This window comes from Ornithorhynchus anatinus, chromosome X5, assembly GCF_004115215.2.
Source record: "Ornithorhynchus anatinus isolate Pmale09 chromosome X5, mOrnAna1.pri.v4, whole genome shotgun sequence".
NCBI classification, from domain to species: Eukaryota; Metazoa; Chordata; class Mammalia; order Monotremata; family Ornithorhynchidae; genus Ornithorhynchus; species Ornithorhynchus anatinus.
The window spans coordinates 60,581,150-60,830,808 of NC_041753.1; the positions used below are offsets into that span (position 1 = coordinate 60,581,150).

General features: G+C 41.8%; 1 protein-coding gene, 2 long non-coding RNA genes and 1 other non-coding gene across 7 annotated transcripts; 2 read left to right on the forward strand and 2 right to left on the reverse strand.

The window, feature by feature from the left end:
• Positions 1-41,949: 41,949 nt before the first annotated feature.
• LOC114808117 lies at positions 41,950-45,528 on the reverse strand. 2 transcript variants are annotated; one of them, XR_005659663.1, is made up of 3 exons: positions 45,170-45,528; positions 44,952-45,034; positions 41,950-42,038 (listed from the first exon to the last, which is right to left on the reverse strand). It is a non-coding gene; the product is annotated as an uncharacterized LOC114808117 (long non-coding RNA). The 2 variants fall into 2 exon arrangements; XR_003756008.1 differs by having other exon boundaries at positions 45,443-45,494.
• RORB (RAR related orphan receptor B) lies at positions 42,001-222,607 on the forward strand. Of its 3 annotated transcripts, none has more exons than XM_007667023.2 (10): positions 42,001-42,068; positions 172,334-172,419; positions 178,328-178,469; positions 188,451-188,852; positions 208,999-209,120; positions 210,236-210,368; positions 212,094-212,201; positions 214,035-214,145; positions 217,619-217,731; positions 219,513-222,607. In XM_007667023.2, exons 1-10 carry the CDS (start codon positions 42,062-42,064, stop codon positions 219,666-219,668), a joined length of 1,380 nt encoding a protein of 459 aa, XP_007665213.1. In that variant the 5' UTR covers positions 42,001-42,061; the 3' UTR covers positions 219,669-222,607. The 3 variants fall into 3 exon arrangements, with proteins under 3 accessions (XP_007665213.1, XP_028911481.1, XP_007665211.1); XM_029055648.2 differs by lacking the exon at positions 42,001-42,068 and adding an exon at positions 71,309-71,376; XM_007667021.3 differs by lacking the exon at positions 42,001-42,068 and adding an exon at positions 161,289-161,396.
• LOC114808529 lies at positions 53,629-53,766 on the forward strand. The gene has a single exon (XR_003756376.1). It is a non-coding gene; the product is annotated as a small nucleolar RNA SNORA7 (small nucleolar RNA).
• On the reverse strand, positions 57,134-71,091 carry LOC114808116. The gene is made up of 4 exons (XR_003756007.2): positions 70,659-71,091; positions 69,102-69,222; positions 64,028-64,112; positions 57,134-57,576 (listed from the first exon to the last, which is right to left on the reverse strand). It is a non-coding gene; the product is annotated as an uncharacterized LOC114808116 (long non-coding RNA).
• Positions 222,608-249,659: the final 27,052 nt, after the last annotated feature.

Here is a 249,659-nt window from a genome sequence, read left to right on the forward strand (position 1 = left end):
AACTTGATTGGATTGTACTCTCCAAGTGCTCAATACAGTGCTCTGCACATGCTCTGCACACAGTAAGCATTCAGTAAATGCAGTTGCCAGATTAACCGATTGATTTTGAACTATAACCCAGCAGCCTTTCATAGGCACTAGAGCTGCTTCAAATTGCCAGGGAGTGGCAGCAGGAACAGGCTCAAAGGGGGACCCTTTACCTATCTGGCATCTGCATCTGGAACTCACAGAGACTCCAGGAAAATCGAGTGGAGTGCTTGCCAAAAAAGTGCTTCGGGAGGTTCACTACCTGGTAGGGTGGCTAAAACGTCAGTTAGTAGAGTTTTATCCAGTTTGAAGATGGTGGTGTCAACAATGAGGCCGCATCCATGAATGAGTGCCTTTGAGAGAGAATCTCTTCCATACTTGTCCACTGTGTCCAATGAAAATAAAGGCATGCATCCTATCTGGCCTTTTACCTTTCAAGCGAGCCTTGCTAAGACACCAGTGGTTGAGAGGGCATGTTCTTCTGCCAGCAGGTCATGTACTTGGAGTTGTTTTTACCTACAGCTATCAGTAACGTACTGATAGCCATGTTTCTTATCCGCTGACTTGAGTGTTTGTTTTTCAATGAATCTGTTTGAAATTTCAAATTTTCAAACCTTTTTGTATCAAAGGAGAACCCTTTGGAGATTTTTCAAATGTCCATGCTACTTTTAAAAACCCAAAGAAATACATGCTGTTGATCTCAAATGAATGACAGCATGAGAAGCGGGTGTGTTACTAACTTCCTTTTAATGAACATTTCTCTCATAGTGAATTGAAAATCAACCCAGCATGATATTAAATCAGTGAGCTGCTGGTTTTAAATAGCAATGTTAAGACTCAGGAGTGATGGGCTATCAACTTGGGATTTTTCATGGTGATTTTCACTCTGATGGTATGGAAGAAGTTCAGTTTGGCCATTTTCTAAACAAAACAAAACTAAACAGTGAGCACATTTTAACAGACCAAATGTGGTGATGGAGCTACATTTATTTTTTTTAGTTGGAAATGTGTGCTTCCCCAGCACATTTATAAAACGTGTTTCACTTGTCAGGGCTGAAATCCACATTTGTTTTAAACCCATTAGAACATTCAAGAGTTTTGCAAACATTTTCATTTCTTACTTTTAATGGGAAACTCCTGACTACTGGAAGCAGTTGCATAAAAGTCCTATAGTTTTAGGATGCTTCCAATATTTTGGGTTTTGGTTTTTTTTGTTGTTGTTTTTTTGAAAAAATGTACCCAAAGTTGAAACCCTTCAGTTTCAAAAGATCGGCATCTCCTTGAAATGCTTTGTTTTCCAGAGCTGGGACAACCAATATCAGTTGCGACAGATGGAAGTCAGGGCAAGATGCTATTCATTTCTAAGTCTAGAAACAGCAGTAGTATAATTGTAACATACTAATCAAGCAAACAATAAAATTAAATCAGTATAAAGTTGAAAAAAATGGGAAAATTAGCCATTTTCTCTCCTTCTGCCTCCATAAATTATAAACCATTGTAATAGGATATCTTGCCATTTCATTTTTGAAGTCATCGCGTGACAAAATTCATTTTCCAGCATGGTATTCATTCAGTTGTATTTATTGAGCGCTTACCATGTGCAGAGCACTGTACTAAGCACTTGGAATGTATGATATGGAACAAGAGGGAAGTAGATGTGCCAGAGGTTGCAGAGGTAGCAACAAAAGGGGTAGCCAAGGAGAATCAGCCCTGAGGAGAGGTCAAGGTGGCCACTTTGGCACTCAAAAACATGAGGCACACTTTACCCCCCTACCCCCCCGCCACCCAATACTGGACAGGAGAAGGATCAGCTGAAAACCACCCTGGGATGATAAAATCAACAATTATGGTATTTGTAATGTGTTTACTATATGCCAAGCACTGTGTGAAGTCCTGAGGTAGAGAGTGCAATCAAGAGAGAGGCAAGAGTGAGAATCCTCGACATGGGGAAGATGGCCAAGTTTCTTCCCAGCTCTTTGCCCACTATTTGTGCAGAAGCAACCAAATGAGTGGTGATGGGTCAAAAACACATCAATCAGTCAATCATATTTATTAAGTACTTTCTTTGTGCAGAGCCCTGTACTAAGCACTTGGGAGAGTACAGTGCAACAGAGTTGGTAGACACATTCTCTGCTGACAATGAGCTTACAGTTAAGACGAGCTTACATGCTGCATTCACAGTAGTATCTGATAACCAAGCAGAATTCTTGCACTGCTAATATAATAGATCATCTGCCATTTACTGGACAAAAAAGAGTTCATGCATTTAAAATGTGGGAAGATATTGGTGCTAATTTTGAAAATTACAGTTAAGGACTTTTAAAATTATCAGGATTGTTCTAAAGGTTGGACCAAAAAAAGATTATTTGATGATGTTAGCAACAAAGAGTCTGGGTTTTCTTCGAGTTTGAACTCAAATTTCTCTCTTTCTCTCTCTCTCTCTCTCTCTCTCTCTCTCTCTCTCTCTCTCACACACACACACACACACACACACACACACACGCAGTGTCCCTTTTCAGCATAGCTCCTAAAAGTAAATGAGCAAAAAGATGTCAATCCACGAGGCACTGTTATGTGAGCAAAACAATTGGAGGGAATGGATCTAAGTAGGGAAAATAGAGCAGTGGGCAGTACTGTTAACTGATAGGGTGAGACTTCCTCAACTATCTGGAAGGACCTGAAGTAAGGCCAAGTGAATTCACATAAGCCCAGCCTGACCTGGCTTCATATTTGTTAAGTGCTTACTATGTGCACTGTTCTAAGCACAGGGGGAAATAACCCACCCCCAACTCTCCAGTGGCTTTGTCCCATATCACCACCTAGTAGCTCTGATTGACCACACCATCCAAAGGCTCCATCACCCAGTGAGAAACTCTGCCCTGGCACCTAGAATCTCAACTTTCCCTATACCCAGTGGCTTTATTTCTCTGCATCTTGCCCATTGTCACCCCACAACACACACACACACACACACACACCCGTGAGCCCATTGTTGGGCGGGGATTATCTCTATCTGTTGCCTATTTGTACAATCCAAGCACTTAGCACAGTGCTCTGCACACAGTAGGCACTCAATAAATACGATTGAATGAATGAATGAACCCCACATATTATATGTGTGCACACCTTTTGTGGACAGACAAAACCCAATCGTCCGTTACAGAGGTGTTAACAAATGATTTGTCCATTTTGCCTTTTTCGTTCTCACTGGAATACCCTGAATTTGCTAAAGGCAAATTAATTGATCAGATCCATCAATTTTGTCCCCATACTCAATGCAATTGTAAGGGAAATCTAAAATGTCTGTACTGCTCTTTTGTCCTCTGGCAGATTCCATCCTGGCTCAAAAGTTTCTGCCTTTCTGATAGCATGTACAAATAATGACAGAGGAGCGGGCTACTTTGTCAAAACCCTGTTCCTCATTTTAGAGACCCAGATTTCCTACCGGGAACCATTATAGACTCTGTAATATTTGAGGTCTTCTATAGCATCTTTTTTTTTCTTGAAAGAACAGGTACAAAGAGGAAAGAGACATTAACCACAGAATAATGTGCTTGGAAGAATACAAATAGTTATTTAACCAGGGGGTGGAAATCTCCAAGGAAGTTCTTTAAAGAAAATGTTTAAATTCATTTTTTCAGAAGGAGTCATTGAACAATGCATTGCAAATACAAAACCAAAACAGTTGATGATCCCAGCTGGAGTGACAGGATAGAACACCAAACAATTTGTTGCCAATTGGTTTAAATAAGCTACAGTTCTAGATCCAGAAGGGGGAAAAAAAACAGCAGCCAAGCAAAGAAACTAAATCTCAGGAAGAAAATACTAGGAGTTTGGCAGAAAGATAAAAAATAGAGAACTACAAGTGGAAATGTCCAGGCTAGGCTGAAGGGTACCCCTATCTTTAATGCTACCCCAACTCCTAATCCTGCTCCCTCCCAGTGTCTGAAGTTGCCGTTCTCCTCTCCCCCAGCTACCCTAAAAGGTGCAGACTCTTTGGTCCCTGAACTCCTACTAGCTCCCTCCTCTTCCTTGCTGCTCACGCTCCTCCTTTCTCCTTCACTTTGCCCCTGCCCTCACCTAACCCAATCGGACCAGCCATTCGCTGCCAGCCACCTCCAAGCTGATCAGAGTGCTTGGTAATGACCCAGATGGAGACTTCTCCTCTAAATCTAGATTGCGCTGCCATCTCTGCTTATTATGGTACCTCCCTGCCAGTCTCACAAAAACAAGTACTGCATAATATCACTATAATATCTTAAGATCTCCCTCCTTGCATATTTACCCAGACTTATCACATTATTACTATCATTCTTTATTTCCTGTAGTTACTAGAAATGTACCTAATGCTAGATAAACTATCAAGAAAAATATGATTCTCACTTTGGGGAGCTAAATGTTCTTCTAAAAGTCCTACACTGGATATTTATACCCTGATTCTTCTTTTTGTGGGCTTCGTGATTTTGGCAAAAATAAAATGGGGTAAAATTAAAATAGAGCTTTCACTATCCTTGCAGTTTTGCTGTGTTAAAGTTTCATTATTGTTCTGTTTGTCCATTTTAAGACTGGTGTCTGCTGTCTTCACTGAGAATCCGTGCAGTCCCTACGTGTTTTATTAAATGGCAAATCACTTGCTATTTATAGAACTGAACTATTTACTAGTGGGTGTCTCTCAGAGTCTCTCCTATGTCGCTTGTGGGGGTTCTCCCAGACTTCCTGCCTCCTTCTGAGACTTCCCCTTGCTTTTAGCTTGAAGGCAGCGCTAGCCTAACAGGGCCCATTGTTTCAACCTTTCAAAAACAAGCTTTTACCTGTGATAACATCCGCCATCTATGAATCATAATCCTGAGCAGCAGCATCAACACTGACCTAAATGAAACCTTAGCATCCTAATGTCCTTTCCTGAAGTACCCTATTGGAGAAACTAAGACAATATTTCCGAGGCAGGACAGTTTCCAAAACACATCATTTATTTATTCAATCTAAGACTACGCCAGGTTCTCTGATAATTTTTTTTTTAAGCATTAGCCGCTGACACCCAGGGACTTCAGCAAAGCATAGATTCTTCTTTATATAATTTTATTCATGGTTAGTAAAGAGGTCAAGGTTAACGCAGGTAAGGGAAACAGGAAATCAGTTATGGATTTGGAAATCCAGAAAAGGCAGCCTAGAAGAAAAATGAGGAAGCTGTGAACTGTATAAGGATAAAAGCAAAGTCAGACGGCATTAGTTCAGGCACACAAATGCATGAAGATGGAAAACCCATCAAACATTCAGCTTGTCTTGAATGACAGTGACTAGTGCCCAGTCTTAAAGGGGCCATCCAAGTCGCTTTTCAGAAAATTAAGGGAAATTGCTTCTTTCCCAGAAATAGATCTGAAAGAAATTTTAAAAGATGCTGCCACTCTCTAAAACACTGAAAGGAATTTCTTCAGGAAAAGCACCAAGCTGTGAAGCTGTGGTGGTAACAAACAAAATGTAATTTTCCACTGTTAACACTTCCTCTTAATGGAGGGCAGCATTAGAAATATCATCCTGGAAACCTTTTCTCTTCCTAAATCAAGAAGACAGAATTGTGATAGTTACTGCAATAATTATTGGAAATAGCCTATCCCCTGATGTACTTCAGCCTTCTCACTTGAAATATCGTGGTTGAGCTTTCTCTGTGTTCGCCCCCTGGGAGTTTCTATAGCTATGGCTCTCCTGCTTACTTGAGTAGAGAGAAGGATGTTAATCTGCTGAGCTGCTGTCCTTCCCTTGAAAAATACCAAGCCACTGACAGCATAGCTTATTGGTTGTTTATAAAATTTAACTCTTCAGAGTTGGACACCAAGAAAGAGGTAAAAAATCTTTCTCTTTGGGGCAAGCTCAGTGCTTTAAGGGTAAACAAACATTTCATTAAATTGGGCCGGTGAAGTACAAGCCGACGGATCTGAAGAGAGCTGTCACCTTATATTAGTCACACCCATAAATCCTGCCCAGTTACAGTGCTCCTTTCCCAGTATTCTCAAGTGTTTGATGGGGTATTAGAAGAGAGCCCTGTGAGAGGGAATTCTTCAGTGTTATTTTCCTTTTTTAAAAAATGTTGAAGCGTTTGGCGGGAAGGAAGGAGAGGAGAGTGTAGGTAGTCGTGTGAGCAGTTTCTCTTCAGATTTCTATACAAGGAAAATTCCTATCATCCCAGAGTTTTCTTTTCCTCTCCCAACATTCCCAGTTCATAATTACATAGTACTTCATATCAATTTGTCCTAGGACTTTTTAAAAATAGACCATTTAAAAAAAGATTCAACATACCTCCCCCAGTTTGGCCAAAAGAGGACAGTTCTGTCTTTCAATAATAGATCTCACACACTAATCACCTAAAGGACTAAGGCATGTAAAGCCTGCCTTTATGCCGTTGTAATTTCACATTAGCATGACTTTTAAAAGCGAGTGTGTCTTTTCATGAGAAACATCCTTCAAGATGTTTCCTCGCATGCTTTGAGCATTATTTGTGTAGACAAGGCTCAGATGGCTAAAATAGTTCTGATATATGGGATATACTTTGTATTCTTCAGCTTCTTTTCCCACTAGCAGAGGAAGTGAATTCAGCTCTCAGATTTACTCTGACAGACTGACGACAACTGATATCACAAGGCCACAGCTAAGAGTGGTTTATTACTTTTAGGAGGATTTATTTAATTCAGTCTCACAGCCTTAGGGTGGGGTAAAGATTTAACTTGAAATTAAATTCCAGCAGGAGACCTTTTAATATAAGAAAAATGAGCAGAAAGATAAATAACATGTTCAATGCAATGGGGAAAAAACTATATTTAACAGCAAAAAAAAAATCCCACAAAATCATTTTGGTTGAGTTTGACAGATATGGACAGAAAAATTACAGATGAAGGAATTCTTACCGGTTACTGGTATAACTCATAAGAGGAAGAAACCAAATGAAAGTTTCTAAGACAGTTTCTTCAAGCCATTCCAAAAAAAGATCCCAGTTTATGAATGTGTTCAATCAATGTCCGCATAAACTGATAAGAAATCATGTGTTATTCTTTTGTTATTTAACTTAAAATGGTGTATGGTGATTTAGGGTGGAAATGGCAAGGTATTCGGAAGAACTGGTGACAGGAAGCACTGGAAACATGGGCTTGGAAGTCAGAGGACCTGGTTTCTAAATAGCGGCTCTGCCACTTGTCTGCTGGGCAACCCTGGGCAAGCCAGTAAACTTCTCTGTGCCTCTGTTATCTCATCTGTAAAATGGGGATTAAGACTGTCAGCCCCATGTGGGGCAGGGGCCGTGTCCAACCTGATATCCTGTATCTACCCCAGCATTTAGTAAGCACTTAATAAATGTCATTTTAAAAAGCATAAAATTTGTAAGCCTGGACACCTGAGATGTCCTTGTGTTAATTCTCCAAGACTATGACTTAAAAGCCTATCTATACATGCAAAGGATTTTTTAAATTAAGCTGAGAAAATTGCAATGACGTTAGTGAAATTTCATAGTGCCTATTTTTGTTTGGTAAACCCCTAGCTTCTTACCCATCCTAGTCCCTTTAATCTGAATCAAACAGTCGATCGACTGTTGTTGTTGAACAACTACTGAGTGAAAAACACTGTACTAGCACTCGGGAAGGCACAACAGAAGAAAAACGTCCCTTCTCTGCACTCAGAGAGCTTCCAATTTAATGGCTAGAGACAGACAAAAAGTGTTTACAAATCATGGGAGCAGGAAGAAGGACTATTCCATATAATAGATCAAGAAAAATGCCTGAATAAATTATTGACTGTACAGCTGAATGCTCATAAGGACAGAAGTGCTGAAAATAGGCTTAAAGTGGGTTAGGGTCAAGGGTGGCTGTTGGGTGGATGCAACTAGGGTACAGTGAATTAATCATGGAAGGCTTCCTGGAGAAGGTGGGGGGGGAGGGCAGCGCTTGGGAAGTGGTCTGGCAGATTGTAGGGGAGGGGACTTCCAAGCCAGAAAAACAACAGGAGCAAGGGGTTAGAGGTGGGAGAATTGATAGTGAGGTTAGAAGATGAGCTCGGTGGTAAAGAGAGCTGATATGTACAGTGGCAGAAGCCTTTTTCTATAGATAATGGATCCCAATTAAGAAGGTACTAGGAGATGGCATATGGTACAGAATCAATGTCACATAATACTATCCGTTAATTTTTTTAGTGATTTGAATTTCCAGGGCAAAAAAGTAATGTAGAGCAAAAAAACCTGTCTGTATTGCTGAGATGAGTCCTCTAAAGAATAAATTTTAGGGGAAACTCGTTTCTGGTCAGAGGGAAGAATGGAGTGAGATTAATGTTCTTGCATTAGCTCTGGGTTCAAGACTCAACAGGTTCCAGAAAACCCCAGGTGGGCCCATCCTCAAGGTCTGGATCACTCTAGATCATCTCTGGCCATGGTAAACCAAGAATGTAGGTTCATTCTTGTCCCCTGCAGTTGATCAGAGATTCTCATTGAGTTTCTTTACTTTGTGAAGACTCCTAATGGGCTGCAACACAACACTGACTTTAGAATCCAGACAGATGCTTTACTTTATGAGAAGTAACTGTACTCTGTGAAATTGACAGTGTAGTTAGACTGAAGGTCTATCTGGCCACTGCTAACAAAACCAGATTTTGGTGCATTTCACTATCAAGTATCCGCATGGTTCATTTTGCAGTACTGACTCTAGTCTCAAAAGGAGTAGCCTTAAGTCCAGGACCAGATCTAATAATGATAATTTTAAAGTGCTCACTATGTGCCAAGCACTGTACTAAACACTGGGGTAGATACACGAACGTCAAGTCGGACACAGTCCCTGCCATACATGGAACTCGCAGTCTAAGGAGAAGCAGCGTGGCTCAATGGAAAGAGCACAGGCCTAGGAGTCAGAGGTCGTGGGTTCTAATCCTGGCTCCTCCACTTATCAGCTGTGTGACTTTGGGCAAGTCACTTCACTTCTCTGTGCCTCAGTTGCCTCATCTGGAAAATGGGGATTAAGACTGTGAGCCCCATGTGGGACAACCTGTTTACCTTGTATCTACCCAGTGCTTAAGACAGTGCTTGGCACATAGTAAGTGCTTAACAAATACCAAATTATTAATTATAATTATTATTAAGGTGGAGAGTGAACAGGTATTGAATCCCCATTTTGCAGATGAGGAAATTGAGGTCCGGAGAAATTAAGGGACTTGCTCTAGGTCACACAGCAGGCAAGAGGCAGAGGTGAAAATAGAACCCAGTCCTCTGACTCCTAAGCCTAGGCCCTTTCCACTAGGCCATCCTGCACTCTGTGCTTATCAGTGCCTTGAAACTGCAGTGCATAAACCTAGGTAATATTGTCCTAATTAAATTGGGATTGAAAAATCCAAAACTTCTTAATCCTGTTTGACTAGGCCTCTATTCCTCCTCCCAGAATAGATCATCAGGTCTAATCATAGGCATTTATTAAGAATCTGTTTGGGTTTAGAGCTGTGCAAGACATAAAGCAAAGTGAATGACATAGACCCAGCCCCTGGATTCTAGTTTCTTATAGTCTAGGACAGACAAACACCGATGCAGGCAGAAATATTACAGGTGAGTGTGTTAATGAACATATACAATAATTAAGTCTTAAGGGAGACATGGGAGTTCCGTATTATGAGTTAACACCATCTATCACCCAATTATTTGGAAAAGGAGGAAAGATTTCAGGAGCTTTTTAAATGACAGAGGGGAGAGTGCTTGGCACACTGAAATGGAGAGGTCATTCAAGGCAAAGATGCACTTTGAGAGAAGGCTCAGCAGTGGGAAAGGGACAATTACATTTTTTATGTTTCTCTAGCTTCTCCATGTCTTTTTAAAACCCCTCTTCCTACAACAAGCCTTCTCTGACTGGATCCCAGGGCTCCAAGTCATTCAGATCCACCAGCAAAATACAGTCCTTATGTTCTTGTTTGTACCCATGGTGAACATTTTTATATCTTTGCTATTCAACTGCACATTAAATTCAGAACGTATGCTGCAGATGGTCAAGTTCTTCCTCTGGACTGGAGCAGGGAATCGTGGGAACCTCGATGTCTCTGGGGAGGGGCCACATCCTTCCCTCACGGCTGGGCCCGGGAATCGGGAGCCGGGAAAACAGTGGGGCAGCTCATGCAGCTGCAGATGGTCAAGTTGTTCCCCAGGGTGGGGCAGGGGACCATGAAACCTCTGAAAGGATTTGGCCTGGAACACCTCCCTACTCATATCAGACAGATAATTGCTCTCCCCCATTTCAAAACCTTATTGAAGGCACGTCTCCTCCAAGAAGCCTTCCCTGACTAAGCCCTCCTCTCCTCTTGTCCCACTCTCATCTGTGCCGCTTTTACTTGCCCTTTCATTCATCCTTCCTCGCATCCCCACAGCACATATGTATATATCTGTATATAGCTGCAGTTTATTTATATTAATGTCCCCATCCCCCTCTAGACTGTGAGCTCATCATGAGCAGAAGGTGTCTGTTGTTATATTGTACTCTCCCAAGCACTTAGTACAGCACTTTGCACATAGTAAGCACTCAATAGATATGATTGATTGAATGAATGGCATCAACAGTAGGCCTAGATTCTGGCAAGTATTGGAAATGTTTGGCCATTTGTTCAAGTTTATCAACATCCTACAATGGCTCCACAATGATATGACTGGCAGGAGCTGAATTGGAGGGGCCTTTTTGGGCCCTTTCCCCATCACTAAGTAAAGCAAGGCTATGTAATAGGATCAGCCCTGTTCAAACTATTCTATGCTGCCTTGCTCAAGGATGCAACAAGCAATCTGAAAGCTGGTGTCAGAATACAATTCCAATCTTCTGGGAAAACTCTTTCAACTCAGACTGAGAGCATCATCAAAAGTCCTTGAATCTCTCATACAGGAGCTTTAATACAGTTACGACTATGCTCTGGAAGCGCGCACACACACAGGAAGGCGTAGAGATAATTATGACCTGCTTCTCAGAATCAGTGAAGTGCTAGGGATTGACAATTAGGCTGAAGAAGACCGAGGTTACACATCAGCCAGCACGTGACAAATTCTACTCACAACTAGAGGCCCTGACAGTAACAGTGCTGTCGCTGAATTCAGTTGCTTGAGCTGGAGTGGATGACAGCCTGTGGGAAATTATTTCCCGATAGATTCGTACTCGGCTTCCAAATTAGATGATTTTGCCCAGTGAATCTTACCCTCCTCCCTTCCTGCCCAGGGCCCCCTTTGCCCCATTCTCTCCAGTTCCCAGTGTGGCATTCCTGTTCACTCCTGCCCACACACTATAGCACACCCTCCTGACTCTCTCTCATTCGCCCGCTACCCCCAACCCCGTTGAAGTGACTCAGCACCCATAACCAGCCTTTTAAAAGATATTTTAACTTTTTAGAAAAATCTTAGCTTCTGTCCTCCCTTTCTTCTTCCCCAGCTTGCAGCCCCTCTCTCTTACCCTAATCAAGAGTGGGGAAAGGGGAGCCAGATTGGGCAGATATCAGAAGCAGTGGTTGTGACAACAGACAACAAGCTAAAAATAAAACCCACGTACCAAAATGAAAAAAAGGGCTGGTTTCAAGTGCTGGCCCCTCTCAGGGCCACACCTGGAGAGTTTTCAGTACTCTACCAGTCTTGGCTACGGGAGGGAGAGTCAAGCCGTGGCATATCCATTCCAGAACAGTGCTCGGCACATAGTAAGTGTTTAACAAATACCATTATTACTATTTCTAGCTTGAGCAGTGGCTAGCGAGTGGAAGGCAATCTGCTATGAGTCAAAACTCACGTGTGCTGGGCAGCAGCAGCACGGGATAGAGTTGAGGGCAGAGACTCAAGTTTACTTCCCGGGAGGAGGCAATGGTAAACCACTTCTGTATTTTTACCAAGAAAACTCTCTGGATCCACTACCAGAATGATTGCAGATGGAGATGGGGTGTTCTGGAAGAGATGTGTCCATGGCGTCACTATGGGTCGGAGGGGACTGGACAGCATAAGACAAGACAAAATGGGTGCTGAGTTGGGCCACAGAGAGAATGGAGTTTAGAGTGTACACTTTTAGAGTGTAAGCTTCCTGTTAGATTGTAAACCCCTTGAGGACAGTGATCATATCTCCTTGCTGTGGTGAACTCTCCCAAGTGTTAGAGAGTAAGCTTCCTGTAAGACTGTAAACCCCTTGAGGACAGTGATCGTGGCTACTTGCTGTGGTTTACTCTCCCAAGTGCTTAGTACAGTGTTTTGCACACAGTAAGAACTCAATAAATACCACTGAGTGACTGATTGACTGCAAAAGTCTGTATTGGAGAATGAATTTAGGTAGCAGATTGTCCAAAATTGTAAGGATAGACAAGAACATAAAACACTACCTTTTCCTAGCTCCTCCCCAAGAACTCAGCCCCACCCTCAGTGGTGAGGAGTCCTTTCCATTATTAAAAATGACATCACCTTCCAGAATGTTTCAATCACTCAATCATACTCATGGGATGCATACTGTGTTCAGATAGGGCACTGTACTAAGCACTTAGGAGAGTACAGTAGAGCAGAGTTGGCAGATATGTTTCCTGTCCCCCAGGAGCTTACAGTCTACAGGGGGAGACAGACCTTAAAATGAATGACAAGTACATAAGTGCTGGGGTGTTTATCAAGTGCTGAAAGGGTACAGATCCAAGTACACAGGCAAAACAGAAGGGTGAGGGACTTGGGGAAGTGAATAAGGGAGACAGACACTTAAAGTACATTTTTAGATAGGACAATCTTTTCATACACACAATATGTAAGCACTTATCCTTCGCACATTGTTCTAATCAGTCATAGCTTTGCCCACATAAAATCTTGCCCTAAATAGTGTCATCTTGGACACGCCCGGACATTTTGGGTACTCTGAATGCAATATACAGAGCACTGTACCGGGTGCTTGGGGTTGATACAAAAAAACTTAAAAGACAAATCTCTGTCTTCAAGGTTCTTACAATCTAAAGGAGGCGATAAAGCAGACAATTCTCTTAATAATAATGTTGATATTTGTTAAGCGCTTACTATGTGCAGAGCACTGTTCTAAGCTCTGAGGGAGATACAGGGTAATCAGGTTGTCCCACGTGAGGCCCACAGTTAATCCCCATTTTCCAGATGAGGTACCTGAGGCACAGAGAAGTTAAGTGACTTGCCCACAGTCACCCAGCTGACAAGTGGCAGAGCCGGGATTCGAACCCTAATAAATGCTAGGAAAAAACAAGAGAGACTATAAACTAAAGTGACTCCAAAGAGAAACTGAAGCAAGGAATATGTACAGGTTCGACCTCAAGTTTCGCCTCAGGACAGTGTGATCCTGGAGGACAACCTCGCACTGTGTCAGGTTGGTCCGAGGACCCCTAGTAGGGAGGTCTTACATCGCGGCTCAGGATTTTTCCATAATGGCCTGGAATTCTGCTCATGACCATCAGACCCATTCCAGATACCACACCAAACCTTCCCTAGAACTGGCCCAAACCCCGAGGTCAGAATCAACTGGGTCCCTGGGATCTACCAGATAGCTTCCTGAAAATGTCGATTAAAACTGGTTTCGAGCAAATTCTTCCTGCACATTAAACTTGATTATCTGATGGCTTAATTTCCTGTTTATTCCTATCTCTGAATTTCAGTCTAGGAGATCTTTTCCAGACATTAAGTTCTAAGAAACACTTGTGCCACTGTTTATCCCAGAGGGTATTTGAATACCTTTTTTGTTGGTTTGTATATGATCAGAGTTCTTTGTTGTATTCTCCTCACCCATGGGCTTATTGTAGTGCTTTGCACACAGTAAAGCACTCAATAAATTCAACTGAATTGAACTTATAGTATTCCTTATGGTGGATAGTGCCTTTAACTGACATATGAACTATCTTCATGTTGGCAGCTTTAACAGGAGGACAAGGGCCAACCTAGAGATTTTCTCTCAAAATGATGCGATTGGAACATAAAGAACTTTCAGTGGCTGCTTGTCCTGTTACCAACCTTGAAGTACTTGCCCCAAGGATAAATAGGGCATTTCAGTGTCTCGTGTCATCGCTAGCACATATTTCATGAATTCTATCAACTTCACTCTCATGAGAGGAAATTAGAGAGGGAGAGTAAGATGGTAGGATAAAGGCCTAGAAAGACTGGTTGTGTTTGATTATATAGAGGTGAATAACTACAATGAGTATCTCTAAGATATGTCACTTAAATGGAAGTTCTTGCTTTGAGGGTTTTTTTTAAAATTATATTTGTTCATCCTTCCAAATCCTAGATGCTTTCTATTGATTTAATGGATCAATAGAATTTGTAGGATTTACCCACCTTGGATTGGAGAAATACATCTGGGTATTCAGGCATAAGGAGGTCAGTAATAGTACTATAGCTTGTGGATAGAGCACAGGCCTGGAAGTCAGGGGACCTGAGTTCTAATCCCAGATCTGCCTCTTGCCTGCCAGGTGACTTCGGACATGTCACTTAAGGACTCTTGGCCTTAGTTTCCTCATCTGTAAAATGGGAATTCAATACCTCATATACCTCCTATTTAGACCGTGAGCCCCAGTGGGACAGGGATCGTGGCCAATCTGATTATCTTGTAAGAACTTAACAAATACCCCATTATTATTAGTAGTAATTAGTAATAATAGTAATGGAATTTACTGAATGCCCACTGGGTGCTAAGAATTAGACTGAGCACTTGAGAAGGCCCAATGGAAGCAAGAGGTACAGTCCCTCTCCCAATGAACTTACACTTTTGTTGGGGAGGGAGACATAAAAATACTTAAGAATGCAGTAATCAGAATGGATTACTGACTACACATAAGACTGTAAGTGCAGAGGAAGGGAAAAAGCAATTACCCCAATCCTAGAGGTGGCCACCCTTGCAAGGATGCCTCATTTGGAGAGTATATAACAGTAGCAGTCCTCTTGGAGCCTAGTGAAAAAATGGGGACTATCCTTTCACTCGACTTTATATTTTTATGATAGCCCTGAAAATTTCAACACTGATGTCTACCCAAAAAAGAAATCAATAGCTATGACAATGTAGTCCCATGACACAGTTTTAATGATACACATCACAAAGCATGATGGAACTTTTTAATACAATGTAAGGGTTGTAAACTTATGAAATTTTTCATAAAAGTCACATCATCTTTATAAAGAGCTATTTTAAGCAAACCCCTTTCAAAGGACCTTACAAAGAGTAATCTTTCTTTATTGCGGTGGTGTTTTTTGTCAAGACAGTTTTCTTTGTATATTGAACTAGCACCACAATAGGGAATACTAACTGCAAAGCAACACAAACATCCTCTTTTTTTAACTTTAAGACAGTTTTGTAAATAACAGCACCTATTTGACAATGTCCAGTTTCTACACTATTCACACGAGTTGGCAGTGGGTCTACTAATTCAAGTAACGCAGGAATGGATTTTGGGGGAGAATTTCCTTTTCCCACCTAAAGGACATATGAAACTGAAAGGAAAACTTTTGAAAAAAAACAAAATTCTGTGCATTTATGTGATACCCCATAGGGTAACAATGTGCCTTTCCAAAAAGATAATGGTAGTCTCTTTCTCTAAACAAATCCTCCCTAGAGAATTTGAAGTGAAACACTGGAGCTGAAATCCATCTCTGGAATAATCAATGTATGGTGAAAACACACTGATATGAGATGAGGGCCTAGGAGATACTTACATTAACCATAACAGTGTACCTTTAAGAATTTTCTATTATAAAACAGGCTATGGTTATTTCAGGGCTTTCATTTCTTTATACATATTTATGCAAATTAGCCTAGAGACGGTTATAAGAGACTTCCTTCAAGAAAAAGCTGAGTTGCTTATTTTCTGCAGATGGATATAAATAATTTGAATCGCATCTAATATAAAAACAGAAAATTAATATATTAGCATTTTAATTTCTATTTTTCTCCTTTCACTTTCCCTTCTTGGACCGTAAAAAAAAAGGCATGAAGATGATGAAGCTCTGTAAATTTCAAATATTAAGAATTAGTTTCTACGCTTAGTTTCAGCAAAAGCTCAATGTTGTCCCTAAAGAATGTGCATTACCATAAAACTCAAAACTTTCATTGTTCCTAGTTCCGAAAGGTACAATAAGGTTTCATCTTTGATCCATCTCATTCATTCATTAAATAGTATTTATTGAGCACTTACTATGTGCAGAGCACTGTACTAAGTGCTTGGAATGTACAATTTGGCAACAGATGGAGACAATCCCTGCCCAATGATGGGCTTGCAGTCTAGACTTTGATGGCAATGAAACAATCTAAATATTCACCCTTTATCCTAAATTTTGTGAAAATTTATTAATTTACTACACAAAATCAATAAAGGTAAATAATTTATAAAACAACGTTCTAGGATTATGTACTATTTATTCAATTTAGTGAGTGTTTTTTTCACCAGGGACTTGTTAGTTTACTTTATAGTAACTATCCAAATATGACTAGTTTATTGATCATACTGTAATCACCACGTATACACCAAAGGTTGGAAAACTAAACTTATCAAATATACTGCTGTACATTTCAAGCACACCTAATCAGAGACATATGTTAACTCTTTCAGCCCTTCAGGATATCATTTAATGTCCTGGAACAGTTAGTGAACAATCAGTATCCTAAGAGACCTGAAAGAATTAAATGCACCTTCAGAAGTACGTAACTCACTGAGTGAGTTATTTATGCACTAGGTAGCCAATTTAATTGTGATATGCATGTGCTAAGCCTGTTGAAATGTCTTAGTTGAGTGAGTGTCATTTTCCTGCAGAAAAGAAAAAACAATCAGCATCCTCATAATGCTATTATTAACTTTAACTAAATGTTATCAAGTGCCACTTTTTATTTAAGCAATAATTTTCAAGAACAACAAAATCAGTCATTATTACCGAGTGATGGTTTTTGATTTAATAGCCTGAGGTGAAGCCAGGGGCAGCTAACAATGTAACAGACTGGTTGTTAACGTTATTAATGACCAATTTCCTGAGGATTATTGCTATTATAAACTAAATTCAGTGGTTTAGAACAGAAATTATACAGTTTTGTTTAAAAAATATTAGCTGTGACATGGCTAGAGGCATTTTGTGAAGCCTCTTTTTTTTTAGGTTCTTCAGCTATTAATGATTACCTTTTCCACCCATCATTAGCCTCCTTGGCTAGGTTAAAAAAAATCATACCGATCTATCCTAATCTGCAGAGTATAATTCAGATAAAAAACTAAGCCCTTCAAACCAATGAAAATGAAGGGGTATAAAGAAAAGACTGCATGCATGTGTAAAGCCTATATTAATTAAATTCATCTCAAACCTATTCCACCGCGTGCTGCTTCTGTTAGGAACTTTACTTTCTATGAATTTCTTTCTCCATAGGTATTGACGGGAATGCAATCAAATGGAAACAAGTGAAAATCCCATGCAAATGATTCTTACTGTACATCCACTGCACAAATTCCAGAGGCTGTATTTTACCTAAATAATGCAGAAGCATGTGATGCCTGCCAAGCACTACACAATGCTGAAAACCTAGTTGAAGCTTTGGCTTTGAAGAAAGAGCTCTGCATTCTTTTGGCAGCTGATGAGTTCAGAGAGAAAACATGCCAGGAGTGTAGACCAATGCATTATCACACACGCACCCCTGCTGCATAACTGTGCCTCATAATATGCCATAACATTGGCAAGCACAGCTCAGAGCTCTTTAAGAACAAGAATAAGCTCATAAATAATGGTTGAAACACGAAAGTGATAATTAAATGAGACAACTGAATGCCAATGGACTCCCCAGTGGAAAATACTCTTCAGTGAAGATCATTTCCACCTTCCTTTTTTTCCTCCCAGTTTTAGTACTGTCTAGTTAGTTGTTCATTACTATAGACACTTTTCAAACCAGGATTTTCAAGAAACAGTCAAACTTTGCAAAACCTTTTAGGACATTTTCACTCTCAATCTTTTTTAAATCTTACTTAAAAGGCTTTGGACTGGAATCAGAGTACAATCCAGGTTGTCACTTGCAGAGGACAGCTAAACAAACAAAGCACTTGTACTTTTTAATAGAGTAATTCCATAGAGTGCACAGCCCCACAGTGTTGTACCCTATAAAGAAACATTCATTCATACTTTCATTTAGAATAAGTACGCACTGACTTTATAGCTGTCTTCTCATTCTTAAGAAAATGAGATTCCCCCATGAATTTCAGTGTTCTTTTCTTTCCCAACCTACTCGGAATTCTTTATCAGTGATTCTTAATGTTTCTAGCTTGACAGCTTTGTGCTCAAGGTTGATGGGATATTTTTAGTATCCCAAGCATTTTGAAAGATCTAAACTTATAGCTATGGCTTGCTTGCTTGCTAAATACACTTAGCAGACTATTACAGTTTATTTAATATATACTCATCGTCCTGTCTGAAAAACGCCTGCAGCTTTTTGGCAAAATGAGGGAAAATGTGTGTTGTTTCCCTTTTGCACAGGAAAAATTCAAAGTGTTTGCATGCCTACATGATCATTAAGAATCATGAGGCATAGCAGGAGAGAAAGAGAGAGAGAGCAGTAGAGAGAGATGGAATATTTTGACGATCCTTTTTCTGACCAATCCAGTACAGACTTGACAGGTGGACTGTGGCCCCAGTCCCAACAAGTGTTTAATTATTAGCCAAGGAAAGTCTTGAACCTCAATAATAGGAAGGAAATAGAATTGTGATTTGACAGGCTAGCCTTTGAAAACTTGAGGCCGAGAGGCCAGATCTATCTTAAATTGCAATCCCGTAGATTGTAAACATCCCATTAGATAGAAAATTCCCCATTAGATTGTAAATTGTTTGATTGATTATGGCATTTATGCAGTACCTACTGTGAGTCAAACAGTGGGTGAAGCACTGGGGAAAATACAAATAAAGCAAGCCAAACCTCTTCTCCACAAGTGACTCACAATCGAAGCACATAAAAAAAGGAAAAGGGAGGATAATGATGCTATTCTAAGCACTGAGCAGCTCCTGAGGGGTCCCGGAGCTCATGACGGAATGGCAACTCTATGCATATCGGACTTGTTTCTGTGGCTGTGTTCTTCTGTAGGTCCCATGCAATGATCATTAAGGAAGGGCAAGCAGAGGGTAGGAGGATGGGGGGGTGCAGCGGAGCCTTGATCTGGCTTTTGAAGCCCATATCATCATCCGCCTCTACCTCCCACTCCAGTTACTAGTCACAGTCATCTACCTCCCCCAAGGCCTCCTACCAGGCAAGTGGTGAAGCCGGGATTAGAACCCAGGTCCTCTGGCTCCCAGGCCCATGCTTCATTCAATTCAATTCACTGGTATTTAATGAGTGCTTATTGTGTGCAGAGCACTTTACTAAGCACTATACCACACTACTTCCTTATATCCCCGCCTCTCCCATATCTTGCCCCTAATGACCTGGACACATACTTTATTGAGGAAATTGAAGCCATCAGGGAAGATCTCCCTAAAACCTCTGCTCCTCTCCAGTTCCTCCCTCCTCCTTCCCATTTGTCAATTCTCCTATATTTCCCAGAGGTATCTCAAGAGGAGATGTATCCCCACCTCTCAAAATCCACCCCTTCCACTTACACCTCTGACCCCATTCCTTCTCACCTTAACAAAATGCCTGCCCCCTCCTTTCTTCCCTCCCTGAGCACTATCTTCAACTGTTCTGTCTCCAGTGGCTTCTTCCTCCCTATTTTCAAATATGCACATATCTCTCCGATCTTAAAAAAACCCTCCCTTGACCCCACTGCTCCCTCCAGTTATCACTCCATGTCCCTCCTACCTTTGCTCTCCAAACTCCTTGAACAAGTTGTTTCCACCTGCTGCCTCCACTACCTCTTCTCCAATTATCTCCTTTACCCCCTCCAATCTGGCTTCTGCTTCTGTCCACTTCATTCCACTGAACCTGCCCTCTCAAAGGTCACCGAAGATCTCCTTCTTGCAAATCCAGTGGCCTCTACTCCATCTTAATCGTCCTTGACCTCTGAAAACATTGTTCAACCTTGGCCTCACTGAAACTGTCCTCTCCTGGTTCTCCTCCTATCTCTTTGTACGTTAATTCTCAGTCTCTTTTGCGGGCTCTTTCTCTGCCTCCCACTCCCTAAATGTGGGAGATCCACAAGACCCTCAAATTATCACACAGTTTGTTAACAGTTCTGTTGTTTTGTTCCTTGCTAATTTGATGAAAGAGGAAGGGTTCTTGTAAACAGGGTGGGTTCAAGTTCAGAACTAAAACTGTCCTGTCCCACTCACTCCACCATATGAGAAGCAGCATGACATGGTGGATAGGGCACAGGCCTGAAAGTCAGAAGGTCATGGGTTCTAATCCTGGCTCCTCCACTTGTCTGCTGTTGGACCTTGGGCAAGTCACTTTACTTCTCTGTACCTCAGTTACCTCATCTGTAAAAAATGGTTATTGAGACCGTGAGCCCCCCGTGTGACATGGACTGTGTCCAAACTGATTTGCTTGTATCTACCCCAGTGCTTAGTACAGTGCCTGGCACATAGTAAGGTCTTAAGTACCATAATTATTATTAATTATGATTGTAATTATTCTCCTTGTTTGCATTTCCAAAAGGTTTTGAAGTCACTGTGACCTTTGATTTCCCCTATGGCACATTTTTTACATCGAAGGTGACAGAGGATTCCAAAGAGCCCACACCCTTAGAATATTTATCCTGTAAATATTATTATGGATAGCTCTCCTAAATCAAGTGTAAGCTTCTTGAGAGCAGGGTCTATTTCATTTTTGTGTTCTATTTTCCGAAGTGCTTAAGACGGTCCACCCAGCAAGTGGGTAATCAATATAACTGATACTATCGCTACAACTACTTTGGAAAGCTATGAACATATCCGCAGGCCTTATATAAGGGCAAACTGTATCTTTCTCCATTGAGTTTAGGGATAAGTTGCTTTCATCAGAAGTCTTTTGCACAAACAGCTCCTCCTCTTCTCTTTAGGTTATGAAATGAGTAGAAACATTTCACAAGACATTAGCCATGATTACAGGAAAGCTCCGAGGAATCAAGAGGACTGTGGATATTAGTCATTTGCAACAATTTGCAAGGTAACCTGGAAGATATTCCACAAGTAGTTTCTTTTTCTCCTTTCTAGTAACCCAGTCAACACTTAGTTGTAAGTTGGAACAAGCACAAAGCATTCCAAAGAGAAGAGATTTCTTTCCTTGCCCAAAATGATGCACTTCATTGAGATGCATATACTGTACATCCCTGATGCTCTCACTTGCATCCTATACATTATCTCCTGTTTCATGAATGCATTTTATAAACTTGTAATTTAGGACATTTTCCACTCTTCAGAGTACAGTAGTTTCAGTTTAAAGTAGCTAGAAATAGCAGTCGCAAAAGACCTCAATGCAGTCAGAGTGCACAGAATTTCTTAGAATGAGCATGTTCCAATGTACAAATAGATTCTCTATTTGTCACAGTAAGAATTAGACCAAAAAAAATTATTCTAGCATAATATGAGTCACAATATTGGCAATATTGAGTTACAAAAGGCCCCAAATTTTTAATTTTTGTGTTCTTCGTATAAGTGATTAATGGTTTTAGCCTTCTGATCATCTCAAAAGGACTCCCAATTAATATGAAAAAGAATAAACTGAAAAGAAAATGCTCCATTTTTCTTGCCTGTAGCTTAGTTTAGAAGGGTTCCTGATAGACTGTTTGTGTAGCACATCCCTGAAAAATGCTATTCACTGTCAGAGTTCTGGATTACTATTCACAACATCTATGATTATGCTTTTGCTAGCACAGACCCGTGTAATCATACTGTGATAGCATTTCTTATCCCCCCAAATCTCTTCATTGTGTGGAGGGGTTATACTAAGGACCCCCCTGTGGAGCTAATAACTTCCCAAGCACTTGAGAATCCCACCACAGCACCAAATTGCTCTTTCATTTTCTTTTAAAGTGAAGGAAAAGAAAGTGTATGCAAGATATATCATATCCTCAAGACACTGGGTGAAACAACTCAATGCTTGAATAATGTATGGTTACTCCTACAACTCTCTGAAAGGAGCCTACCTTCCATGAAGTCATTTCAGTCGTTGCTTCCCCAAACTCTGAGTGGGTCTAGTATAAATTTTTGGCTCTCAAGGCAACTCATCTGGATGCCCACTTAACCATTCTACTTGAAATGAACCCTTGCATGCATTTTCATCATCATCACCATCATCATTTTCATCACCATCATCCTGGTGAACTAAGCTAAATTAAACAACTTAGCCACTGGCCTCTTGGAGCCTGCAATTAAAATATGTCTACAGTGAACCTACTAATGGATCTGAAATGCTTCCTCAAAGTCCAGGTATACCACCAATCAATCAAGCAGTGCAGCCTAGTGAAAAGAGAACAGACCTGGGAGTCAGAGGACCTGGATTCTAATCCCAGCTCCAACACTTGTCTGCGGTGTGACTTCACTTCATTTCTCTGTACCTCAGTCATCTCATCTGTAAAATGGAGATTAAGACTGTGAGTCTTAATCTACTCCAGTGTCAAGTACCATGCCTGGCACATAGTAAGCACTTAATAAATTCTATTTTAAAAAAAAATCCATCAGTAGTATTTATTGAATGCTTACTCTGTGCAGAACACTGTCCTATGCACTTGGGAGGGCAAAATAGAGTTTGTAGACATAATCCTATGTGTCTAGAGCAGGGCTGGGTCTACAGAGTTTTGGGTTTTTTTAGATCTGTGACAAAAAATTTTCACAGATAAGTCATTCCTTTCCACTCTAGAAATAGAAAGATGGACGGCTCCTTTCTTCTCCATCACTAATGTGACTTGTATCATTCCCACTTCTGTTGCTTCCTAGTGCCATTTGCCAAAAGTCTTTATTATCTTAGCTCTCCGCTGACTGTGATCCTACAAGGGTGCAGATTTAAGTAGTAGGCATGATGGCGCTATCTCCCTTCGACCCCCAAAGCATGCACCTGTGGCTAATACCATGGAAACCACACCCTTAGTAAAGGTCTGACCTAACTTTATCAAGGACAACCCCATTCCTCAAGTTTAACCATCTGGTCTTTTTTTTTTTTAACCCCTCTCTCTCTTTGTTGATCGGACAATGGCTTTCTTACTGGCACTCTGTCCCTGTAGCTCTATGTTCATCGAGCGATTTTGTGATTCCTTGTTTTTCTAAATTAATTATGAACCACTTTGTCCCAGTGGTAATTTCCCCAACCCAAAGTATCTGTTCATTTATTATTATTGTAACTGGTTTCTCTTTCTTTCATACGATAGTCACATAATATGGCAAAGGGGGAATCAAAATATGGTTTGCCATCACGTTAGTATTATTATTATATGGTGCGGAGCAAATACATACAGTTCTACCAGAATGTGTGTTTCCATCGCACATTTCATATAGCAGAATTAGGTAATGTTCTTCCAACATCTGTCTGGATTCAGTGAGACACAATGTCAGAAAAAACAGTTATGTACATGCACGTGGTGTGGGACACAAAGTGAATACTACTAGTATAAGGTGAGCTTTCCTTATTGTGGTGTTCCGCAAGAATGCAACTTCCATATTATAGGACAATTGAGTGTATGTAGACTAATTACCAGCCAGCCATTGAACTGATCGAAGTCCATAGGCGATTCAGAAGGGAGAGGGAGCTGATGAAAAGAGGGCTTTACTGTGGAAGGCCTCTTGGAGGAGATGTGACTTTATGAAGGTGGAGAGAATGATGGTCTGGTGTACATGGAAGGGAAGGGAGTTCCAGGCCAGGGGGTGAATGTGGGAAAGGGCTTGCAGTGATGTAGCAAGATCGGGGCCGTGAGCAGGTTAGTGCTAGAGGAGCAGAGTGGGCAGACTGGGCTGCAGTAGGAGATCAGTGAAGTAAGGTGGGGTGGGTGAGGTGATTGATTTTGTTTAGTTCTGTTTTGCTGTGCTGTCTCCCCATTTCGACTGTGAGCCCGTCACTGGGCAGGGATTGTCTCTGTTTGTTGTGAAATGTACATTCCAAGTGCTTAGTACAGTGCTCTGCACATAGTAAGCGCTCAATAAATACTATTGAATGAATGAATGAATGATTGCTTTAAAGCCAATGATAAGGACTTTCTGTTTGATGCCAACCCCTTGTCCACATCCTCCTTCTGGCCTGGAACTCCCTACCCCTTCATATCTGATAGTTCAACACTCTCCCCACCTTCAAAGCCTTATTAAAATAATATAAGGCCTTCCCCAACTAAGCCCTCAATTCCCCTACTCTCTCTCCTTTATGCATCACCTAATCACTTGGATCTGTACCCTTTAAGTCCTTGATATCTACCACACCCCAATCCTCACAGCACTTGCGTCCGTGTCCTGCTTCTCCTCGCCATAATTTATTTTAATGTCTGTCTCCTCATTGTAGATTGCAAGCTCCTTGTGGGCAGGGAGCCCGTCTACCAACTCTATTGTAATTTTCGCTTCCAAGCCCTTAATACAGTAAGTGCTGATTAAATATTGTTGATTGACTATGCTTCTTCCCACTTAGCCTGTGAGCCCCACGTGGGACAGAGGGTGTGGACGACCTGATTGACTTTTATCTATCCCAGCAGTGAGTACTGAGCTTGAAACATAGTAAGCACTTAGCAAATGCCACTATTATCATTATCATTATTATTAGTATTTATTACTCTTACAAGAAAACCACCCACCTCTTCCAGGAGGCATCCATCACCCAACCAATCCCTACTTTCCTGGTCATTTCATCCCATCAACCTCCTTAACACTCATGTGCATATCTATTTATTCCATGGATTTATTCCCATTTTTTCACTTTTTTCTTATGTTTGTTTTTGTCATTTATATTGATTGTATGTTTTCAGTTTGAGTCTGGCTATCACCCCCATTAAATTGCACACTACTCAAGGAAATTACCCATGTCTTGTATTGCAAGCTCCCCAGAGCCTAGTACAGTGCTCTATACAAAATAGGCACTTAATAAATTCTGTGGATGATGATGATGAAGATGAAGTGAAGTCAAAATAAATTTTACCTATGTAGAAACTGAGGGAATGTGCTGAAATTGGGTTTTCATTAAATGGGTCCTACATTATGACCAGCTGCCTTTTCCTCCCCAGCTGTGTCTATGTAGGGAAATAACCTAGAGATTGGAGCTGCTCCTTGGCCTATTTCCCAGAGATCTGATGACACATCTGGATAGTTGAGAGCCTCTTAAGATTCCTATAGAATAACAGCCAAGTTAGCCCAGCTCCCTAAATCTCCAGAATATTGAAACTTAGATGAGAACCCCCTTGGGGGAATTGAGAGAGTCTTTGTAAAAACATTTTGCACAATGCTGCAATGTTTTCCTGCCATTCAAATAGTAATGGAGGGAAATCTATTTCCCTATCTCTCCAGCCAAAGTCACCCTGGGATTCTCTGCCTAGACGTTCTCTTTGAGTAATCCAAACCCAATATGATGGAGCAGTGGCTTCTGAATAATAATAATTGTGCTATTTAAACACTTATGATGTGCCAGGCACTGTTCTAAGCACCGGGGTAGGTAGAAGTACTGTCTCAAGCAAAGAGGCTATGAGGTCAGAGAAGTAAGCCTCTCAGGAACATCTCCAAGTGCTCTGCTTTGATCCTTCAGTACCTCCTGGGAAGAGGCTTAAAATTAGACTGAAGAAACACAGTTTAGAGAGTTAGGTGAGGTGTTACCTTCCCTGAGTCCCCAAACCCCAGAGTGTCTCCATGTCTAAAGATGTCCTCCACTCCATGTCCTCACTCTAGGCTTCAAGGCTCTCCATCACCTTGCCCCTTCCTACCTCTCCTCCCTTCTCTCTTTCTACCACCCACCCCGCACGCTCCGCTCCTCTGCCGCCCACCTCCTCACCGTCCCTCGGTCTCTCCTATCCTGCCGTCGACCCCTGGGTCACGTCCTCCCGCGGTCCTGGAACGCCCTCCCTCCTCACCTCCGCCAAACTGATTCTCTTCCCCTCTTCAAAACCCTACTTAAAACTCACCTCCAAGAGGCCTTCCCAGACTGAGCTCCTCTTCTCCCTCTACTCCCTCTGCCACCCCCCCTTTACCTCTCCGCAGCTAAACCCTCTTTTTCCCCTTTTCCCTCTGCTCCTCCACCTCTCCCTTCCCATCCCCACAGCACTGTACTCGTCCGCTCAACTGTATATATTTTCATTACCCTATTTATTTTGTTAATGAATTGTACATCGCCTTGATTCTATTTAGTTGCCATTGTTTTTGCGAGATGTTCTTCCCCTTGACTCTATTTATTGCCATTGTTCTTGTCTGTCCATCTCCCCCGATTAGACTGTAAGCCCGTCAAACGGCAGGGACTGTCTCTATCTGTTGCCGACTTGTTCATCCCAAGCGCTTAGTACAGTGCTCTGCACATAGTAAGCGCTCAATAAATACTATTGAATGAATTGAATGAAAGATTTCACTTTCACTCTTGGGTCAATGGGTCACTTCTGGGGGAATGGGCTCGTTTTGATCCCATTGATCGTATGGATCCCAGGGGAAGTGGCATGGCGCAGAGGATAGAGCACGGGCCTGGGAGTCAGAAGGTCAGGAGTTCTAATCCTGGCTCTGCTACTTTTCTGCTGTATGACCTTGGGCAAGTCACTTCACTTCTCTGGGCCTCAGTTACCCCATCTGTAAAATGGGGATTAAGATCAAGAGGGAGAGGGACTGTGTCCAACCCAATTGGCTTGTCTCCACCCAGTGCTTAGTACAGTGCTTGGCACATAGTAAGTGCTTAACAAATACCACCATTATTATTACTGTCATTATTATCACCATCTCACCTTCTCCCTAATTGCCAGTAATGATTGAGATCAGTGGAGGGCTGAGCATGCTTATGAACCAGTGTGATTGACACTAGCCCTCCCACCTGCAAGGGAAACCGCCAACCTCCTTGTCGGTGTTCCAGGTATGTCTGCCTGCCACTGTTGTAAGGAATGGCATCTGGCTATCAAATGGCCACTCCATTTAAACTAACCAAATGAAAGCTACCAAGATATGGGATATGAAAAAAAAAATAATACCATATCTGCTCTCCCGTTAGAGGCCCTTAGACGATCACCTGGACATCACAACCTTAGACAGACTCACATATAATAATGTTGGTATTTGTTAAGCGCTTACTATGTGCAGAGCACTGTTCTAAGTGCTGAGGTAGATATAGGGTAATCAGATTGTCCCACGTAGGGCTCACAGTCTTAATCCCCATTTTACAGATGAGGTCACTGAGGCATTGAGAAGTTAAGTGACTTGCCCAAAGTCACACAGCTGATAAGTGGCAGAGCTGGGATTAGAACCCATGACCGCTGACTCCTAAACCTGTGCTCTTTCCACTGAGCCACGCTGCTTCTCTAAAATATACAAATGCTTCATCAAAATCAATCAATTGATCATATTTATTGAGCCCATACTGTCTGCAGAGCACCATACTGAGCAATGTGAAAGATGCACCTAAGTAATGTGGTCCCTCTTTTGATTTTCACCCAGGTATGTTGGAATTTGAGATGGCTCTCGGGTGTCCAGATAGGCCCTTTCCAAGTCCTGAAATGCAGTGGAACTTTGAATGCAAATTATTCCCATAGTCCCAGAAGTGCATGAGTTACAACTTGTCTTTACAAATGGCCTCGGTCCTGGAAGACTGACAGATTGCCACTGTAAAGCCTGTTTACAAGGAATGGGCACAGAAATAACCCTGGGAGTTCTATTCCTGGCAGATTGGTAGATTCTATTAAAAAGTTCAAAATCAGTGAGCAGTTAAGCCCACATCACCTGTTGGGAGAAAAATGTTTTTTGGTAAAGGAAAACTAGACCATGCTAGAGAAACAGAGTTATTTGAAGGAGTAGATGGTAGGGAGAAGTGGAAATATTATCAATAAGTCTTTGATAAAATACCATGCCACTATAAAAAAACAGTAATCAGTGCTCTGGAAAGACTTATCTGCCATAGAGAGCAAATTGGCTAAAATAAATTAATCAACAGTATTTATTGAGTGTTTAACATATGCAGAGCACTCTACTGAACACTTGGAAGAGGACAACAGATTAGGTAGACACAATCCCTACTCACAAGGAATTTACAATATAATGTGGGAGATGGACATTAAAATAAATTTTAGAGGGGGGATGCAATGGATTATAAGTATATTTACATAAGTGCTGTGGGTGGGGATGTGGTGAGTATCAAAGTGTTTAAGGTGTGCAGACTGAAGTATACTGGTGATGCAGAAGGGAGAGAGAATAGGATGGGGAGATATTTGAGATTTGTCAGGGAAGGTTTCCTGGAGGAGATGAGATTTTAATTGGAATTTGAAGATGGGGAGAGTGGTGTAAACTCCTTACAGACAGCAATCCCCATTGTATTGTACTTTTCCAAATGCTTAGTACAGTTCTCTGCATACAGAAGGTGTTCAAGAAATACCATTGACGAATCGGTGTTTTATCAGATATAAATGGGGAGGAAGGACATAAGCTAGACGTCGGCCATGAGGGAGATATCAAGCCACAGTAAGTAGGTTTGTATTAGAGGAGTGAAGTGTGTAGGCTTGGTTGTAGTAGGAGAGGAGGGATGTTAGGTAAGAGGGGGAGAGCGGATTGAATGCCTTAAATTCAATGGTAAGGAGTTTCTGCTTGATGCAGAGATGAATTGGTAACTATTGCAAGTTTTTGATGGGTGGGAAGACGCGGACTGAGTGGTTTCTTAGATAAACTAGACTCTAAGCTCGTTATGGGCAGGGTACATGCCTGCTAATTCTATTGTATTTTACTCTCCCGAGTACTTAGTACAGTGCTCTGCACATAGTAAGCACTCAATAAATACCATCGATTGATTGATTGATAGATTGCAGTGTGTTATGCTTGCAAGCCCCCAGAGCCGTCGTGGCTTGTGGTTCATGGTTCCTCAGAGTGGGGTAGAAGAAGAGAGGGTTGCTGGGACCTCAGAAATACCTGCACTAGGGAGACAGGCCTGACTGGGTGGAAGCCTCACCTTGCCTCTTCTCCCAGCCCTACCACTTCCACCCCTCGAAAAAACAAAAACCTTGTGGAACCCAATCATAAAAAGCTCAGAGAAAGGCCAGTCTGATAAAATAATGCAGCATGTCATCTGATTACCTTGGAGGAGGTCACCAAATAACAGGATGGCTGTCCATAAAGGTGGACTTACATCGTGGAACCTATTAGATGTAGTCCCCAAGGGATCGATGACAGGACTGTTTCTATGTAATAATCATAAAAACAGGTGCCTCTGACAAGACCTGAGGGCTGACTGACTTTCTGGTCCGTTAACTCTTTGAAGTGTATTTTTTTGGTTTTGGGTTTTTTAAATGGTATCTGTTAAGCACTTACTATGAAGCAGGCACTGTACTGAACACAGTCTTGATCCCCATTTTACAGATGAAGTAACTGAGGCACAGAGAAGTGAAGTGACTTGCCCAAGGTCACACAGCAGACAAGTGGCAGAGTCAGGATTAGAACTCAGGTCCTTCTGACTACCCACCCCATGCTCTATCTACTCGGACTTGCTGCTTCCCTTCCAGTTCCCAAACCCCTAAAAGCCCTAACACATTTCCATTCCTGCCTTCAAAATGAAAAGTTGGGATCTATGTTCATCAATTATCAGGACAAAGAAGCAGGCAGTAAAGTCTCCAAATCTGTCGATGACTCTACAGTCTTCCCCTGCTATTGAAGTGTCATGCACATATGATGTTTGTTATGGATTTACTATATGTCAAGCATTTTACTAAGCACTGGGGTAGATACAAGATAATCAGGTTGGACCTGGACCCTGTCCCACCTGGTGCTCACAGTCTAAGGGGGAGAGAGAAGAGGTATTGAATTCCTATTTTATAGATGTGGAAACTGAGGCATAGACAAATTAAGTGACTTGCCCAAGGTCACCTGGCAGGCAAACTGCCGAGCCAAGATTAAAACTCAAGCCTTCTAACTCTCAGACCCGTGATCTTTCCACTAGGCCAAACTCTCTGGGAAGATAAACTGCTGAAAGAACACGTGAAGATTAAATTGTAAATCTTTGAGAATTGTGATCATGCGGATCATGTTTCTTGTTTCTTTTGCACTCTCCCAAACATTTAGTACACTGCCTCACTCTCAGTAGGCACTCAATAAGTACCATTGAGGAATATGAGTGAAAGGATAAAAATGGTGACAGGTTCTGATGCAAGAATAGACAAGGTCTAAGAAAAAATAATCCAAATACATCACTGATGATGGACTCTGAGCTAGCAGTCAAAATTCAGGAAATAAAATGTAAGAATAATAATAATAATAACTGTGGCATTTAAGCACTTACTATGTGCCAGGCATTGTACTAAGCGCTGAGATTGATACAAGCAAGTTGGGTTGGACACAGTACCTGTCCCACGTGGGGTTCACAGTCTCAATACCCATTTTACAAACGAGGTAACTGAGGCACAGGGAAGTGAAGTGACTTGCCCAAGGTCATAAAGCAGATGATTGGTGGAGCCGGGATTAGTGCCCAAAACCTTCTGACTCTCAGGCCCATGTTCTATCCACTGTGTTGACAACCGTTCCTTCAAATCTTTGGCTCAGTATACAACAGCAGCAGCCAGTTTGCTGGGCATCAGGAAGGGTGTAGGAAACAAAACAAAAAAACAGATTTTTGCCTGATATCATGGAGCATCCACACCTGGAATATTGCAAGCGAATCCTGTCACCACATCTCTTAGAAAGAATGAAAGAAGAGAGAAGAGCAAGAAAATAATCAGGGACATGGAGCAGCATCTGGGTAAGGATGGCTTAAGGCTCCAGCCTGGAACGATGAAGGTTAAGAGGGGACAAGACTAAAGTTTATAAAAATAATAAAGGGGGTGGACAAGGCCAAGTCCAAATTGTTATTCACCAAGTCCTGTACACCAGGTCAAGCTTAAAGGTGATAGGGTCAAAACAAGCAAAAGGAAACACTTTTTCACACAGTGGGTGGTAAGCATATGGAATTTGTTACCACAGAAGATAGTATACGCAGGCCAAAAATATCAATAGGTTTGAAAAGATATGGCTTCATTCGTGGATGAGTGGTTACTAGAGGGGAAAGTTGAGGGATGCAGAGAAGAAACAAGGTAAAGCTGTGACATGGTCCCTCCCTAAACAATAGAGCGGATGTCAAGGCAGGCAAACATCCTCAAGCATGCTGTAGCCATCCTATAGTCACAGTCACAGACAAGGAGGATGTCTAAGGGTGATGGAAAAGTCAGGAGGACAGGGTTTGGGTAGGAAGATGAGGAGTTCTATTTTGGACATGTTAAATTTGAGGTGTCAGTGGGCCATCCAAGAAGAGATGTCCTGAAGGAAGGAGGAAATATGAGATCGCATGGAAGGAGAAAGGTCAAGTCTAGAGATGTAGATTGGGGAATCATCCACCCAGAGATAGTAGTTGAAGCCATGGGAGCGAATGAGTTCTCCAAGGGAGTGGGTGTAGATGGAGAATAGAAAGGGACCCAGAACTGAATCTTGAGGGACCCCCTACAGTTAGGGGGTGGGAGGCAGAGGAGGAGCCCCCCAAAGAGACTGAGAATGAGCAACCAGAGAGATAGGAGGAGAACCAGGAGAGGACATTGTCAGTGAAGCCAAGATTGGATAGTTCCAGGAGAAGGGGGTGATACCCAGCATTGAAGGCAGTTGAGTAGTCGATGAGGATCAGGATGGAGTAGAGGTCACTGGACTTGACAATAAGGAGATCTCTGGTGACATCTAAGAGGGCAGTTCCTGTGGAGTGAAGAGGGTAGAAGCCAGATTGGAGAGGATCAAGAAGGGGGTTGGAGGAGAGAAAGTGGAGGCAGCAGGTATAGCCAATTCACTCGACAGACATAGGTGGTCAGGAAAATGTTTTGAACAAAACATTAAAAAGAAGAATTAATCTGAGAAGCAATGTGGCCTAGTGGAAAGAGCACAGGCTGGGGCGTCAGAGGATCTGGGTTCTAATCCCAGCTTCGCCACTTGCATGCCGTGTGACCTTGGACAAGTCAATTAACTTCTCTGTGTCCTAGTTTCTTCATACATAAAATGGAGGTTAAATACCTGTTCTCCTTTCTATTTAGACTAGGAGTCCCAGCTATGACAGAGACTGTGTCTGACCTGATTAACCCTAACTACCCCAACACATAGAACAGTGCTTGACCCAGAGTAAGAGCTGAACAAATATTATTATTATTATTCCAGGTTCTACTCCCAGCTCTGCAAACTGCTTGCTGGGTGACCTTGGATAAGTCACATAACTTCTCTGTGCCTCAGTTTCCTCTTCTTTATAACAGGATTTCAGTACCTTTCCTCTTTCCCACTTAGACTGTGAGCCCCATGTGGAATATGAACTGCGTCCAACCCGATTACCCTGTATCCATCCCAGTGTTTAGCACAGTGCTGGAAACATAGTAAGCACTTAACAAATACCATAATTATGATTATTTTAGAAAATTTTTCTTTAGATGACCACTTTGCTCAGCCATATTGTTAGCTCAGTAAACAAATAAACTTATGTTGGCATCATCATCTCTCAAGATTCGACCCTTCTATCTGGAAAGGGCTTTTTCAGGGATGGTTCTATGGTTCCTGGGAATCTGAACCCACTTCTGAGAGGTCTCACATCTTCACCACCTTCTTGCATGTTTCCTGGCTTGAAAGCAACAAGTAGCTGGGCCGTGATAACCAAACTTACAGTGGTAAGGCCTGGGGTTTAGCTTTCGCAGCCCTGGGTGGCCAGCCCAAATCATTCTGGGATGTGTATTCTTAGCAGTTTTTTCTGTTTACCAGATGACCTCACTCCAACTACTTGTCCCAGAAATGCTTGTGGCAAAGAGGCTCTCTCTTTCCACTCTCTTGTAAATTCAATCGTATTTACTGAGGGCTTACTGTGTGCAAGGCACTGAACTAAGCACTTGGGAGAGTACAGTATAACAATAAACAGACACATTTGCTGCCCACAATGAGCCTACAGTCTGGAGACTGTAAGCTCCACATTCTTGACTCCTACTTAAGCAGCATCCACTGGGAAGCAGCGTGGCCCAGTGGATAGAGCCCGGGCCTGGGAGTCAGAAGGACCTGGATTCTAATCCCTGCTCCACCACTTGTCTGCTGTGTGACCTTGGGCCAGGTCACTTCACTTCTCTGTGCTCCAGTTACCTCATCTATAAAATGGGGATTAAGACTGTGAGCCCAATGTGGGACAGGGACTATGTCCAATCCAATTACCTTTTATCTACCCCAGCATTTGGTACAGTGCCTGGTGCACAGTAAGTACTGAAAAATATACCACAGTTATTATTACTATTATTATTAGCAACATAACCTAGTGGAAAGAGTATGGGCTTGGTTGTCAAAAGCCCCAAATCCTAAATCTGCCTCTGCCACTTGTCTGCTGTGTGACTTTGGCCAGATTACTTAACTTCCCTGTGCCTCAGTTTCCTCTTTTGAAAAAAGGGTATTCCATACCTGTTCTCCCTCTTATTCACACTGTGAGCCCCATGTGGGACAGGGACTGTGTCCCACCTCATGAACTTGTATCTACCCCAGTGCTGAGTACAGTGCTTGGCACATAGTAAGCGCTTGACAAATATAGCCCCTGAGACTGTCTCAATTCTTTGATCAAGAGAATCTTACTTTATTTGCCTTAATATCACTTAGTTCTACTACTTCTGAAATTCAGACCCTACTAATCCCAATTCTTATCAGTGGCCCATTGGTAAACAGGTCCATTCGATTGTAAACCTTTTGAGGGCAGGAGCCATGTCGTCTAGTTCTACTGTACTATTCCAAGTGCCCTTTCTAGGGCTCTGCATGCAGTAGGCATTCAGTAAGAGCTGTTGATGACAATGAAGTCAGTGTAAAATGAACAAGATGTGCAGGGGAGAGAGCAGAAGGTAAAGGAGAGAGAAAGAAGGGGAAGATGTTGAAAGAGTTGGATTTGTTTTTTAACAATAATTGGTTTCACAATTTCCCATTCTTGGAATGCCCCTGTCTGCCCCAGCCCTCTCTCAAACTCCACCACTGCCATCCTCATGTGGCTGTATGGTATGTCAGGGCCCAAGCTTCCTGGTGACAGTTTTGCAGTCAGCAAGATCCAGAAAGTCCTCTCTAAATTATGTGCTTTTGCACTCGCACACAAAGCAAATTGACCCCACAGGTATAATTTACTCCTCCAGACTGACTAACTTTGCAATTTCCTTCCTTTTGTCCATCTCTTCAAGGTAGATGATAGCTCATTGTCCTTGCTCATATGTAGTTTACGAAAAAGGGAATGATGCTGAGTTCCCATATGTTACTCTATCATGAAAGGCAAGTGCTATTTTTCACTTAAAAATGCATTTTTCTCCCACTTTTAAAAAATGACTAGAACTGCCTGCTAGCTTTTAAATGGAGCAGGACATGTTTTCTCCAATATTATGGCTCTAGTGCAAGTCCGGAATAGGTGGATCCCATCTGACCAAGGCCCAACCTGTGAAGATTCAGGCACAATTTTTACAAGACTGTAACCCTTGCCAGGTGCAGCCTGTACCTCAGAAGGCAGAAGCTCCATGAATACTGATGTCAAGAAGTCATTGTACTTGGTAATGGTGTTTTCCAAAGGTGGGAAGGAACCCCACCAGAAAGAAGACAAAACAAAGCAGGAGAGAAAGGGAATGTTGACTTGCGCCATGCAGCCATTTCACTTGTTTCCAATCAATCGATCGTATTTATTGAGCACTTACTGTATGCAGAGCACTGTACTAAGTGCTTGGAAGAGCACAATACAATAGAGTTGGTAGACGTGTTTCCTGCCCATGAGGAGCTTACAGTGTAGAGGGGGAGACAAACATTAGAATAATCATTTATATTATATAAAGATATGTACATAAGTGTTGAGGAGTTGAGGGTGGGGGGACTATCAAATGCCCAAAGATCATAAATCCAAGTGCATAGATGACGCAGAAGAGAGAGGGATCTGGGGAAAAGTGGGTTTAATAGGTGAGGGCCTCTATTCACTTTTGAATCGACATAATTTATTGACGGTTCTCTCTTTGGGATTTTAGGGGCTTATACTCTTGATTTACACAGCCCCTAGAAAGGATGGGAGGGGTAACTGGAAGCAACCTGGAGGTTCAACATGGCATTCAGAAATAGGGAAGGAGGTGGAGAGGTATGCAACCATGGGGTCTCGACTGGTCTGAATGGGACAACCTCTTGGTGAGTGAAAAGAATGTGGAATCTTTCCAAGCCTTCAAGAACGCTAACATCATCAGCATTGATTGAGCATCTTCTGGGTGCAGAACCTCTATTAGGACTACAAGAATATACAAGGATTGTAAAACCCACAGTCCCTACTGTCAAACACTCTCATGGCAGAGGCAAGTGGACACAAACTGCCAAATATACAATAAGTAAAAGAATAAGAGCATAGGGGTTGCCTAGTGGATAGAGCCTGGGCCTGGAATTCAGAAGGCCCTGGGTTCTAATCCTAACTCCACCACTTGTCTGCTGTGTGACCTTACACAAGTCACTTCACTTCTCTGTGACTCGATTACCTCATCTATAAAGTGGAGATTAAGACTGTGAGCCCCATTTGGGGCACGAACTGTGTCCAACCTGATAAGCCTGTATCTACCCCAGCGCAGTCCTCTAATAGTAATAATAATAATAAGCTCATTATGGGCAGGCATTGTGCCTGTTTATTGTTGTATTGTATTCTCCCAAGCTCTTAATACAGTGCTGTGCATGCAGTAAGAGCTCAATAAATATGACTGACTGACTGTTGAGCATTTACTGTATGCAGAGCAGTAAGCACTTAGGTTTCTATGGTGTTTCCAGTGACAATGGATGGATCCAAACTCTAGACAGTGAAAAAACAGGATAGAAAGGACATCGATTCTTTTGAAATGTGGTGTTGGAGAAGACTTTTGCGAATACCGTGGGTTGGCCAAAAGACCAGCAAAGGGATTTTGGAGCAAATTAAACCAAAGTGGTGTTTGGAAGGCCAAATAACTCCACTTAGATGACCATATTTTGGACACATAATCAGGAGGACTAATTCTCTGGAGAAGACACTAATGCTAGGAAAAGTCCAGGGAAAACACGGAAGAGGCAGACCGGCAGCTAGATGGATAGAGACCATAACAACGATAACGGAAGAACCATTAGAAAGGTTGCGGATTATGGCAGAGGACAGGACGTTCCGGAGGACATTCTGGAGAAAGTATATCCATGGAGTCGTTATGGATCGGAAATGACTCGTCGGCACTCTTTTTTTTTAAGTACTTGGGAGAGTATTCATTCAATAATATTTATTGAGCACTTACTATGTGCAGAGCACTGTACTAAGCGCTTGGAATGTACAATTCGGCAACAGATAGAGACAATCCCTGCCCAATGACGGGCTTACACAATAGAGTTGGTAGACATGGTCCCTTGCCCACAAGGAGTTTAGAGTCTATAAATAAACAGTTGTGCACACATGAGTCGTCAGCTGGCTGTTGGGGTGGTATGATCAGAAAGATGTGGGGGTTTGTGGACTCATGAGTCATGTGTTAGTCTTGCTGGAATGGGATTTTTAGGAAGGCTTTGAAGGTGGAAAGGATGTGACTTGACGGGGTAGGGAGTTCTATGCGAGGGGAAGGACATAGCAGTGAGTTGGAGAGGGATAGTTTATGAGTGAGGTACAGTTAAGGTAAGTTTAGGAGATTTAATTTGGGAGGAGCAAAGAGTGTAAGTGGGATCAATCAGCCAATTAATGGTATTTATTGAGAGTTTACCATGGGTAGAAGACCATCCTACGCAAATATAACAGTACAGTAAAAGAGAGTTGGTAGGCACAGTCTCTGCCCGCAAGGAGATTAGAGTCTAGAGGGAATGACATGAGAGAAGAGAGCAGATAAGAGAGGGTACGAGGTAGACACCTGGTGGGGAACATATTTGGTATTGCATCTGGACCAAGTAATGCTAGGGGAATATATTTCCTGCCTTCTTCAGTCCGGGACTAAAATCTGATGTACCATACTTTCTCAAATGCTTAAGACAGTGCTGTGCACACAGTAAGTGCTCAATAAATAGCACTGATTGATTGATGACTGAGGGGAAGAAAATGTTGAAATGCTGGTTCTGGGGTAGGCTTGGAGGCGGATCTGGTAATATGTGCAAGGCCCAATTTCTACTAATTTTCACTGCACGGCTATTTTAGCCTTATCTTATTTACATTGAGCCCTACGTGGAACAGGGACTGTGTCCACTGTGATTATCCTGTATCCACCCCTATCGCTTAAACATGAAAAGTGTTTAATAGATATTATTACAATTATTATCATTGGATCCCAAACAAGAATTTCTACAAAAAAAAAAGAGTTTCAAATATATGCTTGTCTCTAAACAGCCAACACTTACTTAGTGACTTTCCTAGGCCCCATTACTGAACTTCAGGAAGAGATTTTGCCTAAATCTTCATTCAGCTAGTGTAGGAATAAATACACTCTATAAATGTTGCATAGCAATGGCTATAACAATGACAGGTATGCATGGCTTGCTCATATGGAGCAAAGCTTCAGTGGCAGGTAAATTTCATTTTGTTTGTCACTTCCTAATACAGAAACATATGAATAGATTCTTCGTTATCGAAGAAGCTGAAACAGAGTGTTTCATCTGTGACAAAATGAAAAGGTTGAATCTGGAGCAAAAATGGCAATAGAGGTGAGTGGGATTTATTGAGTGCTTACCCCTCTGGAAAAGTGGTCATACATAAACTTATTATTTTACTCAGTGAAATCACCTTAACACCTTTAAAGTCTAGCTTCATTTGGAAATGTACACTTCCCAAATAATCAATTTATCAATCAGTGGTATTTATTTATTTATAAATGGCATTTATTAAGGCTCACTATGTGCCAGGCACTGTATTAAGCGCTGGGGTAGATACACGATGATCAGGTTGGACGCCGTCCCTGTCCCACATGGGGTTCACAGTCTTAATCCCCATTTTACAGATAAGGTAACTGAGGCACAGAATAGTTAAGTGACTTCCCCAAGGTCACATGGCAGACAAGTGGTGGATCTGGGGTTAGAATCCAGGCCCTCTCACTCCACGGTCTGTGCTCTTTCCACTAGGCCGTGCTGCTTCTCAGCTTTGCAGCTTCACACTTTTTCACTTACTGTGAACGTACTGTATGCAGAACACTGTACTAAGCATTTAGTAAGGCAGAATATGATAGAATTGGTAGACACAGTCCATGCCCATAAGGTTTTTCAATGTGAAAGTAAATTACAGATCGGGAAATGGCAGAGTGAAAGGGTATGTACATAAGAGCTGTGAGGCTAAGGGTGGGGTGAATATCAAGTGCTGCTTAGTCATGGAAGGCCTCTTGGAGGAGATGTAATTTGGGGAGTGTTTAGAATGTGGGGTGAGTGCTGGTCGGTCAGATATGAAGGGGGAGAGAGTTCCAGGCCAGAGGAAAGACATGGGCAAGGGTCAGAGGTTAAAGAGATGAGATTGAGGTACAGCGAGTAGGTTGGTGTTGAGGAGCAAAGCGTGCAGGATACGTTGTAGTGTAGGAAATCAGTGAGGCAAAATAGGAGGAGGAGAAACTACTGAGTACTTTAAAGCTGATGGTAGGGAGTTTCTGTTTGATGCAGGGGCGGTTGGGCAACAGTCTTCAATACCCATACTTTCTTATACTTCCTTTCCCAAATGTGTGTGTGTGTGTGTGTGTGTGTGTGTGTGTTGGGGACGGGAAAGAGGAGAGGAGTTTTCAGTGTATATACACACGTGCAGGAAGAAGCATGGTAGTCAGGAAGGTAATTAAGGTAGAATATATCTTCTCAACAACTTTGAACATTCATTCTTGCCAGTGCTAGAAAGATCTGGATCCAAAGAAAAATGAATTCTGAAACCATTTCCCAGTTGATTTGTGTTTGTCTTTATTTTATTCTCAGTTTAAAAACCTGCTAGAACTCTCGGCTTTACTTCTGGTCTATTGGAACTTGCCTCAGAATTTACTTCCTACAGCCATGCAAATTAGCATAAGGCCAGGACCTGAAAGAAATTAGATTAAGCCTAAAAGAAATCAGGCTGAGGGCACGTAAGAATTTTAATGAAAATTGTAAGCATGATGCTGTATTTCTCCAGGCTATTGAAAATTGCTATCGCATTCATCATCACAGTGACATTGGTTAAGTAGGGGAAGAGTTAGGGAAAATTGTTTCATTTTTAGAAAAAATATTCAAAATTGTTCAAGAACCTTAGGAGAGGTATTGAACAACTAGCCAAAGAAGCAGTTTACAAAATTCTCTCAACTACTCAGAAAACAAAGACACTATGACTGGTGATCAATTTTCATTTTACCCAGAAAAACAAAAGAAATAATCAGTTTTTGAAGTCTGTCGTCTTCAAGAAGATATTACATTCTTAGTTTCCAAAAATAAGATAATGTAATTAAAGGTTTTCAATTACAGAAAATTGTTTCTAATTGATTAACCATTTTTAAAGCCTTGTTTTTCAAAATGCTCAGAAGAGATTTTTAAAATGTGACAAGTAGTTCCTGAATACAATAATAAACTGTGGAAACAGTCAAACACAAAATAAATGACACCCTAGATATGTAGGAGTACAAAAAGTAATGTATTCCCTGTTCATACTCTGCCTATCATTTTTTAGGATTACAGACAATGCAGGAGTGAGGAAATAAATGTATAAATCAGAAAATGAATCAGAGCTGCAGAATTTCTGCAAACAGTTCAGATTTTTGTGTCTCTCAACAATTACCGTTTAACCAGAGACAAAAACAGTAACAACAACAATAATAGAATGTCTCTATTATTTCCAAAGGCATTGAAAGATGTGACATACCAACTGCATATGCTTGAGGCATGGGGAGATTCAAAAACGATAAAGCCACAATTTGTTTCTGGGCTATTTTATATTCAGTAATTTTTAATGAAGCAACTAAATTAGGCATAACTTGGTGCGGCTTTAATGTAGTTATGATGAATATATTTAACTTGATTAAAAATGATAAAACTGTGCAGCCTTAAATATTGTCTTCAAAGATTAACTACTGTCAATTGAAGATCTAGGAAAAGAGGTTTTTGTTCTTTTTTAAGTTGAGTAGATTCTTCGGAAAGATCATTTTCCTTAATTCAGTCCACTTCATAAATATACTAATCAGGTCTCACTCAAGCCTGCAAGGGTTTTTAAGTGAACTATAGCCCTGTAATATACAACACGTTGGTGTGTGCAAATGTTCTGCCGATGTAAGTCCATCTGTGGTCTAGCTACAGGCTTTGGCTTTCATCCGTGAGGCCAGTGGAGTGAGTCATGTTTCTTTTTGTTCCCACCCCTTCGATTCTGAACGAGCTTTGGAATCACTTCTTAGCTCTCCACAGCTATCCGTTTCTATCACCCAAATTTCATTCACTGAGAAATGTTATCCACCAACCTTTATTTGAAATAAAATTGCCCTAATTATGGACTACTCAAGGGGTGACTTTCATTTGAGGATTACAAGGCTCTTTAAGAAACATCAACCATCTCCTTTAAATGAAAAAAAAAAAAAGCAATGTTTTCAGGCACTACCAGGTTTGTACCCGATTACCTGCCTATCCCTCTCCCGAGCCCAGGCGTCCACACACCCCAGACCCTCTAACTTTGGATCAGCCAATTTCCAATATCTTTCATTTTCTCATGTCCACATCCTAAGTTTCCACTTTGACAGGGAGGCACACCAAAGAGCCCAGGACATCCAACCAGAGGAAACCTGGGGTCTGAACGTTTTCAGAGAAAACAGATATTTTCCAATACGACAGTCCGCTACTTTGCTCGGTCTGCATTTGAGTCGTTCCGGCAGTGGCCTTTTCATGATAAGAGAACTAATAATAGGAATAATGAATAATCGTACCAAACTGAATCCCCGCTCAGGGATGCAGGTGAAAGAGAACCGATTGAAAAGGGACCAGAAGAAGGGGTGCTGAAGAGCAAAAGCCAGAGCCAAGCACGCCTGATATCGGAGGGCTCGAACTGTACGAGGTAGAAAGACTGGAGCCAGGGCGTACCTACTTTAGCTACAGAGGGGTCAGGAGCTGGGGTCCCCTCCCTTTTCTCCCCTCCCTGTTCCCTGAGGTGGACTCACTAGTGAATTAGTCCATTTCAAGTGCACGGTTGCCTTGAACCCACTAGTGAATTAGTCCATTTCAAGTGCACGGTTGCCTTGGACCCAACTCTTTCTCGCCTCTCCCCTTCTCCCCCATTCTCTCTCCTTTCCTCCTTTCCACTCGCGGCCCTTCCCCTTCTGTCCCCCGCCCCCCTTCCTGTCCCCCCCTCCCCCCACCCTTCCCGGCTCCGCTTCTCTGGGTGTCCCCCGAGCGGTCCCGGCCGGCCCAAGAGCAGGAGGCTGATGATTGGCGGTCACGTTGACAGGGGGAGGAGCGGCAGGCTCCCTCCGCTATAAGCCTCTTTGCAGCTTTCCCTCTCCATCTATCTCCCTCTCTCTCCCTCTCTTCCCCTCTCTCTCCCCCCCCCCCTCCCCCGTCTCTCTTTCTCCCTTCTTGAGCGCCCTGTAACGGAACAGTGAAAATTTCCCATCGTGGATCCGCTAACAGGCACAGATGTCATGTGAAAACCCACATGCTCTGCCATCCACACAGCCCTCCTGCCTTTTCTTTCTGATTTTTTTGTTTTTGCTCTTTTCCCCTCCGCTTTGTAACTAACCAAACCACCACCAACTCTTCAATCCAAGTGATCACAAAAGACATTTTTTTGAGCCGGTGGTGGCATTTTTAAAGCAAGTACATTGGAGAGGAAAAAAAACCCACAATCAATCCAGGCACCAATCAGACAACACATTTTCACCCTCCTGCAGAACCAAAACAAAAACAAACAACCATCACCACCATCCTAATAAAAACAGTTTAGAAGGCGGCGGCGGCGGCAACGGCAACCACGACAGCCTCGAAGGGATGATTTTCTCAGCAGATCCGATCTTCGGCTGCAGTCTTCACTCTTGCTGAGCGAGGATTTTTGTGTTCCGACGTCCGGGCTGGTAGCTTCATGACTGCGCTGAGCGAGAGACCGCCACCACCATGCGAGGTAAGAAAGGGGAGTCGTGGGGAGGAAAGGCTCGAGTGTAATGGGTTCGGACCCTTCACCTCCGGGAGATGGGCTTTGAAGGGTCGGGGTGGGGCGGTGAGGGGCTCCACGGAGGGGAAGAAAGTAAAGGAAGAAGGAAGAGGACGCAATTCACCGAGACCGCGTTGTAGAGAAGGCCGGGGATGCCGGGGCGGGGGGGAAATGGCAACCGTACAAAGTTGCGAAATGTTCTGGGTGCTGCTCGGGGGGAGGCGGGATGAGAGTTCTTTCGAGAGTTGTTTGTTTTATCTACGTAGAGTTGCGGTGCACCTTTTTTTTAAATTCTTTTTCTCTCGGACAAGGGTGAGTCTCTCAGTGTTTGTGCGTGTGTATGTGTGGGTTTGTGTGGGTTTTATTTCGGCAGTGCCTGTCGATAAAATAAAGCCACGCGCGCGCGCGCGCACTCACATCCCTGTCGCCGCTCTTGGAATAGGCAGGAACCACACACACACACACACACACACATGCACCCGCACATACACACATATGTACACGCGCGCACACACGTACACGCGCGCACACACGCGCCCACACATACAGATACACGCATATGCCAAGGCAAAGCGGGAGCGTTGTATCGGGGCATGTGTGTGTGTGTGTGTGTGTGTGTGTGTGTGTGTGTGTGTCCGCAAAGATGCCAGAGGGTACGTGGGGAGGAATGGACTCGGGACGGACTTCTCTTCCTTCCTTCTTTCCCACGCCCCCCAGTTCGCCGCCGCTCCTGCCGAGGTTCTGCTTGGGGAAGCTGGGGGAGGGGAGCCGGCCCCCGAAAAAGTTGACGGGGAAGTTACTCGTTTTATCAGCTGGCGTGCGCCATGCGCCGAAGCCATCCCCTGGCCTCCTTTTGCCTCTCCGAAATACAGAAGAGGGGCTGGGAAGGGAAGGGCAAGACTAGAGGTTCTGTGGAGGGGAGCGGGCGCAGTTAGGTCAGGCTGAGGTTATAGAGGAGAAGGGAAAGGTGGCAGCGACGACGGGGGGACGGGACACCTGCTCCACCAGGAGGCCTGGGCCGCGAGGTTTACATGTCTCCCTCCACTCCGATTCTGCCTTTCCACGGCACTCAAGTTTTCCGCTCCATAAGAAGGACCCGTTCCCTCCTCTCTTCCCATTCTTCTTTCCCCCGAACTTTAAGATGACTCATTCTTTCTTCGCGAAATAGGAAAGCCCCTTGCATTTCAATGTGGACCCTGGCTAGTCTGAAAGCCAAAGATCCCTCTCCTTCTTTCTTCCCTTCCCTGCTGACCCCTCCCCTCCCTTACCCTCTGTCTTTATCTTCTTTATATTCCCTCCCTTCCCTCTCGGTCCCTGACCTATCCCCAGTGCCCGCTGCCTCTCTTCCTCTCTCTCCCCCGCCCTCCACCTCCCGCCGTTCCTAACTTTGTGCCTAGGGCAGCACGTAGTGCTCTGCACACGGTAAGCGCTCAATAAATACGAATGAATGAATGAATGAATGAATGAATGAATGAATGAATGAATGACGCCTCCTCCCCACCCCGACACACACACGCACACCTTCAGCAGCCCGGACTCCGCGAGTTAGTGACTTTAAAGGAAACCGGCATGGGGGGTGGGGGGCCAGTAGGGGAGCCGCAAGATCCCCTTGCCTCTTTCACCTCCTCGCCTCCCCGCTCTTATCATATTCTCCACCCGCTCCTCGACCCTGGAGAGTAGCCTTCCCGAGGCCTTGGCAGCCTATAAAGCGGGTGGCTCTCCGGCCGCTCTTAAGCCTCTCGCCGTCCACCACCACGAGAGGCGGTCAAGGAGGCGCAGCAGGTGAGGGTGTACACACGGTGGCCCACCGCGTATACACCATCCCAGTCCTCCGGAGCCTCGACCCCGTGACCGCCGCTCCGGCCCCGACGGGGAAGGGGCAGACAGGTTGAGCTCTGCTCAGGTGTGTGTGGAGTGAGGGAAGGAGGATGGCGTGGAAAACAGGAGCAGGTGAGATCGGGGACTTGGCGTGTGAGCAGGGGCGCCTGTGGCCGGCGGGGATTGGGTAGGTGAGAAAGGAGACTTTTAAGCAGTGTGAGACTTAGAAACAGCGTGGCTCAGTGGAAAGAGCCCGGGTTTGGGAGCCAGAGGTCATGGGTTCGAATCCTGTCTCTGTCAGCTGTGCGACTGTGGGCAAGTCACAATTTATCTGGGCCTCAGTGACCTCATCTGGAAAATGGGGATGAAGACTGTGAGCCTCACGTGGGACAACCCGATTACTCTGTATCTTAGAACAGTGCTCGGCACATAGTAAGCGCTTAACAAATTCCAACATTATTATTATTAATGGGTTTATGCGTTGTTTTCTTCTGTGTCTTCCTGTCTCGAGGCTGGTCAGGTGCTCCACTGACCCACTTCTCCCGGGACGCCGAGCAGGGGTACCGGCGCGGGCCCCTTCCAGTCCCCGGCGGGCACGGAGCGATTACTCAGCGAAAGCAGTCCCGTCCCCACTTCATTTCTCTTTCGGATACATTCTTTTCTCTTCCTTCCTCCTCTTCTCCTCGCTCCTCCGGTGGCGGGAGGGGAAAGGAGGAGGAGGGGAGAGGGTCAGGGGGAGACAGAATAAGCAGCGGGGACAGTGGCATTAGTGGACTTTGAGTCAAGTGGTCAGGAAGCACATGCCAACCCAACTCTGATCCCGGCCCCAGCACGGGGCGGTTGGGGGGTGGGGGAGGCGGGGCGCGGAGGTTTTAAAGACACACCAACACGCACACCTATATGCAGGGCCGCACACAAGCGCGCACGGACACATCCACACGCGCGTACACGACACATCCACACGCGCGATCACAGACATACACCCAAGCGCGCAGCGGCGGAAAGACAAATGCCCGCCCGGACACACGCCCTTACCCCTCTTCGGCTGCGAAAGAAGAATCTGAAAAGTCCCAAACAGAGTTTCGATGTCACTGGCCAGTCCCCCCATGGGGTGCCCCCTGAAAGAGAGAAGCGTACCAAGAGCAAAAGCAAGTTAGTTTTGTTTCTCTCCTCTCGTTCCTTTCCATTTCTCTCCTCTCTCTCCGCTTTTGGATTTAAGCACTAAGTCCCCGGCACTGCTCGGGACGACATACGGATGGTTTTTGAGAGGCCGGATCCCCTCCGCAGGCGATCCCGCTTCCCCCGCTCGGCACCGGGAGGGGGTTGGTGGGGGAGGGGGGACGGATCGACGACTCTCGCCAAGTCCGGATCCTGCTCGATTTGCCCCCGGGAGGGGAGAGCGAGTGGGAAAAGGGCGACTTGGGGCTGAAACACGACCCTCTCTGGGCTCGTCGGGCTGGCTGGGCGATACTTGGGTTTGAGTTTGCGAGTGAACTGGGGGACGTGGAAGAGGCGAGAACCAACACCTCAGCTTTGGAAGCGAGTAGCCCCCCCCCCCCCGGGGGGGGGGGCGCGGGGAGGTTTAGCTGGGCAACTCTTTGCAGAGGAGGACCTCGGAGGCTTGGGGAGCGGGAGAGGCAGGCGGAGGAGAAGGGAGAGCCCGGCCGGAGCGCGGCTCCGCCCCCGGCCCCGTTGGGCTCCGCCCCCGTGACCTGGGCCGGGACCACGCGGCTGCAGCCAAATTCGTCCGAACCTCAGCCCGGCCCGGGCCCCGAGAAGGATGAACGGACGGACGGACACGCGGAGAAAGGAGCCAGGGAGGTGGAAGGGGGAGGAAGACAGACGGGGCGGTGCTGGGGAACTTGGAAAGCCATCGGCAACGACTGGCGGGGGGGGCGGGGGAGAGGATGTAGTGGAGGAGGAGGAGGAGGAGGCTGTAGCTGATGATGGGCTTTCTCTGTCCCAGTTCATCCCTTGTGTCATCAAGGGTTCACGAAGCCCCCCACTCCATCTCGTCCTAGGCGTTGTGCAGCCTTTTCCAGGCTGCCTTCCGAGCGCGACAGTCACCGGCTCTGCCCCGAGGTGAAGGAGCCCGCTCGAGCCTGGATTGATTGATTGATTGACAGTGTCCCTCCGGCCTAGCTAGACGGGGGAGTTGTTCATTATATATGGAGGCGGGATCCATTCGCGTCGACTGCTCAAACCCTGCCACCGAAGACTTTTCCCCAAAGCCCAGAGACACGAGGCACGGTAACCAAGAGGAGATTTAAAGTGTCGTCTAACAGTGTCAGGCTCTTCCCCCTCCCACCTCCACCTGACAGGGGAAGGTCCAATACTTATCCATTATTCCAGAGTGTTCGTTTTTATTAACTACTATCTTTAGGGGAGGGACTGCTGTCCTTCAGAGAAGTCCCAGACCCAATTCCTGCATGTCTTCCACAGACCCGACAGCATTCCGCTTAAGGCCCGTTGAGCGGAAGGTCCGTTCGTGGACCTTAATGGCCTCCCTAGAATTGAATTAGCTATTTCCGATCAAGACACTCTCCAGAATCGTCATAACAGCACCGATTTGGAACACTATCTACTGAGGGGGGCTGGCGGTATTCTTTGTTAAATTCCAATCTGGGAGGCTGTCCAGAGTCCGGAAATCTCACTTAACTCTGTAAACAATTTTAAGCGTGCTTAAAGTGGTCCCTTATGAAAAATCTCCCGTCCTTAGACTTTTACTTTTAACTCTCGTCAGAGCACAACGATCTCGTGACACCATGGAGTAAGTTGACGGTTGAGGCCCCAGAGATGGCGGTTATCCTCACCAGTCTATGTTTTCATTTCTCGTGATCGCCAATCCAAAGTAGAATCTCTCAAGCTGAAAAAGATCAGAATCATCACGGTGGTATTGCTTCTACCAACTTAAATGGTGTGTGACTTAAGTTCCATGGTGTATTTATTTAAAGCCGGGAAGTTTGGAGCTTTCCATCAACAGAAACAGAACATTCTCTTTAACTGATTTTCCTTCATCAAAGATTATTTTGGGCAGTATTCTCAGAGAAGAGGAAAGGAATACTTTGCTTAGCTGTAAATAACTCACATGTTTTCTTTCTGAGATCCGTTTAGTTGGATTTGTAATGTGATTAAGCAAAAGACAAATGTTAACGTTTACTTTTCTGTGTCATGGTATATTGAACTCTGATACTTTTAATTACTTTAAAAAATACAGATGCACTGATGGTGTATTTCGGTATCCGGATTTCTTGTTAATCACTAGATTGGAGTCTTTAAATATTAGCAAATGAAATTATATTTTACTGGGAGACAGGCTCTTGCATCCTTTAGACATACCACATGGAAGAAATTCCAAATAACATTATCACCTTTTGTGAAAATGCCCTTAAAATAGTGTCCTAAAAGCGGTCAGACTCAGGATTTTTCTAAAATTGAATGTTCTGGAGTTACGGCCGTTTTATAGGGCACAGTATTTTGACGGCTCGACGGCAAAAGACAAGACTTTTTTCAGCTTTAGAAGTGACCCTAGCAGCAAAGTATCACGGAGATACGATATTTTCATAATTTTTCCTGAATACTCATTAGAAAAGCAAGAACGGGAAAAAGTACAATTAGATGGCCTATGAATTAATTTACTAATTAAAACATGATTTTCTTTAAAGCTACTAGATGTAAAGTATGCAGCTAATTTTGTCATCTTTCTAATCAGCTGAACTATTAAAAAAACTGCACAGGTAATATTTCTGAGATAACATATTTCAAATTAATTTTAAATAAACATTACTGAAATTAAAAACTGTTCAAATCTGAGTAGCTGCAACATACTGTTGAAAAATAAGCAATTCTGTGAGTTCAATAAAATCATAAAAGAATGTGGGAAATTGAAGCGAAAATGCCTAACTGACAAAGTTCTGAACTTTTTCTTCATACATTTAGGACATTATTATATTTCTTAGGATTTAATAGAATTTTAAGTATTGAGGGTGTTAATATTTAATGGTATCATTTTACAGTCCATTAAAATGAGAATAATTTTTCATGACAAGCATTAAAATGTTTATTCTTTGAAGATCAAAAAATCGTGAGAATTATTTGGATTATATCCTCACGTGCTACTTCAATTGAATTGTATGTTGTCGATAAGACGTTAATTGTGAATTCATGCTATGAATTCAGTATTGCACACTGCACATGAGCTGTATTTGCCCTGGTTAATGTAGAAAGGATCGGTTTGACAACTGATTGTGAAGCAATTTTTCTCCTGTCCCGCTTTATGTCCTAATTTTCGTATCAACATCTTGTAGTTCTGCTAGTTGATCATTATTATGCAAAGTATTGGAATAAGAAAGTCAATGAATGACTATTTTTGACATTTATTGGTGAGATTGAGTGCAGAATACAAACCATAATGAGTTGTGATCTTCAAATTATTACTGAATTGGATATATAAATCTGGTCAATGAAATTTCTATCTAAATATATGTATACATTTGTATTTGCATATATATTTGCATTTTTCACATAGGAGTGGGTATTTGGGGGAAACAAAGGTTTATATACATATATATATATATATATATATATATATTCTTTAGTTTTGCCCCTCAGAATCCCCAGTTTTCTGTGTAAAATATAATTTGTGTCATCTGAGACAAACATCTTTTCCTGACACACAGACTAACACATGCCACTTTTTATTATTATACCTTATAATAAGGTATAATAATGAAGTCTGTTAAAACATATCTTCGATAACCTACCAGAAAATACGGTGTACTATTATGTGAGCAATAGTTACCCGATGATAGGGGGGAAGAAGTATTTGAATTGCCAAATAAATCAATTTTTTTCCCTCTCAAAGTAAGCACTAATCATAAATTCATAGAAGACAAGCCTTGTGCTATGAATTTGAAGGATGTCTGCTTTGTAGCTGAAGACAAAGGAAGCACACAGGAATAAATATTGATTGAACTAATCATCTGATGAATAGAAATGAGCTCTACCAGTGCACCAATACAATAGGTTATGTTAACTAGCCCTTTCGTAGCCCATATGCTGCCCTTTCAACCCATGACCCTAGCCATTCAATTCTTAATGAGGGAAACCACAGGTGTTATAACGGCATTTATGGTAAATCAAGCTAAATATAATAGCTGTGTAAATAGCCAACAGTAGTGTAGTAGTTGGGTGGAATTTTAATGAAAGGAAAGACTGTATAGAGCAACAGGGAGCACTATGGTCCCATATTATTATCAATATTATTTTTTGCTTACTCTCTCTTTTCCCTTTAAATGTAATACTCCGTGTATTGAATTTAAGAATTTAATCTATTAAGACTATTTGTGATTATTTCACAATCGAAATCGAAAGCGCCAAAATTTTTGGTAAAAATTTTTTCCACTACCTTCTGTTTTCATTGATGGTAGACAAGCACGTCGTGATATCGGATTTGAGGGAATCTCACCGTAGTATCTAACATTTTACTCTGGTATTGCTATGAAATTCCCTTTGATGTTAATGAGCATCATACTGCTAAATAGAGTTTATAATATGATCTTTAAACAGATTGCATAGTGTAAGTTATTTTTTGTAGTCTAATGTATTTTTTCTTTTGAGTTAAATGTACATGGATTAGTGTGACAAAATATAGGGCATAAAATGGATCGAAAGTCTGTGTAAATATGATGATTGTTTCTGCGCCACCAATAAAATAGCTTAAAGCCATTCAATTTGATCTAACATATTTACCCCAGAATTTTTTTTTCCAAAGTAGCAGTACATATTGATGGGAAACTTATTTAAAAAGAGCACTGACAAATTTCATTGACTGTATTTTTTTTAAAAAGTTACAAATCGTGATCCAGTACCAGGTAACCCTCATTTAATTCAAGATTTGACAAAAAACACCCATTAAATGCCAGATAATTGAATTTGCATGTTAGTGAAAAGGGAATTAGACTTTCATAAAAACATATGTAACTATTATCTATCTCTATCTTAATATTTGATCATTGTAGAAGATACGAAAGTATTTGAAGCTTAGAGAAAAATCAAATTTGTGGATCGAGCAAGTTCCACTGCAACCTTTTTTATGGGTTCCTTCAATCCCAAAATGCTACGTTCAAAAACATCGACGTACAATTATCAGTTTTTCAGCAAAGTAAAGCTCTAGTAACCGGATGAGCTATATCAGCACTAGGTAGCTTTAAACCTAATGGCAGTCAGCCCCGATAGCAGCTATTCTGATTATTCTGCTGGCTTCTCTGAACAGGTTTCCCTACTAAAGTTGAGTCAGACTTTATCGGAACCAATAGTGTCTTATATATACTTGTCCTTCGTACGGCTGAAGAAGATGTCACTGATGGCGAATAACACGGTATCTAGGAAAATTGTATTTTAGGGTGTAAAGTGAAGTTAGTTCCAGAAGGGGGAAAAAAAATCTGATCACTCTGTGTTTTAGGGTGATATAATGTGAAATAAATTATTTTAACATTAGCTATAAATTCCTTTGATATTTTTTAGTACTGGATTGGAGGAGTTGGAGGGAGAGCAGTGTGGTCTAGTGGAGAGTCTGAAGGACCTGGGTTCTAATCCCTGCTCTGGCACTTGTCTGCTGTGTGACCTTGGGCAAGTCACGATTAGATTGTAAGCCCGTCAAAGGGCAGGGACTGTCTCTATCTGTTACCGATTTGTACATTCCAAGCGCTTAGTACAGTGCTCTGCACCTAGTAAGCACTCAATAAATACTATTGAATGAATGAATTTCACTTCTCTGTGCCTCAGTTCCCTCATCTGTAAAATGGGGATTAAGACTGTGAGCCCTATGTGGGACAGGGACTGTGTCCCACCCGATTTTCTTGTATCTACCTCACTGCTTAGAACGGTGCCTGGCACATAGTAAGCACTTAATAAATACTACTATTATTATTAAAATAATTATTCTTATAATGATAGCAAGAAGAAGAATTATGGCAGAAAAATACATTTTCGGGGTTTGTGATTTGATCAACCAGTCCAGGAGACAGGGTCCTTGTTGACAGCAGTTGTCTACAACATCACTTCTTAGGAGTCAAAATGCAGACACTTACTCTAGACTATAATCTCTAGTTAATGACCACATGTATTCTAGAATTTCAGTATTGCCGTGCCAGCAATCCAAATCACAAGATTGCGACTCTTGCAACAGCCGTGTACGTGTTTTTACAAAGCTGCTTAGGAATCACAAATCTTATCATATATTTTGTCAGTGTACATGTGGTTTAAGTCAAGAGTTTTCCTTTATTCCTTTTTTGCGTCTTCTTTGGAGGGTGCAAGTGTCCTTCATTTCTTTAGAGCTGCAGCTCTAAAGATGGAAGAACATAAACAATTGTTATGTACATATTTTGGGCCCTGTCCAGATAATGAGCTATCCAGAGGGGCGAAAACTTTATGAAACAAATTCAATCTTCCTTGCAAGTGAAACTAACTTTTCTAGTAAAATGAAACTTTAATGATGAAATGAAAACACACGGTTGTCTGACAGTGCCTAATTCTTAAACATCTAAAATATCTGAAATTGAATATTTAAGATCATGTATTCTATAATGAATAAAGAAAGGCTAAAATAATTTTGCAAACATCATTTCAATTATTTAGTTTGGAAAATTAAACATCCACAAATAATGAATCTCTGCCACACACTGGCTGTATCTACATGAGGAAACTATTTGTCAAATAATATTGTACATTTTGGCTCCAAATGTTTGGGAAGTCTTTTTACTCCCCATAACGTTTGTCGACAAGCTGTACAGCGACATGGGTTGAGCAAACAAACAAATGATTTGCTGAGGTGAACTTGACCACATCACCAAACTAGTTCATTGACTCATGCCTTCCAGGTATTACCCCTATTTTCTCTTCAACCTCCACCCATAGAACGGTCTCCTTTGAAAACCCTCATCAAACCAGGAGGCCCTCTAAACCTGAAAACTTACCCCTCACATCCCCCATCCTCCTAGCCCATTCCTTAAAAGCTTTCTCACCCTCATGGAGGGGAGGAATTTGAAAGGTTGATTTGCAGGGAGGACAAAGGATTTTTCAGATGGTATTTTGAGTAAATGACACAACTATGTAGGCTATTGGTAGTTGGCAACTAATTCACTCTAGCTGCTCATCAACCCCAACTCTCACATGGAAGCTGTCTTCAGTAGACACTAATAAAGAATTGATTTGGATAAAAACTCCCTTTGAGATGACCGAGTATATAATAATAACAATACTACTAACTATGTGCCCAGCACCATTCTAAGCTCTGGAGAAGATACAAAATAATCAAGTCAGACACATTTCCCGTCCCATACGGGGCTTACAGTCTAAGTCGGAGTAAGATCGGGAATTGGGTCTCCATTTTGCAGCTACTTCATCTGCGGCACGAAGAAGTTAAGTGACTTGCCCAAGGTCACACAGCAGGTATGTGGAGGATCCAGGATTAGAACTCAGGCCTTCTGACCTTCAGGCCCATGGCTATTTCCACTAGGCCACACTGCTCCTCAGTTTCCAGAAAATGGTTTGGAATATATTTTGTTAGCTAAATCTGTATTTTCATTAGGACACCCCTCTTCATACCAGTATACACTTGTTCATTCCTCACTGGGGGCTTTGAGAAAAAGGGTTGCAATCATATGTCATGGAATTTGCTTCTTCCCAGGGTCAGAGTTACTCTCTGGTTCTCTCGTAGGTACTTAGGGAGGTTGTGTTAACTCTCCTAGGCCCCTGGGGTAGCATTAAGAGCACTATCTGAGTACCCTGCAGCTGAATTGTACTAAATGTTCCCATAGTGGCCAGGAGGATTTAATACACTTTCCAACGTATTTAACCTCCCCCCAGGGAGTAACTTAGGTGCTGGGTAGAATGGCGTTCACTGTAGGTTAGCAATGCAAACAAATTCCATATTGTTTTTTAAGGGGTAATAAGATTTCAATTGGGAAATTGCATGTCATTAAATCTTAGTCTTCAAGTGGATGGAAACACCCCTGGTTTTATAGGGAAGATAAACCATTGTCTGGGTATTTTATGCCGAGACAAGAGGCTGCCAAAGAGCAACCACTATTTAGAAAACTATTCAGAAAACTATGTAGCTGTGCTAGCATTCATTTCTTTGATCAACTTGGAGAAATGGGAAACAGAAGTGCTGTTCGCATTACCGCAAGATGGTTGGGAATTGTGGGCAAACGTTACAAATCAAACCATAGTCACGTGGCAGAGAGTTGAAAGGATGTTTGGTGTGGAATCCTTTCATTTCACCTGTCTGAAAGAAAAACAAAACAGCAGTCTTTGGCTTCTAGTTGTTAGGACTGATCAAAGTTTAAAGAAAGATACAGTTCATAATGTATTTAGCTTCTAATGAAGATGTGAAGTTGTGATCATATTTTCAGCCCAGCCCAGAAGTCTTTATATGTGAAGATTTCTTATGGACTTTGATGGGAGTTTTGCCTGGCACTTAGTAGGGGAATTAAACACACATTTTCAAACCACATTCCCAGCCTCTGTGCAATTGTGAAGATGAGCAAATGCCACTCAGTCTGGTGGTAAAGAATATTTGCTTTGGAAAAACACATCAAATCAGCAGGGTGCAGGACTCTGTGGGAATTTTTAACAAAGTATCTTCACTGATTCTATTTATGTTTCAGAATGTATAGCACCATATAAAATTTACTGGCAATATTCTTTGCCCTTCTCAGGGCCACACCTGGAGAGTTTCCAGTATTCTACCAGTCTCGACTACAGGAGGGAGGGTCAAGCAGAGGCATATCCATTCCATTCCTAGCTTGGCCACTGGCCAGCGAGTGGAAGGCAATCTGCTACAAGTCCAAACTCATCTGTGCTGGGCAGCAGCGGCATGGGAGAGGGTAGAGGGTGGAGACTCAAGTTTACTATACAGAAGGAGGCAATGGTAAACCACTTCCATATTTTTCCCAAGAAAACTCAGTGGATGCGACTGTAGATGGAGGCGGAGCATTCAGGGAGAGATAATTATAATAATAATAATGATGGTATTTGTTAAGCATTTCCTGTGTGCCAAGCAATGTTCTAAGCACTGAGGTAGATACAAGGCAATCAGGTTGTCCCACGTGGGGCTCACGGTCTGAATCCTCATTTTATAGATGAGGTAACTGAGGCATAGAGAAGTTAAGTGACTTGCCCTAAGTCACACAGCTGACAAGTGGTGGAGCGGGGATTAGACCCCACAACCTCTGACTCCCAAGCCCGTGCTCTTTCCACTGAGTCACGCTGTGTCCATGGTGTCGCTATGGGTCGGAGATGATTCGGCAGCATATGACCGGGCAATAATGGCTTACTTTTCCTTGGAGATATAACATTAAAGGTTAGCATTTAAGCTCTTCTATACTCTATATGATCATTCTAACAAAACCATTGAGATACTAGAGAAATTATGGCTTTGGGAAAAAGCCCTTTGGAGAATCAAAGATTATTGTATACACATTATCTTGGTAGTAGAAATTGATAAGGAATCTCTTGACCAGTGGCTGGAAGCTGTGGGCCTTGAGGCTCTGGGACTTCACCATAGCAATAATAATAATAATTATGGTATTTGTTAAGTGCTTACTATGTGCCAGGCACTGTACTAAGCCCTGGGATGGATACAAGCAAACCGAGTTGGACACAAGTGGCAGAGCTGGGATTAGAACCCATGACCTTCTGATTCCCAGGCCCATGCCCTGTCCACTACACCATGCTGCTTCTGTGTCCTCCCCCGTCGCACCCTCTGCTCACCACATCCCTGGCCTCACCTGCTCTAACTCTGACCTAGCTGACACTCAGCAACACAACTTGAACTCACCCCTTCCTCTGCATACAGACTATCGCCATGGGGTCCAGACACTTGTCCTATCCCCTATTGACTATTGTGTCATCCTCCTCAGTGACCTCCCTGTCTCCAGTCTCTCCTCTCTCCAGTCCATACTTCATTCTGTTGCCCCAGTTATTTTCCTAAAACCTTGTGCTCTGCACGTCTCCCCACTCCTCAGAAACCTCTAATGGTTGCCCATTTCTATACACATAAATCATCTCCCTCCTATTTATCCACTGTCTTCCCCCACTACACCCCAGCTTGCACATTCCATTCCTCTCAAACTCGTCTACTCGGTGTTGCCTCATTCTCATCTCTCTGGCTGCCGACTTCTTCTTCACACCTTCCTTCCTGCCTAGAACTCCCCCCCCCCCACCTTCACATCTGGCAGAGCACTGCTCCCCCCATTGGGTACACATACCCTCCTTCCCAGACTTTGCTTCCCAAAGTCCTTATGTACAGATCTTTATACTCTATTTCTCCTACCTCTAATTTAGTATAGTAACTTTCTCCCCTGCTAGATTATAAACTCCTTGAGGGCAGAGTCATGTATTCTGATTCTACTGTGCTCTCACTAGGGTTTAGCATAGTGCTCTGCACGGGGTAGGTACTCAGTAAATACCATCGATTAATTATTTAAAATTGAAAATATCACTGGGCTGGAAATTTAGAGTGCACCTGAACTCAAGTCATTCCATCAGCAAAACTAATTGTGCCTCGGTATTTAATCAGTTTTACAATTGAACCCACTGGTATTTTGGGGCCAAGATAAGACTTAAAAGGAGGGAAAATATAAAGATGCAGGTAGTCTCTTCACAGAATCGAGTATTGTGTTTTTGGGTTTTCATTCCAAGAGTACAAAACTCCTTAACTCCATTTTTCTGTGCAAATAATTTATTTTTGCATACTTTGAACTGTAAAATAAGGATAATTATATTTATCTGCTTTAAAGGATGATTGTGAGAATGAATGTTGATAAAGCATTTTGAGATCTATCATTAAATGTATTAAGTGCTAATAATTATTGCCAAATTACAAGTTCACAAAATACACATTCAAATAAAATGTGCTAAATATTTCTAGTCATTTTGTAAAAAAAAATTGAGGCCTGTGGGTTACTGCAAGTTTTATTTCACACTCATTAATTAGCAGGTTTCTATTGAAAAGTCTTTTTTAACCTTGGGAATCTAATTTTTTGCATGAAGTTCTTGCCAACTTGTTCTTTTCTTAAGAATCTGAAGAAGAAACTGATTTTACTAGCCTTTCACAGACAAGGTATCCAGGAAATCAGCAGGTCCTGAAATTGAAACTTCATCAGCATTCAACATGGCTTATGCTCCTTTTTTTAATCACTGAGGATCCATTATTAATATATGGTGGGATTCCATGGAAGCAGAAATGTAGACTGTTTCTCAAGGAGATGTCGTCACCTTAAAAGGTGTTTTGGTGAATCATGGCCATCAGTGTTAAGGATTGACATTGGAAAGGTAGAGAAAGTTCTGGTCCTGCCTCTGCCATAGGGCTGCTCTGTGACCTTGGGCAAGTCACTTAACCTCACCGTCCCTCAGTTTCAAGTAAAATGAGGATAATGTACTTCCCCTGCCTCTTAGATTATGAGCCCCGTGTGGGTCAGCAATTGTTTCCTGTCAGATTTTCTTGCATCTGTCCCAGCACTTGGTTCATGGCACATGCTTAATAAATGCTATTATTAGTACTAGTGACCAATTCATTGTTATTTGCTTGCTCAAGAAAGGCCTAATATAATTTAGTGTGCTGAACCTATACAGTTTATCTCACATCAAACTATCTGGTTATGCATCTTTTCCTCGGATTTTCTTTGCATTTTAAAATTGATTTGGCCCAAATATTTGTGGGTGATGCTCTGTCTTTACAATGTGGTTGACTTGTGTTTCTGCAGTTTTCTCTTTGCCTTTTCATGCAGACACCGAGTCACTGCCCTCTCTTTAGATGTTTGTTTCTAGGTCTTTTAATTGATCTTATTATAGGGTGAAACTCTAATATCAGAATATTTTTAAATGTGACTATTTACTCTGTGGGAGAAGTGATATGCTGGATGATCAGCATGGTAACACTGATTTGCATTTATTTCAGATTATTCCCTTCAGTTTGCTAGATATAAAGTACATTTTCCACTCATTTATTTTTATATTTCCTTTCATTTTCACTACCATTGACGATCTGTGCAGCTAGTGTTTCCTATTTATTTTGGAGAATAATTTTTAACAGGGCTATATAAACTCAAGTGGGGCATTCAGATTCAATCTCATTTCTTTGCAAAAGAGGTATTAGATAGCCATAATAATAATATTTGAGCAAGAAATGGAGGAGAATGTGGTTTGGTAAGTCAAGCAAAAAGTAGTCTTAGATCTCATCTTAAAAATTCCTCCTAATTACCTTACTCTTTTCAGCAGTCCCAAGTGAAATGATGAAATTTCTTAGCATTTAAAATATTAAACATTTCAAATTAATATTATATTAAACATAAGGATCAAAGATTGTCTCCAATCTCAGATTCAAAAATCAGAGAGCACTTGTTTTACAAAAAGTCTGAATATGTAAGTACATAATGTTTTGTGCTGTTAAATGACAGATACAAATAACCAATGTGCCTGTTGACAGGAATTGTAGAATGTGATATTGCATATTTCATTCTTGTACTTTGCTCTGGTGCTCTGGTAGAGTTGTCCTTGGGTTTGAAGAAGACGTGGCTGACGGTGAGACTGCATCCACGAGTGTGAGTGTCTTTGAGAAATAATCTTTCGCATGCTCTATCCTGTAAATACAGTACTGCATTTGGCAAAAACCAAAGAAAAGACAAAAAAAGAAAAAGCAAACAGTCACCATAGGCAAATCAGTTTATCTCTTTGTGAATCTGCTACTGTGTTTGCAAGACACAGTAATATAATAATATATAATAATTATTATTATTATCGTACTTGTTAAGCACTGACTATGTGCCAAGCACCATTCTAAGGGCTGGGGTAGATACAAATTGATCAGGTTGGACACAATCCCGGTCCCACGCGAGGCTTACACTTTTAATTCCCATTTTACAGATGAAGTAACTAAGGCACAGAGAAGCTCAGTAACTTACCCAAGGTCACATAGCAGACACGTGGCAAAGCCGGGATTAGGACCCAGGTCCTTCTGACTCCCAGACCCATGCTCTATCCACTAGGTCATGCTGCTTCTCTACAACTTATGTTTTTACAATTTTAAGTGCTAGTTTATGTGCTTACTATTGAATGCTTTCTATGTGCCAAGCACTGTTCTAAGCTCTGGGGTAGATGCAAGCTAATAGGTTGGACCCGGTTTATGCCCCATGCGGGACTCACAGTCTTAATCCCCATTTTACAGATGAAGTAACTGAAGCATAGACAAGTTGAGTGACTTGCCCAAGGTCACACAGCGGACATGGGGCAGAACCAGGATTAGAACCCAGGTCCTTCTGACTCCCAGGGCTGGGCTGTATTCTTTAAGCCATGCTGCTTCTCATTTATGATGTGAGTCATTAACACTAAGATTGTATATATGGGAAGCAGTTCCTTCTCGAGGCGGGAGTATGGGCCTGGGAATCAACGTTCTCGCTTCAAAACTGATTACCCTGGAGCCTCAGTTTTATCATCAGTGAAATGGGCATAATTCTGCTTGTTTCCTCACTTACCTTTGAAGGGGTATAATGATGATAAATAAAATGATGAGCCTCATTGCCCCTTATACTCTCATTGTATTGGGAAGGGAATAGATCACTCTATCTTGAAGTGAGCCTAACTCTTCTCTCTTTAACAGCTTCAGCAGCCAGGTGAAAGAATTGACAAAAAATATGGGGCTGGCAGTTCCACCCTAGGCTGCTTACACCACAGCCTGGGTCATGTGCCTTTTCATTAGGCTGGGAGGCACAGACCACCACTGTTCCTGGTGTAGGTAGAGGGGCGATTCTCTTCCTCCATCTCCACTCTCGCTAAGATGCCTAAAAGGATACCCGTGGTCCTTTTAGGCAGGACTCTTCCTCCTATGCTTGGGGAAGAATCGGGCTGATGACATGGAAAGTCCTTCAGGTTCTCCGTTAGAAAGATATTATGCAAAAACAAGGCACCACATTATAATTAAATTTACTATTGTAGATAAAACACTGTAAGGTGTTACGAAACAGAAGCAAAATGCTGTTTTCTTCGTACTTTTCTTTTGTTAGCTCACAGCAGAGAGCATTTTATTCATTCTTCCCTATTTTAATGTATTCCTTTCAGATATCAGTTCATTGGCCCAGGGAACATTTCACTTGATTAACCTTTGAATATTTAATTTTTCCTAAGTGTCTAGGATCGGGTCTTTCTCACAGTGGGCCTTCGATATGTAATGGGGAATGATACTAGCGTACGAAAAGCTAGATTTGTTGCTGCAAGTGGTTGAATTGTAGTTGACCTGTTTATTTAGCGTGAACCCTGTGTCAAAAGGATGTGGGAATTACAGAACTGCTGCCTAAATTGAAGAAATTTTCTGACAACTTCTTGCATTTTCAAAGATTATTCACTAACCAAGGTGTTGCCAGTTTAAGGTGATGGGCAGACCTGGTGACAGTGGAAGCAGGGAGCCCCTAACTCCAGGGCACTGTTTACTCCTGCCCCAAATCATATGGGCAGGCTTAGAAGTAAGAAAATAGAACTCATTACCCCCAGAAGGCTGTGCAGACAGGAAGTAAAGGGAGGTTCCAGGAGGGTTTGTATAAATTCATGGACAAAAAGTCCAAAATGATTACTAGGAGGGAAGGTTTTGGAAGAAAAGGGAAAAGCTTGAGATGCTAGATGACACATCCCTATCAAAGAGGATGGATGTCCAAAGGGGCAAGGATCACATTATTCCCCCTAACATCTAATTGGCATGTTTGGAGATTGAATACTGGGTTTGATGGGCTGTTGGTCTGGCCCAGTAATGAACTTGTTTATGTTCTTAAATTCTTATTGTGAAGAGAGAATAGGTCACATGGAGAGTCTGGAAAGGGCCTGAACCCAGTGGACCATGGGTGGGGGCGGGGGTACTGCTATCACTGACATACTCAAGCTGGGTGATTGCTTTCGTACAGTAGTGGTGAAGTGGAAAAACTGTCCTTGTGAGTTTTTTACACATACAGAAAAACTGTGGAGTATTTCCCAATATTTTTTTTTACCAGAACATCACTGCTCCCTTCTTCACTCACCTTGCTTGTTTCAATCAGGCAGCTAAAGTGAGATACTAAGTACAAAATCAGTCAATAATAACTACTGAGCACATACCATGTAGAGAGTACGGTACTAAGCACTGGGAGAAGGTGACAGAGGTGGAAGACACCAGCCCTGCCCTGCTGTTAGAATATAAGATCACTGTGGACAGGGAATGTGTCTTTTGCTTCTGTTGTTCTGTCCCAAGCACTTAGTACAGTACATTGTATTCGGTGGGTGCTCAATAAGTATCATTACTACTATTCCACTACTTTCTCATTACTATTCATTCATTCAATCGTATTTATTGATCACTTACTGTGTCCAGAGCACAGTACTAAGCGCTTGGACAGTACAATTCGGCAACAGATAGAGATGATCCCTACCCAACATAGGGCTCACGGGCTAGAAGGGGGAGACAGATAACGAAACAAAACAAGTAGACAGGCATCACTATCATCAAAATAGATATATAGAACCATAGGTAATTACTAGTACTAATGGGAGAAGAAACAGGACCAAAAAAGGGCTTTAAATAATAGATTGAATCAGTTGATATGTTCAAAAGAGCACTCACTCCCTTTGGGAGCTCATCTGCTCCCATGGCTTCAGTTTTGTTTTTTTGGTATTCGTTAAGTGCTTACTATGTGCCAGGCACTATATTAAATGCTGGGGTAGATACAAGGTAATCAGGTTGGCCACAACCCATGCCCCACATTGGCCTCACAGTCTTAATCCCCATTTTACAGATGAGGGAACTGAGGAACAGAGAAGTTAAGTGACTTGCCCAAGATCGTCCTGCAGACATGTGGTGGAGCCAGGATTAGAGCCCAGATCCTTCTGACTCTCAGGCCCGTGCTCTATCCACGAGGCCACACTGCTGCTCTAACCAAGTTATCTGTAGCTATCCTTAGTCAAGCTGCTACCTGAAACATGTACAGATCTGCTGTTGAGAAACAAAGATGTTAGAAGTTTGGACTTGGTTTTCGTTTTCTCTCCTAATTCTTCAGACCAGGAGGAGTTCAAAAAAACTATATTTAATGGCTCTTTTGCCCTTATATACTGTCCAAAATTTGGTTAAATATGATCACTTACATTGCTGGAAAGGAGATCTCCTAAACCAGAATGGTCATTTCCTTTGCTTACATTCATTTCTCCATAGTTAAGCAAAGGTTCATCAATCAATCAACGGTATGTGTTGAGTACTTCCTGTATGTAGAGCACTGTACTAACCACTTGGAAGAGTACAACACAACAGAGTTGGTAGAAATGAAATTGTACCCTCAAAGAGCTTACCAAATTGGAAAATTTAAACACTGATTTGAAAGCTTATTCTTTCCTGTTTGACACTCTAAAATTGCCCTATCTGCTCTTCTTTTTTCTTGTTTTAGGGTTTTCAAAGTTTTCCCCATGGATTTGGTAATATTTATCTGATTGTTTTGAAAGGCATTTTATGAAAGGGTTCATAACATAACACGGCCTCAGCCTTCTTTTGCTCCTGCTTTCATAATTTACGTAGCTGATTTGACTCAACTGAGAATTTTTCTCAACCTACTTCAGATACTGTTCTATGATACCCAGTTAATTTCTCCTAAAACCCTTGAAAGCCTATTTCTCAGATGAAGATTTACAAAATATTGACTAGAAATGATTCAGAACAAATTTGGTTTCTAAAGTGACTCATGGCCGCAGGAAGAGTTTGAGGCACCTTTGCAAAACAAATGCTTGTTGCCATTTATGTTGCCATTCAAACAGGGTTTACATAGTCCTATTGTTGGTCTGGTGGGAAAGAGCAGGACCCTGGGCATCAGCATGGATTCTAATCCCGGCTCCTCTGCTTGCCTGCTGTGCAACGTGCCTCTCTGTGCCTCAGTTACCTCATCTGTAAAATGGGGATTGAGACTGTGAGCCCAGCATGGGTGTCCACCCCTATTTGCTTGGGTCCACCCCTAAGAATAGTGCCTGGAACATAGTAAGCACTTAACAAATACCTTTATTATTATTATTATTATTATCCCAGTGGTTAGTGCAGGGCTTAGTGCAAAATAAGTGCTTAACAAAATATTATTATTATTATCTGACTCTGAAAGTAGGGGAATGCCTGCTGGGGGTATGCCATCAGTGGCTAAGGTTTCTGACCAAAGAACCACTAAGGGATGCCACGAGGTGGACAAAGCCAGCAGGAATCCTGAAAAATAGCTGGCTAACATGGGAAAAAAAGAGCACATTGGCTATCTGGGCAACCTACTACTGGGTTGTGGCACTACAGCTCAGCATCAGCACTATAATGTGATCAATTTGGCTCTCAATGGGTCCTTCATGGAAAAAATCTTTGTATGTACTCATCAGTCAATCAATAGTATTTATTGAGTGCTTCAATTTTGCATCCCTCGAGGGCAGAGTTCCTGTCTACTGTGCTCTCCCAAGGGCCTAGTGCAGTGCTCTGCACAGAGTAAGTGCCCAGTAAATATGCTTTGATTGATTGGTTGGGAGAGTACACTAGAGTAAGAATACATCATCGCTCACTCTAGGAACTAAGTCTAGCAGTATTTCTTAGAGTATGTTCAGAGTTATTCATTAGTTAAAACACTCTATAAATGGTGTTTTAATGGTTGCTATAAATGGTTAGTTGTTTTTATTCATTTAAGGACATAGCTTTCCTACTAAGGCTCTAAAGAGAAATTTCCACCAGTAGTCCCTGACTGGATCCTATCTTCTGACAGTGAGAGGTGTGGCATGTGAAATAAAATAATTTGCAGTAATCTCTAGGTACAGAGAACAAGAATGAGCATAACAATGTAAAATAGGTACTGTACTTAAAGAGATATCCTTTGGCTTTCCAGGAAATTTCAGACCCAAACTTGCAATTATCATAGCATATAATTTATGGAATAAACCCAGGTAAATGTATGCTATAGTAGTTAACTTGCTGTTTCTGAAAAAAAATCATCCAAGTCTATAACCAACCTCTGTAGGAGATTAGTATTCCCCATGGGTAGTCCAAGTAAACGACTAGGATGATAGACAGAGAAAAGTAATTTTTCTGTCAGTCAGAGATGGAATTTGCTTTCTATCGCTTAGATTTTTAAAATGTGTTTGCCTTGTTTTGATTACCTGAAAATGACCTTAAAAATATGTACCTTTTTCCACTAAACGGCAGTGATGAACTACAGTAATTGGCATAATAAAAATGTACTGATTATCCTGCCAGTAAATTTAGTGCCTGATGTTAACAGAGTTAAAGTTGGGGAAACTTTCAACTTTAGAACTTCATTATTGCCTGCAGTAGACTGGAAGCCTCGGGGACAGCTAAATTGACTTATTATTGAGTTACAGGCTGCTGGCTATGCTTTTGTTACATCCTGTTAACATATCTGGCCTGCACTAAAGAGAAGGTTTCTTAGTATGCCAACTGTACAGAATGGAAATATCGTACAAGAGACTTTAGAAAGAATCACGTGCTCTGAATGTTGGAGTTACTCACAAATGTGTACTGTGAGGATTCTTTTTTTTTTTTGATTCCTGTTCACTAAACTGAAGTGGCTGTATATGTATTTGTGTGTAGAGGTTTAGGGGATAGAAGATAGGAAAGACTTACTGAAGATCAGGGAATTCAGGGAAAGGAGATACTTTAGCCTTTCCTTCAAGTACATCTGCCTCCTGAGTACATTTACTTCCATCACAATGGACTAGAAGAGAGCCTTGTTTAGTGATGCGGTGCCCAAGAGACTTAATTTAGCTTTTATAGGAAATTCAAAGAGAGAGAGAGAAATAGAGAGTGAGAAAGAATAAAGAACAAAGATATGAGTTTGCACAGGGAATATTGATACTTACAGAATGAAAGATATGAGTTTACTCAGGGAATATTGATACTTAATGACTGCTTCTATAATTCTTTGAAAAGTAATTTTCTAAGTAAATGCTGACATGGACTTTCTGCTAGAGGAGGACCCGACTTTCTCCTGCCAAACATGTTTCAATTTCTCCTGCCCCCATTCTTTTACAATTACCTACAGCTTGTCATTCTGGCTACCCAAACTCACCGGCTGTAATGCCTTGAAGATCAGAGCCATTCTTGAACATATATATTTCTTCTTAATTCCTGACATGCATCATCAAAAGCCCATCCTGAAGAAAAAAAAATTAAAAATATTTCTAACAAAGCACTAGTAACAGTGATCATTTTTTGTTCACATTAGACATTATCACCTTCCACGTACACCAGAGTGAATTACAAAGCCTGAATTGATTGGGGTGCAATGAACATCCATTTGTTTTTTTGCTAAAGCTTGTTTTGCTAGCTACTGTACATAGCGTTCAGATAGATGCTGTCCCTACCTTTGAAGATTTTATAAATAAGAAATAGAAATGTTCCTTTCTATTGCTTTACAGAAAAACTAGTCACATCAACAAAATCACAGAGCAGAGTAATAGGCGATCAGGATAAAATGCTAGGGCCTTTACTCCTCATTACCTGTTTCAACCATAGTTCCTAGAGCTGCACTACCACAAAGTTGTGGAGCCATGATTAATGAAAATAGTCCAAATAATATCCATAGATGTAGTGCCAGGGCTATAATGATGGCAAGAGTTTTACAATATTCACTGATGAAAATTCTTGTCATATTTAATAATTATAATAATAATAATCATAGTATCTGTTAAGCACTTACTATGTGCCAAGCACTGTTCTAAGCGCTGGGGTAGATACAAGGTAATCAGGTTGTCTCACATGGGGCTCACAGTCTTAATCCCCAATTTACAGATGAGGTAACTGAGGCACAGAGAGGTTAAGTGACTTGCCCAAGGTCACCCAGCAGACAAGTGGCTGAGCCAGGGTTAGAACCCACGACCTCTGAGTCCCAAGCCCGTGCTCTTGCCACTAGACCATCTGCTTCTCTTATTTGACATATTAGTTATACTTCAAGGACAGGGATTCTTTTCTGCTCCCATTGAACCACTAAATACAATTCTAGTTATTTTACATCCTGCAAGATTATCACGAGCAATACACTTTGGTCCTATTCCTTTCCCTTTTGCTGCCTTATCTACGAGGAACTGACATTGTACAATGCTGTTCTGCTATTACACCTACACTAGCTTGCTGCCTTTTACACAACTGCACTACTATTTCAATTTGGTGGTTAACTGCTGCTGACTGGCCTATTTTCCCTCCCACCAAAGAACCTAATTAGCAACCCCCAAGAAAAAAATTTCGGGACCCACCATTAATTTAGACCTGACTATCATAGATGCTATCATTAGAGAACTTTGTATCGTTCAGCTGAAAGTGCTGATGATATTTCTAAGCAGAGTTTCACACACTTGGATGGTAATATATGGAATATAATTTATATTGAACTCAATATATTCCTCAATACATTGAACTCAATATATCCATATCTATATATGGATATATTGAGTTCAATCAAGGGTCCAGTCATATAACCAAGATACATCATATGGTGAATTCCAGCAGTAACAACATGTAGTTAGTTATGGTATTCATTAAGGGCTTACTATTTGCCTAGCACTGTGCTGAGCACTGGGGTAGAAATGACATAATCAGATCAGACTCAGTCTCTGTCCCAAATGGGGCTCAGAATCTAAGAGGCAGAGAGAGCACGTAAATGAGATAAATTATCCCTTTTGTAAGTTTTTATAGCCGATATAGGATTGATTAACCACAAATATTTTTCTGATTCATTGAAGTAGAATTGAAGTTTCAGTAGCCACCTTCATCTTTACCAGCAAATTTGAGTCAGGCATATTGATTTTTTTCCCCTTTGGTAAATCACTTTTTATCCCCAAATCAAAAGTCAAAGGCTAGTTTGAATGGACTTTGAAGAATTAGTTCATGTCGAATAAGAATGACTTTGAGATCTCGTTCCCGAGCCCACAGATCTGTGTGCCCCCCTCCCCCCAATCCCACCAGTGAATTGAAGGTGGGGTGGGTGAGGGGTAGGGAAGAGAATTGAAGAATTATGCTCTTCTCTCATTTTCAATTATTTAGGAATTACTTAATAAGAAGCCACCCTCTTTCTGATTATATCTTTAGTATCTCTCCTGCCTCGAACTTCTGAGGAAGCAAAAATTCACCCTTGGCAGTGAGGGAGAGGAAAGTTACTTCCTTTTGTTCCCTCCCTCATTCTCTGAAGAAGCCTGCTTCAGGCAGAGAATAACTCTTTGCTTGTGCTACTGCCTACTCCATAATTCTCCAACAAAGCACTTTGAGGTGTGTTAAAGGGATGAATAGAGCAAGAGTGGTTGCAATGTTAGCAGAATTGCTAGAAGCCCACCCACAGCCTCATCCCCAGAGTGTTGCCCAAAGACACAGTGAAATATCCTTATGCTACGTAGACACACTCTCCTCTCTCCCCATCTTAAGAGCTCTTAGATATTCCTACACAGAGATACTTTGAAATTAATTTGCACTATCTCATTCTACCAATAATTGGTGTGACATTCTGCACAGCATCATTTTTGATATTTCCCAGGACTCTTCAAAGTTCAGCTCCACCTCTGCTGTGTCTCATCATGAATGCTGGATCAAATTATAGGAGAATGTGCTCAAGAGGCAGGCAGGAAGGAGATTTGTGATCTATTTCCAGCTGATTCTGTCTTGTGAAGCAAGCTTTTGATAGAAATGATAGTTTAATTTGCCTCAATTTCCCCATCTGTGAAATAGAAGAGAAAACTTAACCCCTTAGCACCACATAAGGACAGAATACCATTAAAATGTTCCAAACTTCTCAAAAGCAGGTGTTTTTAAAGCCATCCAGTAATCCAGGAACATGGTACCCTGCAAGACCCTTGCCCTCTTCTTGTATCGTTAGGATATCCCATGCATGAGTAATTCTGGTTTTGATTAATGTAAACAGTATATATGAAAAGCTCATTAATAGTTTCTCCTTGGAACCCTGTTCTAGCTCTTGAGCTAAAAAGGGCTATTTTATTTATACCTCCCCTTTTTCAGTTCTCCACACATTAATTAATCAATCAACGGGATTTATGGAGGGCTTACTCTGTGCAGAACATCAGTCATTTACAGATTAGCTAATTGTGTTGCGTTTCTGGATTTCCTTTGGAAGTACGGAAGGCACCTTCAACAGGAACAGTTGCCAACGATCAGGCCCATCATATTTGTAGCTATAAAGCATTAAACAGCAAATTCCCTCAGATATGAGAAAATGGAGGTTACTCAAAAATAAAATCATTAGTTGTATTTTGTTGTGTGATTTGAACAAAATACTTTGTCATCCGTATGTTGGCTGAATTAAATCGTCAAATTAAGCTCACTCTAGCACCTTTCCTAAATGAGCAAAGCAGCAGAAGATGCCAGTCTCCATGGGATGGTGACTAACTATATCTACCGAGAGCGATCATTTAAAATGCAGCCCACTGTCTGGGGCATGCTTCCCTTGAGGATTGCAATGCTACCTGCTTCTAAAAATAGTTGCCAAAAAGAGAAGAAGCATAAATCAGAATCTGTGCAGGTGATTCTTAACATGAAACAACCCATAAACTAGAGCCGTTGCTCAATTATCCACAGAACATGGAGAATAAATTCAAGAATAGAATAATGCGCGTTGATGAATAGGTTACTCGCAGTAAATCACTATTACTCTATTAAAAGTGAACACTATATAAAACACATATGAAGAATTCTCTTCTAACGTTTCAAGTCCTTCTAAATCTCATTAACACAGAGATTTGCACTGATTTATTGGGTCAGAAGACTCCAGTTTTAGTTCAAAAGAATAGCAAGAAGTAAACATTAAGTAGATTTGCTGAGATTGTTTGGCCTCAAATTAATAGCTATTGATAAGCCCAGTTTCTCTTTCATTTTCAATTTGTTTGATTTTTATTCTTTTATTATATTATCTTAGTTCTCCTGTTCATCTTTTATACATTTTCCTTGAGCTCATCTTTCTCCTTAGTTTTGATTCCTTTTCTCTTAATTTACCAATTATATTCCCTGATACCAATTTCTTTCCCTCCTTTCCTCTCCTCATGCCTTTTCACACTTATTTTGGATTTCTTTCCCTTCCTTTTCATCATCCCAGCCCAGTGCTCTCCCCTTGCTTGTTTTCTTCAGTCACATGCTCCCTCTCTTTAATTCTTCCAATTTGCTTATTTTCTTCCATTTTTTCCCCTTACCAATTTAATGGGAACAAGTTACTCCCACAAAATGCATTGAATGTATCAAAAGACCACCTGCTCCTATGGTCTTTCAAAGGGGTGATTTTTCTCTCCGGTCTGCCCCCTTCCATTGAATACGTAAAAGACGCTCCACATTCTGGATGAAATGAGTAAAACAGTGAAAAGAGATATGTTCCAAAACTACACACAAATTTTTATTTTGATATTGCCAACTGGCCCTGGGGGAAAACAAGGTGATTCCCAATTTTAAAAACAGAATTTTTAATTTTCTCCCTCACTTGCAAACCCGAGCACCTAACAGATACAGACCTGAAGCCACCAGTAGCTAAAGCAAATGTTTCTTCTAAGTACTATTTCTCATGTACTCACAAGTTTAAATTTATTCTACTGCCTCGCCTTATCAAACTGTCCTTCAAACTTTTAGCAGATGGCATAACGACAGTTAAAAAGACTAACAAAATGCCGGACAAGACCAGGAAGGATACTGAAAACTAAGCTTTAGATTAGCCATAGACTGTAAGCTCCTAGCAAGATGGATAGCATCTACTGACTCTTTTAGATTGTATGTTCCCAAATGCTTAGTACAGAGCTCTGCACACAAGTGCAGGGAGGAGCAGGGTGAACTAGTGGAAAGAGCATGACCTTAGGAGTTAAAAGACCTGGGTTCTATTCCTGGCTGTACCACTTGCCTACTGTGTGAGTTGGGCAAGTCACTTAACTTTTCTGTGCCCAGTTTCCTCCTCTGTAAAATGGAGGTTAAAGAGCTTTTCTTCCTCCTACTTAGACTATGAGCCGCTGTGGGACAGAGGCTGTGTCTGCCCTGATTAACTTGTATCTATCCTAGCGCTTAAAACAGTGCTTGATACAAAGTAAGTGCGTAACAAATAATAACAACAATGATGATAATAATAAGTGTTCAATAAATATTGATTGATAAGATGACTATACATCTACCCCGGAAATACTGTATGCATTTCTGGTCGCCACATCCCATTATGGTGCTGAAGAAGGTTGGGTCAGAAGGGTGGAGCAGCTTTCTTTGGTGGATAAATTGGAAAGTTTCGGTGTCTCTGATCTGAAGAGATGAAGCAAAAGAGAGGGCATGATTGAAGCGTGTCATCAGGGCAAACAAGTGTGGTCTAATGGATAGAGCAAGGGCCTGGGAATCGGAAGGAGCCGGGTTCTAATCCCTGCTCCGCCACATGTCTGCAGTGTGATCTTGGGCAAGTCACTTATCTTCTCTGTGCCTCAGTTACCTCATCTGTAAATTGGGGATAAACATGTTAGCCCCATGTGGGACAGGGACTGTATCCAACCTGATTACTTTATATCTACCCCAGCGCTTAGAACAGTGCTTAGCACCTAGTAAGCACTTAACAAGCACCATGATTGTTATTATTTTTGTTAATGAAATTCCTGAACAACAGGACTAGGGAACACACATTGAAGCCTGATGGTGGTGGGTTCAAAACACGAAAGGAAGCACATCACGCAGTAGGTGATAAATATATAGAATTGTTACCCCAGGAAGTCATGCGAGGAGGAAATATCAATAGGTTCAAGAAGAATTGGGATAATTAATGGTTGAGAAATCCATAATTGGTTATTAAAGGGAGGAGTTATGGATTTTAGGAAGAACCACCTGACCCATCTGGTTAGATGTCATGGAGGGCAACCAGCACACTCTTCATCAAAACCTCATTGGTTGCCTCTGCTGGAAGTAGAATACCCGGCTAGATGGCAATGCTTATGTTCTTTGGGCAAATCTGCTCTCCCTGTCAATATGAATGAGTCAATTCTAAATGAGCATTAGATATAGACTGATCATTTTGATAGACTAGTTTCAGAATAAGGGCTGCTGTGGATCCATGCTGAATTTCAAGCTCACAGGATCTGGAGATTCTCTGGGAAGCTGGAATAGAGTCTGAGGACAAGAAAAACCAACACCCAGCAATTCCCGTAATAATCCTAATGTCTTTCCATTTCTCTTCTTGCTCTTCCCTAAGGAATAACAAACCTGTTTTGAAAAGTGCAGGCCCAAGACATAACTCTAAGGTTTGACACGGATTAATAAAATTGAGAGAGAAAATAGATTCTGGATATTAAATTATACAGCCATTTCACCCACTTATCTATGAATGTGTTAGAAAGTTTTTCGAGGACACTTTGCTGTAATATTTTTGGGTCCTGTTTCTGTCTCAATGTTAGAGCTGTTGTTTCTTGTTGATTAAGATGTGAATTGTCTCTTATGAAGCATTTGATGCCTCCCATAATTCCCTCTATCCTCCTTACATTGTCCTCTCTCTTCCCTTCTTCTCTACTCCACTTGCCTTACCTAAATACTCCTGGGAGATCTTTCAGAAAACTCAACTATCTGCCTTGATTTTTGGTCCATAACTAATTCAATCAATGGTAGGTATTAGGGGCCTACTGAGTGCAGAGCAATATACTAAGTGCTCGGGAAAATACACCAGAAACAAAATGCATGTTCCGAGCCCTCAAGGAGCTTACCGTCTTAATGGATTTCCTGATTTTGCTGACTTCTTGGTTTCTTGCATGAGAACCTGGAACCGTTGACGTAAGTGGATGAGACTACTGATTTTTTCTCCCTTTTGGAAACACTGTCTGAATATTTTATGTGTTGTTTAACTAACCCATCAATGTTGCTTAGAAACCATTGTAATGGAAATGCTTCTAGGCAACAATCTAGTGACACTATCTTTTGCTTTTGATTGGCTACAGCCAACTTCCCTGACCATCCATCGTCTCAAGAAACTGATATAAAATTTGAAATATTGTTTTATGTCTATTTTGCAAGGGAAATGACCATTTCACCACTGTTTAATATGTTCTAAATTTGTGTCAGATTTATTCAATGTAAACGACTCTGTTTCTACACTCAAACAACCTTCTGTCCCTAACCTGCATTTTGTTTTCATCATGGACCCTATGGCTGTTCTGCCGGGTTAAATGGCAGTCGCCTAGTGGAATCGTTGTGATGCCCTGAGATTGTGTCCCAAATTATTCTAGAACTTCGTATTGTTTGGAGGTGGTGGGAGAGGGTTTGGTTTAATTTTGGAATCTTGTTGTCTGGTGACAGTGAGTTTCAATGACTTAATAACTGATCACTTCTGAAGTGCTTTTGGGTTCCATGAGAGCCAGGTGCCTTCGCTAGCTGCCACTGGCAAGCGCAACGTAAATCTCCCTGTTGCTGCCACCAGTCAAACAGGTAAGCCATTCATTTTTCCTTTCTCTGCCTCATGTTTTCCCACCTCTCTCATTGGCTTCCCCAATGTCCCTGCCCTCCATTAAACTTCACCACAAGTCTCCTTCCCTTGAGCATCAGGCACTCTAAACCAGGAAGGTCCCTCTCCTTTCTCCCCCACTCCCCACTCCTGGGAGAGCCAGCCCAATGTGCTGAAACCCTGAACCCATCCCAGGCACTTTGATTTTAAACTTGTCCTGACCTCCCAGCTCCCTTCCTTCCCAAGATCCACACCACCCAGGACCCTGAAGCCTGGGATGGGGTGGTAGATCTGGGGTCCTGAGCAGAATACGACTGGAAGGGAATCACTCAAAAGGAAAGGCTAAGAGACAAGGGCAGTGGGACTAATTAAAATAAGTGGTGTATGGGTGGTCAAGGTTTCAGGATGAGGGGCTGGCCCGGTGGAAGGTGGGTGTCGGGGGTGGGGGTGAGTTCAGGGCCTGAGACTCAGAAGAATCTGGGTTCTAATCCTGGCCCTGTGCTTGTCTGCTGTGTGACTTTGGGTAAGTCACTTGTCTTCTCTGTGCCTCAATAACCTCATTTGTAAAATGGGGATTAAGACTGGGAGCCCCTTGAGGGATATGAACTGTGTACAACCTGATCAGCTTGTATCTACGCCAGCGCTTAGTACAATTTCTGGCACATAGTAAGCACTTATAAAGTACCATTAAAGGCTTGGTGGAACCAGTGTGGTGGGGAGAGAGAGGGACCTGTGGAGGCAGTAAGTTTCAAAGAGAGTGGGTTAGGGGTTAATACAATTCATTAATTCAATCATATTTATTGAGCGCTTACTGTGTGCAGAGCACTGTACTAAGCACTTGGGTTACTCCTGAAATGAAGGATGTACCTCAAAGTAGTTCTGGAACACAAAAATGAAATGTTTAGGGTTCGGGTTAGGACTCAGAGGGGGCGATCAGTGGAGGGCAGAGGGAAGGTGGGCTGAATTACTCTGGTGCTGAAGCTGCTTTTTCTCACAGGAGAGTAGGTCAACAAACCTATATTAAAGCCACATGCATTGTAAATTGGTACATTTTCTTCCAGACATCTATTTACCTCCATAATTATTCATGGCTTTCATGCAGGTGGTCTCAATATTTTTTTTTTGTTGCTCTGAGTTATTTAGGGATTTAAAGTCTTATAAATGGACTAGATTTTGAGATCAAAAATGTAAAGAAAGTAACCCCCCCCCCCAGGCCCTCTTCAGTGAATCTTCACTTTAAATCTGATTGGGCTTGGACACAGTTGGATTTTGCTAAATGGGGATCTGGTTGCTAGAAACTGAAATTGTGATGATGACTTTTTTGAAGTTTTATTATTAATAATAATAATGATAATAATAATGGTAGATAATAAACATGTACTATGTGTCAAGCACAGTTCAAAGGGCTGGGGTAGATTCAAGTTAATCAGGTCTCACACAGGGCTCACAGTCTAAGTGGAATGGAGAATGGGTATCAAATCCCTATTTTACAGATGAGGAAACTGATGCCCAGAGCAGTTAAATGACTTGCCCAAGGTCACACAACAGGCAAGTGGTGAAGCTGGGATTAGGACCTAGGTCTTCTGTCTCCCAGGTCTGTGCTCTTTCCACTAAGCTATGGTGCTCCTCACGTGAGCAGACTTTGTCCCTAGGAACTGGACTAAGATAGAACATTTTCAACTGTGATAGGGATTCATGATAATGTATTTGAAATGAAATCTCAACTGGGAAAAATCAACTAATACTTACATAAAACCAATTTTGGGCATCATTGCCACCTTTTCATTACAAATTTTGACTTGAACACTTAAGAACTATGCCACTGAAGACAGGAAATAAAGTAAAGGAATAAGGATGTAGAAAATTCTGTGTTTCGAGTTTGATGTATCCAACTGTTAGAAACAGATAATACATCCTGTTGACTGAAAAAAGGAGAATACAATAATGAAATGTGGTTTGTGTTCCGTATTTCCCACTGTGCCTTATTAAAATCCACTGAAAAGTAAAATGTAGAAGTTATATGGAGTTAGAGGCTATATTGATTTTTTATTATTAGCTAAAGGTTTGCACGCAGTGTAAAACCAATTCTAATATCATAGCAACCAGAAGTTATGTTTCCAAAAATTATTTTGTAAAAAAACATCGAGACATCAAATGGTTATTTTTGTTTAGTTGTAGTTGTAAGAGTGTTTGGATTTCTTTATTTCTGATGTCTCCAAGAACACTACACATTTTCAGTTATTGGACATAGCCAAATTCTGCAATTCTGCAATTCTGTACTTTGCTGTACACATTTTATAAAAATGACCAGTGTTTTTCTGCATGAGTTGCCTGTTAAAGGAAATAGAATCAAGCCACATTAATCTTCCTAGCTTTTGCTATAGCAACACACCGAGGCCAGGTCTATTGGATGTTGGAAAATTGCTCCTCAAAGCTTAGCTGCTCCTGTAGGAAGAAGAATGATTCAAAGAGCTTCTTTTCTTTATTTTCAGAATGAATCCGAAGCTTTTATATTTACTATACCTCAAAGAGCACCTTTGTTAAACTGCCCACGTACTTTCCTGGTTTCTAAACGAGGCAGAAGCAGATATTCTTCCACTGATGACTAAATTGTCTAAATGCTACCCATTGACTATCGATTGAATACAATTTTGTCATGAATTTGGATATGTTTCCAACTCATGATGCAGATGAAGTGAAATGTTTTCCATGAAGCCTTTAGGAAAATAGAATAATGGGTTAGAGCAATACAGTTAAACATCAGTTCTTACCCAATCATGTTTATTGAGCATCTACTACGTGCCTGTGAGAGTACAGTAAAAATAAAGAGCAAGGACCCAGCCCTGGAGAGTAAGCATTTACAATCTAATGGGGCACAGGCAATCGATAATGATAATAATCTTTTCTTCTCTACCACCTTTTCCAAAAAGAGTGAAGTATTTCAGGAGCCTTCTCTAGTTAATGTGCATAGTATCCAATGAGTTATTGAAGGCATTGTCCTCATTGTTCCGACAGGAAATCCAAGAGAGATGGAGAGAGCTTAAAGGGCTCAAGAGCTGGGTTCTAATCCTGATTCTGCCTCTTGTCTGCTGTATGACCTTGGACAAGTCACTTCATTTCTCTGCCTCAGTTACTTCATCTATAAAATGTGAATTAATATGGTAAGCCCCATGTGGGGCATGGACTGTGTCCTACCTGATTATCTTGTATCTATCCCAGTGCTTAGTACAGTGCTTGGCACAGAGTTAGCACTTAACAAATACCATTAAAAAAAAGAGGCCGGTGAGTTTGTGGGACTATCTCTTGCCATATCCACCAAAGTAGAATGCTTCCCTTACTACTGCATTTCACACAGTGCCCATTGTGAAGTCAAACACAGCTACATCTGGAAAGGACATCCTCTTTAATAATAATGATGGCATTTGTTAAGCGCTTACTATGAGCCAAGCACTGTTCTAAGCACTGAAAACATGGTTTTAAGATTTTGCCTTCAGTTATGCAAGCGGCTATTTTTCCTTGTGCGAATGGTCAGAGGTGACCTTGTCAACTGTTATAAACTGAAGTTTGTGCCCTGTGTTTCTAAGTCATTTACCCCAGCTTTGTATTAATACTTCAGATTTGATTGATGACCTCGACGTCATAATTAGTTGACCATTTTTTAATATAGCAGCCTTTTGAGTGGGTACCTGCAATGATCAACTGGGAATTAAGGAAACACGGTGACACAAGCAAAATGACTTTTGGGATCTGACAGTGTACACAAGGGTTTACTTTTATTTTTCAAGTGAAACTACCCTTAGAAGTATGCATCACTGTTGCTTGGATTTGAAGATATTGTCACTGACCATGGCTTCACGTGTAAGGCTGTTGCAGAAGAGATCTTTGTGCTATTAGTGGGTCATCATAGTAATTGACCTATAATGGAATTGAATAATGAGCGAAGATCTACAAAGAGCACTGGTTGCAACATGAATCAGAGAAAATGACGGGAGAGTTATAAATGTCAGCGGTCCTGCCTTTAGAAATGGCCTATACATTTTAAAAAACCCCTGGAAGAAAATAATACTAATGATAATGATTGTGGTATTTGTTAAGCGGGCACTGTACTGAGCGCTGGGGTTGATTTAACCAGGCACTGTCTTGAGCGCTGGGGTTGATTCAAGCAAATTGGGTTGGACACAGTCCCCGTTCCATGTGGGGAATCACAGTTTCATTCCCCACTTTGCAGGTGAGGTAACTGAGACACAGAGAAGGGATGTCATTTGCCCAAGGTCACACAGCAGACAAGTGGTGGAGCCGGGATTAGAACCCATGACCTTCTGACCCCCGGGCCCATACTAAAATAGATGATTCTTCATGTTTTCAGAAGAAGACCTGGCCATTAACAAATTCTTATCATATAACTAATTCCGTAGAGTATATTCTAGTTGAGACCACACATGTTATAAAAAGACCCTATAGCTTTTGGACCCCAGCCATACAAAAACTTGAATCCAGCTTCAGGGCCAGTAGTAACTAAAGAAATAAGCAGTGTGGCTCAGTAGAAAGAGCACGAGCTTGGGAGTCTCATGTCATGGGGTCTAATCCCAGCTCTGCCACTTGTCAACTGTGTGACTATGGGCAAGTCACTTAACTTCTCTGTGCCTCAGTTACCTCATCTATAAAATGGGGATTAGGGCTGTGAGCCCCACATGGGACAACCTGATCACCTTGTATCCCCCCCAGCGCTTAGAACAGTGCTTTGAACCTAGTAAGCACTTAACAAATACCATCATTATTAAATAAGGAGGTAAGCCTTAGTTTTGAACAAAAATGGATTTACGCTTCCTGTTTACCTAGTCCCAGTGAGCCAAAACTCCTCACTCTGAAAAGGGAGAAGAAAACTGTGATCCACAGAGGGAAAGCAATGAGTCCTTCTGTAAGCTTAGTTGGGGACAAAATAATGTGTACTTCTTCCCTCTCTTTCTTCCCCAGAAGCAGAGATATCAACACTCATATTCCTCTTCTCCTCCTCTTCCTCCTCCTCCTCCTCCTCCTCTCCCCTTCGTTCCCCTACCCCCTTCACTGAGCATAGCACAGCGCACTGCACGGTGTCCCTAGGCTGTCAGAGAAACAACAGTGTAACAAAGGTATGGAGCCATTCTCTCCTAACATGTCTCTCATATGCCTAAAAAGTGCGGGTGAGCAGCAGATTGTGAGAGCAGCTGAACCTGCGATAATCAACCAATAAATCAGTGGTATTTATTGAGTGTTTTCTGTGTGCTGACCACTGTACCAAGAGCTCAGGAAAATACAGCGAAGTAAGTAGGCACATCCTTACCCTCAGTAAGAATCCAGAGAGTTATTTTCTGCTCCAACAGAATAGAATCCTGATTCCTGAAGAACATACCAGAGGAGAGAGGAGGAGAAATTACCCTAAAGCATTCCTGGCCTATTTAGTATTCTACAGATACTTATCTTCTTTTATGGTACTTGTTAATCGCTTATGATATGCCAGGAACTGTTCTAAGCGCCAAGATGGGTAATCAGGTTGGACATAGTCCATTTCCCACATGGGGCTCACAGTCTTAATCCTCATTTTACAGATAAGGTAAACTGAGGCACAGAGAAGTGAAGTGACTTGCCCAAGGTCACACAGCAGATAAGTGGGGGAGCTGGGAATAGAACTCAGGTCCTTCTAACGCCCAGGCCCTTACTCTATCCACTAGGCCACGCTCCTTCTCGGTGCTGATCTAATTACTATGAATGTCCCTGCTTTGTATGAACTCAGCACTAACGGTAACTTCATTGGCTTGCAAAAGAAGTAAGAAAGAGCCCCAAGGATTATTAATTTGTATTTCATCATTCTGGGAAAGCAGAGATGGAATTTGGGCTGCAGAGCGTCACTTGTGCTTCTCACCTTGAAACACAATGTCCATAAACACAATTTGGGCAGCTTTAACTCAATCTATTCTCTTTGTCTGCCATCATTTATAGGGACTAGTAGTTCTGAAGATCAGTTGAAGCCCACAAGTCTTAGGGAAAGCTGGATGGCATCAGAGTGCTCTCGAAAAAATATGAAATATAAAGGCATTAAAAAAATAAAAGGCCCAGTCCCTGCAGCATGTTATCCTTTGAACACTGAAGGAAGGGATAAGATGCCTATCAGTTTTGAATTCTAATTTTTTTCATGTAAATTTATGAGCAAGAACATTTTTATACTATAGCATAAAAATCGTAGCTTGAAGAATAACAGCAATTGGGCAATTTCAAACAAAAAGTTACTCAATACAGAATATTGCTAATAATGGTCATTAAGGAAAAGCCGGTCTTCTAATCATCTAAACATGTGGATATTTAAACATAGATCCGAAATTTAATACACATCATCTCAAGTCCTCATCACCTGCTCATTCAATTCCAGACATTCAGAAAGATGCTTTTTTTTTCTTATTGAAAATAGGGATAAAGCCAAGTCATCAGATTGATTTCAGTGCATTTTATATGATAGAGAACTTTGAGCTCCCTGAAGTGTATGAATAGATCACTGACTAGGATTTCAAAATGGAGTCACAGAGCAGATACTGAAATTTCTGTGGACTGTCGGGCAGAGGACTATACTAAATTAATGTCACTAAATATTGCTTGACATATTTCAATTTTTTTCGATAGCATTAGTTAGAAACACCTCCAAATTAGTTAACGAATCAGTGGTAGGCATTGAGTGCTTATTGTGTGCAGAGCACTGTAGTAAGCACTTGGAAGAGTTCAATCATATTTATTGAGCACCTAATGTATGCAGAGCACTGAACTAAGCACAGGACAACGAAGTTGGCAGACACCTTCACAGCCCACCAGGAACTTACAATAAACTGCACACCACTGGCCCTAAAACAGAGGAGCTGATCTTTGACATTGGTCTAAAAAAGGAAAGAGGAAAGGAGCACTTTAAGGAAAAAAGGTAGATGGGGAAATTTTGCTCAACTCTCTGAGTGTGAATGGGGTAGGAGTAGTTGAAATGCTGAAGCATTTTTTAAGAGTGATTATGATTAGAAAAGTGACGCGATCGAAATGTCACTTTCTTTTTCCATGCATCTGTTCTGTGTCATCATATTTGCTGGATTTACTGACAAAAACAAATGTTTACTATTGTTAGTGCTGCAAAACCAATGCAGCAGCAAAAGAATAAACTGAATTCTATGCTGCCTCAGGCACCAACTAAACTGCCACCTAAGCTATCACTGTGGAAGTTCTTTTTCTGGAGGAGAGGAAGGAAAGCCTCATTTTCAGTTTCTGAGTTGAGAATGCAGTTGCAGCAGTCACCCTTTAACTCATAAACCACCAACATCTGACCTGATCATCCCTGAAAAGTATATATGGAACTCTCTGAGGTCATTTTGGCAATCTCCTTTTGGCAGGTCATAGGCACAGCTTTTGAGAATGATAACGCTGAAATACAATTTTTGCCTATTTTTAGTCATTTACTCTTGCCCCTGTTCTTGACAATCCTGCATCTCTACATTCTATTTATCTGGCAATCTTTAAAAACAGGTTAGATTCCTAGCCCTCTGTGATAGCTGAGGTGTTGGGGGGAGATCGCTTCCAGCCCTAGCATTCTGTGATTGGCAATTTCAGGAAGTTGCAGTGCTTTGCTTTGTGATGTTGTCTGAAGGGAAACGGCGTGTCAGAGGATTATATGGCCTTACTAGAATGAATGCTGTAGTGTAAAACATCTTATGGATGAGAGGGTGGAGTTGACTGGTTTGAGAAAGAGCGAAAGCATTGGTAAATAAATCCGGTGCTGTCAAGGGTTTGGCAAGTATAGCATCTGCTGCACTCGCCTGTCACACCTTTGTGGATATAGCGAAGAGAAGCAGTATGGCTGAGTGGAAAGGCTAACGGGCCAGGGAGTCATAGGACCAAGGTTCTAATCTTGGCTCTGCCACTGATCTGCTGTATCACCATGGACAAGTCACTCGACTTCTCTGTGCCTCAGTTTCCTCATCTGTAAAATGGGAATGAAATGCTACTTCCTCAGACTGTGAGCCCCATGTGATAAGGAAAGTGTTCACTGAGCTGGGGAAAGGAGAAAATGAAACCTGATTGATAAGGAAAAGCATTTTATATAGAAAATGTCAAATTTTCCCAACCTGGAGGGAAAGAGAAATCAAAAATATGGCCTAGAAAGATGAAACTGTTGGACAAATCTAACCGGAAAACCCAAGTGTGCTATTTCGGATGATCATCCAAAATTTGGATGTCCAGGTAGACAAGGTCTTGAAGGCATTTTTGAATTGCTTTTATCCCAAATAGAAAATCCAGCCCCAGGTGCTTCAAAGATATGGTTTTGCTAGACATCTTGATAAATCTGAGTCCATTTCCCAAATTGTAGGGAATACTGTCAAACCCTTATGTTTGTTCTTGTAAGTGCAAGGCACTGTGCCAAGATCAAACAGCAACACCTATGGCTGGGTTTGGAATCCTGAATTTTCTTGTAGATCATTTCTCCCTGAGCATATCAATAAGTTGCATCACATTTATCCTTCTAGGATGCTTTGCTCTCAGTCAGATTAGCTCAGTTGTAGGGCAAGTGCTCTTTTTCCCAAAAGATATTTTAATAAATTATTTTTTTTTTAGTGCCCCATGCCATAGTAACAAAAGCCAATATTCCCTAAATCCATCCTTCTCCCATCTACCATCATTAATTCATAAGCCTTAATGATCATTTGTTTCCTCTCAAAATCTCAGAATTTGGAATTGTTTGCTCAGCATTTCTTCCAAAACATGTGAAAATTGTTCCCAAGATGAGACAGTTCTCTCAGGAGGCAGTCCCAATGGTACATATTAATGCAGAGCTGAGGTGGCATTTCACTGGAAGAGAGCAATACTGTCTATCTGCATGCGTTCACACCTTTCTACAGATGGTAACTGGCATTCAAAACACTGGAATATCACTGATTATTTTACCGAGGTAACGGGAACTAATCAAGGCTTGGTGTTGGTGCCGGGATGTTTGTCTGCAAAGTTGCTACCACAGCTCTAGGATTGTCCCAGTTTTGCCAGTATTAATCTTCAGCCTTTCCTGTTCAGCCCAGTGCTATTAATATAACAGGTAAAGAGCATTGCTCGGGAATTGTACTCTCCCAAGTGCTTAGTACAGTGCTTTGCACACAGTAAGTCCTCAATAAATACAATTATTAATAATAATAATAAATTAGGAAAACATAGGTTCCAGTCCCAGTTCTGCCTCCAACTGGCTCAGGTGTGCGCATAGACCACTCATGTACTTGCTATGTGCTGCTCTGACCCAAACAGACATAAAAATCAATCAATCAGTCAATCAATCACTCCTATCTATTGATCACTTACTGTGTGCAGAGCCCTGTACTCAGTGCTTGGGAGAGTACAGCACAACAATATAACAGGCCCGTTCCCTGCCCACAGCAAGCTTACAGTTTACAGGGGGAAAGAGACATAATATAAATAAATAAATCACTGATATTTGCATAAGTGCTGTGGGCTTGGGGGATGTGAGTGATGAGTAAAGTGAGCAAGTCAGGGCAACACAGAAGAGAGTGGGAAAAGAGGAAATGAGGGCTTAGTTAGGGAAGGCGTCTGGAAGGAGATGTCCTTTCATTAAGGCTTTGAAGGTGGGGAGAGTAATTGTCTGTCTGGCCCAGTGGAAAGAGCTTGGGTCCACATGCCAGGGGACCTGAGTTCTAATCTCAGCTCTGACAATTGTTTATGAAAAGGGAGGGCATTCCAGGCCAGAGGCGGGATGGGGTTGAGAGGTCGGCAGTGAGATAAAACAACTAGGATGGATAAGCCCTGCTGCAGACTCTTGTTTTTCAGGAAAGACAAATAGGTAATGTCTCAGCTCTCTCTACTCCCTGAGTCCATCGTGGGAATATAGCCAACCCACAGGAAAGAACAGAGCTCCCAAGGGCGACCTTTGACCATTTGACCTACATATGGCCCTATGGAGTGCATGGTCGCATCAGAGAGAGACTATGTCTCCCAATTCATTCAATAGTATTTATTGAGCGCTTACTATGTGCAGAGCACTGTACTAAGCGCTTGGGATGAACAAGTCGGCAACAGATAGAGACAGTCCCTGCCGTTTGACGGGCTTACAGTCTAATCGGGGGAGACGGACAGACAAGAACAATGGCACTAAACAGCGTCAAGGGGAAGAACATCTCGTAAAAACAATGGCAACTAAATAGAATCAAGGCGATGTACAATTCATTAACAAGATAAATAGGGTAACGAAAATATATACAGTTGAGCGGACGGGTACAGTGCTGTGGGGATGGGAAGGGAGAGGTGGAGGAGCAGAGGGAAAAGGGGAAAATGAGGCTTTAGCTGAGGAGAGGTAAAGGGGGGATGGCAGAGGGAGTAGAGGGAGAAGAGGAGCTCAGTCTGGGAACGCCTCTTGGAGGAGGTGAGTTTTAAGTAAGGTTTTGAAGAGGGAAAGAGAATCAGTTTGGCGGAGGTGAGGAGGGAGGGCGTTCCAGGACCGCGGGAGGACGTGACCCAGGGGTCGACGGCGGGATAGGCGAGACCGAGGGACGGCGAGGAGGTGGGCGGCAGAGGAGCGGAGCGTGCGGGGTGGGCGGTAGAAAGAGAGAAGGGAGGAGAGGTAGGAAGGGGCAAGGTGATGGAGAGCCTTGAAGCCTAGAGTGAGGAGTTTTTGTTTGGAGCGGAGGTCGATAGGCAACCACTGGAGTTGTTTAAGAAGGGGAGTGACATGCCCAGATCGTTTCTGCAGGAAGATGAGCCGGGCAGCGGAGTGAAGAATAGACCGGAGCGGGGCGAGAGAGGAGGAAGGGAGGTCAGAGAGAAGGCTGACACAGTAGTCTAGCCGGGATATAACGAGAGCCCGTAATAGTAAGGTAGCCGTTTGGGTGGAGAGGAAAGGGCGGATCTTGGCGATATTGTAGAGGTGAAACCGGCAGGTCTTGGTAACGGATAGGATGTGTGGGGTGAACGAGAGGGACGAGTCAAGGATGACACCGAGATTGCGGGCCTGCGGGACAGGAAGGATGGTCGTGCCATCCACGGTGATGGAGAAGTCTGGGAGCGGACCGGGCTTGGGAGGGAAGATGAGGAGCTCAGTCTTGCTCATGTTGAGTTTTAGGTGGCGGGCCGACATCCAGGTGGAGACGTCCAGGAGGCAGGAGGAGATGCGAGCCCGAAGGGAGGGGGAGAGGACAGGGGCGGAGATGTAGATCTGCGTGTCATCTGCGTAGAGATGGTAGTCAAAGCCGTGAGAGCGGATGAGTTCACCGAGGGAGTGAGTGTAAATGGAGAACAGAAGAGGGCCAAGAACTGACCCTTGAGGAACTCCAACAGTTAAAGGATGGGAGGGGGAGGAGGCTCCAGCGTAGGAGACCGAGAATGATCGGCCAGAGAGGTAAGAGGAGAACCAGGAGAGGACAGAGTCCGTGAAGCCAAGGTGAGATAAGGTATGGAGGAGGAGGGGATGGTCGACAGTGTCAAAGGCAGCAGAGAGGTCAAGGAGGATCAGAATGGAGTAGGAGCCATTGGATTTGGCAAGAAGGAGGTCATGGGTGACCTTAGAGAGAGCAGTCTCGCTAGAGTGGAGGGGACGGAAGCCAGATTGGAGGGGGTCTAGGAGAGAATGGGAGTTAAGGAATTCAATGAGAAGAGGCACCATTAACGGAATGAGCTCATGCCAAAGGATCCCCAGCAGCCCCACCTACCGCTCAATATCTATTGGGACCATGGAAACTTCCAGAGACGAATAGCTGTGGTAGATACAGGGGCAGAGATTACTGTCCTAACCGGGGAGCCTAGTAAATTTAAGGGGCTACCTGGACCAGCAAATGGGTTTCATTAATTATTTAATTCATTCATTAATTCATTCGTATTTATTGAGCACTTACTGTGTGCAGAGCACTATACTAAGTGCTTGGAAAGTACAATTCAGCAATAAAGAGAGAAAATCCCTGCCCATAATGGTCTAGAAGAGGGGAGACAGACATTAAAACAAGGAAACAGGCATCAATAGCGTCAATAAAAAGAAATAGAATTAGAGATATATAAACATCAAAACAAGTCAACAGGCATTCAGGGGTGGAGACTAGCAAACCAAACAGATAAAGATATCATTCGGGAGGATACCCCACCATTCCAGACTGAGGTTTTGGTGTCCTCAATCCCTGAATATATTTTAGGGATTAATACATTATGGGGACAAGAGTCACAGCTCCCCGTGGGATGATTTTGTTTGGGATATGGGCTGTCAGCGCAAACCTGCCCACCCACTCACTTGTAGCACCCTGAGCCCCAGGGGGAACATGAGTGGCAAGGAAAAGAGGGCACACCGGTGCTGCATACACCTCGATCATTAAAAGTGATTCCTAGGCATGCGTTCTTGGGCCTGAATTCTCAGTCCAAACCTCATACGCTGTTCCCGGTGAGCAACTCCATCCATTCATTCATTCAATCATATTTATTCAGCGCTTCCTGTATGCAGAGCACTCTACTAAGCGCTAACACTTGATGGGCTGCAAGTTGAAAAAGAATAACAGCTTTGAAGTTGCTCATCCTTTTTAAAGAATCGCATTTCCATTGCTGAAAATGTTTGACCAATTTCGTGCTATAGAGTGTTTTCCCAAACTGAAGGGCAGGGAATTGTGTCTACCAACTCTGTTGCACTCTCCCAAACACTTAATACACTGCCCAGCACACAGTAATCTCTCAAAAAACACCACTGATTGATCGATTGATTAAAGCGTAGGATCACCTACCCTACTTAAAAATCACCTCCTCCAAGAGGCGTTCCCAGACTGAGCTCCTCTTCCCCCTCTACTCCCTCTGCCATCCCCCCTTTACCTCTCCGCAGCTAAAGCCTCATTTTCCCCTTTTCCCTCTGCTCCTCCACCTCTCCCTTCCCATCCCCACAGCACTGTACTCGTCCGCTCAACTGTATATATTTTCGTTACCCTATTTATTTTGTTAATGAATTGTACATCGCCTCGATTCTATTTAGTTGCCATTGTTTTTACGAGATGTTCTTCCCCTTGACGCTGTTTATTGCCATTGTTCTTGTCTGTCCGTCTCCCCCGATTAGACTGTAAGCCCGTCAAACGGCAGGGACTGTCTCTATCTGTTGCCGACTTGTTCATCCCAAGCGCTTAGTACAGTGCTCTGCACATAGTAAGCGCTCAATAAATACTATTGAATGAATGAATGAATGAATGAATGAGTAAGTATCAGATCAGAATCTGAATCTGTTTCCAAGCAGCTTGGCCTAGTGGAAAGAGCGTTGGCCCGGCAGTCAGAGGACCTGGGTTCTAATCTCAGCTCTGGCAATTGTCTGCTGCGTGACCTTGGAAAGCTCACTTAACTTCTCTTTGCCTCAGTTTCCTCATTTGTAAAATGGAGATTCAGTGCCTAGCCTCCCTCCTACTTAGACTTTGAGCCCCAGGTGGGTCGGGAACTGTATCCAGTGTGATTAATTGTATCTCCCCCAGTACTAAGAACAGTGCTTGGCACATAGTAGGTGCTTAACAAGTACCATCATTAAAAGAACCAAATCCCTTAGGGTCACATCTGCGTGTCAGGATTGTACAGTCCAAAAATTATTAAATAGAATGAGGTTTTTTCATTGCTTTGTCATTCCTGCTTTAAAATAGCCAATTATGACTTTCCAACTTCCAAAACAGTGAAAGAGAAGGAACCAACAATGAACATTTTCCAGTTAACGTTGAAGTATTTCTTTCGACTAAGCAGTGAGAAGTGGGCAGTAGAGATGTTGACTCTTTTGAGGCTCTGAGTGAGTGGAGGGGGATTATCAGGTGTTTCTCGGGGCGGTCGGAGTATCAGAACTGTTCAGTTGCATGGGTTGAGAGACTTAGGGCAGTGTAAATGCTATGGGATACTTGCAGCCTATGTCCATGTTCCTTTTTATCAGTCAAGAGGAAAAGAAAAATATACAGCACATTGGAATCCTGTTTCCAAGCTGATCTTTCTGTCATGCTTACCCATTCCTTAACAAATTTTCAAGACCCCGGCAATTCAGTCTTTTTAAAGCAGTGTTGCGTTTACTCTTGCAGAAGCCATTTTAGACATAAGGGAAATTCTCGAGTAAACTGTAATGATCAAACAATCGATTAGTGGTATTTATTGAGCACTTACTGTGTGCCGAACACTGCATGAAGCAATTGGGAACAATTGATTGATTGATAGTAACACAGTTGGTAGACACAATCCCCCAAGGAACTTACAGTCTACAGGGGGAGACAACATTAAAATAGATTAAGGATAGGGGAAATAGTAGAGTGTAAGAATATTTACTGAAGTACCTTGTGGCTGGGATGACTATCAAAGTGCTTAAGGAATGCAGAGCTACATTCATAGTTGATGCAGAGGGGAGGGTAGATAGGGGAAATAAAGGGCTTAGTCTGGGAAGGTCTCTTGGAGGAGATGTGATTTTAGGAGGGTTTTGAAGGTGGGGAAGAGTAATGGGTTGTCAGATAAGAAAGGGAAGGGAGTTCCAGGACTGAAAGAGGACGTGGGTAAGGGATCAGTGCAGAGATAGATGAGATTGAGGAAGAGAGAGTAGGTTGGCATTAAAGGAGAGGAATGTGCAGGTTGAGTCGTGTTCAGTGAGGTTAAGGTAGGAGGGAGAGAGCTGATTCAGTGCCTTAAAGAGGTTTGATGGAAAGGTGGATGGGCAAACTTGGAGGTTTTTGAGGAGTCGGGGCATGTGGGCTGAATGCTTTTTTCAGAAAAATGAGCCAGGCAGTAGAGTGAAGTATGGACTGGAGAGGGTTGAGATAAGGATGCAGGGAATAATCATGTACTACCAACAACTTTATCTAGCAACAAGTACTGTATCTGAAAAGAAAACAGAATTCCATAGCAGAAACTCAAAGAGTATTTTAAAGGAATTCTCTGGCTTCCTTCAATTTTTCTCAGTGATTTTGTTCTGGAATTAATGTCCAGCCCCAAAATACCCTCTTCTAAACTCATTTGTAGCTGGTCACTCTCTCTCTCTCTCATTCTTCACTTGAACCATCAATTGATAATGTGGTCTGAAGAGTCAGCGAGAAAGTGAATTTCCTTTTTCTTAATTATAAAGAATAAATACAATGTATTTTGTTTTGGGAAATGAAGAACAGTTGCGTATATAGCTATATATGTATTCATATGTATATATATGAATAGTGACTTTCTTCACCTTCCCCAGAAGTAAGACAATAATAGAACGTGCTCTTAAACAAGCTCGACTCACTATTCATATCTTTCTTAGCATTTTTTATTCCTTCCCTGAAAGAAAAACTGTGAAAAAGGCATTTATTTTCAAAAATGTACTTGTTTAGCTGCTTCTGCTCTAACTACAGAAGTAATGGGGAAATGGGCTGAATTTCCCTAAACTTTTGTCATTTCAGGAAGAAAAATTGATAAGAGCAATGATGGTAATATCACTGACTCAAATACAGTAATTGTGATAAGGCACAGACACCTTGGCATCTGAATTTTCATTATGGGGTTGGGGGGGGGTGGTCTTTCAAGGGTTAGAAACTGCAAGGCTGGAGAGATTTTGCCTTTAATGATTTCCTGACTTTATCTACAGTGGTGTTTAACACACACACACACACACAAACACACACACACACACATCCCAGCAACCCCCCTAAAGAGTTAAAAAAGAATTGATTTAGACAGTTGGTCAAACCTTTAAATCTACATGGCTTGTCGATTATATTTCAGTTGATTGCAGTGATGAATGTGAGGCAACAGAATTACACCAGGCATCATTATTCCTAGTTTATTTTTATTACTGAAGACATGAGGATGCAGCATTTACAATTCTTCCATTAGGAAGGGGTTAAGAGATATTTGCTTGTTTGCTTCATTTCCAGAAATTTCAAGTCTGTAACTATGCTGACTTCATTTTCAATCCCAAAAAGACAAAGGCAGTGGCTGTTCAGGGACATATTTTACCCCAGACAATAATAGGTTTCGATCTGAGTCATCATGACACTCTCTTCTGACATGCTGCCTGACTCCCTGGGTGCAGATGGACAATGGCCCCGAGTTTGATTGTCTTCCGTGGGGTCAGTTCCATTTTTACAGGCTTAGTATCCCTAGTCTGTATTTCTTCTCTCATCCCCAAGATTAATATGACCAGTTCCATCCGGGATGTATAGTAGATAAAATGGCTTTTAGAGCGTTCCCTTGGAGAACACTAAAAACAAAAGAAGCATCTCTATTATATAGAAACCGGTCATAAAAAAAGAAAAAAAACCCAAGGTGGATTGTCAGGGGAAACCCTACTGGTTAAATAAGATTGATATTGAATTGAATTTTTCTTATCTTATTTCATTGCCGATTCATTTCTTTTCTTTAATCCAAAGGAACACTAATGGGTACGGTTTACTGAACCAACAAAAAAGCACAAAACCATTGTGGATGGTTTACACTCTCAAGTGCAATTAGAGCATGTAATCTCTAGCCCTGTACAATACTGTACAATACTGCAGTTTTTCCATAAGTAACATTTGTGTTTGTCAGCAGTCCATATTTCCTTTCTGGAATAGAGTGATTGTTCTAAACCTGGGGTGTCTGATTATCTCTTCTGGCAAATGTACCAAAAATATGGGGATAAGTAGCTCTCTGTGATCCCTGTGCACAGTATCGAAATAAGCATTGCATCCCAAGGGCAAAAATCCTCTGAGTTGGTTCCCAGATCCTGTGGGTGAGTTAGAAGATGGAGATTGCTCAGAATATTTTGACATAATGAGTATAATAATATTTTCTCTTTGCAGCTACTGTACCTCAAAGTGGGTATGTCAGGGCATCACTACTTCTTTTTCTGTTTTCTCAACCACAAAACTAGGCTCAGAATTGGATTTGGCAGCTGCTGAGCCACCCTAATATAGCAGTAGACGAATCCAGGCAAAGAACAGATCTATCACTATATCTGACTGATCTTTCTACTTATGCACAGTGACAAATTCTCACTTCTCCATATAGATCAGCAGGCTCTGTAACCAGCCAGTCACGCATAAGATGTGACAGCAAATCACAAGATTGGCAATTTGGAACCCTGGAGAACAAGGTGAAACATGCGGTTATTTTACATGGAAACCACCGCCTTCCCGTAGCAATGTTCTTGTGTGTGTGCATGTGCGTGCGTGTGTGTGTGTTGGGTGCATGTGTATGCTTGTATCATTTCACTGAAACAGACTTGATGTTCTCCTCACTTTATTAAAATCCATGGAGAAATCTATAGAGAGAGGACTGAAGAACAAATCTTTGTTAGGCAGGTGAATGATTTACATTGCTGTTTGAAGCCACACCAGATACATTTTTCACCCCCTAAGTCACCTAGAATTGCTTAATGAAGGAATCCTCTGGCTAATAAGAGCATGTATTTAGAATGCCTTTAGAATGCCAGTGAAACAACTTGGATGACAGGATGAAAATAATCGGAGCCTGATTTTCAAGCCCTCTTCTTTCTGCCTCCAGTAAAATATTTACACTTAGGAGGCTTCTGTTTTCCACTGAGGAATCAAAACCACCCACTCTCAGGCCCCAAATCTAAGAAATTTTAAAAAGTCATTTCAATGAGTTTGGAAAAACTTTTCCTCTGCTGGTTCACTGTAACTGTACGGTATTTGCAAAATAATATCAACAGAGACTCCTGAAACAATGGAAAAGTAAAAAGTTAAAAATAGCTTCCTTAAAAAACTGCCATGGTTGCACAGTGAGCAGCACTGGAGATGGTACCATGAAACCACAGAAGCCTATCGGCTGTGGGAGTTGTAGATTAGTGAGCCACTAACCTATCATGTTCCCCTGAAGATTTCTCACCTTCTAGAGCAAAATCTGGATGGACCTAATACTTTGCTATTGAAATGGTAATGTTTTCCATTTTGAGTCAATTGTTGGAGAAATGGTGACCCGGAATCTTTCTCGAGATTTTCCCTGAGAGGTTTAGGGATGTTTCATTGAAACCTAGCAAATTATCCCTATAGACACCCACAGAGGAAAACAAGAGCCAAGTCTCTTTAAGCAGGATGAATTGGTTTGTGAAGCTGCTCCTAACCAAAATGTGTGGTTGGATTAGTGAGCTATAAGCATTCCTCCCTTCAGTATAGTCATGATATGGTCATATCACCTATCTGAGTGATGGCAAAACCCCAAGCGGACTGCTCTGACCATAAATTGCTGGCCACTATTTCCTTGAGAATCCGTTTAACTCTGCTTTGGCAAGCATAGCCAGAATCATTTAAAAAATATTCCCAGGGACTTCACACCATGATGTTTGATGGCTTAATTCCCCTTACTATACAAGCTCAACTGCCCTGCTAAATTAGATAACCCAAAACTCTGACTGCATTCAATTATTGCCTGTCCTGCTGGCTCTTAGACAGAATCCCTTGCCCATTTGAATTCCCTGCATGTTACACACAATAGTTCAGTTTCTGCCAATGGGAAGAGCATTCAGTTTTTCAAGTGGTGTTTATTAAGTGCTTACTATGTGTCAAACACTGCTCTAAGCCCTGGGGTAGATACAAGTTAATCAGTTTGGAGGCAGTCTCTGTCACACATAGTGCTCACAGTCTAAGTATTAAATTCCCATTTTACAGTTGAGGAAACTTAGGCATGGAGAAGATAGGCGACTTGCCTAAGGTCATACAGCAGGTAAGTGGCAGAGGAGGGATTGGAGCCCAGGTCCTCTGACTCCTAGGTCCGTGCTCTTTTGACTCAGCCACGCTGCATCTTCCCTTGTAGCATCTAATACAGTGCTAAGTGCCTGGTAGAATTCAATACACTTTTAGGACATTTAGGTATTGCATTAACTCTGACAGGCCACTAAAAGTACAATTAAGTATAGAGGACAGGTCAATGCTAACAAGATAAACACTTGTGTCATTTCAAGTCACTTGGAAGTGATTTTAGCTTAAGCTCTTATAGCTACTTGGGGCACAAAAGGCCCATTTACTCAAAGAACCTATGAAAATGATTTAGGATTTTAAGTGTTTTACCCTCCCTCTTAGAACTTACACCCATTTGGTGGAACTCGGTTATTGCTAATGAATGTCTACAGTCTAATTGTGTAGTCCGCATGAACTGCTTTGGGTGCAGTAATTTGCACAATGAATGTTACAGACATGAAAATGTTAATGTTCCACCAACCTCCTGATTTTGGAACACAATGAATGTCTCCTGGCTTTACCTAAATTTATGGGTTGTTTTTTTCATAATGGAGGACATTCTTAAATCATCACTAAACTCATGCTCCAAACATCTCTGTGACAGGAGAAAATATGCATCTTTTATCTCAGTTTCTGAAAAATCATAAAACTTTAATTTGGTTACTGAAGATGCCAAGTTACACCCTTGCCTATTTCAGGCCCCTTATGGTAAATTGAAAGAGTCAGTTTCAGTTTGCGACACTAGAATCATAAACCATTAATGTGCCGAGTGATTCTCTCATTTCATTGAAAGACAACCACAAGTATTCCTCTGTATTTTCACTGTACTGTTTGTGATTGTTTCTCACTCATTCTTATTCTCCATATTTATTCCACTAAAAAGCAGGTTTTTCCAACTACTTTTGAATTTCAAAAGGGCTTATTTATTCCCTCCACTTTCTTCCACCGCAGAACCCCAGAGGTAATAGAGGCAGTCTTCAAGCAGGGTCTTTTACTGAAACGAAAATATAAATTTTATCTTAATGCCTCCATTTCAGAGGGAGTACTTTTAGTCGTTATTTTAATATTTTAAAGTGATTTTTTTCACTGACCTTTAGGGGTGGCTAATGTCAAATGAAGCCTGATGCCTTAAATACCTTTTGGTGATTTAGCCAAGCATACCCTCCAGTCCAGTCGAAAGAGTTTCTCACCTGATGGAAAACCCGGTATTATCAGCAGCATGATGTAGAGGATCAAGCACGAGCCTGGGAGTCAGAAGGTCATGGGTTCTAATCCAGACTCTGCCACTCTTCTGCTGTGTGTCCTTGGGAAAATCACTTCACTTCTGTGTGCCTCAATTACTCATCTGTAAAATGGGGATTGAAATAGAGAGTGAGCCGTACGTGGGACAGGGACTATGTCCAACCTGGTTTGTATCCACCCCAGCGCTTAGTCTAGTGCCTAGCACATAGTAAGTGCTTAACAAAACCATTATTATGATGATTATTATTATTAGCATCTTTAATGGAGCACTTGCTTGTAAGAAAAATAGCTGAAAGGAATCCTCTGTTTGTCTTACCACTGTATAAGTATCTGTTTCTAGTTATCCATCCATAAATAGAGACATTTTTACACCCCGTTGCTTCACCGCAACCTGAAATGTATTTTAGTGTCTATCACTCCAGAGGAGTCAATAGACCTGATCCTTACTCTCAAGGAGTTTAACTAGATTTTTCAACTAGTTGAGAGTGAGGAGCAGTTCTACTAACCCTTGTGTTGTCTTCAACATTAGGTCTACTAACTCTGTTGTACTCTCCCAAGTGCTTAATGCAGGGCTCTGCACAGAGCATGCACTCAATGTTATTGATTGACTGATTTTTAAAAAGGGATGATTAGAAAATGGAGGATGAATTTCAATCCTAAAGACATTTGTTAGGCAATATGAAAACACAAGATCATTATGAAAGTGTTTCCTCAATCAGTAATATTGTTACTACGGTATTGTCATCTTGTGTTTAACGTTAGAACATAAATCCATGTTCATTAGACTGAAATGAAGGCTTAAATGCAGCATAGAAGTTCATTTGCAAATGTGTTTCTTAGGGAAAGTACAATTCTTAATTAAAATCACAATAATTCCATATAGCAAGAAGTTCCTAACAACCAGAGGTGAGTGATAGGTATTTAATCCATCAAATTATAGTCATCTAAGAACAATAATACAAATCGCAACTAGACAGTCTGGATAATAGTATGTTAGGACTTTTAAAATATGATTCTTAATAAAAATTATAACAAGTTTCATTTCTTCTATTAATGTGGGTTTTATGTAATATAATGAAATGGACACTGGCCAAACACTTTAAATTATATATAGTTGACTTAAAGAGCTCCTGGAATGTGAACAGGTATCCAGAAGAACAGTCTTCGGAATTGAGATCAGTGTAAAATGAATCCCCAGTTCATTAAGATGTTGAACTATTGTATGTGAAACCACTCTGCTTGCCAAGATGGAAATTGCCTTTACTTTGCAGTGCTTCAATCTCCACATTTGTTTCAACTCCTGAACTTGGCTCACTGATTTATTCATCATTTCTGCCTAATATATATTTTTTTTGTTTTGGGGAACAGCATTATTTAAAAGTTCCATTTCTTTAAAGGATCAAATAGCAAAATGCCTGGACTGATGTCCAGATTTTTTGGTCTATTATGGCCCTATCACAAATCAATTTGAAGCAGATTTTTCTCCATCATTTTCTAAGTTTTAATCTTTTAATATGGCATGCATGATTCCCTAACTTGCAGTCAAGGACTAGCCACCAAAGTATGATTTTAAACAGCATTATCATCCCTTCTGAAATATTCCAAAGTGATGAAGGCAACACATTCAGCAATTACGTGTTCACTTGTTTTGCTAGCAGTCATGACTGACCTGAATATTCGACCTCAAAGTACTTTCAATAATTTTTATTAGGGAAAGTAAAATAATTTTTCGTGTCAGTCACCTATTTGAATTACCACCGCAATCAGTCAATCCATAGTGTTTATGGAGCTCTTACTCTCTCTAGAGCACTGTATGATGCACTTTGTATGATAGACTTGATACAATGTACGATAGAGTTAGTAGACAAGATCCCTCCTTATAAGGAGTTTACGCTCTAGTAGGGGAGATAGGCATTAAAAGTAAATTACAGGTAGGTAGAAAGCAGCAATAGATTGTAAAGATGCGTACATAAGTGCATTGGAGAGGTGTGATTACCAAAGTGCTTTTAAATGTCACAAAAAGGCTGAAGTGGCAGCAGGGCTGGATGTAGGGTGGGGAGATGAGAGATGAGTGGGGAAAGGCTTCTGCAGGAGATGTGATTTCAGGAGGGCTTGGAAGATGGGGAGGGCCATTTTCTGCCAGATGTCAAGGGGGGGAGAGTTCCAAGCAAGAGGGAGACACAGTTCCATCTATGTAATTTGGTAGATGCCATGCAATTCTGTTAAGTTTACTGTTGAATTGATATGGAGATTTTCTGTTAGATCATTGTTCATTTTATTGACTGATATAGGTAATGCATCTGTTTTATTGCATAAATGAGGGTATCCCACTTCCACCTTCTGCATATGGTAGAGTGGTCCTCTCGATTTTAGCTTTCAAATGATTTATCAGTGTCATTAACATTATTGTTATAATTATTTCTAATATGACTAATACCATTTTAGCCCAATTCTGTTAATGCCCTGAAGTTAGATTCTGGCACACAGACACTTCTGGGAGGAGACCTGACTGTATCAGACCATGCGAGTACTGCTTTGGGCATTGTTGACTACATGGTACACACACCGCCTTAAATGGTACCCTAGTGGTCTGAAAGAATCAATGCTCCTCTCAAAATGCCTAACTATTGGGAAGTGACTTTAAGTATGGGGAGGATTGTAGGGGCGGGGTAGATTCTGCAGTACATTTTTTTCATTGAATCATTTGAGGGAATAAATTGATAATTCATAATTTATAATAGAAAACCATTTGCATTAGCTGTGGCTAGGTGTAACACAACTCATTTGAAATTTTAATAGATAAGGTGGATATAGTGAATAGATTTCAGGTAGTGTAGATATTGAGAAGATGGAAGAAAGATAGAGCTCTTGGACAGTTTTGGTTGGTTTTTTTTTTAATACAACAAAAGCCCAGGTCTTTGGGCGTTAAACTGTTATTGATGAGCGGGCTTTTAGAAAATCTTTATTATTCTGAACAATTCCCAAATTGAACCCTGAGTAAAAAAGATCCGGGAGTTTCAATTCAGCTCCATCAAGACGGGGTTTTGCCAACAAAGAAAATTTCAACCTCAACATCTTCTCCAGATAGCAATCATGCTCAGAAATAACCCACCAAAATAAGCACCAAACCCCATAAAAATATGGAAAATAAGTCAGACTTGAGCTTCTTTTGGATCTTTCCTGGTTTAAACACCTCTTCTTTGCACTTTAAGACATTTGGTGATTGGGGATTATGTCATTCCTTTTCATATCATTTTCAAAGCTTGTGGAATGTAATAAAACACCCACTTGCTCCTCTGACCTCACAAAAACACCCATGTTCATTAGTCCCTAGATCTTATCAATCTTCCTTTTTGTAATGATCATTTTAGGAGCCTTTTTGGGAAAATGTAGTTCAGGGAGATAATTATACAAGAGGAAAAGGAGAATCAAGAAACAGAAGAAATGTGAACTATATGTGAAATTCTATTCATGCTTTGTGGCTTGCCACTAATAAAATCGAATAGAGTCAGTAAATAGTATCTCCCTAATCACTTTTATCAAGTGCTAATACAATACAGATATGCTCTTTGGTACTGTATTAGCACTTGATAAAAGTATCACCAAAGAGCATTAAAAGAGGTTGAGAGATGTTTTCCTTTGTAGTAGTGCAAAGGAAATTAATATCACTTCAATGGAGCCACATAGGAAATGACTAGGAAACACAATCTCAGCTTTCTGAATAGTACAGGAAAGCAAGTTTCATCTATATGTATAGACTAAGATGTGATGGGGGCTGGGGTTAAAAAGAAAATCTTGAAACTGGAGGGAACTTTTGTCTGATTTCCTGGAGCTGAGTTGACATTGGAAGGAATCACTCAGGAGGAGATTAGCTTCTTCCTCTTTGGTGGGGAAGGAGATGGTCCCCTCATTTGGCAGAAGAATTTTGCTTGCTTTTTGTTCCTCATCGTCTCCAGACTGTACAGTCTCTGTAGTAGTAGTCAGAGTAATAGTATTTACTAAGCATCTACTGTGTGCAGAGCACGGTGCTCAGCACTGGTAAAGAATACACAGATGGGAATCAGGCATGGTCCCTGCCCCTTGGGGGTCTCACAATCTAAAAATAAAAAGGGGGAGAGGGGACTGGTGACAGATACATAAGAAGAGAGGAAACACAACATTAAGGCAACTTGAGGACAAAAAGATCTGAAGGGCGCTGGGTCAGGAGGAGCAGAATTTCAGGGTCCTCACGGCTTGGAGTCCACAACTGTGATTGCTGTAGCTATCCTGCCACAGCCTTCCTGAGGATTTGTGGAGGAGGTGCCAGGCGACGGGCGATTATCTCCATCCCACCAGGGTAGTGGAAGGCAGGTGAGGATGGGGAAGGTGGGACTGTGGGAAAACTTGGTTTGCACTTATAGACTTTTTTTCCTCTACTTCTTCTAGCATAAACAGGCCACAATGCACAATTTTGCTCTACTCAGCTACATATTGTAAATGACTAAAAGCAAGTAAATCTAAGAAGGCTGCTGATCTGAAAAGTGTATGGCCTTTTCAGATTTGGACCATTGAGTGGGCAAAATCAATTCTGCTACAGGCATAATGACCCAGATTTTCCTCAGAACCAACATCACACCTGATTGTAAGTTAGATTCTTTCAGAGGCACATCTGGGTCTTCGGGACACTAGAGGATCACCACATCTGAGTCCCTCTCAGCCAGTGACAATGTGCATGGAAGATGGTCAGTTATAATCAGTAAGACACTGTAGACAATGTCTGCATTGATCTTCTTGCAATTTCCCCACTATTTCCTCAGTATTTATTTAGCACCTACTCTCAGTCAATCAGTGGTATTTGTTGAGCACCTCCTTCATGCAGAACATTGCACTAAGCACTTGGAAAAGTACACCAGAAGCTTCAGAGACAAAGGAGCTGAGTTTTAATCCCTGCTCGACCACTTGCCTGATGTGTGACCTCGGGCAAATCACCTAACTTCTCTGTGCTTCAGTTTCCTCCTGCAAAATGGGGATTCAATATGTGTTTTCTCTCCTCCTTAGATTTTGAGTCCCATTTGGGACAGGGACAGTGTCCAACCCGATTAATTTCTATCTACCCCGGTGCTTAGAATTAGTGCTTGACACATAATAAGCGCTGAACAAATACCGTTATCATCATCATCATCATCATCATAACATCATATGTTCCTAGTGGAATGAAGAGTATAACCCACAGAGGGGTTCTTTCCACTAGGCCAACTATAGAGCTTACCGGTCCCTTTAAAAAAAAATACCAAAACACTGTTTTGGTGTGTTCCAACAGAAAAAAAAAGACCTGATATTAATTATATTGTTTCTCCCTTCCCTCTCTCTACTGTAGTATCATCAGTCTCCCTGTACTTTTGGAATCTTTCCAGAGGGTCTCTTGAGGCTCCCAAAGTATATGATATAATTCCATTTTCTCTCTCCCTTAAGATTGCCAAGAGCTGGGTTTTTTAGCAAGAGGGAACAGCTTTCTCTCTTTGCACCAGTGATATTCTGATCGGGTGAATTTGCTTCCCAAGACATTAATTTCTAAGAAAACATTGTTTCATTGCAATAAAACACTATGTTTTTCATTGCTTAAGCAAGAAAAGTGGATTCATTTTTTTAACTGTACTGGAAGTGCAGTCTCTGTCAGCTGATAAATACAAGATACCACACCAAGAAAAACAGTGGATAAACCCTAGGCTGGAAGTGAGCTCTTTGGTTTAGAAAAGATTTCTTTTATCCTCTGGAATTCACTGTATCCCTTTTGGTCTAATTCTTTTTAATGTTTCCATTATACAATTTGCTTTTTCTGAGGAAAGGAAACAGCAGATGTAATTTGGGTGGAAGAGAGGAACTTTGGGCCCCTTCCTTTTGACCACATAAATTGGACTAACCAGCAAAAAAAAGCTGAATTGAACAAAATTTCACCAACAATATTTGCTATGTTTCATTTTCTTCATCTTATTATTCTTTCCATAAAGCAAAACCTTTTTAAATCTGGTGGATTTAAAAGCAGTAAGGAGAAGCATGGAAACCTAATTTTTCAATATAAGCAAAAAAAACCACCTTTAGAGCACAGAGAAAATCCAAGAACACTGCTTGAGAAATGCATACTTCTCCTCCCCACCCCCACCCCAAGCCCTTGTCCCTTGTAGCCTTCCAATGGTGGAAGAGAAACTATTTCTCAGTTTCTAGCAAACTGCACATCTGTTCAGTAGAATCCCACCGTTGCTTCCTTTTAATTAGGTAACACCACTCTTCAGTCCTTCCCATCTTCCAGTTGACCAGCTGCAGCCTTGTAAGCCAACTGACAGTATGTGCAGTTATAAACCTAGAGACAGATATCACTTCAAACCATTTTACCTTTTCTTTTTCAGCAGTCAGGTAAATCCTGATGGCAGTAAACAGTAAAATCCAAACTAGTAGTCCAAAGACTGTCCTGGACTGTGAATGTCTCTCATGTAGGTGACAACTGAAGATAAAGTATGCCTGCTGAAGCAAATTAAATTCAGACGTACCCATTCGATCGGAGAGTTAGGGATCTAGAATCATATGTTTTAATTAGAGACTCCAGTTGATGGAATATCGGTTCAGAAGGCGAAAGGTTCAGTTTGGTTGTAGTTCAGAATTTTTTTGAAGAATCCGAGACGGTTACTGTTTTAAATCCATTCCTTTTTTGAAGTTCACCATTCTGTGTGAAATTGTCCAACATTCCAGCTCACTCAGAAGTTAAAACATGAAACTATTTTTAATGGAAATATTTACTGAAGTACTTTCCAAAGAAAGTATGCATAGCTGGTTTGCATGAATATTTTACAATTTAGTGATTCAATAATTACTCATATTTTAATACATTAATGTAGAAATTTCTTTAAATTATGAATAATTCAATTGGGCCACATCAATAACCACCCTTGAAAAAGTTGTAGATTTTATTAAGTTCTCTGGGTTTTCATCTAAACTGAATCAACTTCCCTATTTTGAAATGCAACAGATTTCATTCTCCCAAAGGCTAAGTAAGCTATTTGAGTGATAGCTTGTAAAGTTTGAAAGCTGGGATACCTTTTTCAAGCCATTAGAGTGTCATTTACTGCACTGAAGGAGTACTGCTTCATTGCTTTCTGTTCCCTGTGAGGAATCTGACCAGCAGGGACAAGAGAGTTCAAGTGGTGCTACCCAATAAACTAGCTCAGTATCAATCAATCATTCAATCAATCAATCAATCAATCAATGGTATTTGTTGAGCACTTATTGGGTGCAGAACACTGTACTAAGTTCTTGGAAGAGTACAGTACAACAGAGTCGGTAGACACACTCCCTGACCACAAAGAGCTTACAGTTTACGGGGGAGACAGACATTAAAATAGATTAGGGATAGGGAAAACAGTAGAGTAGAAGAATACTTACATAAGTTTATGGGGCTCGGATGAGTATCAAAGTGTTTAAGGGGTACGTGGCTAAATGCAGAGTCGATGCAGAGGGAATGGTGGAAAGGGGACATAAAGGGTTTGGTCTGAGAAGACCTTTTGTAGGAGATGTGATTTTAGAAGGATTTTGAAGGTAGGAAGAACGGTGGACCGTCAGGACCGTCAGAATGTTTAAACTTCTAACAATAATAATAATAATAATGTTGGCATTTGGTAAGCGCTTACTATGTGCAAAACACTGCTCTAAGCACTGGGGAGGATACAAGATGATCAGGTTGTCCCACGTGGGGCTCACACTCTTAATCCCCATTTTACAGATGGGGTAACTGAGGCACAGAGAAGTTAAGTGACTTGCCCAAAGTCACACAGCTGAAAAGTGGCTGAGCTGGGATTTGAACCCATGACCTCTGACTCCCAAGCCCATGCTCTTTCCACTGAGCCATGCTGCTTCTTCTAGACTGTGAGCCCATTGTTGGGTAGGATTGTCTCTATCTGTTGCCAAATTGTACTTTCCAAGGGCTTAGTACAGTGCTCTGCACACAGTAAGCGCTCAATAAATACGATCGAATGAATGAAAGGTATGAAGGGGGAGGATGTTCCAGGCCCAAGGGAGAACATGGGCTAAGGTCGATGGTGAGATAGATGAGACTGAAGTACAGAGAGTAGGTTGGTGTTAGAGGAGTGAGGTGTGTAGGTTGGGTTGTAGTAGGAAATCAGGGATGATTGAATGTGCTAAAAGCAATCATGAGGGATTTCTGTTTAAAGTGGAGGTGGATGGACAGTCATTGGAGATGTTTTGAGGCGTGGGATGATATGAACTGAACGTTTTTTCAGAAAAATGATTTGGGCAGCAGACTGAAGCATGGACTAGAGGTGGGAGATACAGGATGCAGGGAGGTCATCAAGGAGGCAGATGTAGTAGTCAAGGTAGGAAATGAAGAGTGCTTGGATCGGTGTGATAGCAGTTTGAATGGACAGGAAAGGGTAGATTCTAGAATTGTGGTGAAGTTAGAACCAACAGGATTTCGTGACAGATTGAATATGTGGGTTGAATGAGTGAGCAGAGTTGAAGATGATGACAAGGTTATGGGCTTGTGAGACAGGGAAGATGGCCATACTATCTACAGTGATCAGAAAATCAGGGGGAGGGTAGGATTTGGGTGGGAAGATGAGGAAATCTGTTTTGGATAAGTTAAGTTTGAGGTGGGTGAGAACTTCCCAGGAGGGAGATGAGAACCAAGAGAGGACAGTGCTAATGAAGCCAAGGTAATATAACGTTTCCAGGATACAGGGGTGGCCCACAGTGCCGAAGATAGCAGAAAGATTGAGGAAGATTAGGGTGAACTAGTGGCCATTGGATATGGAGAGATGAAAGTCATTGGTGACTTTAGAGAGGGTTATTTTCAAGGAGTAGAGGGGGAAGAAGCCAAACTGTGTGTGTTGGGGAGGGGGGTGTCAAGGAGAGAGTTGGAGAAGAATTGGACAGATCATTTCCTGTCTGTTGTATTAGTCTTCATATTTCTATAACAATAGAGGAAAACCTAATGAAGCTGTTCCCTCTACAAAGAATATCATGATGTCCCAGGTGCCATTTCCCAAAATATAAACTTCTTTTGTGATTTCAGCTTGTTTGTGGGTACTTGAGAAGGCTGCCTTTGTAAATAATGATTTATACTAACGGAAGGCCAAAGTCTCACCAACTTAGATGCTTGCCTAATGTTGAAATGCAATGTCAGTGGAGCAGAGATGGCTTCCCAGCTTCCAATCTGAGACTTTCCCCAACACTATGAAACAAATCATAGATTTGGGGAGAGGTAGTAGGGAAGGGACTCAGTGATTCTTTAACCTAATCTCTTTTCTGTGAATGTTTAAACTTGCCTTGCACAATCACTAATGACTGATTGATTGGTTGTGTGATTATTAATTGAATAATAGCTCTCCAAGCTTTGGCTTTGAAGTAGCCATCTCCAGTGCATCTACAATCAGCCTCAGCAGTCCTGTAAAGAACAGAAGTTAATGAATGGAGAAGTAATTGAGTGAAGAATTTGAGTCCTGTTATTTCCTAATAGCTAAGACAACTCTGTACCGGCTTCTTGCCCACAAATCACTTCAATTGAACCCTGCCCAGACCAAAAGCAGCCCCCTGCCCAGCCTCACATGAAAAAAACATAATGAGCTGTGTTTCCCTCCTCTAGCCATTGGAAAGGCAATCTGAGAAAGACCATTAGAGACCCATCACCATTTTCTTGCTTAGGAGTGGGGTCTGTTTTCTCCTATCCTCCACCAGGAAAAGGTATTCTTTGCTGGTGTTCTTGGGCCTTTTTTCTCTGTGGAGGGTTGTAGGAATTTGTTGTTTTGGAACTGCATAAGTAATGAGCAGGCACAGGGAACCCTGTTTAGCCCCAGCTGAACCTGAGAAGTGGTACAGCCCTACCTTAGACCCAGCTTCTTCCAATTGCAATTTGAATAACTTTTTAAAAAGAGAATAGAGGTCTGCTATCTCTTTTCACAGGCTCCTATCTGATCGTGGCTCCAATTCAAGCTTTTTTGTTGAAGGAGTTAATACAAAGGTCCCAGAAGAAGTGGTAAGATAGTTGAAATACTAGCCTGAAAATCCAGATGATGGGTGAATATGTAGTAGCACCCAGACCTCGGTTGGTTCCCCCACACTGCTTTCTTTGCTGGGTAGATGGCATTACAAATTCAGTACATGCTAAAAGAAGATCTTGTCATTCTAGAACTGTGCTGGCATCTCCTTTCTGGAGTTGTTAATATATCCAAATACTATACAGTTACTCCGATGGAGGGATGTGTGTATGTGTCTGTGTATTTGTGATTGACTATATATGAGAGAGAGCATTCATTCTTTCAGTCGCATTTATTGAGCACTTACTGTGTGCAGAGCACTGTACTAAATGCAGTCAAAATCAACCTTAGGAATTTGATGCACAGTAAAATCAGTAATTACAGCCAGGCAGCCTACTTCCTCTGTTCCTCGAGATGGCCTCTCTCTACCCATACCCCTCCTTTCCCTTGCCCAAACACCTCCCTCTTCCCTGTCAGGTTTTTGTTTTTTTTCCTAAATACTAAGGATATAGCACGGTCTGCCTCTTATGTAAGGCTGAAATCAGATCTGGCATGTGGTTTGTTTCAGGCTGTCACAGATGCAGTGTACTGTATTCCCCTCGACAAGGCTATTCAGCATAGCATATGACTGTAAATCTTCTTTTTCATGCACTACAGTGGAGACCTTTGTCCTAGCAGTGATTTAGCAGCTTTTATTAGACTCTGAAGGGGCCGGTGATCAGGAGATATTCTACATGGGAGTTTACTTATTTAGGGAGTGGGAGACAAACAGAGACCAAAGACTTTGGATTTGATTGAAGAAAATTAAAATCCACAAACATAGTTTACTGCCTTGGTTCCATTTTCTATTTGCCAAAGAAAATTCCTAAAGCACTTTAGATTTAAAAAAGCACAGAGAAATCTATTTTGAAAATGGCAAACTATATTTGCCATTTGTAATAATAATAATGTTGGTATTTGCTAAGCGCTTACTATGTGCCGAGCACTGTTCTAAGCGCTGGGGTAGACACAGGGGAATCAGCTTGCCCCACGTGGGGCTCACAGTCTTAATCCCCATTTTACAAACGAGGTAACTGAGGCACCGAGAAGTTAAGTGACTTGCCCAAAGTCACACAGCTGACAAGTGGCCGAGCCGGGATTCGAACCCATGACCTCTGACTCCAAAGCCCGTGCTCTTTCCACTGAACCATGCTGCTTCTCTATTTGTGAAAGTGTTACTATTAATTGATGGATTTTCATTACGACTTTGAGATTCAGAATTTGAACATTATTAAAAATCCTCGGTTTGGTGGCAGTTAGGCCATTTGAGAAATCTCTGGGGTCTGACTTTAAAATCCACTGCTAGTCCCTTTAGAGATTGGACTCAAGGCTCAGTAATAGCTGTAAGCAAGGGTTAATAATGCTACAAGAGTAACTACTGCATCCAAATACACACTCAACATGCCAGTTTGTGTATGAAGTCAGCATAGAAGAAAGCATGTATTAGCATCTGTAAAGCCTAGCAGAAGTTTCCCACAGGAGGTAGGTGTCTGGCTTACACTACAGGACACACAATTCAAACAGTGTTCTTTAAATATCCTGAAATCTTAAAATCTTACCAATTATTGTATTTGTATAGCTCAACCCTGCCTAGCTTCCTCCTCCTCAATGAACTTAGTATAATTCTGACAGGTGTATTTTCCATATATGTTTATTTGGGGATGCATAGGTTTTTTGTGGTCAGTAATAGATGGAGAGGCTTCATATGCTCAATGTTTGCCCTTATGTAGGTTATTCCTTGTTGAGCTAATTCACTGGAAAGCTATCCTGAAGGTGTCTAGGGAGAAACAGCATAAGAAGAAACAGCAACCTACATACTGAGTACATAGAAAATATGAAGGCTCCCTCTCTCTCTTTCCCTCTCTTTCTCTCTCAAGGAAAGAAAGAAATAAAAAACAGAGGTAATTTGCAGTGATGTATGATAAACTCATCCAAATGTCTAACTATGGACCATTCTGTCTAAATAATTTGAGTGTCTCAAACACTATGGGGGAAAAAAAACATAAATTCAAGGAATAAATATTAGGAAAAGTGTGGTTTAGATTTACATATGTAGAAATGCAGAGATCATTGGTGGGTTCTGATGGACACGGCAATCATCCTAGGACCCTCAAGGTGAAATATCGTGACCTCTGCAACATTAGTCTCCTGCTTTGACTGTATATACATACACACATTCCTACACATAGGAATGCAGCTTGTTCCTGGTTCTAAAAAAGCCTGATTCCATGGATTATGCTTAACCACACAAACGGGAATAAAGTGCCACACAATTAGCTGAAGAATCTGGGTGCATTCTCACAGCCAAACACAGTAATTCAGGGATAGAGGCCATCTTCCTCTTAATCACCCGTTACTGGGACTGTCTTGAATTTCTCTGATGAATATGCATTCCACTGTTTGGCTAGGCTATGTTAGAGCCACAGGCAAATCTGACATTAGATAAATGACTGGAAGAATGAAAATACTCACAAAGAAAATGGAGATAGTTATACATATCCACAGACTAGGAAGAGACTTCCATATTTTCAGTTTGTGTCACATGGGTTGCTCTTTGTGGAGCTAGTGATGATGATGATGATGATATTTGTTAAGCTCTTACTGTGGGTCAAAGTGCTGAGGTAGATACAAGTTAATCAGGTTGGACACGATCCTTGTCCTACATGGGGCTCACAGTCTAAGTAGGAGGTAGAACAGATATTGATTCTCCATTTTACTGCTGAAGTAACAGAGGCACAGAGAAGTTAAGTGACTTGAAGGTCACACAGCAGGTAAGTGGCAGAGCCAGGATTAGAACCCAGATCTAATTCCATTCCAGGCTAATGTTCTTTCCATTAGACCCATAAGAATGTGGACAATTTGGTATTGTGATTGACATTTCAATCAATCGTATTTATCAATTAGTCATATTTATCAATCAATGGTATTTATTGAGCGCTAACTGTATGCAGAGCACTGTATTTCCCTGGGTATCATCAGGATGACTTTCTGTAGTGTTAAATATGCGTAGTAACACTACATTGAGAGCCATCTTGAGAATATCCAGTGAATCCTAGCAAAATAATGAAATGAACACACACGAACATATTCACACACATACCCTAAATGCTGCTATGAAGGTTTTCACAGCCAGTTTTGAGGTGTGCTCACATTACCAGAACAATGTTCCCTAATTCCCTTACAGCTTTCTAGGGCACATGCACAGTGAAAACATGCACTATGGCAGAACCGAATTATACACCGTGGGCCTGGAGTCTCCTGAGATAGGTAATACGATTCTTATTTTGTTAGCGGTATTTCAAGATGATCATTAAGGGGGCTTTTCCAGAATTTCACTAATGACTATATTCCAAGGAGCATATGCTTTGTTTAGTTGAGAAAAAGTGAAGCCAGGACAAAAGCCAAGTCCTAGTGTACAGAAATGGAAATTCTAGATGAAGCAACAGGGAAGAGAATTCCCTAAGGACTACACTCTAGCTTGAACCTTGGGACTGGCAATTGGCAGGGTCTTTTTGGTTATACTGTGGTTTTAAAGTGTGGAAAATACCATTTTATCATTTTTCCAGTTGCCCATTTCATTTCTATGAGGCCCTTAAAAGGGTAGTGGAGGCACCATTCATTAGCACTGAAGAATGAAAACTAAGGAACTATGCCCTGGCCCATTTTCTGATTCTCATTTCTATGGTTGGGTAAAACTTAAGCGGTTTCCTATGTACTCCTAATTGCAAGTCTCACATACTAAGCATCTTATTTTCAAAGCAGATCATTCACAGGGAGGCCGTGCCCTTTGGGATCCTCTCTTCGAACAAGAGGCCACCAGGGAAGCAGTGAAAACGTATACTCAGTCAGGTGGCATCATCCCCTTCCAGCTGAGCACCAATGAATTGAAAAGCCCATTCAGCAGAGGCCTGATCTGAAGATGGCTCACTAAACAAAGCTAGGGAGGAGGGCAATTTAACAGTTTGGATCTGCGACCAATCAACTTTTATAATACCGCTCTCTTCCTTGTGAGGGACTGCCAGCCTGGCTCTCTTAAGTAGAGGACTCCGTACTTATATTCCCTGCTGTCTGTTAGCAAATTCGGGGGGATTCCTGTCATACGTATCCCATCAGTGAACCCCGAGTTGTAGCCCCTTAGCCAGAATGAGACCCACTGACCCGCTGGAGGTTTTAATATGTGTTTCTATTGCTCTGGGTGTGCCCAGGCAAGGCAACTGAGTGGCAGTGCTTTGTACCAGGGTTTTCTAGATTTTTTTTTTCTCTTTTTAACAAGTGGCTGAGCATTTTCCCACTAAAGTGCAAACCCCATTGGAGAGGAATCATTAAAAACATACATGGATCAGTACCTGTTAGCAAGTACAGTTTAGAAAAAGGAAAGGTTAAGGGAACAGTCTGATGGACCTACTTAATTAAGTCTCCAATCCAGGGGATTATAGGACAATAGTCACCTTGCTCCAAAGAGCTGTACTTGTTATTTCTCATTCACGAACAAACTTTCCTCTATGTCAGAGGGGTTCACATGACAGTTGTTGAGCCACTGATGACTTTCTGGGGGAAGCAGGCATGATGCAACGTGACTCTGAGATACTGCTAAAATTGTGGTAGTAGCTACCGCCAACTTCCCAGTAATTACAACTGTGGTATTGACCCTTACTATGTGCCAAGCACTGTACTAAGCGCTTGTGTGTATAGAAGATCGATAATTTTAGATATGACAAGAGCATAGATTTGGAGAGATAGGAAAAAGGAAAACACATGCAACAGGACACAATACCACACTAAAACCCACAACAGCCAATCAATCAGTGGTATTTACTGAGAGCTTATTGTGTGTAGAGCACTGTACTAAGGTTTTGGGAGAATACAATATAACAGAGTTAGTAGTCACATTTCCTGTCCACAGTGAGGTTAGTCTAGAGGGGGGGACAGATATTAATATAAATAAATTACAGATATGTACATAAGTGCTGAGGAGCTGGATTGAATCAAGGGTGCAAATCCAAGTGCAAGGGTGATGTAGAAAGGAGTGGGAGAAGAGGAAATGAAGGCTAAGTCAGGAAAGGCCTCAAATGGCTAGAAATGTATATTCTGGCATCCAGTGAGGAGAGCAGGCCCTGTGGAAGAAAAACTTCAAAGACTCTGTATTGTGTTTAAAAGGGTGTGTCAGAGACAAGTTGAGGCAGCTGAGTGGCAGAGATTCCCCTGCTAGTCAAGGCCAGCTTAACTTCAAGCAGTACAGAGTTTCTCTATATACCATTGGATTGCCCATCCACATCTGCATCGGCGTGGCTCAGTGGAAAGAGCCTGGGCTTGGAAGTCAGAGGTCATGGGTTCGAGTCCCAGATCTGCCACTTGTCAGCTGTGTGACTGTGGGCAAGTCACTTAACTTCTCTGGGCCTCAGTTACCTCATCTGTAAAATGGGGATCAAGACTGTGAGCCTCATGTGGGACAATCTGATGACCCTATATCTACCCCAGCGCTTAGAACAGTGCTCCCACATAGTAAGTGCTTAACAAATGCCAACATTATTATTATTAAACAAAACCTCCTCACCACTGTCTTTAAAGCACTCCACCACCCTGCCCCCTCCTACCTCACCTCACTTCTCTCCTTCTACAACCCAGCCAGGACACTTCGCTCCTCTAGCTCTAACCTTCTCACTGTGCCTCGATCTTGCCAGTCTCACCACCCACCCCCAGCCCACATCCTGCCCCTGACCTGGCACACCCTCCCTCCTCAAATCTGACAATTACTCTTCCCCTTTCAAAACCTTACTGAGGGCACATCTCAACCAAGAGGGCTTCCCAGACTAAGCCCCACTTTTCTTCATTTCTCACTCTCTTCTGTGTCACCCTGATTTGCTCGCTTTGCTCTTTCCTCCTTCCCAGCCCCACAGTGCTTTTGTACATATCTTTAATTTTATTTATTTGTATTGATGTCTGTCTCCTCCAATCTAGACTATAAGCCCATTTTGGTCAGGGAATGTGACTGTTTATTGCTGTATTGTACTCTTCCAAGCGTTTAATACAGTGCTGTGCACACGTTAAGCACTCAATAAATATGAATGAATGAATGAATGATCAGAAGACTACAATATAAAAGAAATACTTAAGGGTAGAAAGCAGTAAGTCCCTTGGGGGGGTTTTCCGTTCAGCCCCAAACCTGCTCTGTTCTAGGTGATTTGATACTACTGGTAAGCAGGGAGAGGGGATCTTGATTAGTTCAGGGGGGTAGTTTCATCATGTTTAGGCTATGCCGTACTGTGCTTGGCTCAGATCAAGCTTGGTTACTCGATCTGAGTCAATCAAATAACCAAGCTATTTGACTCAGTCAAACAACTAGGCTTGGCTTGAGTAAACCCAAGTCCTCAGGCACACTCAGAATGGTCAAGCAGACCTAGGGCTGAAACAACTCAGAGGGGAAAGGACAGAGAAAAAGTGGGGGACAAATGCAGGGCCTTGATCATTGTGCTTCCACAGCCCCAAATATAGATCTCACTTCTGCCACTTCTTGCAACTTTTCATCCCTGCTTTTTGTTTTTGTTTGGAAGTTAACTACCTTTCTAACCTTTGAGTGTTTGAATAGGAAGATGCATTGTGGCAGACTCTAGGTCTCATAAAGATCTAGTGGGTTTGTAGTTTTGACCAGTGTAGAGGGCTGTCCTTCAGAACTCAAAACACTCCCTCAGGGAATAAATACCGTTTCACCTCACAACACCCCTGGGAGGAATGGAGAGAAAGCATGAGAGACAGAGAGAGAGATCAGCACAGAGAGGCTTAATGATTTGCCCCAAGTCACTCACTCACTGAGTAACAATAGAGCTGTCTAAACCCACACCTTCCCACTCTCAGACCAGGATTATAACGATTTGCCTATAAAAGACATTAAAGGTTCCATGGACAGAACTCACAGGAACATCAGGATGCTCTTACCAAACACCATTTGATGGGGTAATTGTGAAAAAGCCTGAACCATTTGGATTAAATTTTGTCTAAAATCCCCACTAATTTAAAAATTGAAGAAAAAAGTGCTTGAGACAATGTTAGGGATTATAACAATGTTTGCAAAATGCATGGAAAATCGACAGTGGGACGTTTGATGAATCCAAAGGCAGTTGGACCTCCCTGTTTCTGTTTGCTGAGGATCTATGCCCTGGGGAAGCCTCATCATGATCACACATCCTGTTGTGAGTTACTTGCTATTAATTGCTTGGGATTAGAAACTGAGTCTGGGCAACAGTTTAGATAGGTAGACCAGGCTTGGTTCCACTTTCAAATCGGGCTTCAGGTTAAGATGCTTTGAATATCGTCTGAATCTGGGGCAGGCGTAGGATGTGTACAAAAGGGGTCGGAAGGGGAGATTGGGCAAGTGTGACCATTGTTGTGACAGATTCACCTCATGTCTGGTAGTAGTAATAGCAGAAGTAGTAATAGCAATTGAGTACTTACTGTGTGCAGAGCACTGTACTAAGCGCTGGGAGAGACTACACAGGTGGGAATTAGACATGGTCTCTGTCCCATTGGGTTTCTACAGCAAAGGAGCATTGTGCCAATGAAATTATATGAAAAAGCTGTGTAGGCAGGCTCTAATCTTCTAAGTCTCAACTTCTCCCGCTACAAAGCAGTGCTACAAATTCCAGCTATTCAATTTGAGAACCTTAGTTGAATGGTATGGACAAGGGACTTCGAACTGATTTTTTCCAAAGGATCCTATGCTTTTCTTCAGTTCCCCTCACATCTGTGGGATCTTTTTTTAGAGCAACAAAAAGTCACTTCACATGAAATTTCTAGCCAAAATGAAGGTAAATGTTGGGTTCTTTCTGCCCACAGTCCTCAGATATTGAGTCTGAAAATGATTAGTATCCCTTTTTGATGGCAGCATCCTAGGGTAAAAGATTCTCTTGAAAGAAACTTGGAAGCGATCGAAGCAACATATAGCAGGAGTAAAGTAAATGATCTATTTTTCTGTATCTGTGTGGGCTGGGCTCTGTGTCATTCGTGCTGCCTAAATTGGATCCTGTCAGTACCAGTTGAAAAATTGCTCGTGAATGTTGAAATCAGAATTTCGGCTACCTGTGTGAGGCAGTGCCATTTGACAACAAATCATTGCCCACTGTCCCTGAGTGATGGTAAACAGGATGGAGGGGAGGGGGGACCACAACATTTGACAGTTTTACTTTGAAAATTTCCTCCACAGAAAGCCCTCCTTGTTGGCATTCCATCCCCCGCACTCTCCACTCAAGTTTCCAGCCTCTTCCCTGATCCAATCTTCCCATTAAACCATGATGATCTCTTGAATTCACCACCACCCAGCAATAATGGAGAGCCATCACCAATCCCTGAACGAATGATCCTTCATTGCATGCCATTAACGAGGCACCAATGGGCCCATGTTTCTATCCCTGGGAATGATACCAGGCAGTTACTTCTCCCCCATTCTATCACTAAATTGACGGCATTTTCAGAGGTAATAATCTCCCTCCCACCAGTTCCTTCTCCCCACAGAGGATAGACAAGGGACAAATGGGTTTAAATTACATCTGAAATTTCAGTTGGATAATAAGAGCTTCCAAAAAGGTGTGATTAAGAATGGAAATGGCCTATTGAGGGAGGTTGAGGAATGAAAGAGAATGAACTAGCCTGAAGAAGTAAATCCAGTCTTAGATTCCTATCACTCCACCCATCCAATACTGACTGTCCCACCATTCTATCAATCAAAAAGTACAGGCAATTGAGAGGGTTGAGAAAACTTCTGTGTATGCTGTCTTTCATTTCATATAAAAAGGTTACAGAGCATAGACATATGCTTTGGCAAAAGCAACTCATGGGAGAGGCAGCATGGTGTAGTGGAATGGGCAAGGTTCTAGCACCAGCAGGTCTGCCATTGATCTACTGTGTGACCTTGGGTAAATTACTTAACCTCTCTGTGCTTCAGTTTTTCTCATCTCTAAGGTGGGGATACTAATTCCTCCTTCTTCACTACCACTCATGAATGTCGTGGGGACAAAATGAGATGAGTGATGTGGAAAGCACAAATTCAAGGTGCCACTTCTATTACTTGAGATTCACAGCCATGCTCTGCTATCTAAGTATGGACTTGCCAGCTACTGAGTTGGGAAGGCTTTTCTACTCTGACAAAATGATAACTCTTTAAGACCTTCACTGTTATTTCAGGACAGTCCTAAATTTGTCTTTTCATCAATAAGAATAAAAACTCCATGAGCTTTTTTTGGCACAAAGTGGAACAGGTATCTTCACGTAGTCTGAAATCCCGATAGTCACAATTCTTCAACCTTTGAGGCATTAAATACTTTTTTCAAGTCTTTGGAATTTTTTTCCCTCTATACTCCACAGTGCTAATATTGGTATAATTGACTAATGGCGGTGACCCTATAAAAGTAAGGAAAATCAATTATTGTGGCCAGGAGCCAATGCCATTAAGAAAGTCCGTTCAAATGCAAGATTTTATGAGGCTAAGGAGGAAATGCTGCAAGCCCTGTCTGTCTTTCTGTCTGTCTCTCTCTCTCTCTCACACACACACACACATCTGATATGTATTCACACTTGTAACTGAAAAAGCACACTTGGTTTTGCCGCAACACTTTTTCAACAATCGCTCAATCATATTTATTGAGCAGCTACTCTGTGGAAAGTATTGTATTAAGTGCTTATGAGAGTACAATAGAATTAGAATACGTGATCCCTGTCCCCTAGAGGCTTACAGTCTAACAGAAGAGACAAATACTAAAATAATTTACCAACAGGAGGAACAAGGAAAAGCGGATATATATGTGAGTTAGTGGCACATTATTGCTAGAACACTGTTAAAGACTTAGGTGCCACAAACCTGGCAAAACAAACCTCTTTGGATACATTACATCGCTGTGTTGGGAGAAATGATTTATGTGCATGCTCATGGGATTGGATATAGTGATTACTACAGCACAGGTTTTCCTCAACATAGGGTTTGCAAGAATCCAGGCCCCTATGTTAGAGGAGAACTGAGTGTGAACTTCAGTTCTATTCTCATATGTGACTATTGATAGCACTGAGGAAAACAAATGTGAACAGTAAGTTTTTTATGACACTGGTTACCATGAAAAAGAGTTGCCGAAATGTGAAAGTAAATGGAACTTGGTGACTTTCATGTATGCTTTTAAAGGAAAGTAACTGGTGCTTATTCCATTAGAGAGGTTTTAACAGAAAAATCTTAGCCTTGCATAATATTGTGACTTCCACTGCTGGCAAGGTCAGTGTCTGTATGGATTATCCACAACCTAGTGTTCCTATGTGAGCTTTAGAAAATGGGGACAGCTTTAACTTACTATCTTCTTCCATTATTCCTTACTGTTCTTGAATCAACTGTAGAAGTTTAAAATAGTTATTTCTCTGTGTCCCTTGCCTTTCCTTGACCCATTTCAGTAGTTTGTTTTGTTGAGTGGTAAGTGGTGTGTCTTTGCATCACTTTGAATCACTAATAAAAGAGAGTCTTTGTCTAAACAATCTCAAAATTGTCTTCCACAAGAATGCAGGGATCTAAAGAGAAAGGGGTATTTGGTGGTTTGATCACTGAGAGTGGCAGGGCAAGATCTTATAGGATCTCAAGTCAATGTAGCTTTGGGGGGTGGGGGGAGTGGGGAGTCAACCAAGAGAGAGGGATGGCAAGGCTATGTGGAATGGGGACCAGCAAAAAATCTTTACATCTGTTTCTGCCTCCACTGGACAGCCTGTAAGTGAAAGGAGAAAGCCTCGATCAGGGAGACCGGTAATAAGAGCTAATTGAAAGCAAATGAGTTGAAAAATACTTTCATCCATCTCAGCATATAAAGTGAGCAAAACTTCTCAGTTTCCATTGAAGATAATAAGATGAAAAGAGCCCGTACTTACCAGTCTCAAATGAAGGAGAAGAGGTCAGGCATAGTTAAAGAGTGTGGGGAATGTGATGCCTGTAAGATATCCCACTTCAGGCTATTCGGTATTTGGTGGGCCCACCATCTTTATCCTCATTGGTTGTCTATGTGAATTGCGGCAATGTGGGCTATAAGGTGAAAATCGCTGCTTTCCCTTCATACTCTTCAACTGTTAGTGAATCTCTTTTTACTATTTGGAATTTTCTCCCAGTTGCTGATGGTGTAACAGCCTACTCTTTCCATTCCCTCTGCTGGCCCAGGCATCCCACGAAAATGTGCTCTTGGCAGATGAGAATGTAGCGAGAACATATGTGTAGATTGGGGATGTGGAAGCTTCTTTTCATTTTGCTAATATAATTCTAGTCAAAGGTACCAGGAATCTGGTTTTGTTTGAGTCACGTAAGCAAGATCAAATCATCAAGAAAGTATAACTGTGTAAGCAAATGACATTCGTTCCCTATGGTACCCTTTTGAACTCAGAATCGCCCTGTACAAGAGGTATCTGTCCATCTGATCACTTTCTAGAGTGCACATCACTTTATAGAACAATTATATTTTCAGATAGCTGCAACTTCACATGAGACAGGCAAGATGGGGCACTGTTGGATCAGAGAACCTAATATGCTCCATGGGGGCAGGGATTGTGTCTGCCAACTTCGTGGTACTCCCCCAGGCACTTAATAAAGTGCTAGGCCCACAGTACATGTTCAGTAAATACCACTGGTTGATTAATAAGGTATTTATTCTTTGTCAATATATGTAGCTGTCCTTCATTCCTGAAGAAACATGCTCCTTGTGGGCAAGGAACATCTTTACCAACTCTCCTATATTGTACCCTCCCACATGCTTAATATAGTGTTTTGCCACAGAACATCTCTACCAACTTTCCTATATTGTACCCTCCCACGTGCTTAGTATAGTTCTTTGCACACAGTAAGCACTCAATAAATACCATCGATCGATTGATTGATTGCAGAAGTGCCTAGTTAAGTACACTGCACCAGTTGGGCAGTCGATACTAATACCGGTGAGGGGGAGATTGTACTCATGGTAGCTCTAGAGAATGCAGTCATGCACACACCAAAAGCTAAGCATCTTCTGAGCTGATCAACATTGACCCTTCCGTTGATCGTCTTTACCTAACCCAGGACGGGTCTGGGTAACTTTTAGATTTTTAGGGTGTTTTTTTAAGCCCCATGATGGCTAGCAAATACAAAGTAGACAATGAGATGGAATAGAAGTGTAGGAGGAGATTATATGAGAGCATCAAACCCAAGCTTTTGTCCTTATGCTGAGGAAACCTTCAGCTCATTTTTTAGATCATCGTGCTCAGTGTAAAGTCAAAACCGCACTACCCAGAAAAGAGAAGGGTTCAGAAGCCCACCATTATAAAGCCCCCAAACCACCATTTCATTTCCTTGAATTGGGGGACACGTTCACATTAGTGCATCATTTTTCAGGAACTGTGTATCTTCTGTACATTTTGCATTGAAATGATCAATGTTTTCTTGGGAATGAAAGTGTCATGAAAGAAAACAAATTTTGACCAATTACTGAGCAAACCTCAGAAACTGTCAGATCCCTTGTCAGAAAGACCTTCAAGTATTATCATTTTATTTTAGCCAAACAGGATTTTAGTGGGCTGGTTACACATTCATTTGTCACACGTCTCAAATTTAAATTGGTGAATTCTCCTTTATTTAACAATCAAAGCGTAGGAATCTTCAACTGCACATGTAGGTCATTTTCTCCCCCACTCACCCCCTCCTCCAACAACTCAAGAACAAACATCCCTTACCATCTAGCATTGCAAATATTTCAAAATTGCCCTTTTTTGCTTAACAAAACAAAATAAAATTCAGCACTGGACAGCACTTTCCCACAGCTAAGTGATTCAGGTGAAAAATGTTCTATTTCCATGCTGGCCTTTCAGCATGTATTTACATTAATTTTCTGGAAATAGAAGGCAATAAGATTATTATGATTTTTTCTTAGCCATTTCACCTAGTGATACAGGAAAGTGACAGAATAAATAAGGCTATGAATAGAACTATCACTTCTTCCTCAGGAGAATAAACTAGCCCCTAACAGACTTATCTTCCTACTAAATACCCTATAGCTACTCAGACTACATTATTTGTTAAGAAATTTGGGGTGAATGAAATCCGAAAATTTTCTGAAAAACTCTGAACTTTCAAAGTCTAGAATACCCAACTAGGAGGAAGAAATAGATTTAAGAAGTGTTTTCAATTGCGATGAATGTACAGTGCATGATGTGACTCTTCAGCCATGGAATTTCTTCACTCCTCATTGTGCATTTATAACCAGAGAAGTCTGGAACAAAATCATGTTACAGGATTATCTGCTGCTTAAACATGCAAATGATATACCCTACGACGAGGCATTTTAGTGAATGCGTGACTGAATGAATGAGGTATTAAATAGGCATATTGTTCCCAAAATGCAAGAAGTATTTGCTATCAAAATGTCAGTGTATGGATAAAATGCTCATCTATATAATTCTACATTATATAACATTGACAAAACATTCTAAAAAATTATAATGCATCCAGGTCCTCTCAAAATGGCTAATAAACAAAAGGGAATGGAAATCCTGAAATTGTATTTTGATGTCTTTTGGTTTTGGCTTGATATTTTTAATTGGAATTAGTAGATCACAGGTATTTTGGACATTTAAGCCGTGACTACCCCAATCAGATGAAGCACTCTGTTTAGAAATGAGCTGGGGTCAATATTGCCTAGTACACTATTGAATTGAATTTTTTGTGGTCCCCATTTAAAGAAGGTTGCTGCTGCAGCTTCCTTCAAGGGCACTGTGATAGAAACCCTTTGCTAAGCAGTTAAAATACTTTTCATTGTCATTTTCTGAGGGCTGGACATCTTACTAATAAAATGAAAATTTAGAGTTGTAATGGTGAAAACTAACCCTAATACTTGGTACTTCTACTATGTTTATTCTTCATCTCATAGTTCATCCTAATCACTCCTAATTTTAATTTTATTAGTAAACTGCTCAAGCCTCTGCATTTACAGGATGAACCTTGTTCTTTTTAAAAAGCAAATCACAATATACAATAGCAGCCAATTTCAAGGTATTATCATAACATTTATGATGCTCTTTCAGGTAAAAAAAAAAGCAGAAATCTTATTTTTATGATCAATCAAAATTGCACCTAGAACTGAAGACAAAACATTTCCCAAATCTGGTCTTCTGATAATCACAGCAGTTCTCGAAAGGTTCGCTCATGGTCTTGTCCCCTTTTTTAACTATGTAATAAAATAAATAGCAGAATTTGGGGTTTATCTCATGCTGTTTATCTGATAACACACTCTTATTCTTAAAAATAATAGGCAATGATTAAATGTATAAATATAATAGGAAGAGTGACAGTTTAAATTGTTCGGGCTATTGCTAAATAATTTAATCTTCCCTCAACCTCAGTGCTATTCTCATGAAACCCGTTATCATCATTATATGTCGTGATCTGTAATGTGACGGTACATATTGCATTTTCAGACATTTGTGAACATATGAATACATATTTGTTACCTTTATCGTGTTTGAATTTGGCTGGATGCACCCATCAGAAAAAGGCCTCTAGCATCTATGCATAATTAAGGATAATGTGATGATAACCTTCTAGCATCCCTCAAGGAAAAAGATAGGCTTTTCACTTACTGAGTGCTCATCTTTTTCTTTGTATATTGGGCATGTGCACAAAGCAAAAACACAGAGTTAAGTAGGGGAATTGGGAAAGCTGGTCAGATTCCTCATCCAGCCTTCAACTGCTGAGCAGAATATCTACTGCCTTGATATCAAATGTGTCCATGTCTTTCATTCAGTTGTATTTATTGAGCACTTACTGTGTGCAGAGCATTGTTCGAAGTGCTCGGGAGAGTACAATATAAAAATAAACAGACTCATTTCTTGCCCACAGTGCGCTCTAAGTCTCATTGACTTCCTCCTGTATTAGAGTCACATGATGGGTTTTCTAACCGTTCATATCACTAATAGCAGGCAGATGGTGAGCATTATTTAACTCTAGTATTTATGCATGCCTAGGATATTTTTGCAGAGCATGTTACCATTAATATATGTTTTGATCATCAGGAATGGTGTGCTATCATTAATGCGGAGATTTGGAGGAAGCTGTGATACCAAGAGAAACAGTTGAAAACAATACAAGGCACAGCAGCATGGCTTAGTGGAAAGAGCCCAGGGTTGGGAGTCAGAGGTCGTGGGTTCTAATCCCGCCTCCACCACTTGTCTGCTGTGTGACCTTGGGCAAGTCACTTCACTTCTCTGTGCCTCAGTTACCTCATCTGTACAATGGGGATTAAGAGCCCCATGTGGGACAACCTGATGACCTTGTATCTACCCCAGCGCTTAGAACAGTGGTCGGCACGTAGTAAGTGCTTAACAAATACCATAATTATTATTATTAATAGTTCAGCAAAGGGATGTCTTCGTGTCTGCATGATGGGAAAGAATTACCAGTTTTACCGTCATCTTTTCAACCACAATCATGGGTATAGACTATGAGTTTGTTGTGGGCCCCTGTGGCCCTCATGTGTCTCTTACACTGTTGTGTAGTACAGTGCTCTGCACCCAGTAAGTGCTTAATAAATATGATTGATTGATTATAGATAGAATCTCATCACTGGTAGTGTGATTTTAAAAAAAAAATGGTATTTGTTAAGCACTTACTATGTGCCAGGCACTGTTCTAAGCACTGGGGTAGCTACAAGCTGATCAGGTGGGACATGGTTTGCTCTTCAAACTGAACCTCTCCCACTTGTGTCTCTCTTTGCATACATACATGCACACACAAGCACACACACACTCATTTCCACTCTTAAGAATTATATGTTGTGGAAAATTCCAGTGACAAAATGAACTAAGAAAATTCATCTGCCTTCCCAGGAGTCATTCCAGAAGAAGCAACGATCTAAAATAATGTGATAGTTTTATGGAAAGATAGAAATTTTAGTAACAAAAGGCAATATGGTTTATTCTGTAGAGAAATAAGCATGCACATAGTTTCTCCCTAAAACTACCCATTTTATGCAGCTTCTTTCTGGTAGCATTGTACTGTAGTTCTTGGTGACATCATGTGGCTGATCATGGTATCTACAGCTAGTGTAATAACTATGGTTACATTATGCTATAATTGAGAGTTATAAAAGTTGAAAATTTAAATCTATTTCTACCTTAAATTCAAAAAAGGTAATTTCCACTGATACTGTGATCCCAATTTATATATTTCATCTTCCTCCAGTCCACTTCTGGGAACTGACAACAACCAAATAGTTATGCAAACCCATCCTCCTCCCCCTCCCCCCGCTTCCCCCACCCCACCCCACCCCCCCCCCCCGCCCAATTCATTGGGCACTGGAGAAGAACAAAGATCTCTGCCAAAGATCTCTGCTTTCAGGGGACTCTCCACTTAAAGGTGGAGCTAAAAGCAGAGGGATTTCAATTTTTTCAACCATAAAAGCTTTCAACATGACAAAAGTGATGCAAAAAAACAGAGAAGGCCCCTAGGGAACATGGAGAGAAAGCAATGGCCCAGTGGTTAGTTATCAGTGGGCAGATTCTATTGGCAGTGATACATAGACACGCCCAAGTCCCGGTATACTTCCCATGTTCATTATACTGGTGGCTTCTTGGGAGGATTATCTCTTAATGTCTCCTCCTGTATGCATAGGGTGAGAGCACTGAAGGTAGTTGTTTAAAAAGGCATTGACCCCTAGGGAAAGAAAGAAGTTAATTATACAGGCTGAAGATTAGTAGAATCCAGTACATACCCCTTTTAAAAAACTATCCAATTGAGACAACTGCTGTGCCAGAGGGTTAGTTCAGATGAGGCTATTCATCTCATGAGAGGGAGCATTTTATTCAGAAGAGTGTTTCTTCACTCAAGGTCTTGGAAGACAGGGTCTAAGGTGAGAATAGAGTGCTGAGTGAAAAGTCATAATAAATTTACAAGTCAGTTGATGACAAGAATATGGCATGGATGATACCAAAAATTGAAGTTCAATCATCAACAAAATCAGTCCCTGAAAAACCAAACTGCAGATCATATCTGGGCTAACAGGGATTCTTTACATGCCTATGATTTCATTGGATGAGTGGATGCTAATGATAGTCACTTGTTTTTAAAGCCCACTTGTTTTTATCACTCTCTTGCTCCTTGTAGTGTGTTCTTTTTTTTAAAAAATGGTATGTTAAACACTTACTATGTGCCAGGCACTGTTGTAAGTACTGGGGTAGCTACAAGCTGATCAGGTGGGACATGGTCTACTCTTCAAACTGAACCTCTTCCACTTGTGACTCTCTTTGCATACATACATACACACACAAGCACACACACACACACACACACATACCCCTTTAAAAAAACTATCCAATTGAGTCAACTGCTCTGCCAGAGGGTTAGTTCAGATGAGGCTATTCATCTCATGAGAGGGAGCATTCTATTCAGAAGAGTGTTTCTTCACTCAAGGTCTTGTAAGGCAGGGTCTAAGGTGAGAATAGAGTGCTCTCATCAAAGACTTTGGTCGAATATTGACAGTTACCAAAAATAGCCATTGTCACCAGAAAGTTGAAAAAAAAACACCTTACCATAATTATATTTCCTGATTTATTTTTTATAACAATTGGCTATAACTGAATTCATCCTAAGAGAGCACACAAGGACACAGAAGGTTGAATTTTTCCCATTGCATAAAGCTTTAGGAAAAATGCCTAGCGCACCTGAAACCAGAAAGTCTGATTTATGACCCAAAAAAAATACCCACCCTCCAATCACCATCATCTGTAGAGTCTCTTCACTGACTCATCCAAAGATTGGTTCAGAAATAATGGAGATGGAGCACTTGTCATGAGTCGTCACTTGAGTCTTTGAGCTCTCCTGTGTTGCTTATCTTCCTCTTCATGATCCTAGATGTGTTGGTACCAGTCACTACCCCACATAGGGCATACAGTCTAAATAGAAGGGAGGACGGACATTGAATCCCCATTTTACAGATGAGGCAGCTGAGCCACAGACAAGTTAAGTGATTGCCCAAGTTCACAAAACAGGCACCTGGCAGGGTCAAGTTTAGAATCCAGGTCATCTGACTCCTAGGCCCATGCTTTTTCTGCTAGGCCACGTGCTAGTGCCCACAATTCAAGACCTTCTAGGGGTAATTCCTGACCTGACCAATTAGGGGAAGTTATTTAAAATGCTTTTATGTTGCGACTGAGAATATTTTAATGGTACTTGTTAAGTGCTTACTATTACTATGTGCCAGGCACTGTACTAAGCGCTGAGGTAGATACAAAATAATCAGGTGATTATGGGAAATTGTGGAATTGTGCCCGGAATAAGTCTTGGTAGTTAAAGAAGATTTCCTGGAGGGGTTCTTTTAGTGAAATCCAAAACTAAATTTTAAATGGCATTTTTATTCAGGCAGAGGGATTTCATCATAATAGGTAGCATGTTTTATATAGAAGAACAGAATACTTTTCCATAGATTTGAAAAGGAGCAGAAGTATAGGCATTGACAGGGATTTTTAAATTCTCCTCCTTTGCCTACCTCTCCCTCATGGCTAGTTAATGACCATGGGGTTTATTGGAAATATAGCACAGGTACATGAATTACTTTCTTCTAGCCTTAATTCCTAAGGAAATCAGGAATACATCTGGAACTTAGTTGAATCTATTTTGGGAGCCAGTCACTGAGCCAGAGTAACATCAATACAGATGCTCCACAGCGATAGGTGGTTATTGAACTGATGGCCATTGGCAATTGATGAGGTGATGTTATCAGCCTTTAAGGGCAGGTCACAAGAGGAAAAAGAAGGTGATCTTGAGGTTGGCGTGATGTTAGACCGTCTGAATTATATTGCTTCCACCCTTAACTGAGCCGAGGCCAAATGAAAGCCTGTAAGGGCAAATCTTTAGAATATTTTCCTCCAGCACTAGGGGTGAATCTGAATCTTAATTCAGTCCAGTTCATATAACCTCCTCTTTCAGTTGGTCCAGTTTTATTCCTTCTCAGCAATCTAGTGTCAATTCAAATTCAGAATGATCCACTCTCCCTTCCTGTGAATCAGCACGAAACGTCCAGTAAGATTTTCAAAAACTAGACGTTTCTGTCAACCACAAGGAGAGGGCCAGGTTTCAAACCGGGGTGTTCCCACACTGTGGTAGTTCACATAAATATGTGAGAGAATGTGTTGTCATGTCAGTCATTTGCCTAACGGGCGCTTCCTTGCCTCTTGTATGCCTGTGATTTTTGAGAGGATAAAAGAGATCAGATACTAACAAAAAGTCATCCACTGCACTCTTGCATGCTATTTGAGCAAATCCATTTTTCCATTAATCTTTCTGAGATAGATGATAGCTTTGGCACTTGAATTTATTTCATGTAGAGGTAGGGAAGTCCCGAATTCCTAGAATTCGATCCTATGACATTAAACACAAAGGCAGAGCCCCTGGGGTTAGAAAACTGGACTTAATGATCTCAGCCAGTGAAGCTAAAATGTTATTGGTGTATTTCTCTGTGACTGTGACAGTGTTGACATTAAATCAAATTCAATTAGCCAGGGTTTGCTAATGAATCACACTGCCATCCAAACCAGAAGGGAGAAAACACTTGACAATCTCCAAGTCACAGACTAGTTTTGTTTGCTGCTGCTGCTGCAGCTTCTCTTGTTAATACAGTCATAGCTCATAGAAACATTGCCAGATTTTCACCCTAGATTAATGTTAAAGTGTGCTTCTCCAACGAAGCCCTTAATGAATACTATAAATTGGGGAGGGAGGGGAGAGTGTAGAGGGAGGAGAAGGACAGAAGGGGAGTGGTTAGAGGAAGAGGGTGGAGCTGACAGAGCTTTCTGTCCTTAAATGCTCTTGAAACAATTTATAAAGCCACTGTGAAGTACATGGAAAGCAATAGCAGCAGCATCTCTAGAGGATAACTTGGCTGAACAGGATATCAAGGCTGCAAGGGAAAATAAGGTCCGTGGTCCGTCTAGGATTTCAGTAAAGCTAGAGGCAGAGAATTGCACACTCTCAAAATGTGTGGGAGGCAGTCAATTATCTGAGCAGTAGTTAAAGAAACAGAAGAGTCTTTATGATCATTGAGAGAAGAAGATATAAAGTTCTAGATTTCCAGGCTTTGATTCATTTTTTTCTTTCTTCTTTGCTTCAAATTGCATCCTCGTTACCATATTTAAGGAGAAACCTCAAAATAAATACAAGAATAAATTTGGTTTAGATGCTCATCCCTCCCTCATTTTCCCATTTCATTTACTAAATAATAAACCATCTTGGCAGTAACTCAGTTTCAGGAACTTCAAGAAAACTCAATGTTGAATAAAAAATAGGAAGTCATTCAGAAAGTTAATAGTGAAGCTTAGATCAGCACACCAAATGGGACACCTCTGCTCTGCTACATATTGCATATCATTTTTAACATTGCAAATATTCTGCCTTAATGAATGGCATTTCCATTGTCCTCTGATACGTTAAAAATGGGGATGTTTTCTAAATGGGGTTTTCTGCTATCCTAGAAGATGCTTCTCTCATTGCACCTATATATAAAGCATACTATTTGACTGGGCCTTTCTTCTTTATGGATTTTAAAATATTTATAATGGCAACAACATGTGGAAGGATAAATTTAAGAACTTGAAGCATATGGAAAAATTACACAATTATATTATCATCTCCAGTATTTTTTGAAGGCATGGGTCCCTGCCTTCAGGGAGCTGATTGTCAAATGGGGAAGACAAACTGCCAAGACAAAACAATAGTTACAAGAGCACGAGTGTAGATATTAATAGCCCAAGTGTATAAATAAATCCACAATGGATGAATCACTATATAAGAGCTCTGAGTAATGGGTGGCATAACTGAGAAAATGAGGACACCAATTAGAAAAATATTATTTTAATAAATTGGCCTGGTCTTCTTGAAACACAATGGCTTAGTTTGCATAAGGAAGTGACCCACTAAAGTGGGTCAGGAGATGTGGCTCCCAGGGGGCAGCAGGGTCCTGGCAGCAGAGAGAGAAATAAGGAAAGGAGACAGAGACCAAGAAAAGAAACACCAAAGAAGGATGCGTACAAGAAAGAGGCAAAGCTGAATTATATATTTCTTTCCACAGCTTACCCTAGCAGGAGACTGTGGGTGTGGAAGATTAAGGTTATTGCAGTAAATCATTCCATTGAAGGCACCTGAGGATGGTTTGCTATGAAGAAACTCATCTTCCTGATGAACTAGAGAGGAAAGGTTGAAAGAGGCAAGAAAAGTAGCTGGGGATGGGCAAAGCAGTGAGGGAAGCTGAAAATGCCACTGTCCATTTTTTCATTTTTGATAAAAGCATGATACCCCTACGTCTTAAGAGCAGGGTGGCCCTCTTGAGGATAGTATGCCTAGTCCCTTTGGTCATGGAACAAACTTAATGTGAGTGTGGCAAAAAAAAAATCCACATAACCCATTTAAGGCTGTCAACCTACATCTAGGACTCTACTGTGACATTTATTTGGGCTTTATGGTGCAAACCCAGGATATCTTAAAAGAAAAGCTGAAATGGCTCTGTTTTATAGGATATCCAAAATATTTAGCCAAAATCTTTTTTTTTCCCACAGATTACCATTTATGTGTGTTTCAGATAAAATTTTGAGTGAACCTTGTACCTGCCTATGTAGTAGAGGCTTGGGTGGGGCGGTGTTCAAAAGTAAGTCCCATCTACTTTTGCTGTATATCTGAAACAGTTGGCAACAAAAAGAAACATTTTTCACTCTACCATCTGTAAATGTACTGCATCTAGGTGTAGAGGCACAAGTCCCTGACAAAATCTGGCTCAGACAGCTAGAATTAGGCAAATTTGCCACTACTACTTTTTATTACCATTCAGCTTCTACATCTCAAAAAGCATTAAGTCTGTTCGATTGTAAGCACACTGAGGGCAGGGATCGTGTCTACCTACTCCCAAGCACTTTCTACAGGGCTCTGCAAACAGTAAACCCTGAATAAATGCCACTGATTGATCAAGGTTGTGCATACAATGTTCTGTTAGATTATGTCTTCATGAGTTCCTCCTAATTGGACGGAGAATCCACCTGATTGACGGCTGCTGCCCAGAGGCTGCTGACAGTTGTGCACTGTTCCCCTCCCCCTTTTGTATCCCCCAAGGAGGCAGTAAGATTGCGTGTCAGGACAGGGCACTGAAGAAGACCAAAATGCTAACCGTCAGGTGGATCTGCTGAAGTCAAAGGTCTTGAAGCCACCTCTGAGGCAGACCTAGTGGTACAAGGCTCTGAAAACATTGGTCTTCTCTGTGCAGCATGCTCCCAGCTATTGTTAGCTCAGTGCTTAAAATTAGGTTTGTCCTGTGTAGATTTGGGTCAAAAGAGGAATTTTCCACCAGAAATTTGCTTTTAAATTGCTTTCAGAAATTATGTCAGGCCCCAGACAGATTTGGCCATTGTGTGTAGTGATGAGGTGAGCATCTTTTTAAGCTTTAGAAGAATGCTGCCCCACATGGTACATCAAAATGAGGTTCTTTATTATATAACAATAAAGCGGTACAGGCCCCACGGCTGGGTGAAAGTCTTCAGCTTTCCTGAGGAGTGTTTGAGATCTTATAGGTGACCTTGTCATTTGAAACCAAAACCTGAACAAAAAAAGTCCCCAGCTGACAGAACTGTGGAGAATCCAAGGCTATAGGTTGTCCTACTTACCCCTTTAGAAATAGAGGAAAAAGTAAAAGAAATCTTTCAGGCCTAGTGAATTCTGAGAGTCTAATGAAGCCTGAGAATATTCACTTCAGGAGACGGGGCGGGGGGAGTGACTGCTAAACTGAACTAAGTCAGATTACCCATCAGCATAAAGAGAAGGCCCCTCCAATCATCCACTTTATGCTGGCCCAAAGGACGCTACTCCACTGCTAATTGTCAACCGATGCCTGGGGCTGGTTCGATCAATCAATCGATTGATCGACCATAGTACCTGTGGTATTTATTAACGGCTTATCATGTGCCAGTCACTGTACTAAGCACCTGGGTGGATATAAGCAAATTGGGTTGGACGCAGTCCCTGTGCCACATGGGACTTACAGTCTTAATACCCATTTTTACAGATGTTACTGTCCTCATGAGCATGTGTGGCAGAAAAGAATGGCGTGGGTCCAATAGACCATAGTGACATAGTGCACTAGGGAAGAATATCCTTGGATATGGAGCTGTAGCTAGTGGCTCCCAAGCCTTTTGTGGCTCAGGCTTTGGGCTGTGCAGACTGACCAACACTTTGGTTCAACTGAGCCATTTGAATTCTAGTAGTCTCGCACCAAGTTGCTCTGTTGCTACTGCTAGTTCCCTGCCTTCCATGATGGGCACGATGGTGCCTCATCATTTGAAATAATTGTGCTTCAGTACATCCTCATAGCATTATTTCTGCTTCCCTTCCTCTGCCCCCACCCTCCTAGCCATCATCCTAATTCAGTTCACAGCTGCTGCTAAGGTATGCGTAAAAAAGGGAACTAACTCACTGACCTTGGTGGTTTCTGCGAGATGTAGAAGCATATATCTCTGTACTGCAAGGGACTACTCAAAACCACATCTGCAAGCTTTTTTTTTCTTTCCATGCCTCTTTGAGATCTAAACATATCATTAATTCCCTCATTGGGTTTGTCCTTTCCTATTGGGAAATATTGATTATGTTTTTTTGTTTCTCCTAGATAGCAAGCTAGTACAATTTTTCATTTGTTTAGGACTTTCAGCCCAATTAAGCAAACAAGTATATTTCTGCACTATACCTAGGGTCCCTGGATGTGTCACAATATTAGAAAGACATTTCACACCTTATAGATTGTCATTTATTTTCATATTTGGTTGATGACAGGAGTTGGGTGTTTAAAAAAAAAAATCTCCCAAGGGCATTTCCCCCTAAAATTGTACCTAAATGAAACAAAGTGTTGTGGGGAGGAGAGATATGTGTGTGTGTGTGTGTGTGTGTGTGTGTGTTGGGGGGTGGGGAAGGGGTGTCTCTTCACTTCACACCATCGTATGTAAAGATGCTTTGTTGCAAATTGCAAGGGTAGAAATAGAGCATTCTTTAAACATTTATGGTAAACAATCATTTTATATAGAAAGCAACTCTATAAATGTGAATAGCTGCCTGGTTTGGCATAGTCTTGTATTCGAAAAGTATTTTCACTGACTACCTGTCTTATGTTCCGTGCCCCACAATGGCAGAAACTGCCTTAAAAAGGCCCAAGTGAACAAAATGAAAATACTAGAGATTCGGATTTAGATAGGGGCCGATGAGCCTCGGTGCTCCTGCCTCCATGTACAATAAGGATTTCTCAGCTCCTCTGTCACCACCAGTGCACTGTAATAACATTTAACTGTAATCCAAGTAAACAGTAGCCAACTGCTCATGAATGTAAAGTTTAAAAAGTCTCAACTCCTTTACAGGGACTCGAAACTTTGTTTCCCTTTTCACTGCTAGTGACAGAGGCAGGAAATGGTGGTAATAGCAGGAAGGCCATCAAATGGTGTCCAGTGGGTATTCAAAACCAGAGATTATCTGTGGCTGGGGAAGCATTGGTCAAGAAAAGGCATGAAATGAAGTCTGGTGAAAAGAACACTTAGGTGGGATTCTGACGACTTGGGTTGTAAGTTTCTGTTCTTTGCTGAATTATAAGTTTATAGACTAGCCAAATCACTAAATAAATAATGAGAACAATTCTCCCCTTAGAGCTCTTAGAACTCAGCAAGGCTGTTGCTGTGACCTCTCCTGAGTACAGAGGGCAGAAGATCCTCACCTGTATTCCTCTACTTCACCAAAGCTTTCAGTTATCCCATAAAAAGCAGGCAGGGCTTCCTTTCCCAGGTCTGTACCACCAAGATTATGGGAAAGTATGTAAAGGAGCTAACTGAATGATGAACAGCAAAATGAAGGTCCATATCAACCCAGACTACTATTAATGATAGAAGACAAACAATACAAGAGTTCACTTTAGTGGTGAACTATGATACTGGAATCCTGCTTGCACTTAGAGTGTAGACGAGAGTTTGGTGATATTCACCTGCTACATGACTTGGTCTAGGGAACTAAGATTAAATCCAGGAGGAAGATGAGAAGTAAATCATTTGCTACAGAAACAGTTTATTATGTGTTTTTCATCTGTCCTAGCTCCAAGTACTCAAGACAGACAAGCCTTTTCTATTGTCAGGTGGGATTTTGCACAAATGAATTAATTACCGGCACAACTGCACAAAAACAACAAAATATGCTCACATATGCTGAGACAGAAGAGAGGTTTTGTCTTGGGCCAAAATACAAAGGGGCAGGGAGTGAATTATCCATAAGAAGAGGAACCCCATTCTCCTTAAAAATCCTGCTCTCCCGACTGGAGTGGAATAGTCCAGTGGTTGCTTTTGCACCTGGGTTACCAGAAGATCTTCTTTGTGAATCTGATAAAAGGATTTTGCTCTTATAAAGTGATACCACGAAGGGGTAAATTTCATCTGAACTTAGGTGCATAACTCCCTCTGGCATTGGCATTATACTGTGCTTCTGTGGGGTTTTATTTCATTCGTTTGTGTCATGGCTCTGGAAACATAGGGCTTTAGAAATTGAACTAGGCCTATTAATACCCACTGTATTGGAGTGGCATGAAGGTTTGCAAATGTTATGGAGTTTCACTTATATAATACAAATGCCTTTGTCCATGGGTTACAAAGCATGGCTCTGTTTTAATGAAATAGAGTGCAAACATATAGGCTGTGCCTTCCTAGGTGGCACCCTGCCTCCCTTCAGAATGGTAGGGTGAGAGGACTCAACTGGGGAATAGAAAGGGGCTGAAATACTATCTTTCAGTCGGAGGATATACCAAAGTCACAGTTTCCAGAGGGTGGGCTTGGTGGCTGGTTTAGAAGCAAAAGGTCCCCAAAACATTGATCCTCTCAGCATGGTTGGTCTCCATTAGCAGGGGTTGCCACTGGATGACCTGTGCTGATTCAAGGCCAAAATGATATTTTCTAGAGGACAGCAATTCCCCTGGACTGTGATATAATGGCTATCATCTTTGAACTTTAGTGATTCTTACCCCAGTCATGATTTATGGAATGTTTGATATTTCTAAAGTCATAACATCTGGTTTTCCACACCCGTCTTATTCTCCTTGTGGAATATTCATTTTTGCTTGGAAGGACATTTTTTCACTTCGGTTTGAGTCAAGGGTCACACTGAGGGTGGTAGGCAGTTTGTAGGAATGGATGGACAATTCTCAACAAAGAAATACTCAGCTTTTGAATTCTGAATTAGCTTTCGGAATTCAGATTTAATTTCTGTGAACAAAGAACTTAGGGTTATATTTGGAATACAGCATCTGACGTTTATGGACTTTTAAGTCCCTTAAGTGTTGTTCACTTGTTACCGAATGAGTTCTTTGGGTTTTAGAACTCGCTGGCCATCTAAATGTTTCATAGTGAGGATGTCGCCTCACGCTCTAAAGCAGGTTTCAGTCCTTGGTACAGAACAATAGCTCACTAGCTTGAAAATGAGAACAAACTGTCCAAGCAGCAAATTCAGACCTTTTAGGGTCTTAAAATGAGCTCAAGATTATGATTTGCATAGGTTTGCTGGGGAGTACATTATGGTGTTTCCTCAACAGCTCTCAAGGTTTAGTTTGTGATTTCCTTCTGGTGGGCAGTTTTCCCAGACTGTGTACTGCTAACTGGGATTCAGCATCATGCCAGACCAAAATTTATGGTTGGAACTCTAGGCATTCCCACCACCCAGGCAGTGGAATCAGGTGATCACATCGTGTCCCCATTCAGTGCTGGCAATGCCCACAACTCACCTTTCCAACCCTAAACCATGAGACAGAAGGGTATCTAAGGGCAGTTTATTGAACTGGTACAGACAGAGCCACAGTCTTGAAACTCTTTGGCAGTGAACTTTTGACTGCGCTAGCAAGAAATCCAAAAATATTGAGGATATTCAGAGAGGCGATTGCAGAGAGCGTGGTAAAGTGCTGTAAATTGGGAGGCTTTCCTCCTTGTTTATGCACAGTGTTGCTCAACAGCCAAAAAGGACACTGATACTGTCTTCTTCTGGTTCATCTCCTGTCTCTCTGGCCACTTCGTCTCAGTGTCTTTTGCTGGCTCTTCCTCTACCTCCTTCCCCCTTAACCATGGGAGTTCCTCAAGGCTCAGTTCTGGTTCCCCCCTCTATTCTCCATCTACATGCACTCCCTTGTAGAACTTATTCGCTCCCATGGAAGTGATGAACTTTCTACCAGGTAGGAAAATTTTTGGAGTGTGAGCTCTGGGAATAGAATTGTTGAGGGTCAGTTGTATCTATCCCAGCACCTACCACAGTGTTTGGCACATAGTCGGCTCTTAATAAATACCATAGTTACAACTATTACTTCATCAGTTTCCATGGAAACTAAGCCCCCTCCTCCAATTTCACCTACTGCCAAGTTTCCTTCCAGTCCATGGGGACAACACTGATGACAATAGCAATCACTAGAGATATTGAATACACAAACCCCTAGATATCCTACTTATATAACTTGATGGGTGTTGGGATGGGGAGGGGGCGGGGGGAAGAGTTCTAGGTAAGAACCCCACCCTCTAACTTTGAGATCCAAGTTGCCGGGTGGCTCATAAAAACTCCAACACTCAAAAACAACAGTCAATTCAGAAAACCTAGAACGGAATTACCACTTAGCTTTAGAATTGTGAAAATGTAGTTCCTTGTTGGTTTTTGTTCATTTTGTAGCATGAGCCTTATTAGAAAGAGTGTGGAATGGACATTGAAGTTGTATATGAATTTTTTAATGTCGGTACCCCTCTCCCTCTGTTGCGTTGCAATGGAACTAAACTGAGGTGGATGCTGTTATCTTTTTTTGGGAAAATGGTCTTCTTTGGACCCCTGGATCAACAATGGCTAGGTGAGCTGGGGGGATGGCTTTCAAGATAGGATGTGCTGGAACCAATACAAAGAGTTCAAGCATTGTTTCAGGAGATTATTCAGACTGGCTGCCCTTTTCAGAGAAGCTTAACGATAAAATAATAGATACTAGATTCTCTCTCTTGCCCATGCCTGCGAGGATACATTTTCCAGGTCATTGGCCCTATTCTCAACCACAAAAATGGTATCAGATCATAGGTTCTGCAACTTTCCTCCCCATTAAAGTCGTATATTTTAGTTTTCAAAGTGTCTCCGTGGCTCAGTCTCTTCCACTGTCAGAACAAGTTGCTTGAACTTTCCAAGCCTCAATTTTACCATCCCGAAGATGGGGAGAATGATGTTGACTCATAATTAGTGCATAAATGAGGATAATCTCTATTCTGTAAGGAATTTTCTTCACAAGAACAGGGGTATGAGTTGATTGTGCCAGACTTTTTGATATGTTCCAAGAATGAGGGTTGGGAAAAGATGCTCACTGAAGAAGCAGCTGTGTGACCTTGGGCAAATCACTTAATTTCTCTGTGCTTCAGTTTCCTCAATTGTGAAATGGAGATTTCATACCTGTTCTCCCTTCCACTTAGACTATGGGCCCCATGGGGGGCAGGGACTATGATCAACCTGATTATTTTATATCTTCATCAACACTTAGAGCAGTGCTTGACACATAGTGAACGCTTAACAGATACCATCATTTCCTTTCAGCTGGTAGAGAACCTCAAGAAGCATGGGTTTCTCCCTATTACCCTTGCTTCCCCTGCTCCCCATCCTTCCTAAGCTCAAAAGAATGCCTTGGAGCAGGAGAGTGTGTATCAACTACCACTTCTTTTCCCTTTGTGTCTTTTTACTCTTTTCTACCAACCTTATATGCTTTCTATCACTGCTTTCAAAGCCCTAGTCACATTGTCACATTAATTTATTTGAATGGAAAACTACAACTTTTCTGTGGAAATAAGCACATGCCCAGACCCAAAACAGATGGTTCAAGGAAATTTAATTTAATCTGCCTATGTTTTTGTTTGGAGAGATGCAGAGTGCATTTCCTATGGAGAGGTACTTAGGTTACCTTAGCCCAGTGATATGGGGAGCAGGAGGAGGGACTAAAGATCGGAGAGAGAATGGCATTAGGAAATATAACAGGAGCAGATTTTCCATTGGATTGGAGTTGTTTTGAAACCTACTCTTAAGGCTGGTTAATAGCCTTTAGATGAAAGGATTTAGTTTCTTAGCAAGTCCCTTGTAGAAAATTCTCATCTAATGGCGGTGTCCAATCTTCTGGACCAAAAAAAAATAGGGAACTTTAATAACAAAAGAAACCAGTGAGATATACAGATGCCTGTTTTCCTCAGAGTATTAGGAGAATCTTGCTTTGAGTTGTTCTGTACCAATACGACAAGGAACAATCCGTGTACTTCAGCTGACTAAGAAGATGCCACTGATAGCTTAAAAGCTCCAGTCCTTATGTAGTGAATATACTATTTCATGTGCTAATAGTCAGAAACTAAAGAGAAATGCTTTTTATTCTTCCTTGGAATAAAAGTTAAGTAAATCAGTAATAGTCATAATTCTATACAGAGCCAAGGAACAACCAATAATAAAGAATGATGGTCAATAATAATATTATCCTGGATATAATGGAGTTTCCTAGGACAAATAGTGGACAGCCTTCCAACATTAGATTTAAAAGTGTTATTTGTGTGTAGATAATAAGCAGATATTGATTTCTGTTGAGGTGAACATCAGGAGTTATTGACTTGAAGTTGCCATGGTCAATAATTCCCTCAGAGGACAATAAATCTAGATCTCTCTGAAACACAAAGTCAGTTTAGGTACTATAGCCTATATTCTGAATGTCTTCATCAGATATTGTGAAATCTCTCTTCTGCAACCAAGAAATCCTAAAGCGTATTTAAAAAGGGAAAAAAGACTGAAAAAAAAGGATATGTAAAAATCTGTAAAGGAAAAAAAAAACCTCTCTCTTGATGAGCTAATCAGGAAGTGCCAATTGGCACATTCTTTTACCGATAATTAAAACTAGGATGTATCTCCATTGCAAAGCCAGGGTAAAAATACCCTGGCTATTGAACAAAATCCTAAATAAGGAGATAATGTCATTCATCTGGGCAGCTTCCAGGTCAACTATAAGCAGGCGCTGGGTTGAGTAATACAGTGGGTTGTGATTGGGCTCAAAATCTTGCTCTAGATTTCAGAGTAAATCGGAGCATGGGGGAATTGATCTTCCACTATAATTGAGATGGTAACTCCCAGAAGTCCGGAGCAGCAATGGTTTTCTCGTGAATTTGTTCTCTGAAAACTGGCATCCTAAGTGGGACACACAAAATTCACAGGTGAACCCCCACAAGAAACTCCCCTAAAACCTGCAAAGCATACTTTGGGCACTGTTGGCATACTCCACAGTGCTCTGTACACGGTAAGCATTCAGTAAGTATGATTGACTGACTGACTGTTTCTCCTTAGCCTTGTTTCTTTCTTCCTTCTTGCGAGCTGTAAGGCATGAGAGACCCCAGGTAAGAAAGCTTGAGAAGCAGTCTCCTCATACCAAATAAACACAGGCTAGTTGGCATGTATATAATACCGTTGTCGTGGCTAGAGAAGCAGCGTGGCTCAGTGGAAAGAGCCCGGGTTTGGGAGTCAGAGGTCATGGGTTCGTATACCACCTCTGCCACTTGTCAGCTGTCTGACTGTGGGCAAGTCACTTAATTTCTCTGTGCCTCAGTTACCTCATCTGTAAAATGGGGATTAAGACTGTGAGCCTCATGTGGGACAACCTGATTACCCTGTATACCCCAGTGCTTAGAACAGTGCTCTGCACATAGTAAGCGCTTAACAAATACCAACATTATCATTATTATTATTACTATTATTATTTCCTCCGATGTTACATCCAATCACTGTGGGATCATCAATTTCCTTACCACCCCCGCATCGATCGATGTTATTTGTCGAGCACTTGCTGTGTGCGGAGCACTGTACTAAGTGCCCAAGAGTGTACAATATAATAGAGCTGGTATACATAATCCCTGTACTCAAGGAGCTTACTCCCCCTGTCCCACTCTCCTCTATCCTTCCCTGTTCTCAGTCCCTCTCCAGCCACCTCTCCTGAACTATGCCGTGTGGTAGTATTCTGATTCTGGGTCCAACACTACCACCACCATTCCTCCCCGCCCCAGCTGCTTCCCCTTTGCTGTTTTGCAGTCCTGCCTCCTAGCCTGGCCAGGGTTGTGGGAATGGAGACAGGGACAGACTTTGGCTGCATCTGTAATGCCCTTCCTTTACTTGGAAGGCAGATGGTGTTCGGCACATGCACTGAATCATTTGTTATTTAGACCACTGCTATTTAGCTTTCCTATCGCCTTTTCCCCTGTTTTGGCATCCCTGCCCATCATTTGATTGAAATCTTCTATGATTATGAGCATGTCAATTTTTCAATTGCTAGAGAATTTTCTCTCTCTTTAGGAACTGCTATCTGCAGATGACTGTGCTCTATCTAGAGGCCCCAAGAGAAGAAGGGCTGTTATCTGTCATCATCGTGGGCATATCCACTAATGGTGGTAGCAAAGCCTTTTAGCTTTAGAGACAGGCAGAGGAACATCGGTCCGTCCTTTAAGCCTCTGAGCGGATTTGGAAGGCCAGAGACTAAGGACTGTCTTAATGCATATCCGACTCCTGAATTGTGTCATTCAAGAAAGGAGAGGCCCCTTCTGAAGAAGATGTACCCAGCATCTGTTTCTGTCCTTTCTCTGATAATCTGGTCTCGCTCAGAGCTGCAGTTTTGACACCCATATCCAGACAGTTCGCAAGGAACAAATGCTGGGCTTCTTTGGGGATGATTTCTATTGTCATCATTCAGTAGCGACCTGATGTTTCATGGCATGGTAGTTATTTTCTGTCTGTTCACTGGTTTTCTTTTTGTTACTGCACAGAAAGTACGACATTCGCCAGGTGCAATCTCCTGGAGAGCTAGCGTTGAGTCTGATGAGGCAGGTAGTGTTTAGGGCATCTTTTCTAGCTCCTCCTTCAATCAGGATGAGTAGGGCATTTGGAAGATAGGGCTCCTTAGAGAACCCAGAGAGTCCCCAGAAGCCATTGCTCCCTCATCAGGGATCAGATCACCAATATTCTCAGCCACCTACTTGCATAGGACTTTTGTTTCAGAAAAGGACAGAGGTATTTCCCATCATCGCCAGGACATGCTCATGAGTTGTTTTCTAGCAGCGGTGATGGATTGTGCAGTCATTTCCACATTCTCCTTCCAGCCCCCATCCTCCTGTGACCAGCGGTATGCACTGTGAGAGAGCTGATCAAGGTTTAGGGGTTCAATCTGTGGCGGTGGGATAGAATATATCTGTAGCCCTTGCACAAGTAAACCCTGTTGGGCCTTTGGATGTCATCGTTGAGGGTAGCGCTCACAATTGCCAAGCAAATCATAGGTCTCTATTTTAATTATTTTTCTATTATTATATATTTATTAGTCTTTTTGACTTTATTAGTCTTTTTGATGCTTACCAATGGACCTCTGCAATATGGGTTATTATGGAGGCCTTCAAATCCACAAGCAAAATGGAGCCATGCAACTGTTGCAGGGTAAGTGGGATCAGTCAGAGAAAAGAGCAACAAAAGACATATTAAGATCTAGAAATTCAGAGCTTCGAAAAAATACTGATGTGGTCTGGTTTGCCCATGAGATGGCCCTATTTAGGAAGCCAATCAGAATGTAGACATCTACATCTGTGCAGAGGATAGCTATGTGTTTCATGAGACATCAGGAACGTTGCTCTCCGAGTCAGCAAAATATCCAAACCAGGAGACGTGCATTTTTCAGCTAATTGCTGTTCAGGATATTGTGTGAAAAAGAATATCAGCATGATAGTTTTCCTAATTATACCTCGAGCTCAGATTTATTCCTATGCTTTAAAAGTTTCCCAAAAAAGACTCAAACTAATTGATTTCTAGGTTTACAAGGACGAAAAAAACCTTTCCAAGCTAGTGGCTAATAATGTGTTAAATAGAGCAATAAACAGTTCACCCAATTTAACCTAAAACTGAAATACTTTCTCATAGCAGGTCAGATTATTAATTTTAGTATCCAGTGGATAACTGATAGAGTAAAAGAGATGCTATTTCATATAATTTGATATTGTTTCATATTATTCATGTCTTTCCCCAAATTGTTTTGAACTAAAGCTGGTAATAGCTGACACCTAAATTAATTCCCATTGAATTATTTACACTGCAGTGTTTCTAGGTAGATTGAATGCATTTCATTTATTACTATACAAGAAGTCAAGGTCCAGGACTCTCCTACCTTGTTTTATAAGTGCCCACCATTTCTAGGTCCTCGACTGTTATAAAGTGGACATTTGGCCACCCTGAGGTGGGGAAAAACTCACTGCCCCCTCCCATTCTGTATGATGTCATTATGTTACATTGCTTTTAATAATAATATAATAATGTTGGTATTTGTTAAGCACTTACTATGTGTTGAGCACTGTTCTAAGTGCTGGGGTAGACACAGGGGAATCAGGATGTCCCACATGGGGCTCACAGTCTTAATCCCCATTTTACAGATGAGGTAACTGAGGCACAGAGAAGTTAAGTGACTTGCCCACAGTCACACAGCTGACAAGTGGCAGAGCTGGGATTCGAACTCATGGCCTCTGACTCCAAAGCCCATGCTCTTTCCACTGAGCCACGCTGCTTCTCTGTGATGACTCCCAGTTGTTGACCCCCTTGTCCCGAGCCATTGCCTTCTCTTCCCGGACCCTGTTAACACAAGAACCACTTTCAACCACGGAAGAGGGAAGGTGGGCATGTTCCAATCTTCCACTGCCACCACCCTGTGGCCCCTTCCTAGCCAACACCCCCCACTAGCCTGCAGCAACCCTCCTGATGGTGCATCCTGAGGTAGGTACATCACTTGCTTACCATCTTGAAGGCAGCCCTGGAGCCATTTAGGAAGGGGGAATGAGTGAAAAGTCTTTGAATTACTAGGGGACAGAGCCCAAATGTTGTTGATACTGTGATAATAGCTGAAGTAGTGATAAGATGTATTGAGCATCCACTGTGTAGTGCACTGTATTGTATTTAGGAAGTGCAGAATAAAAAGTGACATGTTCCCTTCCCACAAGGAGCTTACACTCTGATGCAGGAGACAAACATAAAAATATTTACAGAAGTAGTCAAAATAATTGAATATACAATTGAATGTATATTATATATATATATATATATATGGCTTAGGGAGCTGGGAAATGGTTTGGGGAAGTCTTGTTGAAGGAGTTGGGATTTTAGGAGGTCTCTGAAGGTGTGGAAGTGTGTCAGATTTGGAAAGGGAGGGAGTTGCAAGCCAGAGGACCTGTGTGAGTGAGGGGATGGAGACGGGAGAGATGATAGAATTCCAGAGATTAACTGTGCAAAACCAATTCAAACATGTCTCTAGAAATCAGGGGGCCAAAAGATAAAGCCGCCAGAAGTGAGAAGCCAGGTCACCTGAGAGGCCACACCTCCCCCATACTTTTCCACCATGATTCCCCAGTTCCTTTCCACTCTTTCTGCCTGGGTGATACTTTCCCTCTGGTTTACATCGGATGATGGATATTGGTGTGGAGGAGGGGATTGGGAGATCAAACATGGTTCTTTTCTCTCCCTGTTGCTTCTGTGCCCTATCCCCCTTCCTTCCAGACTGGCCCTAAGGGCTTTTGCCATACTTCCATCACATCCACCACATTGATAAAGTGCTTTCTTCTTGGTGTTCACTGTTCTTCACCAAATTCCATGAGATAAATCATTACTTGTATCCTCAGTTGGTAAAAGATAAAACCAAGGCACTGAGAAGACATGCAATCAACTTAAGGTCACTCAATCAGTCATTCTGGAAAAAGGAATTAAAACTCAGAGCCTGTGGAGCCAAGCTAAAGGCAGCGTATCCATCTTTGATGGGTCCCAGGTCTGTTCTAAAACAGGTTTGAGGTAGTCTTAATATTTTCCTCTGTCATGAAAATTTTAGTGAAGCAACAAATATTCCTCCCACAGGTACAATACTTTGCTACATTGTTCAGAATGGCTCCGGCCCCATCACTGGCTACTGCAATTCAAAATTGATAGGAGAGAGAGGAGGGGCTCTAAACACAGGAAGGGTAACATCATCATTTGAGAAACCCTTTAGCTAAGTGCTTGTTGTTACTCATAATAAGACCATTGCTTATCAGGTAAAGGAGTGCTTGAGTCACCTGAAGAAGGAGGATTCATTTTTATTCTCTGAGACATGTCCTTTCTTTGCATGCTGTTTAAGACTAAACTGCATAAAACAGGATTGACATTATGTAATTACTTGCCTCTTACACTGTGCTAACTTAATTTGCTTTTCATTCTCAGGTATTTAAGAGACCATTATTTTCCCATCAGACTTTAGTGCCTGCCAATTAAAGCATTAGATTGATGAGGTGGAGAGAGAACTTTGTTAGAAAAGGTTTCAGGTAGACATATTGAAAACAACAGCTTTGCATTGCTTTTATTTCCTTTTAAAACCACTTTTTTTTCAGTTTTATCAGTTTGTATGCTATGTTGTTGTTTTTAAATGGCATATTGTTTTAACAGCTCTGATCTGCAAATCAAAATATTTTAGCATTTCTGTTTCCTTCAACAATTCTTGGAGAAAAGTTAAACCAGGGGATATCCAGTCTAGCTGCTGTGTGATTTTCCCCAGTCCTTTTAGGTACCTACCTAAGTTACACCCATTCATCACATGTAAAATGACTTGCCACTGGGGGATAGCACGGTACTGTTTTCCCAGAGCTCAGCTGGATGATTGTCAATGGAACCAGTCTCTAGATTCACGTGGACCTCTTAAGTCATGTGATCAAAAATGATTCGTGTCCAGGGACTCTCGAGGTGGATCCTAAGTAAGGAATAATGACCTCAAATGAAAATGCAAGTGACTTTTCTTCTTATTCACTGTCATTTTAAGTAATAAGTGCTATGGTGCTAAGGTCTTTCTATCTCGTACTTTGAAACCTAGTCATTTTCTTTCTCTCTGTGTCATTATGGAAAACGGCTGCACTTTGGAGGTACAGAAAATCACAGTAATTGCACGAGAACCGTAGGGGGAAAATGCAGGACAAAGGTACGGACATTTGTCTACTCAAAGGAGCATTTTTTAAAAAGAGAAATAATGAATAAAAAGGTCACTCTAAGCAGATTTGAGTCCTTATACTGTGCCGTTAAAAATATTTTAATAGAACTTTCACTTGGAATAACTCTAGAACAAAAGGAAGAGAACTATTTGCCCAATATTTAAGAATAGTTATAAGAACGACTTCATTAGAAAATGTAATTATTTCATTACTTAATGGCGAGGCTCTGTATCAGATTTCACAGACCTAATGTTGTCTTTTGTTTAAGAAAGGCACATAGGTTGTTTTGATCACGTAGGTCTGCAACCGGCCCCTACCCTTTGTTACACAGACCTTCCTAATTCCCCAGCGGGTACTGTGCAGGATCCCACTTGGACCGCATAGAAAAAATAACCTACAGCCTTTCAAATTACTTTGAATTCTCACCAGCTATTGCTTGGAAAAATCTTCATTATGTAAAATAATGTCCATGTCCCTCTCCGCAGTGGAGAATTCTAGTCGAGACATTTGCTAAGCAATTACAGAACTGTTTTCATCTAAAATCTGATTTTAATCCACTCTGCCCTTCTAGACTCTTTGTGGGCAGGGAACGTGTCTGTTATATTGTTGTCTGTACTCTCCCAGGTGCTTAGTACACTGCACACAGTAAGCGCTCAGTAAATACAATTGACTGATTGATTGATTGAGGAGTGCCAACTCCTACTATGCTGTGCATGTAAGAAAGAGTGGCAGAGAAAGTTCCAAACACCGTCACTGCAGTAACTGAAAACGCTGGACCTTCATTACCAATACAAACCCAGCTGAACCGGTGTCGGCACGTGTCCATGATTCTGTGGGTGTTTATTGCCTGTCATAAAGTAAGTGCTTAACAAATACCATCATTATTATTACTATTATTTAGTTCCTACAGGGGGGCTGCTTCAGCAGCAGAACCTGCCCATGGAAAAGTTCCATTTTGCAAGTATGACCACTCTGGGAATGTTTTGTGCTCTCTAACTGAAGAAAACCTACATTCAATGGACTCAGGGGACCTGGTTTCTAATCCCAGCTCCAGCGCTGGCCTGCCGGGTGGCCTTGGGCAAGTCATTTTAATTTTTGGTGCCTCGGTTTCCTCATTTCTAAAATGGGGATTCTATACCTGTTCTCCCTCCTACTTAGACTGTGAGCCCCATGTGGAACAGGGCCTGTGTCCAACCTGATTATCTTGTATCCCCTCCAGAGCTTAGTACAATGCTTGGTCCATAGTAAGCACTTAACAAATCCCCCCAATATTATTATCATTATATTTGAATATTGGACTGAGTTAGCCATGTATAACTAACTAGCAGTATATCTGCCATTGTTCCTCCTTTCCTTCTTGAGGGCACCTGACTATTGGGCCAATATTACTTTAGTTCCTCAGAAGGTAAATTTCAGGTTTTGATAAGAAATATTTACCTTCCCTGCTAGGCTGCCCAGGACAGATTCTGAAACACTGGATATTTGCCTCTCTTCTGATATTCTAAGTTTTTCCAAATTTATGCAGTCTTGGTTCCAAGCTGAACAAAGAAAAAAAGATTTTAATCATTTCATTTTCTGCTTCCCGCTATTTTTGACCTTCAGAATGGTTGAGAAGCAGTGAGATCCTGAAAAATATTCTCATCTCCAAAAGCAAATCAAATTTGGCCATTCCATTAATTTTTCAATTCTTAGGATTTCTGCAATCGTTGTTCACTTTTTAACCCCTCATAAATCTTACAGGACCACTTTTCAATTTACCCATAATATCTTCAACTTGGCTCAGAAAAAAGATCAGTTCTTTCAGGGACTTTCCTCATTCAGTCAGTAGCTCCAGATCAAGACCACTGTTTCAATTATCTCAACTCTCCCTGCAGTTTGTGCACAGTAGAAAACTTCTTTACTTTCTGTATTAAAATATGGGATCATTACTAGCCCCTGCTCCTGCTTTACATCGTGTAATTTGGGGCCTTGGCAAATCAGAGGAAGAGCAGGAAGGTCAGAAGGCCTTCCCTGAGACATTTTCCATGGTTCTCTGCACCATGATAAATCTGGCACAGAAAATAACACCAACAGTATAACAACTATCCGATTGCTCAAACACCAAGATGCAGGTTTAGATGTCATTTTTAGGGATAGAAGAAGCAATCTTGATTGCATTCAAAATGCAGCTGGAAATATTTGACTTTGTCCCTCTTTCCTCTTCCCTTCTTCCTCCTCCTCACCTCTGAAGAGTTTAAAAGGGAGTATTCAGCCTAGAACACAAATGGAGAAAGAACCAACATGAGGTCTGGAATCCTCTTTTTGTCTTTTTCCTCTCTAAATCTGTCTCTATCCCTCTTGTATTTTCCTGTTTCTTAGCTCTCTCTCTTTTTCATCTTTCCTACCCATCTGTACTGACCATCTTTCTGTCTCCCAACAGCTGTCTCTGTATGTGTATCTGAGCATCATTCTGAGATTGTAGCAACTGTAAACAAATTCAAATCCAACAAAATAGAAAAGTGATGTAGTTCAAGTAATTCTAGTAGTTTTAATACTGAACTTTGCATCTACTCTCCTCCATATCCGTGCCCCTCCCCGCAGTAGAGAATCCTAGGCTAAACATTTGCTATGCAATTAAAATAAAGTTGTAATCTCAAGTCTGATTTCCATTCAGTGAACAGTGCAAACTCCCACACTGCTGTGCACATAAGAAAGAGCGGCAGAGAAAGCATGTTCCAAACACCATCGCTGCGGTAACTCAGATGTTGAATCTTCATATCGAAACAAACCCAGCTGAACCAGTGTCCACACATGCACATGTTTCTGAGGGGGTTTAGTTCCTACACCATGCAGCTTCAGCAGCAGAACCTGCCCTCAGAACAGCTCCTTTTTGCCAGTATGACCACTCTGTCATGCTTTCCATCTCTGTCAATAACACCACCATCCACTCTGTCCCAGAAGCCTACAACCTGGGATAACCTTAATTCATCAGTCTTTCAACTCTCACATTTAGCCACCTGCTAAATCTTGCCAATTCCTCATGCAAAATATTTCCTAAATCAGCCCCTTCTTCCTCTCCCAGAGCCTCCACACTGGCTCGGGCTATTGACATATCATAGCTGGTGTAGTGCATCAGCTACCTCACTGGTCTCCCTGCGCCAGCCTCTCTACCTCACTGGTCTCCCTGCCGCCCACCTCTCTCCCCTTCCATCTGTAGTCTGTGTTCGTGCTCAGACCACCTTCTTGAGACATTTTTCAGCACACATCACACTACTCCTCAGAAAGCATACATGATGCGGGTGCCCATTGGCTACATGATGTTTGATTGGATTATGGGAATCCCTAGGGGCCTCGATCTGATCATCCTCCACCCAGGTGATGGAGTTGATTTGCGGCACACTCATGAGCTGCGCCCACTGAGTGGTTCCTTTAGACAGAATCTGACTGGAAGATCTGCCAGTATTCTGACAGTGAACTCATAGGTGGACATGGAGACCAAGAGAAACAGAGAGAATGTTTCTGAAAAATCAAAATCAGTATCCACTTTCATCTCTTCCCTCTCTGGGTGGGTAGTACCAGTGGAGCTCTGGAGTGGGCTGGATGTGCCTGTTGAGAAACACACACAACCACCACCGTGCTGTCACAGTGAAGAGCCAGAGTGGGGAAGGAGTGTAAGAGGCAGAAGAAGGCAGAAGACCACTCAACACAATCTGAGCCTGTGATGGAGACACTCAGTCACCCCCATCTGTCATTTCCCCAGGGCTATGTCCTGAAGAGGCTGCTGAGTGCATCTGCAGCAGGCTCACAGTCGCTCAAGAGCTGCCACAGGCGAAAAGGGAACTGCTTCCACAGCCTGCTGTAAATTGGTGGCCTCAAAAATAGACCCCGGATGAAAGAAGTGCATCTGCGCTAGCCAAGCTCGGTCTTTGAGGCGCACAATGCAGAAGCGATTGTCAATTGCACGTCAGGATTCTTCTGCTACATTCACTCACTTGGATCTGGCCTCACCGTCAGTAGCGTCATCTTTCAAAAAGAAGGCCAGATCTCTCTATTTGGAGAGAATTTCAGTAGCATCGTCTCTCTGCATTCCCTCCTGCTTCCCAAGGGAGATACATTTTCCCTTTCCCGTTTCAAACTTCACAAGTTGTACAAAGTTTTTCTTTCTGACTGAAACACTTTGGCCACCTTGGCCCAAGTTTAATCAAGATACAGAATCCTGAACAAAGGTTCCTCTGAGGGACCTCAATACCCTGGGGAAACTCTTATGGACTACATCCTCTCATCCCTTGTCACCATTATAGCCCTGTATCTGCGCCACTACCGATCGGAATTCTGACGGCTCTTTTGTCAGACCTGAAATTAGTCCATGGTTCAAGTTAGACTTGACTGAGCCCACTTTGAGCCCATCATCTTTCCAACAGCAGGGTAGCCCTGCATCTAACATCTGGCTTCTGGGCTATTGAATGGTATTGGAGAAAGCCTTCGGGGCTGGTCTTGTCTCATCTTATGCTGTCGAGTTGTTTCTGACCGATAGCAACTCCTTGGACACTTCTCTCCCAGAACACCCCACCCCCATCTGCAATCGTTCTGGTAGTATATCCGTAGAGTTTTCTTGGTAAAAATCCAGAAGTGTTTACCATTGTCTCCTTCCACACAGTAAGCTTGAGTCTCCATCCTCGTCTCTCTCCCATGCCGCTGCCGCCCAGCACAGGCGAGTTTTGACTCATAGCAGATTGCCTTCCATTCATTCATTCATTCAATAGTATTTATTGAATGAATACCACTCGCTAGCCACTGCCCAAGCTAGGAATGGAATGGGTATGCCTCTGCTTGACTCTCCCTCCTGTAGCCGAGACTGGTAGAGTACCGGAAACTCTCCAGGTGCCATCCCGAGAGGGTATCGGGACTGATACTATTAGATAAATGTGAGGGCTCTTTAACTCGCATTTCTATAGCACTCTAACTGCAGAAAGTCTTTCGCTGTCATTTTTGGTTGTCCCTTCTTATCATAACCTACCTACCATAAATGTGGGGGATCTGTTATCTGCCAAGCAAATAATAACAATGAGGTTAAAGCATGGAAGTATTGTACTCTCCCCAGTATTTTGGATTGTGGTCTGCACACAATAAGTGCTCAATGAATTCCACTGATTGATACTGGCATAATGGAGATGAGGATTAACTACATCCATTAGATTGCAAGCTCCTCAAGGGCAGGGACCCGGTTTTTCATTCCTGTTGTATACTCCCCAGCACGTGGTACAGTGCTCTGCACAAAGTAAGTGCTCAATAAATACTGATGATGTTGCTGTTGATTGAAGTCTATGGCTTAGTCCTCCAACCCATAATCATTTGACCTCACTTTTCGCCATTCAGTTGCTGATTTCCATCTTACCAATGTAACGTATTGAATGGTTCTACCAGGTCGAAAACAAACTGAAGTGTACAGCTCTAGTTTCCCCTTTGGGTGCAGGAGGGGGTTCAATAGTATTTCTTTCAATAGTATTTATTGAGTGCTTACTATGTGCAGAGCACTGTACTAAGCGCTTGGAATGTACAAATTGGTAACAGATAGAGACAGTCCCTGCCCTTTGACGGGCTTACAGTCTAATCGGGGGAGACAGACAAGAACAATAGCAATAAATAGAAATATGGCTTTGGTCCCTCTTGAATGCAGAGGGGAGACAGGCTTTCTGATTCCTTTCCTGATATGCTCACCCCCAATCAGGATTAGACCTGGATGGAGAGGAAAAGACAGTCATGGCAGTTTGCCCAATCACAGGCCATAGACTCTGGACTCCTGTTGGGCCACACCTCTTTTCTGAGCTGCTCAGCCATGCTCTGTGTAAGGTGCAATTCATTCAATCGTATTTATTGAGTGCTAACATAACAGGGTGGCCTTGGTCCCTTACAAGACCAAGGGTAGAGAAGGGAGACAGTTAACATTCCCTCCTTGACAAAAGAGCACATACAGAGCAGCAGCATGGCCTCGAGGAAAGATCGCAACTCTGGGTTCGAATTCCAGCTCCATCACTTGCCTGTTGTGTGACCTTAGGCAAGTCACTTAACTTCTCTGTGCCCAAGTTTCCTCATCCGCAAAATGGGGATTCGATACCTGTTCTTCCTCCTTCTTAGACTTGGGGGCCCTTGTGGGGCCTGATTATCTTGCATTTACCTTGCCCAGTGCTTAGTACAGTGCTTGGCTCATAGTAAGAGCTTAACAAATTCCACAGTTATTATATAGACATACCCTATATAGCATGCTGCCTCCTTCTCACTTAGGAAAGCAGCATGGCCTAGTGGAAAGAGCATGGGCCTAGGAGTCAGAGAACCTGGGTTCTAATCCCATCTTTTCCACATGGCTGCTGTGTGACCTTGGGCAAGTCACTTAACTTCTCTGTGGTTCCATTACCCCATCCTTAAAATGGGGATTAAATACGATTCCCTCCTACTTAGGCTGTGAACCCTATGTGGGTCAGGGATTGTGTCCAACCCATTCATTCATTCATTCATTCATTCATTCATTCAATAGTATTTATTGAGTGCTTACTATGTGTAGAGCACTGTACTAAGCACTTGGAATGTACAATTCGGCAACAGATAGAGACAATCCCTGCCCAGTGATGGGCTTATAGTCTAATCGGGGGAGGCAGACAGACAAAAACAATAGCACTAAATAGAATCAAGGGGATGTACATCTCATTAACAAAATAAATAGGGTAATAAAAATATATACAAATGAGCAGACAAGCACAGTGCTGAGGGGAGGGGAAGAGAGAGGGGGAGGAGCAGAGGGAAAGGGGGGGAAAAGAGGGCTTAGCTGAAGGGAGGTGAAGGGGGGGGCGGGCAGAGAGGCAGCAGAGGGAGCAGAGGAAAAAGGGGAAGCTCAGTCTGGGAAGGCCTATGACCTTGTGCCTACCCCTGCATGTGGAACAGTGCTTGGCACATAATAAGTGCTTAACAAGTACCATAATTCTCACAAGGGAGAATAGATCTGCATCAGAGAAGAGTCATTGCTCAAACTGAGACAGTGCTTCTGGGTCTAGGTGCATTTCTCATCTTCCAGGCCCAATTTCATCTCATCGCACTTTCCTCTTTCTGGATTCTGCAGTGGATCCTTGCAGAGATGTTCACATGGGAGATTTTAAAACAGATGGACACCTCATCAAAGTGCACTGCCTTGGGCTTCCAGAGTGCAGATCAGAAATGCTGACATAGTGATTAAAAAAAAAAATTCTGGCTTTGTTTTTTAGTGAGTTTGATGCTGCCTGCTGTATTATTGATTATTATTGATGATTGATGAAATTTGTCACTCGACCGTGATGAATTCTGGACATCCAGAGCCAGTTTAACCCTAGGATAGAAGGGGCAACTGCTCAGGCCCACTGCCCCCAGGAAAGACCTCAACAGCAACTTGGTTAACAACAACTTTCTGCCACCTCCCATCTCATACACACACACACACTTTCACATATGTAGCTGGCACTGAAAGTAGAAAGTAGAGACATTGACCATGTATCCTCAGACAAGGCAGCAAGGAGTGGACTTTTGCCCTGGCTTTGTCAGCCCCAAGCCTACCAGAATGTTAATCTGGCCCTTGTTGTAGCTGACCTTACACCCAAGTTGCTGCTTCTCTCAGGAATATGATCCAATTTGAGGGGTATGTTCAGCAGTACATAATAAAAACAGCACCTTTATTTCTCTAAGGCTTTCTTTTAAAAAGCTCAGTGTGCATTTTCTTGGTCAACCCCAGTCTACTCTCCTAATTACAGTATCTAATTCCCCTCCCTGCGTTTATAGTTTTACTGGAAAAACTTCACTCTGTGTCTGTAGATTACTGCTCGGTCTTGTTAAATTGGGAAAATGATTTTCACCATCTTTTCACTCTCCAAGGTAAATCAAATAATGTTCATAAAGGTTTTAGAAATTACCAGATAAAATCCTTAGCCAGATCACTGAAAAGTATCAATATTTTATTCTGGGGTTTTTCTATATGCAAGTAACAGTTGAGCAGAAAACAGAACTGTAGAATAGATCCAGTTATTTTCTAGCCAGATGGTCAAGAATTTCAATTGAGTGTATGGGGTGTGATGCTAATCATTAGCTTTGTTTTAATTTTCACATGGCTACATTCTGAGCAAACGTGATCTGAAACTTTGCCCATTTTAAGGTGTCATAAATTGTCAATTAATTTCTTACCTTAATCTATGTGCAGCAGCAAGGCTTATCCATTTCCCCTTCTGAAAGTCAGGATCAGCACTTCTCTGAAACATGTAATAAAGTCCTGCACCCCCAGCATATCTGTCAATGGCCTTCAGCAAACTAAGATAATTTTCAGATTACCAGTACGAACTCTTCTTTGGTCTCTTAGTTGTGAGAACAGATTGGTTTGCTTGTTTTCTCTTCATTTTTTTTTCCAGAATTAGAGCCTTTATCTTTCAGAATATTCCTATGGCATTCCAGAACTTTTCATCTGGAACTTACTTTGGCAGAATGGATCCCACTGTTCATCAAGATTTCAAGGATTCCCCCTCCCTTTTATTTCTTTCTAAGCATCATAGTTTGAAATAATTATGTACTTGCAAGATTTCATTTTAGCCTGGAGGAAGGGTAGAACATTGGTCTTTTATGCCTTCATTATGACATTTTTTCATGGACTATTCCCTTAGGTCATCTATTTTGACCTACACAGAGTGTTTCAAGCAGTTGGAACACTCGCTTAATTCATCAGTTTACTGTGCTAGGGTTGCTCCCTCTGCATGAGGGCACGTAAAGCTATCGTTGATTGATACATTACAATAAATCAAATGAAAGTGGAGGGGACCCCATAACATCAGGTGTGTCATTCATTCATTCAGAGGTATTTATTGAGCACTTATTGTGTGCAGAGTACTCTACTAAGCACTTGGAAAGTACAGTTCAGCAATAGAGACAATCCCTGCCCACAGTGTTATTACAGTCTAGAAGGGGGGAGACAGACATCAAAACAAGTAAACAGGCATCAATAGCATCAATATAAATAAATAGAACTGTAGATATGTAAAAATATGCACAAATGCTTTGGGGCAGGGCGGAGGGCTAGAGCAAAGGGAGTGAGTTGGGGAGATGTGGAGGGGAAGGGGAGCTGAGGAAAAGGGGGGCTTAGTCTGTCTTTTCTAAACACTACGTTTGTCCAACTGCATGGCTCTATGGTACCAATAGCTAGGTGTAAAATTGACTCTCATCCCTCCATGAAAGAGCAATGTGTCCTAAGGAAACTTTTCAAGCCAAATCATTCTGGGTGTTTACATTCAAGTTTTATCCCTATACTCCCCAGAAGAAAATTGGCTCTTGGTTTCGTTTGACAGGTGCCCTGTGGAAGTCCCCAGGTGACTCCATTTTGGAATTATCCAGTGGTATTGTTCATATTCTGGGGTGACCCAGAGTACCTCCCGGGGCTGGGATTAACAAACTAATGTCCATCATCATCATCATCATCATCATCATTCCTGCCATCACCATCATCAAAATGGCTTATTGGACACCTGCATTACCCAGAGCTTGGGATTTCCAGGGAAAAAAAAAAATTAGAAATAGTCCCTACCCTCAAGGAGTTCACAGTTTGAAGGGCAAACCAAACATATGATTCCATGTTTTGGCTTTCATTCACCCTACTGCAAAATAGATATTTCAAACCCCAAGAGGCTTTAGGTTTTTTTCCTCAGTTCTAGAAATCCAGAAACAGGTAGCACTCTTGTAAGCCCTTGGTGGGCAGGAATTGTGTCTACCAACTCTGTTTATTGTACTCTCCCAAGTGCTTAGTACAGTGCTTTGCACACTGTAAGCGCTCAACAAATATGATTGAATGAATGAATACACACAGTAAGTGTTCAATAAATACCATTGATTGATTGATTAATAGAAACAGTTATACTCTCCCAAGCACTTAATACAGTGCTTTGCACACTGTAAGTGCTCAATAAATATGATTGAATAAATGAATGAATGTACACAGTAAGTTGTTTTTGTTATGTTCTGTTTTGCTTTGCTCTCTGTCTCCCCCATTTAGACTGTGAGCCCCTCATTGGGCAGGGATTGCCTCTGTCTGTTGCCGAATTGTACATTCCAAGCGCTTAGTACAGTGCTCTGCACATAGTAAGCGCTCAATAAATACTATTGAATGAATGAATGAATGAATGAAGTGCTCAATAAATTCCACTGAGTGATTGATTGGTTAACAGAAACAATTGAGCTTAGAGAACCTATAACCATGTTCAAATGATGACCTAAAACCATATCTGAAAATCAATGCTAGAAAAGAAACATTTGAAGATAGAGTCCACCCTTCCTCCTTGTACATCTAATCCATAATATTCATCATTTCTGATTTTTGTTTTATTAGTTTTTTCTACAGGAAGTTATAATAATAATAATAATGTTGGTATTTGTTAAGCGCTTACTATGTGCCCAGCACTGTTCTAAGCGCTGGGGTAGACACAGGGGAATCAGGATGTCCCACCTGGGGGTCACAGTCTTAATCCCCATTTTACAGATGAGGCAACTGAGGCACAGAGAAGTTAAGTGACTTGCCCACAGTCACACAGCTGACAAGTGGCAAAGCCGGGATTCGAACTCATGACCTCTGACTCCAGAGCCCAGGCTCTTTCCACTGAGCCACGCTACAACAACCACATTATCTCATGTTTCTGGTTATATATTGGAATTATATTTGTATAAAGAACAATATAAGTTAATTCTTTAATAAATTGAATTCATATAGCTTTCTGCACAACAAACGTAGAGCTTAAAGCAACCACTAAAAAAAAATATACAGTATTGCTAATAGTGAAAAAAACTTTGCATTTGAATGTGAATCAATGGTATCTGTATTGAGCACTTACTGTGTGCAGAGCACTGTATTAAATGTGTGCATGAGTACATACAGCAGAGTTGGTAGATGGGTTCCCTGCAGACAAGAATCTTATGGTCTAGAGGGCAAAACAGACATTTAAATAAAGAAAGAAAATTCATATGTACATAGTTGCTGTGGGGCTGAGGATGGGGTGAATATCAAGTGCTTAAAAGGTACAGATCAAAATCCATAGGTGATAGAGAAGGGAGAGGGAATAGGGGAAAATAGGACTTAAATCAGGGAAGACTTCTTGGTGGAGATGTATGTAACTTGTATAAGGCTTTGAAGGTAGAAAGAGTAGTGGTCTGGCATATATGGAGGGAGAGGGAATTCCAGGTCAGAGGAAAGATGTGGAAAAGGGGTTGGCAGCAAAATAGTCGAGATTGAAGCATAATGAGTAAGTTGGCCTTCAAGGAGCAAAGTGTGCAGACTGGGTTGTAGCAGGAAATCAGGGAGGTAAAGTAGGAGGATGGTGAGCGTATTGAATCTTTAAAGCTGATGGTAAGGAGTGTCTGTTTAATGCAGAGGTGAATGAACAAACACTGGAAGTTCTTAAGGAGTGGGGAGACGGAATGAATTTTTTGAAAAAAAAATGATCAAGACAGCAGAGTGTAGTAAGAGCTGGAGTAAGGAGAGACACAGGGCAGGAAAGTCAGCAAGGAGTCCCATACCGTAGTCGAGGTGGGATATGATAAGTGCTTGGATCAGCAGAGTAGCAGTTTGGATGACGAGGAAAAGGTGGACTTTAGCAATGTTGTGAAGGTAAAACTGACAAGATTTGATGACAGATCGAATGGTGTTGTTTACAGTAATAGGAAAGATGGGACGACAGGGTTTGGGTGGAAAGAGGCTTTCCCAGACTAAGTCCCCCTTTTCCTGAGCTCCCCCTCCCCCCCATCACCCAAACTCATCCCCTTTGCTCTACCCCCCCCCCACCCCACAGCACTCGTATATATATGTACATACCTATAATTCTATTTATGTATATTAATGCCTGTTTACTTGTTTTGTTGTGTACATATTGATAATTCTATTTATTTATATTGATGCTATTGATGCCTGTTTACTTGTTTTGATGCCTGTCTCCCCCCTTCTAGACTGTAAGACCATTGTGGGCAGGGATTGTCTCTATTGCTGAATTGTACTTTCCAAGAGCTTAGTACAGTGCTCTGCACACAGTAAGCGCTCAATAAATATGATTGAATGAATGAATGAATGAATGAATGAATGAATGAATGAATATGAGGAGTTCTGTTTTGGACAAGCTTACTTTGAGACATCAGCGGTACAGCCAGGTAAAAATATTCCTTAGGCAGGAGGAAATGTAAATGTAGAGAAGAGAGGTCAGGGCTGGAGAGAGAGATTTGAGAATCATCCATGTAGAGAGCATGGGAGCAAATGAGTTCTCCAAGGGAGTGGGTGTAAGCGGAGACTAGAAAGGGACCCAGAACTGAGCCTTGACGGACAGTTAGAGGGTGAGAGGCAGAGGAGTTTGAGAAAGTGACTGAAAAGAAGCAGCCAGAAAGATAGGAGAAGATCCAGAAGAGGACAGTGTCCGTGAAGCCAAGGTTGGATAATATTTCCAGGAGAAGGGAGTGGTGCAAATGTTGAACTGTGTAATTATTCATTCAGATTTACTATTTGCATGTAATAAATGACTAGAATTTTTAAATGTTTATGAAGTCACTATTTTATGTGATGATCTTCCATGCAGATCTCCAAAATTCTTGTGTAGTTTTAATTTGCCGCAGGCTTTTTAAGTGGGCATTTAAAATCCTCCCATTTAAAGGTTCAGATTGTTTTACATTGTCCGCTATTAACCCGACATCTTGTAACTACTAGTCAGTGTGTTTTACTAAGCATTTGGGAATGTACATCAGAAGCACAAAACGTATCCCCTGCCTACTAGGAGCTTACGCTCTTGGAATGTTAATTTGGCAGGAAAAAGTTTCCAGCAGTTAATTCTGGTGCTCGTAACGCAATCTTCTTTGTGCAGGTCTGCCCGTCGATTTTGTATGTCCCTCTAAGCCCTCTAGGTTGTGGCAATATGACAGAGTGTTCCAGTCAGATTGAGTGAAAACGGATCCTGCTAATAAAAACCTCTGCATGCATTTTGCAATGTGTTGCACCCATGCAGCCTACTGGCTCATTTGCACTCAGTGCACCAACAGAAACCTGACTGGCAGGGACCAGAGAATGTGATGATCCTGAGCAAACCATTAGTATTACTTAAAATTCACCTCCTCCAAGAGGCCTTCCCAGACTGAGCTCCCCTTCTCCCTCTACTCCCTCTACTGCCCCCCCTTCACCTCTCCGCAGTTTAACCCTCTTTTCCCTCCATTTCCCTCTGCTCCTCCCCCTCTCCCTTCCCATCCCCTCAGCACTGTACTCGTCTGCTCAACTGCATATATTTTCATTACCCTATTTATTTTGTTAATGAAATGTACATCGCCTTGATTCTATTTAGTTGCCATTGTTTTTACGAGATGTTCTTCCCCTTGACTCTATTTATTGCCATTGTTCTTGTTTGTCTGTCTCCCCCGATTAGACTGTAAGCCCGTCAAAGGGCAGGGACTGTCTCTATCTGTTGCCGACTTGTTCATTCCAAGCGCTTAGTACAGTGCTCTGCACATAGTAAGCGCTCGATAAATAAATACTATTGAATACTATAATCAATTCCTCCCCACAGGTTCTTGGGTTCAGGACCAAAACTCATGTGTCATCCTCAGTGCTCTGCAAACAGTAAGCACCAATAAATACCACAGATTGATTGATTGGGAGACTCCGTCATCTCTCTTAAGTGCATAACAAATACCACAATTATTATTATTATTGTCATTGTTATTATTGCATTGTCATTATTATCATCTTTCTAGACCAACAGATCTGGCTGCTACTGGTAGTTTTGTGTACACACCTACGCATATTCTTGCAGTGCCTAGGTCACTTAAATAGTCCACTTTCTTAATAAAATAACTTAAAATATTTGCTTAATTCAAAGTTTAAGTGAAAATCAGAAAGAACTGAATGAAAGTATTTGTAAAACCCAGGAATTTTCAATAAACATGAGTTGAAATGAATATGAAGAGCCTCCCCCCACCCCCAATCTATTACAGCAGATCATTTTGTAATTTTCATCTGGAGTCAGGAACTGAAGATTATGCTTTCCACAATGTCTAAGTTTTATTTGTTGGAGCAGGTAAATCAATTCTGAAGTCTTGTGCTCTTCGTGTTTTTTTTTCCACTTTGATCTGGCTGATAATCTGGATACTGATGCTCCTAAAATTGATTGGCTGTCTGGCTGGACTGGAAGAGGTCCCAGGACAGGTGTGTGGAAGTATTTCTCTGCATCTTCATATTAGAAAGTTCTTCAGTGACTCTTCCTGTCCCTCGATGGTACAATCTGGGGATTTCAAGCAACATGTAGAAATGGGTGGGACCGCACTGTGAAGTGAATTAATTGCATCTAGGCTTTAAGGTGTCTTTCGGTGGCAGGATCTTTACAGAAATAAGCGATGAGAAATAAAGGCATTCTTCCCATCTTTGGAACTAGCTCTAATGGCAAGGGCTGAATTAAGTCAGAATGTCTTGTTTTTTACTTTAAGCCAGGATGTGGTGCAATGGCTCTGAGCTTGAAGCCAGCAAACCGAACAGAACTTAATTTGCAGAGCCTTGAAATGGTCGCATCCCTGGATTTATAATAGCAAAGAAACCATTCTTTTTCCTCAATTCAGCAGGGAAGAAGACAGGATCTGAGGGGTCATTTGCCAGATGGATTGGAGCTAGCTTGCTTGAAGGAGCTATAAAATGATGGGTGTGGAGAGGGAGACCAGATATTGCACAAACTTCCTACAGCTGCTTGTGGCCATAACCCACGCACTAAGGCAGCTGAAGATGGATCTTGGGTATTGAATGAAACAACGACTGGTCAAAATGCTACAGTCTCCCAGGCACCATGTCCAAGACCTAGCCTTCATGATGCATAGTCTTAGGAGGGAGAGTATCTGGGCTCAGCATCCCAGGAAAGATTTTTCCTACTATGCTCTCTTCCTGATTATCCTCCATGTTTTCATGAAGAACATAAATGAATTGTGAAAGTCTACTGTTTCTTAAGTTCTGCTCAGAACCTGACCTCAGGTGGCCAACGGGACTTCCAAGGTAGAGATGAACTTCTGGTGTCACTGTGCTGTAATAGAGTCAGTCCCGGCGATTGTGATCTGAAAAGCTATGGTTGCAAAAGGTCATCTCCATTAAATAAATTAGAATGATCAAGCAGCACCCAGATTATTGGTATGATTGCATCAATACATTAAGAGATCAGTGGTTTTGTCATTGTTTCCATTTAAAAATGTATGAATTTTAAAATGTCTTCTGCTTCTCTTTTTATTTTTCTAAAAGCCTGCTGTTGACTTAACTGAGGTCGGGGAGGCACTTTATGTTCTCCTCTGATCTCCATGGGCATCTCTGGGGAAGTCATCAGGCTTATGTATTGGTTATTGAAAAATATTTTAAATGAAATGCCTATTTCATTAAATCCTAAAAGAAAGAAGACCACTTGGGGTCTCCACTATCCATCTATATCCATCGTCCTCATTTACAGACTGGTTCTTATTACCATTTTAGGTTGTTTCAAAAGCCATGATTTCTTAAACTCTGTTCATCACCTTTCTGCCTCTGAGGGTTCACAGCTGGACAATTCTCTTCCATACTATAGTGTTTTCTTACTGTGGTTTGCTCTTAACTTCAACCTGAAACCCAGAAGATGTGTTCTCTAATATTTCCATTTACCAAAAAAAAAAAAAGGGAAGATTACCCTTCTCTATTTTTCATTCATATGCATATACATATACATATGGCTATGAAGCTCTACATAGGCTTGTTGAAACATAAAAACCAGCCTTTTTAAATTTAACTCCATTTCTTTTTTAAAAAAAGATATTGGTGCATTAAAGGATACCCTTTTCTCTTCCCTGGAACACTAATGCTTCATCTGGACTGCCACTTTGGAAATATTGCACATGGGAAAAAATTTGCAAGAACCACCTAATATGTATTTTCCTTGGCTCCCTTGTGTCATAATGGTTAAAAGATGTCAGTCCTGGAAAGCTATGCAATTTGTATTGTGCACTGGATTAATCTCTTAGGCAAGTTCCCCTGGGAAATTTCAGGTCAAAATTCTAGTAGTGATGAGGCTTCAGAGATTTCAGAATTCACCAAACTCTACAATTAAGTGGATAGGAATTCCCTTGTGCTAGTCCACATTAGCTTAGTCTCCAAGAACAGTGCCTTCTGCAGAAATTTTCAGGCAAGTAGAGAAATACTGGTTTCTGAAAAAGTGCAAGTCTGAAGGTTCCGTCTTACTTTTACTCATCAAAGGCATATTTTTTAAATATGTTTTGCAGGAAACAATGGTTTGACGACCATTGAAGACCAGAGAAATACTGGTTTCTGAAAAAGTGCAAGCCTGTAGGTTTCTTCTTACTTTTACTCATCAAAGACTGTAAGCCCGTCAAACGGCAGGGACTGTCTCTATCTGTTGCCGACTTGTTCATTCCAAGAGCTTAGTACAGTGCTCTGCACATAGTAAGCGCTCAATAAATACTATTGAATGAATGAATATTTTTGGAATATATTTTTCGGGAAACAATGGTTTGATGACCATAGACATTTCAGAGAGTAAAACCATATAAACCTGGAAGGAAGGCAAGGAGGACGATCGAGCAGTTGTCCAATGGGAAAGAATTGGGGCAGAACACCTGGGTTTAATTTTCTAGGTCCATTGCTTCCATATTGCACTAAAGGCCCTTGCCTTTTTATTCTTTCAGTTTTACCATCTGGGAAAGCTTCCCACCATATAAACCACTGACTGCTTTTTAGATGAAATGTGAAAGTTTTAAGGATGCTTGCCATGCAAGTCTGTGGTAAAAGTTAGGATGTTTCCAAACTTAGTCCAGACATCATTCAGCCACCAAGTGCTTCATAGTTAGCTATGCTACCCCATACCAAAGTCACATTGGATCACAATGGAATCTTGGTCACAATCTTGGTCACAAACTTCTGGTTCCCTCTAGGTTCAAATGAAATGAATGTTCAGTGTTGTAAATGATCTTTTTACAGTTACATTGAAAACAGGCAATTCTTGCTCCGCTCCTCTACCCCCCACCTCCTCCGTCCCCCGTTCTCACCTATCCCGCCGTCAACCCCTGGCCCACGTCCTCCCGCTGTCCTGAAATGCCCTCCCTCCTCACCTCCGCCAATCTAATTCTCTTCCCCTCTTCAAAGCCCTACTGAGAGCTTGCCTCCTCCAAGAGGCCTTCCCTGACTGAGCTTCCCCTTTACCCTCTGCTCCCTCTGCTGCCTCTCTGCCCCCCCTTACCTCCCCTCAGCTAAGCCCCCTTTTCCCCTCCTTTCCCTCTGCTCCTCCCCCTCTCCCTTCCCCTCCCCTCAGCACTGTGCTCATCCGCTCATTTGTATATATTTTTATTACCCTATTTATTTTGTTAATGAGATGTACATCCCCTTGATTCTATTCATTGCTATTGTTTTTGTCTGTCTGTCTCTCCCGATTAGACTGTAAGCCCGTCAATGGGCAGGGATTGTCTCTGTTGCCAAATTGTACATTCCAAGCACTTAGTACAGTGCTCTGCACATAGTAAGCGCTCAATAAATACTATTGAATGAATGAATGAATGAATGGAGATAAATCAATCGTGTTTATTGAGTGCTTACTTGTTCAGAGCACCATACTAAGCGCATGGGAGAGTACATTATAACAATAAAACAGACACATTCCCTGTCCACAACGAGATTACCATCTAGAAGGGGAGACAGACATTATTATAAATAAATGAATTATGGATATGTATATAAGTGCTGTGGGGTTGGGAGTGGGGAATGAATAAAGAGAGAAAGTCAGGGCAATGCAGAAGGGTGTGGAAGAAAAGGAAAAAAGGACTTAGTCAGGGATGACCTCTTGGAGGAGATATTCCTTCAGTAAAGCTTTGAAGCAGGAGAGGGAGAAGCAGCGTGGTTTAGTGGAAAGAGCACGGGTTTAGGAGTCAGAGGTCGTGGGTTCTAATCCCAGCTACGCCATTTATCAGCTGTGTGACTTTGGGCAAATCACTTAACTTCTCTATATCTCAGTTACCTCATCTGTAAAATGGGGATTAAGACTGTGAGCCCCATATGGGACAACCTGATTACTTTGTATCTACCCCAGCGCTTAGAACAGTGCTTGGCACACAGTAAGCACTTAACAAAAAACATTACTATAATTATTATTGTTATTATTATTTTGTCAGATATGAAGAGGGAGGGCATTCCAGGCCAGAGGCAAGATTTGGGCAAGAGGTCGGCAGCAAGATAGACTAGATTGAGGTACAGTGAGTAGGTTGGCATTAGAGGAGCGAAGTGTGTGGGCTAAGTTGTAGTAGGAGAGTAGCAAGATGAGGTGGGGGTGGTGAGGGCAAGATGATTGACATGCTTGTGTTAGCCTAAGTAATATGGCATGTGTAACACGACAGAGCATATCCTTCTGCCAAACTGTGAGGAACAGAATGAAATGAGACACTGATTCTTGATCAGGATGGATGAAGAGTGACAATAGAGCATTTATGTAAATGAAAAGATAGAGCTCAAGCTTGGGCCACCTTGATTTTCTAGTCAGTGGCTGGCTGGCTGGCTGGTGGACTGGATGGACTGATGGTTGCAGAATGCCTCTGGAGGAATTATTTCATTCATCTGAACTTTTACCCATTTAAAAATAAAAACACAGTTGCTGTAGATATCGGTTTACAAACCAAGGTATGCAGGAACAGCCCAAGTGATTGAATTCAGACAGTCCCGTGGATAATAGCCACGAGAATGTTCAGGTAGCATTAAATTAGGCGTTAGTGATAATTAACTCTCATCTGTGTCTAAGTTCACTCCTGTTTCCCTTTTGAGAGACATTGACAGTCATAGTCAAGAATAAAAGGGCTGACTTTTATTATAGACAGTTTCTATTAGCACTCCGTAAACTGAGAAGACAATTTCCAGAGTCACATCCACATTGTCTTGCTTCTTCAAATGTTCTTTTCCCTACACTTCGTGGGACTTAATCTTGCACTTCTCCAGATCTTTGAGCTTATGCTTCTCCATCCTCTATTATGGCTGATGGGGCAGTTTTCAGCCCAGCGGGTATTCGCCAAAGGTAAAGTTTCAGTCAGTACTCACCAGACTAGATATGTAAGCAGAGTTAAAAGGGAAATTGAAGATCTGTGGCAAAATCAATTCTCTTCCCACTGCAAACAAACATAGCTAAACATCATCAGGCAGGTCAGAGAGAAAAGCAGGACAGAGTGTCTGTGTACAATTTCTTAAAAAGAAGACTCATTCACGGAAGTGGGGAAAGGAGAGGAGAGTCCTAAGAAAAAGGTGGAAACAAATATTTGAGCTTTGCTCCACCTTCTTAAACCCCCACCCCTCAAAAAAACACAGGGAGTCAGGAAAACAGGAAAGGAAATCATCTCTCCTCTTACTCCTTCACTCCCTCTCAAGCAAACAAATGACAAGACAAAAAAACAACGCAGTCCTCCAGGAGAAAGGCCGAGCAAACCTAAAGAGCCAGCACTATCTGTGTTTGTCCAGGTTTATTGTGTAATCTTGGCAGTTCACTCTCTTCCCCCCTCTGCATGCCAGATCCCTTTTCCTGGATGGCTTCCCCTATGTATGCTCCCCCATCGTCCCTCCTGGCTCACTGTTCACTTTGGAAGGGTTCCAGCTGGTGTGAGGTAAACACTCCTCTTGGTAAAATGCAGTTCTGTAACCCATTCTGGCACTCACTCCCTTGGCAGGCAGATTGAGTACTTCTGAGTTGGGGATGGAAGGACGTTTCCGGAGCCAAGAGAAGGCACCTTTTTCCTGAGATACGTTTCATTGTCATATATGGGTCTGGTTTCTCTCTTTAGCCACAGTACAGGCCAGCAGATTGAGGAGGTACATGATTCGGGTGGCTGAAAAGAGAGGCGATTGGATACCCCAGATTAGGTGGTCCAGACCCAGATTTGGGGCTCTATCCTGTCACCCATTTGAGGTTCTTCTGTATATGTTGGTGCCCCCCAAATGCATACAGAAAAAATGGTTGAAATGTTTTGGCATCCCTGCCGATGGAAAAGATCACAAAAAGAAGGAGATGCCTGCCTATATCAGCACACAACTTCCTCCCTATGAGAGGAAGGTGGAGAATGGGGTATGGGGGGAAGCTGGGGAGGGCAGGTCTGGCCACTCTGAAAGCCTGGGTCCCCTGGCAATTCAATTGGGTCTGGACTATGTTGGGTAGCCTTGACAGAACCAGCCCATTGGTCCTGGCAGGGACAATTACCAAGGCAGGTTAGGGGTCACCTGGGGCCAGAGCTGCTGTAGCCACGATCCAGGGAAAAATGCCAGGACAGGCCCCAAGTGGACTAGTGCCGGCTGGATCATGTTTCCTCCAGTGGGACTAATGATGGAAGCATTGGAGAAAGCAGATGAGTGCTACCCTTCGCCTCACAGTCCCTCGCTTAGCTCCCCTTTGCCTCTTTCCTCCTTTCTCCCCTCTTCCCCCTTTTCTTTCCCCTCCATCATTACCTTCTTCCCACTCTCCCCATTATCCCTTCTTCCCCTTTCTTCTTCTGTAGTGACCAGGTATCTTATCATCTTAGTTTAAAATGATTTGGACCAAATTTTTGTCCCTTTTTCCCTGCAAAATCTCCACAGAAGCAGCCTGGCCTAGTGGAAAGAGCACAGATCTAGGAATCAGAGGATCTGGTTTCTAATCCTGCCTCCACCATCTGTCTGCTGTGTGACCTCGGGCAAGTCACTTCACTTTTCTGTGCCTCCCGTTACCTCATCTGTAAAATGGGGATAAAGATTGGAAGAGCTTTGTGGGACAGGGACTTTGTCCAATCTGATTATCTTGTGTCTACCGCAGCACTTACTATAGTGTCTGGAACACAGTAAGCACTTAACAACTGCCATAAAAAGGAACGTGTCAGAGAAAAGGAAGAAGGATGATGACATTTGACAATTCCATCTGCTTCTGTTTACTATTTATATCTTTATTCTCTGTAACTCTTATATATGCCTAATACTGTGTCTGCTTTTCTTCCCCATTAACTTGAAAGATTCTCAAGGGCAGAGGTTAGGAAAGCAGTGGGGCCTAGTGGAAAAAGTATGGGCCTGGGAGTCAAAGGACTCGGGATTTAATCCAGGCCACTTGCTTGCCACGTGACCTTAGACAAGTCACTCAAACTTCTTTGTGTCTCAATTTCCTCATCTGTAAAATGGGGATTAAATAGCTATTCCCCTTCTCCCTTAATCCCTGTCCCACATATAGCTCACAGTCTATGTACAACCTGATTACCTCATACCTACCCCAATGATTAGACAAATGTCAATGTTATTATTATGTCCTCCAATTGCCTAGTAAGTGCTCAGCACACAGTAGGTGCTCAATAGATGCTATTGATAATTATAAGGGAAATAAAGAGGAGAGAGGATGTCTAGACTTCAGTCTCTCAATTTTTGTGATACTGAGCAAAAAACTCAACCTATTAGCTTTTGCCCTCTCATAGTCTTGATGGTCTAAGACGTTCTTGTTGTTCATTTTCAACCTAGGTAGAGACCAGTGATTCCCTTCCCACTCATATCCAACAGTCTGCCAATCTCCCCACCTTCCAAACCTTCCTGAAATCACATCTCCACCGAGAGACCTTCCCAGACTAAGTCCTCGATTTCCCCTCTCCTCCCTCCCTTCTGTGTTGACTATACACTTGGCTGTGCATGCCTTAACCACATCGATATTCACCCCAGCCCCTCAATACTTATGAAATATTCTTATAATGTACTATTTCCCATATCCCTAATCTGTTTTGGTGTTCACCTCCCCCTAGTAGACTGTAAGCTCCTCATGAGCACGTATCACATCAACCAACTCTGTGGTACTGTACTTTCCCAAGCGCTTAGTACAGTTCTCTGCACACAGCAAGCGCTCAATAAACACCAATGATTGATCCATGCTAAAATATCGAAAGAACAATAGAATATCTGAAGTTGGCATATCTAAGGGCCCTATAGTAAGAATTTGGGCTCTTTGTTGTTTTAGTCAGCTAGATCACAGCCAAAGCAATGTGCTGTTTAAAATTCTCCTGACAGGTTTGGTTGAAAGCTGGCAACAGAATTGCAGAGAAGGCAAGGGCAAAGAAAATTAGATAACCCAGAGTTCAAAGGGGATGCTCTGCTTACACCATCCAGAAGCCACTGGGACATTCTGGGAGGGTTTGCCTTTTAGACTGTTTGCCCACGAAGGGGCAGGGATTGGGTCTAATTCCCAACTGTGCATTGTTTCCCGGAGCCTACTGCAGTACAGTGCACAGATGACAGAGGCCGTGTTCTAGGACCCATTTATGACATCAGCTGATGACAAGGGATTTGATACTGTTGGGGTTGAGCTCAGAATTTGCCAAGGAAGAGAAAAGTACAAGGTACAGTTGTTATGGTTTGAAGTTTTAAAAAGCTAATGAGGGGTATAGATAAAGAATAAAAGAAAGCTAAAATCTTCAGCTAAAGAGTGCTTTCTACTTATATAGAATAGTTTCCTCTAAGGACCTCAAGGCAAGTTTAATAATTATGGTATTTGTTAAGTGCTTACTACATGTCCAACACTTTGCTGAGCACCAGGGTCAATACCACATGGGGCTCACAGTCTAAGAGGGAGGGAGGGAGGACAGGTATTTAATCTTCATTTTACAGATGAGGAAACAGAGACATAGAGAAGTCAAGTGACCTGCCCACAGTCACACAGCAGGCAAGTGGCAGAGCTGGGATTAAAACCCAGGTCATCCTACTCCAAGTCTTGTGCCCTTTCCATTAGGCCCTGCTACTTCTAGGCCATGTAGCTTTTGTGGTTATAACAATAATAATGTTGGTATTTGTTAAGCGCTTACTATGTGCCGAGCACTGTTCTAAGCACTGGGGTAGACATAGGGGAATCAGGTTGTCCCACGGGGGGCTCACAGTCTTCATCCCCATTTTACAGATGAGGTAACTGAGGCACAGAGAAGTGAAGTGACTTGCCCAAAGTCACACAGCTGACAAGTGGCAGAGCCGTGGTTCGAACCCAGGACCTCTGACTCCAAAGCCCGTGCTCTTTCCAGTGAGCCACGCTGCTTCTCAGTCTTAGTCTTTGGATCCCTTCCATCAATCAATCAATCAGTGGTATGTATTGAGTGCTGTGTGTGGAGCACTTAGTTAAGTGCTTGGGAGAGTACAATACAGTAGAAATGATCCCAGCTCACAAGGGAGCTTAATAAATACTATTATTACTACTACTACTATGTAGCCAGGATTATTATTGGGATTATCCTGATTTGACACATTGGTAAACTGAGGCCTCAAAAGAGTAAATGAGTTGCCCAAAATCTTACCTTGGGTGATAGAGCAGGTGGTAGAATTGAGTAATATATTGATTCCCAGGCCAGCATTCACTTTTTCCATGACATATGTGTTTTGTTAGTATATAAGAAATGTCATTTTCCCTGGAGGTCAGAATGTCCTATTAATTGTCCAATGATCCCAGAAGTAGCTGACATATCTAACAGCCAGGCAGTCTATCCAAATGGAAGAAGTCAGAAGAGCTGAGAACAAATTATTTTTTAAGAAAATTAGTTCGATTATCACAGTAATCTTCCCTTTCGTAGAATGTCACTTTGCTATCTTCTCTTGTGCTTTGCCAGCTGGAAGGAAAATAACCTAGGTGAAGATATGTCTATATAATGCTAGATGTTAAAAGTTGATGCAGGTGAGGAAGCAGGATTTTGCCTCTGCAGTGGAAAGGAATCAGGGAAGAGTAACCTTTATCATCTCGTCTTTCCTTGAATAGCCTTTCTCTCTTAATGAAATAGAACAGATGATGCCTTTAATACCTCTTTCATTTAATCTCATTAATGCAGTCTGTTACGATTTCAGATATGGAACAACTTAAGTGTTGTGGTCAGCTAGTAGGATAGTGAAGAGAGTAATATTTGCTACATCCAAAATGTGTGAGAATCAGCTCAAAACTAAAACTGATGCAGTTGGTGAGTTCTACTTTTTCTCTTTTGTTCTAGCTGGGCAGCAAATTGTTCTCAGAAAATAAAGGCTTAAAGAATTAAAAGCTATCAGCTCTACTGATAGATGGGCAGATGTTTGGAAAGCGGACTGTTTTCTGACTTGGGATCGATCAAACCTTTCTCACTGGTTTAATGTTCAGTTAGAAAATGCATTTAAATTCAAAAGCCATTTAAATATGCAATGTGTTGTGATGGTGTGAAAACATGACCAGGGGTTGGTAATTCTGAGATCAGAATTAAGTGACCAACATGATTCAACTGTTATTTGATTTTCCCAAGCTGTAAATAGACATTCAAGCTATGACTTCATTTTTGAAATTGTGTAGAGCTCTGACATGTTCCATTTTTTGGAGTCATTCATTATTTATTTTATTATCTGTTTAGAGCCACCTCCAAATCATAACATGGTGTATATATATACAAAGAGTATGGTCTGATTCCTTTAATCATTGTGATTCTTCCCTAATTTGTCTAAGAAATGCATATTCATGGGATCCTTGCCTGGCTCAATGGTGCTCGTTAAATGAAGGAAGTTGAGAACTCTAATTTCAAATTGTTCCTTCTCAGTCCTTTACTAAGTTAATGCCATGTAGACTTTCTAATTATGTATACAATGTACTATCAGGTAAGCTATGCAAGTCCAGAGCATTTTTCAAATAAGAGATTCTTATTACTTTACTTGAATGATATAGTTATGCACAGTGCCCATACCATTTGACTATAAGCCGTGATTTTCTTATATGATTTTGGTGTCTAATTATTGCTACTTAAATGATTAAAGAGAAAAAGCAAAAGCTTCATCTGAAGGAAATTTTCAGCAAGTTAAGTATAGAAGATTCTTCCTTAGGAAATCTGTACTTTCCACCAGCTAAAGTCTCACTGATGCTAAGTCTTTTAGAAGATAGCTATCCTTTAGATGGTAGTCAATCAATCAGTGGTATTTATTAAGCACTTACTGTCTGCAGAACACTATACTAAGCTTTTGGGAGCATACAGTCGCTGCCCAAGAGGAGCTTACAGTCTAGAGGGGGAGACAGACATTAAATTATGGATATGTATATGTGTTTTGGGGCTGAGTGTGGGGTGAATACTAAGTGCTTAAAAGGTACAGAACGAAGTGCATAGGTGACACATAAGAGAGAGGGAGTAGAGGAGATGAGGGCTTACCTGGGGAAGGCCTCTTGTAGATGTGATTTTAGTAAGTCTTTAAAGGTGGGGAGAGTGGGGTTGCTCTAAAACAATTTTAACAATAGATAAAGCCATAAAGGCAGATCACAGTGCTTGACATTAGTAGAATCCTTAAATGAAGTCCTATTGGAAGGATTACCCAGAATGTTTTCGCTGTCGTTGTTCAGAAAATAAACTCTTGCGAAGGAGGTAATAAAAGGGCTTCTAAGCAATAGAGTCACAAAGAGAAAAGATACAGAGCCAGCCATTGGTATTCCCATGCAAATCTAATCTCTTCCCTGCTTTTCTCCAGTGACTTTGTGTAACAGAAATGAGGTTGTCCTCAATTTTAAAATTGGCATTAAGACAATGAGAAAGCTGTTTACTCTAAATATGTGCAAGTACCTTTAAGGGGGAGATATGTGGTAAAAAGCAATTCTCCCAATTAGGCAAATTATGGGAAAAAATCACATTTTTGGCAGTTTGCAGACAAAACAGAGTATTTTTCTCCTTTACCTTGAATTTTTCGTGGGATTGAAATGCAGTTTTCACAAGCATCTAGCTTTGCATGTTGATGCTCAGAAAACAATGGTCACTGCAATTCTGCTTTAGAGATTTACATTGATGTAATTGGCAGGGCCATAAGCTTACCCATATCTCTCTTCTTTAATATAACATTCGCTAAAATCCCTCTGATTCATTAAAGGCCATCATTCGCCCCTTCCTCTCTCCTTCTGGCTCCTTCCCTTCCCCCAAGAAATGATATCTGCTCTTGTTTCCCTACCAACAGTGATCAGTTCAGTGCTCATGAAAACCTAGGGCAGGAAACCAGGGTGCCAGTGACAGCTAACAAATGTGACTGATAAATATAGAATGGCATTTAGCAACTTTTCACGAAGTTCTCAAATCAATCAATCATTTGTATTTATTGAGTGCTCACTTTGTGCAGAGCACTGTACTCAGTGCTTGGGGGAGTACGATACAACAGGAAAAATATGAATCCTATGTGGGCAAGTAAAGTGCTCCCAGGTCTCTCATAATTAAGGCAAGGGTGGCACTCTTGGAAAACCCCTTGTTTTCCAAAAGCAGCGTTACCATACTCACCGTGTCTGAAGCTGTGTTTGTGCATGGTGGAACCGTTTCTTCCACCACTACAGCATGCTGTATCCAGTTAGGTCAGAAGTCCATTCCCTAATTCCTTAACAACGTTCTAGCCAAAACACGAAGTAAAATAGTGCTTTCTGGCAGAACCAAGAGTAGTCTGGAAAGGGGTAATCATGTGCTATTCAAAAATCAGAATTTATACATCAGCTCTCAGGGCTACTGATGACTGTACAGGGTTTGTGCATGCTTTTGTCCCTGTTTCAGAGACCGCATGGTTATTAGGGTTCAACCCCCCCCCCCCCCATCTCCACCAGCTTATGTAAACACTGAATAAAGCTGTTGGGAGATTACGTGCACAATGCTGGATCTGATAAGTTCAAAACTAAGATAGCATGGGTAGAATAATATTTGGGATTAATAGTGGTAATCTCTTTAGGGAAAGTGTGCAGAACAGTTGCCTGAGTCTTTGAGGTGTTAGTGTCTTTGCCGCATTTCAAAACTTAGCTGGTGCCTGACTTCTCTTTCAGAACCCTGGATGGACTCACATGATACTGCTTTCTGACATCTTCAGAAATGATCATTTTGGCCCCCCAAAATAAGTTTTCTGGTTCACAGGTTACTTCCTGTCTCAGAGTAGGTCTGGCCTTGGGATTCACTCCAAATGAGTAAACTTCAGGCCAGAATAAAATGAGAAAATTAGACAGAGGTTAAAATGCACCTTGTTCTGGGGCCTTGACTCATCCCATTGTTTCCTTTTAGTCATCTCTATCATCTCTAGCGATAAAGTCATAATAAAGGGCATACCTTCACTTTTATTTCGATAACAAAATATTCTTCATTATACTGATGAAAAACATTTAATTTCTCATTTTGAAGCCAGTGGGGGTTATTTTGCAACACTGCTACAGGGATCAAGCTCCAGCAGTGTTTTCAACCAGATTCATAGGTTGTGACAGGTGTTTGACCACGGCCTAGGAATATAGGCATTCAGGCCTACCTCCTTCATAGGGGGTAGGTCAATCAGTCAGTGGTATTTACTGAGTGCTTACCATGTGTAGAGAACTGTACTAAGTACTTGGGAGAGTACAATGGAGTTGGTAAATATGATCCCTGCCCTCTGTTTGATCTCTTTATAGGACCACTGGCACCACCATGATTTCAGGATTTCCACCTGCTTTGATTGGTTTGCATCGGTTGGTCTGACAAGATGTCGCCACAAGCAAACCTACTCCCTTAGAGGAACTCTGATTTTCTGAGAAATCTCACACAAATTCTTACCCAATTTGAGCCTCTTGGGACTCCAAATCTAATGCTTGGGGGTAGGGGGGAGGCTCTCTAAATTGTAGTTCACTGCAATTTAGTGTGGTCCTGACTTTCTTTGGTTCAGGCCTCAGTGCCAGCTCGTTGGGGGCAGGGAATATGTCTGCCAACTCTGTTATACTGTGCTCTTCCAAACACTTAGAACAGTGCTCTGCATACAGTAACTAAATAAATATGATTGATTGATCTATTAGAAAATAATTACAACTATGTCATTTATTAATACCGGGCTAGATGTGGGCAGGAAGCCTGTCTACCAACTCTTTTATATCGTGCTCTTCTAAGCACTTAGTACAGTGCTCTGCGCAATGTAAGAGCTCAATAAATATGATTGATTGATTAATACAAGGTTATAAGGTTGAACACGGTCCCTGTCCCACACAGGGCTCGCAATCAATCTTATTCCCATTTTAAAGATGAGGAAACTGAAGCTCAGAGAGGTTAAGTGACTTGCCAAAATAGGCCAGTAGCAGATCTGGGCCTCAAAACCAGGACTCCCGACCCCCAGTCCCATGTTCCTTCTACTAAGCCATGCTGCCTCATCTATCTCCTCACCTCCTGTAGCCTAAATCAAACTGCAAACTTGAGTCCAACTATTATTTGCCAGAAATAGTGTCTAACCCTTGTATCGTGAAGGACCAACTTGACTTTCAGAGTACGATCACCAGTGAATGGGACTTGGATCTTTACTTCCCACAGAGCTGCAGGAAAAGAGATTCATTTATTCTGTTGATAGATCTCTCCAGTAGACTTTTTGTTTGTTGATTTAAGAACTTAAAGTGGATTCTGAAAAGTCTTCTGGTGATGAAAATAGATGACGTTGTCATTGTTGTGTATAAATGTAGCGTCTGAAAGCTCGTCTTTCTTGGGAGTTTTCAGAGGTCTCTGTCTTGTCCCAAATATGCATTTACCCATCTTGTTTTAGAATGTAGGTATGAAATGATGAGCGTGACCATACCCTCTGCAGCATTTTCATCACAAGGAAAGTCTCAGGGTAACAGAGAGATTCTTAGAACATGAAGAGCATCAGAACACCTGGGCAGTGGAAGGGGTATGGCAGCAGATGGACAGGAGGATTATTTTAGTATCCCAAGGGTGGCCTTAACAGTAGAGATCGAGGACCCTATTAACACCAATATTTATTCCCCGTTTGGTCCATGAACTGACAATAACAATTAAAAATCATATCATACCTCCTTCCTATCCCTCTAGTAAACAGTTTTTCCATTTTTACCTTTATCTACTGAACTTTGAGCCTACCAGATACGGTATTAGGCGCTTTTGAGTCCAGCTTAATTGCCTCAGCGTCAGTGAGAATGCTACGGTGTAATCCTCGATTGAGCATCCAGATTAGAAATGTTGTTGTTGAAGATTTTAACTAACAGTGTATTCATCCCAAATATATTCATCATAATGGAATGAAATGACCTGACCCTCACCCCCAAGTGGAAAATTCAAGAAGGATTTATTAAAACTGCAAAAGATGCATTCTTCATCATCCTAACATTTCCAAAATGAGACACTTCTTTGCAGTGAGTATACAGAAAGGGAGGTAGAGCATACAACCTCAAACCTCAGACAGAAGAGAGACAACACACAATACCAAACCGCTGAAGAGCAATATAATGTGAAGAAGATGTAGGAGCAGCTGACAATCATTAAATCTGCAAAGGAAACCCGGTAGGCTGGGTGTTAATTACAGTAATGTAAGATGTTTCTGGGAATACAGTGCCTTCTCTTTCTTCTGGCTTGTACAATTAATGACCAAAGTTTTCTGTTACAAATCCTTCAATTGTCCTGCTGTCTCTTGAACAAAAGAGAAATGCCTAAGAGGCAAGAGCAGAGTCTCCTTTTCCGAACTTCTAGAAAGCTCTTCTCTCAACCCCAGGGAAGTTAGTTACACATTCCAGGAGCTATCATAGGACCTGCAGCAGTGATTAGCTTGATATTGTAGAGAACACTGCTGTTTGACTATGCTCCTGTTTGACTTTCCTCCGCAAAGGAAGAGCTCTTATTGATTGGAAAAAGAGCCACTCTCAATATACACCTGTTATTGCATTTTCATAAAATCCATGATCTTGGCAAGACTAGATCCATTTATGAGTTATGAATTTAAAGGCATTCCATCTTGCGGAAAGAAAACTCGAAATGATTGCTTTTGTTGGTATACTGTTTTTGTGTTTATTATCAGTAATTGCTATTGATTCCCATCCTAATTGCTGTAATTGTTATTTGTTGGTTATGCTTGTAATGGAGATCCAATTCTCCAGTAAAACTAGGTGGATAAACTGCTCTCTGGAGTTAACTGCTCATTTGTGAGGCATGAGTGACCTCTTCAAGTGATGATTGGTTAATTGGCATGATGGAGTCTAGAAGAGTCATTCACCTTTTAAGGGAGAGCGAATTGCTCTAGGAGAGCAGCTTCCTCACCCTAGTTCCCAGAGGGAGCTGGGGAAATGATAATACTGTGAGACTGAATTCCGTCTAATGCATCCCAAGGGGCCCCCAAAGACAGTAATTAACTAAGCCAATTATTTGAAAGCCAACAGGATCACCCTTTCAAGTCATGCTTCCCCTAGGTCTCAAATGGGAGAAGAAGAGTACCATATCCTAAATGTATGGGAGCTGCTTGTGGAATTTCACTGAAGAGAATTTCATCATGTGGAATTTAGGATTTGTCCAAGAGCAGGGATTTGAGAATCACATGCTGCCTGGTAGTGGGGAGATGGGAAGAGAGCAGTTCTTAGTGTTCATTCATTCATTCAATCGCATTTACTGAGTGCTTTCTGTGTGCAGAGCACTGTACTAAGCACTTGGAATGTACAATTTGGCAACAGATAGAGACAATCCCTGCCCAACAACGGGCTATGTTGTGGAGAAGCAGTGTGGTCCTCGTGGAAAGGGCTCAGGCCTGGAAGTCAGAGGACCTGGGTTCTAATCCCAGTTCTGCTGCTCGACTGCTGTGTAACCTTGGACAAGTCACTTCATTTCCCTGTGCCTCAGTTACCTCATCTGTAAAATGAGGATTAAATCCCCCTCCCTCTGACCGGTTAGACTGTGAGCCCATCATTGGGCAGTGATTGTCTCTTTCTGTTGCCAAATTGTACATTCCAAGCACTTAGTACAGTGCTCTGCACATAGTAAGCGCTCAATAAATATTATTGAATGAATGAATGAATGAATGAATGAATGAATGAATGAATGAATAGACTGTGAGCCCCATGTAGGACAGGGATTGGGTCCAACCTGATTATCCTGTATCTACCCCGTTGTTCAGAATGGTGCTTGACACATAACACTTAAACTGCTATTATCATTATTATTACTCTTATTATCATTATTATTACTGAAGGCAGCCTCTCCAGTAGCATATAGTACCAGTCTTTGAGTACATCAATCTGTGCCCATAGTTTAGCAGAGTTTAGGGGTTCCTTGAAGCCTCCCCTCCTGGTGGTTGGAAAGAGGTAACACTTCCCTTTTAAGTGCCTAACTTCCTACCACAGGGGGTTTCAGCCACTGAGAAGAATGTGTTTGCTCAGTTATGTGTTTGCTCAGAGTCATGGAGGCCTCCAAATGCAAGCTCTTAGAAGACAGGCATTGTATCATGTGTACCCCCTGCCCAGCACTTAAATGCTGTGGATGCTCAAAACTTTCTATCACCATTAAAAAATCTACTTTTAGAGGCTTGTTAAATCTAATAACGTACGGAAAGAATCATGCTTACAAATGTGTTATGATGATTTTATGATTAATTTTTCCCTTCTTGGTTTACATTTTCAATTTTCCATTTTCCTTATTTGATGGACTTCTTTCATTCTTTAATATTTATAGGATGCCAACTGTGTGCAAAGCACTGTAGTAGGCACTTGAGAGCATATGATTAAAGTATTAAAAAAAAAAACCACGGTCCCTGACCTTGAGGAGTTTTCAGTCTAAAGGTGAGATGGGAAGACATGCATTTTAAAAGATACAGAGGAAGGAGGAAGAGAACAAATGTAGATATAGCTAATAACAACAAAGGAAGGTAGAAATGACCTGGGAAGGTGGTAGTCAGGGAATTAAACTGGATCTGTTCATTGAGGCAGTGCAATTGCTATAAATTAAAGGGAGGTGAATGAAGGCTCCCTGAAAAAGATAGCATTGGTTGCCAGAAAAGGCAATGACAGAGGTGGATTGAGTGATAAGAAGTGAGAAGCTGTTGAGAGGAAGATAATCCAAGTGATTCAGTTCCATTAAGGACCAGGCCATCAGATTTACAGGTCTGCCACTCCTATTCTCATCATGGGTTTCCCAGCTGCAGAATGGCCATTGTTGTTTTCTAGGAGAAACTCATGGCTGTGACACAAGGCTCCCAATTCACAGCATGTCCCAGCTCAAAAACTGCAATGGTGTCTCCCCAGCAGGGAAAGGCACAGTCATAATGACTTTGATACCATGATTGCCATGGTTACCCAGAGTTACCACCACTACTGTAGGTTCCGTCACCCCAAGGGTTTCTGAGATATGCAGTCCTAGTAATGCAACCTCCTCCTTCCCAGTCAGCGTTATCAGAACTCTACATCCCAGGAACACAAGGGTCGCAAAAGTCTCCCCTTCTTACCTCCAACCTTCTGCTTTACATCCTGCACTGAGTACTGCACCCTCCCAATGACAGCCCTGATTAGGAAAGAGCAAACTTCCCCATGCTGTAAAGAACATGGTTCTAATTAAGGAATAATTAAGTAACAGTGTAAGATCAATTATGCTAGTTAATGGGTGATTTTATTTAAGATCTTTCATGGGGTTCTTTGTCAGTATGAGAATGTTGTCTCAAAACAACCCCTCAGCATTACTTTTAGAACTAATGATCTTAAAGTGTTTTAAATAAAAATCTCACTGCCATTTCTTAAGTGGATTATTAATGGAAAAAATGAAGAGAATGAAGAAAAGAATGAAAACGTGACAAATGTGAAAGCCGCAGGTCCATGTCTTGTCTCGTCCTTAATGCCATAAAGTTGGCTTCAAAGGGAGCTTCATGCTTGGATCAGCTCCATAAGCCAGGGAAAAAGACAAGAAAGGGACCTCACATAATGTGTTGTTAACAATAAGCAGACCGTCACTGTAGCTAGGATTGCAGCTCATGCATTCCAATACCCTCCATCCATTTGGGGGTTTTCATTTTACTACCATGATATATGGTTTCTCAGTAGACTTTGCTGCTCTATAAGTCAGTTCCACTGGAGAGCACAACTAATTTAATTGCAAGTAAGTCACTGAAGTTTAATAGATGCATTGGGGCAACAATTTGTTGGTCCTCCTCCAATCCAGGGTCTGGAAAGGCACTCTGGCTTTACCCTGTTGAGAAAATACGAGCTTTTGTGCCCTCAACCGAACCTCTTCAACATGCAGCTAGGGTGCAGCTGCATCTAACTCTGAAAACAAAGAAGGGGTAGCGACACAAGTGTTGTCTTCCCCTAAAAGAGCTCCTTTATGTTCCAAGATGATCAGGAAAGTGGAGCAGGTTCCTTATGGGGAGAGGCTGAAAAGATTGGAGCTTTTTCAGTCTGGAAAGATGAAGGTTGAGCAGGGACGTGACTGAAGTTCACAAAATCAATCAAGCAATCGTTCTTTCAGTGCTTATGATGTGAGGAGCACTGACTAAGTGCTTGGGAGAGTACACTATAACAGGGTTAGCAGGCACATTCCCTGTCCACAACGAGCTTACAGTCTCGAGAGGGAGACAGACATTAATGTAAATCATTTATAGCATATAATTATGGAAATGCAGATGAGACTCTTTAACCCAGCAGCGTGCCTCAGACCTAACTCCTGATTGGTGGAGCTATATGGCTGATTGAAATATCCCACCTGTCTCTTTTACTCAAACAATCAATCAACGGCATTTAGTGAGCGCTTACTGTGGGCAGAGCACAAACGATTGGGAGCGTACATCACAGTAGAGTAGATAGATATGATCCCTGCTTACAGACTACTTCTCTCTTTAGGAAAGAAAATGGATAGCAAAACTTGAAACATGTTTCTTTAAGCATTTACTGCACCTCGATCTTGTCTATCTCACCGCCGACCTCTCACCCTCGTCCTGCCTCTGGTCTGGAACTCCCCCCCGATCTTCATATCAGACAGACCATCACTTGCCCCACCTTCAAAGCCTTATGAAAATCCCATCTCCTCCTTAGAAACCTTCCCCAACTAAGCCCTCATTTCCTCTGCTCACTCTCCCTTCTGCATTATCCTTACATTTGGATTTGTACCCTTTTATTCACCCCACCCTCAACCCAAAGTGCTTATGGACAGATCTGTAATTTATTTTAATGTCTGTTTCCTATTTTAGAATTCAAATTCCTTGTGGGCAGGAAATGTGTCTACCACCTCTGTTATGTAGTATTCTCCAAAGCGCTTAGTACACTATGTTGCAAACAGTAAGCATTCACTAAGTATGATTGATTGATTCATTCATTCAGCCAATAACTATTTTGTGACACTTTATAGCCCTACAAACAGAATTCCTTAAACTGTGGAAGTCTTGCTGATATAGCGCAGGAACCAAAAAGATAGTATCAGGAAGGCATGAAACTCTTTCCAGTCCTCTAGATTTATTTAACTTTCAGAGCTTTCATGACTTTCATGACCATGGATGTGTCAACACCTCTAACAGTTTCATCCTTGCAGTGGTTGACCAAGTGAGGAATTTCAAACTAGCCCTCCAGTGACAGCTATTCACTTGTCTCCAAACCCTGCTCAGCTAAGCCTTCCCTCATCTGTAAAATGGGGATTAAGACTGTGAGCCCCACGTGGGACAACCTGATTCCCCTGTGTCTACCCCAGCGCTTAGAACAGTGCTCGGCACATAGTAAGCGCTTAATAAATACCAACATTATTATTATTAAGCCAATGCGTTTCAGGAGGAAAATGTCTATTCATTATATCTCTTGTAACTTTGATCCAATCAATAACTCAGACCTTGGCTCATTCTTGATACGATTATCCCTCTCTCCACCCCTTGTCTTGTTGGTTTGAAATGAGACAATTCCCAAGATCTGAAGAGCCCAGACTTCAAGGAGGGGCGGTTGAGGGAGGTCCAAGAGATTATGAAGTATAAATTGAAATTTTCAGGTAAGGGAGAAAGGGATGCAGAAAAAACTCTGTGCCTCTGAGCTGTCTTCATCTGAAAAAGCACCACAAAGAGCTCCTTTCAGAAAAACAGGTGCACACCTGGGGAACCATCCTGCATTTTCAAACTCAATTTCTTGCAGTGCGGGAAAGGAGGAAAGTACGAATCCAATCAACTCAAAATCTCTGTTTTCCCCTTTCAGCACAAATTGAAGTGATACCATGCAAGATTTGTGGCGATAAATCCTCTGGAATCCACTACGGAGTCATCACATGTGAAGGCTGTAAGGTATGAAACTTCAAAATAGCATTGTCAGTGACAGCAGGGTTTGCCTCAGACATCTGTATATGTAACAGAGCATGGTGACATCTTTTAAGAAGGGTTGCTGAAGCCCCTCACTCCTGGTGCTGTCCTCTAGGAATTGTTTGGGTTGGTTATATTTTACTTTGCTCAGCATCTTACTACTGACCGAGTAGTCAACAACTCCTTAGAAACCACTTCTTTTTTAAGGCTTTGAGGTATTCTCCTTTCCAGTAGCACAAATATTGGAGCTGGCTGTGTTAGCATGGCCTGTCTTCCCTAAACTCCAGGGCATTTGTTTGCCTGTGTAAAAGAATAAAGGTTAAAAGTAAGTATTACAAGGTGATGACTGTAAACATCTCCATCCCCTTGAGAGAGAGAGGAATTATTATATTGGAAGTCTACAATGGTTGCCGAGGGAGTTTAGCTGTTCCTCATTCTCAAATTCAAGGAGAAAAACTTTAAGATCAAACCAAAATTAATTTGCATGCTCAATTGCTTTTAAAGTGCGGAAGTGAATGTGAAGCAGTTAACACTTAGCTGACCACAAAGCAGGAGAGATTGAACTGCAGGATGAGTTGCTTGAAGGAAGCAAAAAGAGAGCTTCACACAAAAAGAGAGAATGTTGGGGATGGGGGGGAGGAAAAGCTACAAAGCGACATAATTGCTTCCTAATCACAGAGACTAGACTATATACAGGGCATATAACAGGCAGCACAGCATGGGAGAAAAGTAGTGATATAACAGGTGCAGGTATTGCAAAGACCAATTATTTCTTTGAGCACAGGTGCAAGCAGAGGGAATCATCATTCAATATTGTTGAAACTGAGGGGGAAAGACACAGGAATAGATTCCAAGATCCAGCATCTTTTGCCAAGTCTTTCAAATAGAAATGAAACAAAATCTGCTTTAACTTTAAATCATAGTGATATTGCATGAGAAAACTGACGTTTTTATAATGTTGCACAAAATTGAAATTGGCACTGAAAGTTTTATTGTTAATAATAATTGTGGTATTTGTTGAGTGCTTACTATCTTCCGAATACTGTGCTAACCACTGGGATAGATATGAGATAATCAGTTCGGACATAGTCCCTGACCCACGTAGAGCTCACAGTCTAAGTACCAGGGAGAACAGGCATAGAATCCCAATTTTACAGATAATGGAACTGAGGAATGGACAAGTTAAGTGTCTCGCTCAAGGTCACACAACAGGAAAGTGGCAGAGCCGGGATTAGAACCCAAGCCCTGTGACTCCTAGGCCCCTGATCTTTCCACAAGGCCATACTCCTTCTTGGAAAACAGATAAAACAACTTTGTCAGAGTACTGTTATTTGGGGATCCCTTTTAGCTGCTCCAATCTATTAGGCTGAGTCTATTTTCAGTGATATTAACAGACAAAAGTGTAGTCTTTTAGCTCAGTGTCAAGATGAAGGAGAGGTTCAGGTTTAGTTGTGGAAACCACTTGATGGTAAAATCTGATCTAACAGTGTATTCCAATCCCAATTGTTTGAACTTTTCAATACCCTATTATTGTATTGTTGTACATAATTTACATATAAACATGAGTTTCCCAAGAGCAAGTGACCTGCCAAACATACTAATGCAGGCCAATAGCAAAAGTTGGGAATCAAATGCAGGTATTTTGATTCCAGCTCATATGACCTCCACCTGAAATAGAAACTGATCTTCACAGAGAATGCAGCTATTATAACACAGAATGTGTAAGGTTGGAGATGACCAAAAAATGCAATGTGCCCTACAGAATGTGAAAAGAAATGGCCTGAATGAGGGAAAAATACCATTGCAAATAGGTTACATTAGTCTTCAAATAAGAAACAGAAGGGATTATTTTGTAGCAAGAAGATGTTCAGGTCAGTCCTCTCCATGCCAACAGTCACATTTCATAACATTATTTTCAAGTCAGTGTAAACATTTCAATATAATATTGACTTAGCCCATGGCCTAGTGGAAAGAGCATGGGCCCGGGAGTCAGAGGACTAGGGTCCTAATCTCATGTCACCACTTGTCTGCTGGGTGACCTTGGTCAAGTCATTTAATGTCTCTGTCCCTCAGTTCCCTCATCTGCAAAATGGAGATTCAATCCCTGTTCTCTCTCCTACTTAGACTGTGAGCCCTATGTGGGACCTGATGATATTGTATCTACCCCAGGGCTTAGTACAATACTTGCCAAATAGTAAGCACTTCACAAAATACCCCACATAATAATAATAATAAAATAAATAATGTTGGTATTTGTTAAGCATTTACTATGTGCCGAGCACTGTTCTAAGCACTGGGGTAGATACAGGGTAATCAAGTTGTCCCACGTGAGGCTCATGGTCTTAATCCCCATTTTATAGATGAGGTAACTGAGGCACAGAGAAGTTAAGTGACTTGCCCACAGTCACACAGCTGACAAGTGGCTGAGCCGGGATTCAAACCCATGACTTCTGATTCCCAAGCCTGGGCTCTTCCCACTGAGCCATGCTGCTTCTCGTATTTATCCTTCATTCAATAAAATGTGAAACACAAAAAACAGTTTTTATGTCAAAAAGTACATTTGCAATAAAGAGCCACAGATAAGTGTTGGTGTATAATTAATGCCAAGTTGGCCTTAAATGAAGCCTGGATCTGTGGCTTCAGGAAAACATTTCTCAGGTGCAGATAAGCACTGCACATTTTTTCTCAACTCTCCTGCTGATGGACACGTGAGCCACCAAAGGTATAAACCACATTCTGCTTATTAAAAATTTTCAACCAAGGTAGATCTGCTCAAATGATGCTTTCCAACTTTTTTTAGGGATTCCAGGAAGAGGTAGTACCTACATCCAGGATTTGGAACCCTGTTCAATCTAATCATTGATCTTTGAGTGCATTCTCAATTTCAGGCTCTAAATGCATCCAGTTTTCCTGTCATCCAAATCTTTTCTCTTACTAATTTAAACCTCCCACTGGACTCCAAGCTTGTTGATATCTTCCATAGGAGGCGGGATATCACCATCCACCTCCTCATCAAACAAAAACTCCTCACCATTGGCTTTAAAACACTCAATCACCTTGCCCCCACCTACGTCACCTCACTTCTCTCCTACTCCAACCCAGCCCGCACACTTCACTCCTCTAATGCTAACCTTCTCACTGTGCCTCGATCTCGTCTATCTCACAACTGACCCCTCACCCACATCCTACCTCTGGCCTGGAATAATAATGTTGGTATTTGTTAAGCGCTTACTATGTCCCAAGCACTGTTCTAAGAGCTGGGGTAGATACAAGGTAATCAGGTTGTCCCAGATGGGGCTCACAGTCTTCAACCCCATTTGATAGATGAGGTCAATGAGGCACAGAAAAGTTAAGTGACTTGCCCAAGGTCACACAGCTGGCAAGTGGAGGAGGCGGGATTAGAACCCACGACCTCTCACTCCCAAGCCCATGCTCTTTCCACTGAGTCACGCTGCTTCTCGTGTGAAAGCTTCTCGTGGATTGCCCTCTCTTATCTGACAATTATTCTCACCTCCTTCAAAGTCTTATTGAAGGCATATCTCCTCCAAGAGGCCTTCAGTGACCAAGCCCTCCTTTCTTCTTCTCCCTCTCCCTTCTGTGTCACCCTGATTTGCTCCCTTCATTCATCTCCCCCCTCCTAGTTCCACAGCAGTTATGTACATATCTGTAATTTATTTATTTATATTAATATCTGTCTCCCCCTCTAGACTGTAAGCTCATTGTGAACATGGAACGTGTCTGTTTATTGTTATATTTTACTCTCCCAAATGCTTCGTACAGTGCTCCGTACAAGTAAGCGCTCAATAAACACTATTGAATTAATGAATGAATGAACTATACTGATATCTCATCAGCCCTAGAAAATGAATGGCACAGAGTTCTCTATGATTTTAGCCTATTCCCATAAAGAGACTGTTGATATCACATTCATTTCCACCAAGTATTTGCTTAAGCTTCCTTAACCTCCACTTTTATATACATGAAGAAAGCAGTCATTTATTGAAGTTACATGATTTTGTCTAAGACCATATAGCAACTCATTCAGTGGTATGCATTGAGCACTTACTGTGCACAAAGCACTGTACTAAATGCTTGAGAAAGTAAAGTATAATGGAGTTGATAGACCCGATCCCTGCCCACAACGAGCTGTCAGTCTAGAGGAGGAGCTCAGTGAGAGAACCACTGTATTTGTAAAAATGTGTACGTCTGTCTCTACCGTTAGAATGTAAAGTGGGGAAGCAGCATGGCTCAGTGGAAAGAGCCTGGGCTTTGGAGTCAGAGGTCATGAGTTTGACTCCCGGCTCTGCCACTTGTCAGCTGTGTGACTGTGGGCAAGTCACTTAACTTCTCTGTGCCTCAGTTACCACATCTGTAAAATGAGGATTAACTGTGAGCCTCATGTGGGACAACCTGATTACCCTGTATCTACCCCAGCACTTAGAACAGTGCTCTGCACGTAGTAAGCGCTTAACAAATACCAAAATTATTATTATTATTATTAAACGTCTCCTACTTCTCTGTTATACTTTCCCAAGTGTTCAGTACAGTTCCAGGTATGTAGTTGTCCTTTGTAGTCGAAGATGACACTACTGAAGATGAAAACGGTGTGCTCTGCCAAATGGAATGAAATAAAAGCAATGACCATTATCAAAGCCAGGATCAGAATGCTCCAATCCAGAATGCTCCACTCCTCCGATTCCTCCCGTCCACCCAGCCCCCGCAAATCCTACTGCCTCTCTAAAATGGTAGAGGCCATGAGGTGTTTCTTTTGAAGCCCATTGCAGATAGTCACATTGCTCTTTGCAGCTTTGCCAAATACGATTGATTGATTGATTGATTGATTGACTGAATAGGTGATGATGGATTAATTAACCAAGGACATCATTGGGATCTTCTTTTCTTCCCAGAGAAACAATTCTCTCCATATTATTTCAACCTAGGGCACCTTGGGAAAGTTGCAAAGTAGCTTCCTACCCTACATATGATCAGAGAATCAGTTGAGGCATTTAGTTCAGAGATTGCCAATGTCTCAGTGGTGATTGACCTGTTGGTACTATGCTTCTTGAGGGCATTCTCTTCTGAATCATTCAACGCTGCTTTTGCCATCTTCTAGAGATGGCATTCATATTATTTTTTTCCTGTGGGAAAATATACCTTGTCTCTAATAGAAGTTTGTGATTTAATTCTTAGGAGTTCAGAAAGTTTTGAACTTGAACTGAATTGTACTGGTTGAGAGCAAACTGCCAAGGAGTGTCACTCCAAATAAAATGGCATAAATGGCAGTAGCCTCTTTCTATCGCTGCCTATCAGTCAATTAGTCTGTGGTATTTCTTGAGTGCTTACTACTGTGTACAGAGCACTGTGCTAAGCACTTGGGAGAACACTTGTTTTCCCTGCCCACAAGGAGTTTACAGTCTAGAGAGGGAGACAGATTAAAATAAATTACAGATAGGGCAAATGATGGAGTAATAATTGATAACAGTGGCTTTTGTTGAGCGCTTATTATGTGCAAAGCACTGCACTAAACTCTGGAGTGAATACAAGACAATCAGGACAATCAGGACCAACCTCTGTCCCACTTAGGGCTTACAGTCTAAGTAGGAGGGAGAACAGGTATTGAATCCCCATTTTACATACAAGGGAACTGAAGCACAGAAAAGTGAAGTGGCTTGCCTGAGGTCACACGGAAGCAAACGAGTAGCAGAGCTGGGATTAGAACCCAGGTCCTCTGACTCCTAGACTCCTGCTCTTTTTACTGGTCTCACTGTGGTGAAAAGTTCTGTACTAAAATTCTTGGAAGAATACAATACAGTAGAGTTGGTAGACTCATTCCCTGTCCACAAGGAGCTTAAAGTATAAATATGTTCTTTTCTCTTTCTCTTCCTTTCACTAGGGATTTTTTAGGAGGAGCCAGCAGAACAATGCCTCTTATTCCTGCCCGAGGCAGAGAAACTGTTTAATTGACAGAACCAATAGAAACCGTTGCCAACACTGCCGGCTGCAGAAGTGTCTTGCCCTGGGAATGTCTAGAGATGGTAAGGTGTTATCATCCTGCCTCGCATTAAAATTCTTGGAAATGAATATTCTAATTAGATAAATATGGATGGAGAGGTGGGAGAAATAGACATGTTGTTCTTGTATCCTGCTAACCAGAAAGTACAGAACTATTCGGGTTTCTGAAATACCTGGAACGGAAGTGAATGTGCATGGGATGAGGCTGGGTAGGGGCGGGGTGGGAAATCAACCAGTTACATAAACACCATGTTCACTCTGAGGAAAATCATTGTAAAGAAGTTGGCAAAGAGAGGCTCCTGCTAGAGCTGACTAGATGACATTGGAAGTGCCATGCTAGTCTCTGGTCATATAGTGTCCCTAAGTCAGACTGAAGAGGTAAAACAGTGTGTCGGAAGTTGAGCTGGTAAGCTTAGAGACTTCTCCCTGTGGAAGCCCAGATTCAGTATTATAGTAGGTCACAGGCAAATGTCATTGTGTGTATTAGTAGACTGGTTGATGTTTGGTTTGCCACCTGACACTAGGATTCTCTGGTCAGAAAATGCTATCATGGTCAGAAAGGGTACCTGGATCTAACAACAATAATAATAATAATAATTAAAATAATGGTTTGAGTTAAGTACTTACTATGTGCCAAGCACTGTTCTAAGCACTGAAGTAGATACAAGGTTATCAGGTTCTCCTCCCATGTGGGGCTCACAGTCTTAATCCCCATTTTACAGATGAGGTAACTGAGGCACAGAGAAGTTAAGTGACTTACCCAAAGTCACACAGCTGACGTGGGGGAGCCGAGATTAAAATCCACGACCTCTGACTCCCAAGCCTGCGCTCTTTCCACTAAGCCACACTGCTTCTCACTCAGATCTCTCACTCAGATTCTCACAGATCACCCTGAAAAGCAAAGCCCCCTCCCTGCACCTGTCCCCTTGAAACTCCCTTTTAAAGGGCTTCAGGTATAAAGCTCTTTGATTCTATTCCATTTTGTGCCCTATCGTGAGGTCATCCTACGCCTTTCAGGCTTCTCCAGGAAGTCATGGTAGAATGGCCCTTGCCCCAGAAGCTGGGCCCTATAGCATTAAGGACACACAACAGGGTCCTGTAGCTCTGGTTGGGGGCCCTCAGACACAGCCCTAAACACTTGACAGATCCTTTAGCTATGTCATGGAAAAGTGTAGACATTTTCATTTATTTTATTCATTCATTCAATAGTATTTATTGAGCGCTTACTATGTGCAGAGCACTGTACTAAGCGCTTGGGATGAACAAGTCGGCAACAGATAGAGACAGTCCCTGCCGTTTGACGGGCTTACAGTCTAATCGGGGGAGACGGACAGACAAGAACAATGGCAATAAACAGCGTCAAGGGGAAGAACATCTCGTAAAAACAATGGCAACTAAATAGAATCAAGGCGATGTACAATTCATTAACAAAATAAATAGAGTAACGAAAATATATACAGTTGAGTGGACGAGTACAGTGCTGTGGGGATGGGAAGGGAGAGGTGGAGGAGCAGAGGGAAAAGGGGAAAATGAGGCTTTAGCTGCGGAGAGGTAAAGGGGGGATGGCAGAGATGAGGCATGGCTTTAAATGAGTTGGATACATGGAACTTTGTGCTACACAAAGTACTGAATTGCCCCAGCCTACCTTCTCCAGCAAGCCACCTCAGTGTCACCCCTCCAATCCCCAATCACGTCCACATCTTCCGGCACAAGGTGTTCCCAAATAGCCGGGCCCGAGGAGATCCTTGAAACAATTCAGAAGGACCTGACCTTTTGCTCATGAGCAGCACAGGAGTGCATAGAGGACATGAGCCCCTAGAGCTGCAGCTTCCCAATCATCCAGTCTCAGTCCTACAGCTGTGACCCGGGCACCAGTCATTCCTTCAGACCACATGCACTGTAAACATGGGACAGAGAGCAGTGCCCTATAAGCAAAGAAAAAAGAATGCTGTCAACAGTTAAAATAGTCACATTGGAATTATTTTGGAGCGATTATATGTGAATTTGGATTGTTGGTCACATAACTTATTCCTGCCATGTGAAGGCGGCTTGTTAACTGACAGCAGCTGGAAAGCCTCATTAATAAATGTGAAAGGAGAATAAGCAGGGTGTCCTCAGTCCTATTACTCAAGCCCCACAATGAAGAGACACCTCCTTTGCCAATAAGGCCTTGTGGGTTAGTGCCCTTGATGGCCCTGACAAGGGAGGTAAGGGCTAGGCCCAAAATCAGTCTTGGGGGGCCAGGGCCCAGCCTCCCCCTTGTTACGTAAAAGGGCTGTTGGTCATGTTCCCATAGTGTCACATTCTCCAAGCGGGAGAAATAAGGTGCATCCAAGAAACCCCTAAGCAAATGAAAACAAGATGGTGTCCAAGGACACTGGAGACTGAAAGATAATGATCCAGCAGCCGCCTAACCACAGATCCAGGGCAATCCCAAGGCTGCCAAGAATATCTTCCAAATTGCCTCCCGCAGATGGGTGTCTGCCAACCAAATAAGGAGGAAACGGGGAAAAGAAGACAGACAAAAAAGTCAATTGTGTTGAGATGCAGGAAGCTCTCTGCCTCCTCTTTATCACAGCATAAATAATAATGTTGGTATTTGTTAAGCGCTTACTATGTGCAGAGCACTGTTCTAAGCACTGGGGTAGATACAGCGTAGTCAGGTTGTCCCACGTGAGGCTCACAGTTAATACTCATTTTACAGATGAGATAAACGAGGCACAGAGAAGTTAAGTGACTTGCCCACAGTCACACAGCTGACAAGTGACGGAGCCGAGATTTGAACCCATGACCTCTGACTCCCAAGCCCGGGCTCTTTCCACTGAGCCACGCTGCTTCATTAAACCTAAATAGGAGGTTTAATGTGAAATGGTTTGCTGTGTGGGAAAATATATATGCGACGTATGGCATTTGGTAAATGCTCCTCGCGAAGGGTTTAAAATGCTCCTTGAACTTTACAATGATTGGTGACCAGGGTCTAATTGACACATAGAACTAGGAAGTAAATATAATTTCAACCGTAATTGTTCCTGGCCACAGGGAGACCGTCTTCAGTAGTATTTATTGAGCGCTTACTATGTGCAGAGCACTGTACTAAGCACTTGGAATGTACAATTTGGCAACAGATAGAGACAATCCCTGCCCATTGACGGGCTTACAGTTTAATCTTCACCATGATCAGTCAGCTAAGCATTATGACCACTAGGAGACCATTTGGCATGGACAGTGCTGTTGCTGGGCTTCCCGGAAATTTCACCTTTTTAGGAGTTCTCCAGGGCCTACAGACAGGCAGCCAGCTCCTGAGTGAGGCCACAGTAAGAGTCGAATCAATCAATAGTATTTAGTGAGCGCTTTCCCGGTAACTCTGAGAGCACTGTACTTACCGCTTGGCCATACTGGGGATACTTAACCCCATGCTTCCTTCACAAAAGCCCATTTGCCCTTCGACTAGCACATCTCACACTTTTCCAGTTCAGTCTTCATGTTAATCTCCAGGCCTTGCTTGTTTCCCTGTTCCCTTTTTCTCACACTTCTGCTTTTGATCCTGGGACCCTGTGAATCCTGGAAAGGCCAACCCATTCAGGAGAGGAGGTGCTGTTTCACTGAGGAAATGCAGACACCCCTTTGTATTTTACATGTGTAGAAATGTGTTCAGCATCTAAGTCTGAAAGTGTCCAAATCTTAGGTTCCTGGGATTGGATGCCTTATTACACGCCTTAAGTCAGTTGATGGATTCATACATTTTAGTGATCAGGAGTCATTCTATTTAAAATGTTCTGTTCTCCATTTCTGACCAACGGATTTATCAAATGATGTATTTGCCTTTGGACTCACTCTGAAAATACTTTCCTTGATTTTGTTGTTTCTTTTTCTTGCATTTCTCCGAAATGAAAAAAAGTCAACCACAGAAATAGATTATGGCCATTTATATAAAATGAGGAAGAAAAACTGCCACGAGCACTAAGAAATGAAAAGTGACACAAATCAATCTATCGTGATGCCAAACTTATCTAATTTAGTTAGACTAAATACACTTACCCATATCTTGTGCACTAATAGCAACCACTCCTTCCCTTGGAAAACAAACACTGATCCTTCCTTAGGGAGGGCTACAATGAAAAGTCAAATTCAAGCTGGAACTCTCCTATCTCACCTCACTGATTTCCTACTACGACCCAGCTTGCTCACTTAGCTCCTCTAACACCAACCTACTCACTGAACCTCGTTATCATTTATCTTGCCACTCACCCCTAGCCCACACCCTGCCTCTGACCTGGAACTCCCTCCCTCTTCATATCCAACAGACCACCACTCTCCCCACCTTCAAAGTCTTATTAAAATCATATCTCCTCCAAGAGGTATTCCCCAAGTAAGCCCTCATTTCCCCAACTCCCACTCCCTTCTGTGTCATTCTTGCACTTGAATTTGTATATTCCATTCACCGCACCCTCAGCCCCACAGCACTTATGCACATACCCATAATTTATTTTAATGTCTGCCCCTCTAGACTGTAAATTCCATGTGGGCAGGGAATGTGACTACCAACTTTGTTATACTGTGCTCTCCCAATCATTTAGGATACCGTATTGCACACATTAAGCACTCAATAAATACTGTTGATTGATGGATTACTGGAAGAGGTGGAGAGAGGGAGGTCACTGGTGATAGTGGAAGAAGTGACGAGAGGAAGTGCGGCAGAGAGTTGGGGATTTGGAGCTTCAGGGAACTAAGCCGGGGTGAGCTGAGGGAGAGTGCGTGGAAAGAGTCAATTGAGGGGAACTTAGAGAAGGAGACAGAACTGGAGAGAGTTGACTGTGGCATGCCTGCTTCTGCTGCCCTCTTCCCGCACTTTCATGGCCTCCTCTCCATCCCCCTTCTCCCCAGCTCAATCTCTTCCCAGCCCACCTACCACTCTTTCCTGAAGCTTCCCATGACCAGTTCTTTCTTTCTCCAACCTTGCTGCTCTTTCTTGGGGGAGCAGTGAAAAGATGCTGATTGGTCAGAAACCCACCATCCCTGCTGAACTAATAGAGTTGCTCTCAGTCCAAAATCATTTGAATAGGTTGTTAATTCTTAGGTTCAGCTATTACTCTTCACACATATGGAAGAGATGAGAACAAAGAGAGGATAGCCGTTAACTAATGTCATCACATTGTGTGCAGGAAATGGAGCCTCAAAAGTCTAGATTCTGAGAGGCAGATGTGGATAGAATTGGATTTGTATACATCTATGGAGATTAAGTACCCCCAGTAGAAAGCTGTTTTGATCCCTGAGGTAGCCAGAAGGAGTTTCACTAGACAAAGGAAAGAGAATGGGGAAACAGGTTGAGTCGCCTATTACATTTTGAAAGATCAGCTTCCCTGACCAAATATTCTGCCATCTTTTTCTTTCCCAAATTAGTTCTTTAGAAGACAAAATAATTAAACTTAAGTGAATTTCAGTCGGTAATATGTTCTTCAAATATGGAAGACAACTGTATATGTTATATAGTTTTCAATTATATATATATTTTTGCTTCTATGTGACTCAAAAGTGGCTTAACTATGTCTCATATATGGATTTGAGTCACATAAATGTAGAAAATACACATTGATGATTGAATTAAAAGTCATATTAAGTATTCCGCACAAAAATACTCCAAAACTGCTGATCTTTAATATTTGAAAATGTCCAGAAAGATATAGGCTGTGTCTATAATTTAAAAGAAAAAAATCCTAAAAGTGTGATAATATCTGGATAATTAAATCGATCAACCAATAGTATTTATTGAGTACCTGCTGTGTGCAAAGCACTGAACTGAGCGCTTGGGAGAGTACAATAGAGTGAGTCGATATGATCCCTGCCCTCGAGGAGCTTACAATCTAGCAGAGGAGATAGATACCAAAATAAACTACAGATAAAGTACAAATAGGAGGAAATAGTATTAATGGGGCGGGGGGATACTCCAAATGCTTCAAGCAGAATAAATTACCTGCTATTGAGGAAAATAATTTTCCCTATGTTCTGAATTATCCAGACTGGCTACCTGCAGTGATGCAATTTACCAAATAATTATTTAATGCTTGCTCCACCTTCCATTGCATTTGTATATCCAGCTGCACTGAATTGGTGGGTTATTGTCTTGCTGCTCCAGAAACTGGTATTATTTCAAGCTGAATTTTTCAATAGACCATCTCTCTCCCCACCTTCAAAGCCGTACTAAAATCACACCTCCTCCAAGAGGCCTTCCCTGACTAGGCCCTCATTTCTCCCATTCGCCCTTCCTTCTACACTGTGTATGCAGATTGTATGAAACGTAAGTACTTGATATTCCCCCTAACCCCCCAGCCCCACAGCACTTAACTACATATCCTTGTACTCACCCATTTCCCCATTAATAATTTATTTTCATGTCTGCCTCCCCCTCTAGACTGTGAGCTCCTCCTTATGGGTAGGGAATGTGACTACCAACTCTGTCATGTTGTTCTCTCTCAAGCGCCTAGTACGGTGCTTGGAGCATGGTAATACTCAATGCATGTTATTTATTAATCGATTGATTGATTTGGGTTTAAACAGAATTGCCTCCATCACCACACTCGCCCTTAGAATGTATAAATGTGTATGGGTGCCACATAAATGTGTATGTGTATGGGATTTGGTAGGGGGGTACACACCACTCACACTATCTCTGAACCCACCCCATGACATCCTAACCTCCTCCTGATCAACAGAAAACATTTCTTTCTCCATCCATTTTCCAGGCAGATTAAAAGGAGTCAAACCTTAAGGTAGTCCCTAAAATCTAAGTAGGCTTGCAAAGTGCAAGGGGTATTGGAGGGAGGAAGATGCGGGAGAGAAAAGCTATCAGCTGATCTGCTGTCAATCAAAAAGCTGCCCAGACCGTTAAGGAGACTCCCAAGAGGCAGTAAGTACTGTAGCCAAGTGCTTAGTACAGTGCACTGCACACAGTAAGAGCTCAATAAATACTACTGAATGAATGAATGAACTTTTCCCTACATACCCAACCTGGAATTCTCCAAACTAATTGTGCTGAATTATAGCTAAAACAATTTGCTAGTCTCCATTTCACTGAGCTGAATCAAGACTGAGACCGCAACAGTTACTGAAGCAGCATAGCCTAGTGGAAAGAGCATGGGCCTGGGAGTCAGGTCCAGCCTGCTGTGTGACTTCAGGCAAGTCACTCAACTTCTCTGTGCCTCAGTTCCCTCATCTGCAAAATGGGGATTTGGTACCTGTTCTCCTTGTATTTAAGATTGTGAGCCCCATGAGAGACCTGATTATCATGTATCTACCCCAGTGCTTAGTACAGTGCTTGGCACATAATAAGCACTTAACAAATACTATATTGTTATTTTTATCAGGCTGGTCCCATATTGAGTCTCTTAGGTTTTTTCATCCTGCTATGTATTTTGCCGGTTGTAGACAGTAGAGATGATGCTGCTGTTTTTCATCCAGTCCAGAAACCACCTCCTCAAAGTTCTGAATGTTTTGATTCATTTAGGTTCTAAATTTCCAAGTGAAATCAGCTGGAAAAACAGGGGTTGATGATGGCTGTTTGGATTAGTTCAGTGCTCTCTTTAGTTTATTTTCAAACAAAATATCCTAGATTAATGACCCACCTGACTCAAAGATTGTGTCTGCCCAGATGCATCCCAAAAGTCTGTGAACATTTACTTCCATAACTAGCTGTGAGACAGTGGAGTGGTGGCTTCCTCTTACTGTCTCACAGTTAAATGAGCTGGGATTTTTTCCCGTGATGATTTCATAGATACACAGTGGAGGTAGTATCTGCTTCGTTGTATCTGTCTGTTAGGGCAAAAACAAAGCAATATTGCCTTTAACTACTTTAAATGAATTCAGAGGATTAGTAGTGTATTAGCATTACCTAAATAGCACTCAATTATTTTAAATGGTGAAACAATCACTCTACTGGTCTGTGCTGAGGCTATTCAGTACTGGAGTTTTCACCAGCTGCCCTTGACAGTCGATCAGTCATGCTTACTGAGTGCTAACCGTGTATAGAAAACTGTACTAAGGACCTAGGTGAGTACAGTAGAATGAATTCAATAGATCCCTTCCTTCAAACAGTTTGCAGTCTACGGTGTGCAGAGCACTCAAATAAGTACTTGAGAGAGTACAGTAGAGCTAGAAGACACAATTCCTGCCCTCGGACACCATGTTGTCTGGAGCCAGCAGGGTCAGTTCTACCCTGGTTACGGCTGTGGAAGCCATGCCACCAGGCGCTCTGGCTCAACTGAACTGTCCTGGGACAGGTTCGCACAGCTCTTGCCACTCCCCCTCTCTCTTGTTTTTTTCCATTTCTCCTTTTGTCTGCCCCACATCTCCCTCTCTTTTCCTTTTCTACTTCTCTGTGACTCTGCCCCTTTCCCACCCTAAGCCCCAGACTACCTAAAGCCACTTGTGACCAGACCCAAACAAAACCCCATCCTGCCCAGGTTAAGCTGTATGGGACTGTACCACAAACACCCCAAAATGAATCACTGGACTGGACACAGAGAGCCTAATAGGGCTATGGAGGGAGTGGGGTCTGTACTTAAAATTGCAAGCTATGCCACAGTGCAAAGCTGGGGCTTCTAATATCATGCACCTGTGCCTGAGAAGCAGTGTGGCCTACTGGAAAGATTACAGGCCTGAGAGTCAGAGGAACTGGGTTCTAATCCCACTTGTCTGTTGTGGGATCTTGGGCAAGTCACTTAACTTCTCTGGGCCCCAGTTTCCTCATCTGTAAAATGGGGATTAAGACTGTGAGCACCATGTGGAACGATGACTGTGTCCAACCCAATTATCTTGTATCTACCCCAAGTGCTTCAGATAGTGCCTACCACCTAGTAAGTGCTTTACGAATACCACAATTGTTATTATTTTCACTAGTTTTCCTCAGGGAGCCGAGCCTGGCAGACCATTTCCCCCCTTAACAGTGTCAGTTAAGCATTTTTAGAAGCTGTGTTAACTCTTTCAGGTCTCAAGACATATCTGTTTGTAGTAAGATAGTAGAGTGTGTGTCTAATGTACCCCCAAAGGCAGTGGAAGAACCCATTTAAGACTGACAACCTACATATAGAAAATTTCATCAATATTGAGGTGAAACTGCCCAGCAGATGACACAGACTTGGGGGAGACTACAAAGAAAGTCCTAACTTTACTTTTCACGATCCTGGAATCTTGAATGAATAAAGTGATTTCTTTTGTAGAATTATATAAATGATTTCTTTTGTAGAATTATATAAATGCTACTTACATTTCATCAGTCTTAAATATTGATAATATTGATTTGATGTCAGTCCAGACCCACATCCCACAGCCTGAAAAAAGTGACCCCAGGCCTGAAAGAAATCAGGCTTGGAGCGAATAAGAATATTTGAACATGATCCTCTCCCATCCCCCAGCATCCAGTTAATCAATCAATCAACCAATCAATGGTATTTATTGGGCACTTACTGTGTGCAGAGCACTGTACTAATTGCTTGAGAAAGTACAATTCAACAGAGTTGGTAGGTACGTTCCCTGCCTTAAAATTGCACTTCCTCGGGTAGCTAATATTCACTGCCATTGAAGCTTCATTCTCCCGATACCAGGCAGTAGTAGCTGTAATGTTTTTTAACGTCTGTCTCCCCCACTAGATCACAAGCTCCTTGAGGGCAGGGATCATGTCTGCTTACTCTGTCCCTCACAAGGGCTTAGTTCAGTCCTCCACACAAGGAGCCCTCCATTGCACATCCACTGAATGATTGGCTGATAGGACAGCAAAACAGAGCGGGTTTCCTCATCCCAGTTAACATGGGGAGTAAAACACTTGGCTAGTATGGTGTGTTTCCTTAGGCTTTTACTTGCATGGGGTTGGAGGGGGAGAGTTGGGACAGGGGGGGATCCAGAGTTTTGCTACATCTCTGAGTTATGCCAGTTAGTGTGAAACCTCAGAATGACATCATTATCCCGGAAGGGAAAACATTGGCACCCGTTTTCTGTTTTTCTTCCCAACTCAGCTGTAAAGTTTGGGAGAATGTCCAAGAAGCAGAGGGACAGCCTGTACGCTGAAGTGCAGAAGCACCAGCAACGGCTGCAGGAGCAGAGGCAGCAGCAGAGTGGTGAAACAGAGGCCCTTGCCAGGGTCTACAGCAGCAGCATCAGCAACGGTCTGAACAACCTGAACAACGAAACAGGTGGCACTTACTCCAACGGGCATGTCATTGACCTGCCAAAGTCCGAGGGGTATTATAATGTGGATTCCGGCCAGCCCTCGCCGGATCAGTCGGGACTGGATATGACTGGAATCAAGCAGATAAAGCAAGAACCTATCTATGACCTCACTTCTGTACCAAACTTGTTTACCTACAGCTCTTTCAACAACGGGCAGTTAGCACCGGGAATAACCATGACCGAAATAGGTAAGTCACACTTTCCCTCTCCAATTCTTCTTGGTCAATTTTTCCTCTTGCCAGCTCACTGTGCCCCTTGTCAAATGCAACAGGTTGAAATTTGCTAATCATGGGTAGATTTTGCCATCATTTAATACTATTACAGTGACCCTCCCTTTTCCCAAAATTGTAGAGTCTTTTCCCAATATTGTAGAGTCTTTTCCCAAGGAAGAAAAGGTCAAATTATGAATGGGAAAATTATCTCTGGAAAACATTTTGATTCAAGGGTATACCTGGTATATGGGTATGAAGGGAGAGATAGGAGTGAGAAAGTTACACACACATTTTGCTACCAGCTTGAAGAAATCCATTGTTCACACTGAGGTAGTAAAGTGGCCTGTAATCTCCATTTAGAGTTGCTAGTAATCCCTGCTCTTTTTTTCCTTCAATAAGAGGTCCTGCAACTGTTGACTTCTGGCTCCCAGGAGCAAAGTCAAGCTAGCTCTTGGAAAAGGACCTCCTCTTTCCACTTATATTTTCCTGGGATAGTTGTTGATTCTCCAGAAGTTGATTTTTGACCCTTTTAGCACTTCTCCTCCTCAGATAAGTCAGGAATAGAGCTCTTTACAAAAACACATCAAAATAAATAAACTATGCTAGTAAATCATTAAATTTAGTGAGGTCTTTTTTTGAGATGGCCATAGGGTCTGGAAGCATCAGAGTACGGGGTAGAAGGGGCAGAGGCAGAACTCCTCCTGAAGGTCCCTGGAAGACATCGGAATGAGGCTTCAGTGCCATGAGTCTGGATTTCCTCTCCCCTCCCCAGGCCTTTCTCTTTCTAGTGGGGAAACCCCCCAACCCTCACCTGCCTCGTTCCCCAACATTGGTGTTGTGTTTTCTATGTTGTCTGGTTGGTCATCCTGACACTACAGAACACAAAACCGTGATCCCTGAATACATTGCCACCACCAAAGTTCTCACTGGCCCCTTAAGGGACCTTGAAGATCTCTTTTCACAGTGCCAAGAAAGAAGTACCACTGAGTGCCTAGATTTGCAAAGCATGATAGCAGGTTATATACAGGAAGTGAAAAGATGTAGTGGAATTAACCATTTTTGTAATGATAATTGTAACAGAGGAATACAGAGTTCAGCATCCTTATCCAACTTTACTACACACTTTTTTCTGTTGCCCATTTTACTTTGCCATTTTTTTCTTTTTGCTCTCTGAGTGATTATGTAGTTTTGAGGAGTTTGGAGGGGGTGAGAGCAGAAAGATTGAGGGTCTGGGTCAGAGGAGGAGGAGGAGGAGGATGGGGAGGGCAGGGGAGAGGGAGAAGGATAAAGAGAATGAGAAAATTAGTAAAAGCTGAAGCTAATTTAAAGACACCCAATGCCACTTGTTTCAATCTGGAGTCACCAACTTTTCTATGGAGGTAAACATTGCATATATGGAAAGAAAGTATTTATAAAAACATATATTTATGCACCGCATGTGAAGACTACAGCGAGAAGGAGGGAGAGTAACGTGAGCCCTCCATACACAGCCTTCCTCCCTTGCTGCTTGGCAGTGGTTCCACTTTGCCAGTTACCAACCATCCCTGGATAGGAGAGGGGAAGTGGAAGGCTCAGACTACCTCTATCCAGCAGCCAAGGCAAATTTCTAGAAGCATTAGATCACTGAGCAGAAGGATGAATTATCTGGGCCTTGGTCACATTCCACGTGACAGCATAGGGAACAACATCCCATGAAGGACAAATTTAGGGGCAGACCAGGGGTGTTGTCGTTCTCTCCCTCACCCCTCTGGAAAAGTGAAATGTGAGCAATTTACACGTCAGGTCCGAGAGCAAAGAGCCAAATTTTCCTCTGAGGTAGTTCAACCCTAAGAAGAAAGGACACTGTAGGCTCAAAATCATGGTATTTTTTTAAGGCTTTATTCCATATTCAGATTCTAGGTGTCCTCGCTCACACAGGCATGGTCACTAGCTAGCTATGCACAGAGAAGGGACTTGAGCAACACCTACTACGAATTATGCCCCTAAATCAAGTGAATGAGGAGTTGAACTCAGGTAGATGGACAAATTTACCTTCAAATGTCTTGCCAGCATTTCCTCTCCAGGTTAGAGAAATTCTTCCCCAAACTGTTTTAAATTTAAATTTATTTTTCTTTCAATCATATATGAGTTTCTTCCAGGATCTAATACTTCTACTTATTTGAAAATTTTCTTTGGGAATTTTTTTTTAGGTCCATTTAGCTTGCATTAACAATAATAATACTGTTAATAACTGTGGTATTTGTTACATGCTTATTATGTGCAGCGTGGCTCAGTGGAAAGAGCACGGGCTTTGGAGTCAGAGGTCATGGGTTCAAATCCCAGCTCTGCCACTTGTCAGCTGTGTGACTGTGGGCAAGTCACTTAACTTCTCTGTGCCCCAGTTACCTCACCTGTAAAATGGGGATTAAGACTGTGAGCCCTACGTGGGGCAACCTGATTCCCCTGTGTCTACCCCAGCTCTTAGAACAGTGCTCTGCACATAGTAAGCGCTTAACAAATATCAACATTATTATTATTATTATTATAGCAGCGTGGCTCAGTGGAAAGAGCCCGGGCTTGGGAGTCAGAGGTCATGGGTTCGAATCCCGGCTCTGCCACTTGTCAGCTGTATGACTGTGGGCAAGTCACTTCACTTCTCAGTTACCTCATCTTGTAAAATGGGGACTAACTGTGAGCCTCATGGGGGACAACCTGATTACCCTGTATCTACCCCAGCGCTTAGAACAGTGCTCTGCACATAGTAAGCGCTTAATAAGTACCAACATTATTATTATTATTATTAATGTGGTAGATGTAAGATAATCAGGTTGGACACGGTCCCTGTCCCACTTGGGACTCAGGGTCTAAGAACTCGAATGAGGAGATACCAGTCATTATCGATTAGCTAGTCCTGTCCCCCACCCCTGTAAAATAAAATTCTTCCAGATTTTCAGAAAGGACAGAATTGCTCATGTCCGTTTACTATAGTGATGCTATTGCCTACAAGGGAACAGATAGCTTTCATTTAATTAAAAGTGCACCTAGCTTTAAGATTTTTCCATTTGGGGATTGTATTTTGAAGTTCTTACCACGAGAAAAGAGTTTTTTGGGGGGGTTGGAGGAGGTGGGGGGCTGGGGGAAAGGGTTTGGTATCTCTTGTTCCATGTACCCCTCCATGGAAATGTTTACATCACAATTACAATTACATTCCAGTGGATCAACACTGCCATCTAGTGATCATATAAGCGAATCCTATGGGTGACGCATCCTGGCACCTTTAGGCCAAAGTATCTAAATATTTCCGTGTGATCCTCATCTCTTAAATGGGGACATATTTTCGTAATTCAAAAAGAATGAGCCCTTAAAGATGGCACCCGGAATATATTTTCCCACACTGTTCAGCTAGTAGTAGAAAATAGTCCCCTAATTTAATAGTTGTGGTATTTGTTTAGCGCTTCCCATGTGCCAGGCGCTCAATGGTGGATACAGGTTAATCCAGTTGGATGTAGTCCCCATTCCACATGGGATTCGGTTTTAATCCCCATTTTACAGATGAGGCTCAGAGAAGTGACTTGCCCAAGGTTACACTAATGCTATCAATTTAATTAGTCAAAGTCTGGCTATGTCTTTCTGGCTAGCTCTCAGAAAATTGAAATTGAAAAGGTGAAGCAAGTGACTCTGAATAAACTCCCCTTTTCATTATTCTAGTTCAGATGATATTCTAGCAGAGAGCTTTCCTGGCATGAACCTTGATTTTGCAAAGGTGTGATCTTCTTCATCTCCATCTGGCTAAGCAAAGTCATTTGCGATAACCGGTTACACTGTTTTAAGATTATTTTCAGGGAGCAGCAAAATAGAATTGCTAGTTTGAGCAAGTTTTCTGCCTTCCCATTCCAACTCCCCCCATTCTTATGAGTTGATGTAGTTTTAAAAGTTAAAAAAAATACACTTTTTTTTAAAGGACCCAGAACAATTATTTAAGTAATACCCCTGTTAAATTATTGCCGGTGATCAGTCAAGTACTGGAGAAACCAGCTGCAAACCATAGTATATCCACTTGAAAACATTCCCCTGGAAACCAGGAATTTATTTTCGAAAGATACACCTGGGGAATTAAACAGAAGAGAGATGAAATATGTTGTAGAGAAGAGAGAGGACAAAGGTTTTCACAAAAGAATGGAGGCCTGGGAGTCAGGGAACCTGAGTTCTAATCTCAGCTCATTCATTCATTCATTCATATTTATTGAGTGCTTACTGTGTGCAGAGCACTGTACTAAGCACTTAGGAGTGTACAATACAATAAATAGACATTCCCTTCCCACAACGAGCTGACAATCTAGAGGGATAATGGTACTTGTTGAGCACTTACTATGTGGCAAGTTCTGGGGTAGATACAAGTTAATCAGGTTGGACACAGTCTGTGCCCCAGATGGGGCTCACACTCTTAATCCCCACTTTACAGCTGAGGTAACTGAGGCACAGAGAAGTTAAGTGACTTGCCCAAGGTCATACAGCAGACACGTGGTGAAGCCAGGATTAGAACCCAGGTCCTTCTAATGCTCAGGTCTATCCACTAAGCCACACTGCTTCTCCACCACTTGCTGTGAACTTTTATTGTGTTTGCAGTTAACACAATTACTGTGAACTTGGGCAGGTCACAACTTCTTTGTGCCCCAGTTTATTCATTTGTAAATGGGGGATTAAATACCTGTTCTCCCTCCCCCTTAGACTGTGAGTCCCCCATGGGACTGGGATTGTGTCCGACCTGATTATCCTGTATCTCCCCAGGGCTTAGTACAGTGTTTGGCACATAGTAAGTGCCAAATAAATACCACCATTTTTAGGACTTACTGGATTCCTCTGATCATTTCAAATCGAAACTCATATAGCTGTTCCTCACCCAAACACATATGCCTTCTGGTTCATCTCTTAGGAAGCAGCCTAGCCTAGTGCATAGAGCATTGGCCTTGGAGTCAGAAGGACCAGGGTTCTAATCCCAGCTCCACCACTTGTCTGCTGTGTGACCTTGGGCAAGTCACTTGATTTCTCTGTGCCTCAGTGACCTCATCTTTAAAATGGGGATTAAATCTGTGAGCCTCCAGATTTAAATCTGTATCCAAACCAATTTGCTTGTATCCACCCCAGCACTTAGTACAGTGCCTAGCACATAGTAAGCACTTAACAAATTCCACAATTATTATTATTATCTTAATTTATCTAACCATGTTTTTGAACATTCACTCCCTCAATTTCACTACCCATCCATTCGTTCATCCTCTCCTGAACAGTCTCTTTTACTGACCCTCATTTCTCCCACCCACTCTCTCTGACCCAGTCCATTCTCGTCCTGACAGGATGTCCAGTAAGAGGCAGAGGGGAACAAGTAGTTGAAGAAAAATAATATAGCCTCTTTTGGTCTGTCACAAACCTAGCCCAAAAGAAAAGGAACTTATCAAGGAGGGAGGAGGAAGAGAGAAAGAGAGGAAAAGGTTGTTTGCACAAGAACTGTCAATTGAGTTTAATGGAGAATTTGAAATGGACCTGATTCTCATAGGGATAGAATGGAGACTATGGTAAAGCAATAGCCAAGGAATACTTAGAATTTAGGAGGAAGAAAAGTGAAAGTGCCTGTTGTGTAGCTTCTCAATGATAACACCTAAGGCAGTTATTGAAGTCTGAGATATTATAAGGACTTACAAACTATTAATGTGGCCTGAGAGATGGATAACTAAGTTTCTTCTGTCATTAACTTGAGCTGCAAATGTAGGCCAAATGTTGATCATTTAGAGCATGGGCCCGGGAGTTAAGAGGTCATGGGTTCTAATTCCAGCTCCACCACTTGTCTGCTGTGTGACCTTGGGCAAATCACTTCACTTCTCTGGGCCTCAGTTACCTCATCTGTAAAAGGGGGATTGAGACTGTGAGCCCCACATGGGACAGGGACTGCATCTAACTCGATTTGCTTGTGTACACCCCAGCGCTTAGTACAGTGCCTGGCACATAGTAAGTGCTTAACAAATACCATCATTATTATTATTAATAATTCTGTTTATGCTTTCAGGAAATTTCTTACATATGGTAGTCTATACTTTCTTTTGGAGGGTTTATTTAGCCAGAGTTTAATCCTCAAAAATAGACATAAGCCTCTCTTTTTAATTCACCTACCCTGGAGACTGAGTATTTAGACTCACAGAGGATTACCACAGGAAATGATTGGCCTAACAGTGATCTGCTCTCAGTAATGCAATACTATTGTCTATCAAGGAGAAAGGAGATTCATAGAGTTTCATGAATCACAGAGATTCATGAGAAGCAGCGTCGATGAGAAGCAGCATGGCTTAGTGGATAGAGTACGGGCCTGGGAGTCAGAAGGTCATGGGTTCTAATCTTGGATATGCCACATGTATGCTTTGTGACCACGGGCAAGTCACTTCACGTCTCTGGGTCTCAGTTACCTCATCGGTTGTAATGGGGATTAAAAGTGTGAGTCCTATGTGGGACGGGGACTGTGTTCAACCTGACTAACTTGTAATAATAATCATGGTACTTATTAAGTGCTTACTATGTGTCAGGCACTGTACTAAGCACTGTATCTACCCCAGTGCTTAGTACAGTGCTTGGCACATAGTAAGCACTTAACAAGTACTATTATTATTATTATAGAGTTTAATACATGGCTCCATTACCAATGGAAAATTAATAAAACTATATTGAAGTTACTCATTACAAAGAACCTCCAAACACTTGCTGGTTCAGAGTTAGGGGGTCCATTTGAGATTACCATGAAACTGGAAATTAGGCACCTTTCTATTTTGCCACCTCTGAACTCTATCGTAGAAATGAAACAAGACCTTAAGAAATTGTTCAGGTACAGAGAAGGCAGTATCTCCTATTTTATGTTTCTTGTGTGATCCACAGGTCCTATTGAAATAGGAGAGCAAAGATGATATTAAGGGTACTCTTACAGGTTCTCAGATCTAGGGTCACTCTTTGTTGAACTCAGGGGGAAGAGGAGAAGGCAAGTTCCCTCCATTAGTTTGGGAAGAACAGTAGTTGGTACCCTTTGGGGCTTCGTCTAAGGCCTAAAAGGCAGATTCATTGGGAAAGAATCTGCTCAATTGGGCTCCACTGGTCTAGGGAACTCTCCTGGCAAAATCCAAATCAGGTGAAATTATAGATCATCATCAACCACTTTTATTGAGATCTGCTGTGGGCAGAGAACTGTCCCAAGTTCTTGAGAGGAAAGGCATTAAAGATACAGTCCCTGCCCTTGAGGATCTTTCAAATGAAGATGCCACTCAGATCAGTCATTTACTAGAACATTTACCAGATTTCACAGTTTTCTGGACAACCTCCGCCAACACCCAGGCAAACGAGAGTTAGCTTTTATTTGGAGCAGAAATCATCCACTATTATCATGTGCATCACTTATGCATCATTTGCTATAGGCCCAGGTCTATAGCAAAATACAAAATAATCATATCAAACCCAGTCCTTTTCCCACCTGAGACTCTTAGTCTAAAAGAGTTACCCTAGAGTGGAGCTCTTTTTGAAGTCTTGTTTGATTTCATTCCATACCTAAAACTCAAAGCAAAGCAAGGATGTTTAAACAGAGACAAATTGCACTATTAAAGAATTCCAGCAACTACCTTCAAATTGACTTTTTTCTTTTAACCAAATAATTAAAAGTAGTAGACAAAATCAATTTGGTGCCATCTCATCATGACAAAGCCAAGTCATCATTTCCTATAACTAGGACAAGTAGGAGAGCCAGTTGAGGAAGGTGGAGTGAATCCACATATGGGTACCCAAAATGGATGCCTACACTTAATAGTCAGTCAAATTAAAATCAAGGCTGCTGGCATATAAGGCACACTGGATTTGTACTTCTTTATACTCCTAATGTTCACCGCTATCAAATAGGTCTTTGATATAACCTTTTATAAGAATGGGAAAGGTTGCTAAATTAAGAATGACTGTTGAAACCCTAAAATTCTACTAATACACCTTTAATAGGTATGGAAAAAGGAGTTGTTATTTACAGTGGCACATTTTCATTATCGTGTCATTATTAGATGGCCATTTAGGAAGTAACCTTTTTTATTTAAGTACATCTTTTTTCCAGGACCATTTTGAAATACCACTATGATTTTCTTTTTCTGCCCAAACACATTTATGTGATTTGAGGGTAATCAACTACAGTGCTTGGCTTAACAGTTTGGAAATTTATAAATGGCCCCAAAAGACTACCCTAGAATAGATCTTTCTAAAATTCAGAAATCCATTGAATAAATCTCCATAAGGGATTTGACTTCTGTATAAATTAAGTCAATTCACATGTCAGACAAAATCCACATAGTAAAATCGTTATTAGCGATAGCCCTGGGTGATTTTCATAATTGGGTTTTGACTATTTGTGGCCTGAGTGAAAACCCACCAATTGCCCTTTGTATATTGTGGTGGTGAGGTTTTTAAATGGGAATAGGAATATCCTATAATAGACTCTGCTATTTATTGGGTTTTTTTCCTACCCAAGGCCCTCTTGGTGTTTTCAACTCAGTGAGACATGCTCTCATCCCCTGCTTCTTGACAAGAAATCTCCCACATGAATTGGAACAAAAGGAAATTTCCATGAAGAACTGGCAAATCCAAATTGCTAAGTTTCCCCCTGGCCCCAAGAGAAAGTCACCACAGTTAAATCTTCTAGGAGCATTCCATCGGCTGGGAATAGGACCCAGAGAAATGAGACAGGAGTGGTTTAAGTGATTTGCCCGAGGGCACACACATAGAATCTGTGAAGAGGCAAACCCCAGGTCAAGCTTCTCCCTCTACCCTCGCTCTTCCCCAGTTCTTGTAAAGTATTCTAAACCCTCTCTAGTGCAGTGGAGTATTATTATAAATTAGGCCGTTTCCTTTGAAATTAACTATGAAAAGCATTGTTCTCATTGTAGATCCTGGTTTGAAATTAATTTACGTGCTTGCATAAAAAGGACTGTATCCTGATGCAGTCTTGGCAAGTGCTGTTGAGATCAAATAATATGAGCTTAATCTAAATCTGCCATTCATATCAATTAAAATATTAAGAGAGCTACAAAAACAACCTCTTGAAGATCAAATTGGCTTTTCTCCTGCTCATATTTTTTGTTTCCTCTTGTCTTTATTTCTGGGTCCAAGCCATGCCAGGAGGCCAGCTGGATTCCTCAATAATGTTGGCAGGAACTGAATGGCTCTATGCAGTTGGTAGGTGATGGCAGGGGTAGGGAAGGTATTTAAAATCCTCCTTCCTACATTTGCCTTCTAACCTAGGCTTTGGTTCTCAATCAGTCAATCAATAGTATTCACTGATCACCTACTGTGGTCAGATGCTTGGGAGAATAAAAGAGAACTAGTAGGCATGATTCCTCTCCTCAAGGAATTTACAATCCAGTGCCTACAAGTAATGTTGACATTTATTAAGTAACAACTAGGTGTTTTTCAGTTTTTTATCAACCTCAGTAACAGAGGTAGTGAAGCTCCTTTCCAGTGAGTTGTGGCAGAAAAACAAAAGCCCTGTTTTTTGGAATCATTTTTGGCTTGAATCAGATCAGATCAGATTTTGTGTGTGGCCTCTTTCATGGGGTTTCACTTGAACAAATTACTATTGTCCTTGGGTGTCCAGAATACTGGGAAAATAATTTCAGCCTTACCAACTGTTTTCCATTAGATTTTTTTTTTCTTTCAGGAAGAGAGATTAATCAGAGGTTTGCTGGATATGTGATCTCAGAGTCTTCACTTAAAGCTCTTGCTTTCCTCCATTTTTTATTTCTCTCCTTCCTTTTCCCACTTTTTATTTTTCTCCTCTCTGTTCCCCTTCTCCCTTTTTGCCTACCCTTGTCCCCCTTCCCAACTTCTCTTTTATCCTTCTTCCTTAACCCCCTTTCCTTATCCTACCTTCCTTTTCTCCTCTCTCCTCTGTTTGTTCCTTTCCTACTCTCTCTACATTATAAGTTCCTTGGCTTAGTGGAAAGAGTCCTGGCCTGGGAGTCGGAGGACCTAGTTCTAATCCCGACTCTGCCACTTGTCTACGATGAGACCTTAGGCGAGGCATTTAACTTCTCAGTTCCTCAGTTACCTCATCTGCAAAATGGGGACTAAATCCTCCTCCTTCCAGTTTAGACTGTGAGCCCCATATAATAATAATAATAATAATGTTGGTATTTGTTAAGCGCTTACTATGTGCCGAGCACTGTTCTAAGCGCTGGGGTAGACATAGGGGAATCAGGTTGTCCCACGTGGGACAGGGCCTGGGTTCAACCTAATTATTTTGGTACAATGCTTGGCACAGAGTAAGTGCTTAACAAGTACCATAAAAAGAAATTCTATTGTAATGTACTCACCCAAATGCTTAGTACAGTGCTCTGCAGACAGTAGATGCTCAGTATATGCCACTGATTGATTCACTGATTGAATCTTTTCACCCTCTAACTCTCTCTCCATTCCTCTCTCCCTCTCTCTTTCCTCATTATCCCCTTTCACTTTTTCCTTCTCTCCATTTCTTTCCCTCTTTCCATTTCTCCCCACCTCTCTCTCCCCTTTCTCTCTACCCCAACTCCCTTTCAGCCCCACCCTCATCCCACATGGTGACCAGATTTTGATCATTTAGGCTCAATATGGCCAATAGCCTTTAAAAGTAGGTTTAATTACCTATAATTCCAAGAAAAGAACCCAGCATTTCTTCACCCGGGTTCATGTATTAACCAGGTCACCACTTTCTCTATATTTCACCATTTTAGTCTAATCTCATGGTGTTGCGTGCCACCACCCTATTGCTATTCAGGGTCAACGCATAATAACTTTTATTTATTTTAATAGTGAGCATCATTGTTTTTACCCTGAAAACAGAGTTTCAAGTCAAGGTAGTAAAGCCTTTAGGACAGGCACTCCCTTGGATATTCAGGGCCTGGGTTCAAAGAGATAGTGACATTTCCAAAACCTAATACACATACCTATAACAACCACTGAACAAATCTCTAGCAATATTCTGGCATTAATTCAAAGTAAATCCCTGAGAGAACTCCACTTAGGGTATAAGCCGAGCCGAACACTCTACTCCTCTTCTTGATCCTACGGGTAAGAGGCAAATTAAAAATTCATTATTCATTTTAATTGAGGCTGAGTCTCAGGGTTTTAAGAAGCATCCCTCAAAGTTAAAAAATATATATATAAGGGGGAAGACGAGGGGTCACCAAAGAGAAGGAATTTGGGAACTAACCTTTCTCGCACAAAAAGAAAAACAAAAGAAAGAATTAAGGCATACAAATCAACCTCAGTGCCACCTAATGCCATGTGTGATTCACATTTTGATTCTCAGCTTTCTCCTCTCATACCTTCTGGGTCATCGTCAGTCTTGACACTACCCGTTAGAAAGACTGAAGAGACCCTCAGTTTTCCCTCCATTCTGGGGATATGTATGAGTCTAACTAAATCACTAACACAGTGAGTATCACAATGTGGACGTTTTGGCCTCTGGAGAGAGTATTTGGGGAAATTCTATTTGAAGTCTAAAATAAGCTACTTGAGCGAGAAAAGCCAAGGTGAGCATTTGAAACCAGAACTTCAGAAGGTCACTTGCCGGTTTGGAAGCTGCTTCACAGTCCTCGTTATACAAAAATTGCAGTTATAGACAGAGCAAACCCCTTCACTTTCAATGTATTTTTTTCATGAGGAAAATTGTTCTAGATTCTAGACTGAAAGTGTTATCACCCTAGAATAAAAGAGCCTGTGGATTTTTTTTTCCCCAGACCTTTTTTAAAATCACATTCTCACATGAGGAAATATAATAGCCTCATATTTCCAAAAGCACCTCTTCTGAAACTCTTTGAAAAGAGACCATATAAATTTCCAGAGGAAGAAGTCAAATAACAATTCCTTGATTTCTAGTAGCATTTTTCTTCCAAAGACTTTCAGGTTGTTTCCTGTTCATCATTGTCTTAGTCCCCACGGGATGTTTGTTTGGTCTTGATTTAGCATATTCCTGGGGAAATCATTCAGTTAAAGGGTCAAAACATTTTGAAAAACATGTTCAGGTAGACTTGGTCTTTTGCAAGGAATTTGCATTCATGGAGCTTGCTAGCAAACCCCCAATCAAAAATGGTAAGCATTTCCACCCCATGGTAAAAATAGGGCTAGATTCCTATTCACAGGCTTCCTGTCTCTCCACCATCACTACTGAGTTCAGAGCCCTTTGAAGGGCCCCCAGACCACAACTACAACATGGAGTCTGGCAGACAGCAGAAGCTAATTCTGTTTTTACAGGAGTGCTGAATTGCTCGCCATTTGCCATTTTGTGATGTCCTCGTGCCATAAACCATAAAAGAGGTGGCCAAAGGGCTTGCTGAGAGTCAGGGAAGCCATGAACAGGATAGCCACAAACATCAAGGCTACCCAGTAATCAGATTCTTCTGGTTTCTGGCCACATTTTTCATTTACTCTTTAGTTTATAGCTCCCATTTTTTTCTCAAACATAAAAAAAGAATCTTCTCCTTGCCCTATTTTTCGTTCATTTTCCCCTTCACCGGACTTTTTATTTCTCTTTCACGGATCGACCTTCAGTTCCATGGCTCATCTTTTTTGGCAATTCACGAAGAGTAACAATCTTATTTCTAAAATATTCTGTAATGCAGCAGTCCCATGGCACTTTAATTCCCATAGCTTTAATAGCTTTTATTGCTCCCACCTCTTCCTTCCCCAGCCTATGTAAGCCATTCTTCTTATTCTAAGGTGTCCAATCTCACAGCCTGCCTGTGTCTTCTGCCAGCTGCTACCGCAAGGCCCAGGCCTGTGCTTATGCTATGATTAGGTGCTTCTGTGCCTCCTCACTATCTCCACACTTCCCTTCGGGATGTATTTTATGCCTTAACCCATAGAACTCAAGTTCCCTTCAATAGGCAGATTCCCATAGTCTGTGAAGCACATAACTTTCAATTTCCCAGATATATGGAGGTTTTAATATTTATCCTTTCCACATCCCTTTGAGGTAGGGAGAGCAGGCCAGACCATCCATCGACAAGCAGTTCCTGAATGCCCACAGTGCTCCTAATACCATATTTTAGTATGTTATTAGACATCCATAGATTAGATTGGATTAGACTACCCTTCTCACAGTGCATTTACAGTTGAATAGAAGAGATGAGGTGGACAAACTACCACCATTATAAATATCTTCATAGCAATGTAATAATTACAATAATGAGTGAGTTAAGGATTGTACTGAGAGGATGGAGAGTAGGTGGAGGAAGCTCAACGGAGGAGGTTTAACCCCTGGAGAAATTGAGTCACTGAGAGGTTAACTGATTGACCAAAGGCTACAGAGTGAGTCTTTGATGGATACTATTCACTGCACTACTCTTCCTTCCCAGGTGAAAAAGGCAGAGTTTCAGATGTGGTGTATTATTTTGTTGGGCCAGAGAGAAAGGGCCAGAAAGAAAAGTCCAGAAAAGAATCTTGGGTTGGTATGAGCAAGGAAATGGGTGAATTTTTTAAAGTCCTAGAAATAGTGTGGCTACTTTTCTTTTAATGGTACTTGTTAAGTGCTTACTATGTGCCAAGCACTGTACTAAACACTTGGGTAAATACAATATCAGTACACTGGACATAGTCCCTGTCCCACATGAGGTTCACAGTCTAGGTAGGAGGGAGAACAGGTATTGAATCCCCATTTTATGGATGAGAAAACTGAGGCACAGAGAAGTGAAGTGATTTGACCAAGATCACACAGCAGGCAAGTTTCAGAGCCAGGCTTAGAACCCAGGGCCATACTCCCAGGCCCAGGCCCTTGGCCACTAGGCCATGCTGCTGTTCTTGGAATCTACGTTCCACCAATACCCTTAGTCCCTTCCATGAAATTATTTTTAATCTTTAACACAGCTGTGTGACCCAGCTTACAGGCAGGAGGATGAACTAAATGGCATTTTGAATTCCTTCCCAGTCCCATGTGCCTATGATTCCCACTACAGTATTCCCAGTTGCAATGAATCAGTTTATAGAATATGATGTTTTCCTATTCTCCTTCTTCTGTTTCATCTTATTGTAATGGAAGGAGAGCCAGATTTCTAGCACCTTAAAGAAATGTGACATTTTAGAGATTCAGTTTTCATTCTACTGAAAACAGTATTGTAGCTTAGGTTGGTGATGGAGATGTATTTGAGTTGGTAGTAACTTTTAGAGTTTTCTGGTACTTTTATTCCATTTTGGCACCAGCTATCTTAATTCTGGGGGCAGTGGGGAAAGGATGCAAGAAATGACTCCCAAAAAAAGCTACAAGTTCAGTCAAAAATGACCAGCCTAAATGTGCATGGAATCCTAGAGTTATAGGCCCTCCAGAGGGTGACTGGTCCAGCCTTCAGCTTCAGGTGAATTACTAAACTATTCTGAGCTGGCCGTTTTTGTCTAGTGTTTTCTTAAAGACCTCCAGGTCTAGAGACTCCATAAATCCCTTCAGGAGTGTGTGCCAGTGTTATATAAACATGCCAGGTAAGTAATCCTTTCTCATATCCAAATGAACTCTGTCCTACTACAAATCAAATTTATTTTCTCTTGTTTGGGCCTCAGTAAACATGAAGAACTGGTCAGCATTCTGTTCATGAAACTCACTTTGAATAGTTAAAGAGCTATAAATCATTCCTTAGTCCTGCTCTTATCCAGGTTAAATCACCCCACGTTCCTTAGCATTTCCCCACTGGACCTGATTCCCATCTCCATCATCAATGTTGTTAGGCTCTTCTCCAACCCAGATCTGGGTTTTCCACAGCCTTTAAAAACGTGAGGCCCAGCTTGTAGGGTATCTCATAGAAATGGCCCTGTATGACCAGGGATTCAACTGGGCACTAGGGAAGGGACAGAAGGAGCTGATTCTCCCCTACACAACTCCCCTCACGGCCCCCTTGGGAACTGCGTAGGGAAAACTTGTATGTAATCACTAATCACTAACTACATACATAGTCCCATTTATAGTTTTCTCTTGTCAACCATTGGCATTGCATTTTATGTCCTTCTGTGCTGGACAGAAAGGGCTGAGCACCAAGAGCTAGGAAAATGTCTCTCTCTTCAAGTCTTCATTTTTGGAATCTAAATTTTTACATTTCTAAGAAGTTGACCAGTTTCTAAATGAATAGGAGGGAATTTTTCTTTACTCCATTAAATGCTCTCATTAAATCTATTTGGCTATAGGGAAGTTGGCTTTATTACCTCTGCAGGTTCTCTTTCATGTACCTTTAGGAACGAACCAGCCACCCCCATAACCACAGGAAGACTGTAAATATAGTCCATGAGCATCACCTCCAAAGGTGTTTGAAATTTCACATGACAATCAGTCATCTGGGCCAGACACCTGAAGATGCATTATCCCGACGCAGTATGTTCTAGGCTTTCTCTGTGTGTAGCAGTTTGTGGCAAAGGCTAGTTAAAGAGTGTCTGATATATATTACGCACCAAGAAGCAGCTGTGATCAAAGTCAGGAAAACTGATAGAGGGAGCATGATTGCCCAGAAAGATTCTATAGCCTTTACTCTTTTCCCTAGGTCTTTATTCTCTGGACTTTCTCATATGGTTGGTCCCTGGAGAAGCCCAGGCTTTCAGTTACTTTTTCTCTTTTCAAAGACTTTGACTCTTGCAAGTTCCACCCACCTGCAGCAGGCACAGTCTTCATTTTCCAGCATTGCATCCCTTCCTTTTTAATCCTTTCCTCCTTTTCATAACTGCAGAGTCTCATTGCAAGCCAGCAGCCTCCACTGCTGCTGCTTATGTGTCTTTCTCATCAGTCAACAGAATGAGCTGTCTGGCTCTTCCCCCCCACCCCGAGACCAAATAAGCTTTGCCTTAATACACCCAGGCTTCACCAGCCTGCGATCCATGAGGTTGAAGTCTGCCTTTGCACCTGGATCATTCTCTCATGGCAGCATTTAGGAGGAGAGAGAGGGAGGGGAAGCAGGAGGAAGAAAAGGAGCAACCAAGATTGCATATTTTGCCTCCATTTTAAGCCCTTGGACCTACCTGTTATATTAGGTCTAACAGGGGCTTATGATCCAATTCAGGCCCAGGAAACTGTCCATGAAAATAGGGTGAGTTCTGGGAGGTCCCCCTGCAGCCCAAGTCCTCATGCTCCCCCACTTCTCTTGTTCCCCCCAAATGTTAGATGTTCACAATTAAATCACCAAGAATCCCTAAGCACTGGTTGCCTTTTTTGTAAGTAAATCTTAAAAGGACAGTTGTGTGGTGTTCTTTGCCAGCCTGCTTTGCTGAATCATCACAGCTTTGCATACTAGCCCCCAAGACAGTCTGTAAGCATGTTGATCAGTCCGCTTAGGCAGCTTAAAAAAAAAAAGCAAGCAAATACAACAATGGAATGACAGACAGTTTGAAAAAGGCTAAAACCACAGAACTCTTACATGATTCCAAAATCAAACCAGAGCAAGTAGCATTTTTGCCAGAGCATTTTTACCCTACTGATCATCTCAACTTGAAAACTGGAAAAGCATCTTCTTTCTTCTTCTTTGAAAAACATTTTGATTATAGCATAAGTCCTGCTGTGGGTAAAGAGACAGAACATCATTGAAAAATGAAGGAGAAGTGGATATGGAAGGAGACATGGCAATGAATTATATCATGCTGGATCCTATAAAAAGGCAAAGGTTAAATCTGTAATAATAGTGATTGGCATTTATTGAGCATTTCCTGTGTGCCAAGCACTGTGCTAAGCACTTGGTTGGATGTAAAATAATCAGATTGGCTACAACTTAACAGAGTATTACCATCTGCATAATTATTCATTTGTGTGGCATCTTTTCTTTGAAAAGTGTCTGAGAACGACGCTAAGTAATATTATGTGCTAAGTTGAGAAACCAGAATTGTTGATATATTTTCTGTGCTGGCCCCTCAGTAATATTTTTGATAACTAACTACAGGTGAAACTTCGATAGAACATGTATGGCCAATAGTTAGGAGTCTCTCATGGTGAGGGAAAACACTGTCCTATTGCAACACAAGGCCACGTATTTAGCCTTGGATATAACCAGCCATCATTAGAGTGAATCTCTTTAAAAAGCTTTATGAACTCTAGTTATATCAAGGTTTCACCTGTGTACAGGCCACAGAACAATCTTAGTTTTTCTGTTCAGTTGGGATGGCCCGAGTTCACACATTGTGTACCAAACACTCTTTTGCATTACAACATTGCTTTCTCTCTGTATCCAGGATGAAGAAAACACTGGAAGCAGTGTGAGAAGGGGTTGAGAGCACAAATGCCCAGGAACAGTCCTAGGGATCTCCTAAATGTGTCCTGGGGAACAAGCCAGTGACCAAAGCCTATTGATGGCACCTGTGTAGTTGGCACCTGGGAGCACTACTGGAGTCAACTTTAACTCCTGGGTCACCCCTCACAAATCATAGTCCATCTTTCACCCAGTTACTTTAGAATTCACCTCGCTCTCTCCTTTCTCTCTCTCTCGCTTTTCATGTGTCCTCATGAAAGTTTTAACCAGCTAGGGCACTCCCGCTAACAATTCCCAAATTCTGTCTTCAGGGATCTGGAAATAGGATGATTTCCATCAAGAGTCCCTCTCTCTGGAACTTCCTCACCAAAATTTTACAGACAACTGTCAATCGCCTATAAGTGGTTTAGTCTCTCTGTGGCCTAGCCAAGGCTGAATTTTTCAGCTCTCACCCACAGCCAGCCTGCTTCCCCTCATCTGTTTTAATTAATTAATGGTGGTATTTGTTAAGTGCTTACTCTGTGCCGAGCACTGTTCTAAGTGCTGGGGTAGATACAGGGTAATCAGGTTATCCCACATGAGGCTCACAGTCTTAATCCCCATTTTCCAGATGAGGTAACTGAGGCACTGAGAAGTTAAGTGACTTGCCCAAAGTCACACAGCTGACAGGTGGCGGAGCTGGGATTAGAACCCGTGACCTCTGATTCCTAAGCCCATGCTCTTTCCACTGAGCCACGCTGCTTATAAATATGTATGTATATATATACACACACATATATATAAACATATATGTGTGTGTGTGTATATATATATACACGTATATGTGGCCTTCATTTTCAGAGGTAACACTACTGACAGTGAGATCCTATCTATGAGTGTGAGTGTGGCTGAAAAGGTCAATATGGGACCCAAACACCCTTCCAAATTTTGTGCACATAATGCATGTAAAGATAGTTCCTTACTGAGCTAATGCATTTATCCTCTACAGGACATGTCTCTGTTTTTGAGCCTGCCTCTTGATATCCCGATCTTCACAAAGCCTTTGTTCAAGGAGAGCAACCCCTTTCGCGGTTGCTGGCAGCCAGGCTGGTCTGGCTGCTGCAGTGGCCTCCCAACAGTCCACTGCTTTTGTTGCACTGTTTGAGACTATGCTTCACTGTGTCTTTAAATCATTTATTCTGCCCTCCTGGCTTGCGTGTGCCCCCTTTCGGTTCACCATACAGCAGCTGCTTGGGTATCCTGCTATCATCCATTCTCTTCACATGTCCTGCCCAGCGAAGCTGTGTTGCTGTGAGCATTGTCTCAGTGATGGTGAGCTGACTCCGTTCCAGGACTTCGTTGTTGGTAATCTTGGCCTGACATCTGAGGTTGAGTATGGTTCAGAGGTGATGCTGGTGAAACGGCTCGAGAAGCTGGATGTGTCTTCCATACTAGGCCCAGGTCTCACAGCCATACAGAAGGTTGGACAGCCTTGTAGACCTTCAACGTGGTATGGAGCTTGATGCCCAGTTGTCGCCAGACTCTGTCAATCGACCTAAAGCTATGCTGGCCATTTTAATTCTGTTTTCTTAGCTTCTTTGCCTATCCGTGCATCGTTGGATAGTGCACTGCCTAGGTAGCAGAATTCGGTGACAACCTTAAGATCTGGTGCTGCCGAGGAAAATCTTTGGTTGAGTGTGGAGTTTAGGCTACTCCTTCTGCACTACAACCCAAAAAGTCTTCAACAGTGACTGACTCCATCCTCCAGTGACCCAAAACTGCCATGCCCCACTGCCAAGAAAAGCCCTACACTGCCTCCCCCTGCAGCCTAGCAGCCTCTCCTCTTTTATATTCAGAGACGGTTTTCGGAGCAGGTGAAACAGGTGGTCGGTCACCCGGGGCCACCAATTTGAAGGGGCCATCATTTCCGGGTTCCGCCCCTCACCGTGGGCAGCAGAGCCCCCGAGGGCAAAGACCCTTCGTGGATCTCCCTGCCTCTCTCCCCAGTCCCAACAGAGTGGGTGTTTGGTAGCCCTAAGCAATCTGGCATTTCACAGCCTTGGGCTGGGGTAGGAGGAGGCATTTCAAAAGAACTACCTGCCGCTGCAGGAATTTCACTCCTCGAACCGACCCCTCCTGGACCTTGGCCAGAAGGGCACTGGACCCGGAAACCAACGCCTCCAGGGCTCGATCCAGGGAGGGGACAGTTCAAGGAGCAGAGGTAGGAAAGCAACGGCAAGTTCCACTCTTTAATGCCCCTTTGTCCATTCTCTGCCTTCTGGCCATTGAAGTGCCAACTTGACCTGGTCTACCACCCTTCTTGTGTCAGCCCTGTTTGCTTTACCCAGTGTTTTGAATGATCCATGCCACTCCTCCTCTGCATGAAAGCAGATAATCCAAAGTTGGCTCTACAACAAAGCTTAAATTTGTCGACCTTCAGGGTGTAGAAAAAAATATATTTTTAGATAACTCCTCAGTCAGTAGGCTGTGTCCTCTGCTGCTTGTACAGAATTTTTGAATGATTTCTAAAATTATTTAGATTTTGTTTTTTCATTTCAGTGTGCATTTTTGAAGAATATTAGTGTGACCTGGCAGCAAATAGCTTGGCACAGTTACTGTAAATTGAACTGATGATAAAAATAATAGTAGTCTGCCTCCTCACCTCATCTTACACTCTCATCAGGGACCCAGGAGGGTGGGTCAGGAAGTGTGGGAGAAACACTCCGAGTCTTCGCATGTGCTAGGCTTTGCCCCTAAACAGCATACCAGTTGACAATTGGTCTTGAGATTTGAAGTAAAAGGTGGTAAATACTTTCTGAATCCAGTGAAGTCTCTCGAATCTCCACATTTTTGAAGCTGGTGGCATAGGCAAGAACATTTTTATTCACCGATCCACCAACTGCTTTTCTTTCTCCCAGATCGAATTGCACAGAACATCATTAAATCCCATTTGGAGACGTGTCAATATACCATAGAGGAACTTCACCAACTAGCATGGCAGACCCATACGTATGAAGAAATTAAAGTATATCAGAACAAGGTACTTTGAGATGCTGTGGGAGCCTTTCCTTGCTTTCCCCGTATTTCCATAGATAAATCAGCATCAGATGCACGAGCTTCCTCTTCATGTGTTTGGAATATGTGGTAGTGGCTGGCTGGTCAGTGCCTGTCAAGGGATCTAACCCTTTCAAGGTCAGGGAGAAGAATGAGCAGTCTCGTAACAGGAAAAACTTGCCCACTGAAGACGAGCAAAATAGCATTTTGAGATAGTTTCTTCAGTTTAGGTGTTCTTGTCTCATGTCATCAGGACCAAAAAATGCCGGGTAGACAAGCTCCACCATTTTAATCCTGTCTTGTTAAATGTTAAAGAGTTTTCAGGAAAAAATCAAATTTCATTCAATATTAATACTAACTCTCTTTCAAACAGTACTTCGCATTTACCTAATAGGCAATGTACATTCTCGCAACCACCCTGAGAGATATATCAGGGTTGGTATTCCCAATTGACAAATGGCGAGCCCATTACAAGTGGAGAAACTTAGAGAGGTTGACTTATCTGCCATGGGTCATTCAGCAAGACAGCAGCACAGACCAAATTAGTGCCCATGACCTTCTAATTTGCAGTCCATTGTGAAAAGACACACTGTTGTTTCCAGTGTTCACTATTTTTCTAAACTGTATAATGTGGGAGATTTTCTTGTGTTTCATTTCTTCTTTCACTTCAAAAAGCCAGTCTCTATTAGTTATGGTGAGAGGAAATGTTTTCTACCAGAATATTCCAGGTTTAGAAATAGGCCAACAAGTACCATAAAATAACATGAGGGTTTAGAAATGGTTTTCTCTCTTTATTCATGAGCACAAGAGCTTGTTTCCCCACACTTGTAATTTAATTCTGTCCACACTTCCATGGCTTGAGTTTTCATCACTAGTGAGGTCCTAACACCAGTATAATAAGTAATGAGACTTCCCTTCCTCTCTTGGAAAGATTTGCATATTTGAGGAAATCCCCACCTCTCTCATTAAGGGATCATTTCTCCCCATGTAATTTCCAACTTTGTGGCCAGGATTCAGAGGAGCTCGTAAAGAGCCACTTTGTGTCATTTAGTTGGGGTCAAAGGGTTTTCTTTGTTCTCATTCTGTGTTTTTCTATTGAAGACCAGAGAAGCTCTGTGGCAGCAATGTGCTATCCAGATCACTCACGCGATCCAGTATGTTGTAGAGTTCGCCAAGCGGATAACAGGCTTCATGGAGCTCTGTCAAAATGATCAAATTCTCCTTCTGAAGTCAGGTGAGCAGAGGAAAGAAGGGAAGGGAAGCCTACTTGAGAGTCAGTGATGGTAAAAACTTACCTGTGTGTTTGTTCTAATAATCCTTCTTCCAATAAGAGGTTCATTTTAGCCACCCACATTGTCATCCAACCCCGACAGGAAACTTGATATAATAAAATTCCCTTCTCCTCATTCAGTTTGCCTGTGAAGTCAAATGCAATTTTGCTTATTGAAAGGTGAGCCATTAATTGTGAAGGCTGAGATACCCAGCTTGACAGGCAGTGCAAGTAATTAGTGTGTCGAGGTGGTAGAATTGCTGAGCTGGCGCTTAAGCCCAGTACTTGCCTTCAGTGAAACAAATCCAAACTAACTGCACCCTGCCTCTGTGGTCATTTCCAATCATTTTAATGAGACTAGCCTGAAGCCAGGGAGAGACACCTCTCCATGTCCCTCCTTCCTCATCCCTCCCCAGCAACTAAGAAAGAACTGAAGGATCTATGAGCAACAGAATTCATCTACGCTGTAACCTGAACAAAAAGAGAAACTCTTTTTCCAGAATTGTTTCTCCCTATGACAGCGTAGATTGAAGAAACACTGTGCTGTTCCACCCACGCGCACAAATTAACACCACACCCCCATGACCTGCCCTCATGACTTGTGTTTTCTCTATGTCATAAAACAAAGTGCAAGTGGCTTTCTTGATCCCACATCTTTGTCTACGACCAATGCCAATTTGATTATTAAGAAACGGTCTGAAAAATTTACAGGCTTTCTTTCCTATTGCTTCTTTCTTGATCCGAGCAACAGCAGTTGCAGTATTAGGCTTTGGGAGGAAAAACTGGAATTTTTCCCTGTCCTCATCCCCCCTCCACCAACAAACCTTTCATTGGGTACATATGGCTTCAACATTTTGGCTGTCCAAGTAGAGGAAGAGTAACTACCCAAAGAGACTCACTGAAGCTATTTCCTTTTTTTTTTTTTTTGCAATTGGAAGTAACAATTTGCAGATTGAAAAATTTCTGGTCACTGTTTCCCTCCCAGGGCTCACTTCTGCCCAATGGGTCCAGGCAATTGCTTCTGTCTGCAACCTTGGTCGAGGCCAGCCAAGACAGCCATTTAGGGATGAGCATATTTTTTATTAACAACCCACAAAGGCCTGATGCCATATTCCATTCAAAGCTCTAGGCCAACTGCATTAAGCCACCATCCTTGCCCTGCCAAGAGTTTATGTTCTGAAGCAGGCAGCACCACAGCAGGTAGACATAGAAAAGGACATGTTGGACAATTTTATAACAAGCCAAAAAGAAAATAACTGCAAAGGCAAAGCTAATAACTGATCAGATATTTACATGTGAGCTAAAGTTTACCATTAGCAGTGCTATCTGCATCATCATATGCACTTGCTGATTGCTGCAGCCACAAAATTGAGTCAGCTTTATCCACAACTTACCCCACTGGGATGTTGTGAAGATAAAATATGACATGTCAAAGTGCTGTGGAAATAAGGTGTTATACTTTACAATCATCATCCCCTCTTCCCCCACTTTTGGTCACTCTTGGAACACTTATTATTTTTCACATTTATTGCATCTCAAATGAGCGTCGAAGAACATTTATTTTGAGCCATAGTTGTTTTTCTTTAGAAAGTCAGCTGAGGTTTTAAAATGCCCTTCTTTCAAGAGTAGCTTACAAAGGCCTGCTGCAGAAATATATGTGTTGCTATGTTTCCTTCCTTACCACAACAGGTTGTTTGGAAGTCGTTTTGGTGAGAATGTGCCGTGCCTTCAACCCGTTAAACAACACTGTTCTGTTTGAAGGAAAGTATGGAGGAATGCAGATGTTCAAAGCCTTAGGTAAGTCTCTTTTCAATTATAATGCAGAACCTGGGTGCTACTATTACCCACAAGGTCCTCTCCCCCAGTTTTCCTGGTGGTAGCAGTGACCTTAGTGGAGGGACTAGAGGAAGGGAAGGAATACTGACAGCTTTGGACACTGAACACCTTTGCAACAGTGGGGTTGGGAATACAGTGGGTGATGTGTCTATGGCTGGTATCACACTTGCCATACTCTCATCATGATTGAGGTAGCACATCTTCAGTTTAGTTATGGCAGTTTCTTGCCCTAAACATGAACTTTGATGCGTGCGAACAGTAGTTCAGGAAATGGAAAATGTCATTCTGTGGGCACTTAGCATCTCAGGGGCCCTTAGGGAGGAAACCGATTGGCTCCACTGAAAGCCCAAAGTGGAAGAGGTTTGCAGTACCAGATTTTCCAAGAAAATTCGAATGACGATTTCCATGCTTCTCTAAAGCCATCCCATTTCTTAAGGAGGACAGCTCACCCACTTAGGTTGTGACTAGGTTCAGAAAGTCCTACCGGGATACCAGCAGAGTGGCCTCCTTTATTTCCTTTGTTGTGTTCCCCTTGCTCCCTTAGCCCCCCACCCCCCACTTTCAAGTGTTCATACAATCCTACTGGAAATTCCTAGTCATGATTTCTGAATCAGTCCAGTTTTCCTTGTCACCTTGGAAATGGAAAATAGGGTGAATGCCTTGACTTTCAGGCTCAATCCAGATGACCCCCCCCGGTTTGCCTATACCCCATGGTTTGGGACTGTTTCCACCTCAACTACACCATCAAGGCTTGATACAATCGGGCTTGGTGTATCAAGATCTGCAGAAGTGGATCTGGCATCTGAACTTTTTGTAGAGGCAAACCAACTTGCAACATGTTCCAGAGTTTTGAGATTTAGGAAAAGCTTTGCCCACTGAAATTCTTATGGATGCCCTTTAATGTCATCATTCATTTCAAATACTTTGCTGGGCCTTACAGTCTGGAGAGTTTTAAAAGCCCAGGAACTATAGTACGTTATTTCTTGAGAGATAAAGGCAACCAGCTTCTCCTTCAATCTCTGATGGAACGTGTAATATATAGCAACCCACCAGTACATAGAAATGAGTAAGAGCATTAGCAGATCGGGGCCTGTGTCTGGAAAAGTTTTAGAGATCATTGGTTTCATGGGTTCCATATTGTGCCCTTATATGCCACAGCAGGATAACAAACACCCCTCCACCCCTTGGTCTATTAGTTGGTAGGACTGGCCAGCAACAATTATGTCAAAAATCACAGCGTGCCAGCTTTCAGTCTCCGTGACTAGATTTTCAAGAAAGGAGGAAAGGTCTGGGCAGCTATTGGATTTCCAGTTTCGTAAACTCAACAGGTAATTGGGATCCATGCAGGAGTGGAGTGCCAAAGCCAAATGCACAATGACAACTATGTTGCGCTTTTTCTGGGCCGTGGTCTTTGTTCAGTGAAGTCAAGTTCAGTTCCCTACCCACGTTTGAAGCAGGTGAAAGAACAGCTAACAGTACAGTAAGAATGATATATATGCCTATTGGTTTGGAGCACTCTAGTGCTCTAGATCTCCTGGTATAAAGCCCAGCAGGATTCCGATACCCTCTGTTCTTCCGGGCTTCTTCAGTTTACCTTGAGGGACTTTTATAGATGAGACCTGAAGGGATGTTACAACTGTGATATCAAAAATGAGACTCTGATTATATGTGTAAGAGACACCATTTCAGGGGGCAATGTGCAAATCTTTTGGTATTTCCCTGAATCTGAGGCTTTCTTGACATCTCCCCAACCTCCCCCCAAGTATTCATTGACTTTCTCTGCTCTGTCTGTAGGTTCTGATGACCTGGTGAATGAAGCGTTTGATTTTGCAAAGAATTTGTGTTCCTTGCAGCTGACTGAGGAGGAGATTGCCTTGTTCTCATCGGCCGTGCTGATCTCCCCAGGTAGGAAAATCTGAGAGATGGACAAGCCAGCAATCTGACTTGGGCTGCTTCATCCATTTGTTTATCTTTTCAGCTACCAGAAACAAGTCGGTCTTACCCAGGCTGGTCTATTTCGAAGTTAAAAGGAATACTATTTTTTCCAATGACCTCTAAATCTTTGGGGAGCACATAAATCAATAAAGGAAATAGAGTCAAATCAAAATATGGTCATTCCTATGCCAATATCCAGAGGCGGGTATATTTCAGGATCTCCCGGGGCCCTAGGAGAGCATACCAGCTATTTGGTAATGGCATAAAACTGAACTCAGGCAGGGCTTGGACCAAACTTTGACTTCTAAGCATTCGGTTCTACTAGAGGAGAGAAGTAGACTGAAAAATGCCCTAAAAAATTAAGGCAGGCAGAAATCAAGTAGAAGTCTAATGAAAATCAGCAATTAGGTCTAAAAGAAATGTATTAAATAATGGTATCTGTAAAGGGCTTACTATGTGCCAAGCATTGTGCTAAGCACTGGGGTAAGATATCTTGCTTAGACACAGTCCCTGTCCCACACAGGGCTTACGGTCTAAGTAGCAGGGAAAACAGGTATTGTATCCCTGTTTACGGATGAGGAAACTGAAACACAGAGAGGTTAAGTGACCTGATCATGGTCACACAGATGGCAAGTGGCCTAGTGGATGGAGCACGGGCCTGGGAGTCAGAAGGATCGGAGTTCTAATCCCGTCTCTGCCGCCTGTCTGCTGTGTGACCTTGGGAAAGTATCTTAACTTCTCTGTGCCTCAGTTACCTCATCTGCAACCCCAGAGCTTAGTTCAGTTCATGGAACATAGTAAGTGCTTAACAAATACCATCAAAAACAAAAAAAGTGATGGAGCTAGGATTAGAACCCAAACCTTCTTACTCCAAAGCCTGTGCTCTTTCTTTACCCTATTTCTCTGCCCTTTTTATTTTATTTCCATGGGAATCTATGTTTGAGAGGGAATTGTGAATATATCTGTGGCAGGCATGGCAGCATGCCCTAGTGGAAAAGGTCCAGGACTAGGAATCAGGATACCAGAATTTTAATCCCAGCTCTGCCAATGGCCTGCTGTGGAACCTTGGGCAACTTGTTAGGACTATTTCCTCATCTGTAAAATGGGGAAAAGAGCATCTTTTTCTCTCCCTACCTCTTAGTTCATGAGCCCCATATGAGATCGTGATATGTGTCTGATCTCACTATCTTTCTTCCGTCCAAGAGCTTGGCCCAATGCTTCGCACAAAGCAAGGGCTTAATAAGGACCATAATTATACAGGGAGTAGTAGCAGGGGAAAGTTATTCATGCATTCTTTATTAATCTGTGTCTGCTGGCTTTTTAGTTAAAAAATGGAGCATTCCTTGTTGCCGTGTGTCATTCCTGACTAATTAATTCTTACTCCTGGGAGTCTCCATATTTGTTATCCACCTAGCCTTATCTTGGGGCTTTTACCACCCAGTCAGTCATGTGACCAATTCTCAGGTTCTCTGACTTCCCCAAAGCTCTGGCAGAAATGATTTTTTTTTCCTAAAATTAAACCAGGACCAATGGTGTCATCATGCCCAATATATCTACCAATAGTGCTGCTTATAGCACTTTCTGGATTTGGGTCCTTGTTATTTCTAACAAAGCTCTTGCAGGTTTTTCAACACTTCTTTCAGAATAGAGGAGAATGGTGGTTCTATTGAGTGTTATCACTGGCTTCTTAAGTGACTGTGCCTAGAAAATGAAAATACCCAGAGGAATTCCAGGCAGTTTCCCTGGACAGAAAGCACAAAACAAGTTTGTAAAGGCTCTTCACAACAAAATTGACAAAATGTAGTATCTTCGTTGATAAATGTGACCAAATATTTTGCTAACTCTTTTATCCCTTTTGACTGGCTCTACTGAATAAGGTTCTGGGCCAGACCAGTTCTAAACCATATGGTAGGCGTGAGGGAGGAGAGAGTTCAGTAAGATATTTTACTGTTTGTCTACTTTCTGATGGGCTATTAGCAAAACATTCTCTCGTTTTGGAGGTTTAACAAACTTGCCATTTAACCAACTTAATAAATGAGGGCCCCTTTCCCAGATCAGTTATGGAAAGGGAAGCCTGAACCATGTCAAAGTAAGTTAGGAGGAGACACCTGGAGGAGAAATGAGGGGTGGAAGTCCTGAGTATCCTGAAGTCCCCATTTTAATAATAATAATAATGTTGGTATTAACTGCTTACTATGTACCGAGCACTGTTCTAAGCGCTGGGATAGATACAGGGTAATCAGGTTGTCCCACGTGAGGCTCACAGTCTTAATCCCCATTTTACAGATGAGGTAACTGAGGCAACCAATAAGTGAAGTGACTTGCCAGGGGTCACACAGCAGACAAGCGGTGGAGCCGGAATTCGAACCCATGACCTCTGACTCCTTAACCCGTGCTCTTTCCACTGAGCCACCTTAGCTCTAGCGATCACTGTTAGTCATGGGGCAACTTTAGCAGGAGTCAACTGTCAGGCGGGTGTGAGAGGAAAAACTGCTTCTCCTTCTGCCCAAGAGATGTTGCAGCTCCATGGGCAGTCTCATCCTGACCCTTCTCCACCGATAATAACTTCAAATGAGTTTGTTCTAGACTCCTGTGGAGGGATAGGGTGGGACAGGGAGAGTAAAGGGAAGGGTGTCCTTAATTTGGCCTCACTGATAATTGTCACCAAGGGCTTTTGTGTACCCTTACATAAGGGTTTGTTTAAACTGTTCACTAACCTTATTACTGCCACTTCTACAGTTACTGAATCAGGTTACTCACCTCACCTGAACTGGATTCAGTAGCATTATGACCAGATTCTTTTCCATGAGTATCTGTCCAGGATCTGGAGATTTGGGATCTCTGTTCAGCTAAGGAGACTTAAACAGATTGTTCCAACTTGTGGCATTGTTTCTATGCTTTACCCTGTTAACCTTTTAAGCATGAAGTGTCTAGAAAAAGAATAACACTTTACTGCCTACCAACCTGGACAACTCTAATAACGACAAACAAGCCTGGGAGGTTTGATGCTTCACTTCAGTTTATATTAATCATATGAGATGCGCGAAGTTGCCTCATTTCAAATCCTGATAAGAAAATAAGCATGTAACAGGGAAGATATTTCCTGGACATCAAGACAATTCCTGTAAAATGCATCTTCTCCCTTCAGGTGGATCATTCATTTCCTCTTTGAAAGCCAGAAAGCAAGGCTAAATTCCCTCCTGGAAAGATGTAATAGATGATAAACAATAAAGATGTTAAGAGAATGTTTCAGATCAGTGAGTGCTTAACTAGGTCATGGTTTGATGCGTCATTTATACTCAATTTGGGAAGTTGGCATAGTAAGATGTTTGAAAACTACAAAGGCCTTTGTGAACCTGAAACTTAGCACAGTAAAACAATGACCTGGACCCTTCTATTTATTTGGCCCTCTGTCTTTGTCTCTCGCTTTTTTCCCCCATCAGACCGAGCCTGGCTGATCGAACCAAGGAAAGTCCAGAAACTTCAGGAGAAGATTTATTTTGCACTTCAGCATGTAATTCAGAAGAACCACCTTGATGATGAGACCTTGGCAAAGGTAGGTCCTCTATTCGCCATAAACTGACAGGACTAGCAGGAAGCCCTACAGAAAGAGATTCGGTTTAGTTCTAAGGAAGTAGATTTTAAAAGTGGAGATTATTGAATATTGAACACAGGCTACTCAGTGGGTCTTTTGAGTTTTTGAAGAAGAGAACTAAAGTGTCCAATTTAGCCACCATCCCATAGGGACACCTTGATTTGCTTAAGTATGGTGACCCTTAAAGCAAACTGAAGAAGGAAGATGTTTTGAGGGTGTAAGTGGTCCTGTCCATGGAGACTGAGAGTGTGGTATAAATTGCAGTTATTTGAGTTATGTGAGGTAACAGTGATATTACCTAGAACCTAGAGGTTCTTCTGGTACTTCCATGATGGAATCTTTGAGATTTTAATTTATCAAGGAACTATCAGGTATTCTCATCCCCATTCCTTCAGAAAATTAAGGCCAAAAGTGAATAATGGACTTGGGGGAAAAAGTGGATTCCCTGAGCATTTAAATCACAAGTACTGATGTGAATTCCCTCCCATTAGAGTCCATTTAAAAACACCACAACTTGCCACACTGATTTACCACCTTAAATTCAAATTCATCCCAAAAAATTGCCCCAACCCTCAAGATTTCAGATCATGCTTATTATTTTTCCCTAAAGAAAAGTGTCCTTTTTTGGTCCCGGTTGTCAACTACAGCGTCCTTCACCCTAATATTGGGGTGAGCTTAAAGCAGCCCTCCTTATGGGTTCGTGCTTGCCTACTAACAATGTGGGTGTTTTCCAGAGAAAGGATTTCATGACAGTTGGGATCCTAAAGTCTACTCCCACTCTGAGTGCATCTGGATCAACTACCCAGCTGTTAGGAAAGTTGTTGTGCCATTAACTGCTGCTGAGGCTGCTTCTGGCCTCCCTTTGAAATGCACATCCCCCTGCTGCACTACATGATATTAATGAGCAATAAGTGACTGCCTGCTGCTTTCTTCAGTAGTCCCTTCTGTGCCCAGACAGAAGATGCTGCTTCTCAGGAGTGACATCCTGGAGCATTGTTTTTCCAGAGTGCTGTTGAACACTGCATTCCTCTGTTACATCTTCTATTTGCTCTGCTTCTTTGAATTCTTTCTAAACAATCACATCAATAAAAGGAGATTTACATTCATTTATTTCATACATACTTAAATTAATTATCATTAGCCGCATTCTAAAAATAAAAAGTTTATAGAAGTATAGATTTGCGGTTTACCATGCAGGTCACCTCAGTTCCACATCCACTGGCAGTGGCCCCTTCTAAATGCACTTTTCAAGAAGGCTTATGACAATTCATTTAACAAAAGAAATAGGAGATTTGGACCTATTGTTTTTTGACCCTTAAGTCTGTAGTCTGTGCGGTGCAAGCTGGGACGTCCCCCTTAAAGTGGGACAAGATCAAGACTATGAAGCGCAGGTAGAGTGTTTTGCAATGTCTGAACCCTTTAAAAACTCTATGGAGTTCCATAGTTCCTCAATAAAAATTTGCCCCAAATTTTTCTGAAGAAAGAAAAACTAATATTTTTGCCAGAGCACCTCTAAAGTGTGTGTGTGTGTGTTTGTGTGTGTGTGTGTGTGTGTGTGTATGCGCGCACGTATGTGTGTGAGAGAAAGTCTGGTATGTATGTATCTTTTATAAAACACCCCTTAGTTACTTGGCAATTTCATTTAATGCTACTGGGGATGTTCATGAATCCTTGAAAACCAATATATCCACTTTTTCCCAATATTTTAATCCAATCACTTCCTCTTTTTCTTTCTTTTACAGTTAATAGCCAAGATACCAACCATTACTGCACTTTGCAACTTACACGGAGAGAAACTGCAGGTATTCAAACAATCTCATCCTGATATAGTGAACACACTGTTTCCTCCGTTGTACAAGGAGCTTTTTAATCCTGACTGTACCACCAGCTGCAAGTGAAGCAAAGATAGAAATGTCACATAGTCATGAAATGCATCACTAAGACAAAGAAAATGTGTTCATGAAGACTTATGAAAAATGTCACTACTGCAACACTAGGAATGTCCTGCACTTAATAGAATTATTTTTCACCGCTACAGTTTGAAGAATGTAAATATGCACCTCTGAGTGGGGCTCTTTCCTTTTTTTTTTTTTTTTTGAACTGACCATAAATATACAAATATAGGACACTGGGTTTATTCTTTTTTTTTAATTTTATTGGGGTATGTTTTGGGAGACAACTGTTCATAGAATTTTATTGTAGATATAAATGAGAACAGAGCAGTACTTTACAGTATTACTCTTGCTGTTTATTGTTCAAATATAATTTAAGAATATTCCACTTATTAGACTTACCTATTTCTATGTTTTTAGATTAGATAATGCATGTGGAAATTTGTAGCTGTCTTGAAAAGTACTGTGCATATATGTAATAAATATATAGTATAGGATATATTATATATAACTATTACTGATATATGCACATACATTGTGGCTTAAAATCCCATGCCTACTTGCAAAGGATGCACAGTCAGGCTCCCTTGTATTATTTACCTTTCGTATTATATGTTAGCTTTATGTTAGCAAGATGAATTTTGCTTAGCTGACTGGAGTTTAGTAATCCATTACCACACACAGGATGGTAGTAGCATTTCTGAAGTACTTGTATACAGAAATGTATGTAATAGATGGTCACTTCAAAGAAACAGCCCTGATTGTGTCGATGGCACAAAAGCCTTGTCTGGATGGTTCAAACTGGAAAAAAAAAAAAAGAAAGGAAATTTAAAGCCCTCTACCTGTTCTGAGGATGAGGTGAAATTCACAGATTCAGACCCATGGCTGATAAAGTATTTGACCAAATGGAGTAAATACTTAAGTTTCCCCCATTAGAAAATGCAAACTTTTTTTTCTTGAATCACCAGCTATCAAAAAAAATGTTCATTCAGTTGAAGGTGTCTTTGATGTTGTTTTTTTAGTTGAGAAAATTTGTTGACCACAAATATTGCTAGTTAAAACACGGGGAACTACTTTTGAGACTGTGGGCATTCTTTTGCTATTTGGCAAAGATATATGGCTCTACAAATGATTTGGGTCAGAGAGGTGGACAAGGTACATACCAGGAGCTGAAGAAGTAGCTTTGAGGTTCATGTGAGGACAGGGATCATGTCCACCAACTCCATCGTTCGGTACTCTGCCAAGCATGTAGTACAGTGCTCTGCACACAGTAAGCACTCAATAAATACCATTGATTGCTTGACTGATTGATTGGAAAAGGAAAAAAATTGCAGATCATTTGATTCTCCCCTTTGTCCCTTGGTAATATGGAAAAGAGATATAGCTGCAAAAGTGCAGCAGGAAGCTGGATTGCTATATAACACTGCCTTGAAAGGCTTTGAGGACTATAGCACAGTAAAGACCAAGCAAGCTCATAGGCAGCTAGAAATAGCACATCAGTCCAGGGTGCTTAAATGGAGAAGAGAGAGAAAGAGAGAGAGAGCGCGCACATTACAGAAAATACAAGGTCAATCACTAGGCCTTTGCTCCACCCTTTTTCAAGTGTATTAAAGAGTACCGATTGTATAAAGATCCTTTAAAAGTTGACTTCACGGATAGCAAAGCTAGACTGGTCCACCAATACTCCCCTTCCCCTCCCCTGGGATCAGATTGGCCAATCAGAAAGAAGGAATTGCCCAGGGGTCCTTCTTTGTAGGTCCATCTGATCCTGGGAAAGGGGAAGAGGGTGGGTGGGTAAGAGAATAAAAGTAATATTTCCTTCATGTCAATGAAGAGAGGTTACTATGTCATCGAGGACTGGCCTTTTCTTCCTGAACGGTTGTTCTTGTCCTTCAGAAGCACTGCAGAGAGTCAAGGGAACCTGAGATTTTTTTCAGCTCTTACATGCTCCTGAGATAAGCTGATGGAAAGTCAGTTCCAGGACGCGTGAGAAGTCTGCTCTCAGATGATGAAAATGGTGGGGTTAGCACTTTCCTTATAGAAACAGGGGCTTTTTTTCCCCAGTGATTGATGAATCCTAAACCTATGAGGAAAAACAAAAAGGCTTTAAAATAATGACTCTCCGTCTCAACGACCAATGTTATATTCAATTAATTTAACTACATTGAACCAAATTACCTTCAGTGTCTAAGCAGACAGCTGTAGACTGCTTATTATGCTGCTACAGGGACTCGATTCTTTTTGGTGTAAATGTCACTCCAGCTAGCTCTTTGTATAAAGAATTAATTCCAAGAGTCATATTTCCTTCTAATGGAAAGATTACTTTACTGATTGCTAGGAAAACAGGGTAATAGAAGGCACTCAATTAAACCAAGCCGTTTCCAAATGCAATATATATTTTATGATTGGCTTGTGATAGGCAATACTCATTGTGTGTTCTTGGTGTCTCCCTTTGAGCTTTGAACTTGTATCAAACTTTTGTTTTCCAAGTTCTGTTAGCCTGGTATTTTTCATTGTTTGCCTTCAATTCCTGCTCAGTGGCATTGGGAATTATTTGTTTCTTCTATCTTGCCTTTGAAGTTTCGTTCAATTTATGAATTGGCTGAGGATTTTTCCCTCCTACATCCCACTGCTGGTGTAAGATCCAACTCATCAGTGTAGTAAAGGACAATATTTGCCCACAGTGCATGGAATGGATTGTCAGTCTCACATAGATATTTTCAGTCACAACTGCAACCGATGGATAGGATCCCATTGTTCGAATGTCAATTTTCATTTTGAAGGGCAAAGATCTATCCGTAAAGGATCATTTCCCTAAGCTTGTCTGGGAAGGAATTTTCTTACGGGGGAGGGTGAGCTTGAATAGTATCCCTCTTCTTCAAATGCCATCGAGTCATTTCCGCCCTGTAGCGACTCCATGGACACACCCTCCTCAGAACGCCCATCTTTTGTCATAAAGTCGTTCTGGTGTGTGCATCCAGAGAGTTTTCTCGGTGAAGATACGGAAGTGATTTACCATTGCCTTCTTCCATGCCGTAAAAACTCAAGTCTCTGCCGTTGTCTCTAATCAGCGTTTTGATCACTCGATCATCCGCCTTTGACTCTGCCAGCACAGGTGAATTGGACTTTGTCGGACGCTTCAGCTTAGACCTTTCCATTAGGGTAGCCCTATATGGCGTAGCTCTAAGTTTCATCGGTGTACGCAAACTCTCCTGCCACAATAAGGCATCGATTCATAGGGGAGTATCCACTAGTGCAGGCATATCCTGAGACTGGTTTGGATCTTGGACCATGGTCACGTCCTATAGTGATTCGCTCGATTTGACAATCAAGTCCATCCCCCTGGCCAGTGCAGGAGAGGCAGTGGAGTGACACTCTCTGCTCACTTCACATCCTGAAGAAAATACTTCAGATTTTTACTGCAGTAACTGTAAGGAATCCAAATCCTCTCCAGACAGGGAACCTAGTGATGATGTATCATGACAATGAAGCATGAAATGTTTTCATTTAAACACTTCTTAATGCACATCTGTGGTGAAGTTAAAACTAGAGAAGACATCTTTCTTCCCCTGGGTACTAGGATATCATCATATAAAACTCCATTTTCCGGAATGTCCAGGGCAAAAGCAAGTTTGGCTTCCTAGATGTTCTGAATATTTGAGCTTTCTCTTTTGATGTGGGATGATCCCCATGGGTTGGAGAATTTACCCAAATGATCCCAAAATCCCAATAAGGGAGCTCCTCATGTCCAGATAGCTGCTTTTTCTGGAAATGTGGTGCTAAGATAGGGGTTGTGAGTTTTTTTAACTCTATCTAGGACCATACACTCTCCCCATGCTTTGTAACTTCACTGGGAGGACTGATTATATTAAGACACTGTCAGAATAGTGCACCTGAGACATGTCAGAGCAGCGATCTTTGTTCCTTTTCACTTCATGCTTTGTAAATGACAATCACTGCTTGATGCAGATGTTGCACTGTATGCCACTCAGGGATGTTTCATTATTAAAAAATACATCAATAATGAAAATAACAGGAAAAGAATGACAAGAGATTTTCAAGGGCCCAAATTCAGATGCCCCATTGAGAGAAACCCAGACAAGGCTTTCAGGACAGCAATTAGAAATTTCAGCACTTGTGTATATCCTGGAGTCATTCTCACTATTTCCTCCACTCACTGAAAAACTGCACTTATTTCCCATTTGGTGAATTGTTCAACAGCCACTTATTCCCCTGCGCACTGAGAATCCCAAGTCTAGAACCACTCAACTTACTGAAATTCATATTTTAGGTACCAAGAGATGGTACAGGTAATCACAGATGATTCCCACATAGGAAAGGGGACCGGATTCAGTGCAATACCCCAGAACCTTGCTACTCACATTCCTTCTAAGTTCACTTCTGCAGTTAGCTATGATCTGTTGACTGTCATCCTCACAGCTCATCTTGACTTCAAATTATACGGCATTGCAAACTGGATTCAGAGCTCCTAAAATGGTTCCTTCAAGCAACTACCCACAGCCTTAATTAGGTACTCAGCCAAAGTTTTGACCCGAGCGTCCTGAGCAAAAACCTAAAGTGTATTAGATTCTTCAAAAGTAATCGATGAATTAGCCTCCCAGCAATTCAGCCTGTAGTTACCATTACACAGACAGATTGGGGTGATCTATATGGTCTACAAGTTCCTTCTAGTCAATTCACTGGGAAAGCAGGAAGATTACCCAAGCAAAGGGGAAGGTAGAAAAAACAATGATTTGGGGTGTAATATTTCCCAGGGATCTTTGCATATAATAAGATTAATTCTGCTGGCAGTTATTTCAGTGACTGATGGAAGTAGGTGTATTTTTTTTTAATCATCCAACCCAATGACATACAGAAAGTGAAAGAAAACATCATTAGCTGTAGCAGCAATAAACTTTAAACATGTGTTTGTAAGTATAATGCTTTGCACGCTGTCTCCTGCCTGTAAATAACAAAGGGAAAAATGTCACCTGCTCTAGCTGTAACAGTGTTTTATACATTCATTCAAACTCCTGGAGGAAGCTGCTATTGGTGACTGAAAACACTACTACTGTTGTGAAATATCTGGTTGTCAGGAAAGGTTTGAGATCTTTGTTGATTTAAGGTTTGGCACTAAAGTAGAGATTTGAGCTCATTGAAAGAGCCTGTATTTAAAGCAACACTGGGATCAGTTTAAATAACCCAACTTGTATGTTCAGCATTTGAACTGAGTTTGGACAATGTAGGATTTTTTTTTTTCTTTTTCCTTCCGGTATTCAGTTTGGTTTCCTTGTTGGATGGCACTATTCAAACAGCAAGACCCAACATATTGAATTATAGGTAGGATCAGTAACAACCACAAAAACTTTACTCTGAAAATTATCGATCTAGACACCAGATTAGAAAATGTGCTTGCATTTGACTTGACTAGACTCCAACCTCAACAAAAGGCAAGTAGACAGATCAGTTGGGCAGCTTCTTTTAAGAGTCAAATGAATTACATTCGGTTTTTCTTTCGACGACATTTTGTGTGTCCCTTCAATGTCTAAATCAGCCTCTTTTTTTGATTATTTAATAATCCAGTATTCTGAAGTGTGGGCCATGCATTCCTGGGCAGTAGTTGGGGATTTGTTCATGCACTTATTGTTATAATTATAATTATTGTTGTTGTTATTATTATTATTTTTGTTTTTACTCTGAATTACTTAATCTGTGACTGGCTGTAGTAATCTTTGCCTCTTGCATGACTATAAGTGTGACCTCCAGTGGACTAGAGAGAGCAGCTCAGTGATTGTACTTGTGATCACAAAAAAAAGCACAAGAGAAATCTGAACTGTGCTTTTTGGGCCCAGTATCATAGAACGTGGGCTAACTTTTCATTTCCATTTTGGAATGGGCTAATCCCCAGATCAAACCATTTCTTCTCGGCTGTAACTGATGGAGAACATATGCCTGTCTACATTGTGACAGTATGCATATGAATACACCCTCACACATTAGGAATCTAAAAAGCTACAAAATCCTGTCTCCTATCACTGCACTGTCTGCCTCATCTGATTAACACTAAAGTATCAAAAAAAAAAAAACCCACAAAAATCTGAGTATGTATTGTAGAAATGTAGAGGAAAATAAAATATTTTTTCAAATGTAATTACTTTTAATATATGCTTGTGGAAGGTCTAATACATTATATGCTGTCTCTACTTTTCGCTGTAAATAACTTGGGACAGTGACTACACTGATTTTTTTCTATGTCTCTGTTCAAGCATAAGACTTTGTAACAATTTTTTTTAGAGGAAAACCATCAAAGAGCGAATTATGTACTTGCTTCCTATGAGTGTCATGTATTCTTCAGTTTTTATGGAAACAGATTGTAATTGATAAAGCCTTTTGACCAGCCATTAGTATTTAGTATACACTTCTGTTTGTAACACAACTGGAAAATGACAGGGCTGTCAATGGAGCCCGCTCCCAAAGAGTCTGTAAACTGACTATTGTCCTAAAATCTACAAACTGCATTTGAATAATACGATTTGCAAAAATGTTACCTGAGCAAGTCAACTGTCCATGCAGCATATGGCTTTTCTGAGTCCTTTTCAGCATGGATTATTTTAAGGAAAACAAACTCTGCTTTCTGATGAACAAAATATTTTTGTACACATTCATTTCTTATTAAAACCTGAGGTCAGATCACCTGTTAGCTGTAATCTGAAGCCATAACTGACCTTCACCAAATAAATGTTTTAAAGAACATAAGAGCGGGAAAAAAAAATCCAAGGTATTAACAGCTATAGCAACACAAGCAGGAGCAAATCCAATACACTTGGATGCTTTTCCTGTATCCCAAATATGACTTTAATGGCTAGTATTTTATGATTACCAATTTATAAAATAAAAATAGATATTTAGATTTAAAAGAAACTTTCAATATTTTTGAAATCCCTGACAATGCTTCCTTGCTTTTAGGATTATGAGAGAAAATGATTTTCGTATACTTCCAACTTTCAGAGGTTTAATGTTTTTATCCTATTTCCAGTTACTCTTATTAGAGTGAAGTAAGACATTAAGTCCCCCAGATGTGTAAGCCGTGAGCTATTTGGTGCTTGGCTGTAGATATTAGTAATTGCTGTATTTTGGGGAGTGGGGTGGGGTGGGGGAGGGGTGTAGTTTGCTTCTCTTATTAAGCATGCTCACCACTATTGGTAACGCACAAAAGTTGCATTGCCTGATGAAAAGTGTGTAAAAAAATTATTCACTCTAAAAAAAAGCATAACAAAAATACTTTTTAAAGAAAAATGCCTCATATAGTCAACATTGATTTTTCTGAAGCTTAATTGTATTATAATAACGTATTTTTATTGGCCTGTAGAGGCAAAAGGCAAACCACAAATGAACCCAGTGACATATATAGTTTTGAAATCTGCAGTTTTCTGATCTCTCTCTCTCTCTCTCTCTCTCTCTCTCTCTCTCTCTCTCCTTGTTTAATATATAAGCCCTAATTTATGTGTATGTGAGTAAAACTACAGCCTGAGTCATTTAGAAAGTGAGCATTGAGTTTTTTTATCATAAATATACTAGAATGAAACATCACTCCCTGTCAAATAAAAAAAAAAGGTTTTATATTGCTTTAGAATGTAATAGGTTTTTGTCTTATTTTATGTCCTGTAAATTATTAGTTGAATACTGTTAGCATTCCATGATAATGCACACATGATTTCTGAATGTTTTCTGTAAATGACAATCAATGTTGATGAAGTTCCTTCCTTTAAAGCTGAACAAAATAAAAAAAAAAACTATAAGAAAGTTTCTGCTGAATTATTCTTTCATGGGCAAGGAGATTGCATCTACAAAATTCACAGTTGTCTGGATAATTCAGGGAAGAAAACCTATATTTACCTCAGTTATATAGGCCATCTGGCCAATGCGATGGGAATTTTGTTTCATTTTTATTTGCCTTAAAAAGCCTAAGACTGGTGTCTTTGTAGAGATGCCTGATGTGGCAGAGGGTGGGATAATAAAAATAATAATAATAATAGTAGTATTTGTTAAGTGCTTACTGTGTGCCAGACACTGTACCATGCACTGGGGTGGATACAAGCAAATCGGGTTGGACACAGTCCCTGTCCTACATGGGGCCGGAGCGAGGTAGAGGTAGGATAGGAAAGATCCGAGTGAAGGAAATAATTTTCAGACTCTTTTTCATACAGCCCAGCTATCAGAGCTGTAGGGCAATCTCCATCTGCAGCAAAACAGCTGCCGATTTACAATTCAAATTTGAGCCGCAACTTTTAAATATAGACCTATGAGCCCTTTTCTAACAGGAAGCCCAACTAAGTGAACTGTCAAGATTTCACTTCAACCACTTCCTTGAAAGAAAATTGCAGTGGCCTATTAAAAAAAAAAAGATGTGGTAATTCCTGAATCTCATGAAAAAAAACAGAAAAATCATTAATGACTTTAAGGGTTTTGTTTTTCCCTTTCTCTTCATGCTTCACCATAAAAGCGAATAGCTAACAATGAGCCAGTGCTTTATGCATTAGTTCGAGCTGCTGGAGGAAACGTCTGCTTGCTAGAGGCTAATCGCTGACCCTCAGTGAGGTCGTGAGATTGGAAGTGGGTTTTGTTCATGTAGGAATGTCACAAGTATAATGTAACCTCAGAGTTCAATGAAACTGAAGGGAAAAAATAATCCAATCACCACACTGATCATCTAAGAACTGAAAGGTTTCCTTCCACTCCTGGGCTCCAGTGTGTGAAGAGACTCTGCCCTGGGGTTTGGTTGCCAAGAGAGAGTCAGTCACATGGAAGCTGTTCCTCAGAGACATCAGAAACATCATCTTTGTGAAGGTGGTTGCTACCCTGACACAGTTTCTAGGACAGTATTTTAAGCAACTTCTGTTGCTTAAGATGGTGGGTTTCGCTTAGGTATGTTACTACTCCCATGGGTTTGGAAAGCTCTTTTAGGTGGAGTGGGGTGGGCAAGTCAAGAGAGAGGACCTGGTATTAATTCCAATATTACTTAATCCTATGCTTAGTAGGCAAACTATAAAGAAAAAACATTTGAGGAGCAGCCTCTCCATAGATGGTCATGATAGGTTTTTTTAAGCAAAGGTGTCTACTGCATTTTAAGTTATTTTCAAATGTATAATATGAAACATGAGCCATGTTATAAATGCAAAATTACAGTAACGATTTCAAAAACAAGAACCCTTCTTAAAATAAATACAAAACTCCTTCCTCCTGCTTAGCATCACCTACTTTACTTCCTTTCAATTCTAGAAGCCAAAAGCACTAAGGAGATCAGCCAACTCATGGCTTTCCCAGGCTCCAGCCCATACTTCATTCTAAAATGACATTACACACACATCTTGCCACTTCTCAGAAACCGTCGATGGCTACCCATTTCTCTCACCATTATGCGGAATCTCCTGACCACTGACTTTAAGGAATTTAATCAGCTCTCTTCTACCTACCTAGCCAATCTCTTTTCCCACTGCACCCAAGCTCGTACATTTCATTCCCCTCGAGCTCATCTACTCGCTGTGCCTCATTCTCACTTCTCCCATCGCCGACTGCTACCTCAGACCCTTCATCCTGTCTGGCTCTTTTGCCCTCTTCAAATTCACCTGACCATAGCTCTATCCCATCTTTAGTGCCCTTCTGAAATTCCACCTCCTCCAAGAGACCTTTCCTGATTAATTCTTCTTCTCCCCAGATGATATTCTCCCAACTACCACTTGAGCATTTTTGCACGCCTCCACACTTATGCACTCACAACCATCTGTATTTCTTCTGTACAAGCTGACATACATACTCTCCTATTTAAATACTAACTCATCCACCTATCCATCTTTCCATTCCCTTTTCTCTCCTATCTGTAAATTATTGGTGGCCGTGTCCCCTGCTAGATTGTACAATCCTTAAAGGCAGAGATATTGTCTTTTAACTCCAATGTCCTTTCCTATGTGCTTAATGTAATTATCCTACCACAGTAAGCCATTAATAAACACTATTGATTGACCAATCAAGAGGAGAGGAGTCCAAAAGCAGTTTGAAATGGAGCAAGGGATACTCTTGGTAAATTAGTTTTTTTGTTTAAGGCATTTGTTAAGCACTTCCTATGTGCCAGGCACTGAGTAAAGTGCTGGGGTCGATAGAAGATAATCAGGGTGGACACATCCATGTCCCACATAGAGCTCACAGCTTTAACCTCCATTTTACAGATGAGGTAAATGAGGCCTAGAGAAGTTAAGTGACTTGCCCAGGGTCACACAGCAGACAAGTGGCAGAGCCAGGATAAGAACCCAGATCCTCTGATTCCCAGGCCTGTGCTCTTTCCACTAGACTAGGATGATGGAGTCTCCCTTTGAGAACAAGCAAGGGATGAGCCTTGGTCTTGAGACTTCCTGAGTGAAGAAATTGATCTTAGCGATAGTGGCTTAAACAATGTCACTTTCTCTCCCTCTCTTTCTCTCTCTTTCTCTTCCCTTCTAGTCATGTTCTCACTGGAGCCCACAGAGCAGGCACTGGACTGTAAGCTCATCATGGGCAGGGAATGTGCCTGTTATACTGTACTCCTCTAAGTGCTTAATCCAGTGCTCTGCACACAGTAAGCGCACAATAAATATGATTAACTGACTGCAATATATTGTGAAGTTCACACAGAGGGGCTTTTTTTGTATGGAGGGCCCACCAGAAGTGGCTGCTGCAGGCTTTGCCGCCCACATTAGCTATATTACATGATTCCTGCTGGGCCTGTCTACTGCTCATGGTGACTGTAAATCAAAGTGGCCAATACAAAAATTAACCCAATTCTTCCAGTGTCAGACTTGACTCCCTGATAGTAACTTTTGGAGGAGCATTACCTTTGGCTATTAGGGCACCACACAGGTACTGCCGCAGAATCTGCACACTGTAGGCAACAGTGCACTTAACAGTCCCCTGTTGGTCTGAAAGATTTAGTGTTCCTCCCAAAGTGCCTCATTTACCACCAGGGGGTAACTTTAGGCACTGGGAGAATTGAATTCAATACAATCAAAGCATTAAGACACAACATTCTAGAGAGATCCGCTGAATGGCTGTTTTGAGTCCCAAATAGAATCCAAACTGGAAAAATTTTAACATTGCAAATGGGCAGTCTGATTTGTGAGGATAGTGCCCAACTCGGTTAGCTCAGGTTCCATCCTCTGTCAACACAAAGGTGCTCTTTTTCACTTTCTTTTTGAATCTGAATTCACTAAGTAGAGTTTGTTGAATCTGAGCTTTGTGTCTACTCTTTCCTGTTGAATTTGAACTGTAATAGAACAGTGAGCCAAAAGCTCAATCAACTCTTTCTTTCTCTTTGATGAAATGCCATCTGGCAAGGTAGTGTCTTCATTTGTCACACTGTCAGGCAAATATTCATCCAACTTGGTGCCTAGATTCAGGGAATGCTCTTCTACAGAGGCAGGGAGGGCAAGATGAGTTGGCAATGAGCAAGTGGCAGGCTAACTCTCAAAGTCTCTAATGCTTTCAGGACTTGCTTTCTTTCCATGAAGCTCATCCTTATAATCTAGTCTCCGCCAGCCTTGTTGCTTTAGCAGGTCCAGCTGGACAGCATCACGCAAGCAGAGAGGTGCTTGTTGGATAGAGAAAGATGAGAGTTTGAGGTGCTCCATCTCCCATCAGAGTTTGCTCCAACCCCCCTTGGGTCAGGGTGTCCCAGAAAAGCAGGAAATCAGGAGATTTCGACGCCGGAGAAAAAAGTCCAGAGTGGCTCGGTCCAGTCAAGTAAGGAACCACCCTTTTGGAGCACAAACTTAAGAGGACCATACAACTCATTGTGGACAGGGAACGAGTCTGCTAACTCTGTTGTACTGTAGTCTCCCAAGAGCTTAGTAGAGTGCTCTGCACATAGTAAATGCTTAGTAAATACCATCGATCAATCAATCATGTTTATTGAGCGCTTATTGTGGAGAGCTCTGAACTAGTCCTTGAAAGAGTACAACACGACAATATAACAGACGCATTCCCTGCCCATAACGAGTCTAGATGATGATGATGTTGATGACAGATGGGAAAAACCATAATCAGTTATCAGCACAGTCTTTTCAGGTAGGCCGTGGACGATGGGGACCGTTGGTCCCTCATCAGTCATTTCAGCAACACCTATGCTCACCAGTAGACTGTACCATGTCATCTTCAAATAAGGACAACTCTCTAACTTCAAAATGGCACTTCCTCTTTCTGTGCCTCTGCTGCTCCATGGCAGTATCTAAGCTGCTAATTTTAGTACATTCAAAAGCATATTGTTTAGATCTCACTTGAATAATGAGCAAATGTAAAATGACCCTCATAGGGACACTGCAACACGATTCAGAATCATACACAGCAGCAGTCGAGAAGATTCAGGAAAAACTGAAGTACTGCCAAATGAGGAACATTTTTCCTGATGACACAGGGCAGTGTAGCTCCACAGCATGTATAAAAGGGAGAAATGATCTCTAATTAGAGATCTCTGAATGAAAAGGGTCCTAGATAAAAAGGGAATGCAAAGATTCCCACCACACGGAAAAATCAAAGGCTCCCCGATTCAGTTTTGCCCCCTTTCTTGCTGAAAAATCAAACGTTGCGCTTTCTAGACTTGTAGTCGCTCCCTCAGACTAGCTGAAATTATCATCATGATGGAAGAAGAATCGATTCATAAATCCCTGTAGTCTCAAATTGATCACATTCTAAATTTACTATAGGATTGAGAAAGCTATTGTCTGTGTCAGCTTTAGTCTTTAATACACCCCGCTGTTGGTCAGGTGGACAGGTCAGGTGTTGGTCAGGTCTTACTCTGGGAATCAGGAGACCCAGCTTTGCAAGCAGAAGAATGTCTACTGGGGTTATGCCATCAGTGGTAAAGGTTTCTGATCAAAGGAGCACCTAGGATGTTCTACAAGATGGACAAGCCCAGAAAGACTCCTGAAAGACAGCCAGCTAAGGTGGGTAATGAAAGCCACAAGTGGCAACCATGGCAACTGCCTGTGGGGCTACAGCACAACAGCACTATGCTATGGTCACACCAGTTGTAAACGAGTCCTGCACCTCTGTATATGCTTTCCAGCATTTATTCCAAAAGGAGTTTACAGATGTTATCCAAAATCTATAATGACTTGATAGTTTCTACCTCACTCCCTCATACACTGTCATCTAGTTCTACTTCTAGAGAAGCAGCGTGGCTTAGTGGAAAGAGCCTGGGCTTGGGAGTCAGAGGTCATGAGTTCGAATCCCAGTTCTGCCACTTGTCAGATGTGTGACTGTGGGCATGTCACTTCACTTCTCTGTGCCTCAGTTACCTCATCTGTAAAATGGGGATTAACTGTGAGCCTCATGTGGGACAACCTGATTACCCTGTATCTACCCCAGCACTTAGAACAGTGCTCTGCACATAGTAAGCGCTTAACAAATACCAACATTATTATTATCTAGTTACTAATGAAATCCTCCTCAGTCAAAAGCAACTTCTCCTTCCAATGTCCCTCAGTGTGATTTGTTTTCCTGCAATTACATTGAAACTTAAAATATATGTCCTGTGGGTAATATTTCACTTACTTGTCCAAAAGAAAAAGCTACCACCCAGGAACTACAAGTCTTTCTCCATCTCACTTTTGCCCAATAGTTTCATTTTCTGTTTGCCCATTTGCCCAGATTCAAAGTTTTCAAACCAAATTCCCAATGCTGCAGAATTGGGTGGCATCTCCAGGAAGGGGGCCATCCTTCTAAGTGTTAAGAGCAAATTGTGTGGCCTGCTTAGAGGAAGAGTGAGAAGATTTGAGATGGATTGGAATGAAATCCATCCATCAAATCAATGGTATTTTTTGAGCGTTTACTGTGCGCAAAGCAGTGGACTGAGTGTTTGGGAGAGTATAATATGACAGAGTTGCACCTTGTAATAATAATGATAATAATTGTGGTATTTAAGTGCTTACTATATGCCAGACACTGTCCTAAGTGCTGGGGTAGGTACAAGATAATTGGGTTGGAAATAGTACCTATCTCACAAAGTGCTTGTATATACAAACACTGCATACTTACAAACCCAGGTACAGCTTGCCTGACTTCCTACGTGGAATGAATATGGCTTTCCCTGATTGGATTGGATCGGGAAATACCCACCAGCTGGGGGAACAGCCTTGGCCTATAATTCATCTCCTGCCTTCCAGTCCTATTTCCAGACTGATGGAAAGCTCAAAGCTGCCCATTCTAGTTGAGGCTGAAAAAGCCAGTGTCCCTGTAAATCACCTTCTCGTCATCCTGCCATCAGCTGGAATGAAATATGCTGCTTGGATTTCCCATTCAGAGGAAGCTTTAAGCTTTTGCCAGGGCAACCAAGGATTGCCAGGTGGTGGTGGGAGGAGGGGAAGGAGCAGCATCTGCTGTTCCTCACGTCTGTCCACAAAGGCCACGCACTAGTGTGGATTCCAAGTGTCAGCAGAGCAATGTTAAAAAAACAAAACCAAAAACCCACAAAGCAAGGGTTTCCTTTCAAACAAAAGTGTATCGTGGTAATTCTTGAGCTCTGAGCCTTAACTTCTCATCTGTAAATTGGGAATAAAACTGAGAGAGTTATGTGGGATAGAGGCCAGATCAGATCTGACAATTTTGCATCAACTCCAGCATTTAGCCCCTAATAAGTGCTTAATAAATGCCATAATGATTACATCCTGGATGAAAAACTGATCAAAGCAGTTCAGTGAGGAGCAGCCCACACAACCCAAAGTATGGAGCTGCTACATATAGAAAAGAATAGATGAAATTTTACCTAGAGGTAGCAGGAGGTACTAGGTAAACTCTGGAGGACCCTACAAGGTCTTAGAGCTCTGTTTTTTTTAATGAACCAAGGAGTGATAATTCTGCCGCCACCAAGTGCCAAGCTGAAATTAAACAAACTTGTTCAGGGAAAAATGGTTGGTGAGGTTATCCACTGAAGGAAAGCTACTGATGAGTTTTCATTTAGCCCTATCTGTCTAGAGAAATAGTCTGGATTGAGGAGGATGCAATCAATCCCTTACTTTTAGCCTACTAGTAGTAAAAAGGATCCCTCTCAGGGTCACACCTGGAGAGTTTCAGTCAGTACTTTACCAGTCTTGAATATGGGAGGGAGAGTCAAGCAGAGGCCTGCCCATTCCTAGCTTGGGCAGTGGCTAGCGAGTGGAAGGCAATCTGCTACAAGCCAAAACTCACCTGTGCTGGGCAGCAGAGGAATGGGAGAGAGTCAAGGGTGGAGACTCAAGTTTACTGTGTGGAAGGAGCGATGGTAAACCACTTCGTATTTTTACTATGGATACACTACCAGAATGATTGCAGATGGAGGTGGGGGTTTCTGGGAGAGATGGCTCCATGGTGTCGCTATGGGTCGGAGATGACTCGATGGCATAAAATAAGACAATTTAAAGGAACAATTTGTGAGTCTGATGTAAAGTTTTCCATCTGAGGCTCTAAGAGCAATTTAATAAGTCCCTAGGAATGCAAAGCCAGGGAGGATTTAGGGACTTGTCCAGAGTCTCTCAGCAACTGAGTAGCTGTACTATAAAAATAGCTCTGGGCTTCTGACTCTCAAAACAGACAGGTAAGAAACAGTTTCTGCCCCAATCTCCTCCTGTTTTCCTAGCTATTTGCTTATTCATTCTCTCTCTCTCTTTCATTTAATTTTTTAATATTTTTCTCTCATCTTTCTCCACTCTGTCCCAAATGTTTGTATTCACATAAGAAGTAGTAGCATATACTGAGTGCCCCCTTAGTGTGGCACACTATACTAGATGTTTGGGAATTACAGAATCACAAAGTAACATATTTCCTGCCTATGAGGTGCTTCCACTCTAACAGGAGAGGCAGTAAAATCAATTAGGGAAGCAACATGGCCTAGTGGATAAAGCACGGGCCTGGGAGTCATAAGGACCTGAGTTCTAATCCTGGCTCTTCCACTTGTCTCCTGTGGGACCTTGGGCAAGTCACTTAACTTCTCTGTGCCTCAATTACCTCATCTATAAAATGGGGATTAAGACTGTCAGCCCTGTGTGGGACAGGGGCTGTGTCCAACCTGATTAGCTTGTATCTACCCCAGCACTTAGAACAGTGCTTGACACATAGTAAGCGCTTAACAGATACCATCATTATTATTAATAGTAGTAGTAAAAAAGGAAAAAAAAAGATCATCTGGCTGCCAAGTCATTCACCCTCAAAAAGACACATATTAAAGGTGCGCCAGTTAGGGCAGGGGGAACGATTTATGGAGAATGGGGACCAGTACCCAATTCCTCTGATGACTTCACAAGAAGAGCAGCATGGCCTAATTAATCAATCAATCATATTTACTGAGCACTTACTGTGTGCAGAGCACTGTATTAAGCACTTGGGAGAGTATGATATAGTAGAGTTGGTAGACTTGGGCTTAAGTGATAGAGCACAGGCTGGGTAGTCAGAGAACATGGGTTTTAATCCCAGCTCTGCCATTTGCCTGCTGTAGCAGAGGGCAGGTCATTCACATCTCTTGGACTCGATTTCTTCATCTGTAAAGTGGAAATTAGAATGCCCGTTCTCCCACCTGCTTAGACTGTGAGTTCGACTTGAGTCCCGATTTGAGACCTGATTAACTTGTATCCACCACAGTGCTTAGAACAGCACTTGACAAATACACAATTTTAAATTATGATTTAGAAATTGGCTTATATTTCAGCAGAGGGAATTTAGATCTGATGTGATGAAGGACCTTCCAATACCAAGAGTTGTTGAGCACTGGAATGACTTGTCAGGAAGGGTAACATTTTCTCCCCTTCTCTGGAGACATTTGAAAACTTTTTAATCTGCTTTAGGCACATTGTTCCCGGGGGGCAGGAGCAGGGACTAGACTTCTGGAGTCACCCCTTCCAGCCCTGCAATTCTATGACCTACATCAATTAATAGTCACACACCTAATCAGTTCTAAAGGGTATACAAAAAAAAAAAGACTCATTTGGAGGATTCGAACTTCTATGGCATTACCTGGTGGGTAAGACTCGACTTCCAAATTGGAAGAGGGAGAAAAGGATGGGAGAAAGCGGGAAAAGAAAAAAGAGAAGGGCCATTCTGTGGGCTTGAACTCAATTAGGAATTTAGGGTAATCGCAGAGAAGGTGGCCGGTTCTATTGAAGTAATGAAGGTCAAGATGTAGCAAGTGAACATTACATGTTAAATTTGCACTTGTGTTGCAATTTGTGTTCGTCTCTGTGCCAGTCACAACATTTACTTATAAGAGGCGAAAAGCTTGGTGTGGGTAGGGGATGTGTCTATTTATCGTTATAGTGTCCTCTCCCAAGTGCTTAGTACAGTGCTTTGCACAGAGTAAGCGCTCAATAAATGCAACTGAATGAATGAAATGAAAATCTTCACCTATAGAAAATGCCATATCCAGTTGCTACAGCCTACTTGTAAACAAAGCCTGATATAAATACACATGGTCATTTTTATACATGTTTACTCCAAAAATTCTATTTTTTTACTCCAAAGACCAGAAATACTTTATCTTCCTATATGATCTTGACAGTTTCCACAATTCATGAACCTAACCAGAGTGTTCTGAATTTGAATGAAAGGGCCATGAAAAAAATCAAAGTAATTAAGGGAATGCAATTTTATTTGTAATGATTTGGGACCATTTACTAAAATGTATTCAGCCCAGCAAATGGAGGAGCAACAGAATGCTCGGGAACTCAATTTCCCACAGAGAACTAAAAGAACAACCTATCATCTGAGGGCAGGTTCCACATATTAGATGCTCAGAATTGTTTTCTGCAAAGAGGCCAATTACGTTTTGAAAGGCTGTGGCTATTGAAAGTACGGTTTTTGCCTGGGAAGAGGTTAGTGTGGGGTCAATCTAAATGCGTGTGGTAGGCATACACACGTGGGCTCAGTGGGTCTGGAGCGCTCTGTAGGCGATTCCACACTGGCACATTCTGACACCGAGAAATAACTCTGCCTTTTAATGAGTTTACCATTTGAAAAAAAAAAAATCAGGGCATTGCCTGGCTGTGAAGTTCTAAATGAAAATAAGTAACATTCAAAGTTGAGTTAATCTGATTGTATTGGATCTATTTTCCCCCTTGCTGCAAATCAGTGCACTTTTCAGCTAACAAGAATGGGTGCCCTACTTGATACGCCAGTACGCATATTCCCCCTGGTAGGAGAGGCACTTAGCATGGCATTACCATCATTACAACCCCAGGTTAAAGGCAATGAAACTCCAGGAGTGGCAAAGTCAAATCAGTTCAATTGTCTGATTGTTCATACTCATAAAGTAGGGGGGCTGGCAGGGGTCCAGCATAAACCTCGGAGTTCTACAGTGGAGCTCCTTTAAGGTAATTCATTGTCCTCTGCAGTAGCTTAAATCAGAGGGGCTAGAATGGTCCCAGTAAATGCAGCTCCCCATACTTCTGAAGAGCAATATAGCAGATAGCCAGCTGCTAGGCCAGATGTCAAAGGTGCATTAAGAGCACTTGTTTTTGATCTAACCCATTCCCTAGAAGTACAATGGATCTGGCTTTAAGCACTGCAATAAAAAAAGATGGTGATTAATGAAGCAGCACAACTTAATAAACCAAGTTGACTCCCGCTTCCTTCTCTTAGGCATTTTCACTGTCCACAAAGCAGTTCTTTTACTTAGCAGCGGGGACATGTAAAATGTTAATCATCAATCTGTGGGCCATTAAAGAAGTTGCTTTCCCTTTCTCAACTTGAAAACCAAGGGGGAAAGATAATAGGTTTGGTTAACAGAGCCGTTCAGATAATGGAGATGTACAGAGGAAAGCTTTGATGGAGTCAGCATGGGAGCTCAATGCACTAATCCATCTTGCTCTAAGGGACTGTGGGTTCAAATCCAAGCTAGGGCCCAGTGGTTCATGATTGAGGCTAGGGTGAGTGTCTTTATCTCAGCTGGACCAGCAGGCGGTTACTGTACCTGAGAGAGGGCCAAAAATAAAATGAAAAGGAGAGAAGCTTTCTGTGTCGCTGTAGCTGAGTGCTCTCTGCTAGCAATGTCAGGCAATAATCAGGCTTCTTCTGACCAGCGGGTTACTAACGAAGGGCGCCAAAGCTCCTTTCCTAGGGAGGCAACGAGAGAATGGGGAGAGGATTGGCTGTGAGGGAAGGCTTGGGTACTCAGTAAAACCATATCCCACTGAGGTAACAGATTCAGAAGGTTGTCCGGGCTGGCCACTTGGATGCTCCCATTTTCCATTGAATTACAGGGTGGCTAAAGGCAGGAATTGGAAATTTTAAAGGACTGTAAATTTTGAGACATCAATGAGGGCCTCTTGAAATTCTGAACTGGCATGTTCATATAGACTCAAGAGGGACAGAGAGACGAGGAAGAGAAGAGAGAAAGAAAGTGAGGGAGGGAATGTGATGATGAAGGCCAGGCTATTTAAGACTGGATCCAATAGTGAAGAGAGCTGAATTCCTAAGTCCCCAGCAAATTGGAGGTAGGTTGCCTGGTTCCTCTTCTCTCCTTTTTGTAGTTTCCAGTCACATAACGATGCATTCCACAGAGAAGCAGTGTGGCCTAGTAGTTACAGCAGGCACCTGGGAGGCAGAAGGTCATAGGTTTTAATCCGGGCTCTGCCACTTGTCTGCTGTGTGACCTTGGGCAAGTCACTTCACTTCTCTGGGCCTCAGTTACCTCATCTGTAAAATGGGAATTAAGGCTGTGAGCCCCATGTGGCATGTGGACTGTGTCCAATCTGATCAGCTTGTATCTAACCCAATGCTTAGTACAGTGCCTGACACACAGTATTTAACAAATACCATGAAAGAAAAAAAATCCCAACATAGAAAGTGCAGGTCCTATGGCCAAGAAAGGAAGATGATATGACCATTCAAGGTGCCTAGAATTAGGATAAGGCAAAAGTAAATGGCAACAAAGGAACATCGATGTGACGGTTGGCAACATGAGAAGAAAACCTATTTCAAATCCCGGCTCAAATCCCAGATACAGATTCAATCTCTAGTACCGGGTTCATTTCAGTTTAACTCATTTATAGCTACCACACTTTTATTTTGGTATCTTTGTGTCCTTTCCTATTAAGGTAAATCATTGTTTTTGAAAAGTGTTTGAACAAGTCCTAGTCCCTTTTCCAGAGCCCTGCAGTCAGGGCATACAAGTCAAGCAGCACATCCTCAACTACAAATCTAGCGGTGCAATTACAATATATAATCTTTTATGTGCCATCATTATGCTTCCTTTCTTTAGGCTGAGGGGCGACACAAACTGTCTAATCTCATGCTATGCTACATGAATTTAGCATGTCTTTCTGGTGCTTTTTCTTATGATCTTCACCATCGATGGTGTTTTCCCAGCTCTTACTGATTGGGAGAGTACAGTACAAGAGAGACATGTTCCTTGCCTACAGGGAGTTTGTGGTCTGGAAGTGGAGACAGACAGATGGCAAAAGAAGAAATGGGCAGGAACCCACAGGAAAGATTAGTAGAGCATAACAATAGAACCAACAATAGCCATAATTATTAAATCAACAAAGATGATGGCTATTGCTTCTAGTTTTCTATTTTCTTTCCTTACGAATTGGGCATGCCTTGCAGAATTGGGATTATTTTGAGGTTTGTTACATTATGTCACACTGGTCTCACTTGTATGACACTTTAAAATTCACTGCACCCCAGGGCCCTTTTACTGCTCTTCTGAGCAGGTTCTTATTGTTGGTTCAGAGGAAAGAGTACTATTCTGGGAACTAGGAGAATTGGGTTCTAGTTTTGGTTCTGCTCACAGCAGACCTATACCAACAGTGGTGAAAATTTCTGAGAAAAAAACACCTAGGTTTTGTATTTTTTCAATCAATATATTTATTGAGCACCTTACTGTGTGCAGGGCACTGTATTAAGCACTTGGGAGAGTACAATGTAACAGAGTTGGTAGATACATTCTCTGCCCACAGTGAGCTTACAGTATAGAGGCGGAGACGGACATTACTATAAATAAATTATTTATATGTATATAAGTGCTGAGAGAGGGGTAAATAAATACCTTTTTCCCTCCCTGACTACCATCTTCAACTGACCCGCCCCAAAAGATGTGGAAATTCACAACAGGGGAATGAAAACAATAATTGAAACCAAAAAGGTATTTGGAGGGGTTAACCTATCAAAGGAATACATTTATTAAATTTGTGCAAAGGTTATCTAGATAAAGGAAATTATTCACTGAACCAACACCAAACATGTCATCAAAACATTAGCTCTCTGGAGCATAGAGAAATGACTTCATGTCTACATATCAAGTTTTATTTCCTTGCTAGAAGTACCTTTAAGTGAAAGGGACTAAACTATTTTTGAGAAAAGTGAGGAACTACAAAACTGAAAGGATAAAAAGAGATCGATAAGAATAGGGTCAATATGAAATGATGCAGAATGTTTACAAACTCACCCAAAACCATAATACCACATGGCATGAGTCATAATAATAATAATAATAATTATGGTAGTTGTTAAGCACTTATTATATGCCAAGCATTGTGCTAAGCACTGGGGTAGATACAAAGTAGTCAGGTTGTTCCACACGGGGCTCACAGTCTTAATCCCCATTTTACAAATGAGGTAACTGAGGCCCAGAGAAGTAAAGTGACTTACCCAAGGTCACACAGCAGACACGTGACAAAGTCGGAATTAGAACCCATGATCTTCTGACTCCCAGGCTCATGCTCTATCCACTATGCTATGCTGCTTCCCCTAAATAACTTACACTCTAATGGGGGAGACCAACATAAAAATAATTACAACACTGCTGAAAATAAATTGAACACACATCTTTACATGACTGCTAAGGAGCATGAAAATAATTTCAAAAGTGCTAGAGATGGCTGATGGAATGATATGACTTAGGATGCTGGGAAGTTAATCGGGGAAAGCTTGTTGGAAGAGGTGGGATTTTAGGAGAGTTCTGAATGTGGGGAGGGAAGGAGTTCCAAGCTGGATGAACGGCGTGAGCAAAGGGACAGAGGCGGGAGAATTGAGAGTGAGGTATAGCTCGACGATTGGTTTGGGAAAAGCAAAGACAGCAGGTGGAGGATAGTGGTTGGAGAGAGCAGATAAGTAGGGCGGGGCCATATGGGGGAGAGCCTTGAAGATGATTGTGAGGACTTTTTTTTTTTGATGCAGAAAGACACAGAGAGCCAGGGGAGGGTTTTTGAGGAGAGGAAAGACGTGGGCTGAGCAAAACTTCAGGAAGATGACCTGTGCAGTGGTAGGGAGTATAGATTGTAAGGGGCTGAAAGCTGGAAGCTCAGTGAGGAGGCTGATGCAATAATCTAGCTGTTACATGACCTGAGGCTGTACCAGGATAATAGCAGTTTGAGAGGGGAGGAAGTGGGATGTGGGTGTGGAAGATGTGCATGAAGAGCCCCAGGATTTGGCAGACTGAATGTGAGAGTTGAACGACACTGAAGAGTAGGCTTCTGGGACAGGAGGATGCTGGTGGTATCATTTAAGATGGGAAAGTTAGGGGGAGGAGTGGGTTTAGGGTTTTGAGAAGCAGCATAGTGGAAAGAACACGGGCCTGGGAGTCAGTGGACCTGGGTTCTAATCTGGGCTCTGGCACTTCATTCATTCATTCAATAGCCTGCTGTGTGACCTTGGCTAAGTCAGTTAACCTCTCTCTTCATTTCCTCACCTATAAAATATTCAATACCTGTTCTCTTCCTTACTTAGCCTGGGTGTCACAAGCCCCTCCCCACTCATACCAACCAGGACCTTCCTGGACTGGGAGAGCCTTGGTGACACATAGTAAAGTCAAACCACACCTCTGATCACCAAGGTTACTGTGGAAAGTTTGTACTTAGTTTTACCAACGTGCAAGGGAGTGACACATACACACACACTCACTCACTCCACCGAGGGTCCAATACCAGTCTGCTGGTCAAGGGAGCCCATTCTGCTAGTGCTTCTTCTCTTGGCTTCCAAGCACTGCTGTCTTCTGCTGCTTCTGCTCCTTCAGTGCTTGTTTCTCTTTGCTGCTTATGCCCCAGATGCTTTTCCGTGCCTCAGTGCTGTTTCAACGTGCCTTCTTCTTGCTTTTCCTCTGCATGCTTCTTGCCCTGCATGCTATCTTGCCATTCAAAATGACCACCTTTTATCTGTTTCAGACATCACAACTGTGACTCCACGCAGTAGTAACTGATTGGCCCAGGCCCGTTACCGGGTAGAGCAGGGAAAGAAGCCTCCCTCCCTCCCTCCATGCTCCACTCACACAGGCCGGCAATCACCTGTCTCAGGTAGAGCCCATCAGTGCCTTCGCCAGTCTCTTCCTTCTTCTTATCTGCGGGATCACAAACAGTCACCAATAAGGCAGCTCGTTGTGGGCTCACCACATCAGGCACCTCATTTAGGGCAGGAAAGTACTCGACCTGATGATCTTGTATCTACCCCAGTGCTAGTGCAATGTTTGGCACATAGCAAGTGTTTAACAAAATCCACAATTATGATTATGATTATGGTTATTATTATTGGAAAAGTTGTGGAGTGCTATTGACTTTGAGATACTGGTGGGATATCCCGAGAGGGATGTCCTGGAGGTAGGAGGAGGTGTGGGATTTCAGGTCAGATGAGAGGGCAGGGTTAAGTAGATTTGGGAGTCAGCCACAGAAGTGGTAGCTGAAACCATGTGAGGGGATGAGGTCTCCAAGAGAGTGAGTGTCTTAGAGGGCACCCACTCTAGGAGTAGCAGTAATAGTATTTACTAAGCACGTACTGTGTGCAAAGCACTCTACTCAACACTGGGAAAGAGCATACAAGTGGAAATTAGGCATGGACCCTGTCCCTCAAAGAGCTCACAGTCTATAAATAATGATGGGGGAATACCTGTGGAAGAACGGATAGCTAAGAATGGTGGAGGCAGACTCATTGGGAGCAATAAAAAAATAAAACATTAAAAGCATGAGACAAAGTCAAGAACACAATACACAAAATAAAAGCGAAGATCAGTAAGGAGCTGTGACTTGAGGAGCAGAATTTCAGCTTCCTCATGATTCAGAGTCCACGAGACACAGAGGAGGAGCCAGGAAAAGAAAAACTGAGAAGGAGCACTCAGAGATGTAGGAGGAAAACCAGAAGGTACAAGATTGCCACCCTCCATAAGCTCAAAATTTTGTTTCATGAGATTAGTCCAAACTTTTAAGTGCAGCTGATACATGCCACAAAATGGCAAATTAGTCTTTTCAGCACTACCCGCATGCATTAATAGTGTTTTGCAATCACTATCATCACCTTTGAAAATGAACACTACCCAAGAAAGCTTTAAAAGAAAAATAGGAAAAACATGGGGAATATGTTCTGAGGAAAAAAAAGGGTCAGGGAGACAGACTGGGTACTTTCCAAATCAGCTCTGTGGAACACATCAACAAGCAAGAGAGACACCCACTGATCTTGCTCCACTTACTGTCCTGGAACAAGAGAGTCAAAAAAAAATCTTCATCAAATATCCTTCCTAGAAAAGATAGCTCCTGGAGAGGATATTAAGCAACCGGACATAAGACCAGTGCATAAGGAGAGAAGTTCCCACTGATGTGCTACAATTTGTATTGCAAAATTTAGACCAGGGTTTGGCAACTCCCAGCATGCATGGCAGAGGCCACCGTTGGCCTGCTCGTCTTTGGTTGGGGTGCCAGTGTGACTGCTTTCCTTGACTCTAGGGTTCTGTGCCAGTGACAGATGCTCTGGGCTTGCTAAAAAGACACTGCCAAGCCAACAAACCTTTAGAACCCTATACCTGTACATTCTTCTTCACTCTATGAGTAATTGAAATGTTCTTTTGACTCGTTGACTTAGCGTGCTATTTTTATTTCATACTGCAATTAGATAATAGCATAAACATGCCAAGTGTGTTAGGTGTGGGAGCGGGAAAGAGAGAAGTGCTGTTCTGGGGTCAGGTTCTGTGGTGGAACCTGAGAGTGGCTTGAACTGCATTTAAGTACAACAATCCACCAGGTTTGGTGGCTTACTCACCTCCACAGTGTTGTTGATTAGAATGTATTTTCTCTGCCAATTTCTTGAATTTACAATATAGGAATTGTTTTGAATATTTTTCACTTTTTTAGTTTCTTCAAACTTTTGGGCCTGGATGTTTGCCACAGTTCCAAGTGGAGTCGATACACCTCTAAGTCCCTGACACCACAATAGAGCCATCGTGAGACCCCAGTATTGACCTATTCATTCATTCAATAGTATTTATTAAGTGCTTACTATGTGCAGAGCACTGTACTAAGCGCTTGGAAGGTACAATTCCAGATGAGGCTGACCAACAGTCAGATGTCATCATACATACAGTCACCCCTAGCCTAAACGGGGTCTAGAAAGTGGTGAGCATTCACTGAATTTTTCAACACCCACCAAAAACACTGGCAGGAGGAGGATTTCTGGGTTCTCCAAGTGTGGCCAACAGGCCCGCCTGAATTTCCTCCCAGGTTAAAAATGGGATCCAGATGACCTCCCCACTTCCTCCCCCTGCCAACCCCCCCCCCCCCCAATTCATCCATTTCCCTTCTCAATTATCCCTAACAATTAGTCATTCATTCATTCAATAGTATTTATTGAGCGCTTACTATGTGCAGAGCACTGTACTAAGCACTTAGAATGTACAATTCGGCAACAGATAGAGACAATCCCGGGGGAGTACGGGTTCTAGGAGTAGTGGTCTTTGAGGTTTGGATAGTGACAGAAATGCCCCAGAACTGCCAATTTGTGAGAGAGGGAGATGTTGCAAAGTAGTATTGTCTGGATTTATTCAGACAAAATTTGAGGGTCCTACTGCCAAACCTGTTATATCATTTACTTGTAGAGATTTGTCCCTAAAGAAAGTCTCTGATTTTTGCAGCCATCAAAGATTTGATTAGATTCTTCCCATCTCCTCAAAAATCACCCAAAGGTTTGCTAATTTGTCCTTTACTTCTTTTCCTAGAATGGTATGTGGCCAAAGAAAAGTTACTGGAAATACCTGTAGAACAACAGATAGCTAAGTAAATAGGACACATACCAACTCTGTTGTATTGTAATAAGAATAATTATTATTATGGCATTTGTAAAGCACTTACTATGTGCCAAGCACTGTTCTAAGCACTGGGGTGGATACAAGCAAATTGGGCTGGACACAGTCCCTGTCCCACATGGGGCTCACAGTCTAGATCCCCATTTTCCAGATGAGGTAACTGAGGCCCAGAGAAATGGAGTGACTTGCCCAAGGTCACACAGCAGACAAGTGGTGGAGCTGGGATTAGAACCCATGACCTTCTGACTCCCAGGCCCGTGCTCTATCTGCTATACCAGGCTGCTTCTCTCCCAACTACTTAATACAGTGGTCTGCATACAGTAGGCACTCAATAAATTCCATTGATTGACTAATTATGGAAAGGGAACTTTCTGATTTTGTTCCACAAAATAATTTTCAATATGAAAAAGCATCTATGAATTTCTAACACCTGGAAAGAAGAGAAAGCACAGGAACCATAGGTTTTATGTGTTCTGTACATCTCCTAGCATCCCTAGGGCCCTCAATGTACATTAAATAATGATTATATGACATAGAAAAAAATGAAAATCCTTTATTACTAATGGTACCTGCATACTTAGGTGATGCCTTAGGTGATGCCTGAGAAGCAGCGTGGCTCAATGGAAAGAGCATGAGCTTTGGAGTCAGGGCTCATGAGTTCGAATCCCAGCTCTGCCACTTGTCAGCTGACTGTGGGCAAGTCACTTCACTTCTCTGCACCTCAGTTCCCTCATCTGTAAAATGGGGATTAAGACTGTGAGCCCCACGTGGGACAACCTGATTCCCCTATGTCTACCCCAGCGCTTAGAACAGTGCTCTGCACATAGTAAGCGCTTAACAAATACCAACATTATTATTATTAAATGAGAATCTCAAAGAGACTTTCATAATGTTCTCTCATTATTCCTCATCTTCGTTTGAAGGCAGGAGCTTTTTTCACCTTCCATTTTACAGTTGGGGAAACTGAAGCTTTCTAAAACAGAAGAATTGGGCAAGTCACCTAATGTCATAGGAGAAGGAGGAGGAAGGAGACCAAGCCTATCTCCAATAGCTTTAAAAGCTTCAAGTATTCCTTTTTTGAAATGTAAAAAATATAATTATTTTTATGAAGAACTTTTCACATAAACTGGTCATGGACTATAAGCCCAGTAGAGTCTTGGAAGAAAAGTAACATAATAAATGCCTACAGGTCAAAGTTTCGAACAGTGTGATTTCTCTAACTCTTGCCACTCAATGAACCCATATTGTTGGGGTCTGAAACGCTAAGTCTCCTTTCCCTTCTGAAGTTACCCTGATAATAAAAGCTGTTACAGAAAAAAAGCCTTTAAGATTTCAATTGGCTTTACTTACGATAAATTAGCTTCAACTAGTCTCCTAGAAAATTGCCCAAGAAATGACTACGGAAAATTAAACACCAAGACTTCAAAGAGGTAAATGGACAGCCTTCAAATCCCAACCTCTGAGAATATCTCTCCCTTTCTTACACTTTGGAGATATGTGAGTAAAAAAAACCATGTACTGCAGTACATGGCTATAGTAATGACCCATATTTCAAATGACTTTTCCATCCATCTCTATTTCAAAGAGTAATAAAGTGATGATTATTTCTGGATGGCTTTGGGGGAGTTAACATCCTGTATCAATAGTCATGGAGTGGAGGCACTTCTGCGATGTAAAAATGGTTGAGTTTTAGAGGAACTGGTTGAGGATTCAGCTTAGAACTGCTCCAAAAGGTTTAGTAGCACGTTAGAAAACATGGAAACACAAAACACCCACAGGAAACTGCTTAGAAGTACTTTATGGAAATGAGAACAGAACACCTAACTTCACATTTCTGAATTAAGGGATTTGTTTAGGTTGTGCATGAAACTCACAATCACCTGAAGGTTTCTCAGTGATTTATGGAAAAGTAATCTGGTGGTGTACTTGCTAATGGATGGATACCTGTTTGTTGCCACTAGTGGTATCCTGTTGACAATCATCAACATATATTATTGAACAAGTTTAGAGTCCATTCCAGACTGCAAGTTCGCTGTGGGCAGGGAATATGTCTACCAGCTCTCTTATATTGTACTTTCCCAAGTACTTAGTACAGTGCTCTGCACACAGTAAGCACTCAGTAAAAACGATTGATTGATTACCATAGGATGCGTAGTGCTATATAACACAAACCAAGAAATAAACAAGCAGATGGGACACAGTGTAATCTACGTTCTTCAAGCCACGAGAGAAAGAAATCCCAGGAACACTCAAAAAAACTCAAAAAAACTTCTTGGAATTGGGTTCGAGCATATTCTCCTTATTCGGGAATTTGAAAAATTAACTGGTTAATTTAGTAGTTAAGAATTTCTTCCTACTGCAATTGACAGGCTGCCAAATGGGGACATGGTTCCAATGGTGCTCGACAAATATTAATCAATAATGATGATTATGATGATGGTCATCATGGCAGACAGGTCACTAATTTACCAGCATAAATAATCCCTATAATTCTAGATTGAGAAAAATCTGATTATAGAGAATCCCCAGAGTTATTTCTATCCCCAAAGCTCACCTCGAAACAACAAAACCAAAAATTATGTCACTGAATTGTTTTAAAGCCCAGTGCAAAGAAGTGGAATCAAGATACATTTATTTTCAAGTTTCATTTCCTATGTAACAGGTGCTTTATCTTGAATGATTTCTCTAGTCTTAGGTAAGCATTCATTTCTGTTTCCATTGCCTTGAGACAATATCTTCAAACATCAGCTCAGCAGTGAAGGGACAACATTGTTCTTGGTGATGAAAATAGAAAATCCCCTTACAAATATCAGCACTGTGGTAGAAATTCACTCTTTGCTTATCCCTTCATCCCTCGTCAATAACAATCAATAAATCACCCAAACTATATCCCTGGCCCACCACAGAGGTATACAAAAGTATACAAAGTGAACATATTAAATATACAAATACTAAATATCATCAATGGAGTCAGATCTTCTTGGCTACCCATAGTCTTGTGTGGGCAGTATTCTCAATACATCCAGCCTAAGAATATAGGACCATACGTTAAAAATGATGCCCCAAAGCAACTAATCAAAGGCCTCAGGATAGGGGGATTTGAAACCACTAGATAGGACTCCTTTAAAACAGAGAATCGGTTTTCTCATCTCACTCTAACAGTATGCATGGCTTGCCCTGAAATAAGTGTAGTTTCACTGGAGGGTTATGGCCTAACGTAAAAAGACTTTCTAATGCCAAAATATGCATTTTGGCTTCTAGGAATCTTTCACTTCATGCCTTGCTACATCATATTTTCAGTGACTAATTACATGTTTTCAGGTTGTGCTTAAAAATAAACAGCCTTGTTTTTCATGACATGTTGATTTAGTCACTGTAACTCTGGAAACAAGACAAATAGACATTCAAATGTGTTTTTAATCAGAACCACATCTTAGTCTTTACAACCTAACATGACAAACTTAACTCTTCAACACCACAACAATATAGGGGAGGATGTGTGGCCTAATGGAAAGAGCATGGGACTGCTAGTCAGGAGACCAGGTTCTAATCCTGGCTCTGCTACTTGCCACCGGCATGAACTTGGGGAAGTCACTCGACACCTCTACATTTCCGTTTCCTCTTCTGTTAAATGCAGAGCCTCATGTGGGACAGGAATTGTCTCTCTTTGCAGTGGCTGAATGAAACATCTAGTAACCACAGCCTCGTTTCCCTGTGTGTTTTCAGACCCCCTCCACTGCAGTCAAAACTGCCTTCCCTCGCCACCACCCAGGGTCCCTGCACCCAGGATGCTCTGTTCGCCGGCCAAGCCACCTGCCCAGGAACTGGCATCGATACCCCTCCACACAGAGGAGCCCCCATCCATTTGTCAGGCAGGAAAGAGAACACCTGGAGCATGAAGGCCCATGTAACCTCAGCAAAGCTACTGACTGCGGAAGATGTTCCTGTGG

Excerpts from the sequence above, each read along its gene's own strand:
- RORB (XM_007667021.3), top strand. The coding sequence starts at position 161,357 with ATGTGTGAGAATCAGCTCAAAACTAAAACTGATGCAGTTG. Across the intron at positions 172,420-178,327 it reads TCACATGTGAAGGCTGTAAG|GGATTTTTTAGGAGGAGCCA; the intron begins GTATGAAACTTC and ends TCCTTTCACTAG. Across the intron at positions 178,470-188,450 it reads CCTGGGAATGTCTAGAGATG|CTGTAAAGTTTGGGAGAATG; the intron begins GTAAGGTGTTAT and ends TTCCCAACTCAG.